This window comes from Pseudorca crassidens, chromosome 3, assembly GCF_039906515.1.
Source record: "Pseudorca crassidens isolate mPseCra1 chromosome 3, mPseCra1.hap1, whole genome shotgun sequence".
NCBI lineage: Eukaryota > Metazoa > Chordata > Mammalia > Artiodactyla > Delphinidae > Pseudorca > Pseudorca crassidens.
In genome coordinates, this window is record NC_090298.1 from 41,147,137 (window position 1) to 41,435,494 (window position 288,358).

The following is a 288,358-nucleotide window of genomic DNA, read 5'->3' on the forward strand; positions in this document are numbered from 1 at the left end:
ATATCCATGGGAGAAATCAGGGGAGTAGATGGCTTAGGGGTCTGATAATGGGAAATGTTTTGCCTCTTATCTTCTGGCTCAGATTCAGCCCAGGTGGAAAGTGACTAAAAATGGCTGCCTTATTGTGGCCTCTGGGCTTGGATGTTTCCACTTGGGTCCTGGTAAACAAGGATCCACCTCCCTCAAACAAAAGGCCAAAAAGAGAACCTTGGAGCAAACGTATAACAAATCTGCCAAGAACTCAATGGGCCATAAAGAAGGAAAAAATTAATAATAATAGTAATAATAATAAACAGGAGGAAAAAAAAATGGGGGAGAAAAACTCCTTCACCTTAATAGGTGGGTAGAAACTAACTGTTCCTGTGGTAAACCCATGTGGGGTCTTGAAGGAGGGCTCATGTAAAGAAGCAGTCAGGGGCTTCCCTGGTGGCGCAGTGGTTGAGAGTCCGCCTGCCGATGCAGGGGACACGGGCTCATGCCCCAGTCTGCGAGGATCCCACATGCCGCGGAGCAGCTGGGCCCATGGGCCATGGCCGCTGAGCCTGCGCGTCCGGAGCCTGTGCTCCGCAGTGGGAGAGGCCACAACAGTGAGAGGCCCGTGTACAGAAAAAAAAAAAAAAAAAAAAAAGCAGTCAGTTAAGGCATGAGGTCAGTTACTAGAATACAATGAGCAATGCCTCAGCCTCACGTAACTCTCAGGTGGAAGATGAGACAGCTAGATTTAACTGAACACCTAACTAATAAATGAATGTTTGAAGTCACTTCATTATCTTACCCATAAACTTGTCTTTCATTGCCAACTTCCTGAGCTACAACCATCCTCCTACATCAAGGTTTCTCAATCTCAACACTATTGCAACTTTGAGCTGGATAATTCTTTGTGGCTGTTCTACGCATTATTGAGAAGCACATCTGGCCTCTACTTACTACATAGCAGTAGAAGCCCCCACCTACCCCATAATTATAACAACCCCAAATGTCTCTAGACATTGCCATATGTCCCTAGGGGGCAAAACTGGCCTCAGTAAAGAACCACTACTCTCAGATAAGGGGCCAAATGAGGTAATAAAAAGAGCATGATGAGCTCCGGAGCCAGCTCCAAAGTGTGGTCTGAATATCACTTCCTATCTGTGTGGCATCAGACAAGTTATTGACCACGCTGAGCCTCAGCACCCTTGCATGCACTGCTGCTACCCTGCTGGGGTACTGGAAAGATTAAATGAGATACAGCCTGGCACATGGTGGATATTCAATTTTCATTTTCTTCCCTCCTGCTCTCTAAGGCCCTCTAAAGGTATAGACACCTTCCATTATTATTTTAACCTCTCTCCCACTCCTATGCTCCAACAAAGTCCCTAATTGTTTCTCTGATCTGTCCATGTGGGAGCTGAAATCAAGACTTGGGAATTATGCCTCAGCTTTGCACTTACTGGCTAGATGAACTTGGACAAGTTATTTAACCTCTTTTGGCTTCTCTTATATTAAATTGGTATCATCACCTTGGTATCTACAAAACTGCGTGAGGTTCTTACTGCCCTGTTAAGAAGCCTGACCTGGCCCACTATCACTTTGTGAGCAAGGAAAACATGGATTGCAGGCTCCCTTTACTCAACCAAGTATATGTCTTATTAAACTGATTCTCAAACATGTATATGCATTAAGATATCTTGTGAAGATTTTCAAAACAAAACAGAGACTAAGGACACCACAGCAGTGGTGTCTTATTTAAAGGTCCAGTGCGGGATTCAGGCAGCTATCGCTTTTTATAAACTTTTCAGGTGATGTTGATAATGTGGCCAGGATTAAGACCACAGTCCTCCACTCAGACTCTCCAATCCAGTTAAGTGCACCTGCTCACCATCCTTAATTCATGACTAACTCCCTCCCACCTCCAAGCTTTGCACAATTACTGCCCCTACCTGAATTGTTTCCCCAACTTTTCTCCGCCAGTCCTTGGCTTTTCCTTCTTTCAAGACTAACTTCCTTAAGGAAGCCTTCCCACTATTCTCTAGTACTAGGACTTGCTCACTCATGAAAATTCTTAGTACATGCATGATATATGATGCTTAGGAAATGAAATTTATTTTCAAACAAAAATGAGCATTATACAGGGTTGTTTTATATAGTACTGTCCTTCAGAGGAGAAGTTCTGGAAGGACTTCTACAAAGAGCATCACTAATCAGAACGTTAGTTTGAATTCTTACTTAATGGCTGTCAAAGACAGTTTATGAGCCATACAAGAAAGACCAAGTTGTTAGAGTTACAAAAAAACTCTACAGTTCATCTTCATCAACACACCCTACTCACCAGACTTGGCTTTAAATATCTTTTAGAGATTTCTAAATATTAAATTCCCCATGCAAAGGATGATTTATTATGCTGGGTAGTTATTTTTAAGTTGTACTACAAGATCTGAAGACAATTTTTTAAATGTTTTGAACAACAGCAGCATTGTTGGAATAAGAGTGTCGTCTTCCCAGTAGATTACTTGCGTAGAAACACTTTCATTTGAATAAATAAATTATGATATGTTTGCTTTGAAATAAGCTGTCACCATCAATCAAAACATCTTATTACTCCAAGTTTAATTACTATTACTGGCTTGAAAGCTGTTTAATTAGAATGGTAGTTCTCAAGGAGGGGACACTGGGCAATGTCTGAAACTTTTTTTTTTTTTTTTCTGAAACATTTTTGATTGTCACAACTGATGGGGGCATTCTACTGGTCAACAGTACCACACTTGAAAACACTGGATTAGATGTTTCTGTGGCTCTGCAGCACGTTTTTCTCCTATATTTTGATCTGCCTGGTCCCCCTTTAGAAGAAATTTCTTCCTCATCATACCTCACAGGGCAGAGTAAGTAGATGAAAGTAACAGGGAAAATACTATGTGACAGGCTAGCAATTTTTTTCTAGAAATTGGAAATCCCCATTAATCAGGAGTCATTATCCCAAGAAGAAGGTGTGACAGACAACAGCATAATGTGATTGCAGGTGTTGACTCTGGAGGTTAACCTGCCTGGGTACAAATCTCAGCTCTGTCATTTACTAATTATGTGACTTAGGAGAATTTATTTAACTTCCCTATGCGTAAATTTCCTAATCTGTAAAATGGGAATAATACTATTTCTTATCTCATTATTTTTGTAAAAGTAAAATAAACTATAAAGTATTTAGTGCCTGGCAAGAAGTGATCAATAACAGTTATTTATTATTGTTAGTTATCATTTTTACTGTTATCATCATCATTTTAAACATCATTGCAAAGATTAAAGCGCTAGACATTTGCATAGAGTGCAAACTCAAGTAAACTCAAATTCACGATTGGAACTGACAGGGCACAAGAGCAGTGGCCCTCAACCTTGGCCGGATATTAGGATCACCTAGGGAGCTTTTAATAAAACCTCAAAGCCCAGGCCACACTGCAGACCAATTCAATCAGAATTTCTGCTGATAGGACCCAGCTATCAGTATTTTTTTAGGCTATCCAAATGATCCCAATATGTAGTTAAGGTTGAGGACCACTGCATTGAAGTTATTAACAAAGTTCTATATCAGTGGGATGATAAAAAGAGGGCATATTAAGAAAAGAAGCAAAGGTATGTGAAAGAAGTAAGAGATGGTTAATAATCTTTGAGTTAATACATATATTAAGATTAATAGAGTTACAGAGGTAAACATATAGCAGTTCCTAACCTTTGAAGAATTTATAATCCCTTTACCAATAAAATATATAAGGGGCTATGGGAATGGGAGCAAAAAAGCCCTGAAATGTAGCTATATGGGAAGGTGACTGTGAAGCAATTTATAGAGTTGAGAGAGAAAAGAAAAGCTGTGTAGAAAGTTGAGGAGGTAAGAACACCCAAGACCGTTTAAGACTGGAGACAATGTCACCCAGGATAGTGTAACAAGATTTTCAAAATTTAAAAGCAATCGTACTGATAGTTCAATAAGGAGTTCTGAATAACCAAGGAAAAGTTATTTGTTGTTGATATTTTTTAAAAAGTTAATTTCACAGAGATGAAGTACCTTAGTGCCTCATCCCAGAAAGTGCAGCAAACCAAACATACTATCTTAAAACTGGTCTACTTTGCTGGGCCCATGCTTCAAAATATTGTGCCAACAATATGCAGGATGACAACCCTCAAAGAAACTCACACCCACCAATTTAAAAGCAGACCACTAAATGACCCACACACAATCAAGTGACTTCATTAATGAAAAGGAATGGACACTTTCTATTCTTACTGCAAGAGTCAGAAAATATATATATATACACATATATATGTAATATTTTTTATATCCAGAAGACTAACATTCAGGACCAAATCAACTTTTACAAGCAATGACACCAAAAAACCCTATTAACAGAAACTTATATCCTATTGACCTAGTTGTCAGTCTCTGCAACACCAGAGGTTTGTTTTTTTTTTTCCTTTAATTTTGCCTTCCACTGCAACTTAAAATAAAAGCATGTGCAATCCTCATTTGTAAGTGCTAAAACAAGTGATTCTATATACTGGAAGAAGTTTTCAGTTTGTACATTTGCCTCTCCAAAGGCCTTTTAGACAGATCAAAACCGAACTGTGGGAGCAAAGCTACCCCCATTCACTGGAACCAAGCACAAGCCTTGATATCTTCTTTTGTTTTTCTATGTGCATCCTATTATGGACCTATGCAACAATGCAAGACCACCACGCAGGGTGCAGAGGGACTTGAATCATAACAGCTGTGGTCTCAATGCAGGAACCGCAGCACACTGAAATTCTCCATAGCTCTGGATCACAATTAGAGTAACACGTGTGCAAAACAGGTTTCTTCTGATCCCCTAGAAAGCCCTCTATCTTATGCAGGCCCAAACTGTGTTTGTTGTTCTTAAGCCAGTTCTCTGTCTCGGAATTTAGACAATCGTTCAACTGCTCATTTCATCGCTCTAAAGCAATCCAGAGTTCATGGGAGATATATCAATGAGTCAGTTCATTCCTGCCTCACCCAACCCTTCTCTATGTGACTCCCTGGGCAAGATCACTTTTACAAGGATGAAAAAGAATATCCTTTGTCTAGGATATATAAAGGCTTTCCATGAAGTCAAACCTTCCATAGTCTTGACGGCATGGAGGAAGACTGAAGGAAGGATGTGACTCCTCCATTCTGCAGGACCTACTCCACAAGTGAAAGAGGCACAACTGTATGCCCCCAAGGAAATGGCTACCAAAACTGAGGCAATCGCTTACACTAGAAATTTCCACAGTCGCTGCTTAAAAGGAGTCAGAAGAATGTCATTCTTGGACACTACTGAAAACGTGATTAAGACAACTCTATAGAGGTCCACAATAGGCAGGAAATGTCAGCATCAAATTTTCAGGCTCAATTATTTATCTCATAAATAAATTTTGAAGATGGATATGTCTTATGAAAGTTGAGAAATACAGTGTTTAGCAATTATGCAAACCCTGAAGACTTGGCTCCCTGAAATCATTTCTGTTGGTCTTGGAATGCTCTCTGGATCCAAGTAGCTGACAAAGTTTCTTATTATTATTATTAATAACACAAGGCTTTAAGAAAGGTATGAGCTCCTTAAGTGAGTAAAGAGACTCTGGCTTAATTCCATTTTTCCAGTCTTACTACTGACCAATGGTTGCTGATTTTCTAATTATACTTTGCTCTTATGTCTTTTCTAGCAATAATAATTCATTATTTAATTCAGGATGAATTCAAAGTCAAGATGCTGGGTTCCTTAGCTTTATGGCAATATTTGCACAAAGGAAAATCAGTTAAAATCTCAGTAGGTAATAACCGTAATAATTGTTCTCCTGGCATGTCTGGCCACTGGGAGTACACCTACAGAACAGCTCATTGCTGTTTCACATCCGTCATAAAGTATCAGAGCTAAGCACGCATCCCATGTAAACTTTTAATGAGGTTTCTAGTACTCTCATGGCCTTCATTGTTCAATACAGCCGAACAGCCTAAAATGTGTGAAGCCCTGTTTAAAAAAAAAAAAAAAAAACACCCAGAAGCCCTAGGCTCTGCCCTCTAGGGGCTTACATCTTTAATCAGTAGACCACATTTGCACACGGCTAGTAAGAAATGTGTTTAAATGATATGCTTGCTATGCACTCACCATTGTGCTAAGTACTGCGTAAGTTTTAGAAGCATAAAACATGCCTCATCATCAAAGAGGATGCAGTGGAGTTAAAGACAAGATAAATGCTAGAAAGGAGATCAGCAAGGACTGGAAAGATCAGAGAAAAGTTCAGGAGGACGTGTGCCTTCAGCTAGGACTTGAAGGATGGATAAGATTTGGGTTGAAGAAAGGCATTTAGGCAAGAGGCTAAGATAAACAAAGATGTGAAAGCAAGAGTATGGCAGTCACAGAGGATTCACAAGGGGGTTCCCCCCCCTCCCTTTTTCTTTTGGTCTTCTTAGATCCATCTGACGGGGACAAGGTTAATATTATTTGAAAGAATTTTGCCTCATCTACATGGACTTCCTATGAAAACAGCAAGACAAGGACACCTTTGAATGAGGGAACTGTGATAACTCAGTGGAATGGAAGTGTCTGTGTCTGGGGAAAAAAAGCAGTCAGAAGGATAATTACAAAACAGTGTGTAAAGTGCTTCCATGGGAACATACAGTCCTGGGGCAGGAAGATTCCCAGGAAGACATGACTCCATTTATTTAGCTAGGTGACCACACACATACACACACACACACACACACACACACACACACACACACACACACACACACACACATACATCACAAATCTGGTTAAACTTGGCTGCCAATTATACAGACTGTGAGAGTGCAGAACATTACAGGTAATGTCCAGTTTTCTCATCCTTCTCCCTGGCTTCATGCTCTCCAGTCCAAGTGCTCCCATAATTCCACACAGAGTCTCCTCATTGGCTGCCACCAAAAATCCACTCCTGCTCAAGCATTTCTTGAATTTATTACCTTGTTACACAGTCATGAAGAGAGTTGCATTATAGAACATGTGACTTTCCGTCATTTGGGTGGATCCACCAGTACTAGTCTCTCCTTTCCTTCCCTCCAAGAAGTGAGAAAGTTCTTTGCTTATCTAGCTCAAAAGAGTTCCACACATATCGTTGGAATCTTGTTCTAAACCCCACACTTTCCTAAACAGGACGTTTGTCTAAGTGAATTCTAGTGAATGTAATTTTCTCCACCTTATTAAAATTCCCCCTAAGTGAAGGTGAAAAGGGGAACATTCACAGTCTTTCAGTTTTTACCAAGTTCTCCCCCAAAGGAAAAGGTAAGGAGAAGACAAAGCATGATGACTACTTAGCACTCCGTTCCCCTTCACACCACACCTACTTCACCACACAGGCCTAACTTCCCCCATTCTTCTCCTCTGGCCTTGGAGAAATCCAGGCTCTAAAGGTCTTATTGGAATCCTCTTCCAGCTTTGCCTCTTTATTCATTTGAGGGGTCTTGCCGACTCAGCCCAAACAGACAAGGTCTTCTCTGGCAGGTCTAGCAGGTTCCAGCAGTCTCCAAGAAACCTGGAGAGAAGTCTGTGAATGTAGCACTATTGTCAATACAGTGAAAACAGCACTAGGCTTAAGGGAGCCCCAAGAAGGGGGTGAAACTCCTAATCTAAACCTTGTGCCACATTTTCTTCATACTCAGAGTCAGAGACCACTCTGGATATTATTAAGTGGGCACCCTGCCCTCTGCTGCACCTCCCTCTAGAGCCTCATCCATATACAAGAAAGGGTTAGGTGTCTATAGGAGCACCTTTGCTCATAGTGCTGTAGCAGTTCACCTCTTTGACTTCTTTCCCATTTCCTGACCTGAATTTCTGGAAAAGCAATGGTTTTTCCTGCTAGCAGGCATTTGCCACAAAATGTCTCTTCTCTCCATTAACAAAACGACACTGCATACCAGGAAGTCCTATGTATGTTTTATACTGACAGATGTTACCACCCATCTTGTTTGTGATTCAACACATACCTACCTTCTATCTGAAATAGCCAATATTAAACAGTGTACTTTCCCCAAAGGCTGTACTGCCTATCTCAGAATGGTTTCCATAACTTTTCTCTAAATTTCAATGGAATTTCCAAAATCATCAAAATTTTTAGCTAATCCAACAAATCCCTAATCACCCTGCACAATGTACCGCCACAGTTTGGAAGTCATTACAAGGCTGTACTCCTGGTTCAGCTCTGCCCCTTAATTCAAACGACACTGGACAGGACCCCAAATGAAACACAGATGTCAAATAGGGAACCTGGAGATCTATTTAAACTTGGACAGACCCGAATACTATAGGACTGTGAAAAGCAGAATCCTCCCCGTGATTCTTGTGAGTGCTCAGGACTGGCTTCCTTGAGCTTCTGCCTCTTTGCTCCCACACATCAAACCAGGCAGAAGGCCCAGTTTGTTTACCAGTTTCTACAAAAATCTACTTATAACCAAACATTTTTGAGTTTAGAATCTTTAGGAGGATTTGGGGAAGAACCACACCTCATCGTTCTCCATCTTTCTTTATTCTTCGTCTCTCTCGCTCGCTCTCTCTCTCTCTCTCCCTCTCTCTCGCTCTCTCTCTCTCTCTCTCTCTCTGCAGAAACAATAGAAGAAAGGAAAAGAAACATGAAGGCAGAGAAAATGGGCCCCTTAAAGAGGAAACAAGGGCATATGGTAAATTAGTGGGGTAAAGCTGAGTCTCTCCAATAGAAGTATTTGGGGTAAAGAGTCCTGGTCCTAATATTATTAGCTGGAACCAACAAAGGGAAATACATGACTGGTGATTGAACTTGAATCTATTAGGTTGAATCACTTGCTGTTGCTAATATTCAATTGTTTTTCTCCTATGGAAATAACAATGCCATATGATTCAACCAAACCTAAATAACCAGACAAATCAGCAGATGATTACTCAACCTGAGGAGAATGGTGGGAGATTAACTGTTTGTACATGAGTCATTTATTTCTTGCCTAGTAGTTTTAAGTTAATGAAAATACAAGCAGAGATTAAAATTACCACTAAAGCATGAAAAAATCAACTGTATTTATTTCTTTACATCTTTAGTATTTGTATGCATATATTCAAATATATACTTTATATTAAATGTGTATGCATATTTTAATTATGAAATCAAATGTACTATCTGACAATCGCATTAATAATCAAGCAAGTGGCTATTAGGAGGGCAAGGTAAATTTCTGTAATTTGTATATATATCCCACAACATGTCCAAGTTCTATGGAGGATAGAGTGGAGAGATGTCACAACTGTCATTCAGCCAAGGCCAGGGAATAAAATAATAAATGAGTCCTATATCAGATCTTTTTCTTTGCCCTAAACTGAAAATAAGGTGGTGGGAACTGCCAGAATTCAGCATAGGAAAACTGGTAGATGGAATCTGTGATCAACTGGAAACACAACTCTTATCAGAGGAAAATATTGCCCATGGAGGCACAGACATTGTTATTCTTCAACACAGCTCACAAATGGAATGGGATTCTGTGCTAGTGAGTATAAAGTATTATACTACCATAACTATATATATGGCTAGCTTGAGAATTTCTGTTTTGCAACTTCACTTGCTCCAAGAAATGACAAATTGAAGTTTAACGAATCCAATAATTTTTGGTCTTTGTTTATTTCTTCTTCAAAGAAAAAGAAAGAGCAGAAACTTCACAGTTGGGAATAGAAAATACCTTGTGGATATGGATTTTACTGCAAGCTATGCATCTGAGTTAAAGATGTTAATGCCAAATTCGCCCACCAAGATCAAAACTTCTACAAAACTCTTCCAGCTGCAGCATTTATGGCTCCAGGTTTTGTTTCAGAGAGTGAGGAATATGTTCCAGCATTAAGACCTTATTTCTCTTTCTTGCCTGTTGTAAGTATAACCATAGTCTGCTCTTTTAATGCTATGGAAATGTTCAGTTGGCATTGTTTTTTCGACAACCATGGAAACGCCTGCTTCCAAATTAATTTAAAATCTACTTTGCACCTATGGCGGCAAGCCACATTCCAGTTTATTTTTTTAAGGATTTTGGTATAAAGCATATAAGAAAGTTTATAATGTCTGCTCTTTCTCTTTTCTGCTCCTCATGACATAATGTTGGCTTTTACACTATTTTATGTCCAGTTTTTTAAGATGTTAATAATGTGTAAAGATATGTGATATGTTGGAATATATGTAAAGTTTTTTCTCAGTCTTTCAAATCATATCCCAACAGATATTGTACACAACACATACTTTTCTTGCATCTTGGTCCCAATTTCTCTTTTTATTTGGCCAGAATAAACCATGCAGTAAAGTATCTTTGGAGTTACTTTAATGAAGAAAGAAATCTCAGTGTGCCCTCAATTTCACTAACTTCAAATGTGATTGACTCACTTCTGTAAAAATATTTATTTCCCATTAGATTTTACGGTAAGGAAAAGGGAAGATGTGTTTAATACATTCCAGATGATCCTATGGAAGAAGGATTATGAAAATCAATTTAACTACTGTTTCCTTGGCTTTGCTTTGTTGTCTTTAAAAATTACAGGAGCACAGAATTTAATAACTAAAACAACATTTAAGCTATTTTAAATATTATGCTAAGACTTGTATCGGGATTAACATTAGTATATGTTAATTTTTGAATATTTTTAAATACTTTATGAAAGTAAATATTCCTTTCTCACAATACAGAAAACAACAAAAAACAAAAAAACAAACCATTCTTTTTTTGCTGAACCAAGATGGCGGAGTAGAAGGACATGCTTTCACTCCCTCTTGTGAGAACACCAGAATCACAACTAGCTGCTGGACAATCATCAACAGGAAGACACTAGAACTCACCAAATAAGATACCCCACATCCAAAGACAAAGGAGAAGCCACAATGAGATGGTAGTGGGGGCGCAATCACAGCAAAATCAAATCCCATAACTGCTGGGTGGGTGACTCACAGACTGGAGAACACTTAGACCACAGAAGTCCACCCACTGGAGTGAAGGTTCTGAGTCCCACGTCAGGCTTCCCAACCTGCAGGTCCAGCAACGGGAGGAGGAATTCCTAAAGAATCAGACTTTGAAGGCTAGTGGGATTTGATGGCAGGACATTGACAGGACTGGGTGGAACAGAGACTCCACTCTTGGAGGCCACGCACAAAGTGGTATGTGCATCAGGACACAGGGGAAGGAGCAGTGACCCCAGGGGAGACTGAACCAGACCTACCTGCTAGTGTTGGAGGGTCTCCTACAGAGGCAGGGTTGGCTATGGCTCACTGTGGGGACAAGAACACTGGCAGCAGAAGTTCTGGAAGTACTCCTTGGAGTGAGGCCTCCCAGAGTCTCCCATTAGCCCCACCAAAGAGCCCAGGTAGGCTCTGGTGTTGGGGTGCCTCAGGCCAAACAACCAACAGGGAGGGAACCCAGCCCCACCAATCAGCAGTCAAGTGGATTAAAGTTTTACTGAGCTCCGCCCACCAGAGTAACAGTCAGCTCTACCCACCACCAGTCCCTCCCATCAGGAAACTTACACAAGCCTCTTAGATAGCCTCATCCACCAGAGGGCAGACAGCACAACCAAGAAGAACTACAATCCTACAGCCTGTGAAACAAAAACCACATTCACAAAAAGACAGACAAGATGAAAAGGCAGAGGGCTATGTACCAGATGAAGGAACAAGATAAAACCCCAGAAAAACAAATAAATGAAGTGGAGATAGGCAACCTTCCAGAAAAAGAATTCAGAATAATGATAGTGAAGATGATCCAGGACCTCGGAAAAAGAATGGAGGCAAAGATCGAGAAGATGCAAGAAATGCTTAACAAAGACCTAAGAATTAAAGAACAAACAAACAGAGATGAACAATACAATAACTGCAATGAAAACTACACTAGAAGGGATCAATAGCAGAATAACTGAGGCAGAAGAACAGAGACGTGACCTGGAAGACAAAATGGTGGAATTCACTGCTGCGGAACAGAATAAAGAAAAAAGAATGAAAAGAAATGAAGACAGCCTAAAAGCCCACTGGGACAACATAAAACGCAACAACATTCGTATTATAGGGGTCGCAGAAGGAGAAGCGAGAGAGAAAGGACCAGAGAAAATATTTGAAGAGATTATAGTCAAAAACTTCCCTAACATGGAAAAGGAAATAGCCACCCAAGTCCAGGAAGTGCAGAGCGTCTCATACAGGATAAACCCAAGGAGAAACACACCAAGACACATAGTAATCAAACTGGCAAAAATTAAAGACAAAGAAATCTTATTGAAAGTAGCAAGGGAAAAACGACAAATAACATACAAGGGAACTCCCATAAGGTTAAAAGCTGATTTCTCAGCAGAAACTCTACAAGCCAGAAGGGTGTGGCATGATATACGTAAAGGGATAAAAGGGAAGAACCTACAACCAAGATTACTCTACCCAGCAAGGATCTCATTCAGATTCGATGGAGAAATCAAAAGCTTTACAGACAAGCAAAAGCTAAGAGAATTCAGCACCACCAAACCAGCTCTACAACAAATGCTAACGGAACTTCTCTAAGTGGGAAACACAAGAGAAGAAAAGGACCTACAAAAACAAACCCAAAACAATTAAGAAAATGGTCATAGGAACATACATGTCGATAATTACCTTAAACGTGAATGGATTAAATGCTCCAACCAAAAGACACAGGCTTGCTGAATGGATACAAAAACAAGACCCATATATATGCTGTCTACAAGAGACCCACTTCAGACCTAGGGCCACATACAGACTGAGAGTGAGGGGATGAAAAAGATATTCCATGCAAATGGAAATCAAAAGAAAGCTGGAGTAGCAATACTCATATCAGATAAAATAGACTTTAAAATAAAGAATGTTACAAGAGACAAGGAAGGACACTACATAATGATCAAGGGATCAATCCAAGAAGATATAACAATTATAAATTTACATGCATCCAACATAGGAGCACCTCAATACATAAGGCAACTGCTAACAGCTGTAAAAGAGGAAATTGTTAGTAACACAGTAATAGTGGGGGACTTTAACACCTCACTTACACCAATGGATAGATCATCTAAAATGAAAATAATAAGGAAACAGAAGCTTTAAGTGACACAATAGATCAGATAAATTTATTTGATATTTATAGGACATTCCATCCAAAAACAGCAGATTACACTTTCTTCTCAAGTGCACACAGAACATTCTCCAGGATATATCACATCCTGAGTAACAAATCAAGCCTCAGTAAATTTAAGAAAATTGAAATCATATCAAGCATCTTTTCTGACCACAACGCTGTGAGATTAGAAATGAATTATAGGGGAAAAAATGAAAAAAACACAAACACATGGAGGCTAATCACTACGTTACTACATAACCAACAGATCACTGAAGAAATCAAAGAGGAAATCAGGAAATACCTAGAGGGCTTCCCTGGTGGCGCAGTGGTTGAGAGTCTGCCTGCCGATGCACGGGACACGGGTTCGTGCCCCGGTCCGGAAAGATCCCACATGCCACGGAGCGCCTGGGCCCATGAGCCATGGCCACTGAGTCTGCGCGTCCGGAGCCTGTGCTCCGCAATGGGAGAGGCCACAACAGTGAGAGGCCCGCGTACTGCAAAAAAAAAAAAAAAAGTAATACCTAGAGACAAATGACAATGAAAACACGACAATCCAAAACCTATGGGATGCAGCAAAAGCAGTTCTAAGAGGGAAGCTTATAGCTATACAAGGCTACCTCAAGAAACAAGAAAAATATCAAATAAATAATCTAACCTTACACCTAAAGGAACTAGAGAAAGAAGAACAAACAAAACCCAAAGTTAGCAGAAGGAAAGAAATCATAAAGATCAGAGCAGAAATAAATGACATAGAAAAATGAAAATAATAGCAAAGATCAATAAAACTAAAAGCTGGTTCTTTGAGAAGATAAACAAAATTGATAAACCATTAGCCTAATTCATAAAGAAAAAGAGGAGAGCACTCAAATCAATAAAATTAGAAATGAAAAAGGCGAAGTTACAACAGACACTGCAGAAATGCAAAGCATCCTAAGAGGCTACTACAAGCAACTCTAGACCAAAAAAATGGACAACCTGGAAGAAATGGACAAATTCTTAGAAAGGTATAACCTTCCAAGACTGAACCAGGAAGAAATAGAAAAAATGAACAGACCAATTACAAATAATGAAATTGAAACTGTGATTAAAAATTTTGCAACAAACAAAAGTCCAGGACCAGATGGCTTCACAGGTAAATTCTACCAAACATTTAGAGAAGAGCTAACACCCATCCTTTTCAAACTCTTCCCAAAAATTGCGGTGGAAGGAACACTCCCAAACTCATTCTACAAGGCCACCATCACCCTGATAGCAAAACCAGACAAAGATACTTCAAAAAAAGAAAATTATAGACCAATATCACTGATGAATATAGATGCAAAAATCCTCAACAAAATACTAGCAAACAGAATCCAACAACACATTAAAAGGATCATACACCACGATCAAGTGGGATTTATCCCAGGGATGCAAGGATTCTTCAATATATGCAAATCAATCAATGTGATAGACCATATTAACAAAATGAAGAATAAAAACCATATGATCATCTCAATAGATGCAGAGAAAGGTTTTGACAAAATTCAACACTCATTTATGATAAAAACTCTCCAGAAAGTGGGCATAGAGGGAACCTACCTCAACATAATAAAGGCCATATACCACAAACCCACAGCAAACATCATTCTCAATGGTGAAAAACTGAAACCATTTCCTCTAAGATCAGGAACAAGACAAGGATGTCCACTCTCGCCCCTATTATTCAACATAGTTTTGGAAGTCCTAGCCTCGGCAATCAGAGAAGAAAAAGAAACAAAAGGAATACAAATTGGAAAAGAAGTAAAACTGTCACTGTTTGCAGATGACATACTATACATAGAGAATCCTAAAGATGCCACCAGAAAACTAGTAGAGCTAATCAATGAATTAGGTAAAGTTGCAGGATAAAAAATTAATGCACACAAATCTCCTGCATTCCTATACACTAATGATGAAATATCTGAAAGAGAAATTAAGGAAACACTCCCATTTACCACTGCAACAGAAAGAATAAAATACCTAGGAATAAACCTACCTAGGGAGACAAAAGACCTGTATGCAGAAAACTATAAGACACTGATCAAAGAAATTAAAGATGATACCAACAGATGGAGAGATATACCATGTTCTTGGATTGCAAGAATCAACATTGTGAAAATGACTATACTACCCAAAGCAATCTACAGCTTCAATGCAATCCCTATCAAATTACCAATGGCATTTTTTACGGAACTAGAACAAAAAATCCTAAAATTTGTATGGAGACACAAAACACCCCGAATAGCCAAAGCAGTCTTGAGGGAAAAAAAACAGAGCTGGAGGAATCTGATTCCCTGACTTCAGACTATACTACAAAGCTACAGTAATCAAGACAATATGGTACTGGCACAAAAGCAGAAACACAGATCAACAGAACAAGATAGAAAGCCCATAGATAAACCCATGCACCTATGGTCAACTAATCTATGACAAAGGAGGCAAGGATATACAATGGAGAAAAGACAGTCTCTTCAATAGTGGTGCTGGGAAAACTGGACAGCTACATGTAAAAGAATGAAATTAGAACACTCCCTAACACCATACACAAAAATAAACTCAAAATGGATTAGAAACCTAAATGTAAGACTGGACACTATAAAAGTCTTAGAGGAAAACATAGGAAGAACACTCTTTGACATAAATCACAGCAAGATCTTTTTTGATCCACCTCCTAGAGTAATGGAAATTAAAACAAAAATAAACAAATGGGACCTAATGAAACTTAAAAGCTTTTGCACAGCAAAGGAAACCATAAACAAGATGAAAAGACAACCCTCTGAATGGGAGAAAATATTTGCAAACGAATCAACAGACAAAGGATTAATCTCCAAAATATATAAACAGCTCATGCACCTCAATATTAAAAAGAAAACCCAGTCCAAAAATGGGGAGAAGACCTAAATAGACATTTCTCTAAAGAAGACATACGGATGGCTAAGAAACACATGAAAAACTGGTCAACATCACTAATTATTAGAGAAATGCAAATCAAAACTACAATGAGGTACCACCTCACACCAGTTAGAATAGGCATCATCAGAAAATCTAGAAACAATAAATGCTGGAGAGGGTGTGGTGAAAAGGTAACCCTCTTGCACTGTTGGTGGGAAAGTAAACTGATACAGCCACTATGGAGAACAGTATGGAGGTTCCTTAACAAACTAAAAATAGAATTACCATATTATCCAGCAATCCCACTACTGGGCATATACCCAGAGAAAACCACAATTCAAAAAGACACATGCACCCCAATGCTCATTGCAGCACTATTTACAATAGCCAGGTCATGGAAGCAACCTAAATGCCCATCAACAGATGAATGGATGAAGAAGATGTGGTACATATATACAATGGAATATTACTCAGCCACAAAAAGGAACAAAATTGGGTCATTTGTAGAGATGTGGATGGATCTATAGACTGTCATACAGAGTGAAGTAAGTCAGAAAGAGAAAAACAAGTATCATATATTAATGCATATATGTGGAACCTAGAAAAATGGTACAGATGAACTGGTTTGCAGGGCAGAAATTGAGACACAGATGTAGAGAACAAATGTATGGACACCAAGGGGAGAAAGCTGTGGCGGGGAAGGGGGTGGTGGTGTGATGAACTGGGAGATTGGGATTGACATGTATACACTGATGTGTATAAAACTGATGACTAATAAGAACCTACTGTATAAAAAAAAAAAAAAGATAACATTCTTTTCTCCTAGTTAATGTTTTCTCTTTTCTGTTAATTTTCATGGCATGGGATAGCAGGCCTATCCTATATTTACAACACTGCTTTTCCAGTGTTGTCTGAAGAGCCATGTTTTGGAAACAGTACATCTGAACTTTTTTCTATTAATATAAAAGTCCTTGTATTTCAATAGGGTAATATATTCTACTTATAGCTATTTTAGTGTGTTTTTCTTTTCAGTCTCTTCACGTTTTTCTTTATTAAAATGTCATGTTTACTTTCTTGTATATTCATTCCTCCATATTCATGCATTAAATCATTTAAAATATTTATTAAGCAAAAAAGAAAAAAGAAAGATGCTCAGCATCACTAAATATTGGAAAAAATGCAAATCAAAACTACAACAAGGTATCAACTCACACCAGTCAGAATGGCCATCATTAAAAAGTCTACAAATAATAAATGCAGGAGAGGGTATGGAGAAAATGGAAGCCTCCTACACTGTTGGTGGGAATGTAAATTGGTGCAGTCACTGTGGAAAACAGTATGGGGGTTCCTTAAGAAACTAAGTTACCATATCATCCAGCAATCCTACCCCCAGGCATATATCTGGAGAAAATTCTAATTTGAAAAGACACATGCACCCCAATATTCATAGCAGCACTATTTACAATAGCCAAGAAATGGAAGCAACCCAAATGTTCAACAACAGATGAATGGATAAAGAAGATATGGTGTGTTTGTGTGTGTGTGTGTGTGTGTGTGTGTGTGTGTGTAATATATATTTGCATACGTATACACACACAATGGAATATTATTCAGCTATAAGAAAAAAATGAAATAATGCCATTTGCAGCAACATGGATGGACCTAGAGATTACCATATTAAGTGAAGTGTCAGATAGAGAAAGACAAATGTTATGTCATCACTTATATGTAAAATCTAAAAGAATGATAAAAATGAACTTATTTACACAACAGAGATAAACTCACAGACCTAGAAAACAAACTTATGGTTGCCAAAGTGGAAAGCGGAGGATGTGGGGGAGATAAATTAGGAGCTTGGGATTAACAAATACACACTACTAGGTATGAAATAGATAAACAACAAGAACCTACTATATAGCACAAGGAACTATACAGTAAGTCCCCTACATACGAACCTCCAAGTTGCAAACTTTCAAAGATGCGAACGTGCATCTGCATGTCCAATCATGTAAGGCATGAGTGAAATTGCAGCTTGCCCTCCGTCTCCTACTGCTGATGATCCTTCAGCTCTGCCATCTCCCACCTCCTCTCCCTCCTCCAGTCAGTAACCTTCTTGCCTGTTCACTCGATGCCAACCCCTGTATGCCAGCTGTTGTACCGTACTACTGTACTTTTCAAGGTACTGTACTGTAAGATTAAAAACGTTTTCTTTCAAAAAAAAAAAAAACAACCAAATCAACTTTAGTAACAGAAATATCTAGTCTGACAAAACTAAATCAGGCAACTAAAATCAATGACATCATACTGTCTTCAAACATCTGTCATTTTTAGTTCAAGAATGATGAAAGTATGCTTACTATCTATAGAAAAATAAAAATTAAAAAATGTTCAAGTGGAAAAATATTTACTTTCTTTCAGTCTTGAACTTTATGGGAATAAAGAGCAGAGGAGAAGGGGGGAATGGAAGCATTTGCTTCCAATAGCAAAACCTGAGCTTGCAAATCAAAGATAATACTATTCGACCATTCCAGGTTCCCAAACTGGAGATGAGTCATCATTCGTAAGCATAAGAACTAAAGTTGATCCCTTACTTCTTTCCATTTCTGAAAGATGGTCTGTGTAACGTAAGGATAGAAACAAATATATTCAGCCTCTAAGAATTTCATGTGGCATTATTATAAGATAAGGAACTTTCCTTGCAATCACTGCCATCATTTGTGATTATTTTAATTCCCCTACAAGTTAATGACTGGAACAAAGAGGTAGTAAATTAATTTTTTAAATTCGTGGCTTAGGGGCTTTTGATCAATATTAAATGTTATTTATTTTTTCTTATTAAATGTCCATGCAGTTGAAAACATACTGATTTTAAAAAGAGATCATTAATATTTAAATTTTTTATAAAGTGAGATGTAGATCACAATCATTTAAAGTCTCCTGAGTTATGCTGTTCTTGCATCACTGCTGTTTATCATACCAGCCTGCAAGTTCACACGGGAGTGTCAGCAGAAGATGCCTTTACAGTTCACAGATAAAGACTCATAACTCAATCCCTCAGAGTTAGAGCATTCTTTGCTTCATTTGCCTTTCTTAGTAGCCTTTTAAATTAAAAAGAAAAAGATTCTAACGTGGAGGAAAAAAATAACAGGTACATTAGCAGCCTTGACTTTATAGGAAGGGATCAGTAATATCACCTCGTAAAATGGTGAGAAGCTGTTGCCTAATTGGTAGGCCATTCCCTTCAGACCTCAGTATTAGTCACCTATTTATTTACTTTCTGTTTCATGCATTATACTTGCTTACTGGTTTTCCCTGTCTAAAAAGGCTTTCATGTCCTGCCACACTGGTGCTGTTCACGCTAGATTGTCAAATCTCAAGATCGGGGCTATGGCATCGAGACGCACATTATAACAGTTTTACAGAGGATGAGAGGATGGGTTAGTTGTGAAACAAACACATCTACAAAGTCTTTAGTACTCATAAGGTACTCACTAATCAAGGCACTGTCATTTTAATGGTGCATTTTGGTGTTAAGATAAAAATGAATTTTACTTATTTATCCATTTCTGGGCAACAAACTGGTTCATTGCCCTTTCAGTCAACAGTCTTCCAGATACTTGCATAACCTCCTTAAGACATTACCAGAGGGTGATGAATACTGTGTATATTGGAACACACTTTTGATAAGCTTGTACCTTTCAGTTATCACCCACATAAGAACAATAAAAACAACCTTAAAGGGGCTTCCCTGGTGGCGCAGTGGTTGAGAATCTGCCTGCCAATGCAGGGGACATGGGTTCGAGCCCTGGTCTGGGAAGATCCCACATGCCGCGGAGCAACTAGGCCCGTGAGCCACAACTACTGAGCCTGCGCGTCTGGAGCCTGTGCTCCGCAACAAGAGAGGCCGCGATAGTGAGAGGCCCGCGCACCGCGATGAAGAGTGGCCCCCACTTGCCACAACTAGAGAAAGCCCTCGCACAGAAACGAAGACCCAACACAGCCAAAAATTAATTAATTAATTTAAAAAAAAAAAAAAAAAAACCTTAAAAAGCAAGTTCCAGGGCTTCCCTGGTGGCGCAGTGGTTGAGAGTCCACCTGCCGATGCAGCGGACATGGGTTCGTGCCCCAGTCCAGGAAGATCCCACATGCCGCGGAGCGGCTGGGCCCGTGAGCCATGGCCGCTGAGCCTGCGCGTCTGGAGCCTGTGCTCCGCAATGGGAGAGGCCACAACAGTGAGAGGCCCGCGTACCGCAAAAAAAAAGTAAGTTCCCTTCCTTTCCTGCCTCTCTTTCTAATCCCAGTAACATGTGAGTACTGTTCCTCCCTCCCTGGGTCTTATTCCTCCTCTTCCCAAGGAATTCGCCTAAAAAATGGTCAGCCTCCAGGATTGAGACCTCAAGGTTTCATCAAATCCTGCTTTTTCAAGAGTTCTCCTAATATAAAAGCCTCAATTACTGCAGCTATGCTAGTGCCTTCCAAATCTACATTCGCAATCATACCTCCCGTAAGAATTATTGACCTACGTTTCTCAGAAAATAATGCCACAAAAGTGTCCAAATCCTACCTTTCCCTGACAACTAGCTCCTTTTCCAACACCGCCACTTCAGTTATTTATCGGTGTAAACTCTTTACCTACCCCTAATTCATTATTCCCCTTCTCTGCTTTATTTTTCTTCAAAGAACTTATCAGCAGCTAATATGCTATATATTTTACTTGTTCATATTTTTAATTATCGGTTTCTCCCTCTCTTGAATGTAAGCTCCATGAGGTCAGGGAGTTTTCAATGTCTCTTTTCACTGTATCCCAGTATGGAGAACATAGTAGGTACTCAATAAATATTTCTCAAATAAGTGAAAAGATAAATGGAGAAATGAATGAAGCCATAATTCTCCAAAACCTCTAGACTAGAAAAATTAGAATTATATTCAGTTCTGATCTCACATCTGTCCTGAATATCAGTTACGAGCCCTATGATTTGTCCTTTCAACATTTCCTCTCCACCAAGTCCAAACCTAAATGCTTCACACATGGATTTAAAACAAAAAGTCTCCAGGCTTTCTCCATTTCAATCACTTCCTTCAGATAAGGCTTTTTAAAACTCTAGTTTTCATCACTCTACAGAACATATCTCTTGTCCTTTATAAATTAAGAACAACCTCTTCGTGTAGCCTCTAAAATCCTCCATAAACTGACCCCACTTTACTGATACATTCTAATTCCCAATTGCTACTCATCACTCTTCTTTTTCTTTCCCTTAGGCTGAATTCCTGACTAACCCCCCTTAGATAATACAATGTTCATTCCTACCTCATGCCTTTACTTAAATATATTCCCACTGGCTAAAATGTCCTTCCTTCTCTCCATCTATTCAAGTGCTATATATTTTTTGAGATCTGAGTGCCAGCTATGTTCCATTAAGCTCTTTTGAGACCTTCACCAAAAACCACAGCCCACATTGATTCCTGCTTTGTCTGATCTCTGGAAACACATATTGTCTGCACCTCACAATCCATCACTCTGTTTGCCAGTGGTTTCACGGCTTCATTTTGGCTCTCCAATAAGATAGTAACACAGAGCTGAACCACTCTTATGGCCAGTCTTATATCAGTGCTGTATCCAACAGAAGCATAAGTCCAAAACCCAACATACACTTTAAAATATCTTAAATTTTTACTGAAGTGCTTCTGTTTTCATTTTTGTTTTTTGTAGTTGGCCACACCGCATGGCTTGTGGGGGACCTTAGTTCCCTGACCAGGGACTGAACCCGGGCCACGGCAGTGCAAAGTGCACGTCCTAAACACTGGACCACCAGGGAACTTGCCAAGATTTTTCACAGACAGGAAATATCATGAAGATCCTCTTTTTCCATCATCATCTCTGAGGTCTTTTATAACAGCTGCTTAGTAATCACTCTTCTCTCTCCCTCTCACTTAGATTCTCTACCCTTAAAACTCTAGCCCATACTTCTGTTTTATTTCTCTCATATTCCCTTCCTTCTCAATCTATTATTCTTCCTGAATAGCTCTCTACCTTGTCTCTTGGATATCAATTTAGACTTTTGGGGCTCCTTCCAACATTATACCCCAGACATTAACCAAAACAAAATCCCAGTCCCTGGGACTATTGAAGCAAAGAGGACTCTTCCTCCTTCAAAGGTAGAGAAAGAAGAAAAGGCTAATAGTATTTACCAGGTTAATTTTTTTGTTCTTTTTTGCCTCCCCTTAGTTAAATCTTGGTGGGTCTCTACAAAGAGGGGCATGCTGCTTGTTCCCCAGAGGCATTTCTCATCAGACCCCAAACCTCTCCTACCTCTCGCCTTCTCTCATAGGGTTGGAAGATTTGTCTTAACAGAAAACACTATTATGGGTGGACTGAGCCAGACAGTGGACTCTCTAGCCTGAAGTCCAGCTACAATGCCTCCAGCAATTTCCATGCTTCTGACTGCCACACCACATGTAAGAGCACATCAGATGAGTGCCCTGCCCACGTCAGCCCTTCCCTCCAGATTCTTTGTCCTCTGCTGGAGAAAGATCGTCTGGTCACCAGGTTGCTTTTCTCACAGATCCATGACACTGCTACACAAAATAGGTCATGATGTAACAGTGAAGTAGCATCAGTGCCACAAGGGCTTGCACAGCTCAATCCCTGGAGACATCAGCAGGCAGAAAAATAGATAGCAGCAGACCAGGGGAGGCAGAAAATGGTAGACACAATGTGGCAAATGGAAGGGCAGCAGTAAATGCAAAAGTTATTCTCATGAGTACATAGAGGACACCCCCAGACATTTTCTGTAATAATCAAGTGGGCTTTGGAAGAGCTAAGGTCTGTCAATAGAGACAGCTTAAGTACAGAGTTAGGAATACAATGATATTATCTATGTGATTACTATTATACTCCTTAGCTTCCAATTGGGAAAACAAGGAATGCATGGAAAATGAAATAAGCCCAGCTACCTCAAAGGGCTTTTATAAAACTTACAAGGTGTGAAAAGTGTGAACATAGGGCCTGGTACAGAGTAGGAACATAACTGATAGTTCTCTCCCTATTCTTCTTTTCAACTCCACTAAGAACAGGCTCCATATTTTCCAAAAATTTATTCGTTTAAAAAATATTCATCAAACATTTATTAGGCATTAGAAATACAGTGGTGAATAGGACAGAAGTAATTATACCTTATTGGAGAGTTGAGCACAGAGCAGGTGCTTAATAAATATTTGTGCACTGACAAGACCAATCCCTAGTAGTCTCATCTCAGACAACCCTCCACTGGAACCATCATACCCCAGAGAGCTCTAACCAGGGTCTGCTGTCACAGGAAGTAGTTAATATTAACTTTATGCTTAAGAATAACCAAAAGAGACTGTCATACCAAGTAAGTCAGACAAAGAAACACACATATCATATGATATCACTTATATGTGGAATCTAAAATAAATGGTACAAATGAGGGACTTCCCTGGTAGTCCAGTGGTTAAGAATCTGCCTTCCAATGTAGGGGACACGGGTTCGATCCCTGGTCAGGGAACTAAGATCCCACATGCTGTGGGGCAACTAAGCCCGTGCACCGCCACTACTAAGCCCGCACACCACAACTGGAGAGAAGCCCGCCCGCGTGCCACAACAAAAAGCCCACGCGCTGCAACGAAAGGTCCCACATGCCACAACGAAGATCCCACGTGCCGCAACTAAGACCCGACGCAGCCAAATAAATAAATTTTTTTTAAATGGTACAAATGAAAGTGTTTACAAAACAGAAACAGAGTCACAGATGTAGAAAACAAACTTATGGTTACCAGGGTGGAAAAGGGGGGGGGATAAATTGGCAGATTGGGATTGACATATACACACTACTATATATACAACAGATAACTAATTAGGACCTACTGTATAGCACAGGGAACTCTACTCAATACTCTATATTGACCTATATGGGAAAAGAATCTTAAAAAGAGTGGATATATGTATATGTATAACTGATTCACTTTGCTGTACACCTGAAACTACACCTGAAACTAACACAACATTGTAAATCAACTATACTCCAACAAAAATTAAAAAAAAAAAAAAAGAATAACCAAGAGATGGAAATAAAAATAGGTCCTGGGGAAAAAGAAATGGCTGGGAAATCTAGCTTGAAAACGAATTGCTAAAATGTCTATCCCCATCAATAGGAAGAAAATCTGGCAAATTCCAGAAGGGAATATATCAATGTTTGTGTTACCAGACTATGCCAAAGTCCATCATAAGTCAAAGCAGGAAAGAGTCAAATGAAAATTTTTACTGCTGAGATTTGCAATAGCTGTGTGTGTATCATTCAAGGTATACATTTTAATTATCATAGATGATGATAAGCTTTATGAGGGGTCAGTTTACAATTGGATTCCACTTAAACAAAGGATATTGAATAAAATTTAAATAAATTTTTAAGTATATCAACAAATTACTATAATAAATTATGATTTCTTAAGATCTCAAAATTTTATGATACAGATTAAATATATATTACCATATCTTCTTGGATCTCACATTCCAAGAAAACATTTTCTTAGTCAACAAACATTACTGAATGCCTGCTTTCCTCTTAACATGTACCCTTCTATTCTCTGGAGAGACAATAATGACGAAGACAAAATGTCATGCAATGTGGAATTTATAGACTAGTGTGGAGAAAGATAAGGAAACATAAACAATGTAACCAGTACTCTGATAGAAGGCGGACAATGAATGAACTGTAATTCTTGGGGGATGGAAGGTGATCAAAGTGTCCCCCCCAAAAAAAATGATCCTTAAATTAAGTCCTGAAAAATAAATAGGAGTATGTCTGGTGGATGTGGGTAGAGGTGAGGAATAGAAGGGAACCCCAGCCATGACAAAGAAATATGAGGGTGTGGTAGATTCTGGGATCCACAAATAGTAGCTATGTATGATTGTTCCAAGGGGTGAATCCACCATTAGACAAGGACAAAGGAAGTACTCCTCATTTACCATAATATTTCCAACAGATCCTCTGGCACACAGTAGGTGTTCAGTAACTATTTGTTAAATGAATAGGTCTCAAAGAGTAGACAGGTTCCAAATTACTAAGGGTTTTATATGTTGTGCTAAGACCTGATCCTCTGTGGGATACCCTAAAGAATTTTACAGCAAGAGAAGGATATGATTAGGTTTGAGTTTTAGAAAGTTTCCCCTAACAGCTCTGCAGAAGATGGACTGAAGGAGAGTAAGAAAGAAAGTAGAGAAACCAGGTTAGAAGTAACTGCAAGAAATGGTGAGCTGGACCACGGCATAGCCAGGAGTTGGAGAGGAGAGATCACTTGGGAGAATCATTTGGGAAACAGAACTATAGTGCCACATGACTATTTAGACAGTGGGGAGGAGGAGGGAGGGCAAAAAGGGCAGCCTCGCCTCAGAGAACTCCCAGATGCCTCACATCTACCATTAGGAAAATGCTGTTGCTGTTCAACAATACAAGAAATATGAACAAGTATCTTCTATGAAACTGTTTATTAAAAACGTATTCACATATATATACAATAAAAATCGTGGACTAGATATGAAGATACACGTTGGAAAAGTTGGGATTGTTTCATGATCTACTTATTCATTCAAAGAATATTTAATGAGCTCCTGCTCTGTGTTAGTGACTAACTATACCAGTTAGTCACTGGGGAAATAACTGCAGGGAAAAAACAATCATAGTCCCTAATCTCATTGAGCTTACAGTTTTGTGTAGGAAATAGGCTATCAATCATATTACAAAGAGACAGGGGACAAATTATGTGAGGCTTAAAAAGCCAAGTTAAAGAAGTTCTCTTTATCTTAAGAGCTATGGAGGGCCACGGAAGGTTTTTAAGAAGCGAGGGGAGGAAGGAGCACTTGAAAAACATCACTCTGGCTATTGTGCAGTAGATTAGGGTACACCAGAGGGTCCACTTAGGAGGCCTTTACAGGGCCCAGGCCAGAGGCAATTGGACCTTAGATTCCCAAGAGGAAGGGTGACCAGTATGACTATTTTTGGTTATTTATAAGCAGTCAGGCTCCATCCTGATAGGTCAGTGCCTTGTGCCATATTAGTTATTAAATATTTTGAATATAAACCCTGCTATGGAGGTGATGGTGGAGATGGAAAGAGATGGATGGATTCAAGAAGTTTCCGCGAGGTGGAAATGATACCCTTTCAGCATGCCAACAGGCTTTATTTTACCGCTGGTCACCAGCTTCCTCTGGCTGTTGACCCTCCAGAGGTAGGAGGTATTGAGAGTACAGGAAGGAGAAAGAGCCCCTATTTGGCAGCAATAAAAAACCACACTGGGAAGTCCCCATCCCCTTTTTTATCTCTATTCCCTTGGCCATCTCCATCTCCAGGGACAGCAGCACTTAGCCTTTTGGTTCATAAATAAGGAAAAGTGGGCATTAGAAAGTATCATTCCCAGACTAGTTCTAGTTTATCATGAAACAAATTGTCAGACGCTTATTTCCCCGCACAGAAAGGTCAAACACTTGTTCAGTGATGCACTTAACACATGTTGCTCTCTGGCCAACATAACCAGACAAAAGCTACCTATCCTGTGCGGATCCTCTGCTTCTCCTTCACTCTGACTTGTGTTCCTCATGCTATTCACGGTAGCCAAAGCAAGCGGAGTGAATGAAACTCACCAATTTGTTGCTTATGGCAACTCAGCTCAGATAAAAGGCTCAGTTGATAGGGGAATAATTAAACCCTTTGTTCTAAGTGAGCTTGTATGATTATCTCTAGATTTTTAATTCTCCGTGCCACCTTTGTCCTCAGGTGCCACACATAATCCCATGTTGGCTAGAAGCAGGACTTGGCAAGCAAGAAAACTGTGAAATATAACTAAAGCAAAAATCAATAACCAGTCAATAAATTTTTATTGAGCAGCTGCTTTTTGGAAATCATTGTGCCTTTTATAGAGGGTACATGGGGCTGCGCCTTCAAGAAGCATACAATCTTGCTAACAACAACAACAACAAAAACCCAGCTACTAAGCAGTATGTGATCTGCATCAAATGAAGCACAAACAATAAGTCTTTGAGTGTCCTGAGGAGAAGTAGTGTTTGGGACAGTGGCTAGAAACACAGGGACAGAACTGTCAGTGCTGGGCAAGATGATGTAAAAGGGAAATTCAAGCACAGTCCAAGAACGGATGAATAGAGTCTAGCAGAGCAAAAAGTGGGATGGCGGGGGGTGCTTTTTGGCTTTTGGACAGTTTTAGGAATTTGAAGAGGAGGTTGGATATTTTGTTTCTTTGGTTGGTTGGTTGGTTGATTGGCTTTCAGATATACTTATTTCAGCTTTACTGGGATGTCTGGGGGAGAAGTAAGAAGTAGAAAGGAAAGGCCTGTACTGTCTACTCTGGTAGAAAACTTAAGCGTTTTAAGAAATATTTTTCTTATTTATTTTTGCTTTTGTTGCTTGTGCTTTTGGTGTCATATCCAAAACATCATTGCTAAAACCAAAGTTAAGGAGCTTTTATACTATGATTTCTTTTAGGAGTTCTACAATTTCAGGTCTTATGTTTAAGTTTTTGATACATTTTGAGTTAATTTTTGCGAGGGGTGTGAGACAGAAGTGAAATTTCATTCTTCTGCATGTGATTATCTGGTTTTTCAATACCATGTATTAAAGAGACTATCCTTACCCTGCTGAGTATTCTTGGCTCTCTTGTCAGATATTAATTGACTGTATATGCATTGGTTTATTTCAACAAATGGGACTACATCAAACTAAACAGCTTCTGGATGGACCTAGAGAGTATTAGGCTTAGTGAAATAAGTCAGACAGAGAAAGACAAATACTCTGTTATCATTTATATGTGGAACCTAAAAAATAAAACGAATGTATATAACAAAACAGAAACAGACTCACAGATACAGAAAACAAGCTACTTGTTATCAGTGGGGCGAGGGAAAGGGGGAGGAGCAAGATAAGGCTAGAGGATTAACAGATACAAACTACTATGTATAAAACAAATAGGCATCAAGGATATATTGTACAGCACAGGGAAAGATAGCCATTGTTTTGTAATAACTTTAAATGGAGTATAATCTACAAAAATATTGAATCACTATGTTGTACACCTGAAACTAATACTATAAATCAACTATATTTCAATTTAAAAAAACTAAACAGCTTCTGCTTAGCAAAAGAAACAATCAATAAAATGAAAAGACAGCCTACAGAAGGGGAGAAAAACAGAAATTAACAGCAATGGGAAAGCATACTAGGAGGCTGGAGAATTGTGTTGGCACCAGAGCCAGGACACAACAAAAACCCAGAATATGGTGGGGGCTCCATGGCCCCACTGGACAGGTCCTGTTGGGACTCCAAGGCTTTAACTCAACAGGAGGAAACCATGTGCCCTCCAGTCAAGGACCTCTGGGGATGGCTTGTGCTTAATTAAAGAAAGAACATCTTGAACACTCAGGCAAAGACAACCAGGGGCCTGGTCCTAAGAGAAACCTCTGCCTGTGAGTGGGCAAATGCTAGCTTCCTCCTGCTCATGAGTCCCTTTATTCTTGCTTCACATGGTTAAAGGCTATATATCCTAATCTCCTACTTCTCTTGGAACCCCAAACCCAAGAAAATCTACACAAACACAAAGGAAGAAAAAGCACTGTACTACAGTAGAATGGAAATTTTTCATACAAAAATAATATGCATAAACAACAAGGACCTACTTATATAACACAGGGAACTATATTCAATATCTTATAATAACCTATAATGGAAAAAAATCTGAAAACGAATACATATATATATATAAATATATATATATAACTGAATCATTTTGCTATATACCTGAAATACTATAAATCAACTATACTTCAATAAAAAAATAGTAATGTATAAATAATAATAGCTACCATGAATTGAACAGTTATTGTTATAGGTGCTGTGCTTGGCATATTTCTAATTAAATTTTCAGAACTCTATGAGAAAATTATTGTTTTCAGAGCTACCAATAAGTAGCTAAGAGAGGATTCCAATACTAGCCTTGAGTCGGAAACCCATTCTCTTCCTACTGAACCCTAATATTTCTGTTCAGGAAAGCTACTTAAGTACTTAGTATGACTTGATATAGAAAATAACAGGAAGAAGAGATAAGGATAGACCAAAATGACCCTGGGGAAAAGCACAAGGCAAGTCTAGATGAAGCAAAAACACAGAAAAGGTGAGACTACAAGGTTAACTGGCAATTTCTGAGTACCCACAATAAAGAGAATAGGATGTATAGGTGAACATGTGAATGGACTGATGGGCTTTAGGAAGATAAGAAAGAGTAGAAACATAGTCAAGGGAGATACTAACACAAAGAGAAGTTGGTGAGTGTCCCAGGGCTGGGTTCCAACATGACAGGCATACTTGGCTTGACAAACCGGAAAGTGCCTGAAAGAAGAAAGCCTGGATGGAGATGAAAGGAAAGAAACAGGCACACCCACCTGCTGGAAAATAGAAATGGACCTACAGCAACAGCAGCTGATACCCTGCATTTTCAAACAGGCTGAGCTCTAACACAAAGGAGTGACAGATTGTCAGCAACTGTTTTCAAAAGAAAGACTGTGATCACAAGACCCAGGACGTATCTGGATCTGCACCACATGTCACTGGGGCCAGCACAAAGGAAAAGCCTCTACCCCGAGGGGCTCAGTTAAGTTGAGGAAGTTTATCTCTGAGAATTCTTTGTATTTCAGGCTTTCTTGTGGGCTAGTCCTACCTTTGCCAAAAGAAGGTTTTCATGTCTCCCATTTTCCTGATGAGGGAGATTACTCATAGAGCCACTGACAATGGCAATACTAACTCTTCTGGGGACTGGCCTTGGACAGAATCATGAAGAGGCCAAAGCTCAGCTTTGGTGTCTCCCAGTTGCCCCATCTCTGCTCTCTCCTTCATCTTGGCATATTCTTTCCTTCTCCTCAGATGCCTACCCTGTACTCTAAAGAGTTTTGCTCTCAGAGGGCTTTCAACTTATTTCATTGATTCTAGAACTTCACTAGGTATAAGATTCACCGGGCTCATCCATCTTCCCACCCAGTAATTCTGACCAAACTGGTCTGGAGTGGGACCCCTAAATCAGTGTTTTTAACAGACCCTCCAGGTGATTCTGAAGCAGATGGTCCACCAATGGAGAAATACTGCATTATGGTGTTTATTGGTAATTAAAGTATTCATTGATAATGGCTTAGGTTTTAACAAAGAACTCCTGACTAGAAGTATTTAGAGCTAAAGATATGTATCTCCAATGGTGGAATGCTGGCAAGACAACGGATATTTGAAATGTAGAAGATCATCTTTGGTGCTCTCTCATTCAACATCATTCATCTTATAAACAGGGCTCAAATCAAAGCCTGTAAGAGATAACTATTCCCCTACAATAAGGTAGGGATCCTTGGAGCTTCCCTCTCATGACCGATACATACTTGCCTTGATCGCCAGGATAAATTCACAGAACATCTGAACATTTCCAAGCTACCCACAGAGAAACATAATTATACAGAAAATGGAATATATTAAGTTTAAATTTAAAGATGTTGCCTTTTTCCTCAAAGTCACAGTCAAAATCAAACGTGAAAACCAGTCACCACAAAGTAAATGACCACACCTCTATTCTTCATAGGGTTAATTATTCTGCTGACACCTTTTAATTTTGATTTTTTCAATTTTATTTTGGGTTATAACATCTTTTTTATGCATTTATAACTACCTTGAAAACACAGGCCTTACTAACATGAGCTGATAATCAAAAAGAAAGAAAAATAATAAATGCATATTCTATAGGTCATATTTGACCTTTACTCTTTCCATTCTAAACTGCCATTTCCATCAATGCTTTCGAGAAATTTGAGAAACAATATGGAATTTCATACAACCTGTGACCCTAAGACATTTCTCTATTGGAACCCTCCAGTCTTAAATTTCAATAAGCTCCATTAGAGGGCAGTTTTACAGGTTCCTGCAGGGTTAGATTTCATCTGCCAGAACTATTTCTAATTGACTAGTTACCCCTTTATAAACATTTCCCAGAGTTGGGAGTAAAGAGACCATAGCAGGGAAGGGGTCATAATTCCAAAGGAAGCATTTTCAGGCCTACCAGTCATTGATATAAGTACCATGTTCCAAATTTGAAAATTCTGGTTATTATCCAAAAATCTCTAAAGATCAAATATGTGACATATGTATCACATTCTCCTCTGAAGCAGAATGCCCTTTTTTTAAAAAGTCAATACTTTATAAAGTCAATCATGAATCATTTAATTGAACACAGTTAATTAATACAAAGGAAAGCTGACGGTTATCATTTTAAAATAATTTCTCAATAGAGTTCATTTCAAATAAATAAACTTGATATTCTAAGACCTACTCTTTACTTTTTAGAAAAGCTGTAAACATTAATAAAACATACTCCTAGAACATTATTCTTTACAAATTCAGGGACTTACGGTTCTGCTTAGGGGAGCGGGTAGGAAGAGCAAAGACTCTGGGACATTTCTGTTCCCCCTTTTTACAGACTCCAGGGAGTCTGAATGAGTGCAAGTCTTAAAAGATGCTAAGATTCTCTAATAGTGTATTCATTTGAGAAAGGAAACACTGTGTAGCCTCCACCTGTCAACAGAAAATCAAGAAATCTTTAATATCTCTTTGAATTGAATCAGGGTTCATTCACTCATTCAACAAATATTTATTCATTACTTCCTATGTGCCAGAATGATGTAAAAGAATCCACAATGCATTAATCAAACAAAATTGACTCCATCCTCATCTTAAACTGGTTGAGAAAGAGTTTGGGACTGTGATCAAACTAATTCTGAAACTAAACGTTCATAGGTTAAAAAACATTGTACTTTTAAAATGTTTTGTCCTCTTGGAAGTAAAATGAAATTCTATAACATGACTTTGGTTAGACACTGAAAGTTTAAACCATGACCCCACACTTTTTATACCCAAGCTTTTTACTCCAAGGCCAAACCATTCATCTATCCTTGGAGATGTTATAAAAATGAACTGGGACAGGGATTCTAATATATTTGAAAGGAACTATAACGTATTATACAATTATTTCTCCCAATTCTCAGGGCCTAGCTCAAACTTCATCTCATTGTTGAAATCTTACACAAATTTCACTAAACTCTTACAAATAACCTTTACCCTTGGGAGCTCTAAAGCATTTACCACATGCTCCCTTAGATCATGATCCAGGTGTGCAGTTGTGCATTTGTTTACCTTTTACTGAGTACCTAATATGTTTGAAGCAATGCAGTGCAGTGGTTGAGAGTGAGGACTCTGAGCCAGATTTCCAGAGCTGACTCCCTTTTCTGTGTGACCCTAGTCTTAGTTTTCTCATCTTTAAAAATAAATGATAGAAAAAAATATATAAATAAAATAATAATAAAATAAATGATAGGGACTTCCCTGGTGGTCCAGTGGCTGAGACTCCATGCTCCCAATGCAGGGGGCCCAGGTTTGATCCCTGGTCAGGGAACTAGATCCTGCGTGCCGCAACTAAGACCCAACGCAGCTAAATAAATAAATATTTATTTATTTATTTTTAAAATAAATAAATAAATAATAATAGTCCTACCACATGGAATTATTGTGATGAGTAAGAACACTACTATGAACTGTCACAGCAAGTAGGAGCCTAGTGGTAATATGGTATACTGGATGGATTCTAGAACAAACAAAAAAAATTAGGTAGAAACTAAGGAAATTCAAACAAAGTATAGACTTTTGTTAATAATAAGGTTTAATATAGATTCCTTAATTATGCAAATGTAATACTAATGTAAGATGTTAATAATAGAAGAAATTGAGTGTGGGGTATATGGAACTTTCTATACTACCTTTGCAACTTTTCTATTAATCTAAATCTACTCTAAAATAAAGTTTTTAAAAAGTAAAAACTAGAATTAGAAAAAGTTTCAAATGTTACTATACGTAAAGCATTAAGAATAATATATAGACTTAATATGGTCAAAATGTCCATACTATTCAAAGCGATCTACAGATTCAATGCAATCCCTACCAAAATCCCAATGGCATGTTTTAAAGAAATAGAAAAATGTTCTACTATTCATATGGAACCACAAAAGACTACAAATAGCCAAATCAATCTTGAGAAAGAACAACAAAACTGGAAGTACCACATTTCCTGATTTCAAAATGTATTATAAAGTACAGTAATGGTAGTGGCATAAAGACAGACATGTAAACAAATAGAACAAAATAGAGAGAGCCCAGAAATAAATCCACACACGTATGGTCAAGTGATATTCAATAAGGAAGTCAAGAATACACAATGGTGAAAGAACAGTCTCTTCAACAAACGGTGTTGGGAAAACTGAATACCCACATGTAAAAGACTGAAATTGGATGCTTATCTTACACCATACACAAAAAATCAACTCAAAACAGATTAAAGACTTCAACATAAGACCCAAAACTGTAAAATTCCTAAAAGAAAACATAGGAGAAAAGCTTCATGACATTGGTCTTGGCAATGATTTGACAGCAAAAGCACAGGCAACAAAAATAAATAAATAAATAAATGAACAAGTGGGACTACATCAAACTAAAAAGATTCTACACAGTAAATAATCAACAGAGTGAAAAGGTAACCTACAGGATAGGAAAAAATATTTGCAAACCATCTATCTGATAAGGGGTTAATATCCAAATTACACAAGGAGCTTCTACAGCTCAATAATTTAAAAAAAAATAATGCAATTAAAAAAAAAAAAAAAAAAATGGGCTAAGAGGGACTTCCCCGGCAGTCCAGCGGTTAAGACTCCGAGCTTCGACAGCAGGCGGTACGGGTTCGTTCCCTACTTGGGGAACTAAGATCTCACATGCCATGAGGCGTGGCCCAAAAAAAAAAAAAAAAAAAAAGGCCTAAGATCTTGCATGGATATTTCTCCAAAGACATACAGATAGCCAACAGGTATATGAAATAATGTTCAACATCACTAATCATCTGGGAATTGCAAATCAAAACCATAAGGAGATAAAACCTCATACCTCTCAGGATGACTATTACATATACACATAAATAAATAGAAGCGTTGGAGGATGTGGAGAAATTGGAGCCCTTGCACACTATCGGTGGTAATGTAAAATAGTGCAGCCGCTATGGAAAACAGTATAGAAGTTCCTCAAAAAATTAAAAATAAAACTACCATAGGATCCAACAATCCCACTTCTGGGTATTTTTCCAAAAGAACTGAAATCAGGATCTCAAAGAGATATTAGCACTCTTATGTTCACTGCAGCACTATTCACAATAGTCAAGATGTGAAAACAACCTAAATGTCCTCAAGACAGATGAATGGATAAAGAAACTGTGGTATGGAATACTATTCAGCCTTAATAAAAGAAGGAAATTCTACAGTATACAACAACATGAATGAAACTTAAGGACATTATACTAAGTATAATAAACCAGCCACGAAAGGACAAATACTATGTGATCCCACTTATATGAGGTATCTAAAATAGTCAAATTCATAAAATCAAAGAGCAGAACAGTGGTTGCCAGGGGTAAGGGTGAGGGGGAAACAGGGAGTTAACTAATCAATGGGCATAAAGTTTCAGTCAGGCAGGATGAATAAGCCCTAGAGATCTACTGTACAACACTGTACCTGTAGTCAGCAATAATATACTATACACTTTAGAATTCGTTAAAAGGGTAAATCTCATGTTAAGTGTTCTTTCCAGAATAAAAAATTTCTTAAAAACCCCTGAAACAGAACAAAACCATCTGGCCCATAGCAGGCACTCAAGAAAAGGTAAGTAGCGGAGGGCTTCCCTGGTGGCGCAGTGGTTGAGAGTCCGCCTGCCGATGCAGGGGACACGGGTTCGTGCCCCGGTCTGGGAAGATCCCACATGCCGCGGAGCGGCTGGACCCATGAGCCATGGCCGCTGAGCCTGCGCGTCCAGAGCCTGTGCTCCGCAACGGGAGAGGCCACAACAGTGAGAGGCCCGCATACCAAAAAAAAAAAAAAAAAAGGTAAGTAGCAATTGTGTGTAGCAGCAGTAATAATAGTAGTGGGAAGCCCACAAAAGCTTTTAAGTAAAACTGTGAATTTCTTATTCCTTATGCTTTTTGTTTTGTTTTTTGTTACTGCTTTGGGGGTTTTCTTTTTCATACAACATTTACCAAAAAGCTATAACTGTAAAGAAAATTATTATTTAATTTTTCTATTTTATTGTTTTAGCACTGTATAGGAAAGGGTTTAGTGTGCCAAAGACTGTATACATTATAATGTCTTTTGGTCATAATCATATGTTGTGTGACTAAACAGACAGGCCTGAAATGTCAACAGCACCTGCTTGAGAAGCTATGAACTTATTTCATAGGCTTGCCATCTGAACTGTTGGGGTTTTTTGTTTGTTTGTTTTTATTGTCTGATTCCATTTACATGAAATGTCTAGAACAGGCAAATGGAGACAGAAAGTAGATTAGTGGTTGCCCAGGGCTAAGGAGAAGGGGGAATAGGAAGTACCTGCTAAAAGTCACAGGGCTTCCTTTTAAGATGATGGAAATGTTCCGGAATTGGATAGTGGTTATAGTTGCACAACACTGTGAATACTTGAAAACCCACTGAATTAGGCACTTTAAAATGGTGCATTTCATGTTATATGAATTTTATCTCAATTTAAAAATTGCTTAAAAGAAAAAAAGCACACGTAAAACGCTTAGAACAGGGCCTGGCCTTGAGTAAGCACTCAATAAATGTTAGGTATGATTAATACTAAAACTTCCAGCACAGTTATTATTTTCTTCGTTGTAATAAAATGACTCCTTTTTTTTTAATGTCTGACTACTGACAGCTTTTAAGCCTGGCCCTCCCTCTTCCCCACCCACCCACATCTGGGCAAGCTGGTAAGAAAGCCTGGGTGTTCCCTTCTTTGGTGCCTGTGGAAGATTCAAACTATGTGAGGCCCTGGCCCATGTGCTGGAACCCTCACCTCAGCCCCAGCCCTTAACCACAATAAAAACCAGACGGGGTTCCTTCCCTGTTCTCTCAAGGCATTTCAGGACTGCTCTCCCCAGAGACCTCAATTTTGCGAGCAATAAATATTTCACACCCTCTTGTTCTGTGTTTGAAATCATCGCTCTTTACATCCAAACCAAATTTGGGGTGGGATGCGGGTCCATCCTATCTCTGCAGGGTGGCTACAACGATCATCATCATCCGTTATCAACCAGCCACACTGGGGCCTGCACTCCAACACGACAACAGTAGGTGGAACTGAAGAAACGTGCCCTCCTTACACAGGGCACATGCTCTCCATTTGGCCACAGTCCCCACCACTCGCAATGGCCCACTCTCAGACTCCAGCCCTCATTTACTCTACCTTCCTGGCCCCTGTAGGTGGGTAGGTTTGCAGTCCCGAGTCTAAGAGGTTGCCTAGAGGCGAGTGTGCAACTGCGATATGGTTTTCATTCCCATTCTCAGAAAGGGGTCCCCCTCCCCTTGCCCTGGCTCGAAGACGGCCCCGCCCAGCCCAGCCCCTGCCGCTTGTGAACGGTGTACCTTCAGAGAATGCCCTGGTCATCCCTGGTCCGGAGGGATCCCAGCTTCCAGTGCTGCCCACTTTTGTGTGTCAGCACCGTCCCCGTGGGCAAGGCCTAAAAGCGTGGCGCTACCGGGCTCCACTTTAGCGTCTGAGGGCTTCACCTGGTCGTATGCAGGTTTGAGTCTCTCATTGGGACTGCAGGTGTTTTCAGACCCAGACTGTCACGGTCTGAGAAGGTGGTTAATGGGGGAAAGGTAACAGAGCTGGCCCATTTCACTTTCTTGCAAGAGGTTTTTAGAACTGGCATTCGGCTCTCCTTGAGCCTCAGAAGCATGCTCCGAGCGGTCTGACACAAAGGTCTGGGACGCCTCACGCTCCTCTGTAGGCAAAGGTTCTCCACAGTCGGGGCAGAATGTGAACGCTTCGATATTTCTGCCATGGTCTGGACAGAGGGTATCATGCTTTACCGGGCCACACACCGGCCCTCAGATCCACCGGGCTGGAAACTACACCTTAGTGTCCTCCCCAGCTGCCCCGCAGAAACTTCCGCTGAGGGCGGAAGTGGGGAGTCACTGCGCGCGCATGCTCTGCCTTGAGGCAAGAGTGCACCTGCGCAGGCGCAACTTGTTTAATTTTTTTTTTTTTTTTTTTGCGGTACGCGGGCCTCTCATGGCTGTGGCCTCTCCGGTTGCGGAGCACAGGCTCCGGACGCGCAGGCTCAGCGGCCATGGCTCGCGGGCCCACCCACTCCGCGGCATGTGGGATCTTCCCGGCACGAACCCACGTCCCCTGCATTGGCAGGCGGACTCTCAACCACTGCGCCATCAGGGAAGCCCTGAATTACGTTTTTTTATGTATGTCATAGTAACAGTTACAGATCTAGTCATGACATACGGCCTTTAATGGCTCTACATTGTTTACAGGATCAAGTTTAAATGCCTTAATATGTCATTCTAGGACCCGCGCAATTTAATCTTTCCAGACTCATCAGCTACAGTACCTGCCTCACAATCCTAGACGTCTCATAAATTTGTGCTATTTCTTCTGCTTTTACCTGGAATATCCATGTCTCCATTCTTCTCGTAATAAAATAATTCTCTTTTGAGGTATTTTCCATATATTATGATCACTTCTCTGACGTCTTCAGAAAATTTAATTACTGATTCCTCCATCCTTCAGTAGGATTTTATCTATAAAGTTTATAAAAATTATTATCTTCTGGGGAACACTAAGTATGATTTATTAATCTTTATATTTATTTTTTGAATTGGATTTGTTTATTTCAAATGATCCTTTCCTGGAAACATAATGATTGTTATCGGCTAAACAGATCCACACAAAATATTTTCCTATCTTGAATTCCTTTAGAAATTATGTATACCATGTGTACCCCATGGTCATTAACTTGCTTTTAGGTTGCTTTGGGATTAGTCCATTGCTGATCAGGTCTTCACTCTCTACCTTAATTAGACAATCTTTAAGAAACGAGATCACATCTATCTTTTATTTTGTTCCCTTTTTTGTCAAAAGCATCAGTCACAGTAGCTGTGTATAATAAAGTGAATAGCCCCATATTTATGGGCACGGGCAACCTTCATTCGTTATCCAAATAATTTAACTCAGTGTTTATTCTCTTCAATTTTATCTCTGAGGATTGCTGAACCCCAATACTCAGAGTTCTCACATCTGACCAAGAGTGTGCCCGCATATGTCTTTTATCATAAGGCACCTAAGTGTCCATAACAATGCTGCTTCACTTTAGAGAAGGCTGGGGTTCTCCTCAAAGTAACCAGAGTTGACCGATAAGCATATGTATTTTTTTCTTTGCAAAATTAATATATTGATTACAAAAATTTAAATACCTAAAAATAAAAAGGCAAATCCTTCCTTAATCCCCCAATATTTCAATTTATTTCATAATGTATAAAACACTCATTTCTGTCTCCACTAAATGCTTTGTATGTTAAATATATACTTTCTCTAATTTTTACACCCATAAATCATTTTATATCAACCACTCTACTTAATAAATAATAGAAATCTTCCTATATCTATATAGGAAGTATATATCTATACTTCATCTCTTTTATTTTTATTTTGACCAAGCCATATAAACCTATTTTAAAAAGAGTAGTTTCGATAAGAATCAAAATATAGAATATGAAAATGAAAATAAGTGTCCAAATGTCACACCTGTATACAGAGAGGCTTTTTTTGTCAGTGAAGCAAAAGAGTCAAGTTCTGTGATATCAGAGATGATCCTCAAAAAGCACAGAACTTAATTCCTGAATTTGAACTTAATCCTGACCCACTTCATTTCTGCATCTTTGATACTATTGGTTCAATGTATTTGTGAGCCTAACTTGGACACTTACACCAGAGTCTTAACAAGTAGGTATCTTGACAAGAAGATTTCCATGAACTCCTAAAATAATGATGAAGCCAGCATGTTAGATTTGGTGGCAGACTTTACTAAAGCTATGAAATCTGCTCTTCACCACCAGTTGAATTTGGGTACATCTATTTGTGCAGTGTGCTAGACAAAACCGTGATTCTAAAAGCCAGAAGCAGACTATGCCCAGCATCCTCTTAAAAATCAAGCCAGCACAGAAGGCAGGATCATGCAACATTGGTGCAATCATTCAGGAGCTTCTCTATATTCATTGACTGTACTTCTAAGCCGAAAGCACAAAAAAATACATGTGATTCCACGGAATTATGTCCTAGATGATGCAAAAATAATATCAATGCAAAAATGTAATCCAAAGCCTGAGGTGGTGTTGCCATCCTCACAGAGGAAACTTCTAGAAATCCAGTGGGGAGAGCTAAATGCAAATGCCATCTCCTAGGCAACTTGTTGTTCAGAGATGCAAGGGCAGCCTTAAAAAAAAATCAGGGGCTTCCCTGGTGGCGCAGTGGTTAAGAATCAACCTGCCAATGCAGGGGACACGGGTTAGAGCCCTGGTCCGGGAAGATCCCACATGCCACGGAGCAACTGAGCCCATGCAGCACAACTACTGAGCCTGTGCTCTAGAGCCCGTGAGCCACAACTACTGAAGCCTGTGCACCTAGAGCCCGAGCTCCGCAACAAGAGAAGCCACCACAATGAGAAGCCCGTGCACTGCAGTGAAGAGTAGCCCCCACTCGCTGCCACTAGAGAAAGCCTGGATGCAGCAACAAAGACCCAACGCAGCCAAAATAAATAAATAAAATAAATTTATTTAAAAAAAAAAATTCAGGGTGCTTGTTCAAAAAAGCTCTCTTCTGGTGGCCATCCCCCAAAAGACCAAGACATGGCGTCAGGCAATCAGCCAAAGTAAACCTCTGTACTGTATATATCTCTCCAGAGGAAGAACGACAGTAACTTGGATTCCCACCTGCTTCCTCCAGCAGTCTCCACAGCATCACCCATGGGCCATAATTAACATCAGTGGAAACTCAAGAGTGCCGAAAACAAAGATCCAAAGTATAGTCACTCCATCAGCATCTTAGCTCTGCTCACTGAATCTCTGCCTCTGGACATGTGCACTAAACCACAGCAGCTGCACCCACCACAAGCCAAAGGGGCTTGATTAGAAGCAGGGTCAACAGAAGAAAAGTGGGAAGAATGTGTAGAAGCTCAACAGTTAGCCATGCAGCATATCCTCTGACTCTGGGAAACCATAGCAGTCAGCAGATCGGTGCTGCATTCTTCAAACCTGGAGAAGCTCTTTGTTAACTGAGACTTCATGCAGCCCCAGAGGTGAAGAGGGAAAGCCACCAATGGTGACAGACACCCTGTCTACATGTGTACTTAGACAGGATTGAACTGTGCATCATTAATTGGTCCGTTTTGAGCCCCACTCACACACATTAATAGTAATGCTGTCAGTGGCAGTATCTCCTAATACCAAGGACAAAAATAAATACTTAATGTGAAGTATAGGCACAGGCCAAGACAAGCCTCTCTTGAGTTTTGAATTCTCATCATAGACTAAAGATGATTGATGGTGATGGTGCTGCGGTTAATGGACGTATTACTGTATTTCCCATCACTTTTCCAGTATATGGCTCTGATCCCCTTGATTATATTCAGCCTTCACAAATGTTACCCTTCCTGAAATCCGCACTCTGCATTCTCATTGCCTCTGCTAACCAGTGGTTTCACTGAGCCCTCTGTGTTCTCCCTTTCCTTTCTGTCCGTGTAGCATATAAGCTTTCATTGTTCAGCTACCTGGGCATTTCTCCTTTCCCCAGCACCCTCCCCTACCATTTCACCCAGACTGTACTAGTCTATCAAGATGAAAACAACACTATGACACTCAGAACAAACTTCTCCTGTCAGATGCACACAGGGACCCTCTGTTGCACAATCTGCACTCGTCCCTCATGCAATAGAGATTCAGCTCACAGATACGAGATCCAGACTGCAGATCAGAGGGGAAACTGACTTCTGCCCTTCATTTGGGCCAAAGAATACTTATCTCCTTATTTCCAGCTTCTTCTCAAGTTGCAGCTAGACCTGGGGAGATGTAAATATGTAAGTAAAACCCAAGACCATACTCACAGGTTATCCTTTTCAAAATGCCAGCGCTTCTCAGTTGCCTTATCACAGGCTGATTCAACTCCTTATTCATAAAGGGCCAATAGCAAGAAAAGGCATCGCAGTGTGCTGGGAGGACCGCAGAAGTTACCACCATATACTGATCTTTTTGTTCTGACACATTGGTGTCTGGGATTGGGCTGTGGGCAAAGTTTCTACGTCTCTCTTTCTTGCAGCCCCAGACTATCCTTAAACTGTAGCTCTGCTGAGGAAGTCCTTTCTGGGATGAACATAACACAGGAAACTTCACAGTTGTTGTTAGTGTTTAATATTTATTGAAAACGCACGATTGGACCAAGCACTCTACTGATGTATAGCTTGTATCTTATTAAAACTTTCTAGGAAAAAAAAAAACTTTGGCTGAAAGCTAAAAGCTGTCTAGCTATTGTAAGGGCAACAAGAATACACATTTCTCGAATATCCCTAATTGCTTTCCATAACGCAATACAATTTTCTGCTTCTTCCATTAAATTTTTCATTAACATAATATACTCTATGAGCAAGCTCTATGATACTTTTAAATATTCAACTAAGCCCACTAGTGACTTGAGCCAAGAAAAAAGATACCATATTAAAACATATTTTTAAAGATTTCTTCTTTCAGAAAATGTGTATTATAATGAGAAATAAGACTCATTTTCAACCTGCACAATGTTAGTCTTTGCCTTCGTTGCCTGCCTTTGTCTTCCTCAGAACCCAAGGTGTCAGAGCCTCTGATGAGCTCCTTCAATAGAAGCCAAGTCTATCCCCTTTCCTGAGATAGTCCTAACAGGAAAAAGAGGTACAGAGTAGCCATAACCCTACCATTCTTAAAAAGCTTGGCAACAGGTCAGTTTCCCTGGACCCAGGAGCCTTGCATCCAGTCCCCTGTATCTTCTTCCTTGGCAAAGAGATCTGGAACCTTGCTTGAAACTCAATCTGCAAGCTGAGAACCCTGAACCCTGTCTACATCCTACCAGTCTTCCTTCCCAGAGATAGACTCTGCATGTTGGCAGGAATCCTGAAAAGTAAGAAATATTTCCAGAATACCTACATCTTTGTTGGCGCGGTTCTGCTTGCCCAAATGGACTGGTATTGGTGCTCCTCTGAATCGTTGCTTTTATACATAGAAAAAAATCTGGATGAATATACACCAAAGCATTAATAATCATTATCTGGATGGTAAGGAAACACATGATTTCAATTTTCTCCTTTACTGTATTTTCCAAATGTTCTTTATTACTTTTGTACTCAGGGAAAAAAAAAAGTTTTGTGTTTTGCTAAGTTACCAAGACATACCATTACCCTTCCCTTGTGTTTCTGCTTCAGTAAATTCTCTCTTCTTTTTTCCAAATGCAGCCTGATGAAAAAGAACTTTCTCTCCACAAAGAAGGCCAAAATCTAAAGAACAAATTCTGAGAGAAAACATTTTTTAAAAAGGTTTTAAAATCTTTTATAACATTAAAAAGCAAGGTTTTGAAACCATATCCTTTAAAACATAGAAAAAGGAGATTAAGTGATTTACTAATGATATAAGAAATCAAGATTTTCATGGCACCATGAAAATTATAAAATAAAAATTTAAGTTAAAAATCACAAAATAAAAAATTAAATTAACGTAATGTTAAAACTGAATTGGAAAGCGTCACTCAAAGCCACAAAGAGAGAGAAGCAGGACATGAGGAATTATGCCTTAGACACAAAATCAAATGACCTTCAGCTTTGGAAATTTACTCTTCCCCTCTCTCCCCCCATGCCACCCAGTGCTTTAGTAGCAAGACTTAGATCTTTCTGTGTTGATGGGGAGCTGTCTTCTTGTAATCTCACAGTTTTTCACCCTACCTGGGAAATGTGTTCTCTTCCTTAATTGATCATTTATGTTGTGCTGCAGGTTCTATAAGCTACTTTCCTCAGTTGCATGCATGAGTACAAAAGTTCTCTGCTGTGCGTTTGAATTTCTTTACTTGAAATGTACAGGCTTCTGTCATTTGTTTCCTTATTACAAAATCTCTTTATATGATTTAGCTTCAAGTAGAATTTATTACTTTTGGAAAAAAAAAACATGAGCTACCACTTCACATCTATTAAGATGGCTATAATCAAAAAGACAGTTAATAACAAGTATTGGCAAAAATGTGGAGAAATTAGAACACTCATACTTTGCTGGTGAAATATAAAATGATATGACAAAGTACTGTTTGGAAAACAATTTGGTAGTATCTCAAAAAGTTTAACATGCAGTTATCTTATGATCCGGTAATTTCACTTCTATGTATACATTTTGTTTGTTTTGTTTTGTTTTGGCCACACCAGTGTCCCCTGCAGTGGAAGCATGGATTCTTAAACACTGGACCTCCAGGAAGGTCCCACTTCTAAGTATATTTATATGTGATATTCCTAGGTACTCAAGGTAAATGAAAACATATGACACACAAAAACTTGTATGAGTATGTTCACAGCAGTATTATAATAGCTAGACTGGAAACAACCCAAATATTGGTGAGGATATACACATATCGACATAAATGTCAATTCCCCATCAGTCATTCATCTAATGGTTTTGCTATCAATCGTTACTCAGCTGTACTCAATTAATTCTGTTTACGAAATAAATATTGTTTAATGTATGAATAAACGTCCAAGGTAGCTGAAGATGGATTGCTCATCTTCTACTCATTCCTTCCCCTCTCCAGGAACTAGATCCTGAATGGCAATGCCTTCTAGAGACTGGAATCGGTTTACACAAGACAAAGATTCCCACATGGTTGTATATCTTAAGAGAGTGCTTGGGCCCCTTTCATCCTATCCTCATGTAAGTTTTATATATTGAGTTGCTGCTATACTTTAAAGTTAGTGCTTAGAAAGTACATGGGGGAATATTTTCTTGGAACTGGTTTATGAAACAACCACCCATTCTCATTCATTTGTTTGGTTAGTTCATCCCAAAGTGTTTTGTATTCTTGGTTGTAACTGGTCATATCTAGGTAGATGTGCCTGCTTCCAGGGTCAGAAAAGAAGACTGTCTTGTGTTAACTGTAATAGATTTATTCATAAAGATGACCCTGGCAATTCAAGGCATTCAGAATTTCTTGAATTCCCACAGGCTCCTTAAAGACAAGTCCCAAACAGAAACCTGCTCTTCCTCTGTTATTGTTTACCTCAGGAAATGATACCACCACCCACTCACTTATTCATACAAGAAACCCAAGAGCCGTCCTCATCTCCTCCTTTTCCCTCATCCCCCTCATTCAATCAATCAACAGAACCTATCAATTCTACCTCTTGTCTCTTGAGTCTATCCTCCTCTTCAACCCAAGTGTCACCCCCGCTAGAGTTCTGCTACTGGGATGGCATCCTAAAAGATAGCCTTTCACCAATGCTAGCGCCTTGCAAATCTATCTCCACAGTTCAGGCAAAGAGAGAATTTCTAAGTGAAAAATGGCTCATGCCCCCCCCAATTATAATATTCCCATGGATTTCCTCTGGAAAACCAATGAACCCATGGTTTTTATAAGAGCTTATATAATCTGCACCATCAACTTCTCCCATTACTCAGTTTCCACTTTTCCTCTCAAAGTAAGTGCTTTGGTCATTACTAAACATCTTTTGGTTCCTCAAATGATTTCTCTTTTGCCTCCTGGGCTTCACAAATACTCTTCCACCATCTCTCCAAGCACCACCTTCTTCTGGTTAACTCTCAAACATAAGGTCTCAGCTAAATGTCACTTCATTAGGAAGACCTTACCTGGCCATCCTCATCACAGTTTATTATATGGACTTATTTAATATCTGCCTTCTCTGTTATCTCAAAAGTTCTAAGAAAGCTGCAATTAGATTTGCCTTGTTTCCTTCTCTATCTCTATCACAGAGTCTGGAGAATATCATAGATATTTAATAAATATTTATTGAAATTACGTTGAAAATTAAGCCACAGAAAGACTACGGGCTATTTGTGCTAGCATATTTTGTGTGCCTCAAAACTGCAGATTTTATGCATAACAGTAGAAAAACATTATCTGTAAAAGTATGTTATGTTGTTTAGAATATAGTAGTAATTACAGAGCTGTTTCTTTTGCTCATTACCCCCTGGAATGCCTAAAGTACAATCCCTTCCTAAATGCTAGGCTATAAAGTTTTCCTGGCTCAGCATTGTCCAGTTTTGTGGAGAGATCTAGGAAATGGTGATAATAATATCTATCTGGAAAAGAAGCTAAGAAAATAGAGATGATATATTTCGTGCTCCTGGCATGGAATATGTACTCAATACATGGTAGCTATTATTAAAGGACAAAATAATAGATAGATGCATACCAGAGTGTGTGTGTGTGTATGTGTGTGTTGGTGTGGGTGTGTGTTTTGAACTCTCTCAAGACAATTGCTCTATTGGTGACACTGGTTAATTTTGTAAAACACACTAATATATGGAATTATTCCAGGGAGGACACTCTAACTGAGATCTGAATGGTTCTTACAAAGCAAGTAGACAGATTGGAGTGTATTGGCAGAATAATCGGAACACCTAGCAATTGTATCTTTCAGAATCAGGGGTCTTGATCAGGGGTCCATGGAACCCTGTAAGGATCCATGCATGGATTTCAAAATGCTTAAGACCTTCCTAAAAATGAATGTAAAACTTTGTGCAGGTGTATATGTATTTGTGTCTGTGCACTATTCTGGGGAGATGGTTCATATCTTTCAACAGCTTCTCAGATGGACTGCAAATAAGAAAAAGTTAGGAATCATTGCCTAAAGGTTTCTTCAGGAAATCTGGTGCTCTGGCAAAGATGAAAATGTTGACAGTGTGATGGTTGTGTCATTTGGCTGGCCAAAGCAATGTTTTCTATTAAAGCAAAGATTAGAAGTCTTGGGGCCAAAATGATCTCAACTAAATAGTTCTTCTCCAGTATGTTTCCATCTGCCCAGCATGTGAGCCATTAACACATGGTTCCTCTTGATGATTTTCATATACTTATTTGCGAGGAAATCACACTGAGGCCAGTTCAGAAGAATCATTTAACTAATGTATTGGAAAACCAAATAAATGAGCCTCCTATACATACTAACAATTTTATATTGCTAAAAGAATGACTATTTATTGGAGATTAAGCACACACTGACCAAAACTACCTCTAAGTCATTCATCTACTAGTCTTCATAATATACATATTCCTATTCTAGTCCAAAAAAAGAGCAAGGCTCGCCATGTGTTGAAATAATTTATTTCAACACTTAATGCATCATCTGTTCTGTATTTCCACATGTTGTGTCATCATCATTTGACCTCAACCCATTGTTAAATATTTAATAGTACTGTTGGATAAACAATACAAAGTATAGTTTACTTTTGAATGTAGCATTTACATGAAAAAAATAAGCCAATATATGTTGCAAAAGGTACAGTTTTGGGTTATAGTGCTAATCCTTCTGGTGGATGGAAAATGAGTTATAAGAGGAAAGGAAACCACAGGGAGGATGAATGAATCAGGGAGAGCAATGACAAACGAAAAGATGACATAACTCTCCAGTAAAGAACACAAGCAGAAAGTAACTGCCACCTAAATGTTGGCACAATGGGAACTGCATATTTCTACCTCTCAAAACTTAAGCATAATGATGGATTGTTTTGAGTAGGAACCTAGTCACATGAAAATTATGAAATACTACTCAACAAAACACTAACCAACAAAGGATAATTTTAAACTCTCACTGGGTATAAATTTCATGGTGACAGAAATTATTCATTCAAAGGACTATCTGTGGTCTGAAAGAAACAACAAAAGAATGCATGCAAGAGATTTTGATGAGTTAGCACACCACTCCTGAAAAGTGTGTTCAATACATTCTTTTTGACTGACCATAGATAATCAGCCTTAGGAAGTATGAAAACATAATCCTGCACCAGGAAATCTTTATAACTCATCGAGTTCCTCTGAGATAAAGAGCTGGCAACTGCATTTATTATCCTACTTCAGCAAGTTTTTCAATGACAGTTAAAATACAAAATGGATCTACACACCACAGTTGAGAGAAATTAAACAAAACCTAAGTAAATGGAAAGATATACCATGTTCATGGTTTTGAAGACTCAATATCCTTAAAAGTTCAATTATCCCCAAATTGATCTGTCCCAATCATAATCCCATCAAGCTTTTTGTGTGTATTTATAGAATTCAACAAGTGGATTCTAAAATTTACATGGAAATGCAACTAGAATATCCAAAGCAATCTTGAAAAAGAATAAAGTTGGAGGAATTACACTACCTGACTTCCTTACTTACTATAAAGTCCCAGTAGTCAAGACAATGTGAGACTGACATAGGATCAACAAATAGATCAGTGGAACAAAGCAGAGAACCCAGAAATAGATCCACACTTATAAAGTGCAAAGGCAAAGTACAAATTAGATTTGGAATGAATTCCCCTTTCAGGAAAGATGATTAATTAAAAATCTATAGGGACTTCCCTGGTAGCACAGTAGTTAAGAATCACCTGCCAATGCAGGGGACATGGGTTTGATCCCTGGTCCAGGAGGATCCCACATGCCGTTGAGCAACTAAGCCCATGTGCCACAACTACTGAAGCCCATGTGCCTAGAGCCCGTGCTCCTCAACAAGAGAAGACACCACAACGAGAAGCCTGTGCACCTCAACTAAGAGTAGCCCCCGCTCACTGCAACTAGAGAAAGCCCACGCGCAGCAACAGAGACCCAATACAGCCAAAAACAAATAAATAAATTTTTAAAAAAGAAAAAGAAAAGGGCTGTCCATGATTGACTGACTCTATATAACATAAAAGCACCATTGAAACGAGAAAAGTTCAGGTAATCAATTGATTGTTTTCTTAGTACTATATTTAAAAAAGACATATATTCTAATGACATTTTTAAAAACGTAATTACCTGATGGTTTGGACCTCTTGGATAAACATTGCTTTTATGTACTCACATTTCTTAACTTTTTAGTTCTGCAACAATTCAGCCAATACAGAACTATTACCCCCCACACAATCCTCATCTAGCCCATGAAGTTACACAACACCAAAGACTATGACGCATTAAGTAACCGGTTTTGTACCTAGAAGAACAAAATCTGATTTTAAAAACACTTCAGCGTATTTCTCCAGTGCTTAAATTCTGTCGCTTAATCAAGATTGATTGTTTGCATTTGAAATCTTAGTATCATTTTGGAAAATACCTAACTTCAGAAAAGTTTGACATTTAATTTTAAGGCAAAAAAGTAAAAGCTACTCACTTCCTGACTTCCAAATTGTCCATATGTAACCTCACTCACCCTTTCCATATTCTTTTTTTAGGGACTAAAATTTAACCAGGTCAGTTCTGGTTCAAACAACAATTTCATATGATTTCAAATAGGTATCTTGGGAGCTAGATTGAATCATTTGCTAAACTCTAATATTTTAAATTTATAAACTTTAGAAGGAAGATAGCTTTTGAAGCTGACAAAAAAACAATCAGAGAACAGCAGTCCTTTTGTGTGCTGCCCAGAAAGTCAGTTACAAAGTGGTCCTATTGTGTTTCTCATAATTTACATTTACTTTTTTGGCAGAGCAGAAAGAAAAAAAATAAGAAGTCCAACTTGGAAGCATACAACAAAACTGAAAGAAGGCATTTTTATTTTAAAATGTCCCCTTGACATTTATACATCTACAAACCCAATATTTAACATTTACAGGAGATAAAACAGTAAAAGAAATAGCAGCTGTTTTTCTGTGATGTCACTGAACAGGTGTGATACCATTTCATACCCCAGAAATGGGATGGATCTCTTGCTGATGCTCACAGGAGGCCCATATGAGACCAATATTGACCTGTGTCTCATTTCCTCCAATTGGTCAGAAAACAAGCCAGGCCAACAAGAATCCTGATGACTGATCTGTGCCGATTCAGGGCAGACATTTTCCCAAACAGATCAATACTATCCAAGGTGCAGCTGAAAAACAGGATGAGCTTGTATCACTAAACAAACACCAAACTGCTTATTCACAAAGGCAAAAGCAACACAGCACTTATGTTTTCCACATTGTGTTTGCCTGTGACCTCAACCCTGACCCCTTAGAGCCACCCTCTCTGCAGAGAAAAGTAATCCTGTATTGGGTCTGCCTCTGGTACTCCTCTGGTACTCTGGGTCACTCCTGTGAGTGGTGGCATTTTTACAATGAGAGCTACTGTGTCTGCTTTGGCCTAGCCTAGAAAATCACATGATGCCAAAGCAACTAGTCAATGCAGTCAATTTAGTCAAATGACTGGTCTGAGCACTTGGCATTATGTAGACAGATAATAAAATAGCAACAGAATTTTTACTTTTTACCCATCATCCTGGAATTGTGTGGTCATACCTTGGATTAAGTTAATTCAGAAAGTTCTGTGACATGAGTTGTTTCTATATACACAAACTAAAATAACTATCTGAATAAACCAAAAACTCAAAAGTCCAGATAAAATATTCTTTTGATTAAACCCTCAAAATTGCCTTTATTCTAATTTTCATTTAGCCACATGGACCACTCTCCCCCCACGCCCCTCAAAGTCATATCGGGTATGCTCTTCTTATATCACTATATTCTAAGTGCACATGCAAATGAATAAGTTAAACCATAACGAGAACATGCAGGTTACATCACTATTTTCATTGCTATATGGTTATAAAATATGAGGATTTTATGGTCTTTAAAACAATCTTCCCAAAAGTATTGAGAAAATAAACTATGCATTAATATATGACCCCACGTTCCTCTAGGCAAGATGACTTCATATACAACCAGGCATGAGCAAAATTTAAATGTTTTGTATGGTCCTAAAGTGAGAAATTTCAGCTTCCAGAGGCTACAGAAGACTCAGGACCAATAAATGTATTTAAACTGGGGACAATATAAAATCATATAATCACATTTGGGTCTTAAAATGTTTAATGGCTATTGGTAACACTGCCACGAAATCCAACCACCTACCATCTAAGATAATTTGTGTATTTAGAATATTGAATTTATTTTCCAACCCTAGATACACGTTTGATAAACTTTGATAAAACAGAAGCTGTGTCTCTTGCTGCTATTAAAAGACAAATCTATACCGCCCCCCCCAAAAAAAATGGTCGAGTAACAATAATTGTTAGCTTTCCCCTTTCCTTCAACTAAGTTTTCCCTGGGAAAGAGGATTTGAAAGGGAGAAAACAAACTTTCCCTCAGCACATTACTATATAAGCACTATATCCATCTGCCTGAATAAAGAAGAAATAAATTCAACTTTGGAACTCTGCCATGGAGTGTCGGCTCCTGCAAAGGGGACAGTTTGCTATTAATTGTTAATGTCGTCGGCCATTAGAGGGCACTAAACAACTCTACATTAATGCTGCATTGGAGGGAAGAGTGGAAAAGCAAGAGGGGAGGGAGAAGGGGGGAGAGTACGAGCAGAGTCGGGGAAGAGGGAGGCAAAGAGAAAAGAGGAGAAGGGTTGGGCGGACGGGAGGGAAAGAGAGAAGAGGGAAGACACAGAGAGAGAGAGGAAGAATAAATCCGAAAGATTAAGAAGGATGTGGAGCCCCCAAAGCCGTCTGAAGTGAGCAAAAAGCCAGCGCCACCCCGCCCCGACCGCCCGCGCCCCTCCCCTCCCGTCCTCAGGACGGTAATTATAAAGCGAAAAGCAGCGGCGAGGTCACCCGTTTTTACCAGCCTGCTGCACCGAATGCGCGCGGTGCAGGTGCGGCGGCCGCGGGGCTTTGTGATTCATGCCCACTTTCAAAGGGGGGCTTGGGCCCGTCTGAGAGGCACCCAAACAACTGTCTTCTAATATTAGCACGGCTGTATTTCGGGATCTATTATAGTCTGTCCAGACAGATCCCATTGTAATGGGATCTTTTATTAAAAGATTAGCACTATCTCCTGCAGTTGGTGGAAAAAAATCTGTTATCACTGAGTTATTTGCAGTTGTGGAGGGGGTGGGAGGGGGTGGTGGAAGATGGGGGGTGGGAGGACGAGAGAAGGCGTGGGGGGCGGCGATCTGGCGGGGGGAGGTTGGGGGCGTGAAGAGGGGCGGATTTGAAATCCGTAGGAGAACAAATCCCAGTGACCTGCGAATGTCCAAGAATTTTGTCTGCATACTTCGCAGTCTGTTGTCCTTCGGGCTCCAGAAGCGAAAAGAATAGAAATTTAAAAGGCAGCTTTGGAATAAACAATATAGCATTTTCCGTGAAGTAATCGTTTTATATAAAAGGAAATATCGCCTCCTCAGTTTCATTCAGCGGTGCCAAAAATGTTATAAATGAGAGACCCGCCAACTTTCAGCGAAGAATGCCAGGCACTGTGCTTAATAAACTGAGGCTACAGAAGTTCATTATCGATGTTGCAATCTTTTTTATTCCGCGAACGGAGAGAGAGGGAAAGAGGGAAAGAGGGAAAGAGGGAAAGGGGGGGGATGCTGAGAAGGAGACTGGGAGAGACGGAGACACACAGGACGGAAACTGGGGAGCCTCCGAGCCGGGGAAGGGGGGTAGACCGCCTGCGTCGGCGCCCCCGCTCCGGGTTCCGACTCCAGAAGCGGCGAAGTGAAAGGGGAGAAAAGAAAACGAGAGGGTCGAGACTGTGACAGGGGGGGAGAGGCCGGGGCTGAGGTCTTCAACATTTTTGTTCGCTTCTGACTCGTCGAGACCCAGGGCCGCGTTTCGGCCCGGCTCAGCCGGGGTGGAAGGTGCCGGGGCCGGGGTTCCCAGACACACCTCTGGGCTCCGGGTGGCCGCAGCGCTCGGCACGCGCAGACCCAGAGACAAAACGTCTCGGGGTCCCGCGCCCAGACTGCGGGGGCCTAAAACGGCAGCGACCCGACCTCAAGCGGGATATTTCAGCAGCTCAGGGCTCTTCGGGCGTTTTGCAAAGTCTTCCTGGAGCGAAGGAGCGCCGGTGCGGAGACCAACTCCCGCCCAGCCGCCCAGCTCCGCTCCGCCCGCCGCCGCCTCCAGAGCCCCCAGCGCGCCCCCACCAGACACACACACACACACACACACACACACACACACACACACACACTCTCTCTCTCTCACTCTCTCTCTCTCTCTCTCTCTCACACACACACACACACACACACGCGCGCGCACACACACACACACACGCCACCCCCGGCGCGCCGGCGCTACCAGCGAGCGGCGGCGTGCAGGACTTGAAGTGGGTGTTCTTCCCCACTCCCCCGCCCCGGTCGCCTGCCCCCTCCCTCTCGCTCCTACGCAAATAAGAACTCGGCGATTCCCCTCCTGCAGCTTTGATTTCGGGCACTTCCACCAGATAATTGGGAAGGGTTTCCAGAAGGTGGGAAATGTCACCTGATTCACACTGAACTTTTAGAAGCTCCCCACCCCCAAGGAGCCGCGCACACCCTCGCTCGCGGCCGCCCTCCCACTGCCCCACACACTGGGAGACCGCCCACCGCAAACCGCGGAGACCCCCGTCTAGATTTAAAGCGCGGCTGCGCCCGGCTTCTGACGTCCATTGAATCGCGCGGGCGGCCGGCGGCGAGCGCGGGGCTGCGCCGGGATCGCTGCGCCCTCCGCCGCTCGCCTCTGTGACGCGCGCCGCTTGCCCGAGCCACCCGCCGCCGCGCCCGCTCCCCGCGCCGCCGCGCTCCTCGCCCCGCGCCTGCCCCCAGGATGGTCCGTCCCAGGCACCAGCCCGGCGGGCTCTGCCTCCTGCTGCTGCTGCTCTGCCAGTTCATGGAGGACCGCAGTGCCCAGGGTAAGCAAGGGGGGATGCGCTGGGAGGTTCGGCACAGGGCAGGGATTTGTACTTTTCGGTCGTCTCCACTGGGTCTATTCTGAGCAACGCTGCTCTCGGAAGATGTTGGACCAACTTAGCGAGTCCGGGATGGAGAGGAGTGGGAAAACTAAAGGCAGTGACACTTTAGGACCTGAAGCCGAGTTTGGAGCGCGGTTATCCTTTAAAAGGAAAGGGGGTGAGCTGCAGTCTCTCTCAGTAGGTAGGGTTAGATGCTCCAAGTTCTGGACATAATGAGTTCAGATGTTATCTCCCCTGTTTGGCTCTGAGGAAGGGGACAAGCATCAGTAGCCTGGAGATTTCAGTCGACCCATTTGCAGTCTAACCTCCCTCCCTCCTATGTCTTGTGGATACCTTAAAAAAATGACTGGGTGGGGAGGGGGAGATACTGAAATTTCTTCGGTGGCTGGGGGACGTGGTTTCAGAAACTTTGCCCAAACTTGGAAATGTGGGTGCCGAAAATTTTAGAGGGAAGTAGCTTTCTGCCTAGTGGATGCTTCTTCCAACCCCCTCCCCCCAACCCTGCAAAAAAAAAAAAAAAAAATTATTGCCCCGGACTCTTTTGAGTAGTTTACAGTTTTTTCCCCTTTGCCTCATTCCTCTGACTGTTAACTTTCTGTAGAACAGTGAGGAGCCCACAATTGATTTAAATTCTGAGATGCAAATTTCTAAAGCTTTTAAAAATTAGATTTGTTTCTTTCAATTAGTCTTTGGGCAGAATTTTTTAAAATAATAATAGCAGCTTGCGATCCAATTATTGTTAAAGTTATATGGATGATTCATGAGAAATCTTCCTGACCAAAATCCGAACATTAAAAAGGAGGAAGGGGGAGAAATTACTTGCAAAGATTTCTTGGTAGGTATGAGATAGGGGTGTGTGTATACACACACACATGTATATAAAACCATGAAACAGTAGGAAGTTCCCCCCCTTTTTGTTTCCCCCCCCCCCACTCTTTTCTTGAGGCAGACTTGTAACTTTCCTGGCTTTAGCGTTAACATTTTGTGTGTGTTGTAAACTGTCCCCCGGGCACTGTCCCTAGCCGTCTGCGACGCGCTACTCTGAGTTGCCCGCCTTTCGGGACGAGGCGCTGCCGGGGTGCCGGGGAAAGCAGCCCTGGGAGATTTCGAAAGATCGCGGTGGCCGCGGGCGTCCTCTGGGTCTGGCGGATTGCAAAACGGCCCGTCGGGCGGGCTGCGCCTCGAGGCCGCGCGGGGCAGCGCCGGGCAGGGCCCGGTTGCTTTTTTGCTTTCATTTTTCACAAGTGCCTTTTGCTTGATCTGTTCGTGTGTGTGTGTGCGTGTGTGTGTGTGTGTGTCTGTGTGTGTGTCTGTCTGTCTGTCTCGGTCTCTGTCTCCCCCTTTCTTTTTCTTTCTCTCTCTCTCAAGTTCTCCTACTTTCTTAACCCCTGTCACAAATAATACTCGTACCGCCTACATGAATGCAACATGTAAAAACACCCGTCGCATCCTGTTTTTGTCAGGTTCTTTAATCTGCTCTTCGAGTCGCTGCAGGTTATGAAATGGGACGAATAAAAGTAAACAGTCTAGTAAAAGTCAATGCAAGCTGCACGTGTTGTGTCTGGGTCACTGGTAACTGACATTGATATGGCTGGGGCGCTCTGGCTTCTCGCTCTCGCCTTCCCTCCCCCTCGCCCACCTCCCACCTCTTCAATCTGGCTTTTTCCCCCTCTTTCTCCACCCCTTCACTCCCTCCGATTTGTTTCCTGCTTTTCTGCTTTTCTCTCCCGTCTCTCCTCCTCCACGCTCACTCCCTCCCCATCCCCGCCAGGTCTCCTTCCCTTGCCGGCTCGTCGCCTCTCTCCCCCTACCCCGCCACTGCTCACTCGCCCACCTCCCCGCCCCTGTCTCCCCGCAGCTGGGAACTGCTGGCTCCGCCAAGCAAAGAACGGCCGCTGCCAGGTCCTGTACAAGACAGAACTGACCAAGGAGGAGTGCTGCAGCACCGGCCGCCTGAGCACCTCATGGACCGAAGAGGACGTAAATGACAACACGCTCTTCAAGTGGATGATTTTCAATGGGGGCGCCCCCAACTGCATCCCCTGTAAAGGTAGGGCTCTTCCTCCCCAATTTGTAGGCCCTCAGTAGAGGGCGTCTTACCCTCCCAGTGCCCAGCTGGGGTTTGGGACTGGGAGACCTTTGTTCGTGGGATCCACCTAACCACCCCCAGCCCTGGTAAGCCATCCGGGTTTAATCTTGGATGTCACATACTACAGGCAAAACAAGGTCGACAGAGGTTCTCGGACTTCTTAGCCAAATGTGGTGGTGAAGCCAGCCAACCCGTGCACTTTGAGAGAGATCTGGGTATGGGATGCAGCCCACTGTCCCCAACACCTGCCCCTCCTCAACTTCTGGGTGAGAGCCCCTGGGCTCGGACTGCTGGCAAGCACGATTGCGCGAGGCACCCGCAGCCCTCCTGGCTGACCTGCATGGTGCCTGGCCCCGGTTTTAATCCCTGCATCTTTCCAACTGCTAGAAACGTGCGAGAACGTGGACTGTGGGCCCGGGAAAAAATGCCGAATGAACAAGAAGAACAAACCCCGCTGCGTCTGCGCCCCAGATTGTTCTAACATCACCTGGAAAGGCCCAGTCTGTGGGCTGGACGGAAAAACCTACCGCAACGAATGTGCACTCCTCAAGGCCAGATGTAAAGAGCAGCCGGAACTGGAAGTCCAGTACCAGGGCAAATGTAAAAGTAGGTCTTACCCGGCCCCTCCCCCAGCTTTCTACCTGAGATAGACCCACTGCAAGACCCCCGGGGGATGGTGTAGTCTGCAGTGATAGCCTAATAATAATAAGGATGATACCAAATAAAGGAACCCTTTCTAACTTCTGAAGACTCCTTAAAACACTGAAGGACCAACCTAGAATCATAGTTTTCTTTTGAAAACCACAGGGCTCCCAGAGTACGTTTCTGAAAGCTGGATGCTTCATGATTTCCTTGATACTATCAAATGCTCGGTCCCTAAGGACCAGAAGATGCCTATTAATGTGTGTTTCCCTCTTTGTTTCAGAGACCTGTCGGGATGTTTTCTGTCCAGGCAGCTCCACATGCGTGGTGGACCAGACTAATAATGCCTACTGTGTGACATGTAACCGCATTTGCCCAGAGCCCACCTCCTCTGAACAGTATCTCTGTGGGAATGATGGAGTAACCTACTCCAGCGCCTGTCACCTGAGAAAGGCTACCTGCCTACTGGGCAGGTCTATTGGATTGGCCTATGAGGGAAAGTGTATCAGTAGGTATTCTGGATTGAGGAAGGAAAAGAAAAAATACAAAAAGAGAAAGAGGCTAGAACTGGTGTTAAAACTATGAGGTTAACCAATAAATAAGGCCAAAGCCTCCCCAAACACATAGCTTCACCAAAGAGAGAAATACTCTCCAGTTTGGGTAAACTGTCATGACCACAGCATTCCTTAAGAAAACCATTGTCTTCCGGAAACATTGGCATATATATTGAAATGCCAGCACACAGGAAACAATTTTCCTCCTTAGAAACCAAAGAACTCACTCAATTTTACACCTTTTTTTTTTAAGTGCTAGACTTGCTGGAAGCAAGAAATAATTACTTAACAGTTCCTAAAATCTGTTATCAGATTCTGATAACTGATAGAATTCTTTCTTTTTTTAAAAGATCCCACTTGTGGGAAATAATCAAATACGTATTTAACTCAAGGATACCGTGAAATTCTGTTCCAAAAAAATGCTACAGTATTTTCATGTACTAATATAGTATGTAGGAAACTGGGGTGTGTGTGTGTGTGTGTGTGTGTGTGTGTGTTTTGGTTTTATTTATAGAGCATTTTTGCACAATATCTCCATTACCCCCATGAGTGAGTAATAAGATATGTTATATGTTTACATTTATGGATAGGAGACTAGAGAAAGGGGGTAAGGGGGAAATGGATTTACTCATCACAGGTGTATTATATCCTAGAAGCAAAGTCCTGTGAGGATATCCAGTGCACTGGTGGAAAAAAGTGTTTATGGGATTTCAAGGTTGGCAGAGGCCGGTGTTCCCTCTGCGATGAGCTGTGCCCTGAGAGTAAGTCTGAGGAGCCTGTCTGTGCCAGTGACAATGCCACCTACGCCAGCGAGTGTGCCATGAAGGAAGCGGCCTGCTCTTCAGGCGTGCTGCTGGAAGTGAAGCACTCCGGATCTTGCAACTGTAAGTGCAATTTCTAACCTTGCTGCAATTTAAGGCTTTCCCAGGCAAGCCCTAGGGAATGGAGACGTAAAAAGCACGAAAACCTCCCCATATAAGCCCACTTCTGTTTAAGTTAGGTAGCTGCTAAATTTTAACAGCAGTTCGGCGATCCACAGAACAACTGCCTGGAATGTTTCTGGGCTTTTAGGATTTGTCTGATGATCATCAAGGGGGTCGCCTCTAAAAACCTATTTCCAGTCATTTGCCCCTAATTTCTTCTGCTTTAGTAGTGTGCTTTGCTGTTTGCTTTATTAACACTTGAATCTAAACTAACTGCTTCAAAGGTTGTTTTTTTTTCTTTTTCAAAGACAGCTTTCTGTTATCACACAGGGGCTGCTGCTTTGTGCAGCTGCCTCTACTAACTCTGAATTAAGGACCCAAAGCAGTTATACCTAGAACACAAGAGCGCTTTTTATCTAATTTCAGGAATCTGCCCGTAAAACCTGAGCCATTGATTCTTCAGAACTTTCTGCAGTTTTTGACTTCATAGATAATGGTGTTTTTTTTTAAGTTTTTTTTTAAACTTATTGCATAACAGCAGATGCCAAAAACAAAACAAAAAAAAGCATCTTACTGCAAGTCACATAAAAATGCAACGCTGTAATATGGCTGTTTCAGAGGGCTTTGAAAACGTACACTGAGCTGCTTCTGCGCTGTTGTTGTCCATATTTAAACAGCAGCTCCCCTGTATTCCCCCATCTAGCCATTTCGGAAGACACCGAGGAAGAGGAGGAAGATGAAGACCAGGACTACAGCTTTCCTATATCTTCCATTCTAGAGTGGTAAACCCTCCACCAATGTTCAGTGTTGACACAGCCTTTGGGCAAAAAAAAAAAAAGAAAGAAAAAGAAAAAGAAAAAATATATTGTCCATACTGTAAATAAGTGTATGCTTATTTATTTGGGGGGAAAACTATACATAAAGGACCTTTGTCCTAAAGCTCTCTCCCAGGCCACCTTGTTACTCATTGGACCCGGAGAGGCAGTCATTGTGAGGTCTACTGGATGAGGCCCATAGTTGAGACTTGTAGACATTTATTTATACTGTGTCATGTTTTATAATTTATACATAAAATGTCTGGTTGACTGTACACCTTGTTTTTGAAGAAATTTATTCGTGAAAGGAAGAGCAGTTGTTATTTATTGTGAGGTCTCTTGCTTGTAAAGTAAAAGCTTTTTTTTTTTTCCTTGTAAACCATTTAAGTCCATTCCTTACTATTCACTCACTCATCTGTCTCCCTTCATTTCACTGTTGTTAGACTCTTTTCCATTATAACAAACTTGCATGTCAGTTTCTGTCATGTTTATTTATTGGATTCTCTGCTGCCTGTTCTGTACATACGTGATCCCTCGGGTTTTGTTTACAAGGAATCTTGACTGACCAAAAGGCATTATAACTCTGACTCAGATAGAAGGTACAGAGGATACATCTTTGAGGAAATTCCTACTTCCGTTCTCTTGTTGTGATGAAGACATTTGTGAGAGGGGCTGATAGCAATGTTGGGTTTCTAATAATGTACTTTTAAGATGTTACAGATCCAAAGAAATTGAGTGATATGGGTGTCAGGAGCCTGAAGGAAGGGGAATGCTACACATTCAACCTTTTGTTAGGTGTTTCCTTTAAGCTAGTCTGCTGTACCTTTTAAATTAGTCCTTTTCACCCAATGTGTCATGAAAAGTTATATCAAAGCTTTATCAGTTCAAGTTTCTTGCTTTTCATAATACTTTTTTCTGATGCAATTTTATATTTTCAAACATGGCAAGTTAAATATAAATTCATTTAAATATATAGTTTTGTACTTTTCTACCATGTAAATGTGCAATGTATATAAAAGTTATAATGTGTATTTGTAAATAAATGATGAGTGAAAAAATAAAAAAATTTTAAAAAGCCAATGGTCTCAATTGCTGATGATGTAAAAGAAGTTATGTGGGCTTTTGAGTAAAAATGTATATGATACATTTGCTGAGAAATAGAGTTATCACTGAAATTAAGTGGCCAGGGCAGTAGGAACTCCAAGGTAAATTACAGATCACCTCAGTGGAGCTCAAAAGATAAAGGAATCTGAGGTCCAGCCACCCCTTTGTAGGAGTGATGGCATACCTACCACTCAGCCCTGGAGGACACTGTAGATGTTCTTCCCTGCAATGTACCAAGCCTAAAGTTTCCTCTTTAAAAACACCATCTTAGCTATCCTTGTTCCAAACTCATCTCCATAGCCAGAGGTGCCCTTTATCTTTCCTCATCTAAATACATTGGATCTTAGATCTTTAAAAAACAAAGCACATCACAAGGAAAAGTGAAAATGGACTAATATATGACAGCACATCCTAGAAGTCAGAATATCAACTACAGAAATAAAGGCAGTATAGTGTTGGAATTCTAGAGACTTGGTGAAGTGAGGGTGGGGCAGGGGTGGATTTCCACAATGATGTCCATGGTTCATGGAGAGTAAATAATGACACTTTCAAGGTAAGAGGACATGTATTAATATTTTGCAGTTTACATTAGACAGCCAAATCACACTATCAGAGTCTCAGATTGGCACCTAGGACATAAATTGTTTGTCCCTGTAATACATTGTACTACATAGTGATACTTAACTATATAATCACAAGTTTCCAACTCGTGTGCTAATTCATTGCCTAAGTATATTAGAAAATATCAAGTACGAGATGCAAAGAAGTGAGGATTGGGACTGTAGGAGGGCAAGTGCAAACAACAGTCAATATTGCAAACATTGCTAAGCAAATATGTTCTTTCTTTCAAAGACTGTGACCCAAGTTCTTTTCAAAAGTTTATCCCTTTTGTGAAAACCCTCTTTAATATAAATAATTATTAAAAATGACTGTAGGAGACTGTTGGCTCTCAACTGTGGTCACCAAATGAGAAATTTGGTGAAGGCAGAGGGGCCTCTTGGGTGGGCAGAGTTTGTATAATGATTAGGAGCCTGTTGGGTTCATTAGCCCTCTACTCCCGGGTCCCAGAGAAAAGGGGAAAAGAGGTGCAGAAGACAAACAGGCCACCATTAACCGAGGAAAGACAAGGATGGTAAATTCTGTAGTGCCCAGGAGCTGCTGGCTTGCCACTAGGGTTGGGCTCTTGGGTAAGGAAACAGCAGGCAGACATGGTTTCACATCTCTTCCTGGGACAGATTTATTACCTCATCCTGGGATGCTACTGATGCTTTAAAGCTGCCATTGACATCAGAGTAAAAACGTCAAATTTAACAGGCACCAATGTGTGTCTTGGCAAGGGGGAGTGATAAAATCAACAGCTTGCCTTTTAAACAACATCCGGATTATTTATTTATAATTTTTATTTCATACTTGTCAGCATCAATCATTCCTCTCAAACACCAGACAGTATCTCATTTTCCTTCTTGGGGTTTCCAACTTTTCCAGTAATCCTGCGTTAGGCTAATTAGTACCAAAAAATAGAAGTCTCTTTTAAAATTAAAATTAGATTAATACCATTAGGCTACTGTTAGAATTTCAGCTATGACTCAAAAGAATCTAATTCGTTTAGGTATATAAAGTAATTAATAGAAACAGTTGCTAGTAACTAGCTTTAATTAGTATAAGTTCATCCTAATCATCATTAGGAATTGCAAAATATCAAGTAATAATGAAAAATCTATCAGGGGTCTAATTTTCATCAGAGGTCCACTTCAATTAAGATTTTTACATGCTGTATGGGTACAGCAAAAATAAAATCTGGCATAATTAGAATCATTCTCAAACAATGCAGCTCAGTGTAGTACCTGGCCTTAGACTGGATCCTGTACCCAAGGGGGAAAGCCCTGTATATAACATTATTGTCCAACTGACAAAATGAGAACACTGTCCATAGATGAAAGCATTGTATCAAACCAAATTTACTGAAATTGACTACTGAAATATACAAGTAAGAGAATATTCCTATACTTAGGAAAGATAACACTGAAGTATTTAGGGGGAAAGACCAAAATGTATGTAATTTACTCTTAAGTGATTTAGAAAGAAAAAATATAGCTTTATATAGGTTTTTTTCCCCCATATGTAATCAGAGAGAGCACACAAATGGTAAAAGAAGTAAAATGTTAATTAACAATAAGTGAATTTGAGTAAAAGGTGTATGGGTATCTTTAATACTATCTTTATTTTTGCAACTTTTCTGTAAGTTTGAAATAATATCCAAATAAAAAGTTTAAAGATTTAAAAAGTCATTCTCAAGGAGAGGTGCACAGTAGACTGCTTTTCCCAATCTCTAGGAAAGCAACTGAAATAGAGTCATTTAAAAAATCATTTTGTATGACCAAAAGACTGGAAAATAATTCCGGTGACTTCGCAAGGGCTAAAGAATCAAAATTGGCACTGAGAGAATTTCTGACACCTAAACCATACCTGAACTGAGAAACAGCCTTTTCCTTTCCATAACCATCTTAAAATTTAGAGTAATTAATAGTTTTGATAAAACACTTCAAACACCAAAACCCCAGTTCTCCCCACTGCTTGCTATATATTAATTAGACAAGGAATTTAACCTCTCTAGGCCTCAGTTTTCTCATGTATGTAACCAGGATAATAAAAGTGTCTCCTTCATAACAGTGTTCTGAAGATTAAAAGAAATAAAATGTGTAAAGTGCTTAGATCTGTGCCTTGCACATGAAAAACAGCCAGTGAATAAGTGTCCTCTAGGACTGTAATAATTGTTATTAATTAAAGAAAAAAGAGGGACTTCCCTGGTGGTCAAGTGGTTAAGACTCTGCTCCTCCACTGCAGGCTGCATGGCCTGAACAAAACAAAAAAAAATAAAGAAAAAGAAAGAGTGAAATTGTAGCTCATCAACCAGCCTCTACCTTGAAAATGCAATGAATAAGGAGTGGCACCAATCACGACCAGAAGCACAAGTGTAAACAATTTATTTTAAATTTTAAACTATTTTAGCCACGTTAATATTTAACAGAGCTTCAGGAAGATCTAGGTGCTATAGCAAAAGTTCACAGTTCAAATAACAAATTGAGATACATTATTTTTCATGGAAATTTAGAAAAAAATCAGTCACCCAACATTTCCAAAGCCATAAGACATGCATTTTGTCTTTTCATTCACACACCCAACACAATCCCTGGTAGTAAACTAGATTAAATCTGTCTTTAATTTTGATAGGATTTCCTACATGAGGGCTATAGGTTTCTAAAGATAGTAATAAATTATTTCCAAACTAGCAAAAATCCTAATGTAAATTGTACAATTACCAGATACAAAAAGGTGATATATTATTTAATTTATAAACTCATTTATTAAAAAACATTTTTCAAAACCTGCATCCTAAGACAGACACATTTCTCTTCTTCCCATTCCACTTTCCATTCAGATCAACAAACAATCATTCTTCAGCCAAAAGTTGTCATGTAAATAGACTCCAGGCATGCCTGCCCTGAGTATTCAGCAGACCTGCCCGGACATGTCCAAATCCCAGCTTCTGTTTAGCTGGAATCCCCCCATGAGTACTGGATGGTCCCTGGGTTTTGCCACCCTTGGACCTCAGATATCTTGGCTGGTACCATCAAGATTCCTGTGGCTGATTCCTTCAGACACTTAAACACATATTCTCTGGATTATACCAAATGTAGTCCTGGCAGAGCTATCATTTATTTTTCTATTTTAAGAATATGGCCCGGGAACCATCTGGTACAGTCAGGAGCCAGATATACTGCCACCAAAAGTCTCTTGTATTAATTCCCTAAGGACTCAGGTCTCTGGCTAAAGAACAAGTATAAACTTTTCTCAGTGATTTTGGGCAAGCAAGAAATCAGAAGCAAAGTCACAATCCTCGTGAATCAGAGTAGCTGTACATCTATTCGAGTTCTAAGAGATCTTCATATATCTCTATCTTTTCTGGCACGAAAAAAAAAAATTGATGGGATGATTTCCTGGTCATGATGCATCCCATAAACAGTGGTGGCAGTGAAAGACCAAGGCACTGGCCAATCTCTATAGTTTCTTGAGATTGCTGTGGACTTATGGGCCAATGACAAGGGAAGAATTGGATTACTCAAAAGGCTACCGATACTTGAAACTCCTAGAGTCTTTTGTAGACCCAGTGACCGAGGAAAAGTTATCAAAATAGATTGAGAGCACTTTATTTATTAGCTATGCGGAATCAGGACCCAGTCAATAAAATTCCCAAATATAAACAGTGCTACTCAGGGTGTAGTGCCTAGACCAGCAGCATCAGAATGACCTGGGAGCTTGTTAGAAATACAACTTTTCGAGCACTACCCCAGAACCACTGAACAAAATTCACCTGGGGTCCAAGAATCTGTGGTTTAACAAGCTTTCCAGGTGATTTCTTGTGCATGCTAAAGTTTGAGAACTACCGCCCTAGAATCAATTCAAGCTCTGAGTGAGCCCTGGCTCCCTGATGTTCCAAAGGCAGCCAGAATACCCGTACATGGGTCTCTGGTAGGGCTACACAGAAACCGTGTTCAACTCTGTTCTGCCAGCCTCACCTGGCCAGAATTCCCACGCATAATTGGCCTTATTTTCAGGAGTGTACCTGCTGGTGGTAAAGGTACTTGACCATAGACATCACAAGGCACATTTTTCCTAAGAATATTCTCAGCCTTCACTATCTTATGGGAGATCTTCCCAATGAGACTTAAGCCGGACTGGCTAGGAGTTGTGGACTTGCCTTTACCATCCCCTCCAGGCATACGTATTGAGTGGTAAGTTTATCAAGAAGAGACATGAATTTTAAATGAAGATAGTGACATTCCAACCCTGGTCCTCCCTTAAATTGACATTTGTTCCACTTCCCTTCCCTAGCACTTGCCTACAACTTCTTCCAGCAGTTCTACATCATCTTCTTAGAGAGTAGAACTTCCAACTTCATCCACTGGTCAGGAAGCCAAAACTGCTACTAATTTCATCCACCTCTTCTAAGAACAGGGAGCTCTAAGCAACCAGATGAAATAGACGTGCAGGCTCAAAACTATAATAACTGATATCCTCCTAGGAATGTATCCAGAGACAACAACATCCCAAGGTTCATAGGCTGAACCAAGATTGAAAGGGCCTCTCTCACAATGTTTTGACATTCTATTCCTCCTGGCCTCATATCTTTTCCTACCTCAATCACCTCAATGATTCTCTCACTAGAACCTCGGTTCTATGAATTCCTGTCCATTTCCCCACACTCTTTGGCCAAAATCCTAACTATGGATCAGTGAAATCCACCTTCTCTACAACTATACCTATGCTGCTGAGCAAAGATGAAATCCTCAAAAAGTACCACTGGGTGCCCTTACACAAGTATGGAATCTAATCTCAGTTGGGTTCTTTAAGAGCAATATTTTATACATCTGCCTTTTTCCATTTCCCTCCCTGGCACTTCCAAACCACGCCCACTCTCCTCACTTTCAGTGAACTTTATCTCATCTACTCAACTAGATAATTGCTGCCATCAGGAAAGAATTACGTCAGCTTCCTCCACTGCCATAGTTTGCCCTATTCCATACAATTTGTAACAACCTTCCCTCCAACCTCAAAGAATCTCATTTTCATTTCTGTGTTTTCCACCACCCCCCCTCCCATCTCTTCCAGAAATTCACTCTATGAACAGAACTTTCCCTCCATCATTTAAAATTTTTCCCTCTGTGGTGGTTTTATTACCCTGAGCCTATAAATATGTTTCATAAAAATGTTTCTAAATAAGGATAGGAAAATTGAAATAATTAGTAAAGTTTGCCTAATTCAAGACACACACACACACACACACACACACATAAATGCTTCAGCCTTGGCTAGCCCTTTAAAAAAAAAAAGCCTTCTTGTGTCTTCCTCTAGACACAACCTGTGGCGTAATCTCCATTCTATCTCCACTAGCTCACCTCTCCCTCATTCCTCAACCTTCTGCAATGTGGTCTTTCCTCCTGTTCTTCATCTAAATATGTTTGGCAAACATTATCAATGACTTCCAAGCTCCCAGTACAATGGACACAATGGATGACTCCGTCCTTACCTAATGAATCACTCTTTGATTTGTACATTGTCAACCGGACTCTGCTCTTCTCAATTCCCCGGGTTTTTTAATTTCCCCCACCCATTATCACACCATTCTTATGGGACTTCCTTACGCGCCGTGTTCTTCTCACCAGTAAAGTAGGATCAAAAGCTGGCAACCTATGGACTGTATCCAATTTATATTTTATTTGATCACCCACACCTGTAAAATAATTTTGAATTAGTTAACAATATTTTAAAATTAGGAAATCCCACCCCAAAATCTGGATTTCTACTTTCTCTTGAAAAATCTGAGAACCAGATATCACTGGGCCTGTGATCCCACACAATCACCAGGAGCAGAGCAGACATCAGCAACTCTTTCTTTCTTTTTTTTTTTTAGCAACTCTTTCTTTAGATGGGTACATGCCCCCTAGTTCACTGCACCTCCCATGTCGCCTGTTGTCCTTCACCTGGTTTGTTTCACTCATCTACCTGATCTGACTGCCCTTTGTTGGCCAAGAGTTCCATCCTCCACCCCCTCGCTTTTCAGGCTGCACAGTCTTCTATGTATTCCACAATATTCCAATATCATCAGATTGTCACGGTTTTCACTGCAATCCAAATGCTGGTGACTGAAGATTGCTATGACCAGCCCTGACATTTGATTGAGCTTCAGATCATTCCTTTTCTTCTACAGTCAGGAAATTGCCCCTTTACCTACTGCCCCTAACAAAGGGATGCCCCTCACTCTGCTTGTTTCCTCACACAGATTCCTTCCAAATCAGAATCTTATAGGAATAAATCTGATTGGTGAAACTAAGTCCCCAACAGGGAAGCTGGGAAATGCAGGGTTAAATTTTAAATTGGGAAAGTATAATTCAGCATAAAGTAGATGGAGTGTCCCAGAGATCTTGGCAGCCACAATGACAGGTAAATACCACGAGATAATCTAAACAAAGATAGTTATAAAGTTGTTAAAAGTAGAACTGCAAGTGGCTGAAGCCAGAGAGAGAGTATAGAATTCATCAACATCAGCAAGGTTCAAGAGTATTTTCTCAGAAGCACTCAACAACCAGGAAGCTGTTCCCAATCTACTACCAGTCAAATACTCCACCCAATAAAATGGCTGCTGCCAAACACTCTGCGTTATACCAACACAATTCGGAGGAACATGGGAGGGCAGAGAAATAGACCAGAGAACAACAACATCAGACAGAGAAGCGATTTCCCAAATAATGAACAGCAGTCAGCATTTAGCAGAATGTTTTGCAAGGGAAAGCTTTCTGTCCTCCAGCCTCTAGTGGACCAGAGCAGAAGCTCATACTTAGAAATATGTGACTGAGGAGTCTGAACTCAACCTCAAGCAAAGACTGGTAGAAAACTAAGAATTCTCTGACATTAGCAAAGATCCTTATATGGGAATGTCCGATCTCCAGCACGGATGACATGGGACAGAGACCTAGGTGACAAAAGAAAAAGGACCAGATCAAGATACACATTTCCCTTCACCAATATCTAGGGGCAGAGGGAATGAATATAAACTAAATCAACATTTTGAAAGTTGTTTTAGTTGATTTACTGATTTTTTAATCTGTTAAAATTCTCCTGAAGTGCTTTCCATTTTATGGGCCAAAATTACACTTCAACAAAAACCCACAGGTATCATTTATTTATAGTTGGGAATCAACTATAATTTTTTCAAAAATCTTATATATGACCTCAGTATTAAATTAACACAAAGTTCCAGTAATTAATCAGAAAGAAACAGAAACAGATTTATATCTATACGTAATAAATCAATATAAAATTCAGAATTTGTCAGAGAAATATTGCACCAAGATGTCCAGAATAGATAAATATATAGAAATTAGCCAAGATGTCCAGAATAGATAAATATGTAGAGACAGAAGGATTAGTGGTTGTCCAGGACTGGGGGAATGGGACATAAATTGGGGGGGCAGGGGGTGACTGCTAGTTGGTACAGGATTTTTTTGAAGGGATGAACATGTGCTAAAATTGATTGTGGTGATGATTGCAAAACTCTGTGAATATATAAACACCACTGAATTGTACGCTTTAAATAAATGAATTGTATGGTATATGAATTTTATCTCAATGAAGCTGGGTTTTTTTTTTAATAACTTCCAAGATAATTTAAATGGAAGAATTTCATAGTTTGGCTTACTTTTAAAATTGTTTTAGGGACTTCCCTGGTGGTGATGTGGAGTACTGGTGGGGTACTGGTTCCCTGCTCGCTCCCTGTTTCAGCACCAACTCTCTGGTAGTCGCTGCTTCCCTCCATGACCATCCAGGAGAAGGAGGGCGGCCCAATCTACACATTTCCAGTTCCCTTTCAGTCCAGAAACTCTATTTCTTGCCCTCATTCTTCTCTAAGGAAAGTAAGGTCTTCCTATTTTTACTTGTCTAGGTGCTATTGCTTGCTTATTCCCTTACCCCTGCAACACCACTGTGACGAGTCCTATCCTGTGTGAAGGTTCTGATCAAACTCTCGGGCCAGGGACCGGGCATGGATTCTCTCTTCCTGCCTCAACCTGACAGACACAGGAGTCTTCTAAGACTTCCTATTCAGACCTGATTTTTGGTTGATCAATCCTGAATTCATAGAGGAAAAGGGGGGAAGAAAAGATTCAGGAAGAGAAGAGTTTCTCTACCACAGCCTGATACGACTGCTTCTCAGTTTGATCTGCCTCATTTCATTGAAAAACACTGCTTTTGCTAACACTGCTTCTAAACTTCGGATCCTTAGCCAATACACGTGAACGTGTGCATTTTTAGGGTACATAATTCAGTGAATACAGCAGTTTGACACTCTCAAATTGGAATAGCAGCAAAGAGAGGCAACTTCCACTGAAAACCAAAAGAGGTTTCCTGAGTCCTCTTCACTTGTTTTATCAGCACACTCCAGTTTCAGGGCTAAAGCAATCTATTCCACCACCTTCTCTGTCCAGACTTGTGTCCAGGACCATGGCACCAATCTGTTTGAAAGCACAAGTTTTTCAGCTGTGTTTTTGATAATGAGTCTGCTATAAGCACTGCTTTATTTCCTTGCTCAACTGAGGAGAAAAGCCTAGACTCAGAATCTGCTACATTTTTGGATTAACAAAGGAGCTTATCTTATTTAAATAATGGAAAGAATCATTATAATAAAATCAGTGAGGTCATAGTCAATGTATTAATTACCACAAGTAGGTTAAATAAATTCAAATTACTAAGACAAACGTATTTATTTCTTTAAGTGAATAAATGTAATTTTGTATAACAAATATTCTAACACATACAGTTTCTTAAACATGCCTGGAGATTAACATAACCTGAAGTTTATAGGTTACAATTGTTAACCAAAAATCTTTCATATTTGGAAGCTGCATATCACAGAAGATTTCCTTATAAATGTTAATGACATTTATAAAGAAATATAATTGTGTTTAAAAGAGACAAAATTGGTACAAATTTAAAGTGGAAGAGCTTTGCGTCTCCTCCCACCCACCCTAGGTTGAAGGTTATTTGTACCTCATGTTCTTAAAACCACTTAAGCACTTTTTTTAAAAAAAAGTCATGTGTGTTTGATTCGAATAAGAAATGCATACACGTGTTAGTAAATTCAAAGGGAACAAAAGGATATCTAGGGAATTGAATGTTTCTCTCCCACCCCTATATCCTGGTCACCAAGTTCTCCTCCTCTGAAGCAATGAATGGTACCAGTTTCCTGTATATTTTTCAGAAATACTCAGTGCATAAGCAAGCATGTACTGTATTTTTGTGCAGTTTGCTTTGTCCACTTCTTATATCTTATAGGATATAGATTGTTCCATATCGGTATAGAGCTGGCTCATTTTTTTAAAAAAGAAGATAAAGTGTTAAAAGACATAGATGTGGGCTTCCCTGGTGGCAAAAAAAATAAAATAAAAAATAAAAAGACATAGATGTACCATAACTTAGGCTATTTTTTAAGACCTTTCTTGTTTTGGGTATCCTGTGCTAGCTACTCATCAACACTTTATTTTTCCTTCGCCTTTTATTTCCTAGTCACCTTCTTGATTTATTTGTTCGTTTTCACTTATATAGCAGAAAAGGTAAGAACAAATGTGATGATGATGATGACATAAGGATATAGGAGGGTGAAGAGACAATTTGCTTTCGTGAGGATTTTTCAATGGTGTACTGGGAAGTGTGATTTACCAATAAGTTTTCCAGGGAGAAAAAGCCCTGCTTGGTGGCATTTGCCGATCATTGTATCATAGTCAGTTTCAAGCTACCAATGTGATGCCACTGAACCCAGAGTTGGAAAGAGATATGTACGATTCTATAGTATTTTTTCTGAACAGATACAAGAGAATTAACCTCATCATTATAGATAATAGTAAAATGATTAGGAAGTGATGGGTTTTAAAATATGTATTACTTTTGTTTTGGTATAATTTAACTAATACACGTATACTTACATAGCTTAATTTTGAATACCAGCTTGTTAACTTCTAACAATTGGCTTACAAAATTCCTGAAAATATTACAATCAGCTCTCGTGAGCTGGTATGCACCAACTCTGGCATGCCTCTAATTGTGTTTATCCTTATTGAGCAGGTACCTACATTAGCATATGTCTAAAGATATCTTCTCTTGACTCATAATCATCTCAAATTTAATATGTCCAAAAGCAAAATCCTGATTACCCCCTATGCTCAAACCCCTTTCTTCCAATTGCTCTAGTCAGAAACCTTGGAATCATCCTTTACTCTTTTCTTTCATACACACTACATCTAATCTGTCTGTAAATCCTGTTGGCTCTACTTTCACAATAATATCCAGTTTCCAACCACTTCTCATCACCTCCACTGACACCACCTTGGTCCCTCTTGTATGCCAACACCTAGGATGTTGTCTAGCACATAACTAGAACTGAACAAATATTCATTGAATGAATAAACGTCTGAATGCAAGGCAGAATATTTTGAAAAAAAGTAATCTCATTTTTATGTGGTTTAACTTTCTTTTGTCATTACCCAATCAAAAATCTGCAATGGGCCCTTATTTTCTAGAAAACTGCAACTTGTAAGCCACTGACTTTTCACAGATCCACATACGCACCGAACATTATAATATGTCTGCTAACAGACGAACATCCATTTTTTTCCCTATGTCTGTAGATGCTTTGGTGGTAAGTAGAACACAAATCTATTTTAAAATACTATTAAATTTATCGTAGCTTTTTTGTCATTATACAGTTTTTCAGAAAAATCCCAAAATTATGATTACAAAGGAGTCCTTGTACTGGAAAAAAAAAAAAAAAGAAAAAGAAAAAGCTAACCTAGGGGAAGAAGTCCAAAATCAATTGCATTTAATTTTAAAACTCACTAATTAAAATTGTGATGGGTGATACTTATAGTACAAAGAGGTGTGCCTGACTTTGTGAATGATAACAACATGAATAGGGCATATTCTTGGTCCTATAAGAATTTTAATCTACTTGGGAGATAGACACAATTCAAAATAATTCTACCTTGAGTTCTACTGTGAAAAGAATACAAAGTACTATGAGGCTATCTGAAAAAGAGATCAATTCTACCTAGAGGAAAAAGGCTTATCATCAAAAGAGGTGGAGACAGTCTGAGCTGGGCCTTATAGGCTGGCTAGCTAGAAGGTAGAAACACATTCCAGGCAAAGAGAAAAGGTTGAGTTAAAGAATGGGCATGAAAGTGAAGAGTGTACTCAGAGAAGCCCTGTAGAATGGTTTTTATGGCTAAAGGTATATAGTTGTAAGGCGTGGAATGGTAGGATAAGCTAGAAAGATAAGTTGTAATCAGATTGCTGTGGGCTAGGCTGATGAATCTGGTCTTTGTTCTGCAAGTGAAAAGCAGCCATTAAAGTTTTTCAATTGCATTCAACAAATATCTGTAAGTACCTAATATGTAACTAGCCATGAGCCAGGTACTAGAGATGCAGTGGCCACCAAGAGAGAGAAGATATTGTCTACCCTCAGCCTTTGAGCAAGAGAATGATGTCACCTGATCTATATTTTTGAAAGATAAATCCACAGAAAAAATGACTAATTTCTTAGTTTTTCAGTCACTTGTAAGGGAAATTATTTTGGACAGATAAAATATATTCACTATAAACAATTCCCCTCATCTGTAATTCCCTCCAACCCCTTTTCTAGGGAAGATAGAGTCAAAGAAGAGTTTTTTCTTATAGAGAGGAATGAGGAGCAGGAAGCTTGTTATGAGTTGAATTGTGTCCTCTGAAAACTAATATGTAGAAGTTCTACTCTTAGCACCTCAGAATGTGACCTTATTTGGAAATAGGGTCACTGCAAATGTAATTAGTTAAGATGAGTCCATTTAGGGTGGACCCTAATTCAATATGACTTGTGTCCTCATAAAAAGGGAAATTTGGATGGAGATGCACACCGGGAGAACGCCATGTGAAGGTGAAAGCTGAGATTAGGGTAATGCTTCTACAAGACAAGGAATGTCAAAGATCGCCAGCAAACCACCATAAGCTAAATCCATGGAACAGATTCCCCACCACAGCCCTGAGAAGGAACCAGTCCTACCCATACCTTGATCTTGGAGTTCTAGCCTCTAGAACTGTGAGACAATACATTTCTCTTCTTTTTTTTTTTTTTTTTTTTTTTCTTTTTGCGGTACGCGGGCCTCTCACTGTTGTGGCCTCTCCCGTTGCGGAGCACAGGCTCCGGACGTGCAGGCTCAGTGGCCATGGCTCACGGGCACAGCCGCTCCGCGGCATGTGGGATCTTCCCGGACCGGGACACGAACCCGTGTCCCCTGCATTGGCAGACGGACTCTCAACCACTGCACCACCAGGGAAGCCCTAAATTTCTGTTCTTTAAACCACCAAGTTTGTGGTATTTATGTCAGTTCTTACAAGCTTATAGAAGGATGAAGGCTATAATGTTCCACATTAGAAAAGGAATAGCAAAAGATCTCTGTTGGCTTGGTGAAATCAGAGTGGTGAAGGCTGAGTCTGTAAAGCTGGACAGGTTTCTTGAAAGGTAAAGGGGGAGAGAACACACTAAAAAGGAACTTTGAGGGGAAGAATAGAAAAGTCTAATAGGAATGTTCAGTAAAACTTTGCTGTGTGGTGTGTGATGTCATTCTCTTCTTCAGCTCCCCCGAAAGCATTCAGTAAAATCTACATTATTCACGTTCTTAGGTGATTTAGATTTGAACTTTTAGATGAAGCAAAAACCATGTTCACCTGGTTCAAGGTGAACAGTCAATGACAAGGTTTCCCACTGAGCCCTCTCATAACTACAACAGAGCCTCATTCATTTCAGAGATATTGATTAAGCACCAACTCTGTCAGGCACAGTGCAGGTATTTAGAATTCAGTAATAAACAAGAGAGGCACAATCCCTGCCCTCATGGAGCTTAAAATCTAGTGAGAAAGAGACAATAGGGATTTCCTTGGCGGTCCAGTGGTTAAGACTCTGTGCTTCCAATGCAGGGGGCACAGGTTCAATCCCTGGTTGGGGAACTAAGATCTTACTTGCTGTACTGTGTGGCCAAAACATTAAAAAAAAAAAAAAAAGATAGACAATAAATAATTCATCATGTTTCTATTAAAATTACTATTGGTTTGAGTAGTTTCACTTATACAAGTAGTATGTGTAAAGGCAAAGTATAGGATACTGTAATAATATGTAGCCTAGGGACTTCCCTTGTGGTCCATTGGTTAAGAATCCGTCTTGCAATGCAGGGGACGACAGTTCGATCCCTGGTCTTGGAACTAAGATCCCACATGCTGTGGGGCAAGTAAGCCCACACACCACAACTACAGAGCCCACGTGCTCTGGAGCCCGTGCACCACAACTAGAGAGAAGCCTGTGCACCACAATGAAGAGCCTGTGCCCCGCAATGAAAGATCCTGCGTGCCGCAACTAAGACCCCACGCAGCCAAAAATAAATAAATTAATTAAAATAATAATGATAATAATATGTAGTCTAAACTAGGCTGGCGAGCCGCTAAAGCTGAGACTTGAAGGTTGAGGAGGAACTAGCTGGCAGTGGTAGCCTGGGGAGGGCTGGAGGTGGTAATGAAGATTTTCCCACACAGACGGAAACAGTGATACTCTGAAGGATCACAGAGGTTGGTTTATTTGACAAACAGCAAGCAGGTCATTGAGTTTGAAACTCAGTGGGGAAGGCAGAGAAAGGTAGAAAATGAAGCTGGAGAGGTGAGTGCCAGATCATGCAGAAATTTGTAGGATTTTAAATTTTATCTGAAGAGCAATCGCAAACCATTAAGGAATTCAAACAGGTCAAGGATACCATCAAATTTCAATTTTAAAAATTCTATTGTCCACAGAATTGGGGAAGAGGGATAGAGGAAGAGGGAAGAGAAAGAGGGGAGAGGAGGGACATGACCACTGTTGGCTTCTGTTTTAGGTTATTTGAGGAAACCCCACAGCCTCCTTGTGTTCTGCCTACATGAGGATTGCTGCTTCCCATGCCAGCCATACTCTAAGATGCTGAAGAAACTCCTTGCTTGTTCTCTTTGGAGAAAGTAAAAACAAGGAAAATATATTAAAGAGTGAGATCTTTCTTGTAAAGTCTCCTTATTCTCTTTTGTGTTTTCTTTCCACACCTAGGTCGTGATTTATGCCATTTCATTTTCATTGGCTGGAGAACATTGCTTATTAGACTCAGATCTAGTTGCCTTTGGTAAGGACAAACAGTTGATGTTCATTTATTTTTTATTATACCCTTATACCCTTACTGATGTTCTTTCCATTTGCCTTCTTTATTTTTTTCAAGATTTGATTCTAGGGGCTTCTCTGGTGGCGCAGTGGTTAAGAATCCACCTGCCAATGCAGGGGACACGTGTTCGAGCCCCAGTCCAGGAAGATGCCACATGCCGTGGAGCAACTAAGCCCGTGCGAAACAACTACTGAGCCTGCGCTCTAGACCCTGTGAGCCACAACTACTGAGCCACGTGCCACAACTACTGAAGCCCACGTGCCTAGAGCCCGTGCTCCACAGCAAGAGAAGCCACCGCAGTTAGAAGCCTGCTCACCGCGACAAAAAGTAGCCCCCACTTGATGCAACTAAAGAATGCCCGAGTGTAGCAAGGAAGACCCAATGAAGTCAAAAATAAATAAATAATTTTTTTAAAAAAAGATTTGATTCTACATAGAGCATTATCTAAAAACAAAAAACTTCAAAGCAATAACTTTTGCAAACGTGGCAATTTTTCTTTAAAAAAATTCTAAACGTTTACATTTGTTCTCTGTGCTGACTTGCAACATGCTTCAGATTCAAATGAAGGTCATATCCACAGTTTATCTGGACTATAAAGAAGATTATAAAACTAGCAACACTCTTAAGAGATACTTGTTATCTATTTTTTGTATGGACATAACATGCTCCCTCAACCTCATATTTGATCCTAGTCAATATCTTAGTTGTCCGAGGGTATCAAAGAATCAAGACTTAAAAAAAAAATCTCATGTTTTCTCAATACTTAAAAGTTTATCTAAGTTTCTAGAAATGTGTGAAGGATGAGATATGAAAAGGAGTATGCACTTTCCCCAAGCCTAATTTTGACAGCTTAAAAAAAGAAGTGTCTCTTATGAAACATTATTTAGACTGAAAAGGAATCTAAACAAACCTTCAAGCCATCAGTCTGCACTTTAAACCCCTAAACTAGCCAAGGACTTGAGATTTTATGCTTCCTTTGTTGTGAAGCTAAATATTATGGGATGTAATATTATAGGATGTAATGTACCTGACTCAAACCTTCATTTCCATTTACATGGAATTTGAAAAAGGAAACTAAATTGATGTTTTATTTGCCACACTCTAAGGAACATTGCATGTACCAGCAAACCGCCGGTCACCTAAGACAGGAGTAAGAACTTTATTTCTCCATTCAATTATCAAGTATCTGCTAAATTCTCAACTCCCAAGTTTAGGAACAATGTCTGTCTTTTTTTGGCCTTGCCATGTAGCATGTGGGGATCTTAGTTCCCTGACCAGGGATCCAACTCCTGCCCCCTGCAGTAGAGTCCTAACCACTGGACCACCAGGTAATTCCCTAGGAACAACGTCTGTCTTGTTCGTCACAGCTTACCTACCATTTAAGAAACTGCTGGCACATAGGAAACCCTCAAGAGATATTTGTGAAATGAATAGCTGCATAACATAACATAATTAACTATTATGTTAACAGTTTTAACATACTCCATTTTATATATATATATATATATATTTTTTTTTTTTTTTTTTTTCGGCACGCGGGCCTCTCACTGTTGTGGCCTCTCCCGTTGCGGAGCACAGGCTCCGGACGTGCAGGCTCAGTGGCCATGGCTCACATGCCACCAGGGAAGCCCTATTATTTTGTATATAGTTCTTCACTCCAAAACATTGCCATCTACCTGCCTAATCTACTAGCCCATATTATTCCCCATTGTTGAACCCACATAAGGAAATTATTCAGCTTTTAGGGACTTCTCTAGTGGCCCAGTGAGTAAGACTCCACGCTCCCAATGCAGGGGGCCCGGGTTTGATCCCTGGTCAGGGAACTAGATCCTGCATGCATGCCGCAACTAAGAAGTCTGAATGCCACAACTAAGACCCAGCGCAGTCAAAATAAAGAAATACATATTTTAAAAAACACATTTAAGGGCTTCCCTGGTGGCGAAGTGGTTGAAAATCTGCCTGCCAATGCAGGGGACACGGGTTCGAGCCCTGGTCTGGGAAGATCCCACATGCCGCGGAGCAGCTAGCCCCGTGAGCCACAATTACTGAGCCTGCGCGTCTGGAGCCTGTGCTCCGCAACAACAGAGGCCGCGGTAGTGAGAGGCCCGTGCACCGCAATGAGGAGTGGCCCCCACTTGCCGCAACTAGAGAAAGCCCTTGCACAGAAACGAAGACCCAACATAACCATAAATAAATAAATAAATAAATAAATTTTTTTAAAAAGGCAAAATTCCTTTTTAAAAAAAACTAAACACATTTAAAAGAATTACTCAGCTTTGAAATAATTCCTTGAAGCCTCTGAGAAGTTCTAACTCTGTGGATCTATAGATATCACAATTACTAAAGTATCTATTTCTTTGACCAAGCACAGTTCCCTTTGAACTGAATTCCCCATCTAAAGTGTACAAGCCTTTCTAGTCAAAGAATTATTATTTCAGCACACACACAAAAATAAACAGCATAAAGATGATTTTAAATGACAGAATATCAACATCAAAATTCTCGAGATGAAACAAGAAAAAGCCATGTGCCTGACAAATGTTAAAGGGCTATGATTAAAAACAAATGATAAACTCAAGGTTTTGTGAAGTCATCCAAAATCAGAACTGAGGCTATAAACTTATTTAGATATCTTTATTATCTTACAATGTGCCAGAAGGACTTAAACGACTCCCCAGAGTATTAGACGCATACTTCCTTGAGCACTGCTTTGAGTAGCACTGATGTATTATAGCACTGTTGTCTCTGAAGTATTTCATATTAAAACATGTGTGTGTGTGTGTGTGTGTGTGTGTGTGTAAAACACATGGAATATTGCTTTGGTAGGCATATTTCTCCTGATGAGTCAGTTGTAATACACCATCATATGCCCTACTTACTTTGCCTCCATTTGCGTGGGCATGACAAACTCTTTCTTTTCTTGAGCATGGTAAAAGTGAAGACAGGAATTCCCTGGCGGTCCAGTGGTTAGGACTTGGTGCTTTCACTGCCTTGGCCCGGGTTCAATCCCTGGTTGGGGAATTAAGATCTTGCAAGTTCTGTGGTGTGGCCAAAAGAAAAGTGAAGCCAAAAATTGGGAGTGAGCCTTTATTTCATATTCTGGTGAATAGTTTCAGCCCATTGTCATTGATAAAAGATGTGCACATTGTAGTACTGGAAGTGATCCCATTGACTCATCAGGAGAAATATACCTACCAGAGCTGTACTCATTTGGATATTAAAATACTTGAGGAGGAAGGGCACATTTTAGGAACTAGTGGAAGAAATAAATGACAAAGAGCAGAATCATTTACGGATAGTGATCATTTTTTTTTCTCACTGCAGCTAAGAAGAAATGATCAACAGTTTTATGAACAATGGCTGGAAGAATATAAGTCAGGAGCTTTTCTCAACTCGGGATATTCAAAGAAGATAGAATCAAAGTTGTCTCTGCAATGCCCAGAATATTAATTCCATATAATTATCTGTTTGCAGTTAGCACTCCCCATTCTGTAAATGCATCTCTATGCTAAGAGGGTATGACTATATTTGGCTACTTTAATTTTCAAATTGAATCATCATAGACTATTTAGTTGATTCAATTCAAGCAACAAGTATATTTTGAGGATTAATCTCAAGCCCAGCACTTTTTGAATGCATCAGATATATAAAAGAAAGGTAAGTTTCTTCCCATAGTAGATCAAGAATTTAATGGTGAGATGAGAAATTCACAAAGAAAACAACTAGAAAATAATACAAGAGTATATAATTAAGAGCTAAGCCACTTAATGTGAACCACACAATAAATTTTATTTAAATTGAACAAGTCCCAGCATGATTCATAGCAAGGAGAGAACATACATTGGTTTATGAAGTGTGGATAGAATCAGGTATCAGAGCGGAGGGTAGAGGTATTTGAGACAGGGAACATGGAAAGTAAAGGCAGAGAAGAGAGAGCCAGCCTGGTGGGTACAACACCGTAGTAAAAAAGGCTTAGAGAAGAGCTTTTCTAAAGCATTGCATTAGTGCTGTTTGAAATCATATTAGTTATGAAACTTCTGTCCCGCAAGGAACCCCATTCCCAAAGATCATGACTTGCTTGTAATGACCAGTGTTATGTAGTCTTGGCTTTAGGTTACAAGCATCTGGAGGGTTCAAGCAATACTTCCTTACTTGCTGTAGAACCATGCCTAAATCCAGTGAGATGAATAGTGACTTACTTTTTCAATATGCTTAATAAGGTCTAGGTTCCCAGACAGTAAAAACAATTCTCCAAACTTTTGTAATATGGGTTGAAATGTACCCAATACTACTTAGATGTACAGCAGATTATACATTTCTTTATTTCAAATAATCTCATCTTGTCTTTGAGTCCCCACTGCCACTGATAATTGAAGAAAAACTTAGTCTCTAGATAAAGGTAGAAAACCATAATTCAAAAAGGCACATGCACTCCAATGTTCACTGCGGCACTATTTACAACAGCCAGGTAATGGAAGCAACCTAAATGTCCATCAACAGAAGAATGGATAAAGAAGATGTGGTACATATACCACATCTTTTTTTTTCAAAATGAGCATTTATTTCACAGAAGCCTTGGCACAAAGAGTCTGGGGTGAATGTGGTTTTAGTGATTGTTCTTGGTTGCCTCCTTTACTGCAGCAATCAGTGGAGTGAGGCTGGAGAGGGGCTTGGCAATCTTCAGGAACTGATGCTGCAGCACCTCTTTAGCTGAACCTCTCTTCTCCACATCCATTTCCAGACAGCGGTTCAGAAAGTCTCGGAAGATAGCTGACAGCTTCTCTGGGTTCTGAAGCTCTGGGGTCCCATTGGTGGCGATGAGGTGCAAGGCTCTCAGAGGACTTTCACTGAGGTATGGGGGCTCCCCTTCAACCACTTCGATGGCCATGATGCCTAGGGACCAATGTCAACCTTAGGCCCATAGGCCTTCCGTGTCACAACCTCTGGTGCCATCCAGTACAGTGTTCCCACCATGGTTCTCCGTTTGCTCTGCTCTGGGGTGATCTGGGCACAGAATCCAAAATCAGTTAGCTTGACAGAGCCATCCATTCCCAACAGGATGTTGTTGCTCTTGATGTCTCTGTGAATAACTTGGTTCGAATGCAGAAACTCCAAAGCCTGCAGGCACTCACGGCCCACAGCTGCAATCTGGCCTTCATCCATGCAGGTTTCTGTTACCATGTCTGTCAAAGGACAATGGAATATTACTCGGCCATAAAAAGGAACGGAATTGGGTCATTTGTAGAGATGTGGATGGACCTCGAGAGGGTCATACAGAGTGAAGTAAGTCAGAAAGAGAAAAACAAATCATATATTAACGTATATATGTGGAATCTAGAAAAATGGTACAGATGAACTGGTTTGCAGGGCAGAAATAGAGACACAGATGGAGAGAACAAATGTATGGACACCAAGGGGGGAAACAGGGGGTGGGGGGAGGGGCTGTTGGGATGAATTGGGAGATTGGGATTGACATATATATACTCATATGTATAAAATAGATAACTAATAAGAGCCTGCTGTATACTTCACTGTACAGTAGAAACTAACACAACATTGTAAAACAGCTATACCCCAATTAAAAAAATAAATAAAAAAGAGACCCCAGAGAGCTCCCTGCTCCTTTCACCATGTGAGGACACAGCAAAGAGTTGGCCATTTATGAACCAGGCAGTGGGCTCACACCAGACAGGGCCTTAATCTTGGACTTCTCATCCTCTAGAACTGTGAGAAATAAAATTCTCTTGTTTATAAAAAAAAAAAAAAAATTAACGGTTACCTCCAGTTAAAAGTCTCTTAATCAATCCATAATTTTAACTTCCTATCAAAGACATTTCTTACAGCCAGAGGGGTCTCCTCTCCCCGCTCTTCCTTGCCAAGATTGTTGCTGAGTAGAGAAGGAAGCTTCTATGTATTAATGATGGCGGGAAGAAGGGCCTTTAGTCTACCTCCTATTCTCTTGATCTGTGCCATCCAACACAATAGTCACTAGCCATGGGTGGCTGCCGATCACTGGAAATGTGGATGGGCCACATGGAGCTGGGCAGTAAATGTAAAATACATACTGGCTTTCCAAGGTGTAGCACCCAAAAGTATATACATAAACTATCTCTTTAATATTTTATATTGATTTCAAGTTAAAATGAAAATATTTTGGCTTATATTGGGTTAAATAAATGTTAACTATTCAAATTAATTTCACCTATTTTTAACTTTTTTAGTGTGGCTGCTCGAAAACTGTAAATTGTACGTGTAGCTTGCATTATAGTTCCATTGGACGGGCTGCTCTGGGTCTTCTCCTACCTCCAGTGTAGTGTGTCCTCAGTCGTCAGCCCTGGCATCTGCTGAGGACTGTCTGGTCCTGCATGGTAACTACTGATGATGGCTACTGTGCCCATCGCGGGGACAATCCTCCAGGTGTAAGTTCTTCACCAACTACAGCTTTCTTTTCCCAGCCCAAGCCACTTTGATCTTTCAGTCTGTGATATTGTGATTTATAATAAGAAATACGTACTTGTTCTTTGTCCTGTTTCTGGCACAGAGCTCCTGAAACCCTTGGCATTTCCTCTGACGAGAGCAGATACAGGTGTGTCTTGTTATGTTAATGAGGTGACTTTGGGAAAGCACTGAAGGGTGGGGCTGGTTGCCAGGGAACCAACTTTGTGAGTAGAGGGTTGGAATTCTCAGTCCCCCACCCCCACCCCACCCCCGCCTTTCCCTAGAGGCTGGAAGTTGAATCAATCACCAATGACTAATGATTGAATCAATCATGCCTGTGTAATGAAGCATCCACTAAAGCCCCAAAGGACAGGGTTTAAAAACCTTCTGAGTTGGTGAACAGGTGATTTGAGAAGCGTAGTGGGCTCAGAGAGGGTATGGACTCTCCGAGCCATTTCCCCATAACTTTCCTCATGCATTTCTTCCATCTGGTTATTCTTAAATTGCATCATTTTATAATAAACCAGTAATCTAGTAAGTAAAGTGCTTCTCCGAGTTTCATGTGCTGCTCTAGCAAATTAATTGAACACAAGTTGGGGGGGCATGGGAACCTCTGATTTATAGTCAGAAGTACAGATGACAGTCTGGACTTGCGACTGGCATCTTAAGCTGGGCAGAGAGTTGGTGTGAGGGACAGTCTTGTAGAAATGAACCCTTAACCTGTGGAATCTGACACTGTCTCCAGGTAGATAGTGTCAGAATGGAGCTGAATTGTAGGACACGCAGCTGTGGTCCAAGGATTGTTTGCTTGTGGGTGTGGTAAACTCCCCCCAACACATGCCCACATTCGAATTTGGGTGTAGAATGTTTACAGTCCTTGCAGCATCTCTGCTCTCTACCATTTAGTAGCATATAGGTCTTCCCTGGTGGTCCAGTGGTTAAGACTCCATTTGCGGGTTCCATCCCTGGTTGGGGAACTAAGATCCTGTATGCCACATGGTGCAAACAAACAACAAAAAAAAGTAGCATATGAAGGTCATAGGCTTTGAATAATACTGTACCTCAGGCCCATTGCTCTAGAATCCTCCCAGGGCCCTTGTTAATTTATCATTCCAGAGCTATGATAGATAAAGCCATGAGGCTGATTACAAGCCTGGATGTTCTCAAATTCTCCCTCAAGCTATCTGGGTTTACTATCGTCTTGCTACACCCTCCTTTGCCTAAGGCCAAGAATGATGGCTCATCAAATTCCTATTCCAGGATTCAATTATGCTTATCTTCTCTCAGGTTGCAGCCCTGCTAATCTGTCTCATTTTCTCTTATCACGTAAAACTTTCTCTTTCCTCTTCCTGTCTGAAAGGTCTTTCCTATCCATCATGTTCTGCATGCTCCTTACACTATGCGTGACGGTAAAACTCTATAATCTGAGTTCATGAGATTGGCTCTTGATATTCAAAGGACAGCATTTAGAAGACAGACTATAGAGCCACTGAGCTCTATTGGAGATCATCACTAATGTCGGGGACATAAATGTATGAGTTCCAGTTTTACCTGCACTGTCAAGGATTTGCTGAAATCCTGTAATTCTCTATATAACAATTGCTTCTAACCTTCACATAAACTATTTCATTTCTTCCTTTATAATATGTTTCAAAAAAGCTGTACTTTAAGTAATTACTATACTTACAAGTATCTGCAAAATATATATATTTTGTAAAATTACACATATTCACTTTAAAAATTCAAAAATAAAATAAAATTAATTTAATTAAAAATTCATACAGCACAGAAAAAGCCAAATAAGAATAAAAGTACCCAAAATACCCAAAAAATGATAACTGCTGCTAACAATTTTGTGACTATCTTTCCAGATACTGTGATTCCAGATTACTATGCTTAGTAATCAATTTTAAATCAATAGGATTATTCTATACATGCTATCTTTTTCACTGAGAGATCGTGTGCATATATTTTCACATGAATTAATATAGAAACATATATTAATTTTAATGGCCACAGAGTATTCCACCATAGGATTGTATCTTAATTTTTCTGTCTAGTCCCATATTAATGGATTGGGAGGGGTCTAAAATAAAGAAAACAAGAAATGGACATCCTAACAGATACAACATTTTGCATTTGTGCAATTACTCCTTACAATAAATTCTAGAATTGAGATTGGTGGGTCAAAAGCTGTATACATTTTATATTTTGATACAGTGTGTCAAATTGCCTTGTAGAAAAGTTGTATTGATTTATATACCCACAGTAAATTAGAGGGTCTGTTTTCCTTCACTTCCTACAATAATGGGTCATTTCAATCTTTCACAACTTTATAGATGTGGAAATTATATTTCACAGTTGTGTTTGGTATTTTTTAGTAGAATTTTTTTTTTTTTAATTTTTTGGCCACACAGCATAAGGGATCCTAGTTCCCCAACCAGGGATAGAGCTTGCGCTACCTGCAGTGGAAGCGCGGAGTCTTAACCACTGGACCGCCAGGGAAGTCCCTTTCACAGTTGCTTTTAGTTCATGTCTTTGATTATTAATAAAGCCAGAAGTTTTGTTTTTTTGTTTTTTTTTTTTTTGCGGTACGCAGGCCTCTCCCGTTGCGGAGCACAGGCTCCGGATGCGCAGGCTCAGCGGCCACGGCTCACGGGCCCAGCCGCTCCACGGCATGTGGGATCTTCCCAGACCGGGGCACGAACCCGTGTCCCCTGCATCGGCAGGCGGACTTTCAACCACTGCGCCACCAGGGAAGCCCCAGAAGTATTTTTATATTTATTTACCAATGTGTTTCTTCATACATCATTGGCCTGTTAAAACCTATCACAGATTTTTTTCCTATTGAGTTGTTAATTTTTTATAGATTTATTCATTTGTACATTATGGCTATTAATTTTTTGACATGTGTTATGAATTTTTCCTAAATTTTTTTTTTTTTTATTTTTTTGCGGTTCGCGGGCCTCTCACTGCTGTGGCCTCTCCCGTTGCGGAGCACAGGCTCCGGACGCGCAGGCTCAGCGGCCATGGCTCACGGGCCTAGCCGCTCCGCGGCATGTGGGATCTTCCCAGACCGGGGCACGAACCCGTGTTCCCTGCATCGGCAGGCGGGCTCTCAACCACTGCGCCACCGGGGAAGCCCCGGATATTTCCTAGTTTTTTAATGAATCTTTTAGCTCGTTTATGGTATTCTTTGTCCTAAAGATGTTTTAAGTTATAATGTAGTTTCCAGTTCCTGTGATAATTTCCAAACAACAAAATATAAATATATACACTTAGATTCCCTTCAAGTTCTTTTACATTTAAATCATTGATTTATCTTAAAGTTTACAGGTATCTAAAAGTAGGGGTTTAACTTATCTTTTCTAAATCACTAGCCACCTGTTCAAAAATATTATTTGATGAATAATTCATCTTTTGTGCCACTAGTTTGAATACACCTTTACCATATAATGAATGCCATATATTAACTTGGTCCTATTTTTAGACTCACCAGCTTTTTCTATAACCTATTTCTGACCCAATAATGCACTGTTTTTCTTTTTTGGTAGCTTTATGGTACATTTTTACATGTGGTAAGGCATATTATAATCCTCCAAATTCATTCTTCCCCACCCTACTCTGTTCCTTTGCTCTCTGGCTTTTGGTTGGGTTTGGCCAACAAAGAAAAGGGACGGATTAGGGATTGTGAAGTCTAAGTATTTATTCTCCCAGCTCCCCACTTGTGGGTCCCTATGAATGGAGGTATCTCTCATCCTATCAAAAGTCCCTGTTCCTAAAAGCCAGCCTCTCCACTCAGCTTTCTAAGTTTCTAAGTTACTGAGTTCCAGTAACTTTCCTCTTTTTCCTGCTTCGGTCCTGGGAGTGGTAACAGTGTCCTGGGTTACTCATCCTGGGGTGTTGCACTAGATCTTCCAATTTCCCTTATATGCTGCCAAAACTTCATCAATATCCCCTCTCCTCTCGGTACCCCGACTTGATTGTGTCATCTGTCTTTGGCTGGGAACTTTACTGATACAAGTGGTAATACTGAATATCTCTATTTTATCCTGGCTTAAACTGGAATGCTTCCAGTGTTTCACCATTAACCATCCTTCACTACAGTTAACATCAAACCATCTCTACTGTCCTTGAACACACTCTATCACCTCTTCCTTCCCTCTCAGCACATGGTCTCACTTGCTACTATATCTGCAAACTTACATGCAGTCCTTTCTTCCTTCCCTCCTCTCACAGTGTGAGAGTGATTTCTCCTTTTGTCTCAGCTGAATCCCTCTGGCTATCAAGCTCAGGATTCCATCCTTTCAATTTTCTCAGGGATCTTGGGATATCACCCCTTCCACTCACTCAAGTTACCAGATCGAAATATTTCATGACTGTCAATTCTTTTTTCTTTCTTCTTTTTTTTTTGGTCACACCACACAGCATGCAGGCTCTTAGTTCCCCAACCAGGGATCAAACCTGGGCCCCCTGCAGTGGAAGCTCAGAGTTCTAACCACTGGACCACCAGGGAAGTCCCCATGCCTGTCTATTATTAAAGTGAAGTCCCCAATGACTCGAGTCCCACTCGTTTCTTCCCTCGCTCTTCCTCTTCACCACTGAGTCTCAAACTTTACTGGGCATTTATTCCTCAACTTCCTCTAATTCCATGGAAACTTCTGCAAGATCACTGTGTCAGAAGTGGACAAAGTGAACAGTGCAAGAGGTTTCTTTGGGAATAGCACCTGTGAAATATGAAAGGGGAGGAAGCAGGATTTGAGCATAGAAGGCCTTCAGATGGTGATGCAAATCTGAAAAATTCTTGGTCAATCCAACAAGAAGTCCTGGGGCAAAAATTGCTCCTTAAAGGAGCCCTGGGCTGGACAGAAGTGTCCTTACTTACTCAATGTTCTTGTTAAGCTCCATCGTTTGCTGTGGGCTGTCCAGGAAGAGCTTGGCCTCAGTCTGAAAGCTGAGGCAGGTTTGGGAGGTACTAAAATCCGGAATCTGTCGGCTCAATGACATTGATCATTCTGTCCTTAAAAAACATCCTCTGATTCTTCCCTGTTACTCTCTCAGCTTCTTCTCAATCACATTTGAAAGACTCTTTCTCTGACCACCCACTTACGCTGTTCCTCAGGGTTTGGTCCCAGGTCTTGTTTGTTTTGTACCCTGAATACTCTATATAGAAAAGACTCACACATGTCAATAGCTTCAAAATGCTGATGGCTTATAAATGCATGGCTCTAGCCACGATCTCTGTCCTAAGCTCTAGGCCTGTGTAGCCAACAGCCCAGGAGACATTTTCACCCGCATGTCTCACAGGCACCTTAAGTCTTCCTAACTGAATTCTTTACTTTTCCTCCAAACCTGCTTCTTCCCCTCCAGCATTTTCTATCTCAGTCACCTACCTGGTTGTCCATTATCCTCATCTCCTCCCTCTCCACAATCTTATACAATCGCTAAGTCTTGTCTTTTTAAAACTTTAACTACCTCTCCAATCTGTGCTCTTCATTCTCACTCCACTATCTTATCTCAAGCCAGGGTATTTTTCTCTTGTAAAATATTGCAGCAGCCTCCAAACTGTTCTGTATTTGTTTTTTTTTTTTGCGGTACGCGGGCCTCTTACTGTTGTGGCCTCTCCCATTGCGGAGCACAGGCTCCCGACACACAGGCTCAGCGGCCATGGCTCACGGGCCCAGCTGCTCCGCGGCATGTGGGATCCTCCTGGACCGGGGCACAAACCCGTGTCCCCTGCATGCGTAGGCGGACTGTCAACCACTGCGCCACCAGGGAAGCCCCCAAACTGGTTTTTTTACCTTTCTGCGTTCTGTCCTAGCTTCATCCAACCTTATTATTCATTAAATAACCATGTGTCTGGTGAGGAAAATGCAGGTTAAAGCAACACTGAAATATAATTTTGACCAGTTGTATTCACTTCCTGTACTTTTTTCTCTAAGAAATCACCACAACTTGGTGGCTTAAAACAACAGCAATTTATTCTCTCGCAGTTCTAGAGCCCAAATCTGAAATCAAGATATTGGCAGGACCACATTCCCTCTGCAGACTCCAGGGAAAATCTGTTCTTTACCTCTTCCCTCTTCTGGGGACTGCCAGCATGGCATCCCTGGCTTGTGTCCCCACCCTCCCATCTCTACCTCTGTCTTCACATTGTCTTCTTCTCTGAGTGTCTGCCTGAAAACTTCCTCTGCCTCTCTCTTTCAAAAATACATGTGATTTGGACTCCCCTGGTTGCACAGTGGTTAAGAATCTGCCTGCCAATGCAGGGGACACAGGTTTGATCCCTGGTGCAGGAAGATCCCACATGCCGTGGAGCAACTAAGCCCGTGCACCACAACTACTGAGCCTGTGCTCTAGAGCCGGTGAGCCACAACTACTGAGCCCGTGCGCCTAGAGCCTGTGCTCCACAACAAGAGAAGCCACTGCAATGAGAAGCCCTCGCACCACAACGAAGAGTAGACCCCACTCACCACAACTAGAGAAATTCCACACACAGCAACGAAGACCCAACACAGCCAAAAAAACAAAGCATGTAATTGCATTTAGGGCCCCCTGCATAATCCAGGATAAAACCTCCTCTCAAAATCTTTAACTTAATCACATCTTTTGCCATGTAAGGTAATACTCAGACTGTGAATATTAGGATGTAGATTTATCTTTTGGGGAGTCTACCATTCAGTCTCACTACACCTATCAAATTAGCAAAGCTTTAAATAGAATGAACATTCAGTGCAAGCAAAAGAGACAAAAAACGGTATGCATACACATCCACAGCTGGTGAGCCTATAAATTGGTATAAATCTGTTCAAAACAGTGTAGTAGTATGAATTAAGGCCATTAAAAATATTCATACTCTTGGACGTCCCTGGTGGTCCAGTGACTAAGATTCCACGCTCCCAATGCAGGGGGCCCAGGTTCCATCCCTGGTCAGGGAACTAGACCCATGTGCCGCAACTAAAGAGTTTGCATGCTGTAACTAAAGATCCGGCACACGGCAACAAAGATCCCACCTGCTGCAGCTAAGACCCCGCACAGCCAAATAAATAAATAAATATTAAAAAAAATATTCATACTCTTATCTAGTAATCTCACATCTAGGAATTTGTCTTAGACAAATATATTTAAATATGGACAAACAGAAGCTTCAAATATATATATATATATATATATATATATATACATTTATATACATATGGAGAAAAGACTAGAAAAAATGCATCAAATGCCTGTCATAGTTATCTCTGGATAGTAACATTATGGATATTCTTATTTAAATCTGCCTAGGATTTTAAAATATTTTAGGATGAGCATGCCTTACTTTAATAATCACTTAAGTCTATTTTCAAGTTTAATCATACGAAATTGTGGATTGGAGTTTGATTCACAATGAAAGAATATATGACCAGCCATAGAAGACTTGCGAATTACTTTCCAAAATATTTAAAAGCCTATTTGGCTATACCTCAGGAGCCAAAGCAAGGCAATAAAAAAATGGATTCTGGAAGTCAAACTTTTGAGATTTGTGATTATACACCCAAATATTCCAGGGTTCATTTATCTCTGGAGAAATTTTAAAATAAGAGAGAGATAAGTGAAGCTGGGATGGCTCTATTATGAGGCTAAAGGGGACGCAAGAAGTCACTTTGTTTATTTTACCACCTGAAGGCAAGCAGCCGCTCTAGGGAAATGTAAAGGTCTCTGTTTTTAAAAAACGTATTCTAAAAAAAATATATATATATATTCTATGTCCTGGCTATTGTAAATAGTGCTGCAACGAACATTGTGGTACATGTCTCTTTTTGGATTATGGTTTTTGCAGGGTATATGCCCAGTAGTGGGATTGCTGGGTCTTTTAAAAATTTAAAACCAAATTTTTAGTTTTTTAAGGAACCTCCATTCTCCCTAGTGGTTGTATCAATTTACTTTCCCACCAACAATGCAGGAGGGTTCCTTCTTCACTACACCCTTTCCAGCATTTATTGTTTGTAGATTTTTTGATAATGGTCATTCTGACTGGTATGAGGTGATAACTCATTATAGCTTTGATTTGCATTTCTCTAATAATTAGTGATGTTGAGCATCTTTTCATGTGCCTCTTGGCCATCGGTATGTCTTCCTTGGTGAAATGTCCTCCTTCCATTTTTTAATTGAATTGTTTGTTTTTTTGATATTGAGCTCCATGAGCTGTTTGTATATCTTGGAGATTAATCCTTTGTCCATTGTTTCATTTGCAAATATTTTCTCCCATTCTAAGCATTGTCTTTTTGTCGTGTTTATGGTTTCCTTTGCTGTGCAAAAGCTTTTAAGTTTCATTAGGTCCCATTTGTTTATTTTTCTTTTTATTTCTGTTACTCTAGGAGGTGGGTCAAAAAAGATCTTTCTGTGGTTTATGTCAAAGAGTGTTTTTCCTATGTTTTCCTCTAAGAGTTTTATAGTGTCTGGTGTTACATTTAGGTCTTTAATCCATTTTGAGTTTATTTTTATGTATGGTGTTAGGGAGTGTTCTAATTTCATTGTTTTACGTGTAGCTGTCCAGTTCGACAGATGAATGGATAAAGAAGATGTGGCACATATATACAATGGAATATTACTCATCCATAAAAAGAAATGAAATTGAGTTATTTTAAGTGATGTGGATGGACCTAGAGTCTGTCATACAGGCGAAGTAAGTCAGAAAGAGAAAAACAAATACTGTATGCTAACACATACATATGGAATCTAAAAAAAAAAAAAAAATGGTACTGATGAACCTAGTGGCAGGGCAGGAAAAAAGGCATAGACATAGAGAATGGACTTGAGGACCGGGGTGCTGGGGGGGAGGGCAAGCTAAGGTGAAGTGAGAGTAGCATCGACATATGTACACTACCGAATGTAAAATAGTTAGCTAGGGGGAAGCAGCAGCATAGCACAGGGAGATCAGCTCCGTGTTTTGTGATGAACTAGAGACGTGGGATAGGGAGGGTGGGAGGGAGGCTCAAGAGGGAGGGGATATGGGGATATATGTATGCATATGACAGAAACTAACACAGTATTGTGAAGCAATTATACTGCGATAAAGATCTATTTAAAAAAATTTAAAATAAAACAAGGGTTCATGTGGGAAAAAAAAAGTATTCTAGAAAGAGAAATCCTGTATCTCCATTGGGCTTCTATGTTCTTAAATATATCAATTATATTTGACAAAGTTCTGCAGGTTAAGTAAATGGAGGAGAGATGTGAGTCTAAGAATTTTCTTTTGGGAACAATTAAAGAAACAAAGGAGAGACTGTTCCTTTGATTCTATGCTAAATCTAGCTACATACAACACAGTTATTTTATGATTTTTTTAAATAACAGATTCCTGTATGAATTACAATTTAAGTTCCAGATATTGATAACAAAATAATTATTAAGCAAAAGGTTATGTATATGTAAAATATCATGAAAGAAATTCCCCCTATAATAAAAAAATTTTTAATGTGCCAAATCCAGCTAGAAGTAATGTATTCAACCCACCTCATCAACTGAAGAAATCACTTACTTCAACAAGACAAATGCCTTTTTCATTATGAAATGTTATCACATACCATTAGATATAACCTGAGGGCACCAAATAACCTTAAAATATAGAACTTATTTAGCATACGGTTATTTAGTAATAATTAACTTTGTCTATTCAATGCATTACTCAATAAAATCACCGAGAGGCAAATATCTTGCAGATCCTGTCTCAGGAAGCCTTAGAAGAAACGATGGCTTCCCATTCAGGACACACAAAACATCTTAAGGATTAAGACAATTGTAGTAAAAGGACTGTCCTCTTCCATTATGTACAAAGATCCTCAAAGCTTTTAACCTCAAGAGATTACGCAGAAAATGTGCATACAGTTTCCCCAGAGGAAATTTAGTTTGGGTGACTAACTCCATGAGAAGATGAAGCACATAGAAAAGGACAAGAAAAACCAAGAAATACTTGCCGAAGTTGTGCAACTATACTGGGAATTAAGATCCAGTTAGGTGTATTCATTCTCAGGATAGCGGTTACAGTTCTGAAAAACATCTTTCAAAGGAAATGACTATGTTATCAGCAGGAAACTTACGTAGGCTTGATTTGCAAATAACCTATTATTTGATGAAATTGGTAGATATGTGCATTTTCTTATAACCTGTGAAGGAAATAATTTTAAATGCAGAGAAAAAAATAAATAAGGCAAAAATAAATACATGTCAAGCATACATACGTATTTCAAACAGACATACATATGAGAATATATAAACTCATAAACATGTACAGGGACTGCCTTTTGCATTCTTCAGTCGAAAAATCATTAAATGACAGAAATATTCATTTTTGGAGTAAACTTGAGAAAATTTCAGTATCAAGAATTGGTGTAGGGATGAGAACTGAGAAAGGCCATAATAATGGTCAAGTAACTAGCACTGCATAGAGAAATACTATACAACTATTAAAAATGGTGATATAGATATTTGTTGTCTGTGATGTACTTTTTATTATAAAGAAGCAAGTAATAGAATAGCATGTATGGTATGTCCCTATTTATATAGAATTGTGTGTGTGTGTGTGTGTTTGTGTGTGTGTGTGTGTAGGAAGATGTCTCTGTCATACAGTGACCATCGAATACATATTTTGTTAAATGAACAGGGTTAATCTCAGGGCGATAAGACCTGAGGGGAATTTTAGTTCCTTCTTTTTCTTTTTCTATATATATTTTGAGACAAATATAGTTAGAAGTAGAAAAATATTCTCACATTTAAAAAAGGAAATAAACAGAGAAGAAAACCCATAATTACTTCCCTACATGTGACTCGGTAAGGCAACTATCCTTGAAATCCCATTCATCACTCAATTTGGATTTCAATAGAATTCATGCTGCTGTTCCAGGTCTTCTCTAGTTCAAAAGTCCTGACTTCAGGGGGCTTCCCTGGTGGCGCAGTGGTTGAGAGTCAGTCTGCCCGTCGATGCAGGGGATGCGAGTTCGTGCCCCGGTCCGGGAAGATCCCACATGCTGCGGAGAGGCTGGGCCCGTGAGCCATGGCCGCTGAGCCTGCGCGTCCAGAGCCTGTGCTCTGCAACGGGAGAGGCCACAACAGTGAGAGGCCGGCGTACCGCAAAAAAAAAAAAAAAAAAAAAAAAAGTCCTGACTTCAGAGCCCGGGGGTTTTCAGAGATTGAAGACTTTGGATGAGGAAAACTCATTGAAAATAATGGTGTATATATGCACTACCATAAAGTTAGGAAAAGAAAAAAAAGATTGCCCATTTTTGTGTGTTAATTCAGTGTTTTTCCACACTTCTCTACTTGGGCACCCTAACTGTGGAGAAAAGAATCTGGAAGGCCTTCATAATCTTGAAATTTCTTTAAAGTCTTACATTTGATCCAAACAATCATGAGAATTTTGCATTGTATCCATAATATATCTGTAATTTTAGTGCAAAATGAGGTTTAAATTTATTTATCCTAGAGTAAAAATGATACTGCATGAAAAAGCTGGTCACATTTTTTCTTGCGGTTTTAGTGCCTGGTGGGCTGAGTGTGCGGGGGAGGAGTAACATCCCAGCAGAGAGGAATTCAGTCTAGAAAGCGCTCAGTTCCTAAAATCAGTATCACTGACAGACCAGCTGCTCTTGCGAAATAAGCCTCCAACTTTGCGCAGGGTGTCTCAGCACTTGATGGAAATCACAGAACGCTGAAGAAAACACGTGATGCCAATGTCATAGGACGCATTGGATCGTACTGTTACTTTAAAAAACGTTCATTTTACCAGTTCTCTTTAAATTTCAAGTCCTAAAAACTAAAATAGTATTTAAAAAAGTAAACTATGGACTGGTAATAAAGTAAGACATATTTACTAAGTACTCATATCAGCACATCAAAAAATCGGATAAAGCTGAAATAAAGATTTTATTTCAAAAGGTTTTATGTGTGTAATAATCTTATTAATATTCTGACAATAGTATACCTTTACTACATACGTTTTGTAAAATTTAAAATGTTTACAGATGCTTATTAGAAAATGAATAAGCCCCAGATGTTCAGAAGCCACTCACAATGTCAAATTTAATTTTAAAATAAACTGTTTTTTTCTCCTCTTCCAGGACAACAAAAGAACATTTATAGTACGTATCTATCCTCTGGATAATAATGTTATCGTTTAAAATGTGGTATTTTTCTCTCTTAAGAAAACTGTTCTGACAATCCTTGAACTTAAGAAAAACTGTTGATAAGCATTTGATAATTCCAAATTTATTTATCACTCTTCTTGTTTATAAAGGAAAAATATAATTACCCAGTGTATCTCAATAAGAGGGAGGCATGGAGTAATAAAGATACCAACTGATGAAATTAAAACCATGTGGAAGCTTGGCAAGAAGATCAGGACAACCAAATTACAATTTAAAAATTAATCTTTTTGGAATTTTTGGTAATTGAGTAATCAAGAAAAATAAATTCTATGTTGTTATAAACCAGTTCCTGTTCAAAACTTTAAAATAATGTCTTTTTGCAAGAGAATGTTGCTGGAGCTGACAAGGTCTGGGACGGTTTTCAATGTTAAATGAAACTTAAAAGGCTTCTTTTTCTTTTGCAATTATTCATTTCTTGGGTTCAGTGAAACGTGTTGGGTCACAAAGAATGATCTTATTTTATTTTCCTTTTACCTCCAAAACATAGTGTTATAAAATAAAAGTTACAGAAAAAAAAAATCTACTTCTAACAAAAAGGGGCATTTTAAAAAGAGCTACAAGTAGTTTTTTACATTAAAAAGAAACTCAATGTAGTAAATTACTGTATCTGAATATCTTATTTTTGCACCACATTTAAATCATTGGAGCCAGGAAAAGTAAATGCCAACGCTTGATTCAAAGAGATATTTATCACATTCTCTAAACTGATGGGAAGAATACACAGACACAATAGGGATTACAACTCTCTTTGATGAAGCCTCCCTGATTTGAACCTGTTTTTTCCTCTTTCATGGAACAAGAGACAATCTCCCTGAAATAAATATTTCCCCCTTTGAAAAATGATTCAAACAAAAGATAACTGGGCAAAATAAGGTGCCGAACACATAGTTAAGGTGGGAAATAATAAATAAATATAAACAGATAAAACACTAAGATTACATCTCTCTACTGTATTTTCTAAAGAAAAAATGTAATGAGCAGACAACCACTTGTAATTTACAAGCTGAAGTCTTCCTTTGACAGCCCACGGATCAATTAAATCCTCTTCAAATTAGTTTTGATGTGTTAATGTGTGAGTTCCCCACCTCCCCAAGATTCATTCCATGGACCATTACTGGGGTTTTATGCTAGCTTTCCTTTGAATTGTTTCTAGTGTTTTGTTGCATGTTAATACGAGGTCATTTAAAGCTATGTAAATACAGAGAAAAATAACTCTAAAGCAGATTATTCTCTACTTTGCTTTATTTTCTCTCACTACCTTCTGTCTTCTAGCTAAGAAAAGATAGAAAATATTTGAGCCTTGCTTAGTTTTTCTCTTTGATAGCTGCATGTGTAATCTTTAGCAATACTTAGATTATCAAAATACAGCAGTGGCCATATCCCAATTTCCACAACCTGTTCAAAAACACCTAGATTCTCAAAATTGTTAACCTTAACCTGTCACAGATACTTAACTCTAATACAGAGTGACTAACAGGTAAAGAAAGAAAATTTTAAATTTATGACTGGGTAATTCCTTTCACATATGATGGGATCCAAAACAATACCTCAGTTTTATCTGACAGGGAATTACTGTCACGTTTGCCTCCCCAATGCTTCCTGTTGGGGGTGAGTGGTCTATTCTTCAGCATGACAAAGTCTGATTTCTGAATGGCTGGTAGTGTCAAAGGGCCATTAGTATGCTAAGCCTTTTAGTGGCATGGGATAGCTCCATCCTGCTTTCCTCAATTGTTGCAATTGGGCCACGTGACTAACTGATGATTTCAAGGCAAGCTTTGGAATCTTGCTGTCTTCCAGAAATTAATATTCCTTCTGGTAATATAATCTATTGACTCCTCTTGCCCAATTCTTTAATGCCTGAATGGAGGTACAGTCCTAGTGAAACTCCCGAGCAATGAGAAAAAAAGAAGACTCAGCAAATAAAATCGCTAGATTCGCTCATGATTAGATTTTAAGAGTTTAAAAAGACAAGTCTAATCTGTTTGGAAAACTGTTGACAGCTTTTATCATCTCCATTTAAAAAATTCTACAAATAATGGTGACAGAATTTGAAAGCAATTTTTCAAAACTGAATTAACTATAAAAATGTTTATAGATCTTATTTTATTTTGTTTAGTCAACTCTCTATTGCCCAGCACTGAAATTTCTTGAAAATATTCTTTTCATGCTTATTAACTGCCAACACCCACAGAGAGGATGGTAGAATAAACACAAAATAATCATCTGAAAATTAAACAGAGTGGACCAGATGATTTCTGATTCTATACTGACTAGCTACTTATTTTATTATGTCTTATGCTTACTCAACAGTTAGCCTGCAAACCAATAAGGAAGTTTATTGAAATACCACATTTAGCTCCAAAGAAGATTTGAAAGATGGTACGCTGTAGATTTGTCTTTCAATAGTTCCAGAGGAAGAGCTGAACGGGGGAGACTAGATAACAAAACTGATCAGTTTCTCGGCCTTGCAAGAATGAAATCTATGTAGTGCATGTTATTTGATTAGAGGGGCATTCCAAGAATATCAGCCACATACATATTCAAATGCAGAGAGAAAATAAACTGCCGAAGTCCAATGCACAACGTGTTTTAGATTATTGACCTATACATTATCCACAAATTTGCCTTTATTTCTAAAGGGTGAAAAACTGAAAACTATGACTATCTTGTCACTCTGAACTGGTATAGCAGAGACAGCCTGGCTTTTCAAAAAACTCTTTTTTTTCCCTAGGGCACAGAGCTAGGCCATACATCCCTGCCTCCCTTGCAGTTAGGTGTAATTATTCGACTGTGTTTCAGCTGTAGGATGTATTTAGCTAATAGGATGTGCTTCACTGCCAGGCCTGACCCATGAATGTCTCCCACAAATGATCTTTTATACCCTTTCTCCACCTGCAGGCCTGACTCAGAGCATGGTGACGTTGAAAACTTACGATGAAGAGGGCAGACCCACAAGATAGAACTAGCCTCCTTTCTAGAAACACTGCTTACAGGAAAACTCCACACCAATCAAGAATATTTTTATTGAACTTTACATGAGTTAGAAATAAATATATGAAGAAATATTTATTGTTTTCAATAAAGAAATAAATATTGTTTTTTAAGCCATTGCACTTTTCATACTGGAAGTGGAGTACGGCTGAAAATGACAACTCCACATTTGTGACATTGGTTTAGCGGTTGAGCATCAAGCAGTAAGGAAACTGATATCGGAGGCTGGAAAGATAGAGAATCATAATGCCTAGAAGCAAAACATATGATAAAACTGTCTTCAATGATACTTTAAAGCGTTACCGCTCCCCACATGTCAGGCCAGTACATCGAGAGATGAGTTGTTAGGGCAAGGAATAACAACTTTATTTGGAAAGACAGCAAACCAAAAAGAGGATGGACTCGTGCCACAAAGAAACATCTTGCCTGAGTTAGAATTCAGGCTTCTTTTATACTAAAAGGGAAGGTGTAAAGTCAAACATTTCCTGGTTCTGGTCTGCCTCTGGAGGTATATGTTAATTTCTTCCTCCCTGTAGTCATTCACAGGTGGGTTTGGTCAAGATGTTTCCTGTGAAATAAACAAAGGTATTTTAGCTTAATGTTCATTACCTGGGAGGCAGGGTTCCCAGAGATGGGCCATTATGTATAATTCAAGCTTATAGGCAACATCCATTTAGTGATTAACGTAATAGAATACAAAAAGTTCTTCCCTGTTACAAGAGGAAGACCATATAACTTCTGAACCTGTAGCACTAGTGGAAGTGACTGGAAAAAGCAGGGATAACTGCTTTCATCAAGTTATCACAAGAAACTGATGTACTCGGGGGGAAAAAAATCACAGTTTCCAAACAGAGATGAAAGGGAATAAAGACAGTCCAGAAACTTAGTTCCTCGAGGGATTGGAAAAGTCAACTGCTTCTAAATCCTATGGAATAGGAAAAAAGACTGAAAAAAAAGTTTTCGGCAAAAAAGGGCTACACAGCAACTGTATGTTCCAGTTTCCCCAGGATAGTCATGTTTTATGCCTCTTGTTTCTGCCTAAATATTAATAATATTATTATGACTCATTTTGGCAAAAATCAGATTACAGATGTAGCCTTCCTAACCAAAGTTCAGGTGCCCTGAAGGTAGCTGGCTAGATAAGAGAAAAAAAAGGCATTGCATTATGTAGTTATCTACTGCTGTGTAACAATCCCAAAATTAGTTGATTAAAACACAACCATTTACCTACTCATGATTGTGCAATTGTGAAATAGCTCAGAGGGATGGATGTATTATCTCTGCTCCACAAGGAACCAGGTTGGGTCACTCAGTAGCTGCATTTAACTGAAACAGTATTTATCATAAGAGGCAAGGAGGCAAAAAATAAATGAGGCTTGAGAGTTATGTCTAGGAAGGACCCTTAGGTGTGGTTACTGACATATGGAACTAAAAATACATCAATCAGAAATCTACTATGATTTTGAAGGAATTGAACTATCAAACACAATTAAAAGCCCAAACTTGCACGTTGAGAGCAAGCAGTAAAAACTGGGCAGTTCCCAAGAAGGGCATACTTCAGATTTATCTATGGAGAATAGATATTTGGTGATCAGAAGAGCAGACTGGGGGGCTTCCCTGGTGGCGCAGTGGTTGAGAATCGCCTGCCAATGCAGGGGACACGGGTTTGATCCCTGGTCCGGGTAGATCCCACATGCTGTGGAGCAACACAGCCCGTGTGCCACAACTACTGAGCCTGCAGTGTTGTAACTAGTGAAGCCGGCGCACCTAGAGCCCGTGCTCCACACAAGAGGAGCCACCGCAGTGAGAAGCCCGCACATCTCAACGAACAGTAGCCCCTGCTTGCACAACTAGAGAAAGCCCATGCGCAGCAACGAAGAACCCAACGCAGCAAATAAATAAATAAATAAATAGAAAAAACATACAGGGAACTCTGGCAAATTAAAAAAAAAAAAAAGAAAAAGAAAAGCAGACTGGGTTAGAGACATTTATGTGTTAACCAAAGTCCATTTCCTTTTCCTTCAGAGTACATAGATATGATACTATTCCCAGAATTCCCCTTGCAGTTAAGTGTAACTGTATGACTGAATTATGGTCAATGGAATGTGGGAAAAGTGCTGTATGCCACTTCCAAGTCTGATCCATTAAAAACTTTCCACATTATCTGCATGGTATCTTTTCTCATCCACATATTGAAGGCAAATTTCCCTACGGATCTTGAGAAGAGTGGAGCCTGGGTTCCTGGTCTGACTGGGAACACCTTATTTTACTGATATGTGAGAAATAAACTTTTATTTTGATGAGCTTCTGAGAACTTAGGGTTTATTTGTTAAAGCAGTCAGCATTATTTTAACTAACACAAGGAAATTAAATGTACCAGAGATAAATGCTATTTGATTCACAAATTACTATACAGTCAGCCTTATTTATGATCAAGAAAATGAATTGTATTTATTGTAAAAATATATTTTTAAGTTTTTATTTTATTTTATGGGTTCAGGAGGAAAATAAAGCCTATATTTCTTAGGGAAAAGTTGGGATATCTACCTGGCTCACACACTTTCCTTTAGAATTTGGCTCTTCTGAAGGGATAGGCATAGGCAGCCATCTCTAGTCCATGTAACATGGCCACCCAGTCCAGCTGATTGGCAGGGGTGGAGATCTGACCCAAGATGGACCAATCTGATTCTTCTTTCATAGGAATTTGGTACTAGGAAAATACTAAGTAAGAATTGAGCATAACTGAATCATTTTAATGGTGGGATTGTAGTGTGAACTCTATAAACTTCTGTTGATTAATAAATAAAATATATGATGGGATGTCCAAGATTTGTTTTAAAATACTCCAGAAAAAAAAAATTGAGTAGGACGTGTGTTTATGGGTTTTAATGTTTTTAAAATATCAGGGTAGTATAATAAATTCCCATGTAATCATTAGCCAGTTTCTACAATTATCAACATTTTGCCACTCTTGGTTCTATGTGCACACTTTTTAAAAGCAGTATATCTCTTGTATGGTTAAAAATTTAGATTCTGAAAGAGATCATCAAGATGGCGGAGGAGTAAGATATGGAGATCACCTTCCTCTCCACAAATACATCAAAAATACATCTACATGTGGAACAACTCCTACAGAACACCTACTGAACGCTGACAGAAGATTTCAGACTTCCCAAAAGTCAAGAAACTTCCCACATACCTAGTCGTGTGGCTGACAGGGTCTTGGGTCAGGACAGAGTCCTGACAGCCGGGTGTCAGGCCTGAGCCTCTGAGGTGGGAGAGCCAAGTTCAGGACACTGGTCCACCAGACACCTCCTGGCCACATGTAATATTAGACGGTGAAAGCTCTCCCAGAGATCTCCATCTCAACGCATAGACCTAGCTCCACTCAGTGACCAGCAAGCTACAGTGCTGGACACCCTATGCCAAACAACTAGCAAGACAGGAACACAACCCTACCCATTAGCAGAGAGGCTGCCTAAAATCATAATAAGTTCACAGACACCCCAAAACACATCAGTGGACATGGTCCTGCCCACCAGAAAGACAAGATCCAGCCTCATCCACCAGAACACAAGCACCAGTCCCCTCTACCAGGAAGCCTACACAACCCACTGAACCAACCTTATCCACTGGGGGCAGACAACAAAAACAACTACAAACCTGCAACCTTAGAAAAGGAGACCCCAGTAAGTTAAGCAAAATGAGAAGACAGAGAAAAATAGCACATGAAGGAGCAAAGTAAAAACGCACCAGAAAAAACAAATGAAGAGGAAATAGGCAGGCCACCTCAGAAAGAATTCAGAATAACAATAGTAAAGATGATCCAAAATCTTGGAAATAGAATGGAGAAAATACAAGAAATGTTTAACAAGGACCTTGAAGAACTAAAGAGCAAACAAACGATGAACAACACAAAAAATGAAATTAAAAATTCTCTAGAAGGAATCAATAGCAGAATAACTGAGGCAGAAGAATGGATAAGTGACCTGGAAGACAAAATAGTGGAAATAACTACCACAGAGCAGAATAAAGAAAAAAGAATGAAAAGAATTGAGGACAGTCTCAGAGACCTCTGGGACAATATTAAATGCACCAACATTTGAATTATAGGGGTCCCAGAAGAAGAAGAGAAAAGAAAGGGACTGAGAAAATATTTGAAGAGATTATAGTTGAAAACCTCCCTAATACGGGAAAGGAAATAGTCAATCAAGTCCAGGAAGTGCAGAGAATCCCATACAGGATAAATCCAAGGAGAAACACACCTTAACATTTCCTTAAAAAACTAAATATAGAACTACCATATGACCCAGCCATCCCACTACTGGGCATATACCCTGAGAAAACCATAATTCAATAAGAGTCATGTACCACAATGTTCACTGCAGCACTATTTACAATAGCCAGGACATGGAAGCAACCTAAGTGTCCATCGACAGATGCATGGATAAAGAAGATGTGGCACATATATACAATGGAACATCACTCAGCCATAAAAAGAAATGAAACCGAGTTATTTGTAGTGAGGTGGATGGACCTAGAGTTTGTCATATTGAGTAAAGTAAGCCAGAAAGAGAAAGACAAATACCGTATGCTAACACATATATACGGAATCTAAAAAAAAAAAACTTGGTTCTGAAGAACCTAGCGACAGGACAGGAATAAAGACGCAGATGTAGAGAATGGACTTCAGGACACAGGGAGGGGGAGGGGTAAGCTGGGATGAAGTGAGAGAGTGGCATGGACATATATACACTACCAAATGTAAAATAGATAGCTAGTGGGAAGCAGCCACATAGCACAGGGAGATCAGCTTGGTCCTTTGTATCCACCTGGAGGGGTGGGATAGGGAGGGTGTGAGGGAGACGCAAGAGGGAGGAGATATGGGGATATATGTATGCGTATAGCTGATTCACTTGGTTATATAGCAGCAACTAACACAACATTGTAAAGCAATTATACTCCAATAAAGATGTTAGGGGCTTCCCTGGTGGCGCAGTGGTTGGGAGTCTGCCTGCCGATGCAGGGGACACGGGTTCGTGCCCCGGTCCGGGAGAATCCCACGTGCCGCGGAGCGGCTGGGCCCGTGAGCCATGGCGGCTGAGCCTGCGCGTCCGGAGCCTGTGCTCCGCAACGGGAGAGGCCACGGCAGTGGTAGGCCCGCATACCGCAAAAAAAAAAAAAAGATAAAGATGTTAAAAAAAAGGAATTTAGATTCTGGGATGTGATGGACTAGGCTTCATATGTTGTTTTTGTCACTTTCTAGTAGTATCTAGGTTGTGCAAATTACTTTTTCCTCTGTAAAGTGCAATATTCTCACATGCAACAGAAAGAAAATGTAGTACTTCATAGGGCTGATTAAGATTAAATGAAACATGTAAAGCACTTAGCACATTATCCAGTACATAGTAGGTTTGTAAGATTTTACTTTTTAAGTTTTAATAGTGCCATAGCAGAAATTTGTACAAGGTAGAGTGGTGGCATAAAGACTGATATCTACGCTTTGCATGGTGGGGGGAGGGGTGACTTCAAATGAAAAAAGAAACTAAGTTGGATCTTGAAGTTTGCACTAGACATTTCTAAAAGGATAAGATAGTATAAAGGGTATCCAAGAGAGAAAATTCACAGTAGTTTTGGATACATACAAAGATACAATGAATGCTTATAATATTTTTGGCTGCCCAGGCTGTAAATCTCCTTTGTATGTTTGGGAAATTACTACCTTCTGAATATTGATGAAAGGTGGAGACTGCCTTTCACCAAGAAATCTGAAAATAACACATAACCTTTCCCAGCCCTCTGTGCAGCTAGGATATAAGCATGTGACTCAGATTCAGGTATTCAGACACATTTGCCCTGGATTTTGGAGAGGAAGTCATTGATACCAAGAGCCCAGGGCAGTGGAGAATCCATTACGGAGACAGGTGGCAGTACTAATGGCAGTGATACCCAGTTTTCATGAACAGCAGTGGCCATGGTTCCAGCAGTGGGATCTAGTCTCCAGTGATATACAAAACAGCTGTGCATCTGTATCTATCATGGCCATGGTAGGGTCCTCAGCGGGCTAGTTTCTGCGGCATGTTTTTCTTTGGTCCTGCTTTCTGCCTAGTTTCCTGTGCTACTGCCCCCTTTTAATTGAGCTCAGTTCTCCAGGCCTCCTGTGATTCTATCTGCTACCCCATATGTTTTCAACAATTTCCTCTTCTAAAGTCACAATAGGTTTCTGTTGCTTCCAACTAGGAATCCTGATAGACAAGACCATAGAGCAGGGTAAGGGGGAGTGTGTGGTAGATGCGGGGTTTGGGATCTTGAAATTTTAGAAGTGTGGTATGCTGAACTTTTTCCAGCTTCTCTTAGATTTCTTCCTTGACTTCCCTGCTCTGCCATTTCATAAGGAACAACCTCTCCCGGGTTCTCTTGACTTCGAGCTTCCAGGTGGGTTCAGTTAATGGGAGGTACTGGCAGACTGGAGGGCAAGTTGGATATTTATCTGCCTCCCTTCTCCAGCTTGGGGGGTGATGTCTGGCACTTTTTCCATCATTCTGTTCCAGTTCCCGTTGGATTATCTATCCCTCCCTGGTCCCAGCTCCTACTCAGCCTCCCTTGCTATGGTTTCAAAGCCCATGGATCACGCCAGCTTTGGAGCTCTGGTCACACCACTTACTCCCTGTGGTCCTTAGCCCTAGGGGTGACAGCAGCTCCTGCTGATTCTGATATCTGAGTTGTCTCATAATCTCCCTTGTTTGGCTCCTCAGCAATTCCATCACCTGTGTAAACAATTCCCTGAATTAAATTTCCTCTGTTTGAAACAGTGGTTTCTGTTTTCCTGGCAGGACATTGACTGATATGTATGTCAAGGAAAACCTCCTTGAAAGGTGACATTTGATCAAAGACTTATGAGAGGAGGGAGTTAGCCATGTTGATATGTGGCGGTGCGGGGGGAGTGAATTCCAGGCAGAAGGAACAATCAACGCAAAGGTCCTATGGTGAGAAAATGGCTGGTATGTTGAAGAAAAGAGCAGAGTGAAAGAGAGAATACTAGTAGGTGAGGTAGGAGAGGTAATGGAGCCCGATCATCTCTGATGGAGGGTTTCGATCAAGGGCGTATCATGAATTGCCTGATATTTTAAAAGGACCATTGTGGCAACTGTGTTGAGAATATACTATAGGGGACAGAGACAAAAGGAAGTCATGCTCAAAGACTCTAGCAGCATTCTAGGCAAGAGATGATGGTAGCTTGGACCTGTGAGCTAGCAATAGAGGTAGTGAGAAGTGATTATATTATAGTTATACTTTGAAGGCAGAGCCAAAGGAATTTATTAGGATGAGAGAGAAAGAGAGGAGTGAAGAAGGACTGTAATGATGTTGCAATGTCTAGCTAGTGATATACAAAGCGACCAGAAGTCTTCTGGCATGGCAGTGAGAAGTTATCTGCCTGTGTTTCTCTAATAGCTACACAAATTTATTTTCCTTAGGTTCTTCTGGACCTCTTCCAATGTCAATGGACATTGAACAGTTGTTCAGCTGTTGTTGAATCTCATGTAGAGGGACTTTGTGGCCACTCTGTAGTATGGAATCATCTTTCAGAAAGATTCCAAGATGTTTCAGAACTAGTGTTCCAAAGAGAGAGAAGGGAGTTAAGGATAACTCCATAGTTTTTAGCTTGAACAACTAAAAGGATAAGGTTGCCATTAGTTAGGATGGGGAAGGCTATCAGATTTGGGGGGGAGATCAAGAATTCAGTTTTGGACATTTTTAGCTGGTGATATCTATTAAACACCTAAGTGAGAAAATCAAGTAAGTAAGTGGAAATACAAATCTTTAATTCATGATAAAAGACTAAGCTGGAGATAAAGGTTTGGGAGCTATTGGTAAATAGATGACATTTAAAAGCTATGGGACTGAATGAGGTTGTCAAGGGAGAAGAAGAGAAGACCAAGGATTGAGTCCTAGAACACCCCAAACATTAACAAGTTTGGGAGAGAAGGAGGAATCAGGAACTGGAGTCTGAGAAAGAGCATATAAATGAAGTGGAAGGAAAACCAGGACAGTGTGGTGTCCTGGAAAGCAAGTGAAGCAAGTGTATTGAGAAATGAGAAATCAATTGTGTCAAATGACATGAAGTCTGAGAATTGATAATTGGCCTTAGCAACATGGAGGATATTGGTGATTTTGAAAGAACAGTTTTAGTGGAATCAAAGCATTGGGAGAATAGGAGAATTGCAGACAGTGTGTAGAGACAACTATTTAGAAAATTGTTTCAGAGATGTGGCAATAGTTGGTGGGATAAATTGAGTCAAGATAAGTGTTGTTTTTGAAAATGGGAGAAATAACAACATGCTTGTGAACTGAGAAGGATGTTCTAGGATATAGTGAAATATTTATGGTGTAGAAGAGAAGAGACAGAATTACTGGGGCAATGTCCTCAGGTAGATGATTCAGGATGGATCTAGTGCACAAGTCAAGGATCACCTTTAGATAGGGGCAGGGATAGTTCATCTATGATAACCAAGGGAAGGCAGAGTATGTAGGTGCAGCTGCTGATAAGTGATATGTTGATGGATATCTGGAGAATGGCTCTTCTGATTAATGAAATTTCTCAGTGAAGCAGGAAAGTCACCAGCAAGAAGTGAGGATAGGAGAAGAGTTAACAGAGGTTTGAGGAGAAAGAATAAGGTGTAAAAGAGTAAATGGGTTAAGAATACATGAATATAGAACATAGGAAAGTTTAATATGATTGGCAAGTAACATTAAGAGCCAACTTGAGGTTTGTGATAAAGTGAGACAAATCAGTATAGGTTGGTGCTTTTCCCCAGTTGTGTTCAGTTGTGTGCAGGGGCAGGATAGAAAGACAGGTGAATTTAACTTAGGTGGCAGTTTTGCTGAGTATAAGAAATAGAGAGGGGCAAGGCAGTTGTGAGTGTAAGCAAGAAAATGGTCATAATAATTGGCCGTGGAACTTAATCTGGATAAGGGGGGAGAGCCACGATCAAGGGAGTGGTGATAGGATCAATGGATCGGCAGTTCTTATGGAATCAAAGGATGGTTGGAGTATCCAGGTTCCTTCCACCTCATTATTTGCTCACCATAGGGCTCTTGTTTCCATGGTCTGAGTCTTCACATTTGCATCTACATAGCAGGACGATAGAAGAAATAAAGAAAAAGGGGGAGGGCGGGGCAAAGAGGTACAACTACTATCTATGTTTAAAGGAGGTTACCCAGAAATTGTCACATGATACTTTTTTCTTACGTTTCTTTGGTCAGAACTTGTTACATGGTCATTCCTAGCAATAAAATAAAATCTTTATTCCAGAGACCAATAAATAATGGCTTCTATTACTAATGAAAAAGAGGAGGAAATAGGTTAGGCGATTACTATATTTCTTTGCTTCTAAAATTTGCATTTCCCCACATTTTCCCTCTCTGACATCAGGATATATAATATAGTTGGTATTGTGTCATGGTTTAATTGTTGCATTTTTTTGTACTTAATAGTACAGAAAATAACGATACATTTTACAGTTGATGACATCCTATATTGGAGGAAAGATAGGAGTATTTTGCCAAGACAGAGAATACTGGATGGGGCAGACAGATTTGCTCTAGGTGAAAGAAAGGGAAGAAATATAATTTGTTTGGTTTTCTTCATGTTAAGTTTGAGAATGACCCATAAACAGTTGAAAATTTAGGATTGGACTCCAGATTGTGAAGAGACATGTGATCAAATTTATATGGGAAAATTCCTCCAGTTTTTTTGAATTTTGATTGTTTGTACCCTTTGATTTCCAAAAATAATTTCAAGTGGTATTTCTTCACTATAGGTAGAAATTATTTCATTTGGTGCCAAAGCCTCAGCAACCCTGCCAGATGTCATAATAATTTTATAAGATGATAAGGTATTAATTCAAGATTTTCAATTAAATTAGCAGTGAGAAATAAAATGTGATTTAAAATATTAGTTTGTAGCCAATAAATGATGGTGGAATTTTTTCATGTCTATAGTGATTGCATGTGAAACTTCTGATAGAAATGTCTGGTTTTAATTTAGTTTCTTCTGGATGCTTTATTGAAGACCCATGTGTAAAGGGAAAAAATTAAAACCAGACAACTTCAGATCCACTGTAAATTTCACATGGCCTCAGAAAGACTAAACTAAATGTTTCTTTTGGCCACCATGCTTGAAATGCAAGCAAAAAGTAAAATCAATTCATATTTTAATACTCCTATTTGAAGTAATAAAACAGTATTTGGACCTAGATATTTATTAAGCCTAGTGGTAGAACCTATGGTTTGGGTGAGATTGTTAAAAAAATAAATGCACACAGCAAATTATTTGTGTTCCAAGCTCAGACCCATATCCTGTATTTGAAATGTGAGAAATAAGGAAATGAAGGGGGTTATTAAAATTCTTTTTTTAAATGCAAGCCTAATAAATGGTAGATTTATGGTTTCAGGTCTTTTGCCAGCAACACTGGGCCCCGACCCCTAACATCCCACGAAGGTCTTCAGGAAATGGCACTTGATCAAAGGTGAAATATTAGAAACCAATAAGATCTGTAGACCTGAGTGAAAAATCCCTTAAAAGCAATTTGTACAAGCTTTTTATGAACAAAAATAGCAAAAAGAAAAGGCTCTCTCCCCTGATTTTTGATACATATTTTTTCTTTTTTTTGATATATATTTTTTAAATTTATTATTTATTTATTAGATTTTTGATATTTTTAAAGTTCCAATTATTTTCATTCATTCATTCACTCATTCACTCATGTATTCTATGCTTTCTTTGGGTCCTACTGTGTGTCAGGAACTAGGCTAGGTACGGGCAAAATGATTAGCAAAAACAGATATGACCCTTGTCCTCAGAGAACTTACTTTACATTCTAGAGAAAGAGATGATTACATTGCATTAAAATCACAGCATGCAATCCAATCCAAAAATGGGCAGAAGACCTGAACAGACATTTCTCCAAAGAAGATATACAGATTGTCAACAAACACATGAAAGGATGCTCAACATCACTAACCATTAGAGAAATGCAAATCAAAACTACAATGAGGTATCACTTCACACCAGTCAGAATGGCCATCATCAAAAAGTCTACAAACAATAAATGTTGGAGTGGGTGTGGAGAAAAGGGAACCCTCTTGCACTGTTGGTGGGAATGTAAATTGATACAACCACTATGGAGAACAGTATGGAAGTTCCTTAAAAAACTAAAAATAGAACTAGCATATGACACAGCAATCCCACGACTGGGCATATACCCTGAGAAAACCACAATTCAATAAGAGTCATGTACCACAATGTTCATTGCAGGTCTATTTACAATAGCCAGGACATGGAAGCAACCTAAGTGTCCATCGACAGATGAATGGATAAAGAAGATGCAGCACATATATACAATGGAATGTTAGTCAGCCATAAAAAGGAACGAAATTGAGTTATTTGTAGTGAGGTGGATGGACATAGAGACTGTCATACAGAGTGAAGTAAGTCAGAAAGAGAAAAACAAATACTGTATGCTAACACAGATATACGGAAAAAAAGAAAAGGTTCTGAAGAACCTAGCGACAGGACAGGAATAAAGACGCAGACAGAGAATGGACTTGAGGACACAGGGAGGGGAAAAGGTAAGCTGGGACGAAGTGAGAGAGTGGCATGGACATATATACACTACCAAATGTAAAATAGCTAGCTAGTGGGAAGCAGCCACATAGCACAGGGAGATCAGCTGGGTGCTTTGTGTCCACCTAGAGGGGTGGGATAGGGAGAGTGGGAGGGAGACGCAAGAGGGCGGAGAAATGGGGATATATGTATATGTATAGGTGATTCACTTTGTTATACAGCAGAAACTAACACACCACTGTAAAGCAATTATATTCCAGTAAAGATGTTTTAAAAAATGCATTAGATAGAAAAGGAAAATAAAAAAATCACAGCATGGGAGGTGCTCTGAAGGAGAAAGATATGGTGCTAGGTGGGTCTATAAAAAGAGGAATTGACATGGTGACGGAAGTCAGAGAAGTAATTCTTGTGTAAGGGCATCAGTAACAATATTTTTGGTTGTAGGATATCTAACAGATGTAGGCTTAAACAATTAAGCCACTTTATTTCATATAACAAGAAGACTGGAGGTGTTTTGATCAGTGTTGATTCAGAAGCTAAACAATGCTATTAAAGCCCTAGGCTTGTTCCCTTTCTCTGCTCTTCCATCCTTTCTTGTTGACTAGGCTCTTATCTGTCTCCTTTTGCTGAGATTCCACAGCTCTAGGCTTTATGTCCTCATTCAACTGCATCCAAATGCAGGATAGGAGACCTTTTCCATTGCGTGTCTCTTTTTTTCAGAAGCCTTTTTTTCCCAGAAGGAGTTTCAGATCCCCTGGCCTTGGACATGTCCATGTGCTAGCTTCAAGTTGATGGGAAAGCAAGTATACAACATTTTTTAGTCTCTATAGTAGGAATGAGGCTCTATCATCAAGGAAGGGGGAGGTGGGAAATGCTTATAAGATACCTACATTTTCTACCACAGGGAGTGACTCTTAGGCTGTGATCTGAAGGGCAAGGAGGATGACTAGAGAAGAGGCAAGGAAGAGACCATTTGTGAAAGGCTCTGGGACATTACAGAAAGCCAGTCAGTGGGCTAGAGAGGAAGGAAGGTGGGAGACAGACCATGTGGAGCCTGTCAGATCAGGTGAAGGGATTTTGTCTTTATCCTGAGGACAATGGTAAGCCACTGGATTCATACAGGTGACATGACATGTGTTCACTTCCAGAGTGGATATAAATTGGAGGCCAGAATGAATGTGGTAACCCAGTAGGGGCCATTGCAGATCTCCAGGTACAAGGGAGAGTAAAATTATATAGTTCACTAATTATTGTAAGCTAAGTAAAAATATCTTCATTTGATTAATTGCAGAAATAGAATAATTGTTCCCAGAAACAGTACTGTGAAGGTAAGAAAAAGTTTGTGACCATAAGTGGAAGGAGATTGACCTTATTTACTGGAGGATTTTCTCCCATATTTTATAATTCATATTTATCATAAGAAGTTCATAAAGTGCTGAAACTTACAAAAATGCTTTACAAAGGAAAAATAAAGTGGGGAAGACATATAGAAAGCGTTGGGGTTATTTTTCCTTTTACAAAGGAAAAATAAAGTGGGGAAGACATATAGAAAGTTTAGACAGGGTGCTCAGGAAGGACCTCACTGAGAAGGTGACATGTGAGCAAAAACGTGAAGAAGGGGAGAGAGAGAGATAGAAAGAGAGAGATAAGATTATTCCAGATACAGGGAACAGCATTCTAGCCACAGAGTACAGCAAGCACAAAGGCCTTGAGATAGAAGTGGGCCTGGTGTATTCTGAGAATATCAAGGAGACCAATGGGTCTAGAATGCAGTGAGTGAAGGGACAGCAGTAAGAAGTGAGGTCAGAGAGACTTCAGGGTTCCTAGTATACAGGGCTTTATATGTTATAATAAGGCCTTGGCTTTTACTCTAATTGAGATAAGAAGTCCCTGAAGGGTTCTGAACAGAAGAATGGCATGATCTGACTTTTGTTTCAATAGCTTTGATTGCTATGTGGAAGCAATTAGAAGCCTTGTGCAAGAATCCATGAAAGAGGTGATGGTGGCTTGGGTCAGAGTATTAATAGTAGAGGAAGGAAAAATAGTCCAATTCTGGATACATTTTAAAGATTGAGAGACTTCCCTGGTGGCACAGTGGTTAAGAATCTGCCTGCCAATATAGGGGACACGGGTTCGAGCCCTTAGTTGCCACGAAGCAGCTAAGCCCATGCACAACAAGTACTGAGCCTGCACGCCCTACAGCCCGTACTCTGCAACAAGAGAAGCCACTGCGATGAGAAGCCTGTGCTCCACAACAAGAGTAGCCCCCGCTCGCCGCAACTAGAGAAAGCCCAGGTGCAGCAGCGAAGACCCAATGCAGCCAAAAATAAATAAATAAATAAATAAATAAATTAATTAATTAATTAATAAAAAAGATTGAGCTGAAAGGTAAAAGAAAGAGAGGAATTAAGAATGCCTCCAACGTTACCACGTGATCCAGCAATTCCACTTCTGGGCTATATCTGAAGCAAATGAAATCACTATATTGGAGAGATATCTGCACCCTCATATCTATTGCAGAATTATTTATAATAGCCATGACATGGAAGCAACCTAAGTGTTCACCAATGAATGAAAGGATAAAGAAAATGTGATACACACACACACACATACACAATGGAATATTATTCAGCCATAAAAAGATAGAAAATTTTAAATTTATTGCCATTTGTGACAACATGGATGAAACTTGAGGGCATTATGCTATGTGAAATAAGTCAGACGGAGTAAGATAAATACTGTATGAAATCACTTATATGTGAAAGCTAAAAAAAACAAGGGACTTCCCTGATGGTTCAGTGGTTAAGACTCCACGTTCCCAACGCAGGGGGCAGGGGGCAGATCCCTGGTCAGGAACTAAGATCCCACACAGCGCAGGAAAAAAAAAAAAAAAAAAAGATAAAAATAATAAAAAAAACAAAACAAAAAAACCGAACTCAGAAACAGAGTAGATAGGTGGTTTCCAGGGGCAAGGTGGGGCTGGTGAGAATGGGGGTGAGGGTGGGAATGGATGAAGGTATTCAAAGGGTACAAAGTAAACTTCCAGTTATAAAATGATGAAGTTCCGGGGATGTAATGTACAGCCTTGTGACCATAATGAATGATATTGTATTATATATTTGAAAGTTGCTAAGAGAGACGATCTTAAAAGTTCTCAGCACACACACATACACAAAGGTAACCGTGTGAAGTGATACACGTATTCACTATTGTGGTAACTATTTTGCAATATATGTGTATATCGAATCGTCACAACGTATACCTTGAACTTATACAATGTTGTACGCCAGTCATGTCTCAATAAAGCCGGAGGATAAAAGTGACTCCAAAGATATTATGAATATCCAAGTCTGGAATATTAATAGCATGGGATCAATTTTTAGAAGCATCTGTTAAAGTCTTCCACAATTAGTATTCTCCTCAGAATATCATTTGGTAAATGAAGTAAAAGACATTGAGTTAAAAGCTATACCAAACTATTGAGGAGTCAGATAAGGTTAGATAGTGAGTACTCGCTGGTAGTAAAACAAGTGTTTTAGGTTGCTATTTTGTTTAGCAATGATGAGCAGCTCAGGAGAATTTTGGTCACCATGCATGAGATGCCAGCAAAAGTTACCATCAATTCATATTTTAATACTCCTATTGCAATAATAAGATGGCATTTGGACCTAGACATTCTATTAAGCTTAGTGGTAGTCTATAGTTTAGGTGAAATTGTTTTAAAGAAATGCACACAGCCAGTTATTTCTGTTCCATTCTCAGACTTATATCCTGTATGTGAGGTCAGAAAGAACTCATGTATGGGCAGATGAGGGAATCCAGCAGCAGGTCAGTAAAACCAGAGATTCTATAGGAGTGTATTATCGGCAATGCTGGTTTTGGATCATGGGCTGAGTAAAAAGGCAAAAAACGCAGACAGTGGGGTTTTGCTGAGGACTGCAAGCTCATAGAAGGAAAGGACTGGAGTAGGTGGTAGGTGGAGAGGTTGGCTTTCTATCAATAGGACTAGAAGCAGGACTATAGTAAGTTGTCTTTATGAACATTCGGACGGATCGTAAGTTTCTCCTTAAAAAAGAAAACATATTTATAAAAATTTAATCTAAAATCAAAGCCACCTTGGCCTTAAAATCCCCCCAAATAGAGAACACAGAAATAGCCACACATAAGCTTGGCCAACTGATTTTTTGACAAAGGTACAAAAGCAATTCGATGAGAGAAGAACAGTCTTTTCAACATATATTGCTGAAACAATTCGATATCCACAGGTAAAAAACTGAACTTTGACCTACAATTCACACCTTATTAACTAAAAACTTAACTCAAAAACGAACTCAGAGAGGATCATAGACTTAAATGTGAAAGGTGAAGCTAAAAAACCTTTAGAAGAAAACATAGGAGAAAATCTTCAGGACCTAGGGTTGGTGAACAGTACCTAGACAAGACACCAAAAGCACAACCCATACAAAAGAACAAGAAACAATGTGTTGGCATGGGTACGAAGAAAAGGGAATCTTTGTGCACTGCTGGTGGGAGTGTAAATTAGAAAGCCACGGAAAACAGCATGGAGGTTCCTCAAGAAACTAAAAATAGAACTACCATATGATCCAGCAATTCAACTTCTGGGTATTTATCCAAAGAAAATGCTAATTTGAAAAGATACATGCACCCCATGTTCACTGCAGCAAGATTTACAATAAGCAAGACATGAAAGCAACCTATGTGGCCATCCATAGATGAATGGATAAAGAAGATGTGGTCTATATATACACAGTGGAATATTACTCAGCCATAAACAATAATGAAATCTTGCCATTTGCAATAACATGGATGGACCTGGAGGGTATTATGCTAAGTGAAATAAGTCAGACAGAGAAAAACAAATACTATGTGATTTCACTTACATGTGTAATCTAAAATACAAGACAAATGCACAAATAAAACAAAACAAAAACAGACTCATAGATACAGAGAACAAACTGGTGCTTGCCAAAAGGGAGTGGGGAGGGGGAACAGACAAAATAGGTGAAGGGGATTAAGAGGTACAAACTTCCAGCTATAAAATAACTAAGTCAGGATATAATGTACACATAGGGAATTTGGTCAATAATATTCTAACAACTTTGTACAGTGACAGATGTTAAGAGGTCTTCTTGCTATAATCATTTCATAATGTACAAAAGTATCGAATTACTGTTACACACTTGAAACTAATATTATATGTTAATTATAATGCAACAAAAATAAGTAAAACATGGAAGCAAAAGAAAGCATAATCCGTAAGTTTAAAAATGACTAAACTGGACTTCATCAACATTAAAAACATTTACTTAGCAACACACCCTGTAAAGAGGATGAAAAGACAAGCTACAGATAGGAGAAAATACTTGTGGACCACATATCTGATGAAAGACTCATATCTGGAATATATAAAGACAAAATGTAACAGTAAAAAACAAATAATGCAACTAGAAAATGGGCAAAATGAGATATTTAACTGAATAGAATATTCATAAAGGCAAATAAGCACATGACAAGATATTCAACATCATTAGCCATTAGAGGAATACAAATTAAGACCATGATGACATATCACTACACACCTATTATTTATGTTAGGTGAACTGAAATTAAAAATAGTGACAATACCAAATGCCGGCAGGGATACGGAGAAACTGGATCTCATACATTGCTGGTGGGGATGAAAACTGGTATAGCTTTTCTGGAAAATAGTTTGTAACAGTTTTCTTAAAAAACTAAATATACATTGCACTTTTGAGCATTTATTCCAGAGAAACGAAAATTTATGTCCACACAAAAACCTGTACATGATTGCTCATAGCAGTTTTATTTGTAATAGCCCCAAATGGGAAACAACCAAAATATTCTGCAACAGGTGGATGGTTAAACAAATTGTGGTAGTCCAGATATATATACTATTAGTTTTGTTTTTTGGCAGCATCTGGACTAATACACCATGGAACACTACTCAGCAATAAAAAGGGATGAACTATTGTTAAATGCAATAACTTGGATGGATCTCAATGGCATTATGCTGAGTGAAAGAAGCCAATTTCAAAAAGTCATATACTGCAAGATTCCATTATATAACATTCTTGAAATACAAAATTATAAAAATGGAAACAGTAGTGGTGGCCAGGGATTGGGAGGTAGGTACTACTGTGAAAGAGTAGCACCAGGGAAAATTTTTGTGGTGATGGAATAGGTCTGTATCTCGATTGTGTTCATGGTTTCACGAATTGACACATGTGATAGAATGACATAGGACCATATAAACACTTTATATATCAGTGTCGGTTTCCTAGCTTAGATACTGTACAGCAATTATATCAGATGTAATCAATGGGGGAAACTGGGTGAAAGGTACACAAGATCTCTCTGTACTGTTTCTGCAACTTCCTGTGAAATCTATTTCAAAATTAAAAGTTTAAAAGAAAATTCCCTCTGAGACATCTCTTCTTTCATCTTTCTGTGCATTTCCTCTTTTCCTGGACATGGCTTTCTCTCTCTTTGGTGCTAGGTGCTATGGTGCTCAATCTCTTTCTTTTCCCCTTTTCCCTATGTATTGAGTTTTCTTTTAATTGGCCTTAATGCAAAACCAAGGCATTCCCCATCCTCCTGTTAATCCTATTCTTTTAATAAAGGTTATGTTTTAACTTGCTTAATTTTAAAAGCAGCAACGTTCTAACTCTTAAAAAAAAAATCTTTTAAATAACAAATCCCACAAAGTAGTCTGCTTTTCATTTTATAATCCACAGTTAATCATTGTTCTTAAGGTCAGTAGCCCACAATACAAACATGTTTCCAACAATCGCCTCAGAAGATAATTTTTGTTTTATATGTCTGGTATCTATGGATTATGATCACACATTCAGGATTTACTGGGAAAAGAATGATATAAAATATTATGTTCCGTTAGTTTGTCATATAAATACACACGTCAAAAAATAATCCTTTGCCAGGCCATGTGTCTAGATTTTTCATTTGGAAAATATGACCATTATAACTATCAACTACAGAACACCAAACTGAATACAGTCCTTTCCTGAGGTCTTGCAAACTTAATCTGGCAACACTTTGGAAAAGTACTACTTAAGGTTCTCAAGAACCAACGAGCCCTCTGGCTCTTCCAGTGGTCTCAGCCCTAAATATTGAGTCCTTTGAAAAAATTATGAGTTGCAGGTGTTTAAACTTTCAAGTGTTTTCTTTTGGTCTCTTCATTAACTGCTAAGTAACCAGTCCTTAACAACAAAAAAGGATTTTACTCTATGAGGACGATCTTTACACTTAATGCACTTCTGCATTTTTCTTCCGTCCACTTTCCTTCTTATCTCTTTCAACCAAACGTTTCACCTCTTTTCTAAACTCCATTATTTAACAAAACACCAAACAAGGATAAAATTAACCCAAAAAACCCACTCCGTTGCATTGCGGTTCCATTGGCTTGAAAACGAAGGAAGTTTGTCCCTTGCGGTGATCCGTCCTAGTGTTTGCCTGCAGCAAGATGGCGGCGGTCTCAATGTCAGTGGCGCTGAGGCAAGCGTTGCGGGGGAGAAGGGCAGCGGCTGTAGCTGCCGTTTCCGTTTCCAAGGTTCCTACCAGGTAACAGCATTGTGAGGCTTCTTCAAGCTTCTCGGGTCTCTCCACTTTTGCGGAGGTCTCTGCTGCTGGGTCCCGGAGAAGGCCTCGGGAAAACGTCCTCTGCTGACCCTTTGCACGGGAGAGGACGGGCGGATTTGGGACTAGCTGCGACCTGGGGAAGCTTGGCCAGGCCAGCGGGGGCGTGAATGCGGGGAGGGGGGAGGAGTACCTCTGGTTTCTTGGAAACTTGGACTGCTGCTGTGAGGGGTCTGCGGAGTGGGGCTGTCTCCGGAGCTAAGAGCCGAACCCCCAGAGAGAGAGGGGGCGGAGTCTCACTCATTTTTCTCCCCACTTTCCGCACCCCTCCATTTTTTTACCTGTTTGCCCATCACTCCAGTCTTTACTGGAGGGTTAAATCACTTCCTCCCCTTCCACGGCTTTAGGTGATATTGATTGGGTTTCTGCGCTGAAAGATTGTTTTATTTATCAGGCTGCTTGGCAGGAAAACTTGGTTGGAATTCAACGTTAGTAAAAATATCACTGCTAGTAGTACTGGAAAGTAATTTTTAAAGGACTGGTGGTAATGCCGGGAGTTTTCCCATCCAGAATTTTATTAAAGCCTCACAGTGATACAGTAATTCAGAGATTGTTGTCGTTCATTGTTTTGCCCTGAAGCATTTTTGTGATGGTGATTTCTTTTTCGACTTCGTTACTTAACCCTCCATTTCCCTATTTTTCTGAATTTTCCTGACTTTATTATAGTACTAACACAACAGCATGCGCGCGCCCGCGCGCGCACACACACATTCTAGCATTTTTGTCTGCGAAGAGTTATTTTGTTTCATTGCTATTTTCACAGCTTGTTAGTATAAATACTAACCAGGGCTTATGTTCAGTATCTTCTACATGAGTGCTTAGAACAGCGATGGAAAGACTGGATGGACAGATATGAAGGGGTGGGAGGAATGGGAGTGGTTAAAAATTGAAAAGAGGGTCTAGTGAAACGCTAATTAGTTTAGTGTTATATTAAACATAAAGGGAATACAGAGAGCTAGAACTAGAGTTAATTAGAAAGGATTTTTGGAGGTAAGTTTTATTAAGGTTTTAAATAGTGGATGATGGATGGGAAAGATGATGTCAGTGGCTTATGAAAAGTCTTGAAGGCAATAATAGAGCGATGTATACATAATATAGTGTCATTGAAAAATAAGAATTGTAAGATTGGGGAAAGGTAAGTTTGTACAACAGTTAACTGTTCTACACATGAGTATTTCTCTAAGGTAAGATGCTCCACTGGTTGACTTAGGTCTAGAATAGAGGTGACCAAGGTTAGTTCTTATTCTTCTAGATATTATGGGCATTAATTTTGCATTCCCTAGAAGTTCATGGTATTCCTAGAACTGAGAACAAATTTGAAGGGTCCCTGGCTAATCAAAACATGGATGTATGTCTAAGTCACAGCCATTTTGTTAGCAATTTATAGTTGTCGAAGTTAAGATACTAGATTTTGGAAACTTTGCTAATTAGTACTACTTATCCACATTTAAAGAGTTTCTGCTTGCAAATGTGTTAAAAGAGATTTGAAAATAAAATTTTAAATCATGTAAGATGACCTTTGTTTCAGACTTTAAAAAACTTAAAAGCCAAGGAAAACAAAGTTTAAGCTCAAGTGAAATGATACATTTATTTGCTTTCTTTACCACCTTTTTTACCCGAAGAGCTTATGTTGTTCACTTCACCTTGAGAGAAATTTATGGCACTTCTCTCTTAGATATTATTTGCTTTTCGGCCTTAAGCACTCTCTTCACATTATGTTTTGAGAGGAATGAGGATCTGAAAAGGTAGAGCGTGGAAAGAGAACCAATTAATGGGGACATCTGCATCTAAAATTCATTTCATTGCTTAGAAAATATTTGCAAATGATGTGACATTTCAGATCACTTCAGTGAAATGAGGGGGGATAGAATCAGTAAGACCCTCGATAAAGGGAGTAGTGAACAAATATAAATACTGAAGAAAAGGAACTATCAGCAGAAGGAAAGAAGCAGTTAACTGCTACATTAACTTTTATGAATTTAACTTTAGTATATCTGTAAAAACCCAAAGAGCAAACCAGAAAAACCCAACCATGTGTACACATAAGGAAGAGGAAAAATTGTTTAAACAGTGTAGTTGATTCAGCTGATCTAGTTGCTGAGATCCTGCTTTAGAGTGAGTCTGTTTCCACATGCTTCTTACTTGCCTGGGCTGAAGAGAGGGGGGACAACCCCGGATATATGGCCTACATTTATTCTTACTTTCCCTGACTTTCCTAAGGGATTGTCCAGGGTAAGTTTAACTATTTAGGATATTAATCTAAAATCAGATAAAATGGCACTCTATTTCAAAATAGCAATACTTGGGACTCAGGACATTTGATACAGTGTTTTTGTTTTTGTTTTCTTTAACCTATTCATGCATACTTATCTCACCTAGCCCTGTTCTATCACTTCTCAATTGGACTGAGTCTTGTGTTTACCTCAAATATAGCTCCTTAGGGTCTTCAGAGGGTGTTAATTAATACTGGTGGGGACTGAGTGTTTGGGACCTTTTTGTGAGGCCTATTTTGTGCTCCAGTCTCTGGCTGTATTTTGTTGCTATGTTTCCTTTTTCAGCGTTAGATAAGCCAGTATGAATATGAGTCTGTAGGAACCTTCAATGAGTAAGAGGCACTAAGTTTGATAAGAGTTCTGTGTGTATTACACCTTGCTAAGAAACTGTCTCAGCCCTAATTTGAAAAACATTTAGGACATTTAAAATCAGTAGGTTAGCTTCTGCTTCAGATACCCTGGATAAACAAATTCCTCTGAAGGGCAGCTACTTTTTGTTGTCTGGAACATATCAAAGCCAAGTTTTGTGAGCTTTCAATGTTTCTAATGTGTTTTCTAATAGGTTTCATTGTTTTGTTTATTTTCCTCATTAAAAAATACCCATAATTAGTTGGTCTGTTTTCATCAGTAGCAGACATCTTTGTTTATTTAAATATTTTAACACTAGTAAATATTAGAATAATGTCTTGGCACATAGTAAACCTTACCTAAATAAATGCTGATTTTATTATTGGTTTGAATAGCCTGAATATTTTTCTTTTCTTTAGTCTCGATGGTGGATATCGTGGTAGATGGTATTATTATTTATAATATTAATTTCCATTCCCTGTGACAGGATTATACATCACCACTCCATTGGCCAAGTGACTTGTTTTGACCAATGAATTTTTTTTTTTCAAGGGGACCATCTCCTCTACCCGCCATATTTTTTTTTTAAAAATATTTATTTATTTATGGCTGCATCGGGTCTTAGTTGTGGCATGGGGGATCTTTCATTGCGGCGCGTGGGCTCGCTCCTCTCTAGTTGTGGTGCATGGGCTTCTCTCTAGTTGTGGTGCATGGGCTTCTCTCTTGTTGTGATGCACAGGCTCCAGAGGGCATGGGCTCTGTAGTTGTAGCGCATGGGCTCTCTAGTTGTGGCACACGGGCTCAGTAGTTGCTGCACGTGGGATTAGTTGCCCCGTGGCATGTGGGATCTTAGTTCCGGACCAGGGATCGAACCCGTGTAATCTGCATTGGAAGGCAGATTCTTAACCACTGGATCACCAGGAAAGTCCCTTGACCAATGAAATGTTAACCAAGAATGTTATACCATGTCAAGCAGAAGCTCCAAGAGCTATCCCATGTTTTGCCATGTCATTTTTTCCTCTGCTTCCCTGGTGGGGTCTTTTCTTTCAGCCTAGATCCTGGAATAAAGATAACATGGAGGAAAGCAGAAGCTGATTCTTATAGGTTATATAAAATGTAAAGTGACAGAAACAAACTTTGTTATAAGCCACAAAGTTGTTTGGATTGTTGGCTGCCTCAGCATAACAACCTATACTGACTCTTCTACACACAAGTGAGCGTGCACACACACACTTGAAAATGAGCAGGTTATTTTTTTCTTTAATAAATTTATTTATTTATTTATTTTTGGCTGTGTTGAGTTTTCGTTGCTGCGTGCGGGCTTTTCTCTGGTTGTGGTGAGTGGAGGCTACTCTTCGTTGTGGTGCACGAGCTTCTCATTGTGGTGCCTTCTCTTGTTGTGGAATACAGGCTCTAGGTGCACGGGCTTCAGTAGTTGTGGCATGTGGGCTCAGTAGTTGTGGCTCATGGGCTCTAGAGCTCAGGTTCAGTAGTTGTGACGCACGGGCTTAGTTGCTCTGCGGCATGTGGGATCTTCCTGGACCAGGGGTTGAACCTGTGTCCCCTGCATTGGCAGGTGGATTCTTAACCACTGTGCCACCAGGGAAGTCCCTAAATAGATTTTTTTTGTACTCAAGCACTTCTTTGACAAGTGTCCTGATTCCTCTTTTGTTTTCAAATTTAAAACAGAGGTGGAAATGAACTTAATTTGAGAAAGGGTACTCACAGAGCATGAGAGCTCTTTAGGAATAATAGTAACTAAATGTGATTATTAGACTTGCTGTGTGCAAGCTACTTTACATGAAGTTTTTAAAAGTTGATAATACATGGGACTTAATGAAGAAAGATGGGGCAAATTGATTCCTGTATAATACATTTTAGAGAGGTCTCTGGGTATGGGGTGAATGCAGAATAAGACCATTTCAAATGGAAAAGCTTCTAAAATATACCCTTTGGTGAACATTGAGAATCATTTTTATGATGTTTATTCTGAGTACAAATTAATAATGGCAGCTAACATTTATTTCTCACTGTGTATTAGCCACTGTGCCAAGGACGTTACCTTTGTTATCCCATTTCTTACAGTAATCCTACAACTCACATGTTTTTATTCTCATTTTTCAGACAAAGAAACAGATTTTAAGTTTACATTACTAGGAAATGGTCTGACTTAGCAATTTAAAGGAATATATTGACTTTTGCAGAGAGAAATATTATGTCTGGTAATAGTAAATTAAAATCTCAGTGTCTTCTCTGTTTTCTTTTTAGCAAGGTATATATATATATATATATTTTATTTTGTGTTGGAGTATAGTTGTTTAACAATGTTCTATTAGTTTCAGGTGTATAGCAAAGTGATTCAGTTATACATATACATATATATATTCTTTTTCAAATTCTTTTCCCATTTAGGTTATTACAGAATATTGGGCAGAGTTCCCTGTGCTATACAGTAGGTCCTTGTTGGTTATCTATTTAAATATAGCAGTGTGTACATGTCAGTCCCAAAATCCCAGTCTGTCCCTCCCCTCAAGGTGTATCCTGTATTTAAAAGACTATCTGATGCTCTTTACTTTCATTCCATTGTTCCTTTTATACAGCTAGAGTCTCCAATTGAGGAATTAGGGGATTTTGTGGTTATTTTTGTGGTAAGGATTTTTTCCCCTAAATTTTGTAATTATTTTTGATGAGAGACTTTGTATAGGTAACTTGATTATTATACTTTCTTACACTCTTAAACAAAATACATGTAAGGTATGAATTAAACAAGGTATACTGAACATATTTTTCTTTTTCTTCACTCTAGTGATCATTAGGAAATAGAGTTACCGTATTCTGCTGCCTTTAAAAACTATCAAGTGTCTGCTGTGCTTTCTGAGTTCTTGTGTCTACTTTTTTTTTTTTTTTTTTTTTTTGCGGTTTGTGGGCCTCTCACTGCCGTGGCCCCTCCCGCTGCGAAGCACAGGCTCCAGACGCGCAGGCCCAGCGGCCACGGCCCACGGGCCCAGCCGATCCGCGGCACGCGGAATCCTCCCGGACCGGGGCACGAACCCGCGCCCCCACATCGGCAGGCGGACTCCCAACCACTGCGCCACCAGGGAGTCCCATGTCTACTTTTTAATAGTGTTTTTGTATCCTTCCTTGACTGGTCTGCTCCCCTTTAGCAGTTCCACTGCTACTTTTCGTTTATCATGGATTTGAATACCAAGCAAGTAAAACCTGGTAGAATTTTGTGTAAAATGAAGTAGGCTTAATAAAGCTTTGATAATGGCTGAAATTTACTTTGTTGTGATTAAAGCCTTGAACTTTTTTTTTTTTTCTGTACACGGGCCTCTCACTGTTGTGGCCTGTCCCGCTGCGGAGCACAGGCTCCGGACGTGCAGGCTCAGCGGCCATGGCTCACGGGCCCAGCCGCTCCCCGGCATGTGGGATCCTCCCGGACCAGGGCACGAACCCGTGTCCCCTGCATCAGCAGGTGGAGTCTCAACCACTGCGCCACCAAGGGAAGCCCAAAGCCTTGAACTTTTTAAAGGTTGACAGATAATACATATAATACATGAGCTCTTATTATAACTTTTCTTTTTTTCAGTTTGCAGTATCCAGAGACCCTGATGGAACCTTTGCAGTGATCAGATTCTTCATAACAACTTTCATCTAAATATTTGGATATTTTAGCAAACTATTCTAAGACTTTTGTCCTTTAAGTAATGGCATGAGAACAATTCAGAATTTCTGTTTCAAATTTTCTTTCTGTTTGTTACTGAGTATTTTAGTAGGTGTATACAACCTTAGGTTCTTTAGAACTAGTTAGTTGCTCAAATGTGACCTTTCCTCCTTGTCTTTACTCACTAGACTTTAATTTTTCCTCTATGGGATCATGCTCCAGTTCAGTTGTTTTTAAAACCTTGCTGTGCATCAAAATCACTTGCTGTGTGCATAAATAATTCAGATGCCTTGGTCCCAGTATATATTGGTTCAGTAAATTTATGTTGAGATCTAGCTCTATAGTGATTCTGAAGGGAAGCTAGGGCTGAAAACTACTGTTTTTGGGTTTTTTTGTTTAATAGTTTCCATGCTATGTCTTGAAGGACTTCAAAATGCATTTTGCCTTAGGCGGAGGAGATTTCCAGAAACAAATGCTTCTATTTTTGCATGTTTTCCTAATCTAAGTTTTGTTTTTCACCCATGTATTGTATAGAGGCTTTTTCTTGGAGAAACTTTCCTTTGAGGCAAAGCAGGCATTTTGATAATTTTGGAGAAAGCAGGCCATGTTACTCGCTCTCCAGAGACTCTTGTTCTTCCTTTTGGAAGGGCTCAGGTTTAATATAGCGCAGCTGTTGAACTCTGCCCTTCAGAGTTTTAAGAAGAAAGTGTTTTATCCTTTAAAATGGAAATGCCTTTTTTAGGGAGGTGGTCTTTGGCTGGATATAGTTCTCTAAGAAAGCTTTTCTAGAGTTCTTTTGTTTCAGTGATTTCTTAGAATTGTTTCAGATGTTGAGAGCACTGTCTCTGAGAGTAAAGATCTGGCTGCTTTTCTAATGTGTTTTGCTGTATCCTTAACAAAGCTAGATGAAGAGTTTATTTCTTTGTGTTTTCTAGGACTTAAAAATATGTTCTTTTCTTTATTCAGCCACTCCATACATAAGTAAATGGTCCTTGAATAGGGTTTACTAGACGAAAGATCCTGTTCTAGATGACTGTTCAGCAAGCCATATGCTTCTCCTAAAAATGTCAGTCTGTCTTGATGAGCTTTAAAGTGAATACAGATGTTTTGGCTCTTTTGAGGACTACCACCCTTTGTGTGGAAAGAGTACTTATTTTTCAAGAAATTTCTTCAATATACTTATAGAAGTTTGCATGAAATTTATAACTTTTGTCTTTTAAGTCTAATGAAATTAGATTTAATTAGACATTAGTAATTTGAATTTAATTGTAATATCCTTAGTACAAATGAGATTTGGAGAAATAAACTGGGTCTTAACAAGGCTTTTGTTAAGATTTTGAATTTATTTGGTCTTTTTAAAAATTTGGAACTTAGAGTGCTATTTAATATTTTTATGCAATGAAAGGTGATATTTTGGCAGGAAGGGATACCTTTTTAGATGTTTGGTGTCTTCTACTTTGGTAGGTTAACTGTAGAAGTTATAGTTCATATAATGTTTGAGGTGGAAGAAAACTCTTGGATCATCCTGTCTGACCCTTTGTTTAATGCAAGAATCTTCAGAACTTCCTGCTTCTTGATCATCTAGCAGTTGAGGAATATATGGTGAATTACTGGTGGCCCTAGAAAACCCTCTATATTTTTAGGCTCGCTGGTAAATGAAGTTTCTCTTTAATATTATATGGAAAAATTCTAACTCTCGTGCACATGTCAGCTCTTCAGATAATTGAAGACATTTGTCATCGGTCATTCTCCTTCTGAGTCTGTGCTCCAGGCTTAGCATGTCTAGTTTATTTACCCCTAATTAATGACCAGATTTATTACCTCTTGGTACTCCTTAGGATGAATTTCATTTTTTTAGTATCTTTCTTTGAACTATATACTGTATTTTAAACTAAATGAGATGATCAGAAGTGGTAGTCTAGTGAATTTAAACCAAATTAAAGAAAAGCTATTGACTCTCAATATTGACTGTTGACTCTCAATATTGACTATTGACTCTCAATTGGATTTAACATTTTTTAATTTTTAAAATTATAAAGAAAAATCCACTATTTTCCTTTTGGTGAACAGTTTTTAGAATTTTAACAAACATATGGATTTGTGTAACCATCTCAATAATCAGTGTACAGAATACCAAAGGACTTCACCCCAAAGAGTCCCTCCTTACCCCTGTAATCTCTGGCAACAAATAATCTTTTCTTCATCTCCATAGTTTTGTAATTTTGAGACTGTAATATAAATGGAGCCATATGGTATACAACCTTGTGAAGATTGGTTTCTTTCACTTAGCATAATGCCTTTGAGATTCTTCTAAGTTGTGTGTATCAGTAGTTCATTCTCTTTATTGCTAAATCATATTCCATTGTTTGGATATACCACAGTTTATTTATCCGTTTACCCCTTGAAGAACATTTCAATTTTTTCCAGTTTTTTTTTTTAAATTAATTAATTATTTTTGGTTGCGTTGGGTCGGTTGCTGTGTGTGGGCTTTCTCTAGTTGCGGTGAGCAGGGGCTACTCTTCTTTGCGGTGCATGGGCCCCTCATTGTGGTGGCTTCTCCCGTTTTGGAGCACGGGCTCTAGGTGCGCGGGCTCTAGAGTGCATACTCAGTAGTTGTGGCTCATGGGCTTAGTTGCTCTGTGGCATGTGGGATCTTCCTGGACCAGGGCTCGAACTTGTGTCCCCTGCATTGGCAGGGGTTCTTAACCACTGTGCCACCAGGGAAGCCCTTTTTCCAGTTTTTGACCGTGGTAAATAGAGCCACTTTAAACATCTGTGTACAGGATTTTATGTAAACATGATTTCATTTCTCTAGAGTAGATACCCAGGAGGAAGATTTCTGGGCCGTAGGTAATATACTTCAACTTTATAAGGTACTGCAAAACTATTTTTCAGAGTAGTCATACCGTTTTGCTTTTCCAGCAGCAATGTTTGGAAATTTAGTTGCTCTGCATCCTTATTAACATTGGTATTGTCAGTATTTTTAAATTTAGCCATTTTAATTGGTGTCTAATAATAATTCATTGTGTTTTTGTAACAACTTTATTGAGATATAATTACCATATAATTCATTCATATAAAATATATGATTTGATGGTTTTTAGTATATTCACAGAGTTGTGCAACCATTCAAAATCAATTTTAGAACATTTCCATCACTCCAAGAAAAAATCCTGTGCTCATTAGCTGTCACTCCCTGTTTCTCCCTTCCCCTAGCCCTAGGCAACCACCAATCTGCTTTCTGTCTTTTAGGTTTGCCTACTCTGGACATTTCATACAAAGAGAATCATATGTGATCTTTTGTGACTGGCTTCTCTTAATGTTTTCAAGGTTTAACCAAGTTGTAGCATGTATCAATACCTGATTCCTTTTTATTGATGAATAATGTTCTGTTGAATGGACATATCACACTTTATCCACAAGTTGATGGACAGTGGGTGTGTTTTCACCTTTTGGCTAGTATGAATAACATTCTGTGAACATTTGTGTACAAGTTTTTGTGTGACACAGGTTTTCACTCTTTTGGGTATATACGGAGGAGTTGAATTGCTGGACAATATGATAACTCTGTGTTTAGCCCTCTGAGTAACTGCCAGACTCTTTTCAAAGTGTCTGCACCACTTTACATTCCCATCAGCAGTGAATGAGGGTTCCATTGGCTTCACAATCTTGCCAACACTCGTTATTACCATCTTTATTATAACCATCCTAGTGAGTATGAAGTGGTATCTGGTGGTTTTGATTTGCATTTCCATCATGGATAACTCATGTGGTTTTAATATGTATTTCTCTAATGGCTAATAATATTGAGGTGAAGTGTTTGTTATGTCTTTTGCCAGTTTTTAAGTTGGGTTGTTTATTTTCTTGAGCTTTGAGAGTTCTTAAAATATTCTGGATATAAGACCTTTGTTAGATATGTAGTTTGCAAATATTTTCTCCCCATCTGTAGCTTTTCTTTTCATTCTTTTAACAGTATCTTTCAGAGAGTAAAAGTTTTTAATATTGATAAAGTTCACCAGTTTTTTTCTCTTATGGATTGTACTTTTGTTGTCATATCAGAGAACTCTTTGCCTAACCCCAGAATATGAAGATTTTTTTCCTCTATTTTCTTCTTGAAGTTTTGAAATCTTTTTATTCAGACCTGTGATCCATATTGAGTGAATTTTTATATAAAGTGTGAGATTTAAGTTGAGCTTAATTTTTTTTTGCAAATGGACGTATATTTGTTCCAACCCCATTTATTGTAAAGACTATTCTTTTACCACTGAATTGCTTTTGGACCTTTGTCAGTAATCAGTTGACTATATATATATATATATATATATATATATATATATATATATTTTTTTTTTTTTTTTCCTTTTGCGGTACGTGGGCCTCTCACTGTTGTGGCCTCTCCCGTTGCGGAGCACAGGCTCCGGACGCACAGGCTCAGCGGCCATGGCTCACGGGCCCAGCCACTTCGCGGCATGTGGGATCTTCCCGGACCGGGGCACGAACCCGTGTCCCCTGCATCGGCAGGCAGACTCCCAACCACTGCGCCACCAGGGAAGCCCAATCAGTTGATTGTATTTGCCTGGGTCTGTTCCATTTATCTAAATCCATTTGCCAATACCACATAGCCTTGATTACTATAGCTTTATAGTTAATGTAATTGAGGAGTTGTGATTTTTCCAATTTCATACTTGTTTTTCAAAATTTTTTTAGCTATTCTAGTTCCTTTGCCTTTTTGTCTAAATTTTAGAATTATTTTTATCCATATTTTTGAAAAATCCACCTGAGGTTTTGATTGGTGTTGTTTTAGATCTATAGATTAATTTGAGGAGAGTTGTCATTTTTACTATGCTGAACCTTCCAGTCCATATATATGGACGTCTCTTCATTTATTTATTGATTTCTTTCATCAGTGTTTTGTAGTTTTGAATCTGCAGATCCTGTATGTTCTGTTAGATTTATGCCTACGTATCTCAATTTGGGGGAGCTGTGGTAAATAGCCTTGTTTTTAAAATTTCAGTTTGTAATTGTACATTGCCATATATAGAAATAGGACTGATTTTTGTGTGTTTGACTTTGCAGGCAACCTTGCTATATTCATTTGTTAGTTCTTTATGTATTTTATAGATTCTTGGGGATTTTTTAAGTAGGTAATCATGTAGTATGTGAATAGGGACAGTTTATTTATTCTGTCCAATCTCTATACCTTTGTTTCTTTTTGGTTTCCAGAAGTGTTAAACAAGGGTGGTGACAGTAGACATTCTTGCCATTTACTGATCTTAAGGGAAAGCTTTCAGTTTTTCACCGTTAAATATAATGTTAGCTAAAGATTTTTTTGGTAGAAATGCCTTTTATCAGATTGAGGAAGTTTCTACTCCTAGATTGCTAATAGGTTTTAATCATGAATGGATGTTATATTTTATCTAATGCCTTTCTGTATCAGTTGATATATTATTATGGTTTTTCTTTTTTAGCCTGTCAGTATGTTGAATTATGTTGATTTTTCAAATAACTGAAGCAGCCTTGCATTCTCAGGATAAATCCCACTTGGTTGTGTTATTTAATTCTTTTTATATACTTCTGTGTCTGATTTGCTAATACTTTGTTGAGGATTTTTACATCTATATTTATGAAGGATATTGGTTGTAGTTTTCTTTTTTTGTTCTATTTTTGATTTGATATGGGTATAATACTGGACTCAAAATGAGCTAGGAAGGACTTCTTCATCTTCTGTTTTCTTTTGAATTGCTTTAGTTCCATCCCACAAATTTTGATATGTTGTATTTTATTATCTTTGGGTTCAAAATATCTTATTTCCCTCCAGACTTCCTTTTTGATACATGGATTATTTAGAAGTGTTTTAATTTCCAAGAATTTGGAGATTTTTCCTCTCATCTTTCTGTTTCTGATTTCTAGTTTAATTCCATTATGTTCTGAAGACCTGATTCCATGGGGTTTCCCTTTTTAGTTTCCATCTAGGAACTTGTGGCTCTTGCTACCTTGTTTTGTAGTGCAGTCCTACAGTTACGTTTGCATCAGGGGCTAAGGGATGGGAGGACAGAGAGAGAAAAAAACCAAAAAAGCAGTAGGTGTTGGTCCTACCTTCTTAAAATCACAACTTCAATGAATGGAGAAGAAGGTTTCCTTCCCTCTAGTTTTTGGCTCTTGCAGGTTTCCATGTATGGAAGCCATAGGATTGCCTACCATTTGGTGCACGAGAAAACAAAGAAAAGAGAAAAAAATGGGTGATTTCCCACTCAGACATTTCTGTTAGTTCCCCTTCTAGCTTCTTGGGACAGAATGCTTCTCCTTCAGAAGTGCTCATTTCTAGGTTTCCAGTTGTATTAAGTTCAGGCAAGGGCTACTGGAGGGAAAAAATATGGTAAACTCGTCTCTGGTTGACTGATACTTTGAATTCTGGTAATCTTCCCTGATCTGCTTGCTATTTACTTTTCAGTGTTCAAATAGCTTTTCCAAGCATCGTGTCCAGAATTTATGGTTGTATTCAGTGGGAGAGACAGGATAGAGTGTGCTTACTACATCTTACCAGGGCCAGCCAGCCTAGGATGAATTATTTAAAAGCTAAATTCTAATATTTCTTGCATTTTAGTACATCTGAATAGGTTTAAAAAATCTGAAAGGTGACCCCCCAAAAAGTTCTTCATAGAATCAGATTCTAAACCATTGATTCTCAACTGTGGTAGGAGGAAGAAACTTAGAAATGGGCCAGAGAAAGGGTTTAAAAGAAAATACATGTGCATTTGGTTGAAAATTATGACATTTAATAAAAGATGGAAATTTGTTGCCCATGTAAATGGGCAGAAAAATACATTGAGTCACTGTTTTAGACCACCAACAAATAAATCTTAATTTCTTTGAGAGGATGTAGGAGTCAGACATTTATTTTGAGTAACTGATGGAAGTTTTGGTGACTTCCTTCTAGAGGTGTATACACTCAAATATATAAAATCAAGAGTTACATTTCCAGGGGATTCATGGATCCCAGGCTTTTGTAGCCCTTGCATAGAGAGCATTAGATCTTATACGACGTTTTGTTTATACTAGCTCTTGTGTTAGACCGTTCTCAGTTGCAAGTGACAGAAACCTAGAAACTCAAACGACTAGCATAGACAAGAAGATGGAATTGGTTTATATTGGTATTATCAAGCAATGAAAAGGGCAAGGGTACTGCTAACTGGTCCCAGGGATCAGAGCTAGAAAGCTACTAGGTTCTCTCTCTAATTTGTCTCTGCCATTTGTCAGCTACTACTTCAGCTTGTTTTTTTTGATGTGGCAGATATCATAGCTGTTGGAACACAGTAGTGTTCAGCTATTTAACGCTGAAAAACTGAAGTTTTTTTCAGGCTTATATCTCATAGCTTTATCATGAGGGAGGGACTGAAAAACCCTTTCTTTGGTACCAAGCTTTAAAAATCTTGGGGGAGGGCTTCCCTGGTGGCGCAGTGGTTAAGAGCCCGCCTTCCAATGCAGGGGACACGGGTTCAAGCCCTGGTCCGGGAGGATCCCATATGCTGTGGAGCAGCTAAGCCCGTATGCCACAGCTACTAAGCCTGCGCTCTAGAGCCCGTGAGCCACAACTACTGACCCCGCATGCCACAACCACTGAAGCCCACACGCCTAGAGCCCGTGTGCTCCGCAACAAGAGAAGCCACCACAATGAGAAGCCCGCGCACCACAACGAAGAGTAGCCTCCCGCTTGCCGCAACTAGAGAAAGTCTGCACGCAGCAACGAAGACCCAATGCAGCCAAAAATAAATAAATAAAATAATTTATAAAAAAAAAAATCTTGGGGGAATACTCAGTTGAGTAAGATTAAACAGACTTAAGGGTTTACTGTGATATAGTCATTGTTTGTAATTGTAGTTATGCTGTTGTATCATATGCATATAGGTTATAGAAACTCTGGAAGTTGGTTGTAATGAAAGCTGGGCCCCTTGAACAAAAATTAAGAACCAAGAATATTTTATTTATTCATTTATTTTTTATTTTTTGGCTGCGTTGGGTCTTTGTTGCTGTGCGCAGGCTTTCTGTAGTTGCTGCGAGAGGGGGCTACTCTTCGTTGCTGTGCGAGGGCTTCCCATTGAGATGGCTTCTCGTTGCAGAGCACAAGCTCTAGGCGTGTGGGCTCTAGATAGAGCACAGGCTCAGTAGTTGTGGCGCGTGGGCTTAGTTGCTCTGTGGCATGTGGGATCTTCCCGGACCAGGGATCGAACCCGTGTCCCCTGCATTGGCAGGCGAATTCTTAACCACTGTGCTACCAGGGAAGTCCCAAGAACCAGGAATATTTTATATTGCAATATCTTTAGGGAACAAATAATGTTTGTATATATTGTATAGACTGATCTCTTACCTGTTTCTTAACTCTGGGATTTTGCTTGCTAAGTTTGCTCACTCATTCAATAAATGCTTGTAGTTCTTTTCTAGTCTCCAAGACTGCAATTCTACACTTTAATAGGATGTATGCCTTTGGAACATCTGCTTTGAGGATGAATGTGTTAGGGTAAAAGTTTTCAATCCAAGGATAGGTGATCATTTCTTAGGATCTTGTGCGTGGGCTTTGTCTTAGATTGGCATTTCCCAAAGAAGAGTATGAGACCAAGACATGGGTATAGGTGGTTTATTTGAGAGTTGACATAGGAACTAGAAGTGAGGAGCTCTGGAGTGGGACTGGGAAGGAAGGAAAAAGGGTGATAATTGAGATTGCTGCAGTGAGCAAGCAGTAGGAGGCTCAGTTCCACTGGAATCTCCTAAGCATACAGAATGCCTTTCAGTATTATCCATTTGAAAGCTGGAAGGCTTGAACATTTATCTACTGGTTCTCATTTCCCTTTGGTTGGAGGTGTTAGCTCTTCTGTACTCTGAGCTATACTAGTGCTCCTGAAGACCCTCAGGCATAATGAGTTCACTTCAGGTGGGATACTGGATGATGACCCGAGTGAGCTTCTGTAGCTGTGGCTGAAAAGAAAAATGGGTCAAAGGAATGTAATGTGAGCACCAAAGGTATCGGTTATAGGCTTCCTTATAACTCAGGAGTCTCTGCAACCTTTTTTGGGGAGAGGGGAGTTGCTAATAAGAATTCTTTTAATTTATTTTTTAAAGTTTTTATTTTTTAACATTTTAATTTATTTATTTTTGGCTATACTGGGTCTTCATTGCGGTGCATGGTCTCCTCTGGTTGCGGCTTGTGGGCTCAGTAGTTGTGGTGTGCAGACTTAGTTTCAGTATGTGGGATTTTAGTTCCCCGACCAGGGATCGAACCTGGGCCCCCTGCATTGGGAGTGCAGAGTCGTAACCACTGGACCACCAGGGATTGTCCTAAGAATTCTAATATCTATAATTTATTGAACACTTAGGCACTGTGGTAATTGCTTTATGTATGTTATTTCGTTTCATGAAAGTGAATGATCTCATTTTAGATGGTCTATTGATAATTATAGTTTAATCTATTCCTAGGGTTGTAAATAACTCATATTTATTAGAATTTGCTTTATTCACCAATATTCTGAAGGACGTGACAAAGGATCAGGACACTGAGGTCTTACAACTCATTCAACTGTAAATAATAATAGAAGTTCTCTAGGGAAGACAACAATTCCATGTTTAAAGAATTCATGATGAAAAAAAAAAAAAAAAAAAAAGAATTCATGATGGCATAATACTCCCGTATTGTGTACCAGTTGACCCAGTGACTGTAACATCCCAGCAGACAAAGGTCAACCTACAGAGTTTTCTTTCAATTTGAGAATGTAACAGGTACTAGTGGCCAGTAACCTAGTTGATCTCATTCTCTGGGTGAGCATATATTTTCCTTTCACTGACACTGTCTAAATGATTTAATGGTAGTTATGAGAACTTTTTTCTACTGCTATCTTTTTCTTTTTTTTGCGGTACGCGGGCCTCTCAGCGCTGTGGCCTCTCTCGCCACGGAGCACAGGCTCCAGACGCGTAGGCTTAGCGGCCATGGCTCACGGGACCAGCCGCTCCGCGGCATGCGGGATCCTCCCGGACCGGGGCACAAACCCGCGTCCCCTGCATCGGCAGGCGGACTCAACCACTGCGCCACCGGGGAAACCCCTTTACTGCTATCTTTTAGGCTCTTGCTCCGGTCCCACTGTCTTCTCTGATTACCTTGGTGGTAGCCTTGTTGTCCATCTTATTAATGTGTTTCAGCATACCATGTTAGTGCATAGTTAGTAGTGGTATGGATACAATGTGCATCTGGGGTTATTTCACAAATTTCAGTTTTCTTTTCCTTTAGTTGAGACTTAAAACATTGGTATTCTGCTGCTGCTGAAGTTAATGGTTTAAGTACATCTTAGTTACTGCTTGTAAATGGCCCCTCTTTAGGGCTCAAGTTTTTATTTTGGTCCCCAATTTAATCTTTTGGTTTTGAGTTCAAACTGTTGATGTGGCCAACTCCCTTAAAATCTCTTTACTTAGTGTCCTTGACTCTAGCTTTGGGAAGAACTGCTTTCCAGAGATTTTCTTTTAACTCCCGATATTAGCCATGCTGCCAGGCTAATTCTTAGTTTCTTAGCTAATTAGCTTCTGGCTAATTCTGCCATTCTTAGCTTTTTCATACTTGAAATACTGTATTGGCGCCGTCACATCAGTTAATACAGTAGTTAGGAGCACATGTTTTAGAGTCAACTACCGACATTTGAGTGCCACCTCTGACATTTCTTGCTCTGTGTCTACTTTGTGCCTGTTCTGTAAATTGGACATAATAATCTGTTTCATAAAGTATATAAAGTGCTTGGGGCAGTGTGCAGCATATGCTAAGGCCTAATAAATTGTAACAACAAAATTATCATCATCATTAACATCATCATTATTATTCTTTCTTTTGTGGCTTCTTTCTTTTAGTTTTTATTCCTTTCTTTCTTCCCTACCTCTTTTCCCTGCTCCTTTCATAAGTCTTACCTATATTCTAGTTCCTCTTCCTGGATTATTAGAGCATCTTAGATTTTGTCTGTTTATTTACAGTATTTTATTCACTAGTATGTAAAAGATTTATCTGCACCTGGCTTTTTCCAGATCGTGACCTCCCATGCACTCCTCAGCTCAGTGTAATCTATTTTTGTATCCACCATTCCACTGAAATAGCTTTCATCAAGGTCGACAGTGAACCTGTTGCTAAATGAATAGACTCTTCTCAGTACTTATCTTACATGACCGTTGCAATCCAAAAGGATGACTTTCTCATTCTTGAAAGATTCTTCCTTTCACTTCTATTTTGGCTTTCCTCCTCAGTTCCCTTTGAATGCCCATCATCTTTTGTCCATTCCTTGAACTGCTAGTGTTTCTCAGAGTTTGATTTATAGTTCTTTACTTTTATAAAAGTGTTTTACATTATATATTTTATATACACATGAATGTACGTAACATATATTTATGTTAGGAAGCATAATGGCAAAATGAATTGACGTGGACTCACCATTCAGTTGAAGAACTACCAATACCTTTATTCTTTGCATACTCTCTGTGATAGGCTGAATGATACCCATTTGGCCTAAAATCTCCATGTCTTTTTTTTTTAATATTTATTTATTTAGGTTGCACTGGGTCTTAGTTGCAGCTTGCTTGGTCCTTAGTTGCGGCATATGGCCTTCTTAGTTGCAGCTTGCTGGCTCCTTAGTTGCGGCACATGGGCTCCTTAGTTGTGGCAGGTGGGCTCCTTAGTTGTGGCATGCGAACTCTTAGTTGCGGCATGCATGTGGGATCTAGTTCCCTGACAAGTGATCGAACCCAGGCCCCCTGCATTGGGAACGTGGAGTCTTAACCATTGTGCCACCAGGGAAGTCCCCAAAATGTCCACGTCTTAATCCCCAGAACATGTGAATATTACTATTACCTTGGATGCAAAAGTGACTTTCTAGGTATGATTAAATTGAGGCTATTGAGATAGGAATTTATCCTATTGGGCCTGATGTAATCAAAATGGTTCACATAAGAAAGACACAGGAGGAGTCAGAGGAGAAGGAAATGTCACCGTGGAGGCAGAGACCAGAGTGATTTGACCACATGGTAAGGCAGCCTGTAAGAGCTGGAAAAGACAAGGAACAGATTCTCCCCTGGCACCTTCGGAAGGAACCAGCCTTGCTGACACATTGATATTAGCCCTGTGAGACTCATTTTGGACTTCTGACCTCCAAAACTGTAAGAGAGTAAATTTGTGTTGTTTTAATCCACCAACTTTGTGGTAATTTGTTACAGCAGCAATAGGAAACTAGTACACTCTTCCTGTATCTCATTATCTAATGTGACTTCAGTTACCATCTATTTATATGAAAGCTTAAATGTATATAGTTCATTGGCATCATATACACTGTTCACAGAAGAAAGTCAACCCATATACATGGAAGATAAGAGTAGAAAATGTTTTAAAAGCATTTAAAAATTCAAGTTGGATCTTTCATGTTCTACTTAGTGATCATTTAGTACTCAACCAAAGAAACAGCAGTTTGTCCCAGTGCTAGAGGACTGGCTTATTAAGAGATGGTATGTGGGTCTCCACTGTGAGGTGAAAGGGCTTCCTAACGAATTTCCAAAGATAACTTTTACTGTTTGCAGTTTTTGCCTAACACACTGACTTTAGGACCTACTTTCCATCTAAGATATGACTCTGCATCTTTTTCTTGAATTCTAGACCTTTAGAACTAACCACTTGGATTTTCCACAGGCATCTTAATCACAGCATATCTGAAACAATTTGATAATGATCATCTCTTCCACCACTTCATTCATTCTCCCTCTTAGTTACTGTCACCAACACCCAGCCAGTTATCTGAGCCAGAAACCTATGTATCATTCTTGTCTCCTCCCTCTCTTAGGCCTCCTATCAATGTCATTCAATCCTAGTATTCATTTTCCTAACTCTCATTCAATTCCATCCTTACTGCAACTGCAGTTACTATCGTCCAGCCTCCTAACTGGTCTGCTTGCCATTGGTATTAATTTGTTCTCCATGTTGCCTGGAGGATAAAGTCCAAACTTCTCAACATGCCACAGAGGCCTTCATATTCCCTGCTCACATCTTCTGTTCATTTTTTGGCATTCATCCTCTCCTCAGTTCCCTTCTGGCCCAATCTCCAGCCATATACAAATTATATTTTGGTGTTTCTGAACTACTTGCTATCCCTGTCTCCTGGCATTTGTGTGCTCTCTTACTCTCTCCTATGTGATTACGGTTCTGTCTGCTTAGACTGTTTCTTCTGCTTTCCCCTCTGTCCTTTCCTTCCCTTACTCCACCTCAACACCCTTTGCCCATTTAAGGTCTATTTATCCTTCAGGTGGCACTTTAACCATCACTTTCTCTAAGGAGCACTATTTGAATTCACAAGCTTAGGTTAAATACCAATTCTGTGTGGTCTTAGAGTGCCTTCTTCTTATGTCTTACCTCTTTCTAGTAATAGTTGTGCTTCATTATGATTGCCTATTTCCTTGTCTGTGTTTCCCAATAGTCTTAAGTTCTTTGAGAGAAGGAACTATTTTCTTCACCTTTTTGCTTTCACAGTATAACACAGAACTTAGATTCTCACTAAACATCTGTGGGCTCATTTGATTATGCAATAGTATAGAAAATTTAAAATATTTCATAGCAGCATCTCCTTAAGCAGGATAGCATTTTAGATTTTTGTTTTCCTTATGAAATAACTATTTGGGTTTTAAATGTAAGCATCATGGGCAATGATTTTATAGATTACTGGAAAAATGATGACTTTTTTTCATTTTATGATGTGTCCTTCTTCCTTATATTGAACAATAGTATTACATATTACAGACTTTATCTTTTTTTAATCCTGTTTTAAAAATTGAAATATAGTTATTTACAGTGTTTCAGATGTACAGCAGTGATTCAGTTATACATATATATCGATTCTTTTTCATTAAATGTTATTACAAGGTAATGAATATAGTTGTCTGTGCTATACAGTAGGTCCTTGTTGTTTATCTGTTTTATATATAGTAGTATGTATCTGTTGATCCCAAATTCCTAATTTATCCCTCCCTCCCTTTCCCCTTTGGTAACCGTAAGTTTGGTTTCTATGTCTGTGAGTTTATTTCTGTTTTCTAAATAAGCTCATTTGTATCATTTTCTTAGATTCCACGTATAAGTGATGTCATATGGTATTTGTCTTTCTCTGTCTGAGTTACTCAGTATGATAATCTCTGGGTCCATCCATGTTGCTGCAAATGACATTATTTCATTCTTTTTTATGGCTGAGTAATATTCCATTGTGTATATATATGTGTGTGTGTGCGTGTGTGTGTGCGCGCGCGCGCGCACGCACGCACGCCACATCTTCTTTATCCATTCATCAGTGGACTTTTAGGTTGATTCCGTGTCTTGGCTATGGTAAATAATACTGTTACGAACATCGGGGTGCATTATCTTTTGGAATTAGCGTTTTCTTCAGACATATGCCCAGGAGTGGGCTTGCTGGATCGTATGGTAACGCTATTTTCAGTTTTTTAAGCAACCTCCATATTGTTTTCCATAATGGCTGTACCAATTTACATTCCCACGAACAGTGTAGGAGTAGGAGGGTTCCTTTTTCTTCACACCCTCTCCAGCATTTATTATTTTATAGACTTTTTAATGATGGCCATTCTGACTGGTGTGAGATGATACCACATTGTAGTTTTGATCTTGCATTTCTCTAATAACTAGTGATTTTGAGCATCATTTCCTGTGCCTGTTGGCCATCTGTATGTCTTCTTTGGAGAAATGTCTATTTAGGTCTTCTGCCCATTTTTTTTTTTTTTTTTTTTTTTTGCGGTACGCGGGCCTTTCACTGTTGTGGCCTCTCCCGTTTCGGAGCACAGGCTCCAGACGCGCAGGCTCAGTGGCCATGGCTCACGGGCCTAGCCGCTCCGTGGCATGTGGGATCTTCCCAGACCAGGGCACGAACCCGTGTCCCCTGCATCGGCAGGCGGACTCTCAAGCACTGCGCCACCAGGGAAGCCCCAAAATATTTTAAAGTTAAAACCTCTTTGGGAATTCCCTGGCTGTCCCATGGTTAGGACTCAGTGCTTTCACTACTGGGGGCCCGCGCAGGTTTGATCCCTGGTCGGCGAACTAAGATCCTGCAAGCCTTGGGCCAGGTATGGCATTGTGACTTTGTTAACACTATATTGCATGTTTGAAAGTTGCTAAGAGAGTAAAACTTAAAAGTTCTTATCGTAAGAAAAAGGATTTGTAACTATGGTGGCGGTGTTAACTCGACTTATTTCTGCTGATCATTTCACAGTATATGTAAATATCAAATCATTATGTTGTACATCTGGAACTAATACACTGTTCAATTTAAAAAATCTTTAGGTGAATATTTTTAAAAGATAGAATGTTATTATGAAAAGTCTATGGAAATTTCGTTTATGTCTCATTTGTTTTGTTTTTTAAATAGGTCTTTATTGGAGTGTAATTGCTTCACAATACTGTGTTAGTTTCTGTTGTATATTAAAGTGAATCAGCCATATGCATATATATGTCCCCATATCCTCTCCCTCTTGAGCCTCCCTCCCATCCTCCCTATCCCACCTCTCTAGGTCATCGCAAAGCACTGAGCTGATCTCCCTGTGCTACGCTGCTGCTTCCCACTAGCTAACTGTTTTACATTTAGTAGTGTATATATGTCGATGCTACTCTCACTTCACCCCAGCTTTCCTTTCCCACCCTGTGTCATCAAGTCTGTTCTGTATGTCTACATCTTTATTCCTGCCCTGGAACTAGGTTCATCAGTACCTTTTTTTTTTTTTAGATTCCATATATATGCGTTAGAATACAGTATTTGTTTTTCTCTTTCTGACTTTCTTCACTCTGTGTGACAGTCTCTAGGTCCATCCACCTCACTACAAATAACCCAATTTTGTTTCTTTTTATGGCTGAGTAATATTCCACTGTATATATGTGCCACAGCTTCTTTATCCATTTATCTGTTGATGGACATTTAGGTTGGTTCCATGTCCTGGCTATTGTAAATAGTGCTGCAGTGAACACTGTGGTACATGACTTTTGGAATTATGGTTTTCTTAGGGTAAATGCCCAGTAGTGGGATTGCTGGGTAATATGGCAGTTCTATTTTTAGCTTTCTAAGGAACCTCCATAGTGTTTTCCATACTGACTGTATCAATTTACATCCCCACGAACAGTGAGGGAGGGTTCCTTTTTCACTACACCCTTTCCAGCATTTATTGTTTCTAGATTTTCTGATGATGGCCATTCTGACCGGTGTGAGGTGGTACCTCATTGTAGTTTTGATTTGCATTTCTCTAATGATTAGTGATGTTGAGCATCTTTTCATGTGTTTGTTGGCAATCTGTTTATCTTCTTTGGAGAAATATCTATTCAGGTCTTCTGCCCATTTTTGGATTGGGTTGTTTGTTTTTTTGATATTGAGCTGCATGAGCTGCTTGTAAATTTTGGAGATTAATCCTTTGTCATTTGCTTCATTTTCAAATATTTTCTCCTATTCTGAGGATTGTCTTTTCGTCTTACATATGGTTTCCTTTGCTGTGCAAAAGCTTTCAAGTTTCATTAGGTCCCATTTGTTTATTTTTGTTTTTATTTCCATTTCTCTAGGAGGTGGGTAAAAAAGGATCTTGCTGTGACTTATGTAAAAGAGTGTTCTGCCTATGATTTCCTCTAAGAGTTTTATAGTGTCTGGCCTTGCATTTAGGTCTTTAATCCATTTTGAGTTTATTTCTGTGTATGGTGTTAGGGAATGTTCTAATTTCATTCTTTTACATGTAGCTGTCCAGTTTTCCCAGCACCACTTATTGAAGAGGCTGTCTTTTCTCCATTGTATATTCTTGCCTCCTTTCTCAAAGATAAGGTGATCATATGTGTGTGGGTTTATCTCTGGGCTTTCTATCCTGTTCCAGTGATCTATATTTCTGTTTTTGTGCCAGTACCATACTGTCTTGATTACTGTAGCTTTGTGGTATAGTTTGAAGTCGGGGAGCCTGATTCCTCCAACTCCATTTTTCTTTCTCAAGATTGTTTTTTAGTATTTGGGGCCTTTTGTGTTTCCATATGAATTGTAAAATTTTTCTAATTCTGTGAAGAACGCCATTGGTAGTTTGATAGGGATTACACTGAATCTCTAGATTGCTTTGGGTAGTATAGTCATTTTCACAATATTGATTCTTCCAATCCAATAACATGGTATATTTCTCCATCTGTCTATGTCATCTTTGATTTTTTTTTCTTTTTTGCGGTATGCAGGCCTCTCACTGTTGTGGCCTCTCCCATTGTGGAGCACAGGCTCCGGATGCGCAAGCTCAGTGGCTATGGCTCACGGGCCCAGGCGCTCCGTGGCATGTGGGATCTTCCCTGACCAGGGCACGAACCCGTGTCCCCTGCACCGGCAGGTGGACTCTCAACCACACGCCACCAGGGAAGCCCATCTTTGATTTCTTTCATCAGTGTTTTATAGTTTTCTGAGTACAAGTCTTTCACCTCCTTATGCAGGTTTATTCCAAGGTATTTTATTCTTTTTGTTGTGATGGTAAATGGGATTGTTTCCTTAATTTCTCTTTCTCATTTTTGGTTGTTGGTGTGTAAGAACGCCAGAGATTTCTGTGCATTAATTTCGTATCCTGCAGTGTTACCAAATTCATTGGTTAGTTCTAGTAGTTTTCTGGTGGCATCTTTAGGATTTTCTATGTATAGTACCATGTCATTTGCAAACAGTGACAGTTTTACATCTTCTTTTCCAATTTGTATTCCTTTTATTTCTTTTTCTCCTCTGTTTGTCATGCTTAGGACTTCCAAAGCTATGTTGAATAACAGTGGCGAGAGTGGACATCTTTGTCTTTTTCCTGATCTTAGTGGAAATGCTTTCAGTTTTTCTCCATTGAGTATGATGTTTGCTGTGGGTTTGTTGTATATGGCCTTTATCATGTTGAGGTAGGTCCCCTCTATGCCCATTTTCTGGAGAGTTTTTTTATCATAAATGGGTGTTGAATTTTATCAGAAGCTTTTTCTGCATCTGTTTAGATGCTCATATTGGTTTTTTTTTTTTTTTTTTTTTTTGCGGTATGCGGGCCTCTCACTGTTGTGGCCTCTCCCGTTGCGGAGCACGGGCTCTGGACACGCAGGCTCAGCGGCCATGGCTCAAGGGCCTAGCCGCTCTGCGGCATGTGGGATCTTCCCAGACTGGGGCACGAACCCGCATCTCCTTCATGGGCAGGCGGACTCTCAACCACTGTGCCGCTAGAGAAGCCCGCTCATATGGTTTTTATTACTTAATTTGTTAATGTGGTGTATCACAATGATTGATTTGCGTACATTGAAAAATCCTTGCATACCTGGGATAAATTCCACTTGATCATGGTGTGTGATCCTTTTGATATGTTGTTGGATTCTGTTTGCTAGTATTTTGTTGAGGGTTTTTGCATCTATGTTCATTAGTGATATTGGTGTATAATTTTCTTTTTTTTGTGATATGTTTTGATGTCAGTGTGATGGTGGCTTAATAGAATGAATTTGGGAGTGTTTCTCCCTCTGCAATTTTTTGGAAGATTTTGACCAGGATCGGTGTTAGCTCTTCTCTAAATGTTTCATAGAATTTGCCTGTGAAGCCATCTGGTCCTGGACTTCTGTTTGTTGGAAGATTTTAAATTATGGTTTCAATTTCATTAGTGGAGTTTGTAGGCTGTTGGGTAGAGCTGGGTCTCGTTGCTGATATGAGGACCTCTGTGAGACCTCACTCTGATGAATATTCCCTGGGGTCTGAGATTCTCTGTTAGTCCAGTGGTTCTGACACGGAGCTTCCACCACAGGAGCCTTGGGCCAACCCCTGGCTCGTGAACTAAGATCCCGCAAGGTGTGTGGGGTGGGGAAAAAAAAATAGAGCGCAAAAACAAAGTAAAAAATAAAATTAGACTAGGCAACTAACAGATATGTTAGAAAGAATATAAAAATAAAAATATACGTGAATCAACAACTGGAAGGTACAACAGTACCACAGTAGTAAAAAAGAGGAGGTAGAAGCGAAAAAAAAAAAGGTGGGGGGAAGCCTTGGCTGTGGAGGGCGGGGCCTAAGCAAGGGCAAGGTTTGGGCAGTCGGTGAGGCCTATGCTTAGGACCCACAGGGCTGGAAAAGGCCCTGGGGGCTGTGAGGGGTGGGGCTTAGGCTCAAAGAACGGAAGGGGCCCAGGTACGCCCCCCACCCTTGGTCTCAGAGGGTGAGGGACCTCACCTTGTAGCCCAGCAGGTTTCCTGTGCTTGAGTGGTCGGGGCAAATGCCCTCCTCTCCTCTCCTGCTCCTCCGTCCTGGAGGGCCCCTCCCACCTGCCTCTCCTGAACTCCCCTCAGCCTCTTTCCTATGCCCCCAGGACCAATGCGGCCAGTGGGAGAGGGGACCTCCTTCCTGTGTCCCCAGGACCAATGTGACCGCGTACCCTTGGAGGGCAGGGGACCAGCCTGGGAGTCAGCAGGCTCCCCGGCCCAAGTGGGCAGGGCAAACGCCCTCCACTCCTCTGCCACTCCTCCCGGATGGCTCCTCCCACCTGCCTCTCCTGAGCTGCCCGGCCTCCCTCCTGTGCCCCCAGGACCAATGTGGCTGGGGTGAGGGGGGGCCTTGGAGGGCAGGGGACCGGCCTGCAAACTCAGCAGCCTCCCCAGGCTGCATGGGCAGGGCAAATGCTTGCACTCCTCTCCTGCTCCTCCCGGAGGGCCCCTCCCAGCTACCCATCCTGATCTCCCTGGCCTCGGGAGCCCCAATCCTGTCTGGCTTCCACTTCTCCTACCTGCCCTGTCCCCGCATGTTCTACCAGTTCACTTGGGGGTTCCTTCCATCTCCTTGGGCATCAGGGTCCCCCACCAGCAGCTGGCAGATGCCCTAGTTGTGGGGAGATGCTAACTTGGTGTCTTCCCACACCACCGTCTTGACTCCACCCCCATATCTCATTTTCTTATTGACTATATCAGTTTTGTGATTGAAATGAAATTGCATATACAGACCTGAAAATGCTTCTAGTGTAAAAGTCATAGACTTAAGCATTTAGTTAAGTAATTTATTTAGGGAAATCATTGAGAGTTCTAAGTACTCTGTTCGGGTTTAGTAGTCTATTATTTCATTGGATTTGGATAAATTAAGAAAAAATTTTCTTTTTTTGTTGAAGTATAATTGATTTGTTATATTAGTTTCAGCTGTGCAACATAGTAATTCAGTATTTTTATACATTACAAAATGATTAGTACAGTAAGTCTAGTTATCATCTGTCACCATACAAAGTTATTACAGTATTACTGACTATACCTCCTACACTGTACATTATATCCGTATGACTTACTTATTTTATAACTGGTCATTTGTACCTCTTAAATATTTCTTAGCTATTTGTCTCATCCTCCTCATCCCCTCCCCGCTAAGAACTACTGGTTTGTTCTCTGCATCTGTGGATCTGTTTCTGTTTTGTTATGTTTGTTCGTTTTGTTTTTTTAGATTCCACATATAAGTGAAATCATACAGTATTTGTCCTTCTCTGCCTGACTTATTTCACTAAGTATACTATCCGCTAGATTCATCTGTATTGTCTCAAATGGCAAGGTTTCATTCTTGTTTATGGTTGAGTAATAGTCCATTGTTTATATACACTATATCTTCTTTATTCATTCATCTATGGATGGATACTTAGTTTGCTTCCTTGGCTATTGTAAATAGTGCTATGGTGAACATAGGGGTGCAAATATCTTTCTGAATTAGTTTTTGTTTTCTTCAGAAAAATACCCAGATGCAGAATTGCTGGACCATATGATAGTTCTGTTTTTAAATTTGTCAAGGGGAACTTCCATACTGTTTTCCATGGTGAGTGTACCAATTTACATTCCCGCTGATAGTGCACACGTGTTGCCTTTTCTCAACATCCTCCCTAATGTTTGTTGTTATCTTTTTGATAATAGCTATTCTGAAATTTGTGAGGTGATATCTCATTGTGGTTTGATTTGCATTTCCCTGATGATTAGTGATACTGAGCATCTATTCATGTGTCTTTTGACCATCTGTGTATCTTTGGAAAAATGTCTGTTCAGGCCCTCTGTCCATCTTTTAATTGGGTTGTTTGTTTGATGTTGAGTTGTATGACTTCTTTGTACATATTTGGATATTAACCTCTTATCAGATATTTTGTAAGCAAATATCTTCTCCCATTCAGTAGGTTGCCTTCTCATTTTGTTGACAGCATCGTTTGCTGTGCAAAAGCTTTTTAGTTTGATGTAATCTCATTTGTTTATTTTTGTTTTGCTTTTGTTTCCCTTGCCTGTGGAGACATATCCAAAAAAAAAAAAAAAATTACTAACACCAGTGTTAAACAGCGTACTGCCTATGTTTTCCTCTAGGATTTTTATGCTGTCTGGTCTTATTACATTTAACTCTTTAATCCACTTTGAGTTTATTTTTGTGTACAGTGTGAGAATGTAGTCTAGTTTGATTCTTTTGCATGTGGCTGTCCAGTTTTCCCAACATCATTTAAGAGGCTGTCTTTCCTCCATTGTATATTCTTGCCTCCTTTTTTGTAGAATAATTTACCGAAGTGTTGGTTTCTTTCTGGGCTCTCTAGTCTGTTCCACTGATCTGTTTTTATGCCAGTACCATACTGTTTGATTACTGTAACTTTGTAATATAGTTTGAAATCAGGGAACATGATGCCTCCAACTTTGTTCTTTCTCAAGATTGTTTTGGCCAGTTGGGGTCTTTTGTGTTTCCCTATGAATTTTAGAATTATTTGTTCTAGTTTTGTGAAAAATGCCATTGGTATTTTGATAGAGATCTCATTGAATCTGTATTAGATTGCCATGAGTAGTGTGGTCATTGTAACAATATTAATTCTTCCAATCCATGAACACAGTATATCTTTTCATTTATTTGTGTCATCTTCAGTTTCTTTCATCACGGTCTTATAGTTTTTCAAGTATTGGTCTTTTACCTACTTGGTTAGATTTATTCCTAGGTATTTTATTCTTTTTGCCATAATTGTGAATGGAATTTTTATTTTTAATATCTCTTTCTGGTTGTTTTTAGTGTATAGAAACACAAGAGATTACTATATATTAACATTTTGTCCTGCATCTTTACTAATTCATTTATTAGTTCTAATAGCTTTTTGGTGGCATCTTTAGGATTTTCAATTTATAGTATCATGTCATCCTTAAGCAGTGGCAGTTTTACATTTCCTTTCCAATTTGGATTCCTTTTATTTCTTTTTCTTGCCTGATTGATATGGCTAGGACTTACAGTACTATGTTGAATAAAAGTGGTGAGAGTTGGCATCCTTTTCTTGTTCCTGATCTTAGAGGAAATGCTTTCAACTTTTCACCGTTGAGTATGAGGTGGGCTGTAGGTTTGTCATATATGGCTTTTATTATGTTGAGGTATTTTCCCTCTACACCCACTTTGTTGAGAATTTTCTTTCCCCCCCGTACGCAGGCCTCTCACTGTTGTGACCTCTCCCGTTGCAGAGCACAGGCTTCGGACGCACAGGCTCAGCGGCCATGGCTCACGGGCCCAGCCACTCCGCAGCATGTGGGATCTTCCCGGACTAGGGCATGAACCCGCGTCCCCTGCATCGGCAGGTGGACTCTCAACCACTGCGCCACCAGGGAAGCCCCGAGAATTTTTATCATAAATGAATATTGATTTTGTCAAATGCTCTTTTCTGCAATTTTTCTTCTTCAGTTTGTTAATATGGTGTATCACGCTGATTGATTGGCAAATACTGAACTATTCTTGCATTCCTGGGATAAAGCCCACTTGGTCATGGTGTATGATACTTTTAATGTATCATTGAATTGTGGTTGCTGATATTTTGCTGAGGATTTTTTCTTTTATTTCATCAGTGATTTGGGCCTGTAGTTTCCTTTTTTGTGATGTCTTTGTTGGTTTTGATATTGGGGTGATGCTTGCCTCATAGAATGAGTTTGGGTGTATGCTTCCCTTTTCAATTACTGAAACAGTTTGAGAAGGACGGGTGTTAACTTTGCTTTAAATATCTAGTAGGATTCACTTGTGAAGCTGTCTGGTCATGGACTTTCATTCGTTGGGAGTTTTCTTTTACTTATTCAATTCCATCACTATTATTTGGTCTGTTCATATTTTCTGTTTTTCTCATTCAGTCTTGTAAGATTGTACGTTTCTTGGAATTTATTCATTTCTTCCAGTTTATTCATTTTATTGGAGCATAATTGTTCATAGTAATCTCTTATGATCCTTTTTAATTTCTTTGGTGTCAGTTGTAACTTTAATTTCTGGTTTTCTTTATTTGTGCCACCTCTTTTTTTTTTTTTTTGATGAGTCTGGCTACAGCCTTATCAATTTTGCTTATCTTCCCAAAGAACCAGCTCTTAGTTTCATTGATCTTTTCTACTGGGCTTTCTTTTTTTTGGTCTTATTTCATTTATTTCTTCCCTGATTTTTATTGTATCTTTCCTTCTACTAACTTTGAGTTTTGTTTGTTCTGTTTTTTCTAGTTCATTTAGGTGTAAAGTTAGATTGTTTATTTGAGATTTTTCTTCTTTCCTGAGGTAGGCTTGTATTGCTATAAATTTCCATCTTAGAATTGCTTTTACTGCATCCCATAGATTTTGGATCATTGTGTTTCCTTTTTCATATCTTCCTTGATTTCATCTTTGATTTTTCCATGACCCTTTGGTTGTTTGGTATCCATGTGTTTTTGTTTTTTTTGCAGTTTTTTTCTTATAGTTTTCTGACCACAATCTCATAGCATTGTGGTCAGAAATGATACTTGATATGAGTTAAGTCTTCTTAAATTTATTGAGACTTGTTTTGTGGCCTAGTATGTGATCCATCCTGGTGAATGTTCCATGTGCACTTGACAAGAATGTGTATTCTGCTGCTTTTGGATGGAGTGTTCTATATGTATATCTGTATTAAGTCAATATGGTCTCACAAGTTGTTTAAGGCCAGTGTTCCTTTATTGATTTTCTATCTGGATGATATGTCCACTGATGTAAGTGGCATGTTAAAGGCCCCTACTATTTTTGCATTACTGTCAGTTTCTTTATGTTAATATTTGCTTTATGTATTTATGTGTACCTATCTCAGGGGCATATATATTTACAATTGTTTTTTTCCTTGTTGCATTGATTCCTTGATTGTTAATACAATGTCCTTCTTTGTCTCTTGTTACAGTCTTTGTTTTAAAGTCTATTTTGTCTGATGCAAGTACTGATACCCCAGCTTTCTTTTCATTTTTGTTTACATAGAATACCTTTTCCATCTCCTTTTACGTCCTTTAACACTTATTATAAAGCCTGTTTGGCGGTGCTGAAACCTTTAGCTTTCCTTGTCTGTCTTTGTCTCTCTTTCATATCTGAATGGCAGCTTTGCTGGGTAGAGTATTCTTGGTTGTAGGTTTTTTCCTTTCATCATTTTGAATGTGTCGTGCTACTCCCTTCTAGCCTGCAAAGTTTGTGCTGAAAAGTCAGCTCATAGTCTTATGGGAATTCTGTAATACTTACCTAGTTGCTTTTGTCTTGCTGCTTTTAAAATTCTCTGTTTTTAGTTTTTGCCATTTAATTATAATGTGTCTTGGTGTGGATCTTTTTGGGTTCATCTTGTTTAGAACTTTTTGTGCTTCCTGGACCTGTATGTCTCTTCCCTTCCCCAGTTTAGAGAAATTTTTAGCTTTTATTTTTTCAAATAAATTCTCAGCCCCTTTCTCTCTTCCTGTTCTGGGACCTCTATACTGTGAGTGTTAGTATGCTTGATATTGAGGTCTCTTAAACTATCTTGGTTTTTTTTGTTTTTTTTTGGCGGTACGCGGGCCTCTCACTGCTGTGGCCTCTCCCGTTGCAGAACACAGTCTCCGGATGCGCAGGCTCAGCGGCCATGGCTCACGGGCCCAGCCACTCCACGGCATGTGGGATCTTCCCGGACCGGGGCACGAACCCGTGTCCCCTGCATTGGCAGGCGGACTCCCAACCACTGCGCCACCAGGGAAGCCCCTACCTCGTTTTTTAAAAATTCTTTTTTCTGGTCAGCTTGGGTTAATTCTACTTCTCTTCCAGGTCCATGCTCTGTTCTTCTGTATCATTGTTGATTCCTTCTAGTTTATTTTTAATTTCAGTTATTGTATTCTTTGGCTCTGTTTGGTTTTCCTTTATATTTTCTATGTTTTTGTTAAATTTCTCACTTCATTCATTCTTCTCAGAAGTTTGTTGAGATCTTCATGATCATTACCTTGAACTCTTTATCAGGTAGATTGCTGATCTCTACCTCACTTAGTTGTTCTTCTGGGGTTTTGTTCTTGTTCCTTCGTTTGGAACATATTCCTCTTTCTCCTCATTTTGCCTAAATTTCTGTGTCTATTTCTATGTGTTAGATAGGTTGATTACATTTCCTGAGCTTGGAGAACTATGCGTATAGGTTACATCCTATGGGGCCCAGCAGCACACTCCACTCTGGTCACCAGACCTATAAGCTCTAACGCTGCCCCCTGTGTGGACTGCATGGGCCCTTCTGTTGTGGGACCAACTACTGGGGGTGCACTGGTAAGCAGGGCTAGCTCTCAACCTGGTTGGCTGTGAGGCCCTGCCTTTTGTGGTGGCTGCTGGCCTGCTTGTGGGCCGGGTCGGGTCCTGGTACAGCTGGCTGTACCACTAACTGGGGGCTTCCATGGTTGGTGCCAGCCTGCTGGTGGACAGGGCCAGGGACTAGGGTGGCTGGCTGTGAGGCCCAAGGCGACTTCAAGCTGGTACTGGCCCACTTGTGGGCCAGTAAGCCTCCAGCACTAATCAGCTAGTGGGAGGACTCCAAAATGTTACTTGACAACACCAGTGTCCTCATGGTAGGATGAGCTCCCCAAAATGGCTGCTGCCAGCCTCTGTGTCCCCAGGGGGAGTCTCAGTTGCCTAGCCTCTCTGGGAGGCTTTCCAAAATCAATAAGTAGGTCTGACCCAGGCTCCATTCAAATTACTGCCTCAGCAGTGGGACTTGGATGGTGTGAGATTTTATATGCGCCACTTAAGAGCAGAATCTCTGTTTCCTAGAGCCCTCTGGCTCTCTTGTACTCAAGCCCTCTTGGCCTTCACAGCCAGCTGTTCTCCTCTTCCTGGTGCAGGACCTTTGGGCTAATATATCTCATTTAATCTTCTCAGTATTTCTATGAGGTTATACCTCGGTTGACTAAAGGTAGACGATTACAAATTCTTAGGATAGGAATGATCTGCTGTCCAGTCAGGTTAGGTAGTAGGGTTCGCTATGAAGAGATAGTTCACAGGCCTTATGAGAATCTTGGTTCACTAAAGATAAACAATAGCAGTAGTCTGATGGCAAGACTGGTCAAGTCAGGCAACAGTGGGAGATCCTAGGTGCAAACAGAGCTTTAGACCTTGAGTGTTGTTCTAAAAGTCTAGGCTACTGACCTTGCTAGATTTTAAACCTTGTTCAGTGGTGCACACGCAGTTTTTGTAGACAGTCATAAATTTCAAGTACCACCATTTCATCAAGGAAAAAAATTTCAGTCTTGATTTATGCCCATCAAAAAATTCCTTTGTGGGGCTTCCCTGGTGGCGAAGTGGTTGAGAGTCCGCCTGCTGACGCAGGGGACACGGGTTCGTGCCCCGGTCCGGGAAGATCCCACATGCCGCGGAGCGGCTGGGCCCGTGAGCCATGGCCGCTGAGCCTGCGCGTCCGGAGCCTGTGCTCCGCAACGGGAGAGGCCACAACAGTGAGAGGCCTGCGGTACACAGGGCAACAAAAAAAAAAAAAAAAAAAAAATTCCTTTGTTATAAATTTTGATAATCAGTTTTGAAATTCGTGTCTGTAAGTAGCCACTTCTGGAGTGTATAACTAACCATTCCTAGGGTGTAGATTAAAATTAAGTTGTATACATTAGATGGTATTATTAATACTGAAGTTTTTGTTTGTTTGTTTTTGGCTGTGCCACACGGCTTACAGGATTTTAGTTCCCCAACCAGGAACTGAACCTGGGCCCTTGGCAATGAGAGTACAGGGTCCTAACCACTGGACCGCCAGGGAATTGCCAAGATTTTTTTTCTTACTTCAACAGCTAGACTTAGCTAAAACATTTATTGATCCTTGGCCAAGTGCCAAGCACTTACTAAGGCTTTATATATGTTGTCTCATTTAATCCTCACAGTAACCATATGCATTGAGTAAAAATATGGTCAACACTACTTTCTAATGTAATATTTTGAATTGATAATACAGTCACAGAGTTCTGTGTTTATAAAATAAATAGCATGTAAGGGTCTTCCTCTCATCTCCGTTCCCCATTTACCACTGCTCTCCCCACCCCCACCCCCAAGAAATCATTGTTATCAGTTTCTTATGCTTGGAATTTGTCTATGCATATTTAAGCAAATACATTCTTATTTCTTTTCGATTTTTCCATAGATGAAGCATGCTAATTGTAATATTATAATATTTTCCATTTTGTTTTCAATTTTACAACTTTTTATAAAAATCTTCACACATGCAATAGAGTATAATGAATCCATAAACCCACCACATAAATTTAACATTGTAAATATTTTGCTGTTTTTTGCTCATTTTGCATTTATGTATTATATGTATATAGAAAAGAAAAATACATGTATGATTATATATGCATATATATGTATATGAGCAAAATGCACATACACATATAGTCTTTATTATCTAATCTATTTGAAAGTAAATTATAAATATCGTGGTACTCCATTGTTAAATACTTCCATTTTTAAAAGTAAACTACTACCAGCCAATGAAGGATTTTAAGCAAAGGAGTGGCATGATAGGATGTAATTCACTGATGATGTGGAAGACGCCTTTAAGGAAGATAAGACTAGAGTCAGGGAGGCCAGTTAAGTGTTGGATGTATTAGTCCAGCTGAGAGGGAATAAGGACAGAAATAGAGTAATGGATTTTGTAGTATTTTGTGGTTAATTAGACAGAAAAAGAAGTTAGCTGTTTACATTTCTTAGGGAAAATCTGAGAAATATGTGTTTGTTAATCCTTTGTAGGGTTCCTTTTCCTCTCTTGCCACTAAATGAACTGGTTTTATTTGTTATTGGAGGGAAAGGAAAGAAGATTTATTTCTTTCTACACCAGGCCCTCCATGTCAATTATTTAACATGTTATTTAATTCTGACAGTCATCCTGTGAGGTATTATTATCCTTATTTTTGCAGATGAGGAAATGAAGTGCAGAGTTGTGAAGTAATTTGTTCAGGATTGTTTTGCTCTTAAGTGGCAGATACGGAATTTTAACATGGCTCTGACCAACTCTGAAGTCACTATGTGACCATTTTTCACTTAAAAAAATGAAACGAATATGAATGTTAGTGATTTTTTTCTTCTCAATGTATTTGTAATTATTCTTAATCATGTAATCGTCAGCCTTTAAGAAATAGTGTGCCTAAGTGTACCAGATTTCCTGATGGACATACACTCCATCTTTGTGAAGAGTAAGCAATACCTACCAACTAGCTTTCTCTTTGGTGTAACATTGCTAGATAATGAATGCTGTGCTGTTCAACTATCATGTGTTACAATTTCTACATACGATTCAAACCAATCCCTGATCGTTTTATAGTGGTTAAAAGTTTTAAAGTAAAGATTCTTAAATTGAAGCAAATAAGCAACAAGTTCGAATAGTTCAAAGTGAAGATAAAAGAATATAAAATACATAGCCTTTTTAAAAAAAAGTTAGATGGGCTGTCTATGATGAAGCAGTAGCATTAAAGGTGGTGTGAAGCAAATCATATAACGACTTTTTGACCCCTTCTGAGCTTTGGAGGCACAAGTAAATAAATCATGTTGACCTTAAAGACCAAAAATGGGGGCTTCCCTGGTGGCGCAGTGGTTGAGAGTCCGCCTGCTGGTGCATGGGACACGGGTTCGTGCCCCAGTCTGGGAGGATCCCACATGCCGTGGAGCCTGCGTGTCTGGAGCCTGTGCTCCGCAACGGGAGAGGCCACAACAGTGAGAGGCCCGCGTACCGCAAAAAACAAAAAACTACATTTTTGGTCCTTTTTTTTTTTTTTTTTTTGTGGTATGCAGGCCTCTTACTGTTGTGGCCTCTCCCGTTGCGGAGCACAGGCTCCTGATGCACAGGCTCAGTGGCCATGGCTCATGGGCCTAGCCGCTCCGTGGCATGTGGGCTCCGTGGCACGTGGGTTTAACAGCTTCAATTTAGTCTTCTAAAAATTTGTAGAGATATGAGTGATTGATACATAGAGAGTACTTCTACATACATACATGGAGAGACTTTCTCTAGGCAAAACTATAAATCTTTGGCTTTGACAAACTTTTGTTTGTATGTTTCTCTTTATTGGTAGTGTAAACCAGGGTTCAGCAGTTTCTTCACAAGGCATAGTCTTTTTTTTATTAATTGTAAAATATACATAACACAAAATTTACCATTTGCACCATTTTAAAGTGTAGTTTAGTGACATTAAGTACATTCATACTATTTTGAAACCGTCACCACCATATAGCCCTGGAACTTTTTGTCATCTTCCAAAACTGAAACTCTGTACTGGTTAAACAATAACTCGCCATTATCCTGTGTCACTAGCCCCTGGCACCCACCATTCTACTTTCTGTCTAAGAATTTGACTACTTTCGGTACTTCATATGAATAGAAATCATGCACTGTTTGTCCTTCTCTGACTGGCTTATTTCACTTAACATTTCTTCAAGTTTCATCCCTGTTGTAGCATATGTCAGAGTTTTCTTGCTTTTCAAGGCTGAATAAAATTTCATTGTACATATATACCACATTGTTTTTAATCCATTTATCCACCAGTGGACACTTGATTTTTTTCACTTTTTGGCTACCGTCAATAATGCTGCTATTAACATTTGGTGAACAAAAACCTCGTTGAGTCCCTGCTTTCAATTATTTTGGTTAAATAGCCAAAGTAGAATTGCCTGATGATATGGTAATTCTATTTTTAATTTTTTGAGGAATTGTCATACTGTTTTCCATAACACCTCCACCATTTTACATTCTAACTGGTTTCAATTTCTCCATATCCTTGCCAATACTTGCTCCTTTCTTCCTCTCTCCCTCCCTTGTTCCTTTTGCCATCCTAATGAGTAAGATGTAGTATCTCTTGGTTTTAATTTACATTTCCTTCATAATTAGCGATATTGAAGATCTTTTCATGTGCTTATTGGTCATTTGTATACCTCCTTTGGAGAGATGTCTATTTAAGTCCTTTGTTCATTTTTGAATTGAGTTGGTGGTTGTTTTGTTGTTGAGTTTAACTAGTTCTCTATATATTTTGCATATACCTCGTCACATAAGTGGTTTGCAAATATTTTCTCCAGACCATTTCTTTTCCTTACTAAATTACATTCCATTGTATGGTTCTACCACAGTTCACCAGTTTACTTATTGAAGATGACATCTTGGTGGTTTCCAGTTTTGGGCAATTATGAATAAAGCTGTGATAAACATTCCTGTGCAGATTTTGTGTGGACATATGATTTCAGTTCAGTTGGGTAAACCCTAGTAACACAGTTGCTGGATTGTATGTTGAGACTGTTTAGCTTGGTACGAAGCTGCCAAACTGTCTTCTAAAGTGGCTCTACATACCATTTTGCATTCCTACCAGCGTGAATGAGATGTCTTCTTGCTCCACATGCTTATCAGTATTTGGTGTCAGTTTTTTGGATTTTAGTTATTCTAATTACTATGTAGTGGCATCTCATTTTTGTCTTCATTTTCAATTCCCTGATGACATATGATGTTGAGGCACTTTCATATGCTTTTTTGCCATCTATATATCTTCTTTGGTGAGGTGTCTATTCAGGTCTTTTGCTCCCTTTTGATTGGGTTTTCTTATTGTTGGAATTTTAAGAGTTCTTTATATATTGTAAATAAAAGTTATTTATCAGATATGTGTTTTGCAAATGTTTTCTCCCACTCTGTGCTTGTCTTTTCTTTCCTTAAAGTGTTTTTCACGGCTTCCCTGGTGGTGCAGTGGTTAAGAATCTGCCTGCCAATGCAGGGGATACGGGTTCAAGCCCTGGTTCGGGAAGATCCCACATGCCGTGGAGCAACTAAGCCGGTGCGCCACAACTACTGAGCCTGTGCTCTAGAGCCAGTGAGCCACAACTACTGAGCCCACCTGCTGCAACTACTGAAGCCCGCTTGCCTAGAGCCCGTGCTCTGCAACAAGAGAAGCCACCGCAATGAGAAGCCCGCGCACCGCAACAAAGAGTGGCCCCCACTTACTGCAACTAGAGAAAGCCCACATGTAGCAATGAAGACTTAATGCAGCCAAAAATAAATAAATAAGTAAATTTATTATTTTATTTTATTTTATTTTATTTTATTTTATTTTTTTACGGTACACGGATCTCTCACTTTTGTGGCCTCTCCTGTTGCGGAGCACAGGCTCCGGATGCGCAGGCTCAGCAGCCATGGCTCACGGGCCCAGCCGCTCCGCGGCATGTGGGATATTCCCGGACTGGGGCACAAACCCCTGTGCCCTGCATCGGCAGGCGGACTCTCAACCACTGTGCCACCAGGGAAGCCTGATCAGTGATCTTTGATTTACTATTGCAAAAAGATTATGATTTGCTGAAGACTCAGATGATGGTTGCATTTTTTAGCAATAAAGTTATTTTAAAATAAAGGTATGTACTTTTTTAAAAAAAGATACAATGCTATTGCACACTTAATAGATCACAGTGTAGTATAAATATAACTGTTATATGCTCTGGGAAACCAAAACATTTGTGACTTGCTTTATTGCTATATTTGCTTTATTGCAGTAGTCTGGAACTGAACCTGTAATATCTCCGAGATATGCCTGTAGTTGTTTTTCAAAATTTTCTTGGTTATTTTTGTGAATTTTTTCTTCCTGATAAGGATCATCTAATTTTATAAAAATTCTGCTAGGTTGTTTATTATTATTATATTTAATTTGTAGATTAAAAACTGACATCTTTATGGTAAATTAGCTTCCAATTATTTATAAGACATGACAAAGTACAGCAACTCAATTCCTTCCTTTAAGGCGTTCCAGACCAGTAAAGTTATTCTTTAATGGCCAGTGTAGCTCAATGATTTGACCTTCCTAAATATGAACTTTTCACATATATTTGTTGTGTTTTGTAATATAATTATCATCACCATGACACCTATATCTCTTATTCTCTTTGTTTTAAGCTCATGTATATTTATTTTGATATCCTGTTGGTATAAACTTGGGTATATTTCTTTCTCCTTTACATTTTCCATCATGCCCTCCAGTTTCTTTGTTACCACCCTGTGAAACCTTGCCCACATTCTCCTCCTTATTACTCTTCAGTTCCATTCCAAAGTCTGGTATGTGAGCATAATTACTCTTATCCCTCTTGCACAAATCTCCTTAGTCTGTTGGATGACTCTCAAAGGATTACTTTAAGGTTTTGGCTTGAGCTGTGTCCAGAGGCACAACAGCTATAAGATCCTGCTACAAGTTCTACCTGGCTCAGAAGAAAGGGAAAATATCTATGAGCAGGATATTATAATTTTTACTGACTTGACCAGTTGAACATTTTAAGATAATATTAAGTACTTATGTAAAGATTAAAAATTATTGCAATAAATCTGATTTAGAATTAAATAACTAATTTGTGAATAGATTATAAACTGTCATCACTGTTATTTCCACTGCATTAACCAAATTTATAGGATCTTTGCCTTTCCTTTTACTCTACATATTTTCCCAGAATATTAAGATGGTCTCCTGACCTCCCATCTTTTTCCTTTTTAAAAAATTATTTATTTATTTATTTAGGCTGCATTGGGTCTTCATTGCTGCACACAGGCTTTCTCTAGTTGCGGCAGGTGGGGGCTACTCTTCGTTGCGGTGCGAGGGCTTCTCATTACAGTAGCTTCTCTCGTGGAGCACGGGCTCTAGGTGCATGGGCTTCAGTAGTTGTGGCACGTGGGCTCAGTAGTTGTGGCGCATGGCCTTAGCTGCTCCATGGCATGTGGGATCTTCCTGGACTAGGGCTCAAACTCGTGTCCCCTGCATTGGCAGGTGGATTCTTAACTGCTGTGCCACCAGGGAAGCCCTTGACCTCCCATTTTTATTTTTTCTGTTAACAATTCATTCTTTCTTGCTTCCATCTAGTGAGTACAGTATGATGAAGACAGTTTAAATTTTCTCTATAGATTCAAGATTTTGAAGAGCTTTAAGATCATCAACTTGAAGGTGACTGACCCAAATATCAACATATTTTAAGCCTGAGATAGTTATTGTGGCACAAAGTATATGGATATATTATTACCTTATTATTTCTGCTAGAACTTTTAGTAATATTTCCTTATGTTTTAGTATGGAACTGAACACTTTCTGATTTAATGTGAATTTGGGTTAATTCAGTTTGCGGTAAATTGACAACAAGCATAATTGGTTTTAGTCAAAAGGCTGAGGATTCATTGATTCATTAATAATTTTTATAGGATTAGGAATTTTACTTTATCTATAAGTCCAGCAGATCATTTCTGGTCCATAGAGGTTACTGGTTTAATTTTAATGTTTTTAAAACCATATTCAGTTATTTGTAAGGATGTTTTTGTTTATCTATAGTTGAACACAAAGTACCCCAATATTCATTTGCTTGAAACAGCAACAGTCATTTGTTTTACTCAGAAATCTGAAATTTGGGCAGGGCTTGGCAGGGAAGCTTATCTCTGCTGCAGGTGGTGTCTGCTGGGATGGCTCAACTTGGGCTAGAGGATCATGTCTAATAGCTCGCCCACTTGGCTAGCAAAGTGGTATTGGCTGTTGATTCCTCTTCACATGGGTTTTTGTGGGGCAGGCTGGACTTCCTCACAACATGGTGGCTGGGTTCCAAGAGAGAATATCCCAAGAAACAATGTTCTAAGAGAGAAGAAGTGGAAACTGTTAGCTTTTTAAGGTCTGAGCCTGGAAATATGCATAGCCTCACTTCCATATTATATTGATCAAGGTGTCACAGGACTAGATTCTAGGAATAGGGAACATAGACCTCCAGCCCCTCATGGGAAGGAAGAGTGTCAAAGGAATTTGGAGCCATGTTTTCAAACTGCTACAATAATATGGGAGTTTTACTATTCTTAGTTGATAAAGTTAATTTGCTTCAGGAGGAGAATAGTGTTAGTACTTGGAGTCAGCAATATGATTCTTATTCAGATACTATTTTTACTGCAAATGATTTCTTTTTATCTTTTCACCATTAAGACTTTTTGAAGAGTATATTTTGAAGTATTAAAAAAGTATTTGTAAGACGTCTATGTAGAAAACCACAAAACTTTGATGAAAAAAAACCAAAGAAGATCCTAATAAATATACATGGATAGGAAGATTCAATATTGTTAAAATGTCATTTCCTCCCAACTTGATGTATAGATTCAGCACAGTTCCAATCAAAACCCCAGCAAGCTACTTTGTGGATGTCAAGAAACTGATTATATACTGGAAGGCAGAAGACTCAAAATATTCAATATAATAGTGAAGAAGAATAACAAAGAGGACTGACACTAACTGACTTCAAGATTTAGTATACAGCTGCAATAATCAACACAGTGATCAGCAAATAAATCAATGGGTAGAATTGATAGTCCAGAAATAGACTAGTCAAAGATAGGTAACTGATCTTGGAGGAAGGAGCAAAGGCAATCCAGTGGAGAAAAGATAATCTTTTTAATAAGTGGAACTGGAACATAACCACATGCCAAAAAAAAAAAAGAATCTACACATTGACCTTACACCTTTCACGAAAATTAACTCAAAATGGATCATGGATCTAAATGTAAGAAGCAAAACTATCAAACTTCTAGAACATAACATAAGAGAAAATCTAGGTACCTTGGTTTGGGGCTGAGTTTTTAGATACAACATCAAAAACACCATCCATGAAAGAAAAATATAGATGAGTTGGACTTCATTAAAATTAAAAGCTTCTGCTCTTTGAAAGACACTTTAAGAGAAAGAAAAGCACAGAGTTGGAGACAGTATTTGCGAAACACATCTGATAAATAATTTTTATCTACAATATACAAAGAATTCAAAATTCAACAATAAGGAAAAAAAATTCAATTTAAAAATAGGCAAAAGATCTGAACAGATACCTCACCAAAGAAGATATGTAAATGCAAAATAAGCATATGAAAAGGTGCCTCAACATCATATGTCATTAGGGAATTGAAAATTAAAACAACAATGAGATGCCACTACACACCTATTAAAATAGGTAAAATCCAAGAAACTGACAACACCAAACACTTGTGAGAATGAAGAGAACAGGAAGACTCATTTATTGCTGGTGGGAATGCAAAATGGAACACCCACTTTGGGAGACAGTGTGGCAGTTTTTTACAAAGCTAAGCATAGTCTTAACATATAAGCCATGAGTTGTGTTCCTAGGTATTTACCCAAAGAGTTGCAAACTTATGTCCTCACAAAAACTGCACGTGAATATCTTTAGCAGAAACAACCCAAATGTTCATCATGAAATTAATGGATAAACAAATGTGTATATGCTTTTGAAAGTTGTAACTCCTTAGATTTTTAAAGAAAATCAGATTATGAGTTGAGTAGTTATTCCATAGCATTTTCATAGGGAATTATTAAACTAGAACTATAATCAGTTCCACTTATTAGAATCACATAGACTCTTCAGTAGAAAAAGAAGAGAGGAACAAGTCCTCATTTTACACATTTACAAAAATGAAATCGAGATGCAGAGACGTTAAGTGATTTGCTCATAGACACAACAGTAAGTAGTAAAATTCAGAGTTAGAAATAAGATCTCTTAATATCCATTTCCAGGATACCTCATTGTCTTACAGGAAACTTATACAAAAAAACTAAATAGAATAAATTGTTTGTATACTCTAATAATAATTGATTAGTAACAGTCACAGCCCTTTGGGCTCAGAATTAAGATTGACACTTAAGAAACTTGGAAATGTGAACAGACCAGTTAAAACAAATGGGTAGATAGCAAGGCAAGTTCATGAAGCAAACAAAATTTTTAAGTTTCTCAAAAATGGGTACTAGGGACTTCCCTGGTGGTCCAGTGGTAAAGAATCCACCTTCCAATGCAGGGGACATGGGTTTGATCCCTGGTCTGGGAATTAAGATCCCACATGCCACAGGGCAACTAAGCTCGTGCGCCACAACTACTGAGCTCGTGCGCCTCAATGAGAGAGCCCACATGCTGCAAACTACAGAGCCCATGTGCCCTGGAGCCTGCACACTGCAACTAGAGAAGAGAAAACCCGCACACCACAACTAGAGAGAAGCCTGTGTGCCATAACGAAGAGCCTGTGTGTGGAGACAAAAGATCCCGCACGCTCAATGAAGATCCTGTGTGCTCCAACTAAGACCCAATGCAGCCAAAAAAAAAAGGGGAACTAAATAGCAAGATAAAATTACCATTTATTTACTAATCATTACATATTAGTCATTTCTGTATGTACACTTCCTAGTATTATGATACATGGCCCAATAAAATATGATTATTAATATTTGACTGTTGGCTGTTGCTAATAATGCTGCTATGAATATTACACATATCTGTTTGAGTCCCTCCTTTCAGTTATTTTGGATATATACCCATAAGTGGAATTGCTGGATCACATGTTAATTCTGTTTAGTTTTTTTAGGAATTGCCATACTGTTTTCCACAGCAACTGCATTTTACATTCCCACCAGCAATGCAGAAGGGTTCCAATTTCTCCATATTCCACCAATGCTTATTTTTTCCTAACCATCCTAATGGGTATGAAGTGATATCTCATTGTAGGTTTGACTTGCATTTCCCTAGTGATTAGTAATGTTGAGCATCTTTTCATGTGCTTATTGGTTATTTGTAGATCTTTAGATAAATGTGGCTTCAAATTCTTTTTCCATTTGTAATTGGGTTGTTTGTTTTTTTCTTGTTTGACTTCCTCCTTTGAAACTCATTATTCCTGTGTACCGATTTGTAGGAGCTCTTTTACTTTTTTTTTTTAGCCCTGTTGCACAGCTTGTGGGATAAAACCTGGGACCCCAGCCGTGAAAGCACTGAATCCTAACCACTGGACCGCCAGAGAATTCCCTACCTATTTTGGATATTGATCCTTTACTGTTTTGTGTTGTAAAGATTTCTTGTTTGTTACCTTATTATTATTATTATTTTTTTGTGTGGTACGTGGGCCTCTCACTATCGTGGCCTCTCCCGTTGCGGAGCATAGGCTCCGGATGCGCAGGCTCAGCGGCCATGGCTCACGGGCCCAGCCGCTCTGTGGCATGTGGGATCTTCCCGGACCGGGGCACGAACACGTGTCCCCTGCATCGGCAGGCGGACTCTCAACCACTGCGCCACCAGGGAAGCCCTACCTGTCTTATTCTTAATTTATACTATTTTGGTTTAGAAGTTTTTTTGTAGTAGCTTCTGTCATTTTTTACTTTATGCTTTCTAGGTTTTATATTTTGTTTAGTAACGTTTTTATACTCTAATATGACTAAAAATATTTTCTTTACTTCTTCCACTTCACTGTTGTGATGTTCTTTACAGGCTAATAAACAAAAAGATATTTGCTATATAGTTCATATTTAATCTAAAATTAACTGTAGATTATATTTTGTAGGTATAATTAATTAAATGCTGTGTTTGTAATTGACTCTAGATCTCTGTTGCTACCTTAACTATCTAGAATTGGAGGAAAATTTTTCTCCACATCTGAGGTTTGTTTTTTAAGAATTGCTGTCTCTGTGTTTCAGGAGTAGCTACTTAGCACATGACTTAATATATATAACCCATATGCACATATATATACGTATACATATATACATTATGTGTTTTTTACTGAGGCAAATTTTTCTGAAATAAATTATATGTGAATATATTGTTTCAAATAATAAATAAGAATTTCTACTTATAATTTCTTTGCATTCTAGCCTATCTTTTTCTTACAAAAAATTTTTATTTTATTTTATTTTTAAAAATTATTTATTTATTTATTTATTTTTGGCTGTGTTAGGTCTTCGTTTCTGTGCGTGGGCTTTCTCCAGTTGCGGCGCACGGGTGGTGCGCGAGCCTCTCACTGTTGTGGCCTCTCCCATTGCGGAGCATAGGCTCTGGACGCGCAGGCTCAGTGGCCATGGCTCACAGGCCCAGCCGCTCCGCAGCATGTGGGATCTTCCCAGACCAGGGCTCGAACCCGTGTCCCCTGCATTGGCAGGCAGATTCCCAACCACTGCGCCACCAGGGAAGCCCTATTTTTATTTTTAACTCTTCTGGTAATATTATTTTACTTAACATCTTTTGTCTTTTATTGTGTTGCCTTTTACATACAGGCTGATAAAAATATAAGCATAATTTTTCATCTGTGTATTTGTTTATAATAGTTATCTGTTTACAGAAAATGACATACAGCTTCGTTCTTGTGATTAGTTGGAGATCAATCTAAAATTATTAAAATATATCTACCATTAAAGTATATATACTTTAACATTTTAAAAAATTTACTTTGGGTTACAACTAATGTACAATAAGATTTTAACATACAATTTAAAAGAAAATTGTTTAAATCAGTCAAACCTACTGTATAATTTTAAATTACACAGTTCGTGGATTACAGAGTTTTAATCTAATTTCCACTATTTTGATCTAACACTTCTATTCATTAGAGGAATTAGGTAGTTCCATTTTCTTGAAATATAGCTATATTTTCTTTTCCTTTTAAAATATTTATTTATTCGGCTGTGTCGGGTCTTAGTTGTGGCATGAGGGATCTTTCGTTGTGGTGTGTGGTCTCTGTGTGTGGCATGGGGGCTCTAGAGCACGCAGGCTCAGTAGTTGTGGTGCGTGGGCTCTCTAGTTGTGGTGTGTGAACTCAGTAGTTGTGGCCCACTGGCTCTAGAGCACGTGGGCTTATAGTTGTGGTGTGTGGGCTTAGTTGCCCTGCGGTATGTGGGATCTTAGTTCCCCGACCAGGGATCGAAGCCGCGTCCCCTGCATTGGAAGGCAGATTCTTACCCACTGGACCACAAGGGAAGTCCCTACATTTACTAGTACTTCTAATATTTCAAGTTTTCCTGAGTTCCCTTATCATTGCCTCACTTTTTTCTTGCAATATATGGATTTATTTATAAATACTCAAAATGTTCTTATTGTCATATTATTGCTCTTAGTGATTTCCAGAGTAAATAGATTTTAAAAGGTACTTAATTATACTTCTTTAGTATTATAACAACTAGAACATATATTTTAACTGTTTGTATAAATAATTTAAAATAATATCCATGTAGGTGTATTTTGTATGGATAGATTTCTGAGCAAGGTATTTATAGTGATAATGGATTGTATTAATTAGGGGAAATAATTGATATTTTAAAAAAATATATGTTCATGAAACAAAGCCTTTTGTATTATGAGTTATCTTTATGTTATTAGTAGGTAGATTTTCTATAAAGCTGTGTACAATGTAGCTGTTGAAAGTTGAACATTTGGCATGAAGTTTTGCATGAATTATTGCTGATTATATTGCATTAAATAAAAGAATTGAATACTCTATTCAGTTGGTTTGGGAACTCAAGTCAATTGTGTATACTAACTTACTTTCTAAAGAGAAATCTACATAGGATGGTTTAATATTTTGGAAAATTCTAAAATGCTAAATTGTCACAATCATCGATGGCTATTGCATTCATTAGTATAAACTACAGTGTGTACATGAAATAAAAAAAATCTGTTAGCTTTTCATAATTTCCTTGGGGTGAGAGTGGGACCATGCTAATACAAAGGAGTTAGATTCTGTGCTGATTTTATTTCTGACTTAATATTTCTATTTCAGCTATTCAGACTTTATTCAATTCTGTGAATGGGTCACAGGATTAAACTAATAACATTGGTTTAAATGATCATGCAAATCATTCCTATTTAAACTTTTGTTTTGAAATTAGAGTGAAGGAACTTTTTGTTACCATTATGTAATTAAATTCTACAACTTTTACTTTAGTCCATTAAGAATATGATGGAGATTTTTCTTTTTCTTTCTGATGCCATCATTTAGGAATCAGCATTCCAGAAGTGTTGATATAGCTTTGCATTTTTCTTCCTTGTAATGACAAACTAGCCAGTGTGCATTCATAGAGAGCAGAACAGTTCTTGTCACTGGCGGCCCTTCTATGACAGAGAGCCTATAGACTGCCATAAAGTACAGCCTGTTGTGAACTGTCAAGTGAGAGTCTGCCAGAAACTCAGCAGACAGAACTAATTGGGGAGAAAAAGGATTTTTGTGCCCTCTTCTATTTCTTTCTATTCTTTTTGTTTTATAAGACAGATACTGTTAAAGTAGCTGGTTTCTGTAAGATTTGTCTGCCTCTCTTTTCTCATTGCATGGATCACTTTTTAACTTAAAGTCTTTCACTGCAGGTCGCTGAGCACTTCCACATGGAGGTTGGCACAGGACCAAACTCGAGACACGCAACTCATAACGGTTGATGAAAAATTGGTAAGAATTCTCTACTATACACTGCTAGGATTCTGCCTTCAGGGTTATTTTTGTATAACAGATTTTTCAGATGGTGTTCTGGGTTCTTCTAGGAAAAGTGTATATAAATTTTAAGAAGAAATAATCATTACAAAAAGATAATTTGTGTTAAGCATTTTACACAAATATATACAAACATTAAAATTACAAAAGGCTTCCATTTTTGTGGCATTTATAAGTAGAAATCAATATTTTTATTTTTGTAATGAATATATTATTTTTAATTTTCTCAGTTACACTCCTATTTAAGTTGTAAGAACTTACCAGTACTATCTAAAATTAAGTATATTGGGTTTTCTGGAGCCAATTATTGTAATTGTTACTGTGTGTATATATGTGTGTGTACACACACACATCCTATTTCTGCATTATGCATGAGAGATTACAACTAACAATACATGAGTAAGGTTCTTCTGTTAATCAGCAGCAGATAGAATTTTGGTCATCGTCACTTATAGAATTTTTCAGTGTGTGGTGTTACTTTAGATGCAACTTGTTATTTATACCTATATTGTACAATGGCATAAATTTTGTAAAGTTTCTAAGACTTCTAGTAAAAATGTGTAATCATATAAACATGCTTTTCATTTTATAGCTGGTTTACAATTATCAGATATACGGGTATGTTTCTTGACTACTCTCTTTCTAATTGTACATTCTTTTGTCACTTAATTTTCAACCTGTAAACATAATTTAAATAATGGGTCACACTTAAGTTTCTGTTTGCACCATTAAAGATATAAATAGATAAATAAATAGATAAGTACAGACAATTTGGAAGGCTGGTTATGCCTAAGACTGCTTGGTTTTGTCTTTAAATTATCTCTTAGATCTGCCTCCTGACCTTGCCATCATCCTAGTCAAGGCTACCATCATTTTTCACCTAGATTGCTGCCCTGTTTCTTAATTGATCTCCATAGATACTTTAATCTTCCTCTAATTCACTTTCCACAGATAACCAGAATAGTCTTTTTAAAATGCTGGTTGTGTCATCCTTTTGTGTAAAATCCTTTGGTGTTTTTTACTGACCTGAGAGTAAACATTAAAATCCTATCATGGCCTTTGAGGTCTTGTGTGATTTAACTCCTATCTTTCTAAGTTTATCTTGTGCTTCTGTCTTTTACACTCTGTGCTTCAGCCACAGCAAGCCTGGAACTTGCTGTTCTTCTTTCCTGCTTCAGGGCATTCAGATTTCAGTTAATTATGCCCAGCTGCTTTTTACCAATTCCCTAGCTCTTCATCCAGGTACCATCTACCTGTTCATCAAGTGTTAATCAAATGTCACTTGCTGGGAGTTCCTTGATGGTCCAGTGGTTAGGACTCCATGCTTCCACTGCAGAGGGCCCAGGTTCGGTCCCTGGTTGGGGAACTAAGATCTTGCATGCCACGTGGCTCAGCCTAAAACCCCCCCAAAAAACCAAACAAAAAACCCAAATGTCACTTGCTTAGTCAAGTATAAGAGAAATGAGACAGGTGTGTGTGTGAGAGGAGGAGGATTTACACATGCCACATGTTCATTAATTAATGAGGGTACTATTATTTTACCTTTTCCAATGACCATCTCTTTTAAGCCCCAAGAGATTACTTTCTTGTTCCAGTATTATGAGGTTTACTGTCTATAATAAAGTTTCAAATTTTAGAGAGTTTGTTAGTAGCACTTGTAAGTTCTTTTCTTACTATTCAGTTTGCAAAATGAATAAGTCAGCCAGCAATCTATTGCTCTAAAAAGGTACTATGAAGCATACCAGAGAGGTATACAGACTGCTTTGAATTTTGTGTTTTTAATGATATCCCCTAAAATCAGTTGTATAGTTTTAATGAATTTTGTTGCCCTTTTTAGATTTTCCCTAGCTTTGTTATGTCTTCCTTGAAGTATAGTAGTCAAAATGTCAGTGTGATAGTCCAGTTGAAATCAGTTGAAGTCTTATGTATAATTATTCATAGTTCTTCTTTTTTTTTTTTTGCGGTACACGGGCCTCTCACTGCTGTGGCTTCTCCCATTGCGGAGCACAGGCTCTGGACGCGCAGGCCCAGCGGCCATGTCCCACGGGCCCAGCTGCTCCGCGGCACGCGGGATCCCCCTGGACCGGGGCACGAACCCGCGTCCCCTGCATCGGCAGGCGGACCCTCAACCACTGCGCCACCAGGGAAGCCCTATTCATAGTTCTTGAAGTGATACTTAATATGGATAACTGAAACCCATAGGTAATTTTCAAACCTAAGTTTTTGCCATTCAATTAGTTTTATATTAAAATGAAAGTATTAAGTAATCAGATAGGTAACATAGGGGTTATAGCCAGTAGGGGTTTCATGTCTTCTTGTTCCTACACACTGTTGGATGGAGAGTTTAATAAGTAGCATAGTGACAAGACCAGGGGCTGAAGGGTACTTCCAGAAATATTGAGCAATTGGAGTTAATTATGCTTGCATTTTGAACAAAAAATGATTCTAAAAATGTATATATCAACATTAATGATAAAAATATTTCAAAATGTGAAGTAAATCCTCATGAGTGTTTTAAAAGGAGATGTGGAAACAGCATTTTAATGTCACTATTATATAAGGTAAACCTGTTTGTTAACTTAGTATACCATTTTTATTAATTACTCAACACTACTGTTATAGACTACTGTTATATTTGTATCTGAAATTGGATAGAAGCTTGAATCTTAATTGGAAGGTAAGGGAACTAGCTATTATGATTTCTATTGAACACTATTATATAATATATTTTTAAAATTAATACAGGTATGCCTATTAAAGCCCAGTGATTAAGCATATGGACTAAACTTAGTTGGGGACCAATTTCAGTGGTTATTCTAGTTTTAGAAAATGGATCTTAGGAATTTAAAACCAAAGGATAACTTTAGATGTTACCTAGTTATATTACTTCATCAGGTTGTTTTTCATCTAAAAAATTGTTTAACATTTTATTCAGGAGAAATCTGATGTGGGAATTCAGTTAGTAATAAACTAGATAAAAGCTGAACTGCTGGAGGGTGAGGGTTGAGAACATGAGGGAAGAAGACCTGTAAGTCTTCCCTAAGACATGCTCCTCTCGGGACTTCATAGAGTGAGAGTTGGAAGGATAATTTAATGTTCTGCCCTTTTTTTATTGGACTGAACAACTGGTTCTTAAACTTCTGTTTTAAAAATTTCCAGCTGATTCTCATTTCTTTTGAGGCTGCTCTTTATGTTACTGATCAGTCATAATTATTAGAATGGTGTTTCTTATGTAGAAAAAAATAGTCTTTAAAACAAATGAAGGGGCTTCCCTGGTGGCGCAGTGGTTGAGAATCTGCCTGCCAATGCAGGGGACACGGGTTCGAGCCTTGGTCTGGGAAGATCCCACATGCCGTGGAGCAACTGGGCCTATGAGCCACAACTACTGAGTCTGCGCATCTGGAGCCTGTGCTCCGCAACAAGAGAGGACGCGATAGTGAGAGGCCCGTGGATCGCGATGAAGAGTGGCCCCTGCTCGCCGCAACTAGAGAAAGCCCTCGCACAGAAACGAAGACCCAACACAGCCAAAAATAAATAAATAAAAATTTAAAAAATATATCAAAAAAAAAAACAAATGAAGATGGAATAATTGTATATCCAAATGCAAAAAACCAAAAAATAACAAAAAACTTCATTCATACCTTGCACTATACTTAAGAATTAACTCAAAGCCCTAGATGTAAACTCATAGTCTGAAATATAAAACTGAAAATTGTAAAACTTGAAGAAGAAAATGTAGGAGAAAATCTTTGTAACTTTGGTTTGGATAAATAGTTTTTAGCTATAACACCAAAGCATAATTTATTTTTTAAAAAATTATGAAGTTGGACTTCTTCACAAATAAAATTTTCTTTCAAATTGCTTTGAAAGACATTGTTAAAAGAATGAAAAGACAAGCCGTAGGTTGGGAGAAAATATTTGACAAACATGTTATCTGATAAAGGAATTGTATCTGAAAATAAATCACTTATAACTAAATAATAAGATATTAACTTAAATAAAAATGAGCATACACTTTACCCAGAAGATACTCAGATGGGAAATAAACGCATGAAAAGATGCTTAACATCATTAGTGATTATGAAATTGTATATTAAAACTACAATGAGCTCCCACAACACACTTATTTGAATGGCTTAAAAAAACTGACCATACCAAATGCTAGCAAGGATGCAGAGCTACTAGAACTCTCATAGGAATGCAAAATGGTACAACTATTTTGGAAAATAGTGTGGCAGTTTTTTATAAACATATGCTTACCATATAATTCAGTAGTCTCACTTCTGAATATTTACCGAAGTGAAATGAAATCTATGTTTACACAAAATCCCGCATGTAAATGTTTTTAATAGCTTTATTAATAATTCCTGTAACTGGAAACACTCTGTCAGTGGATTTCTGCACACTGATTAGGAACAAACATGCTTCTTATTAGCATGCTTATTAGCATGCTTTATGCTAATAAGAAGCCAGACTCCAAGGCTACGTACATACTGTGTGATTTCATTCATTTGACATTTTAGAACAGGCAAAACTCTAGGAACAAAAAACTGATGAGTGGTTTTCAGGATTGGATGTGGGAGGAGGAATTAACTATAATGGGCATTAGAAAATTTTAGGGGGTGATGGAGGACTGTTCTATATCTTGATTGTTGTGTTGATTTTTTGGTCAAAACCGGTATTTTTTGTGATGCATTTGTTAGAAAAAAACAGAACTGTACACTATAAAGGGTGGGTTTTACTGTTCATCAGTTTTTTTAAAGGGAAAAGGTTGTTTCTTAATTTGGTGCTAAGCTGTTTCTTTATAAATAATGTCCATTGGTTCAAGATCTGCCCTTGGGCTTCTCTGGTGGCACAGTGGTTAAGAATCTGCCTGCCAATGCGGGGTACACGGATTCGATCCCTGGCCTGGGAAGATCCCACATGCCGCCAAGCAACTAAGTCCGTGCTCCACAACTACTGAGCCTGCGCTCTAGAGCCCAAGAGCCACAACTACTGAGCCTGCATGCCACAACTACTGAGCCCACGCGCCTAGAGCCTGTGCTCCGCAACGAGAAGCCACTGCAGTGAGAGGCCTGTGCACCACAATGAAGAGTAGCCCCTGCTTACCACAACCAGAGAAAAGCCCGCACGCAGCAACAAAGACCCGATGCAGCCAAAAATAAAATAAAAATAAATAAATAAATTTATTAAAAAAAAAAAGATCTGCCCTAATAATACATGGGGCATGCCATTTTCTACGTGATAGCTTTCTGTATATTTGAAAACAGCTCTTTGGTCCTAAATCAGTGGTTCTCAAAGAGTGGTGGGGGGCCGAGGGAGCAAAACCCTTATAGAAGGTCCACAGAGTCAAACTATTTTCATAATTATTCAAAGACTTTATTTGCCCTTTTCAGTGTGTTGACTTTGACATGTATGTTACAAAAGCAACTGTGGCAAAACTGTTAGCACCTTAGTGTAAATAAAGGCAGTGGCCCTAACTGTGCGACCTGTCATTGTATCCTTCACTTCCCTGCATTTGAGGTTTCTTAAAAAAGAATCTAGTTTCACTTAATGTCTTTGATGAAGCAGTGAAAATTATTAATTTTTAAAAATCTCAATTCTGCATGTACACCTTTTTTATGTTCCATGTAGCAAAACAGAAGTATGCGTAAAACTCTTCGGCATACCGAAGTACAGTTGTATCAAGGAAAATCTTGTATGGTTGAGTTGCCGTTGCAAACTGAACCTAGTCCTTTTCTTCATGGAACACCTTTTAGGTGAAAAAACAATAACAGATGACAGACACATTATGGTTATTCAGTATTCAGTACGTGGCAGACATCTTTTCAGAAATAAACCTGTCACTTACAGGAAGTGTTGCCCATGATAAACTTCAAGCTTTGGAGTGAAAATTAGAAGTTTTGTAGAACTTGATTCTGCCACTGATCTGAATGAGCTCGACAACTTCCCAGTACTTAAGGACTGTTCTAATGGGACTGGTAGTGATATTAATGAATGTGACTTTTAAAATACTGTGTAATGAAATATGTTAACATTTGGAAGATCTGCATACTTCTGTGAACCAGTATTTTCCGTAACTAACATATGATGGTTATAAAATCATGAATGGGTAAAACTTTCTTTTTCTTTTTTTTTTTGTTAAATAAATTTATTTATTTATTTTGGCTGCGTAGGCTCTTCGTTGCTGTGCACGGGCTTTCTCTAGTTATGGCAGGCGGGGGCTACTCTTCGTGGCGGTGTGTGGGCTTCTCATTGTGGTGGCTTCTCGTTGTGGAGCACGGGCTCTAGGCTCGCGGAATTTAGCAGTTGTGGCACACGGGCTTCAGTAGCTGTGGCTTGCAGGCTCTAGAACGCAAGCTCAGTAGTTGTGGCGTACAGGCTTAGTCACTCTGTGGCATGTGGGATCTTCCTGGGCCAGGATCGAACCCATGTCCCCTGCATTGGCAGACGGATTCTTAACCACTGCGCCACCAGGGAAGTCCTGGTAAAATTTTCAATTAAAGTGCAAGAACCAACCATGGATTTAATGAGAGAATGAAAATATTAAGGTTATTAAAATATTGCTCCCTCCTCTAATTACATATCTGTGCGGGGATGAGTTCTCTTCATATATAGTAAGCAAGACAACTTAGCCAACAGTTTGAATATAAGAACAGAAGTCAGAATTCAGCTGTCTTCTATTAAGCTAGACATTAGAGATTTCAAAAGTGCTACTCTTCCCAAATTTTTAGTTTTTGAAATATGCTTTTATAATGTTATTTATATTAGTATATAATCGATTTATTATTATTTTAGACTAAGTTTATGCTTAAATTTCTCTCCATTTTAATTTCTTGTATGATAAATATCTATAGGTATATCTCATATAAGCAAAATCTCATTGGGGTTCCATAATATTTAAGAGTGTAAAGGAGTCTTGAGACCAAAATGTTTGAGAATCATTTTCCTAAGTCTTCTCTTTTCTGGCTTAAACATCCCCAGGGCTTTGGTTCATTTTACATGAGTTTCAGTTAATTCATCATCTTGATTACCTTCCAGTTTGACTGAATCCCTTTTAAAATGTTGCCAGGATTTCTCATGATACTTCAGATGTATCGTGCAGGATATGGTGGGGATTATTACCTCTGTTCTCTTATTTTTTATTTATTATTTTTTTTTGCTGTATGCGGGCCTCTGACTGTTGTGGCCTCTCCCGTTGCGGAGCACAGGCTCCGGACACGCAGGCTCAGTGGCCATGGCTCACGGGCCCAGCCGCTCCGCGGCATGTGGGATCTTCCCAGACTGGGGCACGAACCCGCGTCCCCTGCATCGGCAGGCGGACTCTCAACCACTGCGCCACCAGGGAAGCCCCACCTCTGTTTTTTTTAATCTTAGCAGTGTAGTAAGGCAACTTAAAACTTAGGTCCTCATACTTCTTCTTACGTGGATTTCATGGAGAGCTAGAACCTCAGACCCTTTTTTATTTGTCCCGTCATGTTTCATTTCTTAAATCTTAAGTATATACTGCTTATTATTATTATTTAAAAAAATATTTATTTCTGGCTGCGTCAGGTCTTAGTTGTGGCACACAGGATCTTTCGTTGTGGCTCACGGGCTCAGTAGTTGCGGCACGTGGGCTTAGTTGCCCTGCGGCGTGTGGGATCTTAGTTCCCCAACCAAGGATCAAATCCGTGTCCCCTGCGTTGAAAGGTGGATTCTCAACCACTGGACCACCAGGGAACTCCCTATAATGCTTATTATTTTAAACTGTTATTAGATTAGCTCTAGGGGCATGTCACCAAGTAAACTTTAATTTTCTTTCTTTCTTTTTTTACTGTTATATCTGACAGGCAGAATTTAATATATATAACATAACAAATTAAAGGAATTTTTATAATGTTTTGTGGATGTCGATACCATACAAAGAAAAAACGTTTTATTCTGCGCATCAGTTGTATATTGACAACTTGCATCCTATCCTTTCTTTTAGGAATAGAATGTAGAGGGGTAAAGTCTGCTTAGCATTTTCTAGTGTAAAGAATTCTATTCTGTCATTTTAGAACTATACCTAATGTTCACATTGTTAGAAAACAAATCTTCAGAGAATAAAATTATAGTAATACCTGGATTACTGCTAATAATGAATTTTATGTCAGAGCACATGGTAAATTTTTAATCAGTCATTCTTAATATCTTCTCTCGTGTATAAATTGCTAACTATCCTTTTCATTTATTCTTGCAACTAATAAAATGTTAAATATCAAAAGAGGTGATGACAGTGTCTTAGAATAATCTTGTTGATTTATGTAGAAGCACAGTGTTTAAAAAAAATTTTGCGTGATGCAACTTTCATGGGTTGCACCATTATTATTTTCAAATATGTGATACTTCTACAGATAACAAGGAAAGCTAACGAATGGTTGTTTGCTAGGCCCTTGTTTTTTGTGGCAGGAGCTGCTGTGCTGTGGAGGTTGGGTGAAGAATGTCTTTGCCTTTGTGCTTATTAAGAGAGTAACTTTTTTTTCTTTATGCCACCCCACCCCAGTCTCCTTTCAGTACATTTGATGAATACACAAGTCCAATGAACACATTGTCTTTTTATATTCACTTGTATTATACAAAAGAGAGAAGTTAAATTTTCAGTACTCTTTGAAGAGTGAGTAAAGGCTCCCCCACAAAGCAACTAAAGCATAACTTAGACCTGCATAGGTACATTTTTGATTTGCTTTTTAATCATTTGTATTAAGTGTTTTAAAAATACTAATTCCTGTTTTTCACAATTACCTTATATTAGCTATGAACTGCTATAGTTAATCTTTTAACATACAAAAATAAAAAACTACCCCGATAAAATAAGAATTGATTTCAGTTTATTAATAAAAATAATGTGAAAAAAGCCTTAATAGTTTGACATTAGTATATTACTTCCATAAAATTATGTTATATGCTATCTTTCCTTCATTCTTCATTTATTTATTCAGTAAATACTTACTGAGCACTTAAGTGTGCCAGGCACTATCCTTCAGTGTTTATATTGATACGTTCAGTGGTTTGTTTTCATTTAGGTACTTGGTTATTTTATCTAAAAACTATTAAGCACCACCTGTTTTAAATCTTATAAAGGTGTTACACTTAGTTATACATGCAATCTCAACATACAAGCATGTAAGAAAGGAAAATTTTTTTTAGCTATCTGTAAATCTCAAATCTGTGGCGTGGGGTGTGAATGATGGCTACGATTTCTAAACTTTTTTTTTTCTTTTGAAAAATTACATGATAGTACACACTATTAATGTAAAATCCTAATATTTTAGATGTTTTAAGTAGTCTGTATTAATATCTTTATTTAAAAATTAGGTGTGCATATAAAATAAATAGAGTCAGTGTTTTGAATATTGCCAATTTTTTGTTTGGCTGTTTGACAGTTACTTCCAAATAGCAATAACACAGCAGTTAAAGGTTTGTTACTTGTTGATACGTGCAATAATTAATTGCTACTTGATTAAGCACATGTTATTAACACATTCAGCCAACAAATATTCCTGTTTTAGAATGTCTGCAAGCAGCAAGTTATTTAATATAAATTTATTGTCACTTTAATAAGTTTTGAATTTTTTCATTGCTTGTATTACTGTAAGAAATTTTAAAAATGAATGATTTTTGCAAGTCTTTGAAAATAAATCCATATTTGCAGCACCAGTATTTGTTTTATGTTATTTTTGCCTCCTACAATACTAAAAGTTTATAGATGAAAACTTTTTATAAGTCTGGAAACTTGAATTAAAAAATTGGTCATTAAGAGGTGACCTGCACAAAAAGATAAACCTAAGTTAAAGGCTTATATTTGCTTTGACTGCTTGCTTTTTTTTTTTTTTTTTTAAGGGGTCAGTTTTCTTTTGGTGAGATTACTTTCTTTTGGTGTATGGCAGCGCTATCTCTGCTAGATTATTGGAAGGAGTAGTGTCTGCGATTGGGGTTATACAGCCTTCTAGTATCTCAAGTGTCTGTTTTGTCTGGACTTTCCGCACGCAGCATTCTTGTGCAAAAATTTCAAGGCTTTAGTCTGGAGTACCGGGTCAAAGGATATGTCTCTTTGAAGGGTAGACAGGAGTTTTTTATGTTTTATTCACTAAGTAGTATTTCATTTTACATCAAAGAATAGTAGCCTTTGAGAACCTTCCATGGTGGCAGTTTAGCATGAAAGTTTTTTTTCTTTAAGACTTGCACTAAATATGGAATAATGTTTTTTCATGTTTTTTACTTTGCAGATGCTTATTTATATTCTTGTATTTAGATGAGACTATTAAAAAGAAAAGTGTTGACTAAATATAAATCTTAGTTTGCAATATAGTTTTAGGTTTTAAAAACAGCAATAGTTTTTTACAATGTACTGCTCTCTGTTGGTTTTACGTTACCCACGAACTACTGAAGAAAATTGGTGAATAGCTTTTAAGATTGTAGCAATACTATTGCTTAAAATTCTAAGGAAGAAGTAATGACTAATGATTTTGGTAGTGTAAATTTTATAGTGAAATGGCCATTCTTTAATTGGCCTTTTTTCAAGTACTGGTGTGTGTGTGGAGGGTGGGAGGGCATTGATTTTGGAAAATATAAAAAATTCAAGTAATGAAAAACGTTAAGACTTAGTATAGCTAGAAATAAATGTGTTTCCTTCTGCACTTTTGGTATAGGTTAATCAGTAAATGTATTATGTACCAGTAGCATTAATCCCCATAGTAAGTGATTGCTTACATGTTTAGAAGATTATTAAATTGTATATAATATTCCTGTTACATGACATAATATACCTCAGCATTTGAACTTATATTAAAATAGCTTGTTTTATGGGTAAAACATGCTCTTAAATTACTGAATTCTATTAAATTAATAGAATTAATCGATCATTTAAATAGAAATATTTGTACTCTTATTAATGACATGTCATTAGTTTTAAAACAACTTCAGTTAACTCTTACATTTAACACTGATTAAAACAAGTCAGATCAATTATTATATACGGTTATTTTAAATAAAATTATATTGGTAAATACAGAACTTTGTGTTCTAAAATATACTCCCAATTAAAATAAGTTATTTTCGCATACTGTCAAGCTATATAAAACTTGTACTAACTAAATACAGACGAAATGAATGTTATAATAGTTTTAATATGCAGACAGGAACCATTTAAACTTAAATAGAGAATGATCTTTCTTTATTAAAATTGTTTAAGGAACAAAAGATCTTTCCTCTGCAGTATTCAACCATCTCTATTATCTGTGATTCTTCAGCAATTAAAGCAGATTTATTTTCCTCTTTGTTCCTACTTGGAATACTTGAACAATGCTGGAGAATTGAACTGACTGGAATGTTTTATCTTTCAAAAGCTTTAAAGTTCTATGTACCAATTAGTAAAATACAGTAAAGGTTTAAACTGTTAATAGCCACAACATCTTTAATGCATAGATCTGTAGTATGCTAGCGCTGTATAACAGTTCTCTATTGTATGTCTCTTTTAAGGAGAGTAACTGTGTCAGTTCTTTTCTTGCTTTGCTACCTGCTGTGTATGGAAATTGTGTATAGTACTTGACACTTGCTTTCAAGAATTTAAAATTCTTGCATGTTATTATGTAGGAGCTTTGGCCCTCAATAAAGTAGAATTGATAATATTTTACTTGTTTGGATTTTACATTAAGATTTTTTTGGCTATATTTTAGAGATTATACAATTTATATGTGAAAATACATTACCTTTTTTAAAAAATGAATTCAAAGTCATAAGCTGTATATTATCCTCTTAAAAATTGGTTGTCTAATTTTATTTATTTAACTGAATATAAACTAATCATCAAGGTTTATATCAGAGTATGTAGATATATGATGCTTTATTTTATACTGTGAGTGTAGGTGGGACTTTGTTGTTTCTTTGGTAGTAGAAAGAATATTTTGTTTTTAGAGTTATAGCTTTTTTTCATTGGCCAGCTTGCCAGATAATTTCAAAAATTAATTCCAAATACCCACATTAAATTTGTTAAAAGCCTCATGTCCATCATCTTATAGTAAGTCCTTAATGAAGGCAGGAGTGAGAAGAAATGAAGAAAATAGGAGTAACATCTTGTAGTGACAATTATTTTTTCTCTTTATATCATGTATCTCTGGGAATAGAATTCGAGCAAAGGAAAGGAAAATGCAGACCTTGGAATTTGAGACTAGCAAACATCGAATCTGTTTCTGTCTTCAGGCTTTTCTAATCTTATATGACTTAATCTGTGCTCTGATTTTACTCTTTAGGAGGCCACTTGAAAGCTTGTAAATATCATTCATGTTTTACAAGATGAGGAGGCTTAAAATGTAGGGTAGTGATATGGAAGCTTTACTGCTTGCAGTGTACTATGTGTCCACAAAACTCTCTCTTTATTAGGCATACTTTTCAAGATATGTGTGAATAGGCATTTTGTTCAGTTCCTGTTTCATGTTTAATATTTTATTTGTTTCAGCTTTGAGTTTATTGCATGTTAGTTAATGAGGGTCTTTTTAAATTTTAATGCTTCCAATAAAATAGGTATAAAAAATGATCTTGGCTTTCTCTAAGCAACATATAGGACACAAATATACCAAAACATTGGGCTGAGAATGCTAATTTAAATTCAAGAATTGAGGATCTGATTAGTGTACTGATTTGCATCTATTACAATGACTACTGAATATGTATTGTTATAATTAAAATCTATCAATTAAAAAGATTTTTAAGCCTAATTCAGTAGTTAGAAATTTGACATCCAAAAATTTAAAATAAGGTTCCTGTTTTAGTAAGCTTTATAATGTATAAAACATTCATACCATGGCCGGTATGGCATGTGCCTAGAGTGTTTGGAGACTAAAATTCCTCTAGGGCTGGGAGTTTTCAACTATGACAATCTGTAGCTGTTTGTGAAGATCCTTCAAGGGATTTTTTTTTTTCTTACTCATCCTTTATTTATAATATAAAATCATATTGTACTTTTTCATTTGTTCATTCAATTATTTGAGCACCTGCTATGTACCATATCCTAGGCCCTGGGGATATAACATATAAATAAGGAACAGCATCATTCCCCTTAGAGCTAGTATCAATATTTTCATGTGTAAGCATATGCCAACTTTATTTCTAAATGATTAAAATACTTGCATAGATTGATGAATGTTATAGAAAAAAAAAGCAAGGTGACAGGATAGAGAATACCTGGGGGTTTGGGTAGAATAAGTGTTATTTATAGGGCAATCAAGGAAAGACACTTTGAGATGATATGAAATATGAACTAAGATTTGAATGAGGAGGAGCCAGCTGTGTGAGAAGCCAGCGTAAGAGCATACCACGTAGAGGAAAAGGGTAAGGCCTTCAAATGTTAACTAGCTGGTGGTAGTAGTCAAAGAAGAGAAGGAAAGCTATGTGACATAGTGAGAAATGGGGAGAGTGATAGGAAGTGAGGTCAGAGAGGTAGGAAGGAGCTGGATTAGGTAAGATTTTAGGTCCATGGTAACAAGTGTGAATATTATCATAATTTTAATGGGAAGCCATTATAGGGTTTTAAGTAGGAAAGTGATTTGATCTGATTTACTGCTCAAAAAAGCTTGAGAATTACTTAGCTATTACAGTTAAAGGTTACTTCAAAGAAGCTTAAAGGAAGTGATTTGTTTGTTGCTATTTTTATTTACTCATATGCCTTTTTTGGACATTCATGAAATTTTGATAGTTTTCACAAAGTTTTCTACAAGCAATTGAATTTTTAACAACTACTTTTTAAAAAGGACCACAGTTTTTGTGCATTTTAGATTTTACATATGGTATAACAATTCACTGATTTGTCTATTAAAGAATCTTCTGAATTTGAAATTGCTTTTTTATAAAGGTCGTATTGTGACCTGGAGTAATAAATTCATCTTCTTCTTCTAATTTTCCACTCTCCATGGCCCTCCTACACTGACTCCCCTCCACCCGCACCCCCAAAAGGGGCGGGGAAATAGTGGAGATTTGTCATCAGGGTGAAGAAAGATAAGAAATTGTCTGAGCTGCTGTCCACCAGATTAGGTGCTGACAAAGCCCCAGATATGTTTGTATTACCCACTGTTTGTATGGCTTTTTCCCTCTGTCTCTGTGACTCTCTGTTCCTCTTTTGCTGACTATGTAGCTGATAGTCATCTGTCTCTCTTTCTCTTTCTGGCTGCTTGTGTTTCCTCCTACCCCCGTACTGTCCCCCCCTTTCAATGGCTATTTCTTTCTCCTCCTCTGCACTTTCCACCTCTGTCTCTGTCTGGCTTTGACTCTTTGGCCAGTTCTTTGGCTATCATTATTCTTTTCTTTTTTTCACTCTTATGTGTCTCTTCTGTTCCCCTTGTTGTTCTTCCTCTCTTGCTCTTCTTTCTCCACACTTATGTGCCTTTTGCCCTTTTTCTTCTTTCTTTGTTTCTTTTTCCCTCTCCTTCTTCCAAAATGATGGAAGAGCTACATCAGATATAGAGAGGAGAGACAAAGATGACTCTACCCTCTAACTGCATTTTTCTTTCATTGTCTTATTTCCCCCTTTGGGAATATACAGGACTTTTGAAGACGTTTACTAACTGTAAGAAGAAATACCATGACTTGTACATTATATTACTTGAAATTTTCAATCTAGTGAGAAACCTGGGTTACTAGAAAGACCATGGACTTATTTACAGATATAGCATTAGATCTTTAAATCCCTTCTTTTAGCCGTGTGACCTTGAGCATGTTGTTTAACCTCTGTGAATGTCCTCATAAAGTGAAAACACTTTTAGAGTTATTTTTTTTGTTTTAATTAATTAATTTATTTCTTTATTTTTGGCTGCATTGGGTCTTCGTTGCTGCTCATGGGCTTTCTTTAGTTGTGATGAGAGGGCGTTTCTCTTCGTTGTGGTGCACAGGCTTCTCATTGCAGTGACTTCTCTTGTTGTGGAGCATGGGCTCTAGGCACGCGGGCTTCAGTAGTTGTGGCTCACAGGCTCTAGAGCACAGGCTCAGTAGTTGTGGCACATGGGCTTAGCTGCTGCGTGGCATGTGGTGTCTTCCCGGACCAGGGCTCGAACCCGTGTTCCCTGCATTGGCAGGCAGATTCTTAACCACCACACCACCAGGGAACTCCTTAGAGTTGTTTCGAAAGTTAATTGAGAATACCTACATTAAACAATAGGAGAACACAACATCTTGTTTATTTCATCATTCAGTAAAAGTACCCCCCCACACTTTTTTTTTTTCCTGTTTGGAGTTATTAGTCTGAAAAGAAAAGCAAACTGAAATTATAACCCTTATCCTTAATTGAATCTGAATTAGTTGAGAAGACTACTGTTCTAAGTCAATTTGCTATTCAGGTATTGAGTTTTTGGGGATCTTGGAGCAACATATTGGTCTCAATTACAGTGGTCTTATATTAGTGAAGTGTGTTCATTTGTATATGTCAGTGTATGTCGAGTTGGTATTTAATGATTTTTGTCATGTAACTTGCCTTTTCTTACAGCCTATGGCATTTTACTAAATAATCTGTGATATTACTATTTTTCTTTACATAGTTTCTGCCGATCAGTTGTGTAGATGTATTGCTGTATGATTATCATTCCCATGAGAAACTTCTTTAGTCATTTATAACCTATTTTTAACGGTGCGAATTTTAAACTGTATTACTCCAAAGAAGTTTTTGAAGGCATTATTCATGGTATTAAACTTCATATTTGGTCATTAAACTGTATGTAATTAAAATTTTTTTTGATTTTAATAAACATGTACATTGTAGAAACATTAACTTGGAAATATTAACATAAAAAAATTAAAATCACCTTTAATGTCATAGTCTTGGTGAATTTACTTCTTTTTTATATGAATATTTAAACACAGCCAACAGCCAACATACTTATATAAAACACAGATTATGCTTTATAGTTTGATGTCCTGTTTTTTTCACTTTATTTGCATTATGTTGTGAATATCTTTGTCTTTAAAATTATTCAAAAGAATGATTGTAAATGGATATATACTCTCCCATTATATGGCTATACCTAATAACTTCTCGTTATCCTGCAGTTTGTTTACAATTTTTTGCAATTATACACAATGTTAGAATGAATATCTCTATTCCTAAGTCTAATCTTTGATAACATCTTTATTTTAGGATTGATTCTTTGAAGTGGGATTACTAAATCAAAGGGCTTATTTAGTATTAATATTTTAAATATTTTTGATACCTAAAGATAATTAATAACCTTCTTGAGAGGTTTTTACTAATGAGCTATATATAATTTTAGAGATATGGCTTTTCATGGGCTGTTTTTTTTTCTAGTATACATTATCCAGTTCTATAGATGCCTTTCAAACTTTGACACATGGGGTTTAACAAGTTCTGTACAATAGATAAATACTATACATCTAAGAATTAGAAAACAATAAAAATGCATAGTACTTAAATGATGTACCATTGAATTAGAAAGTACTTCAAAGCTTAATAAATCCTGAGGATCAGCATTATGAACTTAGCTATCACCGTACTATCAATTTGTGGGCATGCAGGTTGATAAATTTATATCATAAATAAATGTAAAATATTAGGCCACTGCATAGCAATTAGTACTACTGCTATTACCATTTTTTATAATGCATTGTAACAGGGTTTGTTTTATAAAGAATGTATCTGAGAAATATTCTCCAGATCTTATGTGTCAGTCTATATTCTTTCTTGTTACAAAGCCTTCCAGAACAATGCAAGGTGATCATCCACTAATATATCTACAGTATTATCTTCATCATTTATTTGGTGAACTACATTATTTTTGATTTCTAATTTAATTTTATTGTAGTGAACAACTCTTTACGATTTCAATTTTGAAAATTTTTTAGACCTTTTATTTTTACGGCTCAGAATATGGTCTTTTTTGATTAATGTTTCATGTACATTTGGAAAGAATGCGTAGCTTTTTAGTTTTACGGTTTGGTGATCTATAAATTTCAGTTAAGTTTAGGTTGGTTAATAGCACTGTTCAAGTTTTCTTTATCCTTACTGATATTTTTGTCTTTGTCTTCTGTCAGTTACTGAGAGAGAAGTGTTAACATCTCAAAATATAATTTGTTTCTTCTGTTAGTTGGATCACTTTTTTGCTTCAGTGATTTTGAAGCTCTCCTATTAGGTACATAAACATTGAAGATTGTTATGTGTTCTTGATGAAATGATGTTTTTTGTTTGTTTGTTTGTTTTTGCGGTATGCGGGCCTCTCACTGTTGTGGCCTCTCCCGTTGCGGAGCACAGGCTCCGGATGCGCAGGCTCAGCGGCCATGGCTTACGGGCCCAGCCGCCCCACGGCATGTGGGATCTTCCCGGACCGGGGCATGAACCCGTGTCCCTTGCACCGGCAGGCAGACTCTCAACCACTGTGCCACCAGGGAAGCCCTGAAATGATGTTTTTATCTTATGTAACATCCCTCTTTATCCTGGTGCTAATCCTTGTTCTGAAGTCTACTCTGATGACATTAATATAGCTGCTTCCATTTTCTTATTCTTAGTTTTGCATGGTGCATCTTATTCCACCTTTTTACTTTTAACCTATTTGTGAGCTTATATTTAAAGTTTGTTTTTTTAATTTATTTTTTCTTTTCTAAATTAAAAAAAAAATATATATATATCCCCGTATCTCCTCCCTCCTGCATCTCCCTCCCATCCTCCCTATCCCACCCCTCTAGGTGGTCACAAAGCACTGAGCTGATCTCCCTGTGCCATGTGGCTGCTTCCCACTAGCTATCTATTTTACACTTGGTAGTGTATATATGTCCATGGTACTCTCACTTCGTCCCAGCTTACCCTTCCCACGCCCCGTGTCCTCAAGTCTGTTCTCTACATCTGTGTCTTTATTCCTGTTCTGCCCCTAGGTTCTTCAGAACCTTTTTTTTTTTTTTTTCAGATTCCATATATATGTGTTAGCATACGGTATTTGTTTTTCTCTTTCTGACTTACTTCACTCTGTATGACAGACTCTAGGTCCATCCACTTCACTACATATAACTCAATTTCATTTCTTTTTATGGCTGAGTAATATTCCATTGTATATATGTGCCACATCTTCTTTATCCATTCATCTGTCAATGGACACTTAGGTTGCTTCCATGTCCTGGCTATTGTAAATAGAGCTGCAATGAACATTGTGGTACATGACTCTTATTGCTTTTTCTCAGGGTTTTCTCAGGGTATATGCCCAGTAGTGGGATTGCTGGGTCATATGGTAGTTCTATTTTTAGTTTCTTAAGGAACCTCCATACTGTTTTCCCTAGTGGTTGTATCAATTTACATTACCACCAACAGTGCAAGAGGGTTCCCTTTTTTCCACACCCTCTCCAGCATTTCTTGTTTGTAGATTTTTTGATGATGGCCATTCTGACTGGTGTGAGGTGATACGTCATTGTAATTTTGATTTGCATTTCTCTGATGATTAGTGATGTTGAGCATCCTTTCATGTGTTTGCTGGCAATCTGTATATCTTCTCTGGAGAAATGTCTATTTAGGTCTTCTGCCCATTTATGGATTGGGTTGTTTGTTTTTTGATATTGAGCTGCTTGAGTTGCTTGTAAATTTTGGAGATTAATCCTTTGTCAGTTGTTTCATTTGCAAATATTTTCTCCTACTGTGAGGGTTGTCTTTTCCTCTTGTTTATGTTTTCCTTTGCTGTGCAAAAGCTTTTGTTTCATTAGGTCCCATTTGTTTATTTTTGTTTTTATTTCCATTTCTCTAGGAGGTGGGTCAAAAAGGATCTTGCTGTGATTTATGTCAGAGTGTTCTGCCTATGTTTTCCTCTAAGAGTTTTATAGTTTCTGGCGTTACATTTAGGTCTTTAATCCAAGATAAAGTGAAGTTTGTACCTTGCACACATTTATGAGTTGAAAAAATGTGCCATTTTGCATTTTCATCTACTCATTTGAAGTATTTTATACTTAAAGAAAATTCTGAACTCTTTGCACTAGCTGATGTCACTAGTGCCTTTATTTCAGGCTTGATGATGCATAGGTCTGATTGTAAAATCATGAAATGGGTAAAGGAGGGGGAAGCCCCCAAACTGCTATGGGGACATTTTATAACCTCTATGCTGCGCCCACTTACTCTTCTGTGGTGTTTTGTTTATTGGTTTTGAATAATTTCAGCTTCTATATATTATGTGTATATATTTTTGTAAAATCTATTTTGGGAAAAAACATACAATGTGTGTTTCTCTTTTTTTTTTCTCTTTTTTTTAAAAATTAATTTATGTTTTGGCTGCGTTGGGTCTTTGTTGCTGTGCACAGGCTATCTCTAGTTGCGGTGAGTGGGGGCTACTCTTTGTTGTGGTCTGTGGGATTCTCATTGTGGTGGCTTCTCTTTGTTGTGGAGCACAGGCTCTAGGCATGCGGGCTTCAGTAGTTGTGGCACGCAGGCTCAGTAGTTGTGCCTCGCGGGCTGCAGAGCGCAGGCTCAGTAGTTGTGGCACATGGGCTTAGTTGCTCCGCGGCATGTGGGATCTTCCCAGACCAGGGCTCAACCCTGTGTCTCCTGCATTGGTAGGCAGATTCGTAACCACGGTGCCACCAGGGAAGTCCCTACAATGTGTCTTTCTTTTCAGATTTTTACCTTTATGAAAAAGAAAACACTTTAAATGTTCATCAGGACCTAATGGACTAGGCCAGAAATAGCATCATGTGGCTTTGCAGCTCTTTGTTCTTTTCATTTTATTTGTTTATCAGATATAAATAAATGGGAGAATTTTCTCCAGATTGTTTTTCTTCCTTCTCCAGCAGATATCCCCAGCAGTCAGTTAATTAGATAATAAGCCACTATAAAACACCTAAATTAACCAATCTACAATCTTTACAAGTTTTTTTTTACTGTGTTTTTAGATGAATGTACAATGAGAAATTCAACATTAATAATTTTGGATTTTCTTATCACAAAAAATAAAATGAAGGACCTCAACCACAAGAAGTTTATCAACCAGTTTGAATCTAAAAAGTAATAAATGTATCTTCCATGAGACATGTATAAAAAGAACTTCTATAATCGTATAAATTCCTTTGATGTATTTTCCTCTCAAGATTATTAACTATGTGTTTGACAAGTGAAAAATCTGTAATCAGTTGAAATTTGGGTTTATAAACATGTTATAATAGGGACTGTTTCACAAACACAATATGTAAAGCAGTATTAAAATCTGAGGAAACGGGTGTTCTGTATCTACTTTAATAAATGGTTATTCTTTTTTGCCAGTGTAAAAAACAAAAGCTCTTGCTTTTATTTCATCTAGTTTGACAGTCTCTGCCTTTTAATTCCCATTTGATTTCTTTTCTCCTCTTGCCTACCTTTCTCATCTTCATTTTGGATTGAGTACATTTTTGGAAACGCATTTTATATTCTCTGTTGATGTTTTAGCTGTATCTCTTTTTTTTTTAAGTGGTTGCTTTAGGGAATACAACATGCATTCTTAACTTTGTACAGTCTCCCATGAACTAATAATATATCACTTTACATGTAACGTAAGAATCTTGAATCAGTGCTTCCATCTGTCTCTCTAGTCCTTTGTGTTAATGTTGACAGATTTCACTTCCACATATTTTATAAACCTCATAGTAAATTATTAATATTGCTTTAGATAATCAGTTATCTTTTAAAGAAATTAAAGAAACAAGAAGAAAAATATTTTATATTTACTTAAAAATTTACCATTTCTGGTATTCTTCATTCCTCTTTATAGATACAGATTTCCATCTTGTGTCTCCTTCCTTCAGCCTGAAGAACTTCATTTAACATTGTTTGTAGTGCAGATCTATTGGGACAAAAACTCTTAGCTTTTGTTTATCTGGAAATGCCTTTATTTTGCCTCTGCTTTTGAAATACTTTGTCTTAGCTCAGGCTACCATAACAAAATACCATAGACTGAATGGATTAAACAGCAGAAATTAATTTTCTCATAGTTCTGGAGGCTAGATGTCCAACATCCAGGTGCCTGCGTGGTTGGTTTCTGGTTAGGAATGTCTCCCTGGCTTGTAGAGATGGCTGCCTTCTCACTGAATCTTTACATGGCAGGAAAGAGAGAGAAAGAGGATTCACCCTGGTGTCTCTTCTTTTTTTCGGTACGCGGGCCTCTCACTGTTGTGGCCTCTCCTGTTGCAGAGCACAGACTCCGGACACGCAGGCTCAGTGGCCATGGCTCACAGGCCCAGCCGCTCCACGGCATGTGGGATCTTTCCAGACCGGGGCACGAACCCGTGTCCCCTGCATCGGCAGGCGGACTCTCCACCACTGCGCCACCAGGGAAGCCCTGGTGTCTCTTCTTATAAAGGCACTAATCCCATCATAAGGACCCCACATCATGACCCATCTAACTGTAATTACCTTCTGAAGGCCTTGTCTCCAAATACCATGATATTTGTGGTTAAGGGTTCGGTGTATGAATTGAAGGGTAGGGGGACGTTGAATGTTATGGACATACAGTCCATAACAACCTTTTCATTGGATATAGAATTCTAGATTGATGATTTTTATTTTAGCACTTTAAAGATGTCATTCCATTTTCTTAAAAAAAAAATTGTAGTGAATATACCTAACACAAAATTCACCATTTTAACCACTTTTAAGTGTACAATTCAGTGGCATTAAGCACATTCACAGTATTGTGCAACCATCACCATTATCCATTTCCAGAACGTTTTCATGACCCCAAACAGAAACTCCGAACCCATTAAATAATAACTCCCCATTACCTCCTCCTCCTAGTCCCTGGTAACCTTTATTATACCTTCTGTCTCTATGAATTTGCCAAATAATGTATGATATAAGCAGAATCGTACAATATTTGTCCTTTTGTGACTGGCTTATTTAGCATAATGTTTGCAAGTTTCATCCATGTTGTAGCATGTGTCAGAATTTCATTCCTTATTAAGATTATGTTGTATATATGTGCCATATTTTGTTTATCCATTCATCCATTGATGGACATTTGGGTTGTTTCCATCTTTGCGTGTTGTGAATAATGCTGCTATATACCTGGATGTACAAATATCTGTTGTAGTCCCTGCTTTCAGTTCTTTGGGGTATATACGTGGAAGTGGAGTTGTTTGGATTATATGGTAATTCTATGTTTAACATTTTGAAGAACTACCATACTGTTTTCCACAGTGGCTGTTCCATTTTCACATTCCCACCAGCAATACACAAGGGTTCCAATTTCTCTACATCCCCACTGGCACTTACTTTCCATGTTTTAGATAATAGCCATCCTAATGGGTATGAAATGGTATCTCATTGTGGTTTTGATTTGCATTTTCTTAATGACTAGTGATATTGAGCATTTTTTCATGCATTCATTGGCCATTTCCATATCTTCTTTGGAGAAATGTCTATTCAAGTACTTTGCACATTTTCTTGTTGAGTTGTAGGAGTTCTTTATATAGTTTGGATATTAATCCTTTATCAGATATATGTCCTTTGGTGAACAAAACTTAGGAGTTTTATAGTTTTAAGCTTTTACATTAGGTCTTTGGTCCATTTTGAGCTAACTTTTGTATATGGTATAAAGTAAAGGATCCAATTTTATTCTTTGGCATTTGGGGATGCAGTTTTTCCAGCACCATTTGTTGGCGCTTTCCCCATTGAAATGGTCTTGGCACATTCCATCCCACCCTTTTTTTTTTACTACGATAAATCCAGTTACTATCTGTTACCATACAGTTATAGTAGTATTATTGACTATATGGTGTACAATACATCCCCCTGACTTATTTATTTTATATTTGGAAGTTTGTAACTCTTAATCCCCTTCACCTATTTTGTCCACCTTCCAACCACTGCTCCCTCTGGTAACCACCGGTTTATTTCCTGTATCTATGAGTCTGTTTCTGTTTTGTTTTTTAGATTCTACACATAAATCATATAATATTTGTCTCTGTCTTATTTCACTTAGCATAATACCCTCTAGGTCCATCCATGTTGTTGCAAATGGCAAGATTTCATTCTTTTTTAGGGCCGAGTAATATCCCATTGTATTTATACATACATCTTCTTTATCCTTTCATCTATCAGTAGATGCTTAGGTTGTTTTTATATCTTGGCTATTGTAAATAATGCTGCAATGAACATAGGGGTGCATATATCTTTTAAATTGGAATTATTTTCTTTATTTCATTTTCATATTGTTCATTGTTAGTGTGTAGAAACACAACTGATATTTGTTGTGTGTTGATTTTATTTTTAATCTGCCACTTTGCTGACTTGTTCATTAGCTCTAGCAGGTTTTGTGATTGTGTGTATAATCCTACAAATCTGTGAACAAAGATAATTTTCCTTCTTCCTTTCCAATTTGGATGCCTTAAATTTATTTTTCTTGCCTAATTGTTCCTCTTCAGAACTCTGCCTCACAAATGTTAGTAGCCCTGAACTCTAATCCCTACCTTCTCTGATCAGTGAGACTCCGGTGTTCTGCTTGGGCTCCATCGTGGTCTAGAATGTGCCTCCAGGCATAAAGCTGGGTCATTTGTAGGACTACAACATGAATTTTCCTTCTTTCAGGGATGACAGTATGATGCTGCCTATTATCCAGTTGTCTAATATCTGAAAAAAGTTGCTTAACTCTCCCAGTTTTATAGTTTTACATGGCAACAGTGGTAGTCTGGTATGTGTTGCTCCATCATGGATCCCAATGGAAATCCATATACTACATTGTGACAATCGTTTACAATAATGGCTTTAATGAATCTTTAATTTTTTAAACCAGGCTTTAACAATTTGCTCTGTTATTGATGCTCTCAGTTCTTTCTGTAAAACATCCTTACTAACACACTACATACTATGGCTTAATTTAGGTTTCATTTTAGTATACTACCAGACTTCAGCTCTCAGTAATGAGTCATGTTTACCAAGACTCAGCTGTGCTTGTTTCCACACCTTTCTATGCCAGTTTTACTTGCCATTGTAATTACATAATTTAATTGGATAGTACAGTCTGAATGTTGCTATATGGGGGACAAAGAGTTCTTTATATGACAGTCTTTTTAATACTTTGAAAAGACAATAAAGGTGAATTTCTAACACGATCTTTGTCAAATTAGGTGGAGGTGAAACAATTATATTAAAGGTTGTGATGTAAAAGCAAATCTAGACAGATTTTGGACTCATGTTTCACAAGTGTCTTTGTATTCTCACTTCGCATTTAAAAAACCAAAACTATAAATTGTAGATATGCAGTTTCTTGGTAGTCTATGGAAGAAACAACACTTGGAATTCTTACCACTGGACTTACACTCAAAGGAAAGGTACTGGCCCTATATCAGAAGAGTATTGAAAGAATGTACATGTATGCTTTTTAAGTTATAATACAGTGTTTAAAGTGTGGCTGTGTATGCGTGCATGTGTGTATTTACTTAATGATCCTCTGTTTTCACTAATATTTTCAGTTAACTGAACAACTATCAGTTCCTAAGTCAGAAAGGAGACTTCTATTGCATAGCTTAACTTCTCTTCTTATGCTAAATTAATGAGGGATTGTCTTATACATTTTGTGTCTCCTTGAAATCTAGTTTGACTTTCACAGCATTGCCTCTTGAGTGTTGCTTTATTAAGCTAGAAACATTCAGCTTTAGATTCATTATTTTCAGCTTCCTTTCCAGATTTAACTAATTTCATTTATTGCTTAAACCATAACTTGATTTCCAGATGTTTATTTACCTTCTTTTCCTTTGCCCTGATGTTTATTCAACAGTTATTTCGTATTTAGTTCTCTGCTGTTGTGGCTTTTGTTCTCATAATTCTTAATTTATGTTGTGTGTAGGTCAACTTTTTAATTTATTACCATGGTATGAGGAAGACTATGTGATTAAGAAATAACAGATTGGATCTTTTAAAAATATAATATGCTATATAAGTTCCAAGTGTTTTGTGTCCAAAATTTTTTTTCCTTTATTTCAGCTTCTGAAAAAGCTATTATGTGACCTAATATAGCTACATGAGTTAGTGATTTAAAAATCAAAAAAATTCTGGAACATTGGATTAAAAAGCAAAAGGGGAGAGGGGTTTATGTATTAAAAAGTTGATCATTATTAATGTTATATCTTTCTCTTAAGTTTAAAAAATTATTAACTTAATAACTTTCAGAATGCTTCAGTGAAGCATACTGGTTTTCAATGAGGCAGTATTGACTGTTCATTTATTTATTAAGCTTTTTTTTTTTTTAAGTAACTTTCAGTTGTTTCAAAGTTAGTAGAAAATGAAGATTCTTTCAAGTGTTTCCTTATAAAAATGAAGGAAGGCTTCCAATGGAAGACTTTTCCTGATTTGGGGGAAAAAGTTTATTTCTGTATAATCTTTTTTAAATTATAGAATTCCAGGGGCATTCCCTGGTTGCTTAGTGGTTAGGATTCCAGGCTTTCACTGCCATGGGCCGGGTTCAATCCCTAGTTGGGAACTGAGATCCTGCAAGCCACGTGGCACAGCCAAAAAAAAAAAAAAAAAATTATAGCATTCTGTCTTAAAATAGTTGTTTAGTAGACTTGATTTGGCTATGCCATATGTCAAATCATGTACTATAACTATGTACAGTATTTCAGAATATGAAAATATTCACCATCCTTACACCATTACAAAAAGATTATACATCTCTCTGATGTTCCAGAGTTATATTTTGAACAGTTAATTAGATATACATCTCTCTGATGTTCCAGAGTTATATTTTGAACAGTTAATTAGATTTTAGGTGTTACCTTTTCCCACCTGTTTCTACTGGTATTAGCTCCTATAAAGTAATATCATTAGGATCAATTTTGAGGATAATGTTTTTACAAGTCAAAGATCAAACTCATCTCCTTTATAGTTTTGTATGGAAGAATACACAATAAATAAATTCAATCCAATTAATATATACCTGTTTCTCTGTGCCTTTAGAGCATAAATGGAAATTGGCCCACATGTGGTTGGCAATATAAAAATTACCACCCCTTTGGAAAGCAATTTGATAACATCAGGAACCATGGAAATTATTATAACCTTTGATCCAGTTAGTATTACCCTCAGTGACTAACCTTAAAGAATTAGGCTACTGAGATTTTCATTGCAGTAATCTGTACTTTAAAAGAAATAATAACAAAACAATTTGATTTTTTAATAATGAATTGACTAAGAAATTGTGGCATATCAACTTCATAGATTGTCAATGAGGCCATTAAAACAAGAAATATGAAAACTGGGTAACTACATGGAGAAAAGAGTAAGTGATGTGATACTTAACAATAATGCAAAATTATTTTATTATTATTATAACTATACACAGTGGATATGTATATAGATAATTATTGGTAGGTAATATGCATAAGAAAAGCAGTTGCTAAGGTTTTAAACATAGGGACATATTTTTTAAATTTTTATTTAATTTTTTTATAATGTTTTAACTGTATCTTCTTAAAATCATAAGTATCCTGAAAGAATCATCTTGTCTCCCTCTTTAGTCAGAAAAAGTATTTTCTGATACTTTTGCACCTTTAAAACCAAATGCAGTCTTTCTTTTATTTGACCGCCATGGCATTTATCACATTTTACTTCATATCCTGACTTAATCCTTCCAAACATTGCTATGAGGTAGGTTTTGTAGTGCTTTTTTTTTTTTTTTTTGGCCGAGCTGCAGGGCTTGCGGGTCTTAGTTTTTCCACCAGGGATTGAACCCGCACCCTCAGCAGTGAAAGCGTGGAGTCCTAAACACTGGACTGCCAGGGAATTCCTTGTAGTGCATTTTTTTAAAGGAGGAAACTGACAGAGTTTAAGCAACTTATCAATACCGCATAGGTTGCAAACGGTGGAGCTTGGGTTCTTCGAGATTTATCTAAATCTTAACTAATGCTGTATTTTACAGTAATGATTACTTAGTTATCCCCCCCTCCTTATGGGTACACAGATTATAAACTTTTAAAATTCAGGACTAAAGTCTTATTTTTATATTCTCTTCAGTCCCTGACATAGATAACTTGGCATAGTACAATCTGTCCATTTGAATTGAAATGAACAAAGATAAATTATACCTTGTTCCTTTTGTTGTATTTTATTTACTAACTCATATTCTTCAAAGAAGATGGGAGTTTTTTTCATCTTAACAACAGCCTCCTGTTACTTGTTCACTCTGTCCTTTTTGAAAAGTCAAATAGTACTTTTCATGAGAATGGAGATCATGTCTATACTATTGAGCATTGTGTCCATTGTCTAATACATAGTAGACATTAAATATACATGGGACATCTCTTTATTGCCCAAGCACTTTACATACATTATTTAGTCCTCATTTTACTTTGTTTAATTGATCCTTATAGATGATGATTTAGGAGAAGTCTATTAATTTACCCAACGTAAGTTGCGATTCTAACCCAGTTTTGACTCAGCCCTTTGCTTTTAGCCGTTGCTCTACCCTATCCTGCTCAGAAGGATCTAGGAGTAATGAAAATGGTTTGAGATTGAGACACATGTCTCTAATTCTTAGGTTTTTGCTCTTTATATGATTAGCTGCATCATTTGCTTGATCCATTGTTAATATCTTAACAACATTCCATTTAAAACTGAACTTTTGGTTTCATGGTAACTTTGCCCGATATGCAAGATATAATGGATATCATATTTCAACACTTGTTTCATTACCTGGTTAGACTCCTACATCAATATGTTGCTTTAACAAACAAACAAAAATTGGTTCTGCTGGCACACTTCTAATGTATTTTTACAGTTTTGATTGTATCTTGAATCGATGTGGCCACTAACTTTTTAGAAATGTTTAAAGTTCTTCCATGGTAAGTAAATACATATGGTTATGCTATCTGCCAACTCTTTGTTAATTTTCAAACTGTAAAATTTATTTTGTAAAATGTCCTTCATTACTTATGAGACCACTTAATGAGTTTCTTGTGTTAAGTTTCTGTAGGGCACTTGAAAGGAAGTTTTTATTACAGATCCAGGATTGTTTTCCTTTTAACATCTTTCATGGTTGAAGTAGAATATAAACACAATCATCAAATTTAGATCAGTTTTAGCCCTAAAATAAATTTAAACACATAATTGGTAACTAATAGCCTGCAATAGAACAAGTTTCTATGAGCAATATTTGTACTTAATGTTCCAATATGTACTCTATTAAAACTTTTCAACATTGATCCATAATAACATGCAATTTAGTCAACTTATTACCAAAAAGCCTGGTAAAAATTTTGGCTGTTCTGGGTGTACTGAGAGATCTATCAAAAATTCATCCAAAGTGGTGAAAACCTTTTTCATTAATTTCTCTTTATGACAAGTGTAAAGTATTAAGGTTAAGTGGGTGGGGCAACCGGAAGTAATTACTAAGGCCAGTGGCATTTTTGTGGTTTAATAAAGGCAGAAGCTAATTATTCAGTTTTTATTTAAGTGAAATGGTGCCAAAAAGGAGGTTCCTGCAGAGCAGCTGCACTCCTTCAGTGTTACCCTAATTTACCAAAGACACAACTGTCACAAACAAAACTTTTAAACTTGATATATAGCCACAAAAGTAAGGAGGCTTTTGTTTGGAATGCATGCAGAAGAACTCCTTTATACAAATCAACTGGCAGATGACGGACAATGATGAAAATTTGATTCTTTGAAGTCATAATAGTCATTGAAATGTGTGAAATTCTGGTATTGAAAAGAGAGCGGCCAGCAAGACTCTAAATCCTGGGTGGTTGCAAGAAGCTTGCTGGGAGGTTTTTCTGCATTTTGACACCAACTTCCCATTGCTTGTTCCCTGCTTCCTTTGTTTAAAAAAAAAAAAAAAGTTGAATTCACACAAGATAAATGGGGACAGTTGATAACCGAGTCATACAGTTTTTGTATGGAAAACTAATATTTTATAATGGAAATTGGTGTTTGAAAAAATAAAGTTCATTTACATATACTGGCATATACTTTCTTAATGATTTTTTAAATTCCTCTTCCATTTAACTAAACTAGACTTGTGAAATGGAAGGTCAGCTATCAGCTCTTCTAGAATTTAAATTGTGGAAGAAATGGTACTGAAAGAGTAGAACTTTGGAACTTATGATATGCTTCTTCTCAGTGGCAAATTTTTAAATTTGAATGCCCTTTAATCTGTGAATCATGATGAGCTAATTAGTTACTATTTCTTAAAATAGCTTATTGTACATAAGATTGTGTTTCCAAAACTTGATTGAGATAGTGACATTCTTTAATAATATAAATATAGGTTTCAGGCTTGACCCAACTGTTTAAAATTAAGTTTTAAAATTCAGTAAGTCTGTATATATTATCTATAGGGTTACTTGTTTTTTTAGAATTTATAGATAATAACTGGTGAGTCTTGAGGTTCTTCAGGTGCCAACTTGAAGGCTTCTTGTATCTTACGTGATTTAACTTTTTTGTAATCATAGAAAATTTATGAATTATTATTTATAAATTGCCTATTTTACCAATTAAATGAGAAATCTGTAAAAGGCAACATGGGCATCTTCAGAGCACTTCTATCTTTTGTAAATGGGTTTTTTAAATAATCACAGATGATCCATATTGCAATAGAGAAGTAGAAATCTAGAGAATATCATTAGTTCAATATAGTTTAAGTAGTTTGCAGATTATTTATTTATTTATTTATTTATTTTCAAAAGTTGAGTCACAGGTAGGTGAGTGACAACTTTGAGGAAAGCAAAGCATTGAAGACACAAGTAAAAAGTTCAACATAGTGCCTCATAGTTCTTTTCAAGTATTACATTGTTTTAATGGAATCTTGGAATGGGAGCTTTAGCCCATTGAAATGTCGCTTAAAGGACATGTTCTTCTGTCACTAGCTGAAGCTGTGTGGATGAAATGATAACAATAGAGTGTTGTGATGCATTTAAAAAGTGTGAGAAATCAGTTTGTCTAGACTGAGAGTGTGCCTAGAGGGACTAGGAATTTTAGAGCTTCTGTGCCCTTTAGGTGTCAAGTATGTGAGAGATGCCAAGCCTTTTTATTCTGTCTTTGGCAGCAGTTCAACTCGGCTGCAGTACCTTACATGTCTTCTGCAGGCAAAGACAGGGATTCTATGTCAGAACAACTTGGGCTTCAAAATTTGGAAACTCATTTGTTCAAATGCCAGCTTTATTGGGGGAAGATATCAGTAAATAATTGCCGTAATTTGAGGGGGCATGGAAGCACTGGCAGCTAGGAGCTCAGCAATATTTTGTAGCCACTGATTTTAAAGAGGTTTTCCATCGTTAAAAAATCATTCTATCCCTTTCTGCTTTGATAGTACAAATCAAGAGATACTCTTTCCATTTTATTAAAGCGTTATTGGTTTTAAAATTACTTTGGCATATGCACATAATATAGACATTTATTAAGAAAAAGTAAGTCTGTTTCCCATGATCTTATCTTTCTGAGGTAACTGGTATTAAGAGATTAATATATTTCCTTTTCTATAAGTCTTAATTAAAAGAATAGCTAATTTACAGCTCCAGTTTTTATGATCTCAGCTCAGAATGGAGGGGTTGCTATGGAGTTTGACAAGGATGCCTCACCCCATAATTTTGTAATACACTTATATTGTTTGTTTATACTTTGCTTCGACTATAACTGAAGAAATAGGACATATTAATATGAAGAAATATAGTATTAAATAATAAGTTAATATGAAAGATTACAAATACTGTAGTGAATTCAAAGGGGGAAATAAACATTAAGGACTTCCCAGGAGCTGAGTCTCTTTCAAGCTCTTGAGTAGAAGAATATGCTTTAGAGAGTCATTAAATATAATAATACCTGAAATTACTTTTCTTTGAGGTTTAACTTGACAATTAGAAGTTACTAATTAAAAGTTATATTCATGTCTTTAAAAATTATGTACCAGTTGTACTTGTTTTGTTTTTATTTTATCCTATAAGCAAAGAAACTTTTAAAAAATGTAGGCATATACTAGATGTACCTTTTTGTGTAAATATTTGTATGGATCATTTCAGTAGTTTCTCCAAACAGACAGGCTGTGACAAAGTAACCACACCTAATTATTGGTACAGGTGGAAAGGTATAGTTGCCAGCTAAAATAACTAAAGAATTTGTTCTTTAATCTGTGGGTAGAAAGCCTAGTCCAGTCAGAAATACATTTAGTTTTTTCACAGTACATATTGCAACTAAGTACTTACTTATACTAATTCTTTGGTCCAAAGCATTGATTAGAGTGGAACCACAAATAAACATTAGCCTTCATTAGAGGACATATTACAGTGAAATTAAAATTGACAAAATGGGCTATATTTTCTAGTTTTCACAAGTTTGGTATACTCATTTCCAGGTTAAACCTGTTGTTTTTAACCAGTTAAAATTTACCTTAGTAAGTGAACCATGATTTTAAAATGCTTCATTTATAAGAATAATATAGTTGACCCTACTATGTTCTTATGTTGATAAAGTATTTTACCATTACTAAATAGAAACTTAAATTCTGAATTACTTTGTTATTTTGCGTCCTGATTGCTATTATAAATTGATAAATATATCTAATCTAGGGCATCAAAATTGTATACATTCATCAGTTGAGCATTTGTTACTGGATAGAAATAAAGAAAAAGAGTCAAGAAAGTTACCATTGTTTTCATCTCATGTTTCTGCAAAAATTGTGCAAATTTTTTGGCTCTGCTTTGCAGAATAGATTTGACATCTATCTGATATCATTTTCTCTTCAATAGGTTTCACCAAAGGGAGATAAATCAAAATGCTAGTTAAAGTTGTTAATTGATTTTAATTGTTTACAAACAGGGTCAGGCCTTCCTCTGAAGGGAATGCCTTGTTGTAAGCAATTTGACATAGAAACCATTGGTAATAGATTTTTCTATTTAAAATTTAGTCACTTTTTATATTTCATTATTTTTAATATCCCTTTACATTCTTTCTCTGCTAACTAATTAGCAGGTAATTACTTGCTTATGAAGTAACAGTCTATTGTATACAGGCTTTTCTACCAGCAAAATCTTCAGAAATTACCAGTGCTTTGTTGTACAGAAGGGACCTAATTTTTTTTTATGAACCCTTCCCCACTGTACCCTAACACTCCCCCAGTATATCTTTTCCAAATATCAAAATAGCAGTTTACATGGTAAAATAACAAAGTAGTGAATTAAGTCAGAAAGCTTAAAAAAATTTATAAATAAGTACGAATAGAATTGCAAGATACAAAAAGCAACAAAAACACATTAGAGTGTATGTGGGCTGTTAGAAACACGTTTGCTTGTTTTTCTGTAGGATATTACTGCTTTAACTGGTATTCCAGAAGAGCATATCAAAACTAGAAAAGTCAGGATCTTTGTTCCTGCTCGCAATAACATGCAGTCTGGAGTAAACAACACGAAGAAATGGAAGATGGAGTTTGATACCAGAGAGAGATGGGAAAATCCTTTGATGGGTTGGGCATCAACGTGAGTACTTTGGTTTATTTGAATATTCTCAGCTCTGTTTTTCTGTGTAGATTTTCCTTTTAAATACACTGATTTTCAGACTCTTCTGTGTACAGAATGCTTTTTTTTTTTTTTTTAATTATTTTTGGCTGTGTTGGGTCCTCGTTGCTGCACGCAGGTTTTCTCTAGTTGCGGCGAGCAGGGTCTACTCTTCATTGTGGTGCGCATGCTGCTTATTGGGGTGGCTTCTCTTGCTGTGGAGCACGGGCTCTAGGTGCATGGGCTTCAGTAGTTGCAGCACGTGGGCTCAGTAGTTGTGGCTCATGGGCTCTAGAGCACAGGCTCAGTAGTTGTGGCGCATGGGCTTAGTTGCTCCGTGGCATGTGGGATCTTCCCGGACTAGGGCTTGAACCCGTGTCCGCTTCATTGGCAGGCAGATTCTTAACCACTGTGCCACCAGGAAAGTCCCCAGGATGCTTTATGACAATACCTTTTGAGATAATTTGTGTAGATATCACTGTGGTCAATGATACAGATGTATATATTACATATATATAATGTTCATATAAGTGTGGCCCAGCAAAATAAACCATAAAAACAGTCTTTTTCAGAGTACTATTTATTGGATAAAAATGGCTGACATTGTGAGCACTCTTAGCATGGTCCCCAAGCTATATATATTAGTTTAAGATACACTGTATGAATAGTGTTAATAATTTAGTGACACTTTTACTTGTTTATAAAATAAAACTTATAAAGTATTTTTTTGTTATTTATAAGAAGAGATTAGATAAGTTTAGAAATTGGCTATTTTGAGGGAAACTTGTAAGTTCCTGAGTGAGAACTTGTGATTAATAAGTTTACAGGCATTGGAATAAAGTAGTCATAAATTCTGTGGCACTAATGAAATCAGTGACCTGAATCTCTATGGTGGATAAGGCCCAAATGTTAAAGAGCAGGACTGCCTCTAGTTGAATGAAAGAAGCGGCTACTAGAGAAAATAGCTAGATATTCAAGAATATTATCTTTCTTACTGAGACTACTGGAACATTATATTTGTTCAGTCTCCAGTTGAAGGTAGTTATCAGTTTAAATTATGTCTCATTTTAGAAAAGTATGACACTTAACATCTTTTCCTGATGATGTACCTGGGAGAATTTTTGTTTAAAATATCTGCCATGTTGCAGTTTAAATAGAATTATATTTTATTTGGCAGAATGATACATAGGCACGGTTTTTCAGGTGTTTTGGTATCTTTAGATTTTATGTTTCATGTAATATATGGAGTGTTGTTGTAAATCACACACTCATAGAGACTAAAGAAATTTATAAGGAATAACTTCGTCTATGCCCAATGGTTGAAATGTTAAGATTACTCATTTTTAAATAAGTCACATGATCTTTTAATGTGTTCATCTATACACAAGGTTCATCCATTGCACTGTCTATTGATGGCATCGGGTAGTTTTCATTTGGGGTTATTATACATAATACTAAAATGAAAATTATTGTACATATCTTTTGGTGAATGTATGACTTCATACTAATAATATGCTAATTAATCCCTGAAACATTAATTCTCAGTTAATAAACCAATTTATATTAAGAAATATCAACAATCTATTAATTCTCCATCCCTTATGCTTATATAGTTAATGACAGACAGTTAAATTACTGATAGAAAACCTTGAACTTGTGGAAGATATATTTTATGCTTTATTAGGGTAGGTCTGTTGCAGTTTTACCCCTCTTCTTAATCCTGGAACATAATCTGGAAAAATAAAAAGGCATGGCCTTTCTGAGGTTTTGATGGAAAGCACAAGGTGTTTACTAACTCCTTCTTAACTCTGTGGAACTCCAAACTCAGTCTCCACTGTAGCAAGTGGACAGCTGCTGAAATCTCTGTTGGGTTCTCTCAGCCTTCTCAGCTATTGTTTTAAAGCCTTGTCCATTCATGTGCAATTCAAAAGTTCTCGGTTCTGGAGATTCCTCCTTTTCACTGTTTTTGCTCCTAAATTTCCAGCTTCTCTGGGAATATACTAAATTCCATCTCCAGACTTCTTGTGCTTACAAGACTGGCTTTCTGCTTGAGTGCTTGATGCTCCTAGCTGTCTGAACTAGAGAGCACCTTTAGGGGAAAAATTGTATAAACTTGGATCAAGTCCACTGTGGTTCCAGTTTTTCAAAGTTTTTGAGTTGGACAGTGAATTTGGGAATTGAACTTAGGAAGATTGATCTGGCATATAGGGATCTTACGGGAGTCCCAGAATAGTAACCATTTTGTACAAGTTGTGAATCTTCACTTCAGTGAGTGCTATTTCCCATGTATTCTCTTCTGTGTATATCTCATATCTTTACACTCTCCAAATTACTTCCTGAACCTTCTTTTCTATAGTTTTTATTCCATGTATCTAAACGATGTTTCACAGAATGAATGCTATACTTGGCTTAGAGATTCAAAATAAATATTTGTAGCAAAACAGTCTTTTAATAAACATGCTAATAGAAGTGACATTTCTGAAATTATATGGTTATTTTGTAAAGAGTCTATGTAGATTTGTAAACATTACCACTATCCTAGTTTGAAGAACTCAATTAGATGTCAGATCTTAGAGCATTATTTTTTTAAAGTGGCCGAAAGCTGAAAACAGTATTGTCAGTATGATGTATTCTAAAGAGTATTCTCCATAATGATGAAGGTTCATCAAGAAGAGTAGGTGTTGTTGCCATCTATTTGGGGCAGGGAGGCAGTAATGATATTAGTAGTAACTGTTGTACTCAGCAATTTTCTTGATACTAAATTTTTTAAATTGAGGTATAGTTGATGTACAATATTCTGTTAGTTTCAGGTGTACAGCATAGTGATTCAAAATTTTACAGCTTATACTCCATTTAAAGTTATTATAAAATATTGGCTATTCCAGTGCTCTACAATATATCCTTTTTTAAAATTATGTATGTGTGTATGTAGGTATGTATTTATTTATTTATGGTGGTGCTAGGTCTTTGTACCTGTGAGGGTGCTTTCTCTAGTTGTGGTGAGTGGGGGCTATTCTTCCTTGCAGTGTGCAGGCTTCTCATTGCTGTGGCTTCTCTTGCTGCAGAGCACAGACTCTAGGCACGTGGGCTTCAGTAGTTGCAGCATGCAGGCTCAGTAGTTGCAGCGTGTGGGCTCTAGAGCTTGTGGGCTTCAGTAGTTGTGGTGCATGGGCTCAGTAGTTGCAGCTCATGGGCTCTAGAGCACAGGCTCAGTAGTTGTGGTGCACAGGCTTAGTTGTTCTGCGGCCTGTGGGATCTTCCTGGACCAGGGATCCAACCCATGTCCCCTGTATTGGCAGGTGGATTCTTAACCACTGGACCACCAGGGAAGTCCCTACAATATATCCTTGCAGCTTATATATTTAGTACATAGTAGCTTGTACCTCTTACTCGTCTACCTCTATCTTACTCCCTCTTCCCTCTCCGCACTGGGAACCACTAGTTTGTTGTCTATGAGTCTGTTTCTGTTTTGTTATATTTATTCATTTGTTTTATTTTTTTAGATTCCACATATAAGGGATAACATAAATATGTATTTGTCTTTCTCTGTCTGATTTATTTCACTAAGCATAATACCCTCTGGGTCCATCCATGTTGTTGTAAACGGCAAAATTTCATTCTTTTTTTGTGGCTGAGTAGTATTCCATTGCATATGAATACCACATCATCTTTATCCATTCGTCTGTTGATGGACATTTAGGTTGCTTCCATATCTTGGCAACTGTAAATAATGCTGCTGTGGACTTTGGGGTGCATGTATCTTTTCATATTAGTGTTTTTGTTTTTTTCTGGATATATGCCCAGAAGTGGAATTGCTGGGTCATATGGTAGTTGTGTTTTTAGTTTTTTTGAAGAACCTCCATACTGTTTTCAATAGTGACTGCACCAATTTACAATCCCGCCATCAGTGCACAACGGTTCCCTTTTCTCCACATCCCTGCTAATGTTTGTTATTGTGGCCTTTTGATGACAGCCATTCTGACAGGTATGAGGTGATATCACACTGTGGTGTTGATTTACATTTCTGTAATAATTAGGAATATTTAACATCTTTTCATGTGGCTATTGGCCATCTATATGTATGTCTTTGGAAAAATATCTATTCAGGTCTTCTGTATATTTTTGATAGGTTGTTTGTTTTTTTGATATTGAGTTGTATGAGCTATTTATTTTAGATATATCAGGCATATCATTTGCAAATATTTTCTTCTATTCAGTAGGTTATCTTTTCATTTTGTCAGTGTTTTTTTTTACTTCTTTGCTGTGCAAAAGGTTTTTTTTTTTTTTTTTTGTGGTATGCGGGCCTCTCACTGTCATGGCCTCTCCCGTTGCAGAGCACAGGCTCTGGACGCGCAGACTCAGCAGCCATGGCTCACGGGCCCAGCCGCTCCGCGGCATGTGGGATCCTCCCGGACCGGAGCACGAACCCGTGTCCCCTGCATCGGCAGGCGGACTCTCAACCACTGCGCCACCAGGGAAGCCCTGTGCAAAAGCTTTTAATCTGATTAGGTACCATTGGTTTACTTTTGCTTTTGTTTCCTTTGCCCTAGGAGACAGATCTAAAAGAGTATTGCTATGAATTATGTCAAAGAGTGTTCTGCCTATGTTTTCTGCTAGTTTTATGGCTCCTCGTCTTACATTCAGGTCTTTAATCTATTTTGAGTTTATTTTTATATATGGTGTGAGGAAATGTTCTAATCCCATTCTTTTACATGTAGCTGTCCAGTTTTCCTGGCACCATTTGTTGAAAAGACTGTTTTTTCTCCATTGTATACTCTTACCTCATTTGTCATAGATTGATTGGCCATTAGTGCATGGGGTTTATTTCAGGGTTCTGTAGTCTGTTCCATTGATCTATGTGTCTGTTTTTATGTCAGTACCATACTGTTTTGATTACTGTAGCTTTGTAGAAAAATCTCAAGTCAGAGAGCATGATACCTCCAGCTCTGTTCTTTCTCAAGATTGCTTTGGCTATTTAGGATCTTTTGTGTTTCCATACAGATTTTAGAATTATCTGTTCTAGTTTTGTGAAAATGCCATTGGTATTTTAATAGTGATTACATTGAGTCTGTACATTGCCTTGAGTAGTATGATCATTTTAACAATATTAATTCTTCCAGTCCATAAACATGGTATATCTTTCCATCTGTTTGTGTCGTCTTCAGTTTCTTTCATCAGAGTCTTAGAGTTTTTCAAGTCCAGGTTTTTTAACCTCTTTTGTTAGATTTATACCTAGGTATTTTATTCTTTTTGATGCAATGGTAAATGGGTTTTTTTCTTAATTTCCCTTTCTGATAATTAGTGTATAGAAATGCAACAGATTTCTGTATATTAATTTTGTATCCTGCAAGTTTACCAAATTCATTAATGAGCTCTTGTAGTTTTTTGGTGATGTCTTTAGGATTTTCTGTATATGGTATCATGTCATCTGCAAAACAGTGAAAGTTTTACTTCTTTTTTCACTTTGAATTCCTTTTATTCCTTCTTGTCTGATTGCTATAGCTAGGAGTTTCAGTACTATATTGAATACAGGTGGTGAGAGGGGGCATCCTTGACTTGTTGCTGATCTTAGAGGGAATACTTTCAGCTTTTCACCATTGACTGTAATGTTAGCTCTGGGCTTATCATATGTGGCCTTTACTATGTTGAGGTGTGTTCCCTCTGAACCCACTTTGTGGAGAGTTTTTAACATAAATGGATGTTGGATTTTATCAGAAGCTTTTTCTGCATCTATTGAGATGATCATATGGTTCTTATTCTTCAGTTTGTTAATGTGGTGTATCACATTGATTGATTTGCAGATATTAAATCGTCCTTGCATCACTGGGAAAAATCCCATTTGATCATGGTAGATGAACCTTTTAATGTGTTGTTGAATTTGGTTTGCCAGTATTTTGTTGAAGATTTTTACATCTGTTCATCAGTGATATTGGCCTGTAGTTTCCTTTTTTGTGTGTGATATCTTTGTCTAGTTTTGGTATCAGGAAGATGCTGACCTTGTAGAATGAGTTCAGAAGTGCTCTTCCCTCTGCAATTTTTTGAAATAGTTTGACAAGGGTAAGTGTTAACTTCTCTAAATGTTTGGTAGAATTAAACTATGAAGCCATCTGGTCCTGGGCTTCCTTTTGTTGGGAGTTTTAAAATTACTGATTCAATTTCATCACTGGTAATTGGTCTGTTTATATTTTCTATATCTTTCTGGTTCAGTCTTAGGAGAGTGTACATTTCTAGGAATTTGTTTCTTCTAGATTGTCCATTTTATTGGCATATAGTTGTTCATAGTAATCTCTTATGATTCCTTGTGTTTCTCTGGTGCAGCCTGTAACTTCTCCTTTTTCATTTCTAATTTTGTTGATTTGGGCCCTCTTTGTTTCTTGCTGAGTCTGGCTAAAGGTTTATCAGTTCTGTTTATCTTTTCAAAGAATCAGCTCTTAGTTTTGTTGATCTTCTGTATTTTTTTTTTAGTTTCTGTCATTTATTTCTGCTATCATCTTTATGATTTCTTTCCTCTACTAACATTGGGTTTTATTTGTTCTTTTTCTGGTTCCTTTAGGTATAAGGTGAGGTTGTTGAGATTTTTCTTGTTTCCTGAGTTTGGCTTGTATCACCTTAAACTTATCTCTTGGAGTGGCTTTTGCTGCATCCTGTAGATTTTGGATCATTGTTGTTTAGTAGCATATTGTTTAACCTCCATGTGTTTGTTTTTTTGCAGCTTTTTTTTGTGTGTGTGTTACACGGGCCTCTCACTGTTGTGGCCTCTCCCGTTGCGGAGCACAGGCTCCGGATGCGCAGGCTCAGCAGCCATGGCTCACAGGCCTAGCCGCTCCGCAGCATGTGGGATCTTCCCAGACCGGGGCACGAACCCGTGTCCCCTGCATCGGCAGGGGGACTCTCAACCACTGCGCCACTAGGGAAGCCCTGCAGCTTTTTTCTTGTAGTTAATTTCTAGTCTCATAGTGTTTTGGTTGGAAAAGATGACTGATATGATTTCAGTTTTCTGAAGTTTACTGAGACTTGTTTTGTGGCCTAGCATGTGATCTATTCTGGAGAATGTTCCATGTGCACTTGAGAAGAATTTGTATTCTGTTGCTTGTGTTTGGAATGTTGTTGTGTGTGTGTGTGTGTATATATATATATATTTATATTTATACAAATGTATAACTTTTAAGGCCGTTTGTCTTGTCATTTAAGGCCAGTGTTTCCTTATTGATTTTCTGTCTGGATGATCTGTTCATTGATAGAAGGAGTGTTAAAGTCCCCTTCTATTATTGTGTTACTGTCAATTTCTTCCTTTATGTCTGTTAATTTTGCTTATGTATTTAGGTGCTCCTATGTTGGGTGCATATATATTTACAATTGTTGTATTTCCTTCTTGGATTGATGCCTTGATCATTATGTAATGTCCTTCTCTGTCTCTTGTTGCAGTCTTTGTTTTAAACTCTGTTTTGTCGTTGTTGCTTTAATATAAGTATTGCTACCCCAGCTTTCTTTTCATTTCCATTTTCAAAGAGTACCTTTTTCCATCACCTTACTTTCAGTGTGTCTTTAGGTCCAAAGTGAGTCTCCTGTAGGCAGCATATATATGAGGCTTGTTTTTATATCCATTCAGCTACTCTGTGTCTTTTGATTGGAGGGAGCATTTACATTTAAAGTAATTATTGATAGGTATATACTTTTTGCCATTTTGTTAATTGTTTTGGGTTGTTTCATAGTTTTTGTTCCTTTTTATTTTGTTCTCTTCCCTTGGGATTTGGTGACTATCTTTAGTGTTATATTTGGATTACTTTCTCTTTTTTGTGTATTATTATAGATTTTTGGTTTGTGGTTACCATTAGGTTTATATATAACAATTTATATGTTTGTGTGTGATTATTTTGCTTTCTTAATTTCAAACTCATTTTAACAACCTGTATTTTTACTCCCTTCCCCCTAAGAATACAGTTTTTGACATCATATTTTACATCTTTGTTATATGTATCTTTTAACTCCTTATGAGGACATATATGATTTTACTACTTTTGACTTTTAATCTTCCAAGTAGCTTTCTACATGGTTGATTTACTACCTTTAACATTTCCTGTAAAGCTGATTTGGTGGTGCTAATCTCTTAGCTTTTGCTTGTCTGTAAAACTTTTGATTTCTCCACCAAATCTGAATGAAAGCCTTGCTGGGTAGAGTATTTTTGTTTGTAGGTTTTTTTACTTGTATTATTTAAAATATATTATGCCATTCCCTTCTGGCCTGCAGAGTTACCACTGAGAAGTCAGCTGGTAGCCTTGTAAGTAACTTGTTGCTTTTCCCTCTTAATTTTTAATATTCTCTATCTTTAATTTTTGCCATTTTAATTACAATGTGTCTTGCTCTGGTCCTCTTTGGGGTGATCTTATTTGGGACTTGCTGTGCTTCCTGGACCTGGATGTCTGTTTCTTTTTCCCAGGTTAGAGATTTCAACTATTATGTTTTCAAATATGTTCTCTACCCCTTTTTTTCTCCTTTCTTCTTCTGGGACCCCTATAATGCAAATGTTCGTATGCTTGATGTTGTCCCGGAGGTCTCTTAATCTGTCCTCATTTCTTTTTATTCTTTTCTTTTTTTTTTCTTTTTTTTTTTAGCTTCAGTGACTTCCACTACTCCTGACTTCCAGCTCACTTACTCATTCCTCTGCATAATCTGTTGATTCCTTCTAGTATACTTTTTATTTCAGTTACTGTATTCTTCAACTCTGTTTTGTTCTTCTTTATATCTTCTTTTTGTTAAACTTCTCACTGTGTCATCCATTTTTATCCTGATTTTTTTGATCTTTACAATCATTACTTTTAACACTTTATTGGGTATCTCCACTTCACTTAGTTCTTCTGGTGTTTTATCTGGTTCCCTCGTTTGGAACTGATTTTCTTGCCTCATTTTGCCTGATTTGCCCTTTTTGTTTCTATGTATCTGGCAGGTTAGTTTTGTTTCCCAACATTCAAGAAGTGGCCTTTTGTAGATGTCCTATGTGTCCTAGCAGCACACTCCCCTCTTGTCACCAAAGCTATATGCGCTAAGGGTGCCGCTTGTGTGGGCTGAATGGGTCCTTCTGTTGTGGCAGGTTGACTACTGTGGGCAGTCAGATAGATGTGGCTGGCCCCTGGTCCAGTTGTTTGCTAGGCCTTACCTCGTGTGGAGGAGGCTGGCTGCAGAAACCCAGGGTGTCACAGGGCTAGTGCTGGCTCCCTAGTTGGCAGAGCTGGGTTCCTGGATCTAGTGTCAGCCTACTGGTCGGTGGGGTCATTTCCTGACATGGCTGGCTGTGGGTTCTGTGGTGTCCTAACACTAGTGCTGGCCTCATGGTGTGTAGTGCTGGACTCCAGGTCAGCTGGTTTAGTAGTCCAAGATGTCTCAGTTCTGGTGTCAACCTCCTGGTGTGTTGGCTGGATCCTGGATAAAGCAGGCTGTGGGGCTGCAGTGGTCCTGGGATTGGGACCACCTGCTGGTGGACAGGGTCTGGTTCCGGGGCTAATTTCCTCCCACTGTTGCATGAAGCTAAGTCCTGTGGTCTCTTGCTGCAGGGTCCAGGGGTCCTAGAGCTGGTGTCAAACGAATGGTGAGTGGGGCCAAGGCCAAGGGGTTCTGGGGCTAGTCCCGGCTCACTGGTAGGCAGAGCTGGGTCCTGGGATCTCTGGCTACAGAATCCTGGGGGTTCCTGCTGAACTGCTGTTGTCCACTGCTGGGTGGTACCAGGACAGCTGAGGGAGGTGAGGGATTGTGAGGGATCCACGATCCACGGTGTCTCAGAGCTGGTGTTGTCCTGATGGTCCACAGAGCCAGGGCCTGTGGGGTCCCAGGGCTGGTACTGCCTGTTGGTGGGTAGGCTGGGTCCTCTATGGCAGGCTGAGGGTCTGCTGTGGTCCTGGGGTCTCTGGCTGCAGGGCCCTCTGGTGGAGAGGGCTGTGTCCCGGGGCCACTGTGGGCTCAGAAGTTCTTAAGGCAGCCTGCCTGCTGGTGGGTAGAGCTGTGTTCCCACCCTGTTAATTGCTTGGCCTGAGGCACCTCACGATTGGTGCCTACAGCCTTGTGGTTCCAGTGGTAATAAGCTATTGGGAGTGTTCCAGAATGGCACTTGCCACTGTCCTTGTGGTAGAATGAGCTCCCCAAAATGGCTGTTGCCAGTTTTCTACGTCCCCAGGCTACAGTTGCCTCCTGCCTCTTCTGGAGACTCTCAAAGATAAGCAGGTGAGTCTGACCCAGGCTGCCTTCAAATTACTCTTCTGCCCTGGGTCCCAAAGTATGTGAGATTTTGTGTGTACCTTTTAAGAGTTAGTCTCTACTTCCCACAGCCCTCTGGGTCTCCTGAAAGTAAGGCCCATTGGCTAAAGCCAAACGTTCTGGGGGCTCGTCTTCCCAGTGCAGGATCCCTGGGCTTGGGAGCCCAATGTGGGGCTTAGACCCATTGCTTCTTGGGCAGAACCTCTACAATTGTAATTATCCTTCTCTTTGTGGGTAGCCCACCGTGGGTAGGGATCTCCCTCTCCCACCTGTCTCATTGTGGTTCCTTCTTTATATCTTTAGTTATAGAAGATCTTTTCCACTAGATTCCAGTTTTTCTCAATAGTTGCTGTGTAAATAGTTGTAATTTTGGTGTGTCTGTGAGAGAGGTGAGCTCAGGGTCTTCCTAGTCCACCATTTTGGCCATGTTCCTTCTCATTTTGATGAATTTGTAAGGTTTAAGGAAAAACCTAAGAGGATTCTCATTCTCCTCTAGTTTTTTTTTAAGTTTAATAAATGATTTTATTTGAGATTAAAGATTGCTGAATATCTCTACAATTTTAAATTTTTTAATTTGACAATACATGTTAGAAAAATCAAATTTAACACAGAAAAACATATTCAAACATTTAACAGTTTTAAAGAAATGATTTAAAATAAGTAATTTTCAGCCAGAGGTTAATGTTAAATCCTGGAAAAAAATTGTTTCTTACAGGGCTGATCCACTGTCCAACATGGTTCTAGCTTTCAGTACTAAAGACGACGCAATTGCCTTTGCAGAAAAAAATGGTAAGTTTGGTTTGTTTTTGTTTTGCTTTGACAAATAAAATCAAGATATGATTTTATGTTCTTAACCTTAATCAGATACTATATCCCTAACTGGCATTAAGTTGAATGAAATCTCTCAGTGTATCTAATCCAGTGGTTTTTAGATTTTTTTGTTTTTTACAACATGAGAACATACCCCTCCAAAAAAAAAGATCTAAAAGTAAAATGCACATGTAACATATAAGTCAAACTGCTCTAAATTTGAAGTAGAGACAGGGAATAAAACTACTTGTCTAATTCCTATCTTGCTTATGAATTCCTCTGCAAAATCATTGACATTAGGTTTTTAAACTCCAATTAAACATCTCATAAGGCAACCTATTCCAGTTTTGACATCTGGTTATTATTTTCTTACTTTGAGCCAAAATCTCATGTCTGTTACTTTACCTAATAGCTTTTCAATTATTTGAAAATAGTTATCATTATCATACTTCCTCTAAAATTTCATGTAAGCCTAAATGTCTACATTTGCCACTTTTATTGATATGTTGGGCCTAGTACCAAGCATAATCTCATGTCTACAATTATATTAATACAGCCTCAGAGTATATTATACCTCAAAACTACTGTAGCCCTAAAACTATTGGCCTATGTTGGTCTTGCTTTCAACAAAAATACAGAATGTCTTTTTTTCTCATTTCCTGCTGTTAAGCCATGCAACACAGTAGTGAAAAGAGGCTTTGGAGGCAGACCATTCTGAATTCTAATCCTTATTATGCCACTTGAAGCTACATGATTTTGGATTAATTTCATCATGGACTTAATGTTTCTTCATTGTTGAAATAATGGTACTTATCTTAAGGTGTACTTATTCAGTACTTGATACATAATAGACGTTTGGTAACTATTAGTCCTGTTCCTTACCTCCCTCTCCATCTGTTATTTCTGCTGTTTCTCTCGGATTTTAATGCAGTACTGTGCATTTGTATCTAATGCATTCTGTTGTCCTAGTTGGTCAAATCGAATTTGTATCTAATTTAGCTATCTATTTGAATGACATACTGTCCATTTAAGTATGTTATTACTATAAGGCAATATATAAGTGTAAAAGATTATTAACATTATCTAACATTTGATATAAACGTGAAAGCACTGTAAAGGTTATTATTATCTGAAATATTTTCTTTTCATCCTAAGTTCATATTATATACCTTATGATTAAGCGTCTAAAGCCAAACTGCCTGGGTTTGAATCCATGTCGGATCGCTGTTTGACTCTGTACAGGAGGAAATGGAAGTACAATGGAAATTGTTGTGAGGATTGAATGGGTTAATTAAAGTGCTTAGAACATAGTTAAGTAAGTATGTAACAGTATATCAGTTTATTTACTTAGTAGTAGACTTTTGAAATTAAAAAAAAAGATTTAAGTATAATTCCTTATTAATACTTTCTTGGCAATTTCCAAATTTCTGAATTACATATTTGTTCTCAAAGTGGTTATAGTCTTTAAAATATTATTATGATTTAACATTTACATTGCTCTTTTTTAAATTAAACTGTAATATAGCTTATCAGCAACAGTTCTATTAATGTTTTTCATCTTTGCAGCCTACCGTATTTCATGTCTGACACTTCAAAAATGTCCGTACTGTGAGTTTAATGACAGGAAATCTAATTAAACTCTTATTGCTGACTAGTCTCTGAGTGGGCACAAGGACTGCCTGACTATAGTTGCCATGTGATTTGCAGGTGTGAACTAACCACTGCTGCTGTTAAAATCAAGGGCCTTTCCATTCTGATTTCTACCCCCAACACCAGAATGAAAATTGAGGACCATTATCAAAGTCAATAGACAGTAAAACTTGAAAAAGTTTAGAGGATATTACCTTATAAAACTGTAAGCTACCAGTGGACCAGGCGAGTTCCCTGGTGGTTGAGTGGTAGGATTTGGCACTTTCACTGCTGTGGCTCGGGTTCAGTCTCTGGTTGGGGAACTGAGATCCCACAAGCCATGTGGCACGGCCAAGATAAAATTAAAAAAACAAAAACAGAAAAACAGTGGATCAGGAATTCTAACCTACAATGTAGCAAGAGTTAGGTACATACTGGAAACAAAGCAACATAACACAAAACCTATATAATGGACACTTGCTATGTGGTGAAATTATTGACTTTCTAAAATATTTTCCTCTACTCAAGAATTTGAAGCCACTTTCGTCTCCTGGGGAAGTCCTTAATGATTATTCCTCATTCCTCATTTATTTAACATTTAGCATTATATGTCTTTAAATAGATAAGTCCTGTTTCTGCAGCTATCGTGGCAGCAAGTCTAAACAAACACCATTGAAATGGTACAGAATCATGGGGTGGAGGATCTTTTCCAAATTGCCCAGCATGCCCTCTATTCTGATTTTGCTCTCTTGGGTAGGTGCATAGTGGTGGGGGGCATACAAACGGATGCCCGCTTCCCCTCCACACCAAACATCATTTTGTTGTAAGCTAGTGCTTTTGAAGGTTACGTGAACCAGTGTTCTGGTAGGTTAAGGCTATAAAAAGAAATGGTTCAGAAGCACTAACATGAAAGACTATTGGATTAAGAGGCTAGAAACTAGGATTCTCATTCTGTAATTGCCCCACAGGAGAGCTTGAGCCAGTCATGTTTCACTATAGCCATTGATAAACATGTTTCTTCATCTTTAAAATAAGTTGGATTGAGTAATGATAAAAAACTATAGATAGACTTAAGGATGTCAAGCCCATGAACCAGCTCATATATATCTTTATTTCTTTACTGTCTAACCCAGTGCCTTATTCATCATATGCTCTAGAAGGAAACATTTGTTTTTGTTGATATAGATAATTCTGTGTTGATAGTAAAATCTGGCAATCCAGTTATGAGCATTAGTTTGCCTTTCAGTAGTGTCTAGAAATAAGAGGTTAGGGTAAAACTACCACACACAAAAAAGATAATTTGTACACAAAGGGAACTGTTCTGAAAATAAACAATCTACCTTTCATCTCCTCCTTCGTTTTCTAATTTCCCTTACTTTTAAATGGTTTTCTAAAAAAGTCATGACCATCATTTCCCTTGACACAAAAGATTGTACTGTAGAGAATCAGTACAATGAAGAACAAGATTTACAGATTCCGTTGCTTTCTAGAAAACATTTTTAATGCCTATATATCAGACTCAGTTAATGGGTATCATCATAACATAAAGCTAACATTCATAAACACCAAGTCATGAGCTAGTCACTATGCTAAGTGCTTTTCATTCTAATTTAAATTCTCACTACAACTCTATGAAGCAAGAACAGTTATTCTCATTTTACAGTTCAAGGAAGTTGAGGGTTTAGAGATATTATAACATTAACAAGGCCACATACTTATAAGGGGGTAAGTTTTATTTGAACACAGGTATGTTCATTCATGTAGTGTCTATGACCTCTTTTCAGCTATAATAGTAGAATTAAATAGTTGTAATAGAGACCTTATGGCTCCCAAAGTCTAAAAATATTTTCTACTTGGCCACTTACAGAAAATATTGCCTGACCCCTCATGTAAACAATTATATGTATTCCCTCAATACTGAGACCCTTTCTTCCCTGACATTTTTATAAATCCAAAATATTCTTTATTCAGACACTTCAAAAGGCCTGTGCTTAATAGATACTTTTCTCAATTGATAAGTTAGTGCTTATATTGTGAAGAACTTGAATTATCACTCAAGTACTAACCTAACTTTATATTACTATGCCTCAGCTCTTCTTCCTGCCCTTATCCCCAAGCCTGCTTTAGTTTCTTCCTTCTATAACCTCCTCCTCATTCTGTTCCCTTTCTCTTCTTTTTTCCTGCCTGTGAGCTCCAACCTCGTCTTCAAAATACATTTTAAATGTTATCTCCTTCCTGATCCCTTTTCTTATTTCCCTTTCCCACCTCCATCTCCCACCTCCAAATAGATGTGCCCTCTCTTCCTTTTAACTTCCACAATGATTTGTTCCTTTCTTACAGCTCTTATAGTATGGTATTGTATTTTACTTCTTTTGTATTGCATTCAGTCATACATATGTTGAGTACCCTGTCATATGCCAGCAGTGGTGGCTAGGTTCTGGGGATCATTAGTTAATAAGGCATAGTCCTCTTACTCAAACTGTAATACTTTACCCTGCTTACTGAATTATAAGCACCTACCAGGGAAAACACCCAGTCTCATTCATCTTCATCTTTTAATATGCTCAATAAAAATTGGTAAATTCAACATTATATTTAGTGATGTTATAAATTATTCTCCAGATCATGTTTTAAACTTTTCCTTAAATCACTTTAAATTAATTTGGCTACTTGTTGTATCTTTTAGAAGAACTGTTAATTCCCTCTAAGTAGAAACCTGAAGAAACAAAATTATAGTAGAATGATTAGCAATTTCTTATATTTTAGTGTGTTTGTAAAATGCAACCTGTAAACGTTTTTCTGTGAAGTTAATTCGCAGCTTATCCTTAGTTTAAGAGTTAGTACCCTAAAGTATATTCCAGTGTACTTAAGATGATTATTCCATAACTTTAGAGTTATTTCCAAGCTGTATGCTATTTGGTCTAAACTTTTCTTTTTAAAGGATACTGAGACCTAGAGAAGTTAATAAAACAAGACCAGTATCCATCACATAGCTCCCAGCTGATAGGGCCCAAGTTTCTAGGTTCCAAGTCCAGTGTTTCTTCTGATACTATGCTGCTGGTAGATCTTAAAAAATTAGTCATCTAGATGTGCACTGTCCAGTATGGTAGGCACACGTGGCTGTGTAGCACTTAAAATGTGTTTAGTTGGAATTGAGGTGTGCTGTTAAGTGTAAAATATACATTGGATTTCAGCGACTTAGTATAAAAAAGCTTTAAATATCTAATTTTTATGTTGATTACATATTAAAATGATAATATTTCACATATGTATTGGGCTAGGAAAAAAAATGATTAAAGGCTTACCTGTTTCTTTTTAGTCATTTTTTTAAATGTTGCTCCTAGATAATTTAAAATCATATGTATGGTTCACATTCTGTTTCTGTTGGACAGCACTAATCTAGAATACTTCAAGCTATACAAGACATTCATTATACACATATTCTAGGTGAATATTAAAAAAAACAGGAAAACTTACCCAATTTTTAAAAGTTCACATTTTATTACTTAAGAAATGTGGGGAATTCCCTGGTGGTCCAGTGGTTAGGACTCAGCACTTTCACTGCCAAGGGCCTGGGTTCAATCCCTGGTTGGGGAACTAAGATCCCACAAGCTGCACTGCTTGATCAAAAACTAAAAATTTTTTAAAAAGAAATGCCGTTCTGTTCTTCAGACACTCTTACCCAATATCAATCAAGGATAAGTGTAAACTCTTACATTACATATAATAATAGTGAAATAAAATAGCTAAAAGAGACCTATATTACATCATAAAACCCATGTTAATCACCTATTTTCAATTTCTTAATCAAATAAGGCATTGTGTAAGTCCATCTTTTTACCTAAGAATGCCCTCATCTCTAAGACTAAAAGTTTTCTTCTTCCTGCTATTGATAATTCCAGCAACTATCTCTCTGCTCCTCTTTTTTGCCTAGGTCTCCCTTCTCACCATTCCTCACTTCCTGTGGAAGGCTGGTTCTGTGAACTGGGGATTGGGATAGAAGAAAAGACTGAATGCTTTCCCATGGCTTCTTTTTCCCCCTGCTTCCCACCTCTTACTTCTCCCTCCCCCAACATACACAAAGTAAATTACAAATGCCCCTATGTCTTTGGGTTTTAACTCCAGAGCCTCATCCTCCTCATCCTAAAGGTCCCACTTTGAATGCAGCATATATTCCAGAGGAACTCTTCAAACTCTTTTCTTTTTACAAAGAAAGGTTATCTGAGGTTTCCTCTGAAATGTAGATGAACCTTATTTTAGTTCTTTGTGTACAGAAAAGACCCACCTTTCTCACCCATGTGGCTTTTGTCTTTTCTTGTTTCATGTTGGAGTCAAAGGGTGGGGGAGGAGAAGGAAGCATCCTTGGGAGAGGAGGTAGAAGCTGTGGAAAATTTCCATAGCAAGCTAGCATCTACTACCATTTACATGCTAATGGGACCAGAATGGCTCCCCCCACCCCCATTTGAGCTGATGTGAAACTTTGTGAGTTTCCTCTGGTATGTCATTTTACCCCCTGTGTTTTTCTCATTGCTGTTAGCTGTAAAAACTCTTTGAAATTCTCAAAATAGAGGAGGGTTTCCTTCAGAAATAGGAAGACAGAGAATAAGCATTGAAACTGCTGTAGTGGTCTCTTGGGAAGAAAAACCCACCTCTGAAGTAATAGAAGGTGGAAGCAACTAAGGAAGCAGACAGTTTAGGCCCTGGATTCAGGAAAATAAAGAGATAATTGGAGTTGCAGCCCAGAACGTAGAATTACCCCAGAAGTGGACACCATCAGCAAGGTCTGGATTTCCGCCTAATTTAAACCTTGTAATGAGGGTCTCAACCTCACATCCATATATCTATTATTAAAAAAACAACTTTCAAAAAAATAAAACGAACAAGAAAAGACTTTCAAAACAAAAGTAAGAATTATGACTCTCATATAGATATAAAATGCTTGTTAAAGGATTTATTTTACTCTGTAGGGGAGCAGAATTTGCCACCCCAAAATACGTTTCTTTGGCATATTATTTTAAGCTGATTATTTTCTAAGAAACTGCATACTTGGAGGAAAGTAGGAGTTACCCTTTTGTAATAAGCATTTACATTTATAAGGGAAATATCGATTTGTAAGGGTATCTCCCTGATGTACCTGAAAGAGGGGGATGACCTTATCTCCGGAAACTCTTATAAGTGGAGAAGGCAATGACTTAAATCTGCATAACAATCTCACCCCTGTTTACTGTTTTCTTCCTGGTGATCTCACAGAATTGACTTTCCCTATCCTCAGTGTTCTCTTTTGTCTTTAGCTGAGGATGGTATTTAAGGTGAGGGATTTGGCAGTTTTTAATTACTTACTTCTGCTGGGTCTCTCCCATGTATATATGTTATGAAACTTTTGTTTGATTTTCTCCTGTTCATCTATCTCATGTCAATTTAATTCTTAGTCCTTAAATACGGTCTTCAGTTAAAGACGAGATATTTTGGGTGGGGAGTGAGTTATGGGAGGTTATCAGGCAAAGTATCATAAACAAGGGTATGGTTGTTATGCAGATTTAAGTTCAAGCCTCCTCCATTGATAAGTTTCTAGAGTTTTAGTCATCCTTTCTCCTCCTGCTACAGAGAAGGAGACACCTTACAAATGGAAATTTCCCTTATAAATGTAAATGTCCCTCAGAAAAGGGCAATTTCTCTGTTTTCAGAGATTTCCTGTGTTTACTGTTTCTTAAGAATAACCAGCTCAAGATAATCCTTATTGCCAAAGAGGCATATTTTGGAATGGCATATTCTAACTCCTCTTTACCACATAAGCTTTCTTACGTTTGCTCTGCTGAAAATTCCATAAGGAATCTCAAATTGGGTTTTTCAAACCGTTTTAAGACTAAGAAGCCAAGCCAATAACTTGCCACCAGATTTCTCCTGCAGTACCTGTTAAATTGGGCGACTTCCTCCCTTCTCAGGGTCCCCAAAATATCCTAAGGTTCCTTAATACCTTAGGGAACTTTGTAAGCCCTAGTGCCATGGAAGGACTTTGGAAGCATTGCCTCCATAAAGTCAACTTCAGTTCCTTACAAATGTCTGGTCATGCCTGAGTAAATGAGCATCATTCTCAAATATGTCATTCCAGGTAAGGCCTTGGTTGCATAACGATTGTTTCTGTTAAATTGTAATGAGTTATAGATACCTCAAGAGGAGAGGGAAAGAACTTCCTATATGTCCAGAAAATAGAACGTTAAAACAATATCAAAAATATTCTCCCCCAAACCATAGAATTATCTCTCATCAATTTTTTCAGTCCTGTGTAACTAATTCTTGTTTCACTGGATCATAAATGTATTTGCTTCTTAACTAGAGTTCTGGAAATTTTGACTGAGTCCACTGATAGGGTCTTATAATTATTTAAGTGATGCCATCGGAAGCCTATACATATTCTTCACAGGGCTTTGAGACAGTCTTTCATTGTTGAAGATAAAGCTCTCTGCCTGTAGCTATTTGCAAGAACTGTCAGGGAAGCAGTAGAGTAAAATTTAACAGTCTTTTCATAAATGATTAAAGACTTAAAATGGATGTAGTTAACATTACAGATAAATTTCAAAAGTGAAATAAATGATAGGAGTTAATAACAAGAATAATGCAATTTAAAGGCATTCCAAAAAATGTTACAGGCAAAATATCTGTACACAATTAGGTAAGCCTGTTTTCAAAGAAGACAGTGACTGTTCATCTAATTTATGAAAATAGATGAACATACTCTTTGCAGAGAAAAAAATCTTAAGACAAAGTAATCCTGAGACATAATGTACCATGACTATACCAAACATATAGTAAGAATATGTCAAAAAATATATCAAGTAAAAATATCCAATAAGTCTAGGGTAGGTCCTAAACATCTGTATATTAATAAAACTCCATAGATATGCGGTATGGATTCCTATTGACATATAGTGACCTAGAAGATAAAAGATCTAAACTAAAGAAGTAAAGATGCAACCAAGTTAATGTTTTTAAAATTAACTGAAATTGTGACTGATAACCTATACCATTTTCTGATATCAGGCAAAGCAGCACCAGAGATCAGATAGATAAAACCTATCATAGACAGTGAGGGTATTGACAAATCTCTATACTTAGCATATAGCATACAATTTGTGAAATACTTACATTAATAACATTTTAGCCATACAGATTTAACCTCAGGATGCTTAAGCATCTCTTCTGACTTGACAGCTCTTCCAATGTAGCTCATCAATAGTAACATATCAAATAAATCTAACTGTTTCTAGCACTTCTCGTTTTACAAAGTTGGAAGCACACATCTTTGAGATTCCCCAGAGGGCCTGTGGAAGATCACAAAGATAGTTTTAGATGCAAAGATATGCTGAATATTTTACATTTAGGATTTGATTTCTGGGAGGCAAAAATAAAACATTTTCAATAGATTTGAACATTTAGGAAATAGAATCACATGTGCCTGAGAAACAGTATTTGACTGCTCATGTCAAAGTGACAATTAAACTTATAAACATAGAGGTTAGCATAACTGTGAAGAACCTGAGCTCTTACATAAGTCATCAAGTACTTAAAGTCAACATAAAGCATATAAAGTTATTCTGTTAAGCCACAGAATCTTTGCAATCTAGGCAGATTAGACAAAAAGAATAACCCCTTCATTTTGTAGGTGAAAGCAATAAACAGTAAACTAATGAAACAAGCCCATCAAAATGGAGCAGACTTTGCAAGGATTTTAACACATATCATAGCTTTTCAGACTTATTTTCCAGACATACTGTAATCTAAGGCAAATAAAATTTACTTTTTCCAAATCTTACATAACTTTCTGTACCCATTCAGGTTTTGTCCTTCATAATTCTCTTTCTCATTCTGGAACAGCCATTTTACTTTAGGACCTAACTATTCTCTTTTCCCCTTGGTAAACAAAAACACATCTCATAACCTTGCATACAAAGTTATACCCTTTGCCACCATCACTCCCATCACACCCGTTGCCACCATCACTTCATTTCTGTATATTAATTCTATGAAAGTTACTTTGATTTCATAGAGGAAATAGACATAAGTTGAAAACTCTTAAACACCAGCATTTTAGTAGACAGGCAAGGGTCATTAATACACGTAACACAACTTTCTACAACTGTGTGCATTTTTTATTAACATCTTTTTTGGAGTATAATTGCTTTACAGTGTTGTGTTAATTTCTGCTGTATAACAAAGTGAATCAGCTATATGCATACATATATCCCCATATCCCCTCCTTCTTGCATCTCTCTCCCACCGTCCCGATCCCACCCCTCTAGGTGGTCACAAAGCACCACGCTGATCTCCCTGTGCTATGCGGTTGCTTCCCACTAGCTATTTTACGTTTGGTAGTGTATATATGTCCATGCCACTCTCTCACTTTGTCCCAGCTTACCTTTCCCCCTCCCCGTGTCCTCAAGTCCATTCTCTATGTCTGCGTCTTTATTCCTGTCCTGCCCCTAGGTTAATCAGAACCATTTTTTTTTAAGACTCCATATATATGTGTTAGCATATGGTATTTGTTTTTCTCTTTCTGACTTACTTCACTCTGTATGACAGACTCTAGGTCCATCCACCTCACTACAAATAACTCAATTTCATTTCTTTTTATGGCTGAGTAATATTCCATTTATATATGTGCCACATCTTCTTTATCTATGCATCTGTCGATGGACACTTAGGTTGCTTCCATATCCTGGCTATTGTAAAATAGTGCTGCAGTGAACATTGTGGTACATGACTCTTTTGCAATTATGGTATTCTCAAGGTATATGCCCAGTAGTGGGATTGCTGGGTCATATGGTAGTTCTGTTTTTAGTTTTTTAAGGAACTTCCATACTGTTCTCCATAGTGGCTGTATCAATTTAAATTCCCTCCAACAGTGCAAGAGGGTTCCCTTTTCTCCACACCCTCTCCAGCATTTATTGTTTGTAAATTTTTTGATGGCCATTCTGACTGGTGTGGGGTGATACCTCATTGTAGTTTTGATTTGCGTTTCTCTAATGATTAGTGATGTTGAGCATCTTTTCATGTGTTTGTTACAAGCTGGATATCTTTGGGAAAATGTCTATTTAGGTCTTCTGCACATTTTTGGATTGGGTTGTTTGTTTTGTTGATATTGAGCTACATGAGCTGCTTGTATATTTTGGAGATCAATCCTTTGTCAGTTGCTTCATTTGAAATATTTTCTCCCATTCTGAGGGTTGTCTTTTCATCTTGTTTATGGTTTCCTTTGCTGTGCAAAAGCTTTTAAGTTTCATTAGGTCCCAGTTGTTTATTTTTGTTTTTATTTCCATTTCTCTAGGAGGTGGGTGAAAAAGGATATTGCTGTGATTTATGTCATGAGTGTTCTGCCTGTGTTTTCCTCTAAGAGTGTCTGGCCTTACATTTAGGTCTTTAATCCATTTTGAGTTTATTTTTGTGTATGGTGTTACAAGTATTCTAACTTCATTCTTTTACATGTAGCTGTCCAGTTTTCCCAGCACCACTTATTGAAGAGGCTGTCTTTTCTCCATTGTATATTCTTGCCTCCTTTATCAGAGATAAGGTGCCCATATGTGCATGGGTTTGTCTCTGGGCTTTCTATCCTGTTCCATTGATCGGTATTTTTGTTTTTGTGCCAGTACCATACTGTCTTGATTACTGTAGCTTTATACTATAGTCTGAAGTCCGGAAGCCTGATTCCTCCAGCTCAATTTTTCTTTCTTAAGATTGTTTTGGCTATTCGTGGTCGGCTGTGTTTCCATACAAATTGTGAAATTTTTAGTTCTAGTTCTGTGAAAGATGCCATTGGTAGTTTGATAGGGATTGCACTGAATCTGTAGATTGCTTTAGGTAGTATATTTTCACAATATTAATTCCTCCAATACAAGAATATAGTATATCTCTCTATCTGTATCATCTTTAATTTTTTTCATCAATACCATATAGTTTTCTGCATACAGGTGTTTTGTCTCCTTAGGTAGGTTTATTCCTAGGTATTTTATTCTTTTTGTTGTAATGGTAAATGGTAGTGTTTCCTTAATTTCTCATCATTAGTGTATAGGAATGCAAGAGATTTCTGTGGATTAATTTTGTATCCTGCTACTTTATGAAATTCACTGATTAGCTCTAGTAGTTTTCTGGTAGCATCTTTAGGATTCTCTATGTATAGTATCATATCATCTGCAAACAGTGACAGTTTTACTTTTTCTTTTCCGACTTAGATTCTTTTTGTTTCTTTTTCTTCTCTGATTGCTGTGGCTAATACTTCCAAAACTATGTTGAATAATAGCGGTGAGAGTGGGCAACCTTGTCTTGTTCCTGATCTTAGTGGGAATGGTTTCAGTTTTTCAGCATTGAGAATGATGTTGGCTGTAGGTTTATCATATATGACCTTTATTATGTCAATATAGGTTCCCTGTATGCCTACTTACAGAAGAGTTTTATCATAAATGGGTGTTGAATTTTGTCAAAAGCTTTTTCTCCATCCATGGAGATGATCATATGGTTTTTATACTCAATTTGTTAATATGGTGTATCACATTGATTTGCATATATTGAAGAATCCTTGCATTCCTGGAATAAACCCCACTTGATCATGGTGTATGATCCTTTTAATGTGCTGTTGGATTCTGTTTGCTAAGTATTTTGTTGAGCATTTTTTGCATCTATGTTCATCAGTGATATTGGCCTGTAGTTTTCTCTCTTTGTGACATCTTTGTCTGGTTTTGGTATCAGGGTGATGGTGGCTTCGTAGAATGAGTTGGGGAGTGTTCCTCCCTCTGCTATATTTTGGAAGAGTTTGAGAAGGGTAGGTGTTAGCTCTTATCTAAATGTTTGATAGAATTCGCTTGTGAAGCCATCTGATCCTGGGCTTTTGTTTGTTGGAAGATTTTTAATCACAGTTTCAATTTCAGTGCTTATGATCGGTCTGTTTATATTTTCTATTTCTTCCTGGTTCTGTCTCGGAAGTTTGTGCTTTTCCAAGAATTTGTCCATTTCTTCCAGATTGTCCATTTTCTTGGCATATAGTCTCGGAAGGTTGCGCTCTTCTAAGAATTTGTCCATTTCTTCCAGATTGTCCATTTTCTTGGCATATAGTTGCTTATAGTAATCTCTAATGATCCTTTGTATTTCTGCAGTGTCAGTTGTTACTTCTCGTTTTTCATTTGTAATTCTGTTGATTTGAGTCTTCTACCTTTTTTCCTTGATGAATCTGGCTAATAGTTTATCAATTCTGTTTTTTTTTTTTTTTACATCTTTATTGGAGTATAATTGCTTTACAATGATGTGTTAGCTTCTGCTTTATAACAAAGTGAATCAGTCATACATATACACATGTTCCCATATCTGCTCCCTCCTGGGTCTCCCTCCCTCCCACCCTCCCCATCCCACCCCTCTAGGTGTTCACAAAGCACCGAGCTGATCTCCCTGTGCTATGCGTCTGCCTCCCACCAGCTATCCATTTTACCTTTGGTAATGTATACATGTCCATGCCACTCTCTTGCCCTGTCACAGCTTACCCCTCCTCCTCCCCCTCCCCACATCCCCAAGTCCATTCTCTAGTAGGTCTGCGTCCCCTTTCCGGTCTTACCCCTAGGTTCCTCATGACATTCTTTCTTTTCTTTCTTGAATTCCATATATATGTTTTAGCATATGGTATTTGTCTTTCTCTTTCTGACTTACTTCACTCTGTATGACAGACTCTAGGTCCATCCACCTCATTACAAATAACTCAATTTCATTTCTTTTTATGGCTAATATTCCATTGTATATATGTGCCACATCTTATTTATCCATTCATCCTATGATGGACACTTAGGTTGTTTCCATCTCCAGGCTATTGTAAGTAGAGCTGCAATGCACATTTTGGTACATGACTCTTTTTGAATTACGGTTTTCTCAGGGTATATGCCCAGTAGTGGGACTGCTGGGTCATATGGTAGTTCTATTTGTAGTTTTTTAAGGAACCTCCATACTGTTCTCCATAGTGGCTGTACCAATTCACATTCCCACCAGCAGTGCAAGAGTGTTCCCTTTTCTCCACACCCTCTCCAGCATTTCTTGTTTGTAGATTTTTTGACGATGGCCATTCTGATTGGTGTGAGGTGATACCTCATTGTAGTTTTGATTTGCATTTCTCTAATGATTAATGATGTTGAGCATTCTTTCATGTGTTTGTTGGCAGTCTGTATATCTTCTTTGGAGAAACGTCTATTTAGGTCTTCGGCCCATTTTTGGATTGGGTTGTTTGTTTTTTTGTTATTGAGCTGCATGAGCTGCTTGTAAATTTTGGAGATTAATGCTTTGTCAGTTGCTTCATTTGCAAATATCTTCTCCCATTGTGCAGGTTGTCCTTTGGTCTTGTTTACGGTTTCCTTTGCTGTGCAAAAGCTTTGAAGTTTCATTAGGTCCCATTTGTTTATTTTTGTTTTTATTTCCATTTCTCTAGGAGGTGGGTCAAATAGAAACTTGCTGTGATTTATGTCATAGAGTGTTCTGCCTATGTTTTCCTCTAAGAGTTTGATAGTTTCTGGCCTTACATTTAGGTCTTTAATCCATTTTGAGCTTATTTTTGTGTATGGTGTTAGGTAGTGATGTAATCTCATACTTTTTCATGTAGCTGTCCAGTTTTCCCAGCACCACTTATTGAAGAGGCTGTCCTTTCTCCACTCTACATTCCTGCCTCCTTTATCAAAGACAAGGTGACCATATGTGCGTGGGTTTATCTCTGGGCTTACTATTGTGTTCCATTGATCTATCTTTCTGTTTTTGTGCCAGTAACATACTGTCTTGATTACTGTAGCTTTGTAGTATAGTCTGAAGTCAGCGAGCCTCATGCCTCCAGCTCTGTTTTTCGTTCTCAAGATTGCTTTGGCTCTTCGGGGTCTTTTGTGTTTCCATACAAATTGTGAAATTTTTTGTTCTAGTTCTGTAAAAAAATGCCAGTGGTAGTTTGATAGGAATTTCACTGAATCTGTAGATTGCCTTGGGTAGTAGAGTCATTTTCACAGTGTTCTCTTTTCCAATCCACAAACATGGTATATCTCTCCATCTATTTGTATCATCTTTAATTTCTTTCATCAGTGTCTTATAATTTTCTGCATACAGGTCTTTTGTCTCCTTAGGTAGGTTTATTCCTAGATATTTTATTCTGTTTGTTGCAATGGTAAATGGGAGTGTTTTCTTGATTTCACTTTCAGATTTTTCATCATTAGTGTATAGGAATGCAAGAGATTTCTGTGCATTAATTTTGTATCCTGCTACTTTACCAAATTCATTGATTAGCTCTAGTAGTTTTCTGGTAGCATCTTTAGGATTCTCTATGTATAGTATCATGTCATCTGCAAACAGTGACAGCTTTACTTCTTCTTTTCCGATTTGGATTCCTTTTATTTCCTTTTCTTCTCTGATTGCTGTGGCTAAAACTTCCAAAACTATGTTGAATAAGAGTGGTGAGAGTAGGCAACCTTGTCTTGTTCCTGATCTTAGTGGAAATGCTTTCAGTTTTTCACCATTGAGGATGATGTTGGCTGTGGGTTTGTCATATATGGCCTTTATTATGTTGAGGAAAGTTCCCACTGTGCCTACTTTCTGCAGGGTTTTAATTGTAAATTGGTGTTGAATTTTGTCCAAAGCTTTCTCTGCATCTATTGAGATGATCATATGGTTTTTCTCCTTCAATTTGTTAATATGGTGTATCACGTTGATTGATTTGCATGTATTCAAGAATCCTTGCATTCCTGGAATAAACCGCACTTAATCATGGTGTATGATCCTTTTAATGTGCTGTTGGATTCTGTTTGCTAGTATTTTGTTGAGCATTTTTGCATCTATGTTGATCAGTGATATTGGCCTGTAGTTTTCTTTCTTTGTGACATCCTTGTCTGGTTTTGGTATCAGGGTGATGGTGGCCTCGTAGGATGAGTTTGGGAGTGTTCCTCCCTCTGCTATATTTTGGAAGAGTTTGAGAAGGATAGGTGTTAGCTCTTCTCTAAATGTTTGATAGAATTCGCCTGTGAAGCCATCTGGTCCTGGGCTTTTGTTTGTTGGAAGATTTTTAATCACAGTTTCAATTTCAGTGCTTGTGATTGGTCTGTTTATATTTTCTATTTCTTTCTGATTCAGTCTTTGCAGGTTGTACATTTCTAAGAATTTGTCCATTTCTTCCAGGTTGTCCATTTTATTGGCATAGAGTTGCTTGTAGTAATCTCTCATGATCTTTTGTACTTCTGCAGTGTCAGTTGTTACTTCTCCTTTTTCATTTCTAATTCTGTTGATTTGAGTCTTTCCCTTTTTTCTTGATGAGTCTGGCTAATGGTTTATCAATTTTTTTTATCTTCTCAAAGGACCAACTTTTAGTTTTATTGATCTTTGCTATCATTTCCTTCATTTCTTTTTCATTTATTTCTGATCTGATCTTTATGATTTCTTTTCCTTCTGCTAACTTTGGGGGTTTTCTGTTCTTCTTTCTCTAATTTATTTAGGTAAGGTTAGGTTGTTTATGAGATGTTTCTTGTTTCTTGATGTAGGATTATATTGCTATAAACTTCCCTGTTAGAACTGCCATTGCTGCATCCGATAAGTTTTGGGTTATCGTATTTTCATTGTCATTTGTTTCTAGGTATTTTTTGATTTCCTCTTTGATTTCCTCAGTGATCACTTGGTTATTTAGTAGTGTGTTGTTTAGCCTCCATGTGTTTGTATTTTTTACAGTGTTTATCTTGTATTTGATATGAAGTCTCATAGTGTTGTAGTCAGAAAAGATACTTGATTTCAAGTTTCTTAAATTTACCAAGGCTTGATTTGTGACCGAAGCTATGATCTATCCTGGAGAATGTTCCATGAGCACTTGAGAAGAAAGTGTATTCTGTTGTTTTTGGATGGAATGTCATATAAATATCAGTTAAGTCCATCTTGTTTAATGTGTCATTTAAAGCTTGTGTTTCCTTATTTATTTTCATTTTGGATTATCTGTCCATTGGTGAAAGCAGGGTGTTGCAGTCCCCTAATATTGTGTTACTGTCTATTTCCCCTTTTACGGCTGTTAGCATTTGCCTTATGTATTGAGGTGCTCCTATGTTAGGTGCATAAATATTTACATTTGTTATATCTTCTTTTGGGATTGATCCCTTGATCATTATGTAGTGTCCTTCTTAGCCTCTTGTAATAGTCTTTAAAATCTATTTTGTCTGATATGAGAATTGCTACTCCAGCTTTCTTTTGATTTCCATGTGCATGCAATATCTTTTTCCATCCCCTCACTTTCAGTCTGTATGTGTTCCTAGGTCTGAAGTGGGTTCCTTGTAGACAGCATATATACGGTCTTGTTTTGTATCCATTCAGCCAGTCTATGTCTTTTGGTTGGAGCATTTAATCCATTTACATTTAAGGTAATTATCGATATGTATGTTCCTATTAGCATTTTCTTAATTGTTTTGCGTTTTTTATTGTAGGTCTTTTCTTTCTTTTGTGTTTCCTGCCTAGAGAAGTTCCTTTAGCATTTGTTGTAGAGCTGGTTTGGTGGTGCTGAATTCTCTTAACTTTTGCTTATCTGTAAAGGTTTTAATTTCTCCATCGAATCTGAATGAGACCTTTGCTGCGTAGAGTATTCTTGGTTGTAGGTTTTTCCCTTTCATCAGTTTAAATATGTCCTGCGACTCCCTTCTGGCTTGCAGAGTTTCTGCTGAAAAATCAGTTGTTAACCTTATGGGGAGTCTCTTGTATGTCATTTGTTGTTTTTCCCTTACTGCTTTTAATATTTTTCTTTATTTAGTTTTTGATAGTTTGAGTAATATGTGTCTTGGTGTGTTTCTCCTTGGTTTTATACTGTATGGGACTGTCTGCACTTCCTGGACTTGATTGGCTATTTCCTTTCCCATATTAGGGAAGTTTTCAACTATAATCTCTTCAAATATTTTCTCAGTCCCTTTCTTTTTCTCTTCTTCTTCTTCTGGGAACCCTGCAATTCAAATGTTGGTGCTGTTTACTGCTGTCTCAGAGGTCTCTGAGATTGTGTTCAATTATTTTCATTCTTTTTCCTTTATTCTGCTCCCTGGCAGTTATTTCCACCATTTTATCTATCAGCTCACTTATCCATTCTTCTGACTCACTTATTCTGTTATTGATTCCTTCTAGAGTATTCTTAATTTCTGTAATTGTGTTGCTCATCACTGTTTGTTTGCTCTTTAGTTCTTTTAGATCCTTGTTAAATGTTTCTTGTATTTTCTCCATTCTGTTTCTGAGATTTTGGATCATCTTTACTGTCATTAATCTGAATTCTTTTTCAAGTAGGTTGCCTATTTCGTCTTCATTTATTATTTGGTCTTGGAGGTTTTTACCTTGCTCATTCGTCTGTAACATATTTTTTTGTTTGTTTTGATTGGTGGTGCTGTATTCTTCTCTTACTGGTTGTTTGGCCTGAGACATCCAGCACTGGAGTTTGCAGGTAGTTAGTTAGATAGAGCTGGTTCTTAGTGCTGAGATGAGGACCTCCAGGAGGCCTCACTCTGACTGATATTCCCTGGGGTCTGAGGTTCTCTGTTAGTCCAGTGGTTTCCACTCGGAGCTCCCACCAAAGGTGCTCAAGCCCTACGTCCGGCCTGGGAGCCAAGATCCTGGAAGCTTCGTGGCAAAATAAAAGAAACAGGAAGGAAGGAGGGAGGGAGGGAGGGAAGGAAACAAGGAGCAGTACAATATCAAAGAATAAAAAAGAAAATAAAATTAGAAAGATAAAAAATATATTAGGAAAAATAAAACTATAATTGAAACAACTGCCACAAGGTAAAATAAATCCAGAACAGAAAAAAAGAAAACAACAAAAAAGCGGGGGGGGGGGGGGGTGTGGGGAACAAGCCAAAAGGAGAGATCATTAATAAAGTATAAAGAATAAAATAAAATTAGAAAAATAAAAGATTAGGAAAAATAAAGATATATAAGAATGAACAACAATGAATCAACAAGGTATAACAGACCTCCAATCTAATAGAGAAAAAAGAAAAGAAAAAATCCTTGGCTATGAGGGTGGAGCTTAGGCAGGGGCAGGGTTTAGGGTGGGGCAGGGCCTAGGCTCAGTACCCACATAGCTGGGAAAGGCCCTGGGGGCGTGGCCTAGGTGGGGCGATTTTTAAGCATGGGGCAGGGCCTCTGCTTAGGACCTGCTAGGAAGGGGAGAGGCAGTAAGTGGGAAGGAAGGGCCTCTGGAGTGTGGAGTTCTGGAGTTAGGAGGTAAGGCCCTGGGTGAGGGTGTGTGGCTGGGGTTTACGCCCAGCGCATTGGAAGGGTTCTCCGAGTGTAGAGGTAGGGCCCTGGGTGGGGGTGTAGGGGTGGGCTTGGGCTCTGTGCAGCAGGAGGGAGGCTCTGAGGGCAGAGGATTAGGCCCAGGAGCCCAACAGGCTTCCTGATGCCTACGTGGCCAGGGAAAGCCCTGGCTGTGTTCCCTTCCATTACTTCGCACCCCTCCCCCACCATCTCCCCCAGGGTCTCCCCCGTTGCCACTGGACCTCTAACTGTGGGTGGGTCTCACTGGGTGTAGGAACTCCTTCTCTCCCCCAGCCATCACTCAGGGGTGCTGGTCCCAGAGGTCGGGCCTTTACTTTTGTACCCCCTTACCTCCCTCCCATTCCCTCAGGACCCAGGCAGCTGGAGGGGGCCTAGGTGGGCAGAGAATTTGGCCCAGGATCTCAACAGGTTCCTGGGGATCCAGGTGGGCAGGGGAAACCTGGCCACGCTCCCTTTTGATCTTCTGCCCTCCTAACGGTTCACCAGTTTCCCCCTTCAGGCTGGGATCCCTTCCCCTCCCAAAGCCACCCCTCAGGGGTGCCAGTCCCATCCCCCCTCCACTTCTCCTCCCCCTTCACTCCCCACGTCCTACCCAGTCGTTGGGGGTTCCTCCCGTCCCCTTAGGTGACCGTGGTCACCCACCGGTGCCTGGCAGGTACCCTAGTTGTGAGGAGACGCAAATTCCGCGTCCTCCTAGTAAGCCATCTTCGTGTGCATTCCTTACAGTCCAACTTATCCAAGTGGCAAAAATGAACGTGTCCATTAACAAACCAAAGATACAGCCTCCCTGTAGCATATAAAAGAAGCAAAAGTACATAAATTTAAATTTTTGCTTAGTAATCAATTGTTCAGTATTTTATTGTAGAAATTATCTAGGTATCTAATAAATATTCATTAATATCATTTAAGGTTTTAGGTTATCTAAAGATCCTGGAAATTAATTTTAAAGATGACATATTGCAAAATGTAATTAGTGTTGAAATAAAATTGTTAGAATAACTAATCATTGTAGATAAACACAAATTTACATTTTGCAGGATTGTAAAACATTGAAAAGAAGTAATGTTAGCTTATTTGATCAGAAAACTTGTATAAGTTTAGAAAGACTGTATTCAGGTAGAATAAAAATCTATGCTTGTGTTATATTTAACACTGATATATTAGAGAAAACATAGCTGTTTTTATTAAACAAAAATTCAATTTGCCATTTGCCAAAATTTACCTATATTACCTGAATTTAAATTCTTAAATGTTTGTTAGGTCCTATAAGAATACTTTTTAAAACCTAGCACATTCAAGGTATTAGAAAGTCAGTTCCCTCATTTTAGGAATATTCCACTTATACAAGCACGTATTTTCTCTATACCCAGTCAGAACAGAGCCCCTTAATGATATTTTATAATCTAATTCATTAATTCCATCTGGAGGTAGAAAAACACTAGCCACACACATAATGAGAAGTAAAGGCATTTCTGAATTAATAGGTTATGTAGACACACATAGTCACACAAAGAACTTATAATTTCAATTCTGAAATTTCAGCCATGGGTTAATAGTAAACATAGAATTTTAATATTCACTGGTCGACACTAAAGAGCTGTTCTCTACTCAGTGATTACAACTTCTTCATTTATCTGACCTCAAATAGGAAGGACTAACAAACCAGATTTTCTGTCTTTTCTCATCTGAGAATGGATTTCTAAAGGCATTAATCCATTTTGGTTGTTTTAAATTAATTTTAAAAAATGTTATTATAATTTTTTAAAATTTATTTTTGGCTGCGTTGGGTCTTTGTTGCTGTGTGTGGGCTTTCTCTAGTTGTAGTGAGTGGGGGCTACTCTTCGTTGTGGTGCGTGGGCTTCTCATTGTGGTGGCTTCTCTTGTTGCAGAGCATGGGCTCTAGGCACGTGGGCTTCAGTAGTTGCAGCACAAAGGCTCAGTAGTTGCGGTGCACAGGCTTAGTTGCTCCACGGCATGTGGGATCTTCCTAGACCAGGGATCAAACCCGTGTCCCCTGCATTGGCAGGCAGATTCTTAACCACTGAGCCACCAGGGAAGTCCCCATTAATCCATTTTAAGGGAATCATTAAATGATCAGACCTTTAAATCAGTTCCCCAGATTAGTAGAGAACAACATTGAAATTTGAAAAACGAGAATCAGCAAAGTTCTCTTACTTTCAGAAGCCAAGAAAAGATATGCCTGAGCTTAAAATAAGGTACACAACTTCTGGTGAAGAAATTTACTTGGTTTTGGTTGGTGAACCTATTGGGCATCTCAGTAGTACCTCCAAAATTGTTAAAAGAATATCCTGAAAAAGATGAGATTATGATTTAATATAGATATAAGTAAACATGTGTTGAAGAATTTATTTTACTCATGAAATAAGGGAGCCAGGCAGGCGTTATAACCAGTTCAAAGGAAAAGTCAGTACAGCACAAATTTATATAGAGTGAAAGAATGAGATGAATTGCAAATAGAAACAAAACTGGTTTTTCCAAGGCCTAGGGAGTCACCAGGCAGGACAGAATTTATATATCCATCAAGTACAGTTGATTCTCATTATTCATGGTAGTTATGTTTTTTTCGTTTGTTTGTTTTTTGCGGTGCGCGGGCCTCTCACTGTTGTGGCCTCTCCCGTTGAGGAGCACAGGCTCCGGACGCACAGGCTCAGTGGCCATGGCTCACGGGCCCAGCCGCTCCGCGGCATGTGGGATCTTCCCGGACCGGGGCACGAACCCGTGTCCCCTGCATCGGCAGGCGGACTCTCAACCACTGTGCCACCAGGGAAGCCCGGTAGTTATGTTTTATAAAGTCACCACAAACACTAAATTAGTGAATACTGAAATATTGCTCCTAGGGAAAATGATTCCTGTGAGACTCTGATCACAAAATTTTGTCAGCCAATCAATACACCATCTTGTTTTTATGTGTGTTTCTGTTTAAAAGTACCTTATTTAATGTATTTTGTTGATTCATGAACATTGAACTCATGGCCAACAGCATTATGCCTGAATGACGCTTATCTAACACAACTTGGCACATCACAGCCTTCTTGCACTTAGAAACACTAAACAGCACTGAACCACTACCGTTGGGGGTCATTTTAAACAGTGAAATTACCAACAAGAAGCGCAAAAATGCAAAAAACGTGGCTGTGAATAGACTACAGAAAGGATACTTGTTTACAGTGTGAGAGCTGAAACAAGAAGGCAGAGCATTACCTCGTTTGATCTCAGCTGGAGCATGTGTGTTGGATGACTCAAAATTTTCATTGCTCTGTGCATGTCATGAATGACCATGGAAGCCTCACAAGTATGCATTTTGGGTTTACAAATGAATTTTAGTGAGTAGGCGAATTTGAAAATACAGAATCTGCGAATAATGAAGATTATTTGTACATACAACGTTTGGAATTGCAAAGTAACTCAAAGAAGATTAACAGCTATGATCTGTTGTTCTATAAACACTGCGTCGTCTCTACTGAAGCACCAATTTTTTTTTCTACATAATTCTTTCTTCCCAATCCCCAGTCCCAGTACTACTGACTGTCTTGTGGCTAGGGAAATGTTCCGTTTGGCTGCTAAGGAGAAAGACAGACAGACAAACGTGAAATCCTTAGATTCTCTGTTGGAAGTCTGAAATAATTTTTCTCATAGAGATAGTGTTATACATGGGGGCTTAGTGAGGTTCTAGTATATTTTGGGTTATATAGGATTCTGGAAATCTACAGGATTCTGGAGATCCCTACACACAGACCACACCCAGACCAATTATGTCAAAATCTGAGTGATTTTCTTTTCTTTCTTTCTTTTTTTTTTTTTTTTTTTGCCGTACGCGGGACCCTCACTGCTGTGGCCTCTCCCGTTGCGGAGCGCAGGCTCCGGACGTGCAGGCTCAGCGGCCATGGCTCACGGGCCCAGCCGCTCCGCGGCATGTGGGATCTTCCCGGACCGGGGCACGAACCCGTCCCCTGCATCGGCAGGCGGACTCTCAACCACTGTGCCACCAGGGAAGCCCCTAAGTGATTTTTGAAAATCTACCTTTGTTGTATAGTTTCGTTCTCTAGAAAAATGTGTTGTAAATTTCTAATGACTGATTTTCAAATGTACTTTTGGAACACAAACCAGTTTGTTTTGTGGCAACTTCTGAATAATGTGGCTCCAAAATAATAATACTGTATAGCAAATATATTATTTGAACAGATAAAATTTAAGGGAGCATTAACTATCGTATCAAAGGTTTTTTTTTTTTTTTTTGGTCTTTGCAGCTGTGGCAGGTGTAGGGTGTTGCTAATCCATCTTACATAAGTTTCATGGAAAGAACTGCTTTGCCAGTGTATCCAAAATACATTTCTCCTCTATAATATTTTCTAAAAGAAGATCTAAGATATTTTTAAATTATTCTGAACCTCTTCCTCTCCCCCAAAATATTAGATACGTGAGAATTTCAAATAGGGGTACTTTTTTCGGCCACATCACGCGGCATGCAGGATCTTATTTATTTCCCCGACTAGGGATCAAACCGGCGCTCCCTGCAGTGGAAGCGCAGAGGCTTAACCACTGGACCACCAGGGAAGTCCCAAGGTACTTTTGAGTGCCTGTAAAGCTACTTTTCTTCCTTCTCCCCTTCCTTCCTTAAATTATATTTTAAGTTTATGCTTTGCTTTTACCTAGGCGCATAGTATGGGTCCATGGCCTGGTGGGGAATCTTGAAACTTTCTAAGTATCAACATACCTCTCAAAGTCTTTGCTATTCTGATCCCATGCCTCTGCTAGCAGTGACTGCCAGATATGTCAGTTTGTGCCAAATTATGTGATCGTTCTTACTTTGTACACAAATGGACAGTAGGAAAAATCATTAAACCGTTCACTTCCAAATATCAGAGTTTGCGATTAGGTTATTGGAGGAGAAAGACCTTTAACAGGACTTGAACCAAGGTTACTAGAGGTAACATATTTCACAAGCAGTAAAAACACTGATGAATGTTTCTCTGTATTTCTGCATTACTGAACCATAAATAAAATGGTTCTGTAAATTTAAATGAATGGGATTTTCTTTTGTCTCATACATGGAATTCATAAATTATTGGGGTCTCGTTTTGTTCAGAGGCTTTTCTGTTTTTGTTTTTTGGTAGTATTTGAAAAGGTTACACCAGACATTCATATCATAGGACGTAGAATATACCAGCCACAATCTGGAGGTCAACAAAATAAATGGGCATATTTCTGAAGAAGAAATTGAGCATGGGATATCACAGATCACATTTTAAGTTTATTGGAGCATTTGCCAGAGGTATTTCTCTGATACTAGGGCTTAACGTTCAAATATCTTTGTGAAAGCATTCCAGTGTGTGAAACAGCAAAGGGAGTCAGCTTCTCATCATTTGGGTGCTGTTGGTTGGATTTGTGGTTAATCCATGCCATATGGCTGCTCTCCTCAGTGGGAAGTGACGGCAGCCCTAGGAGCTTTACCCCATCCCTGGGCAGCTGCCTTAGACTCAGTTGCTTTGATCTTCTTCTGTTGCACAGCTGGGAGGAGCAAGGGCTGGTTTTCAGAACAACCAGAACAACAGAACAACACATGAAACCATTGTCATAGATTACACCTTGATTTTATACAAGCATTCTTCAGAGAGTGCAAGCGTTTTCACTTTCATAATCTCATTCAAAAACTCGTTTGAGTTATTTCTTTAAAAAAAATTTTCAGGTTGCAAAAGCAATTCCTGTGGAAATTTAAACATTTCACAAATAAGATTCCATTCTGAAAGGTCTATGTTTTATTTCCCACAGGTTATATTATCTTCTGTCCTTCTAAGAACAAGTTTCAAATAGGAAAGTAGAAAAGATGAGTACAATTCATGAAACATACTCATTAAGTACAAATGTTCAATGTCCTTTCAAGTGCTTTTACTCTTGTAGTTATCTTGTCTTTTTAGTTTAAGCTACAGCTTGCCCCAGTAGCCTTTATACTGCTACAATATTACAAAAATAATTTTAAAAGATTGTGGTATGAAGTTTTTAGTGGGACCAGTAAATTTGTTCATCCAGGCACTGTAAGGTAGACACTTTGTAGAGGGATGCTTGGAAATGTGGTCAGATTCTTAACAGGGTTCCAGAAAAGGGCAAATTTTCATTGTAACATCAGTCCTACATAGTAGAAAACTGCTGAAAAATCCAAAGGGAGATTTTACGTAGACTCTGACTTGAGTTTCAGTCTATTGTGAATTGTCATTAGACTTCCTCATACCCTTCTTTGCTTTTACTTAATCAGAGAAACACAGTTGCTTGTGTCGCTTAGGGAACAGAGTTTTCCGTAGAAAAATCACTGGTGGCTGTGATAAAGTGGAAAGGAATAGCATAGAGACGGATGCCGTTAGCAAACGCAGGTTTCTTCCATGGGTGTTTCTGTTTGTTTCACAGGGTGCTTTGCCCATCCACATTCCAATCCCTATAATGATACTTCTATTTATTGTTGTTATCACTATCAACAGCAACTATAATCTGGCTCACAATTCCCAAGAGTCAGCTCACTCCTTAGTTACCAGGAGAAAACCCAAACCAGTTGTTCTTTTATGTGTACAAAACCCCAGTCTTCTCACATTGCAGTGACCCTGACAGCGTTTTCAGACTCCATGGACAGAACAGATAATAGAGCTATGTCTGCATTCTGAGGCAGTAAAAAAAAAATTCTTTTTCTCCCTCGTGGCTGAAGGATTAACTGTAATTGAAAGTGATTATCAAGTATGTGTGTGTGTGTATAGTACCAATTACTAAATATTTCTAAGTGCTTTCTCATTTCTTCTTCAGTTCCTCTTAGTGTCTTTATTGGGCTGGAGAATGTGTGTAGGAAGGCAGAGGGGGAGGGAACGTAAGTCGTCTCACCCATCATTTGGCAAGAAAAAGATCACAGAGTCTTGGGTAACTTACCAGTAATCATTACAATAACCAGACATAGAATCCACACTAGAAACGATTTCCTTTCTTCACAACTATGGGGGGACATATGGAGGACATAGCCTTACTTTCCAGGGATTCTTAAAACCGTCTTTTCAACTCATTTACAAAAATAAACAGAAAAAAAAGTTAGGAAATCACACAGGTTGAAAGGAGATGGGTGAAATAGATAAAAATTGCAGTTACAGGGAAATGCCATTTTATTATGAGGTGGTTAGGTGCATAGACTTAACCTGAATTAAAATCCAGGCTTTGCCACTTATTAGCCATGTGGCTTTAGGCTGCTTGTTTATGTTCTCTATTTTTCCTCATAATTAGATATAAAATCAGGGTATTTATAATGCCTACCTCATAAGCCAGGCAACCTATGAACTCAATTTTAAAACTCAGTGCAGGACCTAGAACACAGAATACCAGGCGCATTCCTGAATGGAGGCCTTTGTACTTGCGTTCTTTTTGCCTTCAAGCTCTCTTTCCAGACATCCACATGACTAACTCTCTGATGTCCTTTATGTCTTTGCTCAAATGTGATCTTCTCAGGGACGGAAGGTGCCCCTATCTGCCCTTTCTAAAATGTTTTCTCTTTAGTACTCATTAGTATATAATATATATTTTTAATTGTACGTTTTACTATATTAGCACGTAATATACTATGCATTTACTTATTAACTTCTCCTCCCCTACTGACTTGAAGAAGTTTGGAAATTTTTTGTTTACTGCTTTACCTCTGGTGTCTAAACAGTTCCTGACACAGAGAAGGCAATTGATAATCTTTGTTAAATGTATAACAAATGCTCAGTAAATATTATTGTTATACCTGCTTTACTGAATTGAGTATTTTATAATTATCAGCACCACTTGCTGATTAATGTAGGAAATGCTTGAGAAGTTTATAATGTTAAAATTATACTTAGTTCACAGTATTAATTTGCTTACCAAAACCCCTTTCTATAGTTAATAACTAGGCCAAATTATGCCTAACTAGATTCAAAGCATCATAAGTTCAAAATTAATGGGTTCCAATATGACAGATTTTATTCACATTAATACTTCATATAGAAGATAAGTTGCTAGGAAGTTGCAAATCAAACTTGAGGGAGAAATAATACCTTTACGTTTATCAAGTTCTTACTATAAACCACAAGAACCAATAGAGTATGGTTAAGGCACAGGCTCCAGAATCAGACTGTGTTCAAATACTGCTTCTGCCCTTTCCTAGCTGAGTGACCTTGTGCTAGTTACCTAACCATTCTGTGCCTCAGTTTCCTCAGTTATATAAAAGAACTAATATTAATTCATATAAAGGTTTTAGAAAAATACCTTTCTCATAGAAGTTAATAAATGCCAGGACTTTACATGAATTAGCTTGTTTAAACCTCATGACAACCTATAAAGTAGGTACTGTTCTTATGCTCTTTAGTAAATTTTTTGAAATTCAAACAACCACTTGTTAATATACCAGTATTTGGGGTTCTGTGAAAGTAAGATGTATTTTAAACCATTTGTTTCATTTGCATTCCTCCTCCATTTCCTTATAGCAAATAGGCTTTCTTTGAAGATAGTGTTCTAGCAGTGGAGTTATTAATTATTTCCCCTTTTTGGGCACTGAAATAGGCATACTAGCAGTATACTTTGATGATTTGAGTTTCATAGGCTTCACTTTTACGGCAAAATCGAATTCTAAAAGGCTTGTTGCAACGTAAGCTTTGTGGTAGCAAATACTATACTCACCTAGAGGCACTAGAATTCATAACAACTCACAAGATCAAGAAGCTTACTTAATTAGACTACAGTATTCAGTTTGGAAATTTTATATATGACTGCATGATTCAGCCATGAATCAAATGTTTCAAGGTGAGTTATTTGAAGAAAGTTCTAGAAGAGAAGAATGACAAATTACAGAGATGGAAAATGGATCTAATGAAGAAAAGTGAGTTATATAGATAGGTTGCTTGGACTAGGGAATAAAAGTATGACAATTATATTTTCAAGGAGGAGTGTGTTTATTTGGTTTTTCTCCATGTCTTAGAAGAACTGAACTATACTTAAAGCAGAAGGTATAGACATATATAAATCCAGTTTTCAAAATTGTAAAACACTGAGAAGGGCTTTGGAGAGAAGGTATAAACTCTCAGAAGGGAATAGACAGTTTAGACCAGTGGTACTCAAATTTCTATGCATAAAAATCTCCTGGGATCAATTAAGTACAGATTCCCAGGTCCCCACAAGAGATTCTGATCCAATGGATCTCTGGTCAGGCCTAAGAATTTGCACTGTTATCAGATACTTCAATGGGAGTCTAATGTAGACAGCCCTTGAAACAAATGTTGAAAAACTTTTTGAGTTTAATCTGCCTGTCAAACTCCAGGGAGCTCAACCAAGTAATCTCTTATGGTCTCCTCTAACTCTGATTTATATAGTTAGTTCTGTACATGTTTCTCTGTATCACTTCAAGTGAGCTCCAAACTGTTATAAAGGCACCAGCTCTTAGAAAGCAGTGAGATGGGTTATATTGTTCAGTATTGCTCATTACAGCTAAAGAAATCACATATTAAACCACAAAGAGGAATGGAAATTTTTACATAATACATAACTAATGGATATTTGAACAAGTAATATTCAGCAAGGAGAAATTAAATCATGGCTTACACCTTTAAGATATGGTAAATCATCTTCAGGCAATACTTTAGACCCTCTCGTCACACAGGATTACAAGGGGACGCATTACTAAATATTTATATTTCAAATGTGTTGACACATACTCTTGATAAATGAACATTAAATTTATGAAAGTTAGTTAGCCTCTGCTCGCTGTGTTCTTCAGGTGTCCTCTTTAATTCTGTTCTTGTGTGTTTATTTTTGTTTTTGTTTTCTAGGATGGAGCTATGATGTTGAAGAGAGAAGGGTTCCGAAACCCAAGTCCAAGTCTTACGGCGCAAACTTTTCTTGGAACAAAAGAACAAGAGTATCCACAAAATAGGTTGGCACGGATTATATCTCTGCTTGTCTGTGAATAAAGTCAGCTGTTCAGTATTTATAGTCCGTGTATATTACACCTCAATCTCCTAATAAATTTGACCTTTAAACTACATTTTGTGGTGTCATTTTAAATGTTTTTTGATGTCTAAAATTAAACTTGTTATAATTTCCTTTATAGAGAGACATTTTCAGGTGATCATACCTCTAGGAAATTTCGGCACTTAATCTATTAAAAGGAGTACTTGAAATCTGCAATATTGAAGTTTTATATTTGCTTTTTATGACCATTCTCAAGTTAATAATATTTATAAACTACCAGCCATCATTATCAAAATGCTGTCTTAGAAATTTTCCTTTTATCATAGGTAAAGAAATTCATGATTACGTTGCAATCTGATAAACCTAAACCCAAATCTCCTTATTGTTGAAACCCTCTTCTTTAATTAGAAATATTCTCTAAGTTTCTTTGAGCCTGAATGAATTGTGTTCCATACTAAATGCTGCCCACAAATCAACACTTCATGATTGTGAGGTCCAGGTAAAGATTTTATATTCTTGGGAATTAAAAGACTCAGAAAATAAAAACCAGTTCTTTGTTTGTTAGAGATGATTAGTATTCACTGTTATTTTTAGAAAATATAAATATATGCTTTTGTTATGTGCTAATCATTTAGGTCATACAGTATGAGTTACCAAACACACACTGACTATATCGTGTTTTCTCAAGACATTTTTTATATTGTGGCATGTAATACACAATTTAAACCTCTGGTTTTCAACGTTTTGATTTTCCCAGTTTTTTGCTTTTATATTTAAAAACATATAACTCTTACCTCCCTAGCCAGACTGCAAATGACTAAAACTGTAAGTATTGAAATTTCTTTCTCAATGTCTTCAGCAAAGCCTCACTCGTGGGAAAGCACAATAAACAATGATTAGTTTGACTGTTTCAGTGATTCTGAATACAAACCAAACCTGGTCTGTCTCATTCTCTTCTAGTTTTCAGTTGATACGTCTTTGAAACTGTTAGTGGATATTTACTGGGACTCTATTCAATAGCTGTTCAAAAGTTGATGTTATTTACACTCATCTAAGAATTATACTGACCACTCAAGAGTTAATTTTAAATGGATTTTTTAAATTTTAGAACTCAGATTTTTTTAAATTTTATAAAACAATCTTGTTTTATCTTAAATATTGTTAAAATAATCTCCCATATATTCTCGAAAACTGAGGAACAGTTAATTAAAGTGGGTTTTTTGGAAGATAAATATTAAACCTACATGGGTAATGAAGATTAAATCACAAAATTAGAAAAAAATAGATTTTCAAATTGTGATTTAATTGATTGATTACCCATAGATGTAGACATGATTACGCCTGTGCTTTGGATCCTGGTTAGGGGTAGATCTAGGTTGAGGAAACTGAATGCTGGAATATATGGCAACTCTGGGAACCTAATGAGAAGCTCCAGTGTCTCTCCAGTTGTCAATTTAACAAGAATAAGTCCAGGAGATGTCATTATTTATTGTAGGAAGCTCATGATGATGATTTTGTGACCAAAGCCTGCCAACAATGGTATGTGATCATAATAATATATTATACTGTAATAGATTTTCTCCTAATCTAAAGATCACTGATTATATTTAAAAATTTTTTTCCTTTTCAGTGGGATTTTCCACAAATTTTTATTATAAGAAAAAAAGGTTAAAAATTAACACTCATATACCCTTCACTTAAATTTACTAGTTAATATTTTGTCACATGTATTCTCCCTCCCTTCCTCCCCACAATCTTCATTTAAAAGTAAGGTGCAGGCATAATATCATCTCTAAATACTTAGGGAAATATCTCTTTAGAAAAAAGACATTATTCTATATTACCACAGTATTGTCACAATTTTTAAAAATTTGACTGTTGATAGTTTAACAATTGTCCATATTCAGGCTTTGCCAGGTTGCCCCAATATTGTTCTTTACACTGATTTATTTCAGTCCAGGATCCAATCAATAATTATATATTAAATTTAGTCTCCTTGATCTTGAACAGTTCACCTGCTTTTTTGTTTCTTCCATGACATTGGGTGTTTTCAAAGAATTCAGGCTAGTCCTCAGAAAATGTTCCATAATTTAGCTTTCTCTCATTGTTTCGTCATGATGAGATTAAAGTTAAACATTCCTGGTAATAATCCAAGGAATGCTAAAACAATGGTGAAATTTTGTTGGGAAGCAGATTTATGCAATCTCAAAGTGTCAACCCATACATTATGTACTAACTAAAAGAGATAAAAGTACTTTATGATGGAGAAATCTGGCACGTATCACCTCAACCAAGTGATCAAACTTAATATCACCAATAATTAGTAATTTTTTGTTTTTCTCAAAGAATCAGTCCTGGAGGCACATAAAATCACTGTCCAATTATTGGTGATGTTAGTGTAATCACTTGGTTAAGGTGGTACATGCCAGAGTCTCCATCACAAAGTACTTTTATCTCTTAATCAGTACATAATCTATGGTTTGATACTTTGAGGTTGCATAAATCCTGTTTCCCAAGAAAACTTTACCAAACTGTGTAAGCATTTTTGGACTGTCCTTACCTGAATCAGGTATTACACCAGAGACTGCAAATGGTAATTTTCTAGTTCTGTCAATTCTCCATCTACTAGCTAGCCCCACTGGTTTGCTGTTGTTATTAATTACTGTTGTTGATTTATGGATTCTTTTTTATTTAGTATTCATTATTCTCATTATATTTAATGTCCCAGATTTCACCTTTGGGAGCTCCCTCAAGCTGGCTCCTCTGTCCCTTTTGGCATATCTTTACCCCCTTTTTTAACACTTCCTTGACTTCTGGAACAATATATTTTAGGTTTACTTTGTACATTCCCCCCTCAGACCTGGAATCAGTCATTTCTCCAAGGAGCCCTGTTTCCTTTTAGCGGAAAGTAATATTTAGAAATCAAGGTTAGGCTCTCACCCCTATGTTCATAGCAGCACTATTTACAATAGACAAGACATGAAACAACCTAAATGTCCATCAACAGATGAATGGATAAAGAAGATATGGTATATAAATACAATGGAATATTACTCAGCCATAAAAAGAAGAATGAAGTAATGCCATTTGTAGCAACATGGATGGACCTAGAGATTATCATACTATGCAAATTAAGTCAGAAAGAAAGACAAATACCATATATCACTTATATGTGGAATCTAAAATATGACACAAATGAACATATCTATGAAACAGAAAGAGATTCACAGAACTAGAGAACAGACTTTTGGTTGCCAAGGGGGAGGGGGGGTGGGGGAGGGAAGGATTGGGAGTTTGGGATTAGTAGATGCAAACTAGTATATATAGAATGGATAAACAACAAGGTCCTACTGAATGGCACAGGGAACTATATTCAGTATCCTGTAACTGAGTCACTTTGCTGTACAGCAAAACTTAACACAAATTTATAAATTATACTTCAATAAAAAAAAATTTAGGGTACTATATAGACCCATGTAAGTGGGCAGAGTTTACACACATGCTCATATTTTATATCTTGATAACCTCCAATTCCAGTCCAGTAGCTCAGAGTTCTTTCTCTGCATCTCCCTCCTCCTCTACTCTCCCTCACCCCCATTGAATATTTTATCACCCTTCTCTCACAATGAGAATCCTGGTTCCTAACATCAGTGTATTACTCTTACTCTATCCTACAATACACACAAAATGGTTTTGAAATCACTAATACCACCAGTAACAAACTACAAGGTAAAGTTCAAGATTTCTTCACAATTCTTATTCAGAAAAAAGAAGAGATAGAGTCAGGGCACTGTTTCCCAAGTTCCTTGAATTAACTCTTTACATTATCTATTTTCATATACAGTTAGGTTCATTTGTTCCTTTGTATTCATGTATAGCATTTTTTCTTTCTTATTGATTTATTTTTTAAACATGTAAAATTTTAACCTGGTTCAAAAATCAAAATTGTACTAAAAAGTTGAAGGAGTCCCATTCTTACCTACCCTCTGTGGTAACCAATTTTATTACTTTCTGATTTATCTTAGCTGTGTTTCATTTTGGAAATTAAGCAAATGTACATATTCATATTTCTCCTTTCTTACACAAAAGGAAGCATACTATATGTACTCTTTTGTACCCTGCTGTGTTTCTTTCTTAGTATACCTTAGGACATACTCCATATCAGTTCTATACTTAAATTTGGTAGATCTTAGTGAATGTAAATTATACCTCAATAAAAGTTGATTTAAACATAAAGACAAACCTCAGTGTGATGTCAGAGCAGCACTTAAAACATGCATGGTCCATGAGCATTTGATATGGCTTATAATGGTTAAACAGAAAAACAACTATATATAAAGTTTTTGATGACTGAGAAGATCAATGTGTTAAAATTCATATACAGAATAATCTAAAAGTCAGATTTTCCATTCCTGCAGCATTTGCACCATGACTAGGATGGTCCATGTGGAACAAGGCAAAGTGAAGACATATTGGAAGAAATATTACTCAAAATTGACATCTGCAAAAACCAAAAAATTAGATACTTCTCTAGTTTTCCATTATTGTGTAAAACAAAGCAAAACAAAATTCTTAACATGCCTTATTTGATGAAACATTCATTTCTGGTATTATTTGGTTTTCTGTTTATAAATCTATGTGTGGGAAGATGAATTCAGTTTTAGTTACAGTGAATGCAGGATGCCAATGAGCTATAAAAGATAGCTATCAAAGATTCACAGCCCACCATTGGAAATGTGGGTCTGGAGCTTAGCAGATGGGCCAAGAGCATTGGCTGGACTGTAACAATGATAGCTCTGGCAATGAATAGAGTAGTGAGTATAAAATTATGAAGAACAGAGGAGGGTCACAGACAATTCCTTAGGGAAGGTATTTTCAGTAAACAAAAAGGAAGAGGTGATAAATAAGGAATTGAGGAGGCCAACAAAGGATTTTTTAAATGAAAAGAACTGTCTCTAAGCTCAACAGCTACATACCTCCTTAGACGTTGCTATGTGCTTAGCACCAAAATTACTAGAATATCAGAAATGGAAATTGAATAAAATTAGATGCAATTTCATTAAGAAACTGTGGTTCTAGTAGTAAATAAAAGGTTGTTTAGTCTTTGTATTAGTTTCTTATGGTTTCTGTGACAAATTATCACAAATTTGTTGGCTTAAAACAGCACACATTAATTCTACAATTTTTGAGATCAGAAGATCAAAATCAGTTTCCCTGGGCCATAATTAAGGTGTGGTCAGGGCACTCCTTCCAGAGGATCTAGGAGAGAATCCATTTCCTTGCCTTTTCCAGATTCCAGAGCTACATTCCTTGCCTTGCTTGACTTGCAGCCCCTTCTTCATTTTCAAAACCAGTAACATTTTTTTTTCTTTTTGGTCGCTCCGTGCAGCATGTGAGATCTTGGTTCCCCGACCAGGAATCAAACCCACACCCCCAGCATTGGAAGTGCGTCGTCTTAACCACTGGACCACCACGGAAGTCCTGCCAGTAACATCTTGCATTACGTATTACCTTCTTCCCCTCAGGTCAAATTTCCCTCTGCCTTTCTCTTATAAGGACACTAGTGATTACATTTAGGACTCACCCAGATAATCCAAAACATGGGATAATAAAGCCATGAAAAATATCCCAGAGCCACCTCACTTTAAACTGTCAATCTGTCAGGTTTGTTTAGCAGTACACAGTTATTGGTATTTACAAGAAAGATTAGTTTAGAAGGGCCTTCAGAGATAATAGTAGATATAATTTAAAGTTGTGGAAGAGGGAGTCACTTATACAAGTTGACAAAAATCAGTCTTTTAATTACAATGAGGTTTCATAACCGTCTCTCCTTTTGAATGGTTCCCTAGAACAATCACATGCCCATTATGACCTATGATGAAGTTAGGCCTGCTTGAGCCAAGAAAAGTTTAAAATAAGTAAGTAAATAATTAAACTTATTGGATTTAATATCCCCTTTGGAAGAGAAACTAAAGCACAGTATTCTTTAGTACGACAACCCTTAGATCAAGTGTCAGATGTGCCACTTGTACTTGACCACTCTAATACCTTAGTGTCCTTATCAAGTGTGGTTGAATAAATAAGCACCTAGTATATACTTAATAAATGTTGGGCACTCTGCTTCATGAAAATTCACATCATTCATTAAATATTATTTGTGGCCAGGCATATGGCTAAATTTATGTGTGCCTGCTAGGATCTCTAAGTAATTTTTTTAAACTTTAATCATAATGTGAGAAAGATAAAGCAGGATGCCTACAGATATAAATAGAACTTAGATAAAATAATGAACAGACAGACTTCCCTGGTGGTGCAGTGGTTAAGAATCTGCCTGCCATTGCAGGGGACATGGGTTCAATCCCTGGTCCGGGAAGACCCCACAGGCCACAGAGCAACTAAGCCTGTGTGCCACAACTACTGAGCCTGCACTCTGGAGCCCATGAGCCACAACTACTGAGTCTGCGTGCCACAACTACTGAAGCCCGCATGCCTAGAGCCTGTGCTCTGCAACAAGAGAAGCCACCGCAATGAGAAGCGCTCACGCTGCAACGAAGAGTAGCCCCCACTCGCCACAGCTAGAGAAAGCCCGTGCACAGCAACAAAGACACAATGCAGCCAAAAATAAATAAATTAATAAATTTTAAAAATATAATGAACAGTTTCTTTTAAAGTTGTACTTAAAATGGAGAATAAACAGGACTTAGCAGACTTGTGAATACTTGAACTAATGAATGGTTTTATGGGTAAGAAATAGAAACAATGCTTGTGAGTACAGAGTGATAAAGCATAGTTAATTTTGTTGTTAATATCTAACTCAAATTTACTCTTTAATGAATATCCATATCTAGAGAAAATCACCAATAGTAGATTACAATGTAATATCTGCTGACATTTTTCATTATGAACATACACGGCTTGATCCTTATCAGCAGCCCTGCCCTTGAACCACTGCTGTAAAACTCCTCACCAAATCCTCTCAGGCTGGGACACACAGTTTTTGAGGCACAAGCCCATGGTGTTCATCTTTGCCTTGCAAAGCAATAAAGCTATTCTTTTCTACTTCACCCAAAACTCTGTCTCCGAGATTCAATTTGGCATCGGTGTACAGAGGCCAAGTTTTGGGGATCAATATAGATTTACAGTTCTTAAAATGGAGGAAATATTTTGCACATGTAACAATCATATGATTTTTACAAAGGGATTTCCATGTGAGTCTAAAGTAATATATACCACAATTAAAGCATGCTTTAGTCTTTTAAAGGTGGCAATTCACCTAAGAGGACACAGTGCAGTGCACTTGGGAAATATAAATTATAAATTTGCAAGACGGGATGATTGATCTTTACATTAGAAAGAAGAAAATTGCTAATAATGAGAAGGAGATGAAGGATCATAGAGAACCATAAGATGAATAGGAATTAAGTAAGTATGTAACAGTGTGGAAGAACCCTGGGGAGTACCTAATGCAATTTCACTGTGTATTAAACAAAGGATAAATTGAGGTAAGTGAAGAATTGCTTCAGTTAAATTTCCAAAGGATCAAATACACATTGCATTTTGCTTTAGGTTATACCACTCAAAGAAATATATGGAGAGAATTCCAAAGAAGAAAACAACAATATCCAAATGCCAAAATGTAAATCGTATAAAAAAATAAGTCTTGGCACATGTCAACTACTGGGAGCCATTCAAAATAAAATAGGCTACTTGGACAACCACAAAGTTTTGACAGACAACAAAGAGCTAAGGCAAGGTTAAACAATGAGATTAATCTCCTACACAAGGCCACTTCCTTCAAGACTAGGAGAGGTGGCTATTTTATTTAATGCAAAGAAACCAACATAGAAAATGAAGCAACGGAGGATATGTTGCAAGCAAAAGAACAAAATTAAACCTTTGAAAAAGTCCTTAATGAAACAGAGATAAGTGATTTACCAGATAAAGAGTTCAAAATAATGGCCATAAAGATAAAGAGCAAACTTGGGAGAAGAACAGATGAACACAGTGAGAACTTCTACAAAGAAATAGATAATATTAACAAGTGCCAATAGAAGTCACCAATATGAAAATACAATAACTGAACTGAAAATTACAGTAGAGGGGTTCAACAGCAGACTACATGAAACAAAAAGAAAGGATCAATGACCTCCAAGCCAGGGTAGAGGAATTCACCCAATCAATGCAGCAAAAAGAGAAAAAGAATTTTAAAAAGTAAAGACAGCTTAAGGGACTTATAGGACAACATCAAGCAAAATAGTATTTACATTATACGGGTCCTAGAAGGAGAAAATTGAGAGAAAAAGGCAGAAAGCTTATTTGAAAAAATAATGGCTAAAAATCTCCCTAACGTGGGGAAGAAAACAGACATCCAGATCCAGGAAGCCTGGAGAGTTACAAATAAGATGAACCCAGAGAGACTCACAGAGAGACATTAAAATTAAAATGTCAAAAGTTAAAGACAGAGAAAGCAGCAAGAGAATAACAATGCATTACATACAAGCGAACCCCCATAAGATTAGAAGCAGGTTTTTCAGCAGAAACTTTGCAAGCGAGAAGGGAGTGGCATGATATATTCATAGTGCTGAGAGGAAAACAAACAAAAATTTCCAACCAAGAATACTCTACTCAACAAAGTTGTCATTCAGAATTGAAAGAGGGTTAAAGAGTTTTCTAGACAAGAAAAAGCTAAGGGAGTTTATCACTACTAAATCGGCCTTAAAAGAAATGATAAAAGGACTTCTTTAAGCTGAAATAAAGGGTGCTAATTAGTAATAGGAAAAGATATATAAGTTTAAATCCCACTGGTAAAGGTAAATGTATAGTAAAGGAGGTGGATTAATCACTTATGAAGCTAGTATGAAAGTTAAAAGACAAAAGTAGTAAAAATAACTATAACTACAATAATTAGTTAAGGACTACAAAAGATAAAAAGATGTAAAATGTGACATCACAAATATATAAAATGAGAGAGGAATAGTAAAAATGTACAGATTTAGAATGTAATCAAACTTAAGTTGTTATCAACTTAAAATAGACTGTTATAAGTTATTATATATAGATCCTATGGTAACCACAAAGCAAAAACCCATAGGAGATGCACAAAAAGAGAAAGTAATCTAAGCATGCCACTTAAGAAAGTGATTAAACCATAAAGGAAGAGGCAACAGAAAAGAACAAAGTAAATACAAAACAGCGAGAAAATAAATAAAATGGCAATTAAGTTCATACCTGTCAATAATTACTTTCAATGTGAATGGAATAAACTCTCCAATCAAAAGACAGTGGCTGGGGCTTCCCTGCTGGTGCAGCAGTTAAGAATCCACCTGCCAGCACAGGGGACACAGGTTCGAGCCCTGGTCCGGGAAGGTCCCACATGCCACGGAGCAACTAAGCCCATGCACCACAACTACTGAGCCTGCACTCTGGAGCCCATGCTCCGCAACAAGAGAAGCCACCACAATGAAGAGTAGCCCCCGCTCACCTCAACTAGAGAAAGCCCGCCTGCAGCAACAAAGACCCAACACAGCCAAAAATAAATAAATAAATAAATAAATAAATACACAGTGGCTGAATGTAAAAAAAAAAAAACCCAAAACAAACAAGAGTTAACCTAGCTTTAAATAAATGGGCTTGTATTTGAAAAAAGAAAAAGAACAAGACCCGTATATATGTTTCCTACTGGAGACTCACTTCAGAGATAAGGACACACACAGACTGAATATGAAGGGATAGAAAAAGATACTCCATGCAAACGGAAACCAAAAGAAAGCTGAAATTGCTATACTTATATTAGACAAAATAGACTTTAAAATGAACACTGTAATAAGAGACAAGGGCATTTCATAATGATAAAGGGGTCAATTCAACAACAGGATATAACATTTGTAAATATTTGCACACCCAACATAGGAGCACCTAAATACATAAAGCAAATATTAACAGATGTAAAGGAAAAAACAGACAGCAACACAATAATAGTAGGGGACTTTAATACCCCACTGACATCAATGGATAGATCATCCAGAGAGAAAATCCATGAAAAAACATGTTGGCCTTAAACAACACGTTAGACCAGATGGATTTAACATTTCATGAAAAGGCAACAGAATATATATTCATCTCAAGTGCACATGGAATGCTCTTTGGGATAGGTCATATGTTAGGCCATAAAACAAGTTTTAATAAATTTAAGAAGATATCAGATACCTTTTCTGAACACAATGGTATGAAAATAGAAATTAATTACAAGAAAACTAGAAAATTCACAAATACGTAGAGATTAAACAACATTCTACTAAAAACAAATGGGTCAAAATGAAATCAAGTGAGAAATTTAAAAATACCTTAAGACAAGTGAAAATGGAAATATACCAAAACTTATGGGATGCAGCAAAAGCAGCTCTAAGAAGGAAGTTCATAGTGATAAATGTCTACATCAAGAAACAAGAAGGAGGGCTTCCCTGGTGGTGCAGTGGTTGAGAGTCCGCCTGCTGATGCAGGGGACACAGGTTCATGCCCCGGTCCAGGAAGATCCCACATGCTGCAGAGCGGCTGGGCCCGTGAGCCATGGCCGCTGAGCCTGTGCTCCACAACGGGAGAGGCCGCAACGGTGAGAGGCCCGCGTACCGCAAAACAAACAAACAAACAAACAAACAAGAAGGAATCTCAAAAAAGCCAACCTAACTTTATACCTCAAGGAACTAGAAGAAGAAAAAAAATGAACCCCATAGTTAGTAGAATGAAGAGAAATAACAAAGATCAGAATGGAAATGAATGAAATAGAGACCAAAAGCACAATAGAAAAGAACAACAAAACTAACAGCTGGTGTTTGAAAAGATAAAGAAGATTGATCAAAACTGGACAAACTGATCAAAACTGGACAAACTGAACAGAAAAATTACTAAGTACAGTAATAAAGTATAAACCATTAGGAAAAAGAATAGTAACTCATGAATCCATACTGATGATAAATATAGATAAATAATGGAGGAGAAGGAAGGGCTCTTGCTTATAGTAGAATGCCAAGTGCTGAGTGGTAAATTTGGAGAGAACGCTGCTGGAGTTGGAAGATCAGCAGTTTGCAACCATCATAGTCAAGATTTGACTAGGCAGTGGGACTTCTGAAATGTCTACATGAAAAGCTTGATAGATTGTCTCCTCAGAGAAACAGAGATAAAACTGGATAAGTACATAAATTAATATTTTCTAAATGTCTCTGGAATTTGACCAAAGGGCATATAATCAATTAAGAAGAATTTGCTTAAGAAAATCTATGCATCTCTGTAAGAAATGTAGGAGTCTATGTCATTTCAGCCAGGGGATGCTCCCATTCTCTTCATCTCTATGTTTTAGAAATTCTACACTGTGAAGGTAGGGCAGCCCGTAAGAACTGATAGCTCCCATCCTCCCTCACCAGCTCCCAATTTGGGACATAGATTCCACTTCAGGAAAGGATGGGGTAGCTTGGGAGGACCAGTGGCTCCTATCCGCACCCCCAGGGCTCTGGCCTTGTGTTGTGGAGGTTCTGCTCAGAGTGGGCATAGCATGTCATGAGGACTGGTAGCTGCTTGGCCCTGCCTGAAGAGGCTTACTTTACTTGGAGATGAACATGGAAAAACCATATCCAGGAACGCTATCAAAAACAGTAGATATCAGTGCCAAACAATCACGGATGGTTAGTGTCTCTGTACTACTAGTAATGGTAAACAAAATGGCATTACAGCAAGTCCCCTACATACGAACCTCCAAGTTGCAAACGTTCAAAGATGCGAACATGCGTTTGCATGTCTAATCACATAAGTTAGTTCACATGTCTGGCGTACATTGTCACGTGCGTGCATCCCCTACATAGTGGTTGTGCTTTTGTGTACTTTACCGTACAGTACTGTATACAGTACAGTAGTACGGTATCTTTATTTCAAGTCCAGGATGTCTGGAAGCAAGTGTAAAAGTAGCGGTGATGTAGCTGGTACTGCTAAGAAGCACCAAACGATAATGATAGAAACAAAAGTGAAAATAATTGAGAAAGTGAGCGACAAGAGGAAGAAGAAGTGACTGACGAACTGAAGAGATTCACAGAGCAGGAAATAGCAAGGGAATTTTCTTCATTTGAGGAGGCACTGTTAGTTTTCGAGGCACAGGACCCAAACATAGAACCGTACACAAAGGACTGCAGCTGCCATTCAAAATTCAGTCCAGTGCTACCATGTCATCTATGACGAGAAAAAAAGAGCTACTACCCAGACATCATTGGATCATTTTTTCAAAAGGGTAGATAGAATTGAATCCAGCAAGGAACCAGAACCTATGCCATCAGCGTCAGGCATGAGTGAAATTGCAGCTTACCCTCCAGCTCCTATTGCTAATGATCCTTCAGCTTTACCATCTCCCACCTCCTCTCCCTCCTCCTGTCAGTACCTCTTCTTGCCTGTTCACTCGATGCCAGCCCCTGTATGCCAGCTGTTGTACTGTACTACTGTACTTTTCAAGGTACTGTACTGTAAGATTAACAATGTTTTATTTTCTGTGTTTGCTTTTTATGTATTATTTGTGTGAAAAGTGTTATAAACCTATTACAGTACAGTACTATATAGCCGATTGTGTTAGTTGGGTACCTAGGCTAACTTTGTTGGACTTATGAACCAACTGGACTAATGAACGTGCTATTGGAACAGAATTTGTTCATATGTAGGGGACTTACTGTATCAGAAATTTAAGAGGGAGATCCAGGGAAAGAGATAGCCAAAAAAAAAAAGGCCTTGCCAAGCAAGGCCTTGCATCCCTGCAAGGCCTTGACCAGGCATCCCTGGTCATTTGAAAAGCTGTATATATGAGCAAGACTGCATCTAAGTAACAAGAGAAGTTGCTAGTTCCTGACTGAACATGGGGAAGACTTGTAACCGACTCCTGAACTTTGAAAGCATTCCCAACACTATACACAGATCCACCAACAAAAAGTGGAGGCATTAAAGGCTCAGGGGGCTTAAAACAACCTCTGATCAAAACAACCTCTGATCATTGGACGCTGAGCTATGCTGACTCAGGGGTGATGCCTAGGAAGCCTAAAAATAAAGAAGGAAAACAAACGAGTAGTGACATACATCAGAGACTGCACACTGCAGAGGAAACAGACTTCACAAAGTTTGTTCAATGAAATCACTAAAGAAAGAAACAAAAAATGGCAACAAGCCTGGAGTGCGGACACAGAATAAGGACTGAGAGTTGCTATATTATCTGAAATATCCAGTTAAACAACAACAAAAATTATGAGACATGAAAAGAAACAGGGAAGTGTGCCCCACACACGGGGGAAAAAAAATCAGTCAATAACATTACTTTTGGGTGCACCTCAAAGCAACTACCACAAATATGCTCCAAAAATAAAAGGAATCCATATTTAATCCATTAAATGAAAGTATAACAATGACTCACCAAATAGAGAATATTAATAGAGATAGAATCATTTTTTTAAAATCAAGCAGAAATACTAGAATTAAAAAGTACAATAACTAAAATGAAAAACTCACTAGAGGGGCTCAAAACTAGATTTTAGCTGGCAGAAGAGATCAGGGAATGTGAAGATAGATTAATAGGGATTATCCAATTTGAAGAGCAGAAATTAAAAGAATGAAAAAAAATCAGAGATCTATGAGACACCATTAAGCATATCAATATATACATAATGGAAGTACCAGAAGAAGAGAAAGGAGCAATATTGGTTTACTATTGGTGCCCAACAAATTACCACAAACTTAGTGGCTTAAAACAACAGACTTTTATTCATTCATTCATTCACTCATTCACTGACTCACTATTTTATAATTCTGTAGGTTAGAGTCTAACGTGGGTCTCAATGGGCTAATCAAGGTGTTGGCAGGGCTGCATTCCTTTCTGGAGACTCTAGGGGAAAATCTGTTTCCTTTCCTTTCCCAGCCTCTACGGATGCCCACATTTCTCAACTGATGGCCCCCATCCTCTTGAAAGCCAACAATATGGCATCTCTCTGATCATCTTTTGTAGTCACATCTCATTCCAACATTGACCTCAGCCAGGAAAGGTTCTTTTTAGCACTTGTTATTAGGTTGGGCCCATCTGAATAATCTAAAATAATCTCCTCATCTCAAGGTCTTTAATTTTGATCACATCGGCAAAGTCTCCTTTTCCATGTGAGGTAATATATTCATAGGTTCCATAGATTATGACATGGATGTCTGTGGGGTGGTAGTGGTTGGAGGGTGCATTATTTTACCTACCACAATAGCAGAGAAAAATATTCAAAATAATAATGCTGATCATCTCTCAAATTTGATTAAAAAACCTATCTAAACAACAAGAAGCTCAACAAAATCCAAGTAGGATAGAAAAGGAAAAAAACAAAACAAAATCAAACTTAGACACATCATAGGCCATTGTTGAAAGACAAAAAGAGAAACCATGAGAGCAAGAGACAATACATCAGATACAAAGAGACCATAATAAGATTAACAGCTGATTTCCTATTAAAAAAAAATAAAACAACTTATGGAGGCCATAATACAGTGGAATGACATATTTAATGTGCTGAGAGAAAAAAAAAATCCTACATACAGCAAAACCGTCTTTCAAATATGAAAACAAAGATATTCCCAGATAAACAAAGACACAGAATCCATTGCTATCAGATGTGCTTTAAAAGAAATATTAGAGGAAGTAATGTCACAATGATGGGAGCATAGGTTATTCTTGACTTTGCTCCGCTTCACAGGGAAAACAACTAACAAATATTCATGGACAAGACACCACTGAGAAATCCTAGAACACAGGGGTGAGGCTGAAGCACCCCCTGAATCACAGAGAAAAAGATGGACAACATTAGAAAGCTAATAGGAGGGTTACATGCTGAGCACACTGCCCCTTTCCCAGGCTGGTGCAGAGCCATGCTGAGAGGTCTCCCCTCAACCTATGGTTCCTCCAGTGGGAAAAGAGAGTGTAGGGTTGACATCCAGCTCCCCTAGCACTGTGGATCACTTCTTGGGATCCCTCACTCCAGTACTGTCTCATAAAGATTACAGGGGAATCTGTGGGTCTTGACCACTGGGAATCTGATGGTGATGGAGAAGTGGGGAGGGGCTTGTAACAAGCAGCACTTGGATCTTGGCAGATCAAGTTTCTACCTATAGCACCCAGGTAGTAGTCCCAGCCAGTGGCTTTGTTCATCTGTAGAACCAAGTCAGCGACACAGTCTGACCAGGGAACTCAGCAGGGTTCTGGTCTGCCTGATTTGGGTCCCCAGATGAAGAGATTTGCTAGCCCTGGAGCTTGGTCTGCTCCCACCCAGCCAGTAGAGCTAAGTCATAACCCCGCTAACTGCTGAGTGTAGCTCCTGGCTCCATCTGACTAGAAAGGCTGGCAAGAACACCTGGAAGCTACATAACCCAGTAACACTCAAGCAGAGAGTCTGGCAGGCAGAGCTGATTACCCGCAGAGCAAAGCCAGTTCTGGGCTTAGATGGTTCCCTTAATCCACCCAGGCAGGGAAGCTAATTCCTAGGCCTACACACTGCTGAGTGAAGCTCCTAGACCTGGCCAACCAGAAAGCCTGTCCAGAACAGCTGGAAAACTGTATAGCCCAGCAATGCTCAAGCAGGGAGTTCAGCAGGCAGAACTGATAGACTGCAGAGCCAAACCAGTGCCCTTGTTTGGCCAGATTACTTGGGGCATTGGTCAGCTTGAGTCAAGACCACAAACAAAAAACCTTTCTGACTTGGAGCTGTTTCCCCGGCTGTGCCAGGCTAGGAAACTAATGTGTAGCCCCACCCATTGCTGAATATAGTTTTCAGCTTGCTCAAGCAGGGAACCTAACCAGGGTACTTAGGAAGCTATGTAGCCCATCTAATAGCCCTGCTTACAGTGACACTTTAACAAGAGAACACAGCCATGGACTTCCCTGTCTGCACAGCAAAACTGGTGGCCCTCTTTGGCCAGAGAACTCAGTGCACAGTTTTGCCTAATTTGGGTCCCCGAACAATGGGCTGGATAGGACCTGGGGCCTGTCCTGATATCCCATCAGGACAGAGAAGCTAATTCATAGTACTTCACTGCTGAATGTAATACCCAGTCCTGACCATCTAGCAAGCCTGACCAAAGAACCCAGGCAACTGCAGAGACCATCCTACAGCCTTGCTTAGCCAATGAAATAAACCAGGAGTCCTATCCAACTGTTCTCAGCCAGTGGCACCTCCTTCCTAACCTCAGAGCTTGGGCAGTGATCTCACCCCAAAATAGACCCTGATAGCAAGCCCCCTCCTGCCAAGGACCTGACCAGCAGACACATCCAGAAACGCAAACTGAACTGACTGGTGAAGAACTGTCTCTGCCAAAGGAAACCTATAAAGTCTGGAAGAGGAGACACCCTCACTGAAATGTGAAGTACAATGTAAGGAATCAAGGATCATAAAAAGATCTGGTAAACATCACACCACAAAAGAAATCAAATAAAGCTCCAATAACTGACCCTAAAGAAATGGAAATCTATGAACTGTAAGACAAAGAACTGAGAATAATCCTCTTGAAGAAGTTTAGTGAACTACAACAGCACACAGACAACAAAATAAAATTAGGAAAACAATGCATGAACAAAATGAGTTCAAAAAGAAATAGAAACCATTAAAGCAAAAACAAACAAATCTCAGAGCTGGAAAATATGACGACTGAACCAAAGAATTCAATAAAGTACTTCAAAATCAGACTCAGCCATGCAGAAGAAAGAATTAATGACCTAGAGAAAGGACATTGGAAATTATCCAGTCAGAGGACCACACAGAAAAAAGAATGAAAAAGAGTGAAGAAAGCCTGTAGGACTTACAGGACACAATCAAAAAAATAATATCCACATTATGGGAATTCCAGAAGGAGAAGAGAAACAGAACAGGACAGAAAGTATACTTAAAGCAAAAATGGATGAAAATATCTCAAACCTGGGAAGAGAAATGGACACCAAGATCCATGAGGACCAAAGAATTCCAAATAAGTTCAACCCAAATAGGACTACATTGAGATACATTATAATTAAATTATCAAAAGTAAAAAAACAAAGAAAGAATTTTGAAAGCAGCAAAAGAGAGAAAATTAGTATAATAGGACACCCATAAGACTATGGGTAGCTTTCTCAAGAGAAATGTTTCAGGCCATGAGAGAACAGGATGACATATTCAAAATATCGGGGGGGGAAAAATGTCAACCAAGAATTCTGTTCTCAGCAAAGATGTCCTTTGGAAATAAAGACTTTCCAAAAAAACTAAAACTGAGGGAGTTCATCACCAGTAGACCTGCTTTACAAGAAATGCTAAAGGGTGTTGTGTGGAAGTAAAAGGACACTAATTAACATCATGAAAACATAAAAAGGTACCATAAAACTCACTGGTAATAGCAAATATATAGTCAAAGTTAGATTCTATAATATAGTAATGGTGGTGCATAATTCACTTACAACTAAAGTTTAGAAGTTAAAAAGAAACATAACCATAAATACAAAAATCTGATATTAGTTACACAATATAAAAAATATGTAAACTCTAACATCAATAACCTAAAATGTGAGGGGGAGAAGTTAGTATAGTTTAGGAATCTTACTAAAGTCAAAGATTGTTATCAGTTTAAAATAGGGTGCTATAATTTTAAAATATTTTATGTAAACCTCATGATAATCATACATGAAAAATCTGTAGTAATTACAGAAAAGAACATGATAAAGAATTCAAGCATAGCGATAGCAAAATATATCAAAACACAAAAAAGAGATAGAAAGATAAGAAACAAGGAATAATGAATCTATAAAATGGCCAGAAAACAATTATGAAATGGCAAAAGTAAGTCCCTACCTATCAATAATTACATTAAATATAAATGGATTAAATTCTCCAATCAAAGGACATAAAATGGCTGAATGGATTAAACAGAAAGATCTTATGATATGCTGCCTACAAGAGACTTACTTTAGCTTTAACGATACAGTATTTTGAGACTGAGAGTGAAGGAATGGAAAAATATTTCAAGAAATAGTAACCTAAAAAAAGCAAGAGTTGCTATACTTAGACAAAATAGACTTTAAAAATGGCACAAAGGGACAAAGAAGGTCACTATATAATGATAAAGGGGTCATCTATCAAAAATATATGACAGTTTTAAATATTTATGTGTCCAACTTGGAGCATTTAAATATACATTTGGTCCTTGAACTACATAGTGGTTAGACCCACCATGCAGTTGAAAATCCATGTACAATTTATAGATGGCCCTCCATATAAGTAGTTCCTCTGTATCCATGATTCCTCCATATCGACAGTTCCAAATCCATGTATTCAACCAACTGCAGATACTGTAGTACTGTAGTATTTACTATTGAAAAAAATCTGCGTGTAAATAGACCCTCGCAGTTCAAACCTATGTTGTTCAAGGGTCAGCTGTATAGAGCAAAAACTAACATAGCTAAAAGGAGAAATAAATAGCAATACAATAATAGTTGGGGACTTTAATAACCCACTCTCAACAATGAATAGATCATCCAAAGAGATATGCAATCAATTAGGAAAAAGCAAGTATGAACACTATAGATTACATGGACCTAAAAGATATATACACACCTAAAGGATATATACAGAATATTCCATCCAACAACAGCAGAATACACATTCTTCTCAACTGCACAAGGAACATTTTCTAGGATAGACCATATGTCAAGCCACAAAACAAATCTTAGTAAATTCAGGAAGATTGAAATCATACCAAGTATGTTCTCAGACCATAATGGTATGAAACAAGAAATCAATAATAAAATGAAAATGGGAACATTTAAGAATACATGGAAATTAAACAAGACTCTCCTGAACAAACAACAAATTTTTTTAAAAAATTAAAGGGGAATAAAAAAGTATCTTGAGACTAATGGAAATGGAAACACAACATACCAAAACTTTGGGGATGCAGCAAAAGCAGTTCTAAGAGGGAAGTCCATAGCAATAAATGCCTCCATTAAGGAACAAGAAAGATCTCAAATAAACAACCTAACTCTGGCTTGGGAACTAGAAGAATAAGAACAAACTGAACCCAAGGTTAGTAGAAGAAAGGAATTAATAAATTTTAGGGCAGAAATAAATGAAATAGAGAACAGGAAAACAATAGAAAATACTAACAAGACTAAGAGTTGGTTCTTTGAAAAGATAAAATTGACAAACTTTTAGCTAGGCTAACCAAGGGAAAAAGAGAGAGGACCCAAATCAACAAAATTATAAATGAAGAAGGAGGCATTACAACTGATACCACAGTTATACAAAAGAGGCAACTATGAACAACTATATGCCAACAAACTAGACAACCTGGAAGAAATGGAAAAATTCTTAGAAATATACAAGCTACCAAAACTAAATCAGGAAGAAATAGAAAATCTGGACAGGTCAATCATTAGTAAGGAGGTTGAATCAGTAATCAAAAATCTCCCAAGGAAAAAAAGCCCAGGATCAGAACATTCCATTGGTGAATTTTACAAAAGATTTAGAGAAGAATTAATGCCAATCCTTCTCAAACTCTTCCAAAAAATCAAAGAGGAGGGAACATTCCCAAACTCATTTTATGAGGCCAGCATTACCCTGATACCAAAAGCCAGATAACGATACTACTAGAAAAGAAAACTACAGGACAATATCCCTCATGAATATAGGTGAAAAAATTCTCTATAAAATTCTAACAAACCAAATTCAGCAGCAGATTAAAAGGGTCATTCACCATGATCAAACGTAATTTATCCCTGGGATGCAAGGATGATTCAACATACACAAATCAATCAATGTGATACATCACATTAATACAATGAAAGAAAAAAATTATATGGTCACCCCAATAGACACAGAAAAAGCATTTGACAAAATTCAACGTTCGTTCATGATAAAACAAAAACCTCTTACCAAACTAGGAATGGAAGGAATATAACTCAACATAAATAAGGGCCACATGTGACAAGCCCACAGCTAACATCATACTCAATGGCGAAAGGTTGAAGTCATTTTCCTCTAAGATCAGGAACAAGAAAAGGGTTCCCTCTCTCATCACATTTAACATACTACTGGAAGTCTTAGCTAGAGTAATAAGCAAGAAAAAGAAAAGATATCAGAATTGAAAAGGAAATAGTAATATTGTCTCTATTTCCAGAGGACATGATCATATATATATAAAACCCTAAAGACACCACCAGAAAACTGTTAGGTCTAACAAATGAATTCAGTAAAGTTACAGGATACAAAATTAACATGCAAAAATTGTAGCATTTCTATATGCTAACAACAAATTATCTGAAAAAGAAGTAAAATTAATTCTTTTACAATAGCATCAAAAAAATAAAATACTTAGAAATAAATTTAACCAAGGAGGTGAAAGATCTGTACACTGAAAACTACAAGATGTTGATGAAATAAATTAAAGTAGATGAAGATAAATGGAAAGGTATCCTGTGTTCATGGACTGGAAGAATTAATATTATTAAAATGTTAATACTACCAAAAGTCATCTATAGATTCAATACAATCTGTATCAAGATTCCAATGGCATTTTTTACAGAAGTAGAAAAACAATCCTAAAATGTATATGGAATCACAAAAGACCCTCAATAGTCAAAGCAATCCTGAGAAAGAAAATAAAGAGGGAGGCATCACAGTTCCTGGTTTCATTCTAGCTGTATTATAAAGCTAGAGTAATCAAAACACTATGATACTGGCATAAAAACAGACAAACCAATGGAACAGAATTTAGAGACCAGAAATAAACCCAGGACTATATGGTCAACCAATATTTGACAAGGGATCCAAGAATATTCAGTGGAGAAAAGACAGTCTATTCAATAAATGGTGCTGGGAAAATTGGATAGTTACGTATAAAAGAATAAAACTATACACTTGTCTTACACCACTCACATAAACCATAAACCTCCCAGAAGAAAACATAGGGGAAAAGCTCCTTGACATAGGTCTTGGCAACAAATTTTTGGATATGATACCTAAAGCACAAGTGACAAAATCTAAAATAAACAAGTAGGACTATATCAAACTGAAAAGCTTCTGCGCAGCAGAAATGATCAGAAAAATGAAAAGACGACCTAAGGAATGGGAAAAAAATATATTTGTAAACTATATGTCTGAAGGGTTAATATCCAAAATATATAAAGAACTCATACAACTCAATAGCAACAAAACAAACACCCCCCCCCCCAGTAATCCAATTAAAAACTGGGCAAAGGCCCTGAATAGACATTTTCCCAAAGATATATGAACGGACAATGAGTACATAAAAAGATGCCCAACATCACTGGACATGAGGGAAATGCAAATCAAAACCACAATGAGGTAACAACTCATGCTTGTTGGAATACTTAGCATCAAAAATGCATGAGATAAATTCTGGCAAGGATGTGAAGAAAAGCAAACACTTGCGCACTGTTGGTCGGATTGTAATTGGTGCAGCCACTATGGAGAATAGTATGGAGGCTCCTCAAAACACTAAAAATAGAGTTTCCATATGATCCTCCAATCCCACTCCTGGGCATATATCTAGAGAAAACTCTAATTTGAAAAGATACATGCACCCTAATGTTCATAGCAGCACTATTTATAATAGCCAAGACATGGAAGCAACCTAAGTGTCCATAGATGGATGAATGGATAAAGAACTGGTGGGATATATACACAATGGAATATTATTCAGCCATAAACAGGGGGGAAATCCTGCCATTTGCGCCAAGGATTAACCTTGAGGGCATTATGCTAAGTGAAATGAGTCAGACAGAGAAAGACATATACCTTACGATCTCACTTAAATGTGGAATCTTAAAAAGAGAAAGACAAACAGACAAACCAAACTCATAGGAAGAAAGATCAGATTTTCTGGTTACCAGAGGCACGGTGTAGAGGGAATTGCTGAAGGTGGTCAAAAGGTACAAACTTCCAGTTATAAGATAAATAAGTACTATGGATGTAATATATAACATTATGACTATAGTTAACACTCCTATGTGATACACATGTAAATTGTTAAGAGAATTAATCCTGAGTCCTCACCACAAGGAACAAATATTTTTTTCCTCCTTTTTTGGTATCTATATGAGATGATGAATGTTAACTAAACTTACTGTGGTAATCATTTCACAATATGTGTAAGTCAAATCATTATGCTATATGCCTTACAGTTATATAGTGCCATATGTCAATTAAATCTCCATAAAACTGGAAAAACACCAGAAAACAAAACTAAACTCAATTCTGAAGTTAATAAACATTTTTTGCCTCAAATAAAAGAAACAAATATTAAATACAGTTCTCCAGGCTGAAAGGAAGTGACGCCAGATAGTAGTTCAAATCTACACAAAGTAACAAAGAGCACCAGTAAAGGTAATTTTGAAAGTAATTACAAAAAGCAGTATAATTTTTTTCTCCCTATTTATCTTAACTGATTTTTAATATGAAGACAAAAATTATAAAATTGTATTTTTGGCACTGTATAAAGATGTAATATATATGACAAAATAGAACAAAGGAGGGGGCAAAGAATAAAATTACACTGGAGCAAGGAAATGACACTGGTCAGTAACTTGAATCTATGGAAAGAAGTGAGGAGTACCAGAATGATAAGTATTTTGTAAGTAAAATATATGGCAGAGCCATAGAGCAACCATTAACAAAACGAGTTGGAATATGTTTTTTAAATGAATAAATGAATTAAAATGGTACACTAGAAAATAACCACATAATATAAAAGAAAGCAATAAAGGAGGGATAGAGGAACAAAAAGACATGACAACTACAGAAAACAAATAGCAAAATGGCATACATAAATCCAACTATGTCAGTAATAGCATTAAATGTGAATGAGTTAGTAAAACAACTATATCCCAATTAAAAAAAAATATGCGAATGAGTTAAACACTCCAAAGAAAAGGCAGAGATTATCAGACTGAATAAAAAAACAGGTTCCAACTATATGATGTTATAAAAGACACACTTCAGCTTTAAAAATACATGCAGTTTGAAACCAAAGAAATGAAAAAAGAAATACCAAGTAAACAGTAGGTATAAGTGAACTGGATTGGCTATCCAACTCTCAGACAAAATAGACTTTAAGGTGAAAACTGTTACTAGAGAAAAAGAAAAACATTTTATAAAGGATCAATTAATTGGGAAGATATAACAACAAGTATATATTATTTGTCTGACAACAAAGATCTAAAATACATGAAGCAAAAGCTGACAGAATTGAAGGGAAAAATAGATAATTCAACAATATTTGGAGACTTCAATACTTTAATCTTGATAACGGGTAGAACAACAAGACAGAGAATTAGCAAAGATATAAAAGACTTGAACAACATTATCAACCAACCAGACCTAACTAACATCTTTATGACACTTTACCAACAACAACAGAATGCAAATTCTAGTCAAGTGCACATGGAATATCTTCCAAGATAGACCATATATTAGGCCATAAAACAAGACTCAATTTAAAAGGATTGAAACCATACCAAGAATGTTCTTTGACCACAGTGGAATTAAGTTACAAATCAACAACACAAGAAAATTTGGGAAATCCACAAATATGTGGAAACTAAACAACACACATTTAAATAACCCATAGATCAAAAACAGAAATAACAAGGGAAATTAGAAAACATTTGGAGCTGAATAAAAATAAGAACACAGTGTGCCAAATGTATGGGATGCAGCTAACACAGAGTTCAGAGGGAAATTTATAGCTATAAATGCCTACATTACAAAAGTAGAAATATCTCAAATCAATAACCTAACTTTCTATATTAAGGAACTAAAAAAATGTGAAAAATGTTATAAAGGGTATTATTATCAATCTGATAGAACTGGAATACAGATAGATTAGGTAAAAATATTTTAATTAAGGTTAAGTTTACGAATGTTGACATATGTACTATGGTAGTGAAAGAGAATTATCCATATTTGTGGGGAATACAGATTGAACTACTTAGGAATGAAGGTTCAGAAACAATCAACCAATCTCTTTCTTCCTCCCTTGCCATCCCTTACACATACACAATCATATGCCTCTGTGTGTGTGTGTGTGTGTGTGTGTGTGTGTGTACAGGGAAGGAGGAAGTGATCAACCAAATGGGATAAAATGTTAATCAGTTGAATTTACATAATGAATATATGGATATCCTTTGTATTAATGTTATTCTTGCAGCTTCTGTGTAAGTTTAAAATTATTTAAAAATTTTTAAAAAGCAATAGAAAAGATCAATGAAACTAAAAGCTAGTTCTTTGAAAAGATAAATAAAACTGATAAACCTTTAACCAGAATCATTAAGAAAAAAAGGGAGAGGGCTAAAATCAGATATGAAAAATGAAGTTATAACCAACATCACAGAAATGCAAAGGATCGTAAGAGACTACTGCAAGCAACTATATGCTCATAAAATGGACAACCGAGAAGAAATGGACAAATTCTTAGAAAGGTACAATCTCCCAAGACTGAACCAGGAAGAAATAGAAAATATGAACAGAGCAATTACCAGTACTGAAATTGAAGCAGTAATTAAAAACTCCCAAAAAACAGAAGTCCAGGACCAGATGGCTTCACAGGTGAATAGTACCAAACATTTGGAGAAGAGCTAACGCTTGTCCTTCTGAAACTATTCCAAAAAACTGCACAGGAAAGAACAATTCCGAACTCATTCTATGAAGTCACAATCATCCTGATACCAAAACCAGACAAAGATATCACAAAAAAAGAAAATTACAGGCCAATATCACTGATGAACATAGACGCAAAAATCCTCAACAAAATACTAGCAAACAGAATCCAACAATACATTAAAAGGATTATACATCGTGAACAAGTGAGATTTATCCCAGGGATGCAAGTATTTTTCAGTATCCATAAATCAACCAACGTGATATACCACATTAACAAATTGAAGAATAAAAACCATATGATCATCTCAATAGATGCAGAAAATATCTTTTGATAAAATTCTATATCCATTTATGATTAAAAACTCTCCAGAAAGCAGGCATAGAGGGAACCTACCTCAACATAATAAAGGCCATATGTGACCAACCCACAGCTAACATGATACTCAATAGTGAAAGGCTGAAAGCATTTCCTCTAAGATCAGGGACAAGACAAGGTTGTCCACACTTGTCACTTTTATTCAACACAGTTTTGGAAGTCCGAGCCACAGCAATCAGAAAAACAAATAAAGGAATCCAAATTGGAAAGGAAAAAGTAAAACTGTCACTGTTTGCAGATGATACGGTACTGTACATAGAAAATCCTAACAACACTACCAGAAAACTACTAGAGCTCATTAATGAATTTGGTAAAGTTGAAGGATACAAGATTAATATACAGAAATCTGTTGCATTTCTATACACTAATAACAAAAGAAAATAGTCCCGTTTATCATCACATCAAAAAGAATAAAATACATAGGAATAAACCTACCTAAGGACGCAAAAGACCTGTACTCCGAAAAGTATGAGACACTGATGAAAAAAATTGAAGATGACACAAACAGGTGGAAAGACAAATATATGATATCTCTTACATGTAGAATGTAAAAAAATTACAAATGAACTTATTTACAAAACAGAAATAGACTCACATAGAAAACAAACTTATGGTTACCAAGAGGGAAAGGGAGTGGAGGGATAAATTGGGAATTTTGGATTAACAGATACATTCCACTATATATAAAATAGATAACCAACAATGACCTACTGTATAGCACAGGGCCTCACAGCCAAAAAAAAAACAGAACATAAAACAGAAGCAATATTGCAACAAATTCAATAAAGACTTTAAAAATGGTCCATATCAAAAAAAACATAAAAAGGAATATAAAAAGTAGCATATTTTTAATTAACTCTATAAAATTGTTAGAAATAATGGTAAAACTGAACTTTTGACCTTCAGTAAATATAATCTTATAAAATAAAACACTTAATAGGCAAAGAAAAAAAAGAGAAAAGATATGTATCCCCATGTTCACTGCAACATTATTCACAATAGCCAAGATATGGAAACACCCTAAGTATCCATCAATGGATGAATAAAGAAATTGCGACACACACACACACACACACACACACACAGACATAGAGGAATACTACTCAGCCATCAAAAAGCAAGAAATCTTGCCATTGACAACATGGTTGGATTTCAAGGGTGTTATGCTAAGTAAAATAAGTCAGAGAAAAACAAAAACTGTTATGATCTCTCTTATATATGGAAGCTGAAAACAAAAACAAACAAAACCCAAAGATACAGAAAAGAAATTGGTGGTTGCAAGAGGTTGGGGGAAAGGGGTAGAAGAAATGGATGAACTGTTTTTCTTTTTTTAGTTTAAATAAATTGAATAAAAATTTTAAAGATAAACCATAACTAAACTGACATTCTTTGAAGCATAATTAGACTAATTCCTTTGCCAATCATTCTTTCTTTTCTTGAAAAAAATGGAAGTTGCAGTACAAATTGATTTCATAATTTTCTTTTGCTTATCACTGTGAATCTGAGTCCATTTTTAGAGAATTTAGTCTAACAGATGATTTCTTTTCTATGTGATTTTTTGTAATTTTTTTTTTTTTTTTTTTTTTTGCAGTTCGCGGGCCTCTTACTGTTGTGGCCTCTCCCGTTGCAGAGCACAGGCTCCGGACGCGCAGGCTCAGCGGCCATGGCTCACGGGCCCAGCCGCTCCGCGGCATGTGGGATCTTCCCGGACCGGGGCACGAACCCGTGTCCCCTGCATCGGCAGGCGGACTCTCAACCACTGTGCCACCAGGGAAGCCCTATTTTTTGTAATTTTAAGAATACATGCTTACTTTAAAAATGGAAAAGAAAATATATATAATTTTATTTACAGATGGTACAAAAACTGTTTTCCTATGTTTAAAAAAATTGCTAATTGTGACAGTGTTTGAATATGCTTCACTATATGGGAAATCTATTTTAACACTTTGTCAAACAGCAATTTCCCTCCATTGTTTTTGTACCATCAGTGCTAATAACAACACAGTGAAAAAGGCAAATAATATTTTTATTATGAAAAGAGTTTGACTTAATAGATTTCCTGAAAGTGTCTCAAAGAAACCACTTGTTTCCAGAACCACAAATTATAATGGTACTTGTTCTGTATCTACATAGGAAGCAGAATAAAATGTAATGACCATAAAATTTATGTTATGTGTATTATGAATTATTAAGAAGTCCAGGTCAGTTTTCAAATAGACTGTCCACATTCTGGATTTGTGTCATTGCTTCCAAATGGTGATGTTTATTTCCTTCCTTGGTTTTTCATATTTCTTATAAACTGAGATTTGACCTTAGGTTGGGTAATATTCAGGTGCAACATTTTTAGCAAGAATACATCATGGTGGTACCACCATAAAGACTTTCACAAAAGAAGGGAAACATCTACTATACGTAGGATTACACAGATTTTCTTCTTCAGAATCTATACAGCCCAATCCTAGAGGTGGAAAGATATAAAAGAGTACCATAGCTCCATGGTCACCTGTTAGAAGTGGAAAACACCTTCACGATAGAAATCTAAGGTAATTGGCTTACCCAAAGTCATGCAATTGTTGAGAGGAATTTCATGAGCAGATTTGCCCAGCTGTGACCATTAAAAAAAAAAAAAAAGCAAAGAATCATTTTCAAAATCAGAGTTACTGTTTTTTTTTTTAAATCACTACCCCACCCAAGTATCCTAAAAAATGGTAATTTGATGATTTTTCCACTTCACTAGGAAATATCTTTCAGTGATGGATAAATTGAGGAACTTCAGAGTTTTAAAATTTATTTATAGAGCATTTTAGTATCACTGCATGAAAGATTCTTTACCTATGTTGTGACTGCGGTTTTTTGTGACTGGGGTGTTCACAAGGTTCTGATTTAATGATCTTGGTTAAAATAAATATAAACCAAAACCAACAAAGTGACAAATAGAAAGCAGGATCAAAGACTATGATGGCATTTCCTGGTAGTGTCAGTATAATTAAGATTCTATTAGTTTTCTCAGAGGTTAATAATTTCAGTGAAAATATGCTCAGGGCTGAAACTTGGCATGCAAATATTTAGCCCAGAGCAATTCTTTTTAAGGAAAATCTAATTAAGTTAGTCAGTGAAGGAGACTTAAGAATGGCTGCTCTGAAACCACAGAAAGAATTTTTCCCATTTTAGAAGTCTTGTCATGTCTGGCAGTGGTGAGAAGGTAAGTGAGTTCTCTGGAATTTACTACTAAAAAGAAAAGAAAACTGTCATTTCAGTCTCCCCTTTCTATACCAATCCTCATTTCCTGATAGAATACAACCATTCACGAATAATACATTTCACGATGAATTTGAAAGACTCCAGCAAATGTTAACTGGGACCTAGGTGGCAGAAGCATTAGATCGTGCTGTAAACATCCGACATTGGTGGCTACAAATAATTTAACTTGAGAATTGCATTTTTGTCACGTAAGTATCAAATGGAAAAGAAACACCGTCTCAATGAGACTGAAAAATTATCGAACGTTTCTGTGCCACTCGTAGTTTAGCTTAGCTTGTAGCTTCTACTTAGAGTTGTGACTTGAAGCTGAGTTATGCTGCTTTTGCAGAGTTTCAATTCTAGAACCAGTGATTTGCTTCCATGGCCCCAGAGAATCATAGCCCAGTTTAGAATCACAAGGAGGGCAAACCTCTGGCCAGCAATCTTTCAATATCACAAGCAGAATTTCCTGGACTGTGGGGAAGGTGAGTGAGTGAGTTCATGGAAACTGTTTGTTTCATTCTAGAATTGTTGAATCTGGATTCACTCACAACAGACATATACTTTAAGTCCAAAGGGAGGTCGCCCCAGGCCCCTGCTTTGCTTAACTCTTCTTAGTAACCCATATAGGCTAAAATTAGTGGCAAAATAAGCTTAGCTTTCAGGAAAATAATAAAAAGCCCTTTTCTGAAAAATTCAATGTGCTTTTATTTACACAATTTTATCAGCAGGTAGAATGACTTTCCTAGTTTTACAGAGAGATTCAAGCACAGAGACAATAGCTCTACAATAGCTCCAGGGGCAGCCGTTCTCATCATAGGCTCTTTGTGACCGGGGGCCCCCTGCTGTTGTGCAGTGCACAGCCTGTGCAGCCCTATGCAGTGGCCCTGCACATCAGCAGACATACTCCCCTTCAGGAATGTCAACCAGGCAGACCCAGTCCTGCACAGGGCATCAGCCAGGGAGGGCCAGGGAAAATAAGTTCAGCTCTGATGAACTTATCCAGAATGTTGCAGTCGGGATATATAGAAACAGTAATTTATAGAAAATATATAGAAATATTTATAGAAATGTATAGACATTATAATTTCACATACATATGTTTGTGTTTCACAGTCAAATATTGTTTTTACTTTTATTTCCAGTGCTTAAGCCTCTGAAAGATCATAATCTAGCCCTGGTGACACCCTTTCATCTTCTCTTTTGTCAGCCTTCCCTTCTCTTTACCACTTACCTACCTACCTACCTACTTTCTCCCCAAACTAACCTTATTCCAACCCTTCTCACCAGGAAAACAAAAAACATCTGCTCAGCCACTTTCCGGTCAATCTTGACAGTCCAAAATACCCCAGCCTGGGCTGGCTTCTGACAGTCCAGTCTGTTTCCTAAGCTAGTAACTCACGGTGGCATTTCAGGCACTGGGGTAAGTGGAGCGGCATGTTTAGGAGTTTAGGCAATTTGTTTAAGCAGATTTTAAAAACACTTCGCAAATCATACCACACATCTGTCTCCTAATTCATGAATGTTGATGGAAAATCTAGTTTCTACTTATTACATAGAACTAGTTATCTGTGTTTATTTAGAACGTGTGTTCAAACTCACCCCCCGCCATAGGCGGTGTGTCACAAAGCAAAATAAAAGACCTTTCTCTGAGGAAAGGGTGGCCACCTCCAAGCTAGATTAGGTGATGTTGCATTGTGAACAAATTACAGAGGCAAGAGGCAGACCGTGTCATCGGACTGGTCAGTGCCCTGGAGAGCTGAAACACTCCAAAAGGTGAGAAATGTCATTTTTTTTCCAATTGGCTCAGGCCTTGGAGACCATTAGGTGTAACCCATCCGCCCTTGGAGTCAAGGATTATATCAGTTAGTCTTGTGAATTCTTGATCCAGGAGCATCTTGTAGGTGTCTCAGAAGCAATAAAGAGAACTATGACAGGGTTACTGAGAGTCAGCCCTCAAGGAGAAGCCGAGGCACAACCAGGGGGATCAGGAGGTAGAGTGCAAATGAGAAGGAAGAGCACGGCTGGGACTGACCGCAGCTCCCGCCACAGGGCACTAAGCAGCGCAGACAGCTGATAGGAAAAAGCGACCCCAAGCTGAAGACAATTCCTGATTAAGATGGAATCTTCCTGTTCTTTACAAAAAGGAGAGCATTTCCTCTTGCATGCAAATGTGGTGTTCCCACATGAAAGTACATCTACCCCACAGATAATTTACTAAGAACAAGTTATCGGCAAGTACTCAGTTCTAGCTACGCAGAACCAGCACCAAGTCCCATTCTGGTCTTAGAACAAAGAAAGTAGAGTTTTTATTTTCCTGGCTATACTTAATGAAAAGCAAATCACATTCCCTGGGGCAGGGCTGGGGAGTGGGAATGGTTCAACATTCTGAAGAATAGGCAAGTGTTGACCTATGGTGAAAACAGTTCCTTAGTGGTAAACTGACTGGACAGAATCTAAATGCCTCCGATCTGGGGAGGGGAAATATAAATGTCTATACATATGTTAGGTCTGATGTCCATGACCAAGGACAAGTTAGAAATCGGGTTCTTGCTCAAAAAGTTGCTATTCAAATATATGCACTTAAAAGCAGCTTTCCTCACTGGTACACTGGAGCAGTCTCTACATGAAGAAAAGAACACCCACCTGTTTTTATAAAATTTTAGGACTTCTCTAGTGGTACAGTGGTTACGAATCTGCCTGCCAATGCAGGGGACATGGGTTCGAGCCCTGGTCTGGGAAGATCCCACATGCCGCGGAGCAACTAAGCCCGTGTGCCACAACTACTGAGCCTGTGCTCTAGAGCCTGCGAGCCACAACTACTGAAGCCCGTGTGCCTAGAGCCCGTGCTCTGCAACAAGAGAAGCCACCGCAATGAGAAGCCCACACATCGCAACTAGAGAAAGCCCATGCACAGCAACGAAGACCCAACACAGCCAAAAATAAATAAAATTAAATTAAAAAAATTTTTTAGGGCTTCCCTGGTGGTGCAGTGGTTGATAGTCTGTCTGCCGATGCAGGGGACGTGGGTTCGTGCCCCAGTCCAAGAAGATCCCACATGCCGCGGAGTGGCTGGGCCCGTGAGCCATGGCCACTGAGCCTGTGCGTCCGGAGGCTGTGCTCCGCAACAGGAGAGGCCACAACAGTGAGAGGCCCGTGTACCACCAAAAAAAAAAAAAAAAAAAAAATTAAAATTTGTTAAACGATTCTCAGTGACTTATTATTTTAATTTCTACAAATGTTGAAAATTGTTTAAATTTATCATTTTAACCCTTTTAGAATAATACTTGCTCAGTGAAGAAGGCTTTCCATGTGATTTTTAAAATAGAGGAATAACTGAAGTGCTTTTAAGCATATCTGGATACAGTGTTGATACATTCCGTCACAAAAGCAAATCTGCAGTATGTATAGTTCAGGCTGATTGGTGGAGCAGTTCCTTTTCAGTGTTTACTTGCTTGAATTGTATTTTGCTTATTTAGGTTAAATGTTATACATTAATTGATACAATACTTTGAGATAAAAAGGAAAGGGGCTTGTATTAGTCAGCTAGGGTCCTATAACAAAATACCACAGACTGGGTGGCATGGAAGTAATTTATTTTCTATCAGTTCTAGAGGCTGGAAGTCCAAGATCAAGGTGACTGTGGGGTTGGTATCTGGTGAGATCTCTCTCCTTGGCTTGCAGATGGCTGCTTTCTCACCATGTCCTCACATGGCCTTTTCCCTGTGCATGGGCTCATGGTGTCTTTTTCTCTTCTTAAAAGGACATCAGTCCTGTTGCATCACGGCCCCATCCTTATGACCTCATCTTATCCATAATTATCTCCTTAAAGGCCGTATCTCCAAATGCAGTCACACTAAGAGTTAGAGCTTCAACATATGAATTTAGGGGTGGGAACACAATTCAGTTCACAACAGAGCTACAATAACAAGAGTATTTAGGTTTGAGGTGCTTATTAAATGCTTAAAGCTCTTCCTGCTATGTTTTTATGAAACTAAATCTTGATCTTATTTCCAATGTCTTAGAAATAGACTTAAACCAAAGAAAAAAGAATTACGTCTATTTTCCAGGGAAAAGAAAAGTTTCGTTAGTAATGGGAGAGGAAAATACCCGTGATGTTGAAAAGAATAAGTAGTGTTTATTCTCTCAAAGCCATAGTAATATTTTTGTGTTATTTCACGTGCCACATGTTCTCATCACCACAGGCTGCTACACACAGAAAGTTTTCTTGTTTTCTATTGTCCATGCACACTGCTAATTTAGACTGAATCTCACAAAGTAGACAGCTACACATGCTTCATTTAGTTCCCCAAAACATCCCATATGGATGGCCCAAATTAGGAAGCTATTGAATAAAAAGAGAGCTTAGTATCTAGTTGATAGGTGGCATGATTATTAATACATAAAAAATTATTTCCAAATTATTTCCCCATAAACCTATTGTTTCCCAAGATTTTCTAAGCTGCCTTCTCTGTTGTGCCTAAACACTTATTGGGAAGAAGTGCTTAGAAAAAGGCATACGCTCTTTGAAGTTTCTTCTACTCTCATCTTCATCTTCAACCCCACCCATAAAGAGTATTCAACTTTGCTTAGAACTTTAAGGGCAGATGTGGCTTAAATAAGAACTTCAACTTCAACCCACTTCATTTATCTCCTCAATGGGCTTGCAGTGTTGCCCAGCCCTAGTTATCATGCTCTCATGAGTGCAGAACTTTCCCAGCTTTTCCCTGTCATCCCAGCACCTCATAAGTTTACAATCCAAGAAGCAATAAAGAAAAGAAAAAAAAAACAATCACACTAAGGACAAGTGGGAAAAATTTTAAGTGAGCAAGTAGATGGATGATAAACTACAGTATAGAGTGTCCGAGTTGGAAAGAATGTTAAAGATCATCTCTAATTTTCTCATTTTTATCAAAGAGAAAAAAAGCAAACACAAAAGCACATTAGGAATCTCCTCTGTGGAGATCATGGAGTGGAGCAATGACCACAGCGGATCATAGGAGCATAGAGTAGAGCAAGGGTGAGTTGGCTGAGAGAAGGGAGAAAAGCTATGGCCAGTCTAACAAGGCATAGACAGGGCACCAGGCAACAAAGCCCCATGGTTAAGATCATAAGCTCTGGCATCACACAGACCTGGATTTGAATACCAGCCGCCGTCACTCAGTAGCTGTTCGACCCTGGAAAAGTTGTCTGTCCTCCCATTGACTCACTGTCTTCATCTGAAAAACAGGATAATAGCAGTATGAATTAAGAGAATTTTTAATTCTCTGGTAGAATTTTTTTACATGGACTATGTATAGTGCTTAGACTAGGGCCTGGTCCATAATGCTCACTGAATAGTAGTGACTTATTATGTCCCCTTTGAACAACCTAGAAATACTTCATAGAGATTTAGGAATTTCAGGAATAGTTTGAATAATAGGTATGAGGAAAAGGTAAGACTCATACAAACTCAATTATGGGATTTTCAGTTTCCACAACATATGGATTGAGGTCATATAAACTCCTCTTCAACTATAAACATATAATCAAGCCAAAAAAAACCCACAAAAAACCAGAAGACAAAAATATTAACTACATAGTTGAGTGAAGAGAAGCAAAGTAAATTCTGAGCCAGAAATGGAAGAGGAACTTAGCTAGAGAGTTGTTGGCCATGGCTGGGATGAGGAGGTGTTAATGCCCATGTGGGAATACCTGGGACCATGAACTTGCAAACGATAGAGGTCTAGAACTGAAACCCTTCAACCCTGCCTTCTCTGGCAAAGAATGATCAGAAGAGGTCTATCCACTAACCTAGAGAAGCAGCAAGAAATTTGCCTAAGGCTCTAGGGGAGAGCTTCCATGAGAAGTTATTGTTAAAAGGAGTCTTGGGAACTGAAACTCCTGTTACAGCAATATTTCTACAACCTAGGCATAGTGAATTTCTATACACACACACACACACACACACACACCACAGATCACTGATATGGATGTGCTCATAATGAAAAGCCAGGAGATAAGGTAATATCTTTAAAATGCTGATGAAATATATTAATCTAAAAATTCTGACTGAAGTGAAATGAATACACTTTCAGGCAAAGTATGAGAACAGTTTTCCATAAGAACCACTAATGCATGTCTTTCTCTAAGAAGGAAATTGAACCAAGGAGGAAGGAGCAGGTAATAACGAGGAACAAATTTATAAACCTAAGTATATGTGAACAAGCATTGGTCGTTAAACACAAACAAACTGCAAAAACAATTCCTTTCTCTCCTGCAGGAAGAAGTGTGTGGGGAAAAAAACAGGAGTGGATTTTGCTGGTCCTAGAGCCATAACTTATATTAGTTCCAATAAGAACATCACGTCTATCACTGGACAGGCAGTGCAGCCAAACTATAATAAAAGAAACTGCAAAAACATAATTTCAGGTGAACATAAACAGCCGAAGTAACCCAGAGGTCAACATTGTCCAGAGCAAGGAAGTTGGAGATGGACAACTACAATACTTCAGGGTATCTGGCTTAGAAAAAAATTCTACCAGCACATATTTATACAACCATGTTAAGTGAAGACAATATGTCTGGAGCTCTTCACTGGAAAGAAAATGCTCATATACATCTGCTGTTTCATAGCATCATTTATTTCACTTAAGAACATCAAGAGAGTTCCATTTATATGTTTTCATCCCTTTAGAGAGGGGAAAAGGTATTCAGGTAGACTTGAAGCTCAGGGGGCAAATCCTTATGAGCTGGTACATTCCCATCGTTTGGTGAAGGTTACTCCATCCGTACTCCACACAACCCCACATCTTCTCTTTTACTTGACAGGCTGCCTCTTTGGAAGCGCCCAAGAACTTCATGTGGCTTTTTAGGAACGCAAAACCAACCCCGAGGGCTTCCCTGGTGGCGCGGTGGTTGGGAGTCCGCCTGCCGATGCAGGGGACGCAGGTTCGTGCCCCGGTCCGGGAAGATCCCACATGCCGCGAAGCGGCTGGGCCCATGAGCCATGGCCACTGGGCCCGCGTGTCCGGAGCCTGTGCTCGGAAACGGGAGAGTCCACAACAGTGAGAGGCCCGTGTACCGCAAAAACAAAAAACAAAAAACAAAAAACAAAACCAACCCTGACCCTTACTGATGACCAAGGAAGTATATGGGGGGGGGGGCCTTCATTTTCCACCAGTCAAACTCCCTCTTGGGAGGCAGAGATCTCCCACAAAGAAGCACTGACAGTGCCAGCAACAGCTATGCCTCTTGATCCCCTCTATATGGACAAATTGCTTCCATTTCCTTATCTGTAAAATGGGGATAGCTAACGTACCTATCTCAGGGTTATTGTGTGGGTTAAGCAAGAAAATTATCTCAATTATCACAGGGAGAAAGGTCCAGGCAGAGCGCCTGGCACATAAAGTGTTTAATATTTATTTAATGAGTAGATGAATGGATGAAGGGATGAACGAATTCACCTATCTTCCTCTAGAAAGGCCATAAGTCCCTGTCATGCTCTCCCTAAAGCCTGGGCCACTCTTAGAAATACGGGAGGGCTGAATATGTAGCTAGAGGATTCATTCAAGTTAGTGGGTAGCCAAGCGCCTACCCCTAGTCTAAAACCAAACTCCCAAATGTAGCTCAGCCTGCAGGCTGTGCCGTAATTTGAGCCAGTTCTCAATTCAGCAAAACCTTGCCTCCTTTGCTCCCTACTATGCCCCAACTGGAATATAATACCTCTGGAGAAATGTCTAATTAATTTGCCTCCCTGGGAGTCATCTGGCACTATTAGATTGTTTAGGTCCCAATGTGTGCACACAGGCAGCTCCGGATTGAAGGGGAGTTGGGAAGATTCTCTCAGTGGGAAACTGCATGACTTCTGCTTTAATGTGCTAAACCCCAGTCACCAATTTTAATCCCTTAAGTCGGGGGTAGGAGAGGATATGTTGTTTTTATAGAGTTTTGCCTTTCCCCACGAGGGTGAAGGATTTTAATACATTTCTTTCTTCATCTAGAGAAGTGGTCTGCTTTTCTCTATTAACCCAGGGTTGGCCCATTCAACCAATGTGGGCTTCCTGAGGGTAATCCCTCACCTCCAACCTCCCGAAAATGACAGTCAGGAACTTGCCCCCCAGCCACGCCCACGCCCCCAACTTTCTCAAGCCCTCCCTGGGTTGGACCCTGAGTAGTCCTGCCACTTTCTTGTTCTCTGACCAGACCACGTGTCCCCGCGTCCACCCAGGCTTCTGCTTCACCCCTCTCTCTTTCCCTTCAAACAGACCAGGCTGGACCTCAGAGCCGGGATGTGCACATCAAGAGCCCCATGTTGTAAATCAGAATTTGATTCAAACTTTTGTGTATGTGAGGTGAGGAGTGCTGGTGTCACCTCACCTGAAGCCTCACTTTGCAAGTGACGGGAACTGTTTTCAAAGGATACGAGGGAACTGACAAACACGTCAAGAACACTGGGCTCAGAGCAGGCAGGAGCATCAACTCGGTCCACCAAGACCCTCCTGCCACCCCCATGGAACACAGAAAGTGGATGTTGGCGCTGTTGCTACCACCATCACCAAATGGTGTCTCTCCTGCTTCTGCTTCTTTGTGACTCCGGTTTTCTGTTCAAAAGGTGGCATGATGCATCTGAGGAACCTACCCTAGGTCACATACCCAAACTCTAGCTGCAAAGAGGGCTAGCAAATGGGGTTTTCCAACCTTTAGGAAGCGAATTTCTCAAACACAGAAAGGTGGTTCATGTCCTACAATAGCCACAAAATGATAAACGGGGCTTCCCTGGTGGCGCAGTGGTTGAGAGTCCGTCTGCCGATGCAGGGGACACGGGTTTGTGCCCCGGTCCGGGAAGATCCCACATGCCACGGAGCGGCTGGGCCCGTGAGCCACGGCCGCTGGGCCTGTGCGTCCGGAGCCTGTGCTCCGCGGCGGGAGAGGCCACGGCAGTAAGAGGCCCGCGTACCACCAAAAAAAAAAAAAAAAAAAAAAAAGACAAACATCAACGACATGTATCTCACCATTCCCTGTTCTGTTTCTCATTCCTGTCTTCTGCAAACAAGCACCACCAAAATGCCTTCTCTGCCTCTCACTTGCAGGAAGTCCTGGGATTACAGGCTCTGAACTCCTACTCCAGCCCAGGATCTGTGACGTAGCTTCCCGTTTCCCCTCTAAAATTTTCCTCGTGCCAGTTTTGTAAAGAAAGGAATGTCATCACTCTCAGTTCATCCTGACAGACAGGCTATGTCCACATTCCTTACTCTGAAGCTTAACACGTGCCTCAAACTGTCTGCTTCGTCGGTCTCAGCTTCTTTGCTTTCTTAGTTCTATAATCACTGTTTTTGGAATATCTAGGGTCTGGGTCCAGGTTGCCAGGAGCCACAGGCTTGTAGGGCTAGTAAGAACATTCTGGGTCTGCAAACAACAGACTTTTGAAGAAAACATGTGCCTTTAGAGGACACTCACACAAGGCTCCCTGATGGCAAAGCACTTACAGACACTGAGAATTAAAAGGTCATCCATGGAGGGACATGCTCCTATCACCCTTCCTTGATGGTCACTAGTGAAGGGCTCTGTGTTGATGCCATCCCACTGCCAGCATTCGGTTCCCAAGCTTGCTCTCTTGTATCAGTCTACCCAGGTCCTGGAATGCAGCCAGCCTACCGACACTGAAAGGATGGTTGCTCGCTGCAAAGAGATTGCTTGTCTGGCTGTGTGTGCCGGGGATGACAGCAGGACACCAGAACAGCGGCTGGAGGGGAGAGGAAGCAGGGCAGCTGCAAGCAGGGTGGTCAGAAGAACCGCCTCAGAGATGCCCTGAGATGCAACAAATCACAAAGCCCTACATCTTTCAACAGTTGAGCAGGCAGAGAAGCCTGTTGGGAAGCAAGCAGGAATAAGGGATTCCTTTCTGAACAGAAGTCTGGGTCAGGAAGTGAGTCAGAGAAGCAGAATTGCCAAAGGAGGTAAGGCCCATCATTGGCTGGCAGCAGTTCTAGGACTAACAAAGGCCCTCCCGTGTGTGGGCCTCCTGTGGAAGGTTGTCTGGGTCATCTAATGCACACAGGACGGGGTCATGCTGTCTTAGATTTTTTTGGGGGGGGCGCGGATTAAAGCAAAAGAAGTGGTTTCAACATGTTTCCGTTTTCATCCAAATACTTCCTGTACATTCACTCCACTTACATGAGAGACAGCATGATGTCTATTGGTAAGGTCACTTCAAGCACTGGAATGAATATGTCAGTACCTGGGCATGATTTCGGAGCCCACGACCAAAATGATATCAAGCTACTTCACATAATTTTTAAATTCACCTACTTTCTGAAAGGATTTGAGATTGCTTAGGATAAACGCTTACGTGCAGTAAAACCAAAAACTATAAACACAGGAAAAAAACAAATAGCAAGTTTAAAGGGGAAAAATATCATACCAAGAAGCTCTGGCCAAAAAAAAAAAAAAAGAAAACAGTAATGAAGCCCAGATCTTGGTCTTGGATGTTAATGGGCTCAAATCTAAGGGAAAATCCAATGGGTTACAGAATTCTTGCTAGCTAGAAGGAACACAGCAATCGGCTTACGAGAGTAGACAAACTTTTTCTTGCCCCTGAACTAAACCTGAAATTTATCACCAGTCTGTGTATGACAGATGCAGAAGCGATATGATCACAGAAGTTCTGACTACATACACACACTAAAGTATAAAGGGATAGATGATGGCTTTCTTGTGTTGCCTCCCTTCCACACCAGCAGCCTATCTGAAGTTTTTTTTTTTTTTAACATCTTTATTGGAGTATAATTGCTTTATAATAGTGTTAGTTTCTGCTGTATAACAAAGTGAATCAGCTATACATATACATATATGCCCATATCTCCTCCCTCTTGTGTCTCCCTCCCACTCCCCCATCCCACCCCTCTAGGTGGTCACAAAGCACTGAGCTGACCTCCCTGTGCTACGGGGCTGCTTCCCACTAGCTAGCTATTTTACATTTGGTAGTGTATATATGTCCATGCCACTCTCTCACTTCGTGCCAGTTTGTCCTTCCCCCTCCCCACGTCCTCAAGTCCATTCTCTACGTCTGTATCTTTATTCTTGTCCTGCCCCTAGGTTCTTCAGAACCTTATTTTTTTTTTTTTTTTTTTAGATTCCATATATATGTGCTAGCATACAGTATTTGTTTTTCTCTTTCTTACTTCACTCTGTATGACAGTCTCTAGGTCAATCCACCTCACTGCAAATAGCTCAATTTCATTTCTTATTATCGCTGAGTAATATTCCATTGCATATATGTGCCACATCTTCTTTATCCATTCATCTGTCAATGGACACTTAGGTTGCTTCCATGTCCTGGCTATTGTAAATAGTGCTGCAATGAACATTGTGGTACATGACTCTTTTTGAATTATGGTTTTCTCAGGGTATAAGACCAGTAGTGAGATTGCTGGGTCAGATGGTAGTTCTATTTTTACTTTTTTAAGAAACCTCCATACTGTTCTCCATAGGGGCTGTATCAATTTACTTTCCCACCAACAGTACAAGAGGGTTCCCTATTCTCCGCACCCTCTCCAGCATTTGTTGTTTATAGATATTTTGATGGTGGCCATTCTGACCAGTGTAATGTGATACCTCATTGTAGTTTTGATTTGTATTTCTCTAATGATTAGTGATGTTGAGCAGCCTTTCATGTGTTTGTTGGCAATCTGTATATCTTCTTTGGAGAAATATCTGTTTAGGTCTCCTGCCCATTTTTGCACTGGGTTGTTTGTTTTTTTGATATTGAGCTGCATGTGATGCTTGTATATTTTAGAGATTAATCCTTTGGCAGTTGCTTCATTGGCAAATATTTCCTCCCAATCCAAGGGTTGTCCTTTCATCTAGTTTATGGTTTCCTTTGCTGTGTAAAAGCTTTTAAGTTTCATTAGGTCCCAGTTGTTTATTTTTGATTTTATTTCCATTTCTCTAGGAGGTGGGTCAAAAAGGATCTTGCTGTGATTTATGTCATAGAGTGTTCTGCCTGTTTTCCTCTAAGAGTTTGATAGTGTCTGGCCTTACATTTAGGTCTTTAATCCATTTTGGGTTTATTTTTATGTATGGTGTTAGAAAGTGTTCTTATTTAATTCTCTTACATGAAGCTGTCCAGTTTTCCCAGAACCACTTACTGAAGAGGCTGTCTTTTCTCCATTGTATATTCCTGCCTCTTTTCTCAAAGATAAGGTGACCATATGTGGGTGTGTTTATCTCTGGGCTTTCAATCCTGTTCCATTGAACTATATTTCTGTTTTTTTGTGCCAGTGCCATACTGTCTTGATTACTGTAGCTTTGTAGTATAGTCTGAAGTCAGGGAGCCTGATTCCTCCAGCTCCGTTTTTCTTTCTCAAGATTGCTTTGGCTCTTTGGGGTCTTTTGTGTTTCCATACAAACTGTGAAATTTTTTGTTCTAGTTCTGTGAAAAATGACATTGGTAGTTTGAAAGAGATTACATTGAATCTGTAGATTGCTTTGGGTAGTCATTTCCTCAATGTTGATTCTTCCAATCCAAGACCATGGTATATCTCTCCATCTGTTTGTATCATCTTTGATTTCTTTCATCAGTGTCTTATAGTCTTCTGCAAACAGGTCTTTTGTCTCCTTAGATAGGTTTATTCCTAGGTATTTTATTCTTTTTGTTGCAATGGTAAATGGGAGTGTTTCCTTAATTTCCCTTTTAGATTTTTCATCATTAGTGTATAGGAATGCAAGAGATTTCTGTGCATCAATTTTGTATCCTGTTACTGTACCAAATTCATCGATTAGCTCCAGTGGTTTTCTAGTAGCATCTTTAGGATTCTCTATGTATAGTATCATGTCATCTGCAACGAGTGACAATTTTACTTCTTCTTTTCTGATTTGCATTCCTTTTGTTCCTTTCTCTTCTCTGATTGCTGTGGCTAAAACTTCCAAAACTATGTTTAATAATAGTGGTGAGGCTGGACAACCTTGTCTTGTTCCTGATCTTAGTGGAAATGGTTTGTTTTTCACTATTGAGAATGATGTTGGCAGTGGGTTTGTCATATATGGCCTTTATTATGTTGAGGTAACTTCCCTCTGTGTCTATTTTCTGGAGGGTTTCTATCACAAATGGTTTTTCTCACAAATGTTGAATTTTGTTGAAAGATTTTTCTGCATCTATTGAGATGATCATACAGTTTTTATCCTTCAATTTGTTAATATGGTTTATCACATTGATTGATTTGCATATATTGAAGAATCCTTGCATTCCTGGGATACACCCCACTTGATCATGGTGTATGATCCTTTTAATGTGCTGCTGGATTCTGTTAGTATTTTTCTGAGGATTTTTACATCTATGTTCATCACTGATACTGACCTGAAGTTTTCTTTTTTTTGTGACAACTTTGTCTGGTTCTGGTATCAGGGTGATGATGGCTTCGTAGAATGAGTTTGGGAGTGTTCCTCCCTCTGCTATATTTTGGAAGAGTTGAGTAGGATAGGTGTTAGCTTTTCTCTAAATGTTTGATATAATTCACCTATGAAGCCATCTGGTCCTGGGTTTGTTTGTTGGAAGATATTTAATCACAGTCTCAATTTCAGTGCTTGTGATTGGTCTCTTTATGTTTTCTGTATCTTCCTGGTTCAGTTTCATAAGGTTGTGCTTTTCTAAGAATTTGTCCATTTCTTCCAGGTTGTCCAGTTTATTGGCATATAGTTGCTTGTAGTAATCTCTCATGATCGTTTGTATTTATGCAGTGTCAGTTGTTACTTCTCCTTTTTCATTTCTAATTCTGCTGATTTGAGTCTACTCCCATTTTTTCTTAACGAGTCTGGCTAATGGTTTATCCATTTTGTTTATCTTCTCAAAGAACCAGCTTTTAGTTTTATACATCTTGGCTACTGTTTCCTTCATTTCTTTTTCATTTATTTCTGGTATGATCTTTATGATTTCTTTCATTCTGTTAACTTTGGGGTTTTTTTTTGTTACCTTTCTATAATTGCTTTAGGTGTAAGTTAGGTTATTTGAAATGTTTCTTGTTTCTTGAGGTGGGATTATATTGCTATAAAGTTCCCTCTTAGAACTGCTTTTGCTGCATCCCATAGGTTTTGGGTCATTGTGTTTTCATTGTCATTTGTTTCTAGGTATTTTTTGATTTCCTCTTTGATTTCTTCAGTGATCTCTTAGTTATTTAGTAGTGTATGGTTTAGCCTCCATGTGTTTGTATTTTTTACAGATTTTTTTCCTGTAATTGATATCTAGTCTCACAGCACTGTAGTTGAAAAAGATACTTGATATGATTTCAATTTTCTTAAATTTACCAAGGCTTGATTTGTGACCCAAGATATGATATATCCTGGAGAATGTTCCATGAGCACTTGAGAAGAAAGTGTATTCTGTTGTTTTTGGATGGAATGTCCTATAAATATCAATTAAGTCCATCTTGTTTAATGTATATAAATATCAATTAATTCCACCTTGTTTAATGTATCATTTAAAGCTTGTGTTTCCTTATATATTTTCATTTTGGATGATCTGTCCATTGGTGAAAGTGGCATGTTAATGTTCCCTACTATAATTGTGTTACTGTCAATTTCCCTTTTTATGGCTGTTAGCATTTGCCTTATATATTGAGGTGCTCCTATGTTGGGTGCATAAATATTTACAATTGTTACATTTTCTTGTGGGATTGATCCCTTGATAGTCTTTATTTTAAAGTCTATTTTGTCTGATATGAGAATTGCTACTCCAGCTTTCTTTTGATTTCCATTTGCATGGAATATCTTTTTCCATCCCCTCACTTTCAGTCTGTATGTGTCCCTAGGTCTGAAGTGGGTCTCTTGTAGACAGCATATAGATGGTTTTTTTTTTTTTTTGTATCCATTCAGCCAGTCTATGTCTTTTGGAGCATCTAATCCATTTACATTTAAGGTAATTATACATATGTATGTTCCTATTACCATTTTCTTAATTGTTTTGGGTTTGTTATTGTAGGTCTTTTCCTTCTCTTGTGTTTCCTGCCTAGAGAAGTTCCTTTAGCATTTGTTGTAAAGCTGGTTGGGTGGTGCTGAATTCTCTTAGCTCTTGCTTGTCTGTAAAGGTTTTAATTTCTCCACCAAATCTGAATGAGATCCTTGCTGGGTAGAGTAATCTTGGTTGTAGGTTTTTCCTTTTCATCACTTTAAAGATGTCCTGCCACACCCTTCTGGCTTGTAGAGTTTCCACAGAGAAATCTGCTGTTAACCTTATGGAGATTCCGTTGTATGTTATTTGTTGCTTTTCCCTTGCTGCTTTTAATATTTTTTCTTTGTATTTAATTTTTGATAGTTTGATTAATATGTGTCTTGGCATGTTTGTCCTTGGATTTATCCTGTATGTGACTCTCTGCACTTCCTGGACTTGATTGGCTATTTCCTTTCCCATATTAGGGAAGTTTTCAACTATAATCTCTTCAAATATTTTCTCAGTCCCTTTCTTTTTCTCTTCTTCTGGGCCCCCTATAACTCAAATGTTGGTGTGCTTAATGCTGTCCCAGAGGTCTCTGAGACTGTCCTCAATTCTTTTCATTCTTTTTTCTTTATTCTGCTCTGTGGTAGTTATTTCCACTATTTTATCTTCCAGGTCCGTTCTGTTGCCTTTGTTATTCTGCCATTGATTCCTTCTGGAGAATTTTTAATTTCATTTATTGTGTTGTTCATCATAGTTCGTTTGCTCTTTAGTTCTTCTAGGCCCTTGTTAAAAGTTTCTTGTATTTTCTCCATTCTATTTCCAAGATTTTGGATCATCTTTACTATCATTACTCTGAATTGTTTTTCAGGTAGACTACCTATGTCCTCTTCATTTGTTTGGTCTGGTGGGTTTTTACCTTGCTCCTTCATCTGCTGTATTTCTCTGTCTTACTTTGCTTAACTTACTGTATTTGGGGTCTCCTCTCTGCTGGCTGCAGGTTTGTAGTTACCATTGTTTTTGGTGTCTTCCCCCAGTGGGTAAGGTTGGTTCAGTGCATTGTGTAGACTTCCTGGTTGAGGGGACTGGTGCCTGTGTTGTGGTGGATGAGGCTGGGCCTTGTCTTTCTGGTGGTCAGGTCCATGTCTAGTGGTGTGTTTTGGGGTGTCTGTGAACTTATTGTTTTAGGCAGCCTTTCTGCTAGTGGGTGGGGTTGTGCTCCTGTCTTGCTAGTTGTTTGGCATGGCGTGTCCAGCAATGTAGCTTGCTGGTCGTTGAGTAGAGCTTGGTCTTAGTGTTGAGATGGAGATCTCTGGGAGAGCTTTCACCATTTGATATTACATGGGGTCAGGAGGTCTCTGGCGGACCAATGTCCTGAACTCAGCTCTCCCACCTACGAGGCTCAGGCCTGACAGCCGGCTGGAGCACCAAGACCATGCTAGTGTTGGAGGGTCTCCTGCAGAGATGTGGGGTGGCTGTGGCTCACTGTGGGGACCTGATCGCCCAAATGACAGTTTTCAGTGGTGGAGTGAGGTCCTTCATGGACACGTCACACTGGCATCCTTTGTCATAATACACATCATCGGTGCCAAGAGCCGTGCCAGCTACTGGTATTGGAGGGTCTCCTCCAGAGGCTGGGAGCAGCTGTGGCTCACGTGTGTGCTGGCTCTTCCGAGGTTCCCCCTTGAGGTCCTAATTCAGCCAGAAATGATGGCTCCTGTGCTCCCGAACAGGTTTTGCTTCCCTTCTCAGGAAAAGAAGTGAACTTCAGGGACAGATTAGGGATGAAAAGACCCACCTTTGATATGAAGGTTCAGTGGTACCAGAGGCTCCTCAACAAGGACTGGGAGTGATGGGGAAGATGGGAGTTAGCTCCAAGGGGCCACTTCATTCCAGGTCCTTGTTTTTGTTTGTCTCCCTTTTTGCTCAGTCTGTTGTTGTTAGAAAATGTCCACTGGAGGCACTTCCTGGCTGGTAGAGTCTGTTACTACTTATCACTTCAATGTTTTAGTGGAAGCACCACTGCAGTGGGGACCCAAGGGGCTCACGGGGAACAGGAGACGACGTCACTGCTCAGTCTCCGGCACCTGAACACCGACCTGGAGTGCTCCAGGGAACTGCCAAGGGCCTGAAGTTTTTTAAAGCCTGATTCTGTAAAGGTGATTCTCTGGGAGAAATATAATCCAAGAATATAGTCTTCTGGTGATCTAGGTGCTTAATACAGGGATGGCGCTTGCAGACTCATAGGCAGCCTGTGTTTCAGATTGGGCCTCTCAAGCTGTTCACCACTCACAACCCCTTTTGTTAACTTTTCCAGATCCCAAGTGAGTCAGTTATTTTGAAAGATTTCTGAAAATTAAATAAATATACTTTTATTGAGTAATGGCCTAGGCAGCCTTATCACGAATGTTTCATTTCTAACACACTTTTTGGAATGTTGAAAACAGCCTTCATTGCCTTAAAGCATCTCTCAAAAATATCCGTTCCTCATCCTGATTTTTGGCAGAAGCCCTTTTGGCATATATGTAAATTTGAGGTACGTAACAAACACCTGAACGAACTTGGGTTCTTAATTGAAGATTCACGACTGCAGACACAGATGTGTAGGCTACAAAGGTGATGTTTCATGTGAGCCATGAAGAATCTAAGTTCTATAATTGCCCTCACAGAGGACACCAGACCTAGCCTCCAGCCTCCAGGGTGCTCAGAGCCTTTTATCTGGAAGCCTTGCCTAATCTGTTCCTGTTCCAACAAGTCATCAGTTGAAACTCTTGACTTGTATATGATAAATCATGGAAGTCAAAGCCTGGCCTGGAAGATGCTGAGGGCAGGGATGGTTTCCTAATGCCCCTAACACATTTTATTTTAAATGGCACTATTTATCTGATGAGCGCACCAGGAAAGATTAGTGCAAAATAACTCCACCCCTAGTAGAGATTCATTGAGTATTATCCAACCAGATGTTATTGCATGTTTCAATGTAATTAAAACTTAGGTGCTCTTCCTGACAATGATAGCCCTGTGACTACAACTAGGAGAAGGTGGAAAGGGTAGCTAGGTAGCGACACACACTTGAAATAACATAAAGAATGAAGACAGCAAATAAAATAAAGGATCAAGGTGACTCTGGATCTGGCAAAATGGGTCTCTACTCATACAAGATAGACTATAGGAAGGGTGTAAGGTGTAATGAGAAAGAAAGAAAAATTAGAAAGCTATCCCATTTACAATTGCTTCAAAAAGAATGAAATACCTGAGAATTAATTTAACCAAGGAGGTGAAAGACCTATACATTGAAAACGATGAGACACTGATGAAAGAACTTGAAGACACAAACAAATGGAAAGATATTCCATGCTTATGGGTTGGAATAATTAATATTGTTAAAGTGTACATATTGTCCAAAGCAATCCACAGATTCAATGCAATCTCTTTCAACATTCCAATGGCATTTTTCACAGAACTAGAATGAACAATGCTAAAACTTGTATGGAATCACAAAAAACCCTGAAGAGCCAAAGCAATCTTGAGAAAGAAGAACTGGAATCTTCATGCTTCCTGATTTCAAACTATATTACAAAGCTATAGTAACCAAAACAGAATGGTATTGGCATAAAAACAAACAGGTCAATGACACAGAATAGAGGCCCTAGAAATAAACCCACACATATATAGACAATTAATTTACAACAAAGAAGCCAAGGATACACAATGGGGAAGAATAGGTGTTAGGAAAATTGGATAGTCACATGCAAAAAAATGAAACTGGTCTACAGTATTACACCATGCACAAACATTAACCCAAAATGGATTAAAGACTTGAATGTAAGACCTGAAACCATAAGAACCCTAGAAGAAAATATAGGCATTAAGCTCCTTGACATCAGTCTTGGTGATGACTTTTTGGATCTGACACCAAAAGCAAAGTCAAGAAAAGTGAAAATAAACAAGTACAGCTACATCCAACTAAAAATGCTTCTGCACAGCAAAAGAAACCATCAACAAAATGAAAAGGCAGCCTGTCAAATGGAAGAAAATATTTGCAATCATATATCTGATAAGGGGTTAATATCCAAAAAATATAAAGAACATATACAACTCAATAGCAAAAAAAAAAAAAAAAAAAAAAAATCAATCTGATTAAAAAATGGCCAGAGGGAACTTCCCTGGTGGTGCAGTGGTTAAGAATCTGCCTGCCAATGCAGGGGACACGAGTTTGATCCCTGGTCTGGGAAGATCCTTCATGCTGCTGAGCAACTAAGCCCATGTGCCACAACTACCGAGCCTGTGCTCTAGAGCCCATGAGCCACAACTTTGGAGCCCTCATGCCACAACTACTGAAGCCTGTGTGCCTAGAGCCCATGCTCTGCAACAAGAGAAGCCACAACAATGAGAAGCACATGCACCACAACGAAGAGTAGCCCCTGCTTGCCGCAGCTAGAGAAAGCCTGTGCGTGGCAATGAAGACCCAATGCAGCCAAATAAATAAATAAAATTTATGAAAAAAAATATGGCCAGAGGGTCTGAATAGACATCTTCCCAAAGAAGACAAACAGATGGCCAACAGGAACACAAAAGGTGCTCAACATCACTAATCATCAGGGAAATGCAAATCAAAACCACAATGAGATACCACCTCACACCTAGTAGAATGGCTATTATTGAAAGCACAGGAAGATGTGGAGAAAAGGGAACTCTCATGCACCATTGGTGGGAATGCAAATTGGTACAGCCACTGTGGAAAACAGTATGTAGCTACCTCAAAAAATTAAAAACAAAACCACTATATGATCCAGCAATGTCACTTCTGGGTATTTATCCAAAGAAAACAAAAACACTAACTCAAAAAGATATATGCACCCTTATGTTCACTGCAGCATTATTTACAATAGCCAAGATATATGGAAACAATCTAAGTGTCCATCAAGGATGAATGGATAAAGAAGATGTGGTATATACACAAAATGGAATATTATTTAGCCATAAAAAAAGAGATATTGCCATTTGTGACAACATGGATGGACTTTGAGGGCATTACACTAAGTGAAATAAGTCAGAGAGAGAGACAAATACTGTATCATCTCACTTATACAAGGAATCTAAGAAAAAGAAGAACTGATAGATGCAGAGAACAGATTGGTGGTTGCCAGAGGCAGGAAGTGGGGGTGGGCAAAATAGGTGAAGGGGGTCAAAAGGTACAAACTTCCATTATAAAATAAATAAGTCCTGGGGATGTAATGGACAGCATGGAGGCTGTAGTTATTGTATACTATATTACATATTTGAAAGTTGCTAAGAGTTTATCTTAAAAGTTCTCATTACAAGAAAAAGAAGAAAAAAATGGTAACTATGTATGGTGATGGACATTAACTAGACTTACTGTGGAGATCATCTTGCAATATGTACAAATATCGAATCATCATGTTGTACACCTGAAATGAACATGTTATATGTCAATGATATTCAGTTGAAAAAAGGAAAGAACAATGAAACAAGATAGGATGGAGAGTAGGGAGTTAAGTTTCAAAAAAGTCCAGGTTCTTTACAATCATAGAAAGAGTTTTAAACAAGTGATGCCAGGCTGCTGAATTTTCCACTTTATTTCCAAGCCTAAATTGCTTACAACTTTTTTCTCTTCCATGGTATAAAGTTAAATCATAAATTTGTGATTCACTGAGAAACCTATAACACTGATTTACTGACTTTAAATCCCCATGAGTCCAGACAATGTACAAATTCTATACTGAGTGATCAAGGAACAGTAATAAGAATTTCTTATCTTTTATAAAGTATAACTGCACTTCTTATGTTCAGTTATGGTTTTGCTCCAGAAGACTCTACGGAAAAGAAGGGAGGAGGTGCTAGAGTTCAAAGGTGAGAATTGTTCCCATCTGTCAAAGAAAATCTACCTTTTGATGAAATGAAGACGCAGTATGCTTTTTTTAAAAAATTTACTTATTTAGGGCTTCCCTGGTGGCGCAGTGGTTGAGAGTCCGCCTGCCGATGCAGGGGACACGGGTTCGTGCCCCGCTCTGAGAAGATCCCACGTGCCGCGGAGCGGCTAGGCTCGTGAGCCATGGCCTCTGGGCCTGCGCGTCCGGAGCCTGTGCTCCGCAACAGGAGAGGCCACAACAGTGAGAGGCCCGCGTACCGCAAAAAAAAAAAAAAAAAAAAAAAAAAAAAAAAAAAAAAAAAAAAAAAACTTATTTATTCATTTATTTATTTATCTTTGGCTGTGTTGGGTCTTCGTTGCTGTGCGCAGGCTTTCTCTAGTTGTGGCGAGCGGGGGCTACTCTTTGTTGCGGTGCGCGGGCTTCTCATTGCAGTGGCTTCTCTTGTTGCGGGGCACGGGCTCGAGGCACACAGGCTCAGTTGCTCCACAGCATGTGGGATCTTCCCGGACCAGGGCTCGAACCCGTGTCCCCTGCACTGGCGGGTGGATTCCTAACCACTGCACCACCAGGGAAGTCCCCACAGTGTGTTTTTATCTAGACCTAGTTAGTCCTAATAGCAGATTTAAAATACTAATAATAAAGAAACAGCAGCTAAACTGTCCATGACAGTAAGATTCCAAGGCAAAGCATCGTATTCTTCCAGTTTTCATCCTAAGGGCCTGACAATGTTCATGAGGCCTGTGGTGGATGGTGTGTGGGAGACCCACACACCAATAGCTACTCTAAGGGCTCCAAGTCTGAGTGACACCTCAGCCTTTCCAGGTGGGCCTGTGACGAGGCAGGGGACTGTAGAAGGGAATAGCTGGGCTCTCTCTTTCCTCTGTACGGTTAGGACACAATTGTCCTCACTGCACAATGTGCGAGGGGGCCCTGGGCTGGGAGTTCTGCACAAGGCAGACTTCAGGCCCCGTAGCTGCCCCAGGGATGAGCGGCCAAGGAGTCCTCTCCAATTACTCTCTCCACAGTGCTCACCCAATTCATTCTGCGGGAGTGCAAAGATGTGCTGACAGTTTGGTTTTTTTTTTAAGTATATATAATTTTTAATTTGTCAACCATTCCTCAATGAAGCTGGAAACTTTTTTTAATGTTTAAAAAATTGGTAATAGAATATGCCATTTTCAGTCTGGGCTTAAAATTCTGTGCAATGACTCTGTGGTCAGTTCCTCTTTTATTTTAGAATATATTTTGCATTTATATAATAAAACATAGAAGACAGTAAAAATAAGTGAGCACTGCTACAAGCAACAACAGAAATAAAACTCATGAGCAATATACGCGCTGACAGTTTTAAAGGAAGCAGAAAGCACCTATCATGCTGGCCACCTGTGGCCGGAAGCCACCACCTTCCCAGACTCTCATGCAATTCATCACCAGTTCCCTATTCGGGACCTCGTCATCCTCAGAGTTCGGCAGGTGCTAAGGAGAGGTGGCGAGAAGCATGAGTTGCTGGCCCAGCTACCCAGGCCGGACCCTGGACGGACAGGGTGATTACGATCTTGAGTGCTGGCCCTTCCTTGAGAGACTCTGATCACACAAAGCCTCTGTTTGTTAAATTCCTAGACAAAACACCTGCCCTCAGGGGCTTAAGTTCCCTTCATGGGAGTCCTTATCTTTTTCTTAACTGTAATATTAGAGGTTGGATCATGCTGGTGCTAGGAATTTGCATTCGATACAAATACCTAAGTGCTTTGTATACCAGATGCATTAGTTAGAACACGCACGTAATAAATTTACACACTACTGAGCGCCAGCCCCATGCGTGGTCCTATGCTGGGCACTCTTTATTGGTGGGTGTTTCTCTGTCAAATTATTTAATCACAGTCAATTAGGATAAATGTATTTGCAGGCTACTGACAAAGGTAGTGTTCAATACGCATGCTATTCTGCGTAGATATAATTACACCCATGGTTTGTTTCCTTGGAGGAGGTTAATATCCCTTTGAGATGAGATATTAATATACACAACAATGACACATCTGTTCTCTCCAGTTGCGGTGAGACTGATAACAACACAAGTCTACCTTAGCATAGTTTTATGCTCATTAACATTTTAACCTAATTAAGAAGTGCTATTAACTCTGGGTGACAGCCTGGTTGGCCAGGACTGATGAGGAGGGTGACTTCTCTGATGTAACAAAAGTTATTTAAACGTGTCCAGGGGCTGCGTGGGAAGTTGCCCTAAAGCAAGTCATCCAGAGGTCTTGCTTCTAATCCCCGCACACGCACACGGGAACAAGGCTGGGCCCTTGCTGCCAGCAGCCATCTGGGGCAGGGTGGGAGCCGGGGGAAGCATATACCTACTAATGGGAACAAGATAGCCCATCCGGGGCATGAGCTACACTGCTCAAGAAACGGGTTTTTGCGACCGAGACTGCGTGTGTGTTAAAACAACTGGGTTAGCCAAAACGGCCACGGAAAAACCCAAGCGAACTTTTTGGCCAACCCGATATACGAGCTGTGAAAGATCTCAGAGGAGGCCAGAGTTTCGTCTCTGAGGCAGATCAGTCTACACCTGCTGGCGTAAATCACCCCCAGCTGAAGGAGCTGGGCCCACAGCTTTCTCAGACACCTATTGCTGGGAGCACACTGGGGCTGACAGTGAGATAAACACCGCAGAAAAGGCTCTGTGATAACCTATGTGAGAAAGGAATCTGAAAAAGCATGAATATACATCTATGTATAACCGAATCACTTTGCTCTACACCTGAAGCTAACAACATTGTAAATCAACTATACTTCAATTTAAAAAAAAAAAAAAGACCCTGGCCCCCTGCAGCCAGCAGTTCTCAGAGTTCCATCTCGCAAGGCAAGGGCGGGTCTCTGGAAGCCAGAGGCAAGGCCCACCCCACCGTGCTCAGGGATCCCTTCCCGGGTCTGGGTCTCCTGCCTCGTGGCCTCTGCACAGCATCCGGCCCTCCCCAGTGGCCAGCTCTGGGAACCCCAAATCAGCTTGTGCTTCAGTGTGGTAGACGGTTCCCTTTGCTCCTTGCCAGTGGCCTCTTGCCCAGGTCATCACCTGCCTCCAAAGGGATTTGAAGTGTGGCGTGGGAAGGGAGCGCTACAGATCCAGACCTCACTTCCCTTTATTTCCACTGTCTTTCTTCTTCTTTCCTCTCATCTTTCCCCGCGTTCGGCCCCTCTGCTTCCTCTCTTCACCTTCCACGACCTTCGTGCCCAGTAAGCCACGCCTCCGGACTACTGAGGGGACACCCATTTCCTCAGTCCTCCCGCAGTTGCCCCGAGCCCCATCTCCTCTGGGAACAGCACAGACCGTGTGTCACAGCCACACAGCTGCGCACACGGAAGGAAGGACCCCACCATCGCTTCCAGATCCCCGCAGTTCAGCAGCGAAGGGGTTACTCTTCTGGGTGCCGGGGGTCAGGGTGTAGAAAGTTGCCGGACACTCTTCCCAGCTTGTCTGATGGAGATGCGACCTGGCACCACTGAAAAGCTTCCAGCTTAATGGAGAAAAGGAGAAATCTGACAGCTTTTCCGCTGGCTTCAGTCCTCCCGGGTGGGCCGACTGGTCTTGAATGTCACTAGCTACTTAATCTTGTGTATCTGAAACGGACTGGCATGTTTGAGGAGCCCTGCTTGCTCTGTGTAGACATCAATTGGAGAGGCAGATAAAAGGCAACTGCATTGAATTTCTCCTTTAAGCCTTTCACCGGGAACTTTGTGGCTGCAAAATCATCAGTGGCTGGTCCCACCACACCCAGGGCGGCTATGACTTCCCTGGCCAGGCTGCCCCGTTCTGTTCTGCTCAGTGCAGACATGCACCACCTTCACGCTCTTCGTGATGTTTTTCCTACATGGTCTTGCTTACTAATCGTAAACCATGGGTGCCTGCTTGATCTGATGGCCAAGCTGATGGATCTCCAGAGACATAGTTCTATCAGCAGACATGTACACAGGGAAAAGCAAGGGAGCGAATAATCCCTAAAGGCACCAAATAACCTGCTTACATGTCCCAAACAAATAGGGCTTAACTGTTGTTCTAGATCTAAAGTCTCTAGCCAGGAAAAGAGATTTAAGATCAAATGATGCTTTCTACTTCCTGTTTTGTCAAACTGAACACATGAGAAAAAACAAAAAGCCATTTCAGGTTAAGTGCAAGCATCAAAGGAGAATGAATAAGTAAAACGACTGAAGAGGTTACAATAGGTTGGCTTCTTATATTTAGAAGATAGGAATGTTTTTGTGGTTACTGTGTGAAATAACTGTGTCTGGTCTGGTTGGGTCTGGTGCAAGAAGCCTCTGATGAGACTTACACACATTAAACTCTAAACATAATGGTTTATGAGGAGCTTGTCGTAAACGTAAACAATAGCTCCAATCAGAACTGGGCTTCTGTTGGTGTTATTTCAGATATTTGCCCTTACCCTTTCATCACGTTCTGAGTTTTCTAAACCCATGAGCGTGGCTGAGTGTATCGTCAAGAGTAAGTGACGAATAGCCCAGGGCTGACTGAAGCCAACAGACTATATATTAACTGTCCTCAGCCTGGCATCTGGGAACAAATGAAACTCCCATGTCTGACATTTGCCACATTACAAGCACACACAGGTCTATGCAGAGTGTCTTCCCTGCGATGTGCATTCGGCTAGGGTGAAAGGTCTCTTTAAAGCAGAACATTTTCCAATAAACATACACAAAACTCATCATAAACTAGACTAATTCTTCTGTCCGCCTGAGGAAGATGGAAGACATAAACTGAGCCCAACACCACAGCAATGTGTCACAGTGCTCCATTATGCCTTTGAAATATCACCAGATATCTGGCTATTTTTAAGTTACCAGCTTCTCCTCTCTGGCCAAGGGTGTCTGCTTAAAAAAACGTTACAGGAAGTTACAGATGAGACCTAAAATGGAAAATGAAGTGGAAAATGTCTTCAGTGTACCAAAGCAACCTCACTTCAGCAATCATTTCAAAGATGAGGTTGCATTTTATTTGTGAGTTTCTTTCTCTTTTAAAGACACAGCCTCACGTAGTGTCAAAGCATGAGGCGAAAGCTGACTGAAACGATCCTGGGATTGAAGGCCAGTCTGTGTGCCAAGGGAGGAGATGGGAAACCAGTGTTTCCTTGTCCTTTCCAAGAATGGCTGTGCTCTCAGGGGACTGGAATGTAGTTGGCCAGAGAGGACAGAAGGGTATTGGGTGCAAGTTTCAAGAATATCAGGAAGTAAAAAGGAAGGAAGGAAATTCATGTATAAACACAAGGAACTGAAATGAGAGACGGCTAGACAGAAAAGG

At 38.5% G+C, this 288,358-nt stretch overlaps 2 protein-coding genes, 1 long non-coding RNA gene, 1 other non-coding gene and 1 pseudogene across 8 annotated transcripts; 2 read left to right on the forward strand and 3 right to left on the reverse strand.

Annotated features, from left to right (window-relative positions):
- Window positions 1-6,969: 6,969 nt before the first annotated feature.
- LOC137220675 (uncharacterized) lies at window positions 6,970-11,365 on the reverse strand. The gene is made up of 3 exons (XR_010941737.1): window positions 11,211-11,365; window positions 8,498-8,583; window positions 6,970-7,530 (listed from the first exon to the last, which is right to left on the reverse strand). It is a non-coding gene; the product is annotated as an uncharacterized lncRNA (long non-coding RNA).
- A 41,315-nt stretch (window positions 11,366-52,680) lies between these two features.
- FST (follistatin) lies at window positions 52,681-59,003 on the forward strand. 3 transcript variants are annotated; one of them, XM_067730663.1, is made up of 6 exons: window positions 52,681-52,840; window positions 54,759-54,950; window positions 55,377-55,595; window positions 55,915-56,139; window positions 56,839-57,069; window positions 57,812-59,003. In XM_067730663.1, the coding sequence occupies exons 1-6, from the start codon at window positions 52,756-52,758 to the stop codon at window positions 57,892-57,894; spliced, it is 1,035 nt and encodes a 344-aa protein (XP_067586764.1). In that variant the 5' UTR covers window positions 52,681-52,755; the 3' UTR covers window positions 57,895-59,003. The 3 variants fall into 3 exon arrangements, with proteins under 3 accessions (XP_067586764.1, XP_067586765.1, XP_067586766.1); XM_067730664.1 differs by having other exon boundaries at window positions 56,842-57,069; XM_067730665.1 differs by lacking the exon at window positions 57,812-59,003 and adding an exon at window positions 57,535-57,803.
- Window positions 59,004-78,443: 19,440 nt separating this feature from the next.
- Window positions 78,444-86,102, reverse strand: LOC137220977 (serine/threonine-protein kinase PAK 1 pseudogene; annotated as a pseudogene).
- Window positions 86,103-114,543: 28,441 nt separating this feature from the next.
- NDUFS4 (NADH:ubiquinone oxidoreductase subunit S4) lies at window positions 114,544-234,019 on the forward strand. Of its 3 annotated transcripts, none has more exons than XM_067730667.1 (6): window positions 114,544-114,697; window positions 161,457-161,535; window positions 193,820-193,992; window positions 204,971-205,044; window positions 206,632-206,673; window positions 233,805-234,019. In XM_067730667.1, coding segments are annotated over exons 1-6 (468 nt in total). In that variant the 5' UTR covers window positions 114,544-114,599; the 3' UTR covers window positions 233,807-234,019. The 3 variants fall into 3 exon arrangements, with proteins under 3 accessions (XP_067586768.1, XP_067586769.1, XP_067586767.1); XM_067730668.1 differs by lacking the exon at window positions 233,805-234,019 and adding an exon at window positions 226,156-226,172; XM_067730666.1 differs by lacking the exon at window positions 206,632-206,673.
- TRNAG-CCC (transfer RNA glycine (anticodon CCC)) lies at window positions 130,310-130,382 on the reverse strand. The gene has a single exon. It is a non-coding gene; the product is annotated as a tRNA-Gly (tRNA).
- Window positions 234,020-288,358: the final 54,339 nt, after the last annotated feature.

Bases quoted from the DNA above. Each gene is read 5' to 3' on its own strand.
- FST (XM_067730663.1), top strand. From the start codon at position 52,756: ATGGTCCGTCCCAGGCACCAGCCCGGCGGGCTCTGCCTCCTGCTGCTG. The intron at 54,951-55,376 runs GTAGGGCTCTTC...TCCAACTGCTAG, and splicing joins CAACTGCATCCCCTGTAAAG to AAACGTGCGAGAACGTGGAC. The intron at 56,140-56,838 runs GTAGGTATTCTG...ATTATATCCTAG, and splicing joins CTATGAGGGAAAGTGTATCA to AAGCAAAGTCCTGTGAGGAT.
- NDUFS4 (XM_067730666.1), top strand. From the start codon at position 114,600: ATGGCGGCGGTCTCAATGTCAGTGGCGCTGAGGCAAGCGTTGCGGGGG. The intron at 161,536-193,819 runs GTAAGAATTCTC...GTTTTTCTGTAG, and splicing joins TAACGGTTGATGAAAAATTG to GATATTACTGCTTTAACTGG. The intron at 193,993-204,970 runs GTGAGTACTTTG...TGTTTCTTACAG, and splicing joins TTGATGGGTTGGGCATCAAC to GGCTGATCCACTGTCCAACA.